Source organism: Micromesistius poutassou (assembly GCF_964030765.1).
Source record: "Micromesistius poutassou genome assembly, chromosome: 12".
Lineage (NCBI taxonomy): Eukaryota > Metazoa > Chordata > Actinopteri > Gadiformes > Gadidae > Micromesistius > Micromesistius poutassou.
Genome location: NC_140282.1, coordinates 16,308,298 through 16,596,655, shown reverse-complemented (window position 1 = coordinate 16,596,655; position 288,358 = coordinate 16,308,298). Strand labels below are relative to the sequence as shown.

Here is a 288,358-nt window from a genome sequence, read left to right as displayed (position 1 = left end):
GTTATATATATTAGTTATATGTAAGTTTTACTTTTGATAACATGAAAGTGTGCAGTTGTAGCACAACTGTATCACATATTGGATACCAACTTAAGCTTCTCGGACACTTGTAGTATAATGCCATGGTGTGTGTTGATGTCTGTAGCTTCATCTGGCTAGGTGTTTTGATGTCCATATCTGAGAAATGGTTAAGCTTTTAGGACGCTTTTATGTAATGCAATAGGTTATATGGATGTGTGGACCTCCGTCTGGCCAGCAGTTGATTTGGATGTCCATAGCCATGGGGATAAACCGCTCTTCTAGAACTCTAAGCCCAAAAGTACAGCCCTAGTTCTCTCTAGAAATGTTTGTCCGTTCAGGGCTACTGTAGAAACATGGCAATGCAACTTGGCACGCTCGGTGGAAGAGGATCCGCTCCCTTACTCCTAAAAACAATCCACTTATGCACTTATTGTATGTTGTACGTCCTGGCACTTAATGTACACAATTTTTGCGTACATTAGCTGTCTACCTAGCTGTCTTTGTTGTATATGGGGAAAGGGTTAACAATTGTACGGGCTTGGCACTTGTTTCTATGACCTGACATGTACAGACAGCAATAAGGCCTTTTTTTTTCTGTGTCCACCTCTCTTGCTCAGCGATTGAAGCATTACTTCTTTTCTTTCCCTTCCTTCTGTTCTTGCTCCTGGTGCTCCTGTATCTGGCCTCCCTGCCTGCCTGACTTCCTGTCTCCTCCCTGACTTCCTTTCTACCTGCCTGTCTGCTGTCCTGTCTACCTGCCTGCTTTCCTGTCAGAGAGTTCAGAAGGCGGCCAAAATCAAGAAGAAGGCGGTGTGTAAATGTGACGACCACCAGCTTCTCCCACTGTGTGTGTGTGTGTTTGTGTTTGTGTGTGTGTGTGTGGACCCTCAAGTCTAGATAGAGGAGGTAACATGAAGCCAGCTCAAATAGTACAAATGGCCACTTACCCAAAGCTTAAACTAACTTTTCACACATAAGGCCAAAATATGGCAACAGGTGGAAGCACCTACTGAATCAGAATACGTGACCAATGGCCACAGTGACAACACACCACAGATAGTGCACAACACACAGCACCTGACATCCCAGGCTGGCCAAGATGGAGGCAGTGGAAGTCCTGGATGAGGTCTGGATCCACAGTGTTGCTCTTAGAGACCCAAAAAGGGACCCTCAGGGCCGTACTCCTCCCAGTCCACCAGGTACTGGCGTCCACAACCCCAACGGCAAACGGCCAGAGCGGTCTGGCCGTCGGACTGGGGGTGATACCCAGAGGGGAGAGACTGACACAGAGGCACAGAGAAGCCGAACAATACGCTTTCCAGAAATGGGGGAAAAAAGCACGGGATAACATCGCCTCAGCCATATCCTTGGCAGATGCAGCAAAACTTTCCACTACCGTTAGAATGGTGGTGTTACCTGGGACAAAATCCAATGAGATGTCAGACCAGGGGCATTGAGGCACAGGGGGGCGGGGCGCAGGAGACCAGGAGGTGGGCGTCAAGAGACCTTGTTCCAGAGCAGCATACAGGACAGGCCACATGTTCCTCAACCTCTCTCTCCACGGACACCAGAAGTATTGCTTGAGAACAGAGTCTGGAGAGAAGAGGAGGTGTGGGCCAAATGGAAACCTGAAAGCAATGAGATGCTGGAACAAACAACCGGTTAGGTGGACAGCCGTCTGGTACTTGAACATTTGGGTCTGTCGTACCCTTTTCCTCAAACAGGCGTCGAGCTTCACGTTTTCAGAACCAGGATGCTAAGAAAGAACAAACTAAAATCCCCAGGGCCACCTTGATGGCCAGTCCCCTCAGCCTTAGGAATTGCCGGATCAACCTGTTGAGACCACAGAAACGTGACTTTAGAGGAGGTAAGGGCATGCATCAGAACGGCGGTGCTAACATTTCAGATAAAGCATCTGTTGAAATGAACCCCAGAAAGCGCCGAACTAACCTGTGGGCCACTCAGCAACCGCACTGACCTTTGCAGGAACAATTTGAATGTTGTCTGCAGAGACGATTAAAACCCAGGAAAAAAAACGGTATTGGCTTGGAATTCACATTTCTCAACATGGAAGAAGAGCTGCTGGTTGAGGAGGCACTGAAGAACTTGACATGAGTCATCTCATCAGGGGAGAAGATCAGGATATCATCCAGATAAATAAAGAGGAGGAAAGAAACATGCTGACTAAATATACTAGGAGGGGAATGACAATGAGGGACAAGTGAAAACAATCGAGGAGATGGAGGTCAACTACAGAAGCAGGAAACTTCTCGGATCAAAGTATCTGAAACGAGAGGCGATATAAGTAAGACGTGGTAAAACAGGAAACGATGAGGAAATGTATGCAACAATTAGCAGGGCAAGGCGTGACACATGCATCAATTAGCAGTGTTACCAGTGTTAGCAATGAGCAGAGCACCACCTGGCCAGGGCCCATCTAGATTTATTCATGCCTGCGGCCTCAAGCTAATCTCATTGTCATGATAACATATATTACTGTATAGAATGTGTCTACATATTATATATATACTGTATGTGATGTAACCTGTTGATGTTGATGTGTGTGCGTGTTTGTCTGTGTTTGTGTGTGTGTGTGTGTGTGTGTGTGTGTGTGCGTGTGCACGCTCACAGAGTGCGGAGGTAGACACCCAAACAATGACCGAGGTGGATCTTTTCATCTCCACTCAGCGGATAAAAGTTCTGAACGCAGACTCCCAGGTACACACACACACACACACACACACAAACACACACTTCTTGCTTGAAATTCTCGGTTGACTTGAAATTCAACCACGTCCAATCCACCAGCCTAAATGTCACGGTCGTGCTGTTCAGAGAAACTCAGTAGGTTTCAGATTGGACTCGGGTACAACAGAGCTTCATTCTTGTAAAGTGGGTCGCACATCAGGCGAGCCACGGAGCAGCAGCGCTGTATAGTTGCCGTAGTAGACAGACAGCGCACGGCTGAAGATTTTAATTTAGGTTATGTTCTGTGTTTAATAAAATGGGTCCGAATAGATAGCATGCCAATTCTGATATGTTCACATTAGGCTCATTCCGACTGAGGGACTTTTCCCTCTAGTGAGCCGCAGATTGTAATCAGACAAAAATGTATTTCGCTCAAGTAAAGCTACAGTTTAGCATCACAGCTACAGTGTGTCCTTTATCACAATAGCAGTCTATCCTTTATCGCAGACAGTTTTTTATCAAAGCTACAATCTGCATTTGATCACATCTACAGTGTGTTCTTTATCAAAGTTTCAGTCTGTCCTTTTTCCCAGTTACAATAGGTCCTTTGACCCAGCTATAGTCTATCCTTTATCACAGTTACATTCTGTTTTTATCACAGGTACAGTCTGCCCTTTAATACTGCGGTCCTATCCTTTATACAATGAGGGTTCAGCAAAGGATTGTTAGAGGTTTTAACTCACTGCTCCGTCTGAAGGAAACGATGATGGACAACGCGCTGCGCACCATATCCTACATCGCTGACATCGGGAACATCGTGGTGCTCATGGCGCGGCGGAGGATGCCGCGCATGGCGTCTCAGGACTGCATTGAGACAACGCCAGGGGCCCCCGAGACCAAGAAACAGTACAAAATGATCTGCCACGTCTTTGAGTCTGAGGACGTAAGTGGGAATGTGGAACTTTTAGCTCATTACACAGTAGAGCACACTTGTTTGTGCTTTCATTTGGTACTACTATTCAACACTATAGTCATTTTTATGTGTATTGTGTATTTTTTTTTACTTCTCACTTACAGTGACTTAGTGAATTACAGTTAATGTTTTTTGATAATATCAACAGTAGGGTGTTAGACAGAGGTCTGGCAAGGAGGAGGATGAGAACAGGACATAGGTGAAACCATATCCCTCTCTCCCTCTCTGTCTTTGCAGGCTCAGCTCATAGCCCAGTCGATCGGCCAGGCCTTCAGTGTGGCCTACCAGGAGTTTCTGAGAGCCAACGGCATCAACCCAGAGGACTTGAGTCAGAAGCAGTACAGTGATGTCATCAACACCCAGGAGATGTACAACGATGACCTCATTCACTTTTCCAACTCTGAGAACTGCAAAGAGGTTGGTTGAGGCGCCGCTGTGACGCAAGCGGCCTTCAAATGCGTCCTTCGAAGGATGCAGCCCCTGAATTGAGACGTAGCCTATGTGAAATGTATAACTTAAAAGTTGTTCATGGATAATTGTGGTAGTGGTTTGCATTTCCATTGGAGGAAAAAAGTGCTATCTCTTTATGGTTATGTCACAGTATAGGTTTAACATATCCCTTTAACAGAACAGCCATCTTTGTCTGTCAACCTGTCACTGTAACATGTGGACGTAGACTGTTGAACCTTGACCAAATATTTTTTTTCCAACACAGACATCTAGCATTTTACAATGCTAAGTCTGTTGATCCATGATAAAGCAGATACAGCACACGGCGTGGATGTGAGATCACGACAGGTTGAGCGTCCTTTATTTTAAAGCCAAGACAGATTGCCATAGAAATATCCCATTTTGATAGTGCCAGGATGCTTGAAGAGGCTGAATTTCTTCCCAGACGTAATTATGGCTCAAGACTTTAAAGCTTAATTTATTCCTCTGGGGTCGAATAGCTGCCACAGGGGCTCTACAATACTGATGTTGCCAAAAATGTCCACCACCATAGCTTACGTGCACCCCTCCAAGTATACACCAGGGTTTAGAACCATTACGCCCTGGGTGGCCATAGACCGGCTATCTTGTGCCTCTTTAACCCTTTCCTTCTTTCGCCATCTCCCATCAGCTGCAGCTGGAGAAGAGCAAAGGGGAGATCCTGGGTGTGGTGATCGTGGAGTCGGGGTGGGGGTCCATACTGCCGACGGTGATCCTGGCCAACATGATGAACGCCGGGCCGGCGGCGCGCTCCGGGAAGCTCGGCATCGGCGACCAAATCATGTCCATCAACAACACCAGCCTGGTGGGGCTACCGCTGGCCACCTGCCAAGGCATCATCAAGGTAACGGCTCGCACCTCTACCTGTAAGACACACACCTGTTCAGGTAGGGTTTACCTGTTCAGGTAGGACTAAAGTATGTATGAGCTGGGTGAAATGTCCCATTTGAGGTCCATGACGTCCAGTCCATGAAGATGCGGCAGCAAAGTCCACCACTGCATATCTACTATGTCTACTTTAAATAATGATGACGATGAACAGACTCAACAAACAGCATGAACTAACTAAAAAATGCCTAACCCTTCCCCTCATTTATGGTAAGGTGTGTGTGTGCGTGTGTGTGTGTTTGCAGGGCTTGAAGAACCAGATGCAGGTGAAACTGAACATCGTCAGCTGTCCTCCTGTGACAACGGTCCTAATTAAGCGACCAGACCTCAAATACCAGCTGGGCTTTAGTGTGCAGAATGGCATTGTGAGTAAACATGTCAAGCAGCCCACATTCAACAAAAAGCTTTCTTTAACAGTTTTGATTTGCAAAACTTAATTTAAAACATATTAGTAACACTTTTGAGCAACAAAGATTTATTTATCAGATACATAAAACTGTATCATACAGCTTAGCAGCATCCTCATCTGTGCGCATCTGTTTAAGAGTTACACAGACAGCTCCATTTTATTCTACAGCCTTTGCCAGGTCCACTGTTTCACTCTGGAGATATTTGTGCAGATTCTCAGTGACAGACAGCAAGGTCTTAAACACCATGAGCTTATACACAGTGGAGAATGTATGGATTTTAATATGTAGCCCCACTGCATTGGCAGCCTTTATGCCAGAGAGGCACTGTAGAAGAGCAGTTCTCCAGAGCTGCGTTTACAGAATTTATTTAATTTTTTAATTTTTTGTATATAAATTTATAATAAATGTAGTCCTTCTGAAAAACATCCTTTTTAATATTGACTCATTTATATATCTATATTTAGTTATAAATGTATTGCCTCATTTATTTCATAGCCATATTTATCAATTTATTTATTCATAAAATTTTGACTCAAATGGCATTCTATAACGAAGGCCGTCGGTAGAGATATGAATCAAGTATGAGAAGAGAAACTGAAGTAAGCAAAGCACCAATATTATATACTATATATATACAATACTATAATAAAAAAAGTACAAAAATATCTTCTTACTTACTTACTATCTTCTTATTACAATATATGTTTAGCAAACCAAGCCGATGAGTGTAACGTTGTTTCTTTGTCTAAACGTACAGATTTGCAGTTTGATGCGGGGGGGCATCGCGGAGAGAGGGGGGGTCCGCGTGGGACACCGCATCATCGAGATCAACGGTCAAAGTGTGGTCGCCACCGCCCACGAGAAGATCGTCCAGGCCCTCTCCAACTCAGTGGGAGAGGTTAGAGACACACAGATGCACCTAAAGCATCCTGCTCTCCAATCTAGACAGAATAGGGCATTGGTCAATGAGACTGATATGAGCGTTTTCCCACATCAAACTGGTCAAAGGAACCAGTAATACGTCACCTGTCGGTCGAGTTTCGAGTGTCTGCAAAAAAAATGGTCCAGTGTTTAGAATTTAGTAGCAGCTAGAGGTGAGGATGCAGATTGCACCCAACTGAATTCCACCCCATTTACCCCTAGATTTACCCCTAGAACGACTGCGGTGGCCTCTGCTGCTGTATTGTGTAAGGTGTGTGTAGGCAGATTCCCCTTTTCAAAATCCTTATGAATACTTCTTGACCTCATGATGTTTTCCATCGAGGTCAAGGAAAAGGGGTTAGGAAAGGACAGGAGGAGGTCATTTTATTATTCAACGCAGACTTAGAGAGTTACATCCCATTATATCAGCCCCTTGTGGCACTTATGCCCTCCAAACTATCCCCGGAAAGGGATAGTTGTTCCTTGTCCTTATCCTTTAGAGGGCAAGGCTAAGGGGTTGTCGTATTGTGTGGGCCTGGGAAGCCCTTTGCGACTAGAACTGTGATCAATGGATAGCCACATAAAACTGACTTTACTGAATTTACATTTTAGTTTGAGAGGTTGACTATGTTTCCCTGCTCGGCAGATCCACATGAAGACGATGCCAGCCGCCATGTTCAGACTGCTCACTGGACAGGAAACACCAATGTTCATTTGAAGGAAGGGGGAAGGACCATGCGACACTCATCAAGCCGACAGCTAGGATTGGTCTTCACGATCCCAAGGTGCAACCCGAGCGGACCATTAAGGACAGCTTTTTCTCCTGGACAACAAAACAGACCCTTTCTGCGCAACCATGTTAAGGGCCTCCCACACCCACGCTCTCCTCATCGAAAATGCCGGGAGTGATGACGTCGTCAACACATCAGGTGGTTGAGAACGAGCAGGGCATCTTAGTATATTTATGTTCTACTGTCTGTTGGGAGTGCGATAATTTTCCTGTGCTTCTACTGTCTCGATGTCTGTTCTGTTGTTTATTTATTTTAACCGTGTAAATATAGTGGCTGACGTCTGTGTGAGAGGAAGGTCGAAGGTCAAACAACAAAGAAAGGAAAGGGTTGTGTGTAAATAGGTGAGCCGGAAAACACAGGCGCGCTGTGACTTTATTTAATGAGATTTCAGAACCGGACAGTGAACCCACGGTGCGGAAGCGTCACGCCAATGAGTTTCTACGTATGCTTACGTGCTAACCTGCAGACGGACAAGAGGGTCCCAGCAGAGGCTAATTTTTGTTACAGATGGTACTACTACTACTACTGCTACAGTTTAGGCCAATAGAAGAATTGTCCAACTCTGGATTGGACATCGCAAAAGGGATCCGCACATAATTTACCTTTTCCATGAATGGATGGGTGACACCTCGTTTCAATAAGATGCAATGCACCTTCAAAAACAAAACAAAAAACATTTACAATAAAAACTTCACTATTGACATCGAGGTCATGCTTTTGAAAATGAAAAAAGTTAGAACCTTCCTTTTAAGTGACTAATCTGTGTGTGTGTGTGTGTGTGTGTGTCTGTGTGTATGTTTCTGTATCTGGGTATGTGTGCTGATTTGTTGTGTTTCTTGGGGGGGAGGGGGGGGGGAGGAGTGTACTGTGTATGTATTGTTTTATGTGCGCTCTGTTGTCATCGGCAGTACAATAATGTCTTTACATGAGGATCAACATGTCTAATATTGTGCCCATGTCTCACTCATGTTTTAGTACCTGCTAGCACACAACTTCCTGTCAAGAGTGTGAGAAACAAAGAGCTGTTTAATTGCACACTGTGACAGAAAGAAAACCTGTTCTACTTACTTTGGAGTTATGGCTTATAAAGAAAAAAAATGATTTAAACCCTACGCATACAAACATGATCTGTGTGCATGCCTCTTAAATAACTATCAGTAATTTCTGCAAGATAATAAAATGGAACCCAAAACCAATTTGACTGTTTACCTGGATGTTTATTTAATCTTTGGTTCCAAACCCTTTTTGGGCTCCAAACTTATAACATTGTTATGCAGTGTAATGTGTATCATTATTGCAGATGTTATCCATCAACATCTGCAAGTTATGTCCCAATTAAGTTGATGGTAGTAATTTGCTTTTGTCAAAGAGTCATTAGGCTGTTCTTGGTCATTGAGAATGAATCTAACACATTTAGCTTATATGACAGCATCTCCCACAATATGCATTTCAAGCAATCGCAACCAGCAGATTTGGAAACAACCGGCCAGACTGTCTCGATTAGGGATGGGTCGTTTGCGACCAAATCAGTTTGAATGAACAACTCTTTAACAAGAACAAACCAACCTGATTCCCCGTTTCAGTTCTGTCTCGTTCGTATCATTCGTATCGTTTGTTCTCAGAGTCTCGACTCCCAGACCCACCCACTAGTCGCTGACTCGCGAGTCGCTGTTCTTTCACTGACTGTGTTAAGTGGTGAAGACTCGAGGACTGAGACGTCACAAGAGTTCCAAACATGAAGTGCTCCTCAGCTGAAAGGAACTTTGTTAATGTTAATGTTGTGTTGATTGATGACCGTTTGCACCATTGCACGATCGTGATTCGTTTGAGAATGAGAACGAGGGAGGAGCTGAGTCTGACCGACTCAGCTGAGAACTGTGCACTCCATGATTCACGCAACCGGAAATGCGACTGAACAATCAAACGATTCTGAATGATTCTTCTTGGCGAACTGACCGACGCAAACTGAATAAAGGAAACGAATCATGAAATCCATCACTAGTCTTGATGTTTACTGTCTGATTAAATAATGCAGGTAAGTAAACAAATGGGATCACATGGTATTTACTAAACATTTATTAATGTAATTCATTTATTCTGTTTCAGAGGTAAGGGTTAGGGTTAGTGGCTGTTATACTGTCTTCCAGCATCATCATGGATTTTGGTCGCTTTTATCACACTTCAGCATGACCTTGACCCCGTGACCTTGGCGTGTGGTCTCAAAGGCCTGGGCGGCCTCCTCCAGAGGGAAGCGGTGGGTCACCAGTGGCTTCACGTTCACCTTCCCCGACGCCAGCATGGCGATGGCCATGGGCCAGCTGGCGACACACACCAAAACAACACCCATTACTGAGACAACATATCATATCATGACAAGAAAATACATCTCTTTACGGGGCGCAGCCATCTTTGTTTGTTTAGTCGTACGGTTAACCTCGCTGAACTCGGTGGACTCTCAGTAGCCCGAGTGGATACGACCAAACGGTGGTGTGCCTCTGTGAAATGTCACAAGAAAGCTGGGAGACTTCCCACTTTGCAACTCAACAATGCAGGTGGTGTACGATCTGCATCTCGAACGCACCACAACACCATCCAGGATGAGTCCGGGTTAGCTTACGTGTTGCAGTAGCGGAACACCCCGCGGATGTCAACCTCACGGACCGCGGCGTTGACCAACGGAACGCTGGCCATCTCTGCACCCAGACCCACCAGGACCACCACGCCGCCGGACCGGGTGGCCTACCGCAACAAAACCAGCAAGTCATCAATCGTTACCTTACCTAGCTATTTAAGACATTTCCAGTAAGATAGATACATACGTAGATGGCGGTCTGTATGCTGCTCTCCGCTCCGGTGCACTCGATGGTTACGTGGGGCTGATTTCCCAGCATTCCTGCCGCGCGCTGGGCTACTTCCTGTGCGGAGTCGTCTCTCGTCACCAACAGGGTAAAATCAGCCCCTACCCGCTTGGCCATCTCCAAACGCTCCGAGGACAGATCTAAGGAGAGCAGGTTCAATGAAGGCCAATGTCACTAATGTGCAAACAATTCTGTCTAATATTTTTTTGTGTTTTCTTCTTTAGTGAATGTTTTATTGTGTTTTGTTGTATACTTCTGTCTTGGCCAGGTCTATATTATGAAATAGATCTAAATGACACCAACCTACCTGGTTAAAAAAGGTGAAAAATAAGTACAAATAAGTGCAGTACAAATTAGTTTATTACTGAGGAAACAGCTGTAACAAGGGGGTGTATTAATATTAATGTATTAAGTGTATTTTTTTTTTTTACCTGTGATGGCAACCACAGAGGCACCCATTGCTTTGGCCACAAGCAAACAGACCAGCCCAATAGGCCCTGGTAGTGTAGGAGAACAACACAATGGTGAAAGAAAAGAAAAAAAAAAAAAAAAGGAAATATCTTTACTGAGAAAAATGTTGACGCGTTCAATACTTATTTTCCCCACTGTAGCAGTAATGGCACCTTGCTCAAGGATTAGAATGTGGACATAATTGACTTTGATGTGATTGATTGATTGGTGATCTTACCGGAGCCACAGATTAAGACGGTTGTTCCGAGGGTGACCCCTGCCCGGCGACAAGCGTGGATTCCCACTGACAATGGTTCAATCAGCGCACCCTCCTCGAAGGTCACGTTGTCGGGGAGCCTGGACACCATTTGACAAATGAAAAGCCAGTTCCTCACTGTCTGAACGAAATGTACAAATTGAATTGAACAATTAACAATAGTGATACATTTGATTAGCCTTTTACAGACTGGGTACATTTAAAGGCATAAATGTACCCATTTATGCATTTATGCTACTCTGCATAAATGCAGAGTAGCTTCATTCATGTAATAAAATCTTTTGGTATCTGCCACTTTTCAGTTAAACACAGTAAATCAATGCCAGCATCAGTAATCACATCATTGATAAAAGGTGCTTTCTTATTTAAGAGAACGCACATTAAGCAAAGCAAACTGCCACTTCTAGAGGCAGGGTAGTCCAGGGGGGCTTTTGTTAACTTTATGGTAAATGGTAAATGGTCCTCATTTATGAAGCGCTTTTAGTCAAAGCACTTTACAGTGTTGACTGACATTCACCCATTCATGCATACATTCACACACCGACGGCGGAGTCGACCACGCAGGGCTCGTCAGGAGCAGTTAGGGTGAGGGCGTCTCGCTCAGGGACACCTCGACACTCAGCTAGGAGGAGCAGGGGATCGAACCCGCAACCTTGCGGGTTACCAGCCAACGCGCTCTACCTCCTGAGCTACCGCGCAACAGGCCGCATCGCTCTACGAGATGAACTCCAGAGTGAATCAATGTTGTTGTTGTTAGGGGTGGTGGTTGCATACAATGTTCCGACCAGAGCCCCTGTGTATGTATTTAGGACACCGCAGTAGACAGAGATGTTGGTGTGCACGGAGCGCATCAGGGATTTTGTAGACCTTGTTCCCAAGGCGGTGGAGATAGGTTAATGAGTCATAGAGGAGCCAGTGCGGATAAGTAGGCCCAGTCCCATTTCTCTCCCCTTAACAAGAACACTTGCTTTGAACGCCCTTAGCTGCAAGTCAGCTCCCGAGCTGGCTAGTGTTCAAGGGTTGATTTTAAGGGAAAATAGACACTCCCCCCTTGCTTAAGTATTGGGATACCCTACCCCTTCGCGGGAACGCGCAAAATCTAGGGTTAGGGCTCAAATCTAGGGGAAGGGAGAGAATTGAGACAGGGCCTTAGTCTTTCCGTAGCGTAAGTGCCCTAGCTCGTGGATAATATGCCAGAGCAGTAGGGGTGTCACGGTTCGGTATGTTTTTCGGTACAGAAGTTTTTATTATTTTATTAAACAATTAGATTAATTTGATTTATTAAATTGTATCAAACAAATGCCTTACACAAATGAAAAGACATCAAATACAATTGAGGATAAAAACACAATAAAGTCCAGCACTTATTTTCATTGTGGTCCTCAACACAAAACATCAGGACAGGACAAGATTCTAACAGAGTGTGTGATAATCAATAAAAACTTAATTTGATTTAATTTTATTTTTTTGGTACGTACCGAAATGAAACGTGCATCAAACCGTGCACTGAACCCGTACCGAAATATTTCGGTTTGAATACGCGTATCGTTACACCCCTACAGAGCAGCGTCACAATTTCTACATACATTAGGAAGGGGGAGCAGGACACCGTCCGGCTCAGTCCAGACAAGTGCACCAAACACAACAGCAGATACACTCCCATACACTCCAGACCCAGTCTCTGTAAACTAAACACGTTAGCCAACAGGACAACACTGTGCAGTCTAGGGGACAGGCAACGGAGATGGCCAGAACCCTAGAACAGCTACAACAGTTCAATAGGAAAGAACTCTCTCACAAAACAAGCAGAGACTTACCAATGAACAGTGTTAGTGGATCACTCCTGAGGGCACGCATAAAGCAATACTGGGGAAAATGGGAGGCCTGGCAGCAGCACATCACTTTGGCAAACACTTTAGCAGTCTCTTTGACCGAGCCTAGTGATCCAAGCAGATGAATGAAATAATTCCAGCAGTTTGCAAGTGATAACGATGTGATGAGGGATCCAAACTTGCAGTTATAAGATATATAAAAACACACAAAGAGGAAAACACACGGATAGCGTAAAAAGAAAATACTTTGAACAAACAAACAGTGACGACACCAGGGAGTAGCGGCAGCCAGATGCGCCAGCGTTCACTCACAACCAGAAGGAACAATTGAAATCTACTCCACATTCCTGTCTAACACACACACGTCACACACATACGTCACACACACAATCCAACATCGACAGTAAGACACACAAACGCACCGCTCTGTATCTCAACAGGGCGGCGTTTTGGTGTGAGGGGGTCCTCACTTGTAACAGAAGTCGGCACAATGCTTGTAGTATCGACAGAGGTTGCCGTCGTCGGGGGGCGTGGCACAGAAGAAGATGGAGGGTGACAGGTTGTAGCGTCCAGATTTTAAGAAATTGTCCATTTCTCTAGGAACCCCTGGCTCCACAGCCACCCGGTCCCCTGGGGAATATATACACAGTTACACACAACATAAAGTCGAGTCGTCCCGCGACCCACAGGAGATTTTAATTGGGTCGCCACAATAAATGTAAATTAATTTTTTTAAATGCTGCACCCGATATGCTTGTTGCGCTATCCTCTTGTACCAACCCGGTCTCCTAGTGGAATTGTCACCGCTGTACACAATACCACGGCCGAGAATGTACGCCTCCTGCATTCTCAAGCATTCGCCAATCAGGGCAAGCGATGTGAAAATATCGTTTCTCACAAGATTTTCTCTTGCAATGTAAAGCAAAACACCTACCGCTCTTAAATAAGTAAATATGGTCAATGGTCAGATACAGATCTTGTTATAACGATAAACTACATAGCTACATCTTATAATATTATGACTAAATAATTGTATATTTATTTATTTATATATATATATATTTTATTTTTTATTTAATTAATTCAATATTAAACCAATGCATTTGTGTGACATCATGTGACTACTAGGACCACTAGGAGACCAGGTTGCTTGTACACTGGACTGGAATTCAGTACTAAAAAGCAAGCAGGCCCACCTATCACATTAGCCAGGTAAATAGCACATAATGTGCTTAATGAGAGTTGACGTACAATAGACCTGATGTTTATACTGTGAATACTGTGAATTACTACACCATACATTTACTTACTATATGTTTATTATTTTTCTTTTTTTATTCCGTTTATACTTATTTTGGACTTATTTTGTATCTGTCTCGACAGTATCTTGACTTACTTGTCTTACTTACTCCTTGCTACTCCTTGCTGCTGAAACACCCGACTTTCTCCCCCAGGGGATTAATAAAGTTTTATCTTATCTTAACTTATGTGGTTAACAAATTGATTGTTGACTGTTCGAATTGATTGATTGATTGATTGATTGAATGTTTGATAACAATAGCTGCACTTAAACACAAGCCTACCTGCTCGGCATGAGTATTTAAAAAAACTTTCAACAAGAAGCATGTTTTTGATAGTACTGAATGTTCGAATTGTTCTTATAATTGTACTCATAACATTGAATCTAGTATGAAAGGCTAGCGTATATTGTGTGTGTTTCACCGATGAGAGGAAATAAAAACAATGAGATAGCCTGTTAACTCCGCCTAAATGCATTCATTTGGTCTCATTTATAAAGTATTTAACATGTGTAGCAAGTGCATAAAACAAAGTTGTCATTTATCTCTTCGAAATGGCTGGTGTAAGATCATATATTTTGTGATGCGGAAATGGCAGTAAAAATGGCCAGGAATGTTCATTTATGCACAAATTTATCGATAAGGCCTATTGTGAATTGGGTCACGATGGTTTGTAATTAAAGAAGAATTGAAGAAATGGGTCCCCAGAAAAAAAGGTTGGGGAACACTTGCCTACACATGTAGTTCAAAATACATCACTGTATGACATTTCAACCTTTAGGAAAAGTAGGAAAATAAGATAACATCATTATTATCTTCTGTCACATCTCTACTGTAGGTTTGTGTGGGTTTTATAAGATGCAACAACTAAAACTATGATTTAAAATGAATCACCAACATAGAGTTGCAAACCTGCTGTGACATTGTTTGTTTATTTAGATTCTGAACTGCTGCTTTACTTGCCAACGTCGAGGTGCTTGACTGCCGAGCCGACCTTGACCACGGTCCCAGCGGCCTCGTGCCCCAGCACCATTGGCTCTTTCACCACAAAGTCCGCGATCCGCCCGTGCTGCCAGTAGTGCACGTCAGAGCCGCAGATCCCCACCGAATGCATCCGCAGTAACACATCTAGAAAACACAGCAGCATGGCATGGGTAAAAAATACACAAAACGACACAAATAGTTCACTAAATGTTGATTGCGATGTGAACATTGACATAAAAAAAAAGTGCATCCGTTGTGCAACCTCCATTGCTTCTAACCGTTAGGTCCAGGTTCGGGGATTGGTCGCTCTTCCTGTGGGCGATATGGGATTGCAAAATTAAATCAATTCAGGGAAGAATACAAAGAACAAACTAGTAAAAACGCATTGTTTCTGTACCAATCTGAGGTCCCCCTGTGAATGCAGCACAACGCAAAGATTGTTCTCCATATCAAAAGGATATCTGAAAGGCAGACGTATAGTGGACCTGATGCAACTGGTCGTTAGTGGCCCAAGTCAGGATTTGCACAACTTCAGTTTATTTTTATGTCCAAATAGGAAGAGCTCAAAGTTCATGTCCCTGTATCACAACAAGGTGCGTGATTGGTGCAGCAGTCGAGAGCTGTTCCATTTCCCAACAAGGGGGTGGACGTAATTTCAGGATACTGAATTGTTTCAAATTATTATGAAAAAGACAATACAAATGAGCATATTCTAATTATTATACATGTTTTACATTTTGTATGGTCAGGATTATACTTATTTTATTTTATTATGTTATTAACATAAAAGGCAGTTAAATCTCTCACTGTTATCCAGTTGGTGGCGGTAATGCATACAATTGCTGGTTGTCTGAACCCCAAATGACACAAGAGAAGAAGAAGTGGACCGAAAATGCGCTCCGTAGCTGTAATCATGGCGGCCAACATTATTGAGGCGCCAACAACGAATCAGAAACTGGAATGCATAGTCAACCGCTGGCTAGTGGATTATTATTTTTCCTTGGCAGTAGACGCCGTAAGGAATGACAAATATTCCGAATTTTGTGGGGTCAGAGACGTCTTGGAACGTGAGTAACAACTATGCTTTCTCATTGACCACTTTTACCGCCAGTTTGCTAAGTTCCTGTTGCGAGTTAATGCCCAAGACGCAGCCTGTAAGTCAATCCATTTACAATATCTTTACAAATAAGGCTTGATAATGCTGTTTTTCCTAACGTTTTGCAACCTTGTTAGCGCCAACCAAAGTGTGTGTGTGTGTGTGTGTGTGTGTGTGTGTGTGTGTGTGTGTGTGTGTGTGTGTGTGTGTGTGTGTGTGTGTGTGTGTGTGTGTGTGTGTGTGTGTGTGTGTGTGTGTGTGTGTGTGTGTGTGTGTGTGTGTGCGCGCGCGCGCGTGTGTGCCAGGGATCTAATGCAAGTGTGTGTGTGTGTGTGTGTGTGTCAGGGATCTAACGCCATAGTGTGTGTGTGTGTGTGTCAGGGATCTAACGCCATAGTGTGTGTGTGTGTGTGTGTGTGTGTGTGTGTGTGTGTGTGTGTGTGTGTGTGCCAGGAATCTAATGCCAGTGTGTTTGTGTGTGTGTGTGTGTGTGTGTCAGGTCTACTACACCGTCCATTAGAGTGTACAGAAGGAATTCCGTCTAAGATTCGAGTTCTCCAGTTTCTCTCCAGGATAAACGACGGCGAGAAACTAGGTAACAGACATTTCCTGACCAATGCCTAAAGTCACACGTATTATCCTTAAGATGGTGATGCTTACATTTTTTATTGGTATTTTCAATACAATTTATTCAATAAATGTTCTGCTTCCTTGTTCTAGATTTGGCCTTCGAATCTGATGAGTCTGTGTCTCCTCTGGAGTCGGCTGTGGAGGTGCTAACAAACCTCAGCGATAAATGCAGTATCACCCAGGAAGTCATTGAGAAAGTATGCACTTCCATCAAAGAGATGGTAAGTGTGTGTGCAGTTTTCAGGGGGTTTGGGATTTGTTACACCAATGACGATAAACACCTGTTTATTTCTTATTATTTTTTAAACGATAGTGTCGTTTTTGTGATGGTTTCATGGTTTGCATACTTGGCTTGTCTCAATTCTCAGTCGGTGGTGATTTGCCTGAAGAACGGAGAGTTTGAGAAGGCGAAGGAAATTCTCACAAAACATTTTCCCTGTGGGATGGTGGGAAAGGTGTCTTCAGATGATTTTTAATACCTTCTTGGGCAGCTCTATATAAAAAGTCAAAGTCAAGCATCGGAAGATGTCTTAACTTCCATATGTGGTCTGTCCTACAGAAAGCAATATTAATGGAGTTGGCCAATCAGAAGGTGAAAAGCCACGACATTCTAGAGCAGACCAACTTCAAGAAGTTCAAGGAGGACATGGTGAATTTTAGCGTGCAACTCTTCCCCACGTCTGAGCCTTTCCTATACAAGGTATGCCCCTCCAGGACCTAAGGATTAAAGGGCCCCTGTCTGACCACAAGCCATTGAAATCTATCCTGATAGTAGTGCCATCACAAGGAAGTGTCCACCCAGAGTCCAGTGTCTGATGGATGGCTAAGTCTACCAGCCTACCCAGTTAACAGTCAACATAAACTGGTAGACTGATCCATCCATCATACATCCGGGTGGACATCATGCATCTAGGCTGATCAACATCAACAACAAACGTGTTCAGTTTGTTGACACTAGTTTGTATCCCCTGTTTGAATGGCAGGCTGCAAAACAACTTGTGGAGAAGCGGCTGGTGGTTCTAGGAGAGTCCAACCAGGGGGGGTCTGCGGTGGAGGAGGAGGAGGAGCCCTACCTGGCAGACACCTCCGGGGACAACGCACCGGTCTGTTTGATCACAGGGTAGGACATTTTCTCTCAACCTTTTCTGTCAGTACTGGGCTTCCTGCTTTAAACAGGCCAAGCACCCCTGTCTGCTGTTTGTCCATATGGTGTCTCACTGGTATCTGGGGCAAGGGGGGTCACAGCTTTGTTTTTGTGGAGCACTGTTTTTATTGAGTAGCTTCAAATAGCTAACCTTCAATATCAAAAGTTAGTTCTGCGCGGAGTAGTTGTGTCTTGTTGTATTAGTTTGTCCTGTAATTGACATAATGCGCAAATATAGATATTCGAATAGTTCGAATATGTGTGCTTTTTTTTTAGAGGGAATATTCAAACGTCATTTTTGAGCAATTTTGACAGCCCTACAGAGAGCTGTATACAAGCATATTCATAGGAAGTTGAGTGGAAGGAGAAAGTGTGGTAGAAAAGGGTGCACAAGCAACAGGGCTAACCACTGCCCTGAGAAGATTGTCAAGCAAAAGCCGTTCAAAAATGTGTGGGAGCTTCACAAGGAGTGGACTGAGGCAGGCGTCAGTGCATCAAGAGCCACCACGCACAGACGTATCACATGGGCTACTACAACGGTCTCATTCCTCATGTCAAGCCACTCCTGAACCAGAGGTGACGTCTCCGATGAAGAATGGAGAGGCACAGAATCCACAGAAAGTTACTTGAAGTCCAGTGTGAAGTTTCCACAGTCAGTGATGATTTGGGTAGCCATGTCATCTTCTGGTGTTGGTCCACTGTGTTTTTATCAAGTCCAAAGTCAGCGCAGCCGTCTATCGGGACGTTTTAGAGCACTTCTTGCTTTCTTATGCTGACAAGCTTTATGGAGATGCTGATTTAATTTTCCAGCAGGACTGGGCACCTGCCCACACTGCCAAAAGTACAGATACCTGGTTTAATGACCATAGGATTACTGTGCTTAATTGGCCAGCAAACTCACCTGATCTGAACCCCATAGATGTATGGGGTATGTATGGGGTATTGTCAAGAGGAAGACGAGACACGAGAACCAACAATGCAGACGAGCTTAAGGACGCTATCCAAGCAACCTGGGCTTCCATTACACCTCAGCAGGGCCACAGGCTGATCGACTCAATGCCATTCCTCATTGATGCAGTAATTCATGTAAAAGAAGCCCCAACCGAGTATTGAGTGCATATAAAAGAACATACTTGAGAAGGCCGACATGAGACGGCCGACATTTCTGTATAAAATAAAAATAAAAATTATTATGTAATATTCAAAATTTCTGAGAAACTGCATTTTGTGTTTTCATGAGCTGTAAGCCATAATCATCAAGATTAATACATATAAAGGGTTGAAATATTTTACTTTGGGTGTAATGAATCTATATAATATAAAAGTTTCACTTTTATATTATTTCACACACAAATTGAATTATTGAAATTAATTAACTTTTCCACAATATTATAATTCATTGAGATGCACCTTTATACCCAGAATTTGTGTCAGATGCTCCTCTTGAATCTCCCTGTAGGCATCCCTGAGTAAGATGTCTAACCCTGCCTTTCCTCTCTGTCATTAGATTAGCCTCTCAATACCAATTCATCCAGAAGAATAGACTGATGGCAGCGTACGTGGCGTTATCGAAGAACTCAAATAAGACAAACTGGGAGCACGTCTCCCAGGACCACATCAAGGACCACCCTGGCAGCGACACAGTATTCTGCGATGCACAGTTGCGACCGGGCTCGGGCAGCCCCAGGGATGCGTGTGTGGTGGGCCAGCTGCCAGTGACTGAATCCCCGTACCAGAGCCATAACGCTTCATCACGGGAGCCGGGGTTGTGCCAGAGGCCCTGGCGCTTGCATAGTGTGGCCCAGCTGGTACAGGAGCCTGACAGCCAGGTCAGCACTCTGGGATCCAGAGGCACTGAGGAACTGGATACGGATGTTGACTCACCGAAAGTGGAGGTGGAGACACATGCAGCGGAAGGGTCTCTGTTAGAATCAACCCATAAGAAGAGGCTGGTGACGTTGACTCCTAAATTGCCACAGGAGCTGCAGAGGCGAGTATTGGCTTGTCAAGTTTATGCCACTAGCTGTACAACAGTAAAAGCATGTTAAAAAATTGCTCCAGTATGAATGTTAGCTGCACAAAAGCAGGGCAAGAAAGGGTTGAGCGATATCAATGCCCTGTGCGAAGCCATCTGAACTGGTAAAAAAAATCTTTGTGGTCAGGGTGTAAAAGTTCTGAAACCGAATCCACAAAGCAAACGTACCCAGTTTAAAGTCGTGGTTCCATCCTTCCCTGGGGTGGACGTGAAATCCTATGGTTTTGTGGACGTTACATCTGAGGTCACAATGAAGGGACAGCGGTGGCAGGATGTGTGTAGACGTTTAAAGCTCTGTCTGGGCAGCTGTGGACTGTGATGTCAAAGAGGTTGTTAAGCTTCTCGGAACACTCAAATGAAAAAACGAGGTATCTACCGAACCAAATAAATCTGTGAATGAGCATGACTCTGTGGCCGACCTTTCAATTAATCTGGGAGCTAGTTACTATTATTATTACTTCTTGTTACTCTCTTAACTAGGAGGAACGGCTCTGTGGTCCACCTTTTTAACTGAAACTAAGGATGGTCTTAAAGAGGATACAAGACTTTTAACACAATCTACTGACTTGCAGATTGGCGGCAGCAGCATCGGAGGACAGCGACTCGGATATTTTCAACCCAAACGTTAACGGGTCACCAGTTACGAGACTACGAAAACGCAAGTCCACCATATCAATGTACGTCAACGTTTCTTCTCAAGTGTGTGGGTGGGTGGGTGACCTGCTAAACCACCACCATACCTCTATTGTTATGATTAAATATGAATATGAGTGATATAAATAGTTATATTTTCGATATTAAAGTATATCTAAAACTCTTAATATGGGACTGCTAATCCTGTTAGTCTTGACAGTCTTGAGCGGACCAATGCTACAGCAGCCTTGGCTTCAGTTCTGTGTATGAAATGGATGTGAGCAGTCTATTGGTTAGGGTGTTCGACTTTCTGGGTTTAAACCCCAATGTCCGGAGTTTACTTGTAAACATCCTTGAAGAGGTCCATCCCTCTTATCTGCGTCTTGATAACGTGTCTGAATTTGTCAATGTAAGTGACATTGGAAAACGTATCCCTTCCACAGCGACGATGAAGAGGATAATTTGTCTATTATAGACTCCTCCGGCCCAACCCCTCAGAAGACTGCCTCCCCTAAAAAGAACAAGACTAAGGGGTTTGTAGGAATATAAGTATCATAGAAGCAATGTCCCAGATTTTTTTTTTTCAGAACAGATTTTCACTCAGTGATGCACTACTCAAATTATCCAAAGCGTAATTTTTTGTTGGTCATAAATGTATCAACATCTACAGCAAGTCTGTACTGACTAGTTTATGTCCCTTCAGAAAACTACTGGACAATGCAAGGGAGTCAAAGGAAATATGGCTCGAAGAGGAGTCGCTGTTTGAGTCAAACAAAGGTAAACGGCAATATTGTTTAATGTGGCTTCAATAAAGGCCTATATACTTAGATATAAACATACTGTGTTCCATGTTGTTAACCTACACGTAGGTTAACAAACAAACAGCTGGTTTGGGAAGCCGAGCTGATTCAACTTTTCCTTTTTGGGGGGGGTGCACGTAACCTACCGCGGCGCTCTCTGTGGGCTATGCTGGTGACAGAGCTACCCAGAAGAATAATTAAACCAGTCCAGTGGTTGTAGGATGCCAGGGAATGCCACTTTTTGTGCCACCCCTGTGCTTCTTGGCAACAAAAATAAAATCAAGGATGGCTGTTTTGTAGGAAGATATTGGTATTTTATTCCCTTGAATATTTGTTATGGTTTTCATTGGATTGTTGAGTTTTGACTATAAAACTGCTGCAGTTGTGAACCATGTGTAGCTAGTACAGTCATTATGGCATAAGCATTTTCCACTACACTGTCTGGGCCCAAATAATACATTTTGTGGTCCTGGTCCAGTGGGAATGTCTTAATTAACTTCTGTCTATTTAAAAAAAAAAAAAACAGGGCAGAAAAACGACTTGAATTCGGGGTCAAACAGCAAAAAGGTAAGAGGAGCTGACCTGAATGGTATTCTTATTGAGTCTACGCCTCACCATGTTTACCTAATTGAGAAGGATTCTGCATAACCTTAAACATGACTAATAATCATTACTTCCTCAGGGTAGTGGATTATACAGAAAGTTGTTTTTTTTACTAGAGCCAAGCCATATTTTTACATTAACTTCACTTGTATTACAATTTCACTCAGCTCTAAATCCATGTCTTGTTTTTCAGCCGTGGTCGGAGGAGGAGAGCAACATTTTAAAAAAAGCAGTAGCCAGATTTGGTGAGGGCAATTGGGCCAAGATCATGGGAAGATACAAGTTCGAAAACAGAACAAATATTAACCTAAAGGACAGATGGAGAACTATGAAAAAGTTGAAGTTGGTGTGAACAGTAAAGCTCACTTTAAAGAGGTTCATGTGTTCAGTTTTTAAACCGTTCACCCTGCAGGAAAGAGATGGATATTTAACCTAGGACACTTTCGTTCTGAGGTCAAAAGTAATCACTATTTATTTTTTTACAAAAGATGAGAAACTTCATTGAGGAAAGGTACATAGTTATGAGGGCCAGCAGGGGAAGCCATGTTAACACAGTTCAAGAAGGAGGCAAATCCATTTTATGTCAACGTATCCTCGTTCCTGATAAACTCTCCTACGTCCGCTTGGTGGAACACCACGATAGACATGGGGTCCATCCGCCGGCATTCCTGTGTCGTCTTGGCTGCCACGCCGAAACCCTGAGGGGGGGAAAAAAACATTTGAGCTCAAACATATCCCACGCGGCAGACAAACAGCTTCTGGAGAGGTTGAACAGACATGTTATCTGCCTGATTTTCTTTGATTCTGATTGTCAGTAAGGATATGGAGGTCTAGTTTTGCGACCTGAAATGTCTACGTATGGGGAGTGAAAAGTATCAAGTTGCCTTTATGATTAACAGACCAGCCGCCTTTGATGGATACTAATACTTTCTGATTTAATGTCTTATACAAAGATCTTGCATAAAGCTACAAGGCATGTGAAACCAAGTACAGTTGTCACACTGAATCCCGTTTGCATTAGATCTATCAACTCTTTTTTTTATTTTTTAATGCTCCAGCCTACAAACCAATTTAGGTAGTGAGCGCATCCGGATAGGAACCGGATAGGAGTTAGTTTGACCAGCGACGACCGCGCTATGCATCCCCACCGTACATTGTCCCCAGGCTTTTACATCTCATAACAGAACGCCTGGAACAGGGGGCACCAAATAAGTTCTTTGCGAGTGAGGGCAGGACTTTGTTACGTGGGTTTAGCGGCTGGAGGGGGCGGGACGCTGGAGAATGCTTCGGAGGGAGAATGGTATGTCAGTTTGTTTATGCTGCCAATTTCTTCATTAAAATAATTTCCATATTCTCCTTGTCATGGTTGTAAATCTATTCATATTCTTACTATTCTCACATATACACAGCTCATAGGAATTATGTTGTGGGAGACAAGATAAAGCTACTATTCATTAACGGTGTGTTAATCGTTTCAGCAACCTGCCTGCAGGCTGGCGCTTTTCCATTTTTATATCATGCAGGCTACTGGTCAGTCTTCAGAAACTAAAACACAAAAAATGGTGTGTCCCCCCCACACGGTAGCCCAACTCACCAGGGGCACGTCTGCCATGGAGTAGACCACTACGCCCTGGTACTGATTTGTGTTCTCCGTAATCCTTCCCAGTCCGGACTTCAACACATGGTTTCCATAGAGGAACGACTGCTCCGTTCCTGGTTTTACCCACACCTTGAACTAAACACAGGTAATGTAGTGTTTAGCAGGAAAAATATACACTAATCTATAGATTTGGGAACAGACTGAATATACAGGTATTTTGTAGTACAAAGTGTGTACAAATAATACTTCTACCAAGTTGATATAAAATAAACGTTACTAGTGTTTGGCAGGACAATTAGTCGGAATAAAAAGTATTCTACCAAGTTGACAAATTAACAAAAGACATTTCGCAATACAAAATTATGAATAAGCATACGTATACCAAGTTGAGGTAACCTGCAGTTCATACTAACTCAAGAAGGCATTTTAGTAAACAAAACAAAAATAAAATCGGTAACAATACTGCCACCAAGTTGAAGTATAGAGTTGGCCCTCTGAATCAATAACTCGTTTGACAAGGCGTCATGATTAACCATTTTAGGTTCGTGTTTAGAAGATATGATACAACAGGTCAAATTGGTTTAAAACCGTGCTGGCTACCTTTGCATATGGTGCGAGGAAATCCAAAGCTGTGATGTGCAGACGGAACTTTCCAGTCTTTGTGAATTTACCAAAGCAGGTTCCAACCGAGACAAGCTTGTCGCGGGCAACGTTTGTAGCCAATTTGAGGATTTTCTCACTGTTGGGGTTCAGATTAAATAACATTAAGGTTTGCTGCGACTTAAACATTTCAATCAATGCGTGTAGCAGTAATAAGTGATTGCAAAGTAAATGTTTACCTCATGTAGTACACACGGTCGTTGTGAAGTCTGAAACAGTAAACCCCATCAGGCCGATCTACAAGGAGTTTGATGTTTTCACCGATGCTGTTGAAGAGAGGCATGCATTTACCACTGTTAGCGGAACAAGTAACAAGGTAGTCTGTCTAAATTAAAGTCACAGTTTAAAGTAGCTATAATGTCCGACTCACTATTTTGAAAGTTTTTCAAACATAGTTTTTGTTTCTTCATCCGTCAACGGCCTCATGATGATTTTTTTATTTGAATTGTGCTGTAACGTGATCAGAACCCTTGCATGTGCTAACCTAAACACGTGGGACACACGGAAGTTGTACCATACACAATGCTGCGTTCAAATCACGTGGGATCTAAGTTACAAACTTGATACTGTGAGTTCGAATAATACTAGATAATACTGCTTTTGTTTTTCTAGCAATACATAAATATATCTCTCTACTTCTCACGCAGGATAAAAATTAAAAACGATCAATGATGTTGAGGGGTGACGTAAAACTCATTCTAACCACATCTGTGTTTTGCAAATATATCGCTTTTTGTTTTTTGGTGAGATAATTGTTAATTGTGGTAATTGTTATACATATATTTTGGAAGTTTGCTTCTTTGTGGCTAAATCTTTTAAAATCGTTTTTCCTGTATAAAAATGTAAGGTATATACAACGGATGTGAACGCCACATACTAACAACGCTATTTGACGCCATGACGTCACGTAATCAGCGTGGGGAAAACTTCCGTATCTCTCCCGGATTTGGTTCGATAGCTTCTAGCTCGAGTCGTTTTCGACTTTTTCTAGGAAATTCACTGCGATATTCTGGTACGTTCCCTCTGTCTTTATACCGCAAGCCAAGCGCCCAAAGCAGCTCACAGAGAATCACATCCGTTCATGTATGAATGTGTGTTTTAAACACGTTGTAACCCCTAGTAATAATGCTTTAACTCGAAATTCCGTTCCGAAAACGATCTAGCTACAAAGCTAATGCTAGGCTGGCCAATGCTAATCCTATCATATATGTCAGATGGGTTTGCGAGCTAGCTGGTATGCTAACATTTTTGATAAAATGGTAATGCTAATGTTTGTACGCCCTTGCTTTCAGATTGTATTATATTAACAACTGAATTCATATCCAGTGATATCCAGTATTGGTTATTATCAGTGATTTGTTGGTAAATAGCGGATGTGCACAGATGTCTACCCGATTTCAACAATTTGTACTGCCTGTAACGTTACATACCAGCTGTAGCTCTACAGGACTCTGAGGCTTTTTTTTGTGTGGGGCTCTCTGTGTGTGACGGGAAGAGGGGGTTAAAATGCATTATTAAATCACTCACTTTATCCAGGCTCAAGAAAAATAACTTAGTGTAAAAAACAGTTTAAGAATTCGGTTTTACCTGCATCTACTTGCCAAAGGCAGTTTACCCTTTAATTTTATGTGAAATTGCAGAAGTTTCCTCACCATGTTTCCATCAGAGGTCTTGTGACCTGATACTAATCACACTTTTGGGGTATGTTCATCTGTTGTCTTGTAATGTCAGTTCAGTAAAGGTGTGTCTCAGTGTAATGCCATTTTAATATTATCCTCTGTGGTTCAACAGGGTCAAGTGAGTAAGGCAGACAATAGTTTGAACAATGATACATGAGACCAAATGTATCTTAAGACAATGCCACTATCAGGGCTTGTACATCAGAATACACCATGGGATCAATGACCAAAACACCAACCAGTTAGTCAGCAGTAAGAGCAGAGATCTCAGAGGTTCCTTCCTCTAAAAGATGTCTCACCGCTATCAAAAGGGAGGATCTCTGCCAACACAGAACACAGATCACAACACATCATCATGGTGTACCACATGTGACGCCAAACGTATACAATAAAACACAAACGAGCCATTATCAGATGGCTTTAGTGATGACTTGTTAATATGAATACACAACTGTCTTATTGTTTGAATGTATTGCTTGTCACAGGAGAGGGCCGCCCGGAGGAGCTGTCCCCGTGTGTGTGTGCGTCAGCTGTTTGGGCCCCCAGAAAAACAACGGTTTTTGGCTGTGTCTTCCGGTCCCCCGCCACAGTGGTTGGTTTGTGACGCTGTCAGGCAGGAAGTCAGGACGTCAGAAAGAGAGAGAGAGAGAGACGAGCCAGAGAGGAAGCTGCTGTGGCTATTCAGTGAACCTCAGAATGACTGAGTTCTGGGTGTGTTTCAGCTGCTGCATTGCTGAGCAGCCTCAACCTGTGAGTACAGACATATGCAGACACCGATGGCTCTTTAGAGGCGCTTTCTTGGCTCCAACAATGTATTCCTGGCAACGATTGTTTTTCAGGAGTCTGCACTCTTTTGCATGACTTACGTCTTTTTAAATTTGCATGCTAGAAAAGTAGGTTGGGCATGGTGCAGTTGTGTACATTTAAACTAAATAGAATGACTTAATTATGCTCTGAGCTATGTTAACTCTTTATAACGTACTTGGTAAGATATTTAATGCCGTCATAGGGCAATAGACTAAGGAGAATTGAGACCCCTGAGTCATTTCAATATGCGCATCATTCTGACCGCCCTGCACTGTTTGTATGTTTTTTTTGTACCATTTATCAAAAGTTTAAACATGCTTCAAAGAAGGATTATCAAATCAAAATTCAAAAGTTGTTAAAATAATTTGTAAGTCTTAAATATTTTTTTGTGACTGTCGGGAGCGTATAATTGCCACCCTAATGACGAAAAAAAAAAAAAAAAAATATATATATATATATATATATATATAAAAAAAAAAAAAAAAAATTGCCTCCTGCAGCATTCATGTGCCGTGTTGACCACTTCATGTGCGTACAACCCTTTTGTCAGATAAGCAGCACTGCTGAGAACGGGTTAGCATGCTAGCTTTGATCATAAAACTGACTAGCTAACTACTAGGTAGAGATGCTCCGATCAGTATTTTTGGGCCTGATTACGATCACCAAAATCATGATCTGCTGATTAATGATCACTGCCAATCGCAGAATGGCAGGGGAATGGGAATCTTCCATATCTTTTATCTTTATATACTGGATAGGCGGCAAGCACCAGTTTCTGTTCCAATAGACTTTATTTTTTCTCTTTGGATCCCCCAATGAGGTATATATGCATACTGCTGTATATATATATACGGTACTGAAATGTGTCTGCGCACATACTGTTGTATGTAGGGTAAAGCGCGCAAGTTATGCTAGTTCTCAGTAAACGACAATGAACGTAAAACTGCCTCCTTTGCCATCTTTACAGCGACCCTGTGAAATCCTGGCAGTGCAGCACAATGTTGTAGATGGGAGAACTCATGCTGCACTGCACTGGCAAGTTCCGCTTTGATGTGTGCACAACGCATGCAGAGGAAAAAAAGGTTGCGCCACATGATCAGCACGTCACATGATCAGCGTTTTTCTAGTTCTCAGATCTCAAGCTATTTTTAGCCAATATCGGCCGATCATGATCAGTGTCCGATTAATCAGAGCATCTCTACTACTAGGGTTGGGTACTGTTCCGTTTGAACCGTTACTGGTACCTGGAATCCGGTACATTACTCTGCAATAACAAAAATGTAATTTCAGTTGTAAAAAATAAGTAAAAACCTCAGTTTCAACATTGTTTTCTATTCAGAACATATATACACAGTAGGGATGGGCGTGAGTAATCGATTACTCAAGTACTCCTCGTTTCAAATGAACTCGGCGTGGAAACCGTGTGCTTAAATCCTTCCCAGCGCTTCATCCGAGCAGTGTTTGTAATAACCCCGTTTTAAATAACGGCGTTAGGTAACGTCGTTATTTTTTTCAGTAACGGGGTAATCTAACTAATTAATTTTTCCGTATACCGTTTTAGCCTCTGGCGGCCATGTTGTTTTGCCAATCAACTTCATATTAACCGAGAAGTTGAAACTTTTGGCCCCAACAGCCACTGTGTCGGTCCCGCTCAAATCAAACATTGCGTCTATGAACTGTGGCGATTTTAGTGACAGGCCACTCTGTGAAATTCCATTCAAAATGGCCAACTTTGACGGCACGCCACGGACACGCCCTTCAACGTACAGTCACAAATAGCACGGCGTTTATTTAGCACCACTTCATGACTGTACTGACCAATTTGGAAGCAGATCCGATAAATTAACACATCCTTACAAAAATAAATGTGTCACAATTTAATTTGACATTGAATAAATGGTGTAGGCCTGTAACGGTAAAAAAAAAAAAAGTCTGTCTGTCACCGTAGTGTGAGATCGCTGCCATGCGTGTCTCTGAGGAAGCACGTGATATCCTCTATAAACTGTAAGCTATCAACTAAACTAACTTTAGAGAAGTGATATGAGTGGAGCTGCTGATCTTCACTAATATCTATGGATTGCAAACGAAGTTTTTTTGTTAGTTCTACTTTGGGCAACTTTGTGATACTGTTTTAGTACCATTGCCGTGTATAAGCGATGTTGTAGAGGAAATGTGCCAGGAAATGCATGGCGTTATACTATTTATTTTATTTTATATTTATTATACAGGAAAGTATTAAAAGTAACAAAGTTACAATTTAAAACGGGCCTGACTCAGTAAAGAGCTGATTTCCAGCAGGTTCCTGTTATGCAGCACATATAACATGTAACAGGGACAAGACACATCACATTTACATACAGCACATAACAGGGACATAGCACGTCAGACATCAGTCGGACAATCATATAGACAGCAGACTGAGCACAGACAGTGATCTATAAAAGTCAGTGTTTGCAGGTGTATGTGTTGAGGAGTAACAGTTTATAGGCTTTTTTGAACTGTGTGACGGATTGTAATGTTCTAATGTGATGGGGAATGCCATTCCAGACTTTGGTGAAACTATGGATGAAGGACCTCTGCCCATAGCCGTTATTGTATGCGGGCACTGGGTGGAGGGCCATGGAAACAGATCTAGTGACTCGCACTTGGGGCATGTTATGTGTTGGTAAGAGGGAGATGAGTGTTTGTGAGGTGCTGTGTTGGAGAAAATAAAATGTGATAGCATGACTGTAAATCAAATTTTGAAAGGACAGAGCATGTGATTGAGTGAGTGCAGTGCAGTGGTGGCTATAAGTGACCAAGAAGCTTAACTCCCACTAAGACGTCAAAATTGTTTGGAACACTGCTGGCGTTCCTTTCATGAGGAAAAAAGCACTTCTTGACCCATTCTTTTTCGAAGGCGGGAGGGACAAATGCAGACAAATGCATTAAAAAAAAAATAATAATAATGCATCGCACAACTTAAAGAAGGCTGCTAGTCATAACTAATTGAACATTTACACAAAACTAATGACGATATGTCAACAAAGTCTTCGGGGTGGCCACATTTTATTAAAAAGTAAGCTGAAAAGAGAGCAGGCATATCACCTCAAAACGTTAGGCAGAAGTTATTTTCTTTCATGCCTTTGTGTTTAAATCTCGATGGGCTTGAACGTAAACATATCAGAAATTAGATCCATTTTTTAAACACAGAACAAAACCTTAAAAATCAAATCTTCTGACGTGTGTTGTCTATCTACTACGCCAGTGGTTCGAAAACTTTTTCTAATTCGTGTGCCCACTCCAAGATATGTTTTCAGCCGAGATCCCTCCCTGTTGTATGGGCTTCATGCAACGGTCGGCTAATTTCTCCACACAAAAGAACCACAACGGCAGGGAGGTTCAGAGCATGAAGAGGTGACTGCCATTAAAATAAATTCCTCCTGAAACTGACAACATATTGACATTTCTCATTCTTTTCTTGTTCTCAGATTTACATTCCAACCACTTGTTTATTTCTAACTTTCACGAGAGAACCGCTGTAATACGTGACGCGACGCGACAAGCTTCGTCATTGAAGCTCTGCCTCTCCCACTGACTTTCTCCAAACAGACACTAACATGATATTTAGGCTATCAGCTAGAGTGCATCAAGTTCATATCAAGAGGTAACTACCAATCGGTTGGTCGTAGAGTTGACCTGCTGCCTCCTCTCTCAGCTGTTTCCTGGCTGTGGGTCTCACATTTTACATCATCAGCACCTCTACCCAAGACCTGCCCCTGGTACCACGATGCCGTCTAATCATATTTTCATGGAACCCACAATATGTGTAGAGTTAGAGAGGTGACATTGGGGTGCGAAATCAAGACAGGTATATTACCTTGGTCAGTGTCATCTCGCGGACCATGCCGGGAAAAAGCCGGCATTGTAAAAACGCTTGTTGAATGCACTTTTTTTTGTTGCCGAGCTGCTTGAGCTTGAGCTCGATAGAACTAGGCTACAGTATGCAGGCCTAAATCAGACCATGAGTTACTTTTCATTGAACAGCTTTTAAAAGCCTGTGTGCAATTGCTTGGTTTGAATAAAAAGTTTTTTGTTAAATTTAGTTTTGCACTTAAAACAGTTTAAATAGAAACAACCTATAAAAAGAAACAATGATGTTTAAATGCAGATATAGGTTGCAGGGACTTATTGAAATCATCATACTGATGGGATCATATCTATCAAAGGGAATCTACCATTTAGAGCAGATTTAAAAATATCAAGATATTGTGTATCGTGATATAGCCTGAAAATATTTTCTTAAAAAAGGGTAGCTTTCACATAGAGAACCCTGTTGGTACTCTACATGAGCGGTCCCCACACTTTTTTACGCCACAAACTGACACTATGTCAGACAAGGCCTAAAAAAAAAAGTTTGGTTCCTGTTGGTTGTCAGTTGAGGTCATGGGTTTCCTTTACAGCAGTGATTGTTACTATTTTTTTCTTGACATAGCATACATGTACTCTACCAGCTTGTGTCCCAGCATGTTACACACAAACACATTTTTATATGAACAAAATATAAAAAAATTATAATAATAGTATGACATGACATGAAAAATATCTTATGAGAGCAGCCACAGATATTTTACATACAACATATCATAATCATTATCATTTTTAGATCTATCTAGAATAGGATAACTCCAGCCATGTTTAACCCCTCTATATAACGCCTTTCTGACCAATCACAGTTCAAAGGCCCACCTGGGCTGTACCACCTGGGGAGGGGCCGCTCATTTATTCCCCTCTGCACATATAGACTTAGTTGTGACGTTTACAGTCTGTGAGCGTTGCGTGTGTTGAGTGAGGAACTTTTATATAAACGGAATATTATCATCCCGCAGTAATCAGCCTGGCGGCCGACTGACTCTGAGGAGCATGTCAGCTCGCGCCGCTTTGCCGGCTGCTGACACGAATGAACGAGTGCACTGCTTGACCTTTAAGGGCGTTTTTGAAAGATTTGCATGGGCAAACAATGGAGACGATACTTCTCCCGCGACTGTATAACAAGTGCTACCGATATCCAGTCGTCTGCATGAGGATTCTTGGAAATCGCTATACATGCATTTTTTTAGGCCCAATATTTTTGCAGACCGGTGTTGCGCCGTATTCTGTTACCCATCATGCAGTGTGATACCAGGGCTCGCTGTTGCATATTTTTCTGCAACATGCACGAGCGTAGAGCATAGACGGGCATGAAGTCGTTCACGTCCAGAGACGTGAACACGCTTAAAGCGTAGACTCACCATCGCTCAGTCGGGATGGGTGCATTTGTTTTGTTTCAACAAGCGATAGCCCATTGAGTGGCAAAGTGGTTGCCAGGGCTTGTCGAGTCTGTGTCCAAAGAGGTTAGTCCAAGTCAAACGAGAGAGACAATCCAAAAAAAAAATTATATTCAAGACCAATTAGTTACCTGTTTATACTTTTTGTGTGAGGCTAGAGAGAGACACAGTACATCTTCTATTTTTACATGATTATTTAGAACTATTATTTTTAATGTGCAGTGCAGGATCAAAATAGGTCATATTGTTTAATTCAAGTATAGCCTTTTCACTTAAAAGTCCAAAAAAAAGCTGAAGCGAATGAAAAACGATGCATGGATTATGCATTGCGCTCGGCGTGCTGACGTGGAGACGGTTTGTGGCAGTAAAAAAATAAAAATTTAAAGTTATTTATACTTCTTCAAGACCCGGTATCACAACATGAGCTGGGACCTGGTACCAGGTCCCCGACCCCAGGGTTGGCACTGCTGCCCTACATGACCTATATATCCCTATATAAAACATTTAGTTTGACTGTATCATAATCACCATGTAATGAGTTACGAGAGTATGATCTGATGTCGTGTCGTTCGTACGACCCGTATAATCTTTTGTGCGTGACACGTGTACTATGCCTTCTCTCTCTCCAAACGTCTGGCCACAGAAGCGGCGGCGGCGGATAGATCGCTCGATGATCGGGGAGCCGACCAATTTTGTCCACACGACCCACGTGGGCTCCGGGGACATGGGCCTGGGGCTGTCCTCTGTGAGTAACACCCGACCCGCCGCGCGCACTGCATGGAGAGCTGCGCTCCCTTGAGACTGACGATGAGTGTTGTGCTGGCAGGTGGACCTGGTGCAGGCCCAGATGAAGTCTAAAGGAGGATACTCTCACGGCACTTCAGAGGGATCCCAGTTATAACTTGGTAGTGTGTGTGTGTGTGTGCGCCTGTGTGTGTGAACATGTATTTATATTTATTACTAGATGCTTACAGAAACCCCTATGTATTCTTTCATAGCGGGTGTTGATGGTGTTAATAATGCTACTTCCTAAAACGTATAAAGTAGATGTTTATGATTACATGTAAATATCTTGGAACGTCATTTAAAAACTGATGTTAATATAAAAAGTTGGCATTTAGCAGATGCTTTTTTATCAAGACCCACTTACAATTAAGTACATTTCTCAGAAGAAACAGATGATAATTTATTCTTTATTTTTTCTTTTCATTGCACAGAGCATCCAAGCAGCCTGTGGATCCTACTTTCATTGGTTGAGGAAAGTGTTTTCAAAAGCAGTTGTGTCTGTTACGGACAGCAGGACCAAAAGATGAATCCACTGCTTTTCCATAATGTTGTACATATCGTTTCTTATGTTCCGTTTTTTTTTGTTTCTTTCATTTATTTTTTGTTTTAAATGAAAGCACTGTTATCCTTCACCGGCCATTTGGTTGCACTGTAAAGATTTTTGGAAAAGAGATTTTTAGGCCAACTTCAGCTCTGTCGTTGAATGCTTGTGGGGTATGCATGAGGACATATATTTACATCTTTATTCTGCTGTTTTTAGCCCATGTTGGAGGACTGTATTTATTATGATTTGTAAACAAACTTCACGGTGGCTGGGCCACTCTACAACATTCTGTTGAGTGTTGTTCATTCTCAGAGGTTGCTCAGACAGACCGGTAGAGGTTCAATGCTATTGGCTTAGCTGCTCTGCGAGGAGCTCCGTGCTAAATGCTGTTTTGTATTAAACTTGAAGATGAGTAGAGCACACTGGAGCACATCTTGAACACTCATTGTTGCTTATGAATTTCCCATTGATTTCAGCTGTTTTTATATTAATTTTGAACTAACCAGAAATTATTTTAATAAACAACAAACTAATCTTCTGGACGGTTTATTTCTATTTTTAAAAATGATTTATTTTGACAATCTTTCCGAGGTCCAGGTTATGCAGCACTTCTTTAAAATGACATCATTTTTTCAGACTCATTAACCTCAAAGCGTCTTCTGTTTCAGCAGTGGAGGAAGGCTTGTAGGTTTGGTGCTACACTTCCCTGCGCTTTAGCCTGAAGCACTTGGTTCACTTGTGCTTCTTTCATCCGAACGAGCCATGACACATTGTCCAAGCTGATACTGGTAGTTTGTGGGAGTTGGAAAGGACAAATTTTAACTGTTGTATTCCTGACGGAAAACACTTAGACTTGCTTGCATTATGGATTTAACCTTAAATATATTTCAGTGTGACATAAATGCAAGGTTGAATAATAGTTGTAGAATTCCAGAAAACCGGAACAAAAGCGACTGAACTGGCCATTCTTTAACATAGCTGAATTTAACTATATGCAAACTGCTATTTCCATGTGATGTTATCACTGAATGTGTATGCTATGTTAAGCTGTGTGCATGAATCTGCAAACTTAAAGGAGAATTCCGGTATGTGCAGTTTGAGCCCCCTTTCTGGGTTGTCTAGGATGAAATAGAGTGGTTGACACCGAAATTTTGACGATTGGTCCTGGCTCGGGTATTTGACTCATTTAGAATTGCCCCTGCCTGCGTTAGAATGGCTGGCTACGTGCATGCACAAACCTGTCCTTGAAACAACCCTAAACGTTCGCTTTCAGAAATGTGCAACTCACTGAGTGGTTAGTGGTGTTTGTTGTTCCAAATCAAGTATCGTAGCGAAATACAGTTTGTCATGTTTTATTTGCAATTTTGTAAATCGATTTCTGTTCATTCATTGATTCATTGATATTACTGCGCCACCGGAAAGGGGGGCTGTTTACGCTTGGTTGTAGTCTTTTCCCTCGGTTCTAGCCCTACTGTTGAGATGGAGAACCGAGCAAAAAGACTAGAACCAAACGGTACCACTACACTACAACTACACTAACCACTCGGTGAGTTGCACATTTCTGAAAAAGAACGTTTAGGGTTGTTTTAAGGACAGTGAATGTCCGTAGTCAGCCATTCTGTAGCAGGCAGGGGCGATTTTAAATACCCAAGACAGGACCAATCGTTAACATTTCAGTGTCAACCACTCTATTTCATCCTAGACAACCCAGAAAGGGGGCTCAAAGTGCAAAATACCGGAATTCTCCTTCAACTCAACTTCAGGGTTCACAAGCAATCCGTTGACCGGCAACATTTGGATATCTGCATCTGAAACACCCAGCTGTTGGTGCAAAGCAGGCATCCGTGAATGTAGTCTCTTATGTGGCCTTCACTGGAGTTCTCATCTGGAACTTTACAACAAAGTAAAGTACATTGACTTTGTCAATGGAAATAACAGTGGAACTACAAATGCGCACAGATTTTACTAATCCCAAATATACACACACAGATCCTTTTCCTGTCCATCCTCTCAAATATATTTAAGTAATGTATGGAACTGTGTAGAGAATGAAATTACTATTTGGTAATTAAATCTTCCAATTGAGTATTGGACATCTAGAGGGCTTCTGACTACTGTATTTGATCTGAACATGTACTATCATATCCATCCACCAGTCATTTAACATCTATTCCAAACTTTTATTTTTCTATTCCTATTCAGAACAATAAATTTAATATCTCCCAAGTGTAAAATAAAATCTGTTATTGATGGAAGATGGTTTATAATAGGATCCCCCTCTTCTCCAGCCTTGGTGCCCTCTCCACTCAGCAACCCCTTCACTTAATCCTCCTAAAAGATCCTTTTCATCAGTTAAGGTTTCTTGCCTTGCATGAACCAGCCTCCATGAGTCCGGTACTGCTATGTAAATTGTTCATTGCTGTAAACCAAATTCCCTATTGTAGATTTAATGTAACCGAGCACACCTATATGCCCCAGCTGCCCAGTGTGATTAAGATGCTCCAGGTATTGGAACTCATTATTTTGTGTGAAGGGGGTTGAGGAAACTTTAAACATTAAGTGGCAGCATAACCGATATTGAGCCTATTGTTAGAAGTGCTTTTGAAACTGAAGCAGTTCCCATGCATCTATTTTAGTAACCACCACCCCATCACTTCCCTCTTCAGGGATGTGTGCAAAGCAGTACAATAGTGAAACAGGGTAATTTCTCTATGAATGAGCATGAATGTGTGATTGCTGCTTTATTTTTTATTCATTTTTGATATTGCCTGTCAACATTGATATTATCTGAGAATTCATACAAAGTGTACATTTTACTTTTTTTAATTTATATCATATTTCAAGTCCTTGAAATATATAAGTGTATGTCCGCTCTTAAATTCCTTGAAATTGATGTTTAAAACCACTTAATTTTTTTTTGTTTTTTACTGGTTTGGTAGGAAGTATCTGATGTTGAACACATTTATTTATGATTTATTTTCCCTGTGTTACTTGTTATTATATAACTACCCCCGCCCCGCCCCCCCGCCCCCCGCCCCCCCAAAGGACCTGAATCCCTGTAATAAATTGATGTTGATGTTTAACTGTTGTCCCAGTTATGCTGTAGTTCCACACCCCTGGAAGGGCTGGCGTTTAGTCCGCTTGGCTCCAAAGAACGCAGAGGAAAGGTATATTGAACACCTTAGTATTAATGAGTGTATTAAAACCATGCCCACTGAAGGGAAGGGATGGAGTTGAGTCTTCCGGATTTCGTTCATCTTTACATTTGTAGCCGATTCTCTAGTTGTTTTAGATACAAACATCAGGCTATGACTTACGGGTCAGAACGCCCCAAAATTTTACACACAACCCCTTTAATAGTCCCTCTATTCATTCTCAAAATCTTCAACACGTAAACATGGGTTGTTTGGACTGTGACTTCACCAGGTCTGTCTGTAGAAGCTTCCCCCCCCCCCCCCCACCCCCAATACTGGGGGACTGAACTGTTGAACCTGTGTGAAGATACCACTGTGATACCACAATCATTTATTTTGGTTGTTAATTGTCTAATATGGTCCTGTTTAGTGGTTGCACGCCATCTCCTTAATATAACGATCCCAGTCCTATGCACTGGAATATGTTAATTGATTCCAGTACCTCTTGCCCATCTCTGTGCCAATTGTTATTTTGTGAACAGTGAATGTTTTGTTCTATATAGACTGTGTCTTGTCTTGAAAGCTTAGATGTTCTGTAGCTCACCTTGCTCCGTGTATTAAAATCAGATGACTCTTGTTTGAACTCCAATGTGTGTGTCCACTGTGTTCCAAAGGACACCTGATTGGTTGATGTACTTGGTCTAGTTGTTATGCTCATTTTGTTTTATATTTTAGAAACACAAACCTACCTTTATAGATGCCTCTCGGTAACAAAGGACACAGTGAGACAGCAAGTAAATTTCCTGACGCATAACTCAGTATTGGTGTTGGAGCCTGACAACGTTCTTTGTTGCCATTAGTTGTATTAGCATATTGGGTTTGAGAAATACACTTTATAAATACAATTTAGGGCTCACCGGGTAGAGTGCGTACCATTAAGGCCTAGTACTGATCGAAGCGACCCGGGTTTGAGTCCTGCCCGTGGTCCTTTGTTGCATGTCCTCCCATCTCTCTCCCATGCCTTTCTGTCTATCTCACTCTAATAAAGCATAAAAATACATCTTTAAAAAATATATACAATTTATTACTATTTAATGTAGGAAAGGTGTGTGTGTTGATCAATCATTTGAGCTGAAAACCTCAAGAGTGGTTCAAATGCCCCATGCAATCACACCATCACAAAAACCTTTATTCATGTTTGATTTTTTTTGTTTCTTTTAATCTAGAGTTCACTTAGGGCCGATAAGAAATCACTTTCTTACTGGCCCTCACAAACACAATCACAAATAAGTTGCCTTCGCACACTTTGTGCTTGGCACCTAATAAGTGCTAGTTACACAAGGGGTTTACTCAGCAATAGCCTGCACCGGCCAGCTCATGCACTGGCCTGTCTCTCTGTGTTAAAGCAAGTGAACCAGAGTGTTTCAGCTAACAATGAAGCTTGGAACCCGACCTCTGTAGCTCATCCATAAGCCCTGGAGTCTGGTTCTTCTCACACTCTGTTTCTCTCTCACTCTACCTCTTTGTGTGTCTCTCTCTCTATTTCTCTTCCTCTCTCCTTGTTTGGTTGTTCAACTCACACTGACAACCAAATAAAAAACAGCAGAAACCTTCTATCCAAAGTGGTTTACAGCAATGGTTAATGAAGGAGCAGTTGGGGTTGAACGGTGAATACAGAAAAAGAACATCAAAGGTCCCATGACATGCCACCAGGTGTGTTGTGATTATCTGAAATGAAAATGTTCTCATACAGAGGCAAGCGCATTTCCCTCACTTAATATTGTTTCTTAAATCATATCTACAGCACATTCATCCAGCAGGTCAGGGTTAAACAGTGACTAGAGACACGCTTCTTATTGTGGTGTTGACCAATCAGTGCCCCTTGCCTTGTCACAGTGTTGTCCAATAGAGTCGCTGGATTCAGTCCAGCATGGATAGATATCTGAGTAGAAAGTTTGGAGAAGGTCCTCACTGTCACCTGAGGCACACACACACACACACACACACACACACACACACACACACACACACACACACACACACACACACACACACACACACACACACACACACAATACATACAGACAAGTAGGGGAGAGATAGACAGCAAGGTAGCATTAGATGTAAGTGGAATTGAATTAATGGTTTGTCAACCACAATTGTACACATACAAACACACACACACACACACACACACACACACACACACACACACACACACACACAGTGCCGTACAGTGCCAGTGGTTTCTCTGTGTGTGAGCTCTCCACCCGCTCTGCTCTCCTGTTTGGTCCCAGAGTTCAGTGCTGTTGAGATGGTCCATCAGCTGGTGAAACACACAGAGCATCCCGTAAGGTCAGCCACTAGCTGCAGCAGCACATAGGAAGATAACCCATTATGGTCATACTTTAATTTACAGAGCAGGGATCCTTAACCTGCAGGCTGCTATAATGTAGGCCTACTCAGGTAGCTCCTTAGACCACATCCAACAGTACAGGAACTACCGACCATTGCCAATTCATTAATTCACATTTAGATTTCTAATCCTATTCATTCATTTTAAATCATGCATATTACTGAAGTTAAAATAGATTTCCGTACATTTTACATTTTAACATTTTAAGACAATCATATTTTGTCATGAATTAATCAAATATAAACTATTAATTATATTCCTTTCCAATTTTATTTCTAAATGGTTTTCATTATATTATATTATGTTTATATTGAATTTGTATTCTTATACTTTACAATCAGATGTAAAACCCTATTCATATTTGTTAATTGATATTGAATCTCAGAAGAAAAGCAAGGTCAAACAAACACAGGCCATTCAGACTATTACCTTAAACACTGCTTCAGTCTGCTCCTGCTGGTCGCTCCTTACCCCCCTCAGCTCTGCTCACAAACAAACCAAAATAAAAGGATTACACTAAAGCAAATAATGGTGCAATCATAACTTAAACCAACAACTCCAAGACCAACCACGTGCGTGTATGCTTGTACACGTGTTTAAAAACGTCTTTAAAAACTTTAAAACTACTACTTTGTGTTGAATGATGAGGTGCGGTGTGTGCTGTGTGATTGTGCAGTGTGTCTGTGAATTGTGTATGTTGGTTGATTGTGCAGTATGCGTGCTGCTTATGTTTGTTTGTTGATTGTGTCCCTGAAGCTACTGTAATGCCCTTTTAAATTGCCCCTTGGGGACAAATAAAGTGCTTTGAAGTTGAAGTTCAAAGCAAGACCCCAATGAACTTTCATTTTTGGACGAGAGGGCCGCCTCGCTACGCCTAAGGGTGGTGGGGGGAAAAACTCTGACTGTTGCTTGTGCGTATACACCGAAGAGCAGTTCAGAGTACTCTGCCTTCTTGGAGACCCTGAATGGCGTCCTGTATGGGGCTCCAGTAGGGGACTCCGTAGTTCTGCTGGGAGACTTTAACACCCACGTGGGCACCGATGGAGACACCTGGAGAGGCGTGGTGGGGAGGACGGCCTCCCTGATCTAAACCTGAACGGTCGTTTGTTATTGGACTTCTGTGCTAGTCATGGATTGTCTATAACGAACACCATGTTTGAACATAAGGGTGCTCATAAGTGTACCTGGTACCAGAGTACCCTAGGCCGAAGATCGATGATAGATTTCATGATCGTGTCAGCTGATCTGAGCCTTATGTTTTGGACACTCGGGTGAAGAGACGGGCGGAACTGTCAACCGAACACCATCTGGTGGTGAGTTGGATCAGGGAATGGGGGAAGATTCTGGACAGACCTGGTAAGCCCAAACGGGTAGTGCGGGTGAATTGGGAACGTCTGGAGGAGGCCCCTGTCCTAGGGATTTTGAACTCACACCTCTGGCGGAGCTTTTCTGGCATCCCTGTGGAGGTTTGGGGCATTGAGCCGGAGTGGGCAATGTTCAAAGCCTCCATTGCTGAAGTTGCGGCGGTGAGCTGTGGCCTCAGGGTCTTAGGTTCCTTAAGGGGCGGTAACCCTCGGACACCGTGGTGGACACCGGTGGTCAGGGAAGCCGTCCGACTGAAGAAGGAGGCCTTCCGGGATATGTTATACTGGAGGACTCCTGATGCAGTTGCAGGGTACCGACAGGCTCGAAGATCTGCAGCCGCTGCGGTGTCGTAGGCTAAGCAGCAGGTGTGGGAGAAGTTTGTGTTTCTGGAAGACCATCCGGCACCTCAGGAGGGGAAAACGGGGAACCATCCAAGCTGTGTACAGTAAGGATGGGACTCTGTTGACCTCAACTGAGGAGGTAGTCGAACGCTGGAAGGACCACTTTGAGGAACTCCTGAATCCGACTAACACTCCCTCTACTGCTTTTTGCAGATGATGTGGTCCTGATGGCATCATCGGCCTGTGATTCAGCACTCACTGGATCGGCTGAAAGCCAAGTGTGAAGCGGCTGGGATGAGGATCAGCACCACTAAATCTGAGCAGGAAACCGGTGGATTGCCTACTTCGGGTAGGAAATGAGTCCTTAGCCGGAGTTAAGGAGTTCAAGTACCTCCGGGTCTTGTTCGCGAGTGAGGGTACGATGGAGCGTGAGATTGGCCGGAGAATCGGAGCAGCGGGGGAGGTATTGCGTTCGCTTTACCGCACCGTTTCGACGAAAAGAGAGCTGAGCTGCAAGGCAAAGCTCTCGATGTACCGGTCGACCTTCCTTCCTATCCTCACCGATGGTCATGAGGGATGGGTAATGACCGAAAGGACGAGATTGCGGGTACAAGCGGCCGAGATGGGTTTTCTCAGGAAGGTGGCTGGCGTCTCCCTTAGGGATAGGGTGAGAAGCTCAGCCAACTCGGATTACAGCCGCTGCTCCTCTGCTTAGAAAGGAGTCAGTGGTTCATCTGGTTAGGATGCCCACTGGCAGGCACGACCAGTGGGGAGGAGACCTCGGGGAAGACCCAGGACTAGGTGGAGAGATTATATCTCAACACTGGCCTGGGAACGCCTCGGGATCCCCTCGTCAGAGCTGGTCAATGTGGCCCGGGAAAGGGAAGTCTGGGGCCCCCTGCTTGAGCTGCTGCCCCCGCGACCCGACCCCGGATAAGCGGATGACGACGATGATGATGATGATAATTATGAGCTAACCATGCTTCTCACAAAAATGTGTGTAGTAGTACCATGTGCTGTCATGGTCTTGTGTGTCATGTCATTTGTCTGTCCTCACCCAGGGCAGAGGGGTTCCTCTCGGCTGGGTTTGGATTGGTGGAGGGCGATGGGGGGGCGGGGGTAGGTCGGACAGCTTGTGTCTCATTGGTGCTCCTGGCTGCCACAAATGTACGTCCCGCTGTATATCCAACAGACAACTGCGTCCCTGGGGACGAAGAGAGAACATTCCCTCACTAAACGTTTCCTAAACATGTTTTTGGTAGAGATTAAGATTCAATAACCACCTGTCAGCTACAAGTGAGTGAAATACGATGTTTCTACTTAACTGCGCCTGCTTATGTACGTGCCAATTCAGACACCTGTTTGACACCTAGAAAGAAGGTACTGGGTTCGATCCCCAGTGGTTATGCTCCTCATACACCTATCTGTATTTACATTGACATGTAGCAGATGCCTTCATCCAACAAGATGGACAGGTTTACCATTTATATAAATAAATATGTTGTATAAAACCTGTCTGTCCAACCTGTGTTGTGCGTGTGAGTGCGTGGCACCATGCGGTACACCCTGGATGCAAGCTGTCCTCTTTTGTGGCTGCGGTCCTGCAGCTCGCAGACGTCGGTCAGGGAGTTGAGCGCACAGCGGAAGTTGGCCTTCCACGTCTTGGGGTCAGGTTTGTCCTTGCCTAGCCGGTAGCGCCCTGACGTACACATGCACACGCACCCACATACGTACTCACACACACACACACACACACACACACGCACGTACACACACACACACACGCACGCACACGCACACATGCGCATGCATGCACTCACACGCACAAATACATGTACATAAATACACTGTGACCCTTGTCCTATCTTGTCATGGGAAATGCTTGGCCAAAAATCCACAGTTTTATCAGATTGTACAACTACAGTACCAAAAAGCACCTAGATATATAACCAACATATATATTTTTAATGCTGTCTTTGGGGGCTTTCTTCCAAGACCTTTCATCAGTAGTTGTGTTGTAATTAAATGTGTTTAGTGTTTATTTTGGTAGTTATCAGTCAGAGTGTGAGAGACATTAATGCTGGGGTAACCTTAGAGCAAAGATGCTCTTCAGGTCCCAAGCCACTCTGTGCCACTGCCTTCTCCTTACAGACGGTCAGGTTTCACAGAAAACCGCCAACACCCTCTAGGGTCTTCAGTGTAGCCATAAACACGCACACACGGCATGCATACATTGACATTAAGACAGGTGTGTGTGTGTGTGTGTGTGTGTGTGTGAGACCATCTTACCTGTTGTGTGTGTGTGTGTGTGTGTGTGTGTGTGTGTGTGTGTGTGTGTGTGTGTGTGTGTGTGTGTGTGTGTGTGTGTGTGTGTGTGTGTGTGAGACCATCCTACCTGTTTGTGTGTGTGTGTGTGTGTGTGTGTGTGTGTGTGTGTGTGTGTGTGTGTGTGTGTGTGTGTGTGTGTGTGTGCGGTGTGTGTGTGTGTGTGTGTGTGTGTGTGTGTGTGTGTGTGTGTGTGTGTGTACCAGTGTGCATGGCCCAGCTCCTGAACAGCGTGGCGTCTTGGTCGATACTCCAGCCGTGACGAGCGGCGTGTCTCCAGGGGATCTGGAAGATCTGGGCTGACTAAAACACACACACACACACACACACACACACACACACACACACACACACACACACACACACACACACACACACACACACACACACACACACACACACACAGTAAAGTATGTGTGTTTGAGTTTGCTGTAAATAATGCATTCAATTTAGTCATTACATTTTCCCAAAGATACTCAGAAACCCGGCTTGTCTGCTTCATCAACAAACTGGAAGCCACTTGCGGACACTTTGAATCTCAGCCGGGCAAAGGTAGGCTGGGGAGCCAATAACCTGCCTGACTCCAAGAGCTTCCTAGAGGAAGATCACAAGGGGTACGACACTATAGTCTAGTGGCTAGGGTGTATTTCGACTGCCAGTCGAGAGGTTCTGGGTTCGATCCCCAATGTCTACAGTCTACCTGTAGGCATGCTGCAGCAAGATGCCCCGACCTCTACTGCTCCTTAAGGGCATGCATTGGAATTCAGTGTAAGTCATTTGGATAAACAGAAGCTGGGGGATCACCTGGTCCAGCCAGGTGACTCCTGGGTATTTCCCGGACTCAATCTGCTCCTCAAGCCACGGCCTCAGGCGAAGCCGACCTGACCTGTGCATCCTGCGCACACACACACACACACACACACACGATAACACACACACACACACACACACACACACACACACACACACATTATGATACAAACAAAACTAAATTATTGTTCTCTCTCTTATCCCATTTACTATTGATAATAGAATAGTATAATACACACACATAAAGTCTATAGAAATCACCTGGCAGGTAGAAAAAATAACCGGCTTCTGCCAGAATCCGGCTTTGTCCTTTTCCACGTCCTTCAAAGCCTCTCACCCCTCTACAGAAACCTTAGTTGATGCGGAACAGACACTGAATCTCAGCCGTAGTGGGCTACAGGTAAGCTCCTTCACGTGAATTCCGGTATAGGTGAGAAACCCCACAGGTTCAGGTGGTGCTGGACCACTGGCCACTCGTCTTCAGGTGTACAGGTATATAACTCCTACACTTGAAATGAGGGGCGTGTCAAGAGGTGCTTTTGGCAAGGTACGGAATATCTTGCATCTCACTGTGAACACTAGCGTGTGATAGAGTCATCCACTTGGAAATCATTTTTTTCAATACCTGGAACCATGCCATAAGAAGAGGCCAGGCATGAAGCCTTATTTTTAAGTAGATACAACATAATGAATATTAAGGGCATGTTATCCATTATGTGTAGTGTGGTCGGTCCAAAATAATTATTTGAGTTTTATAATTTCATAGCAGTTTTACTATTTCTGTTGAAATATATGTTTATATGTACAACAACAATACAACTGTGTAATTATGAATGAGATAATAATTATAATAATTAATTAATAATTCTGCCAGCTCTGTGCAGGGCTTTCACAATAAACAGGTTGGTATGTATCTGGATGATGATTTGTCCCATTCCCAATACTGTTCAACTACAGGTATTGAATGAAAAAGGCATAACACCCTGTGTTATTCTCTACACATAGTTTTTAACATGGTTGTTAAATCCAGGTTCCAATCATATTGATCAAAGGACACTCAAAGCTTGGTATTGTAATGGCAGTTATAAGTTAACTATTTTTTTTATCTTGTAGTCCCTGTTGTACTACAATAAAATATATTTGAATGGATAAGATACAAGTATATTTAATCAACTAAACTACCTACAATAGGTATTCCTCATGGTTTGCCCTCTCAAAGGCTGAGTGGAAGTTCTCTCCCCAGGACTGGAAGATGAAAAGGAGTCATTGTAGGAATAGTGATAGTGATCACATGAACTAAGTTCATAGGGGAGACAGTGAGTGTAATAATTACATTCATGTGTCCTTCATTTCCATAACTCTGCCTCATCTGACTCTTTTCCACACTATGCCTTTGATATATTCACAGTATAAACTACAACTTCTTGCTGGAGATTCACCTGAAAGATATTATTTTGTTGAAGTGCACCATTGGGATATTTCAGAACATCAAACATCATATTATACATCAAATAGGCTACTGCTATAAAGTAGGCCTAGTGTTTATTGATTTGCCTTATTGACTAAAATTGCCTAATACAATCAGATACTGTATTAAAATGATAGATAATGCAGTAGGCCTTTAAATACTGTGGGAAATCTGTTCCCAAAAGCTAAATTCAACTCGCCTAACGTTGCCATTTCATACCACGAAGATGCCAAATGAACCGCGTAGTGAGGCAAATATTGATGTAGGCCTATGTAGCCTATATTACAAAATATAAATGCATTTTTCTTTTTTTGGCTGATCCAATTATAGATTTTCCATTTATTTTTATAGATCATAACATTTATGTACGTTAAAAAGAAAATTACGAAATACTACAGTTCGCAGCCGGTCTCGTAAATGAGGCAAGTTTGGTCAAGTTTGGTCCACATACAGTGTAATGGTATTGGATGTGGGCGGGGCTGGACCTTCCAATCCGGATGTGGGCGTGGTTGGACGCCCAATTCCGCCTTCCCGCAGCCGGTAGTACTTGAAAAAGGGGGCATGTTGAACTCTATGCAGATTCTTCCTGAAAGGCTCTGGGCTTACCTACAGGTCTATTAGCCGCAAGTTTTTCTCTAAAAATCAGCACTGTTGATGTTACTATCCTTACCAGGAAATGGGTAAAGAAAAGTATAATTTCATTGTCATTTTATCGTAAAAGTGTTACGGATGTTCGTCAATGCTAGTGCCAGGGTCTATTTTCTTGTCCCATATGATAATCTGGCCGTCTGGAGTCCCATCTAACTCAGTTGGAGATGGTTGTACCTTCATCGGGATATGCTTACAGTCGATACTTTGATTTCACTACATGCGAAGATTGTAAGGACGGAACCACACAGCTATCGACTTTATTATCGTTGCTTATCGTTGTTTTCAAACGTAAAAGTCGATAGCCATGTTTGTTTCCGTCTATGCTTTTCCTGATTTAAGTGCAATCGGAGAATCGATCAGTCAGATGAGCATCTATCATAAGAGAGACATTCCAATGGCTAGAATAGCACATTTGATAAAAAACCGGTCTATGGGTTTCACTGGGACATAATTAATTCGATTGGACTGGCCGATATAAAAGCTGTAGTTCTCGATATGTCATTCATTGCATTCCAGACTGTAGTGTTGCAGGTGATGGGACAGATGGCAGCACACTGGAGTTCAGCACAGCGCCCTAGGTGCCTTATGTGATGTGTGTGAACATTAGCAACCTAGGAAAAGCAACTTTACTGTCTTGAGATTCCGGTTAGAATCTTTCTCACGTCAATGTTTTAGAATAACCTTTACACTTTTTGATATATGTTGGCTAAATATTGTTGGAATAGTTTAATCTCATAATTACAATGCCAATACCACTGCGAGGGTAAGCACATAATGGCATCTAGCTCATATGACTGACGGTTTTGTGTACGACGGTTAATGTCCGTGACACATGACATACTAGTGATACATACTGTCACTTCTTTATGGCCACACGATGTCCCATGTATACAATCATGAAGCTTATTCCATGCCCATGTCCCAACAGTTCTGGGGCAAAGTCATCAAAGATTTATCCAGACCATGATGGTCAGGGGTATCGTAAACGAACAGGAAGCCAAGACGCTCCATCATCACTGCTGTGATGTCCACAAAGGTAGGTTCAGGTGCAGTTGTCATAACGAGCAGTCCGTATTCTATGCACTACTATAGACTCACCTAGGCTGAGGCTAATGAATGATGCTGTTATCCCGGTCTACCCCTACATGATTTCTGTTCTCTTAGTCACTATGAGCGGTGTCTACCAGCAGTCCTAAGAGCAAGAAGAATGAAAACATTACAAGAAGAACCGTAACAAATGCAAGGTGAAATGACAATTCAAATTTGATTTGAAATTTTTGGATATTGCTTTATCAAATTATTTGAATAAGAACTCCATATGTATTCTCCTTGACTTTATTGTTGTTCTTCTTGGCATGTTATTCTTCTGGCTCCAGGGACTGTTAGTAGTTGTACACGGTTAATAGGAAGTAAGAGAAAGGAGAGTGTATTGCAGTAGCTTGGGCGAACGCTACAGTTCTTCAGTAAAGTGCTTTACAAAGGGCACAGCCCTAAGAATTGCTTGTGTTAAAAGGGTGCTATAGAAACAATGGAGCTTTGCATTGCCTCACATTACCTCAATCTTGGGCTTCTTTTTTTCCTGTGATGCTCACCACATTAAGTACTAAATAACAAAATGTGTTCCTGCAGAGCACTATGTTGCAGACAAACTCGAAGAGTTCATCCAGGTTGTCAATTCTAAGCTGGAGCCCATGAACATGGCCATCAGGACGCGTTCTTCAGAGGACGACGGCATGCAGTACTACGCGCTGGTTAGTATCTAAATTGTACTACTAGTACTACGCTCTGGTTAGTCCCTACAAAGTTCTACTAGTACTACGCTCTGGTTAGTCCCTACATAGTACTATTCACTGGCACCATCTCTAGGGGGGGCACAAGGTTTCTTCACCCAGTTCAGTATGTACACTACTAGTGCTACGCTCTAAATCACAGTGGGTGATCATGGGTGATGGGTGGTCATAATGGCCAAGATATTCACAACTATAACAAATGGATAAACAGTGGAGGAAATAATTATTTGATCCCCCACTGATTTTGCAAGTTTGCCCACTGACAAAGAATTGAACGGTCTATCATTTTAAAGATAGGTTTATTGCAACAGTTAGAGACAGAATCTCAAAAAAATTCCAGAAAATCACAATAAATAAAATATATTAATTGTTTTGCATTTCATTGAGTGAAATAGGTATTTGATCCCCTATCAAAACATTGCTTCGTACTTGGTGGAGAAACCCTTGTTGGCAAGAACAGAGGTCAGACGTTTCTTGTAGTTGATGACCAAGTTTGCACACATCTCAGGAGGAATTTTGGACCACTCCCCTTTGCAGATCCTCTCCAAATCGTTAAGGTTTCGAGGCTGTTGCTTTGCAACTCGAAGCTTCAGCTCCCTCCACAGATTGTCTATGGGATTAAGGTGTGGAGACTAGGCTAGGCCACTCCACGACCTTAATGTGCTTCTTCTTGAGCCACTCCTTTGTTGCCTTTGCTGTATGTTTTGGGTCATTGTCTTGCTGGAAGACCCATCCACAACCCATTTTTTTCACTAGTAGAAAAGATGGGTGACCTGCTCCACTACCAGTATAGCTTTAAAGTAAAGCTAGAACGAGATTCAAAATGGATGCTTCCTGTGTGCTTTAGCTTGCCTCGTCTGGCCCTTCCGGCTGGATGTGTGACCATCACTGGCCACTAAAGTAGTGTTAATTACTGTGGTCTTCATCAGAGTCAGTTTAATCCCTTCAGGGTGACTGATGTTCAATGGCTAAAATAAGATTCAACAGGGCTTTTATTCAAACTATTAAAAGAGGAACACCACAGGATAATGCGTCGTGTTGGTTCCCTTCTCTTTAGGTCAATACAGCGAACACAGAACTCACACGGATGTCTTCCGACTACGCCGACAATGAGTTGGAACTCTTCAGGCGAACGGTAGGTTCAGTCCCTCATATGCTCTTCCCGCATGATGGTTAATAATGCTGACAGACGGGCAACAACATCCCGATTCCGAACATGAAGCGCTCCTCAGCTAAAAGGAACTTAGTTAATGTTGTGTTGATTGATGACCGTTTGCACCATTGCACGATCACGATTCGTTTGAGAATGAGAACGAGGGAGGAGCTGAGTCTGACCGACTCAGTGACTGAGAACCATGATTCACCACTACCGGAAACGCAACTGAACGAACGAACAATTCCAACGACTCTTCTTGGTGAACTGACCGACGCAAACTGATTCAAACAAATCATGAAATGCACCACTAAGCGACACACAAGGCGAAACGCTGATCCGTGGACTCCAGCCACGCTGGACACAACTTAACTTCGAGTGATTATTCCCGTTTGCAGCCGCTGGCCAATCAGTTGTCAGCAGCCTGTTAACGTCATACAAAAGTACCTGCTCGGCTCGCTTGGAACCTCGACGGAGGTGCTACAAAAAAAAGTACCAGGTACTTTTTTTGGCGATGGAAACGCAAAAAAAAAGCGGGGCGAGTTGAGCTGGTACTGTCGGTGGAAAAGGGGCATGAGAGGAGTTGCTATAGATTACATTGTACGTATGTGCGATGACAATCAATGGACTCTGAATCAAACTCCTGACCCAATAGAGGTTGAGCGAGCGCGGAAACTCTAGTCTGTTTAACATCCAAATATTTTCCTCGATCTTGATATAACCCTTCTATTGTGATGTGTGCGCTACATGATCAAATAACCTTAAATGTTTCTTATTGACTACTTTATGATCAGCTGGACCTGATCATGACCTCGGACAGAAGCATGGCGTCCTCGACAGACATCCTGAACAGCGCAGATAGTCTACAGACCCGGAAACTGACAAAGAGTGCTGCAGAGTGCCTGCTTAAACGCCTGGTGTCCGATGACTGGCTCGTAGAGGTGTGTGTGTGTGTGTGTGTGTGTGTGTGTGAGAAAGGCCACACACCCATGCTAGATGTTGATATCGATATATTAAGGAGCAGGTTAATTTTATGTCCCAGGAGTGCCGTTGTAAACTTTTTGGGGATTATTTTGCTGATGTGATATGATTTATATCCCCGATGTGTCATTAAGAAAATATTTATTTACTATGATGACGTTGATGTTCACCAGAAATAGAAGTACCTCTGTCAGTTTCTTCTACTTTCAATGCTTAGGTCACTAGAATATTAATAATGACGCTCAATGATAACTTTGATATTAGTTCAAAGTTTCGTAATGCCAGTTTAGATCCTACCCACCCTTTTGCTGTGCTCTATGCGACGTTCACGTTCGTTTTTTTTGTACGCTTGGTTGCTGTAGAAACGAGGAGACTACACCTTGTCGACGCGGTGCGTCATGGAGATGGAGCCATACATCCGGACCATGTATGACGAGGAGCAGGTGAAGGTGTGCTCCGTGTGTCACTGTCTGGCCTTCAAGGTGAACACCTGCCGCCTCTGAGCTCTGCACCGGGGACTGGGGAGGGGATAGCTGACATTATATGACATAATAAGGTTAGGGCAGGGTGTTACTACCAGTTGCCACAGTTAGAAGCTAATCATTTATTTTACTATGTAAAGTGTCTTTGAGACTCTTATTATTAGTCTAGTGTCCATTGTCTCCAGACTAGTTTGTAGGCATCTCGCAGGTGACAAGAAGCCCTAACTTCTACCTGCTCCTATGAACAATTTAAATGTCACTCTGGATAAAAGTATCTACTAAATTACAATATGGTTTATTTGGTCATTTTAGAAGAGTGTGTTGTTCTGTTTGTCCTGCAGTGCCAGATATGTGCGAACCCTGTGTGCACCGTAAAGATCCACTACCCGTGTGCCATGAAATACTTCAAGAAGAAACCGGTACAGAAATGTCCGGGCTGCAGTGAGCTTTGGCCTAATAAAGACAGAGGTAACTCCTACACACCTTGATTGATCCAGTTTCATAGTATTAGAGTATTCTAAGGTAACCCTTGAGATTGCGGTTTTCACTCACTCGCAACTCTGGTTGTGTCGCTAGAAGCCGAGACGTGCGCGCAAACACACACACGGATCTGCCCACTTCCTTAAATTCCTTCTTTTTTTTTTGATATCAGGCTAAAGCTTCACTCAACGGATTCGGAATGTTTAAATTGGTGCATCGACCGATTCTTGGTCATGTTAAATAGATTCAGTGGCCCACATATCAATGTAGTCGCATCTGTGTTCATCCAACCGGACCTGAATCGTTACACCCCTAATATATATCCAAAAACGATCGGATAGCCCAGCCTTTGGAATCTTTTATTTAAGGAAACAACATATTTTCACTTTTTTTTTTCACCTTTTTAAAATAAACTTGTTCGAACCAAAGTTTTTATTGACTTTTGTGCCAAGTTATTTCACATGAAGTAAAATATCTAGCTGTTTACTTATTTCTCAATGTGTAAAACAGTGCAGTTAATAATATAAATGTTACTCAGCTAGGCTCCTGGAAGTTGAACCGACAGGTGTTTGACCAGGAATGAGACTGGAATGAGAGTGTACTTATTTATTTTCAATGCCATCAAGCCAACACATAACTTTGCAACCTGTAAATAGTTTGAGGAAAACACAGATATAAAGAGTTTTCAGTCAGAAGCCTGAATTTATCTGTAAAGGAATTGTGTTGGAAAGTACTGGCATACTAGTACTGGCATGCCCCGATAAATGTAGTACATTCATCTGGCTAGTTTGTCTAGATAAAATAAAACATTGACCTAGTTCAAATTACCCACATTACTACATTCTAACCCCAACCCTTTACTAAAGACACTGGTGAAATAAACACTTCTGAACCCTACCAGGTGCAGTTGTCACGATTCATCCATGATCTGTCTATAAAGGAAACGACATCCAACAGAGAAAAGAGATGCATACTCCAGGCAGACTTATAGTCCTTAATACAATAACAATTTTAACAGTACTTAGTTTAATTGACAAAATACTAATTTAAAAAATACAATGACAGAAAATACAAATTTAAAAAATACAAGTTATTTGTAAGAACCCGAATTGTTACCCCCTTTATTTATATTGTCATATCTTGTTCCCCAGTACCTACATAAGAGTAATGTTACATACTAGGGATGTGAATAACTCAAATTATTCATGGTAGTATAATCGATTATTCGATGTGTGCCGACAGCCACAAAGGCAGCCATGGATCATCGGCAATTCATTTCTCTACCACGAAAAAGAACTAACCGTATTCTGGTATAAATCTTCACAAATTTCAACTTTTGTAAACGTCCTAGGTAACCTACGCAATGCGCTGTTGAATGACATCATAAAATATTGATACTTGTATATGTTTTTTCTGTTTGTAATATTAATAATAATAGTGCTACAGAACCAACATAAGTTCAGTCTGTTTATTTGTGTTTAATTGAATGGGGGGAAAATGTAAAAAATTGGCTTTGACCCTCGATTATTTGTTCCAGAGGGTACATATATTGCCGCTTTTCCACCGCCAGTACCTACTCGACTCGACTATACTGACCCATCGTTACATACAGTATACAGTACATACTGTACTCGTACACCGTTATTACTAAAGATTACGCCGTAATTCTGGCAGAATTATACAGTATCTTGCAGACTTTAATATAAAGCTTAAAACTTATTTACATAAAGTATGTATTTATATCCGTTTTTGTCATTGCTTTCTTTCAGAGTGCAGACAATTTGGCTCTCAGCGTCACAGATGAATGCTGTCTACTGAAATATTTCTTTGGTTTCCTGGAGTAACAATATTAATGACAATGATTAGTTTCAGTTTATCTTCATCACCAAGGGTGATGGAGTTAACCTTTTTGTGAAAATTTGTTAAATTGAACCATCCATTTCATTTAGTCACTGTTATACCATTTTAATGACGCCTCCGTTGGACAACTAAAACAATGTCTTGTTTTACCTTGATATTAAACATTTCTCTTGGATGATGCCTTGTATGTCTTTTATTACTAACAAATCTCATAAAAGCTGAGTGTCGACACCTTACCCTAAATGCCCCATACTGGCTGGCCGACTCCTCCATCACCGTGTGTATTAATGGTTGGAAGTAGCTTTGGATAAAAGCGTTTGCTGAATGCCCTTAATGTCGATGTATAGAGCGAAAAATTACTTTTTTTTATTTCACGATTATATTCAGAAAAAGAGTTTATAAAGCAGAGATATATATTTTAATTGAAGACTTAATTAAATCACATATTCTCGCTGAATTCTGAGAAACTTTTAACATGATGTAAAGTTTTTATGATCCTTTCTTAATTCAATTTAAAGCTCTAAAATGGAGCCTATAATGAAAGCACATACAAACGCATCACCAGCACCGGCGCTCCGCACACGCAGAACACTGCGCGTAGGGCACCAAGTGTCTGGGGGGGCACCAAAAAAATCTGTTTATCACTGTTGGATCGAGTTTGTTTACTACTGTTGGTGGTAGACTAGCCGACAGCCACTAAATCTAATAACCAATCGGAGGAGAGCCTGCCGCCGAATCTAATAACCAATCGGAGGAGAGCACTTCTAACCAATCAGCGGCGAAAAAGGCGGTACGTTCCCCTACCATCCTACGGAAAAAAGATTCGCCGCCGGCGCTGGGTCTGCCAGTACTCACAACAATAACTGTAGTTAATGACGACAATCCAATAAAGACCAATAACGACTAATGATAAGTACCCCTAGAAACACAACATGTATCCACAGATACTCTAATAAAATGTTGTCATTGAAGAGGACTATCCGGAACGCCTTATGTTTGCACTTACCACATCGGACTGGTTTTGGTGTAACTCCGTAGAGGGCGCTTGATATGAATAGTCGAGTTCAGCGTATTTAAAATTCAATCACATCTGTCTGCTTAATGGACTATACGACATGTTGATTGAATTTCTCACAAGACCGGGCCACTTATGTTCATTCATCAGACTCAGACAACACGCTTTCCAGTTTCAATGGCAGTCAGACGCGCTCTGCTGGACTGTTCTGTGTTGTGTGTTCAAGAAGGAAGTGTTGTTTATCCATTCTGCAACAACTGCTACTCAAGGATGGACGTACAGGACTGCAAAAGGTAAATTGGCAGTGAATAATTAAACATGTGTTTGTGGTAAACAAGGATTATTCAGTTTAATTCTAATAATCCTTATTAGATGTGTCCACTCGGAGTTCCTCGTTGTAAACTCGGGTACGATTTTTCCCCCCGTTTAAGCCTCAATGTTATTTAACGTAATTTAAACGGCCACCCATATTGTATGCGATTAGAAAAATATAAATTGTATGAATTTAAAATACATCTTTGACACACTTTTGATTTTCAACTTGGTATACTTTCAGAACCATCATACCAATACAGGAGTAGTTGGTAGACCAATACAATGAGGGCCATGTTTTACCGTCTATTAAGTCTCTCTTCTCCGTCTCACAGATGTGCATGCTCCAAGTGTGGCTACAATTGTCCAAAAGCCCAGGTGGGCTACAGATACCGTCTCTCTTTGAAAGTCGCCAGGCAGACGTCTATATTTGGGGTTACAGTGTTTGGAACATGTCTGGACCCATTCTTTGGTATTCACGCCAGCGGCCTGCAAAGGTACTTGTTATACGTTTGCATTAGTAATTATGATCATCTCTATGGTAGTGTTTAAGTATCAAACATATACATTATGTCATTTTTACATTTGTATTACTCTTACTGTGTCTATATTAGGCTATAATGACCACGGAAGAGGCAGTGAATGAAGTCTTGCTTAGTGAATGAAGTCTTGAAGTCTTGATTAACGCCAGTTATTTCACTTTATGAGGTTTTCTAACATTAATATGAGTTCCCCTAGCCCTGATATGATATGATATTATTTAGATATAGAGCTCCAGGACTCCCGCCGGAGCACCCGGAGTGTTCAGTGTTCCACTTAACGCATGGTACCGTGGCCGCAAGCTGCTCAGGGCCACACCCCCACCCTCCACCTTGACCCGCCTCTAAAAACAGCATGTTTGTGTAGAGCTCATTGTGGGACTGGCTCATAGTGGCTGTTTTTTTTTTGTCATTTTTGTCCTCTGTAGGTTGATGGAAGAAGAACCGGTTGAAGCAGCAACTAGAGCAACGCTACTTAAGCAGGCGGTCGAGGACTGCTTCATTGGCAGACATTTAACTTTTGGGATAAAGGTGCGGAGTGTTGTGTTGTTCTGATTCTAAGTACATAGACATTGATTGATAATGAGTTTATTACCCAAATTGTTGAGTTTCCATTGGTCAATGCAATATTCCTTTCTAGTGTGTGCTGCGCTGCCATAGGTACTTCTACTACTGCTAACAGTACATCCATACTACTAGATAATTTGACAACGCATCCAGGCAATGCAGTTCTATTGTCATTTTTGTTGTGTGGTATAAGATATAGCCATTTTGGATACCAAGAATAGATTCTTGATTTGTTCATTGTTAAAGGACAATTCCGGTATTTAGCACATTGAGCCCCCTTTCTGGGTTGTCTAGGATGAAATAGAGTGGTTGACACCGAAATTTTGACTATTGGTTACGTTTGGTTGTAGTCTTTTCGCTCGGTTCTACTACTGCCCTACTGTTGAGACGGAGAACCGAGCGAAAAAGACTACAACTAAACGTAAACAGCCCCCTTTCCGTTTCCGGTTCCGATCCGGTTTCCGTTTCAATGGGATTTACAAAATGCCAAATAAAACACGACAGAAACTGTATTTCGTTACGATACTTGATTTGGAACCTCAACGAACACCACTAACCACTCGATGAGCTGCACAGTTCTGAAAACGAACATTTAGGGTTGTTTTAAGGACAGGTTTGTGAATGCCCGTACCCAGCCATTCTGATGCAGGCAGGGGCAATTCGAAATGAGCCAAATACCCGAGACAGGACCAAAGATTTCTGTGTTAACCACTCTATTTCATCCTAGACAAACCAGAAAGGGGGCTCAATGTGCTAAATACCGGAATTGTCCTTTAAATTACTATCAGGTTAGTTTATAATTACATAATTTTAGGATCGACAATAAGCCATACTTTATGCAGTTATCATAGTCAAAAGGAAATCCTATCTGCACGTAATTCACTGAGCTCTTACTTGCCAGGTAAAAGACACAGATCACGGCCCGTGGTTCGATTGCCCCAGTGGTGTGACAGTGGGGACCCCTGCGGGCCCCGCCCGGTTCATCGCCACCCAGGTCAACCTGACTCCGGGGGGTGGGGGGGTTGGGTGCTCCGTGCTGCGCTACTACCAGGCCCTGCAGCAGAGGGCCGGGGCCCTGCAGCAGAGGGCCGGGGCCCTGCGCTCCCCTGGCTCTAGTGAGGCCCTCAAACCGGCTGCTCCTCTTCTGCTGCCTCTCCAGTCTCCTGGCAGAGCGGTGTTGAGCACCCCGCCACACTCCCCTCTCCTCTCCTGCTCACTGTCCAGGTAGGGATGTAACGGTTACCGGTGTAACGGTAAACCCCGATTAAAAAAAAAATGTTGTCAATAACAATTACTGTTTTAATTTCAAATAAAATTATCTCGGTGGATAACCATAAAAACATATATATTTTTATTTTTTAATGTCACCAACGCTCCCTTCTATGATGTCATACTTTGTCTGATTGCCCTCTTCCTACCACCAGATTAATGTACCATGGCTCTGTGGTGAGCCCCGACTCTGCATGGCAACGGTCGCTAGGGGTGGTGACCTCTTCAGCGGAACAAGACACTCAGCAGGATGAAGACGACGAGCATGACGGCAGACCGCCACACCGCCACCGACACCGACTGGCCAATGAGAGGCCAGCAGAGACCCAGAGAGCACCAGCCACCGCTCTTCACTCAAGCAGTGAGAAAGGCTTTGGTATCGATCGTTCCTTCAAATGCTCCCTGTGGTCACCGTCCACTGCAGAGGTTTCTAGCAGCGCCCCCCTCCCGCCCGCCTGTCCAAGACCCCTCCCCTACCGTGGCTCCCCGCCAGAGACCCAGCAAGTTGATGTGCTTGAATGTGATCCCCTGGCCTGGGAGGATGATATGGCCTACTCAGAGAGCCTGGAGGCCTTCAATGTGTGTCAGGAAAACTGGTCTGAAAACAGAACTGCCAGTACTGATCAGTACAGAAATACTAGTTACGGTTCCGCCCGCCACTCCCACAGGAGGACGCTGGCTGATGTCAGCAAAACATGCGCTCCAAGTGACGCCATGCACAAGTCAGACAGGCATGTGAACAAGGTTGTGGGCGTGAGAGGAACTCCGGTGCGTGGTGGATGTTCTTCTCTTGTGAGTTTTGACCCAATGGGAGGCCAGGGATTTTGTGTGGATGGCCCGGGACAAGTGTGTGATGGAGACAGTACTGGTGATATATACAACTGCTCTGCAGACCTGTTCAGTGACCCCATGGCCTTGGTCACCTCGGCAACACAGACGCTTGACCAGAAAGTGGGAAGTGCTGCCAACGGACAAATTATCGTCACGCACAATGACTCACAGACACTTAACACAGACGCAAACACAGATGAGGCAACATGCATTCAAACCCAAGCTTGCAGCAGGTATCGGGCCACCGACAAATTTCAAACCACATTAGGTGGCGTCATCCATGGAAGCGACACTGTCCCGCTGGACTTCATCCCCCCCTTGCAGTCCACGCCCTTGCCAAGGGTCCATGTTCGTACACGGTCTGGTTCTGCTGCTGTACACCAGACCAGTGCAGCATCCAGGCGGCTGGGCAGCTTAAAGCCAGACAGGCAGCCCCCTTGCTCCCCTGGCGTCGTCATTACTACACCACCACCAATCGGGTGTAGCGGGTCAAATGGCTTCACCGCCAGCCACCGCAGGCCCCGGCAATTTCTGGAGCTGCACCCTGTTACCAGTAAGATGCCCACAAGGAGGGACCACAACCTCAAGCTGATATCACGCAGAGGGTTGAGGAATCTGGACAGGGCTAACCGCAATCTGACTAGTAGGCAGATCCTGAATTTCCAATGCCAAACAGCGTTGGGTCTCAAGTGTTTCACAGACGTGTCCATCTCGGTTTTGTGCGTTGACAATGACATGGCCGTGACTCCCTTAATTGGTGAAATGTCCTTTCCAGTGGGTGCCAGACAGGGAGAGAATGCTGACGGCTGTATCAGACAGACTCCATCATTGGAGGTATCTGAAGCACAGACGACGAACGCTATGGAGTCTAAGACCTGGGCGAGTTCAGCTGAGGTTGTGAGGCAGGATGGAAGCGTACATCACTTCCTCTTTAACGAGGAGCAGGAGTTTGATTTGTCCGGAGATTTGTTTGCAGGCTCATTCAATTAGGAAGAAATATCTGAACATATGCGGGAAAAAATGGGGGAAAAATTGAAGAGAATTGTTGCCACGTCCCAGTGGTGGTGGTGTCTTATAAATAAAAGAGGGCATTCAAATATACTGAAGTGATTCATTAGGAGGCCGAAGGCCAAAAGGAAGTGATGCAATAGGTGGCTGAGGCGAGGACATTAATTAGTTGACAAGAGATAGAATCTAATCCCAACCACTAGACATAAATAGGAAGCACACTCAGGAGGAGGAATGACCTCTCACACATGATAACTTAATTAATTGTTTCAAATAACATGTCTTGTTAAATCAATGAGCTTGATGTTTTGCTTCCAGGAATAGGTTATAGGCTGTGTCACAAAACAAAATCTGTCCATGCGCATCTCTCAGGGTGACGTGACTAGTAGCCACCAGACGGGGATTAAAAAAAAAGGTCAGAAAGTCAAGTTCAATACAAAAGTAACTTATTAATTATGTCTAAACTGCGGAAAATAGAAAGATATTCCAACGTGAATTTTGAAGGACACCTTAGAAATATCTATTGTTTATTTCCTAGCCAGCGGACCCTAGATTACGACAAAAACAACACAATTGACGGCAGCTCAGTTGCCGCACTTAACGTTGTTAACGTGGTTTGGAGCAGAGCTATGAATGAATGTTCTAATGAATGTTTATGTTTGAACTCATGAAGTCGTTTGCAACGTGGAACCTAGAATCAATATGTTCGGGGGTGTGTTCAGAATATTGTGCATATAACGTGTACATGTATTAAATGCAGGATATATAAAACAGAAAATAAAATAATGGCTAGGTTGTGTGGTCGATGGGAACCATAGCGCTATAGAATCCTGCCCTACATATTTATATACGTATTTATTTATTTAAGAGCGGTAGGTGTTTTGCTTTACATTGCAAGAGAAAATCTCGTGAGAAACTATATTTTCACATCGCTTGCCCGGAAGTGTCAGGCCAGACATGTCCTTGGCGACTAGGGAAGAACTCGTTCATGTGTAGAGCCATTCATACACCTATCAATTCTTGTGACATTAGCAGGCCAGGTGTCTGAGAAGCCCAGAGACCAAGGCCACGAAAACAAGCGTAATGCCTACACATAGCCACGAGGCCAGGATCAAGCCGGAAACCATGTTGTAATACCACACATAGCCACAAGGGACCAGCACCGAGCACACATACGGGTATCCAAAAGGCGGGAGCTCAGCACCATGCTTAGCTAATCAGAGCGCATTACGGAGGCCACGCCCACCCATTCATAAAGTCACAACACAGTCCAAGGGGTCAGAACGCTCCAGGTAACGCATTTTATCAAATGCCCTACTACGTGTATCTCCACGCGTGCTTGTACAATTCCCCTCCTTTTGCTTCATATACATCATACCGGACCTTTAATAAAATAAAGTGAGTTAAAAGCAATCCTGACTGATCCTGATTTTCCAAAGAACACGGCAACATTATGACCGACCGACTTTCTGGAATAAACCAGAAAGATAACTACCGTCAAGGAAGTTGATCTGTATGTGGCCATATAGTGAAATATATGACATGCCTTTCAAGTGACTATAGGACATCATAGCTTCTGTAATGTGTGTTTCCAAAGTAAACTGAGATATTTGGCCAGGAGTCTTATGTGTGATCATGTGATTGGCTCATTCGGGATTGTATTGGTAAAAGTAGGTTATACCTCATTTAGTAAGATTTTAGGCAGGACACTGACGTAAAAACCTGTTGTGATTTAATGTTGAACAATTGAAAGGTTGAAAGATCTTTCAGAAATGCCTCACTGAATTTGTAGGGGACAGACTATATTCAACATATTTAGCAAAAAAAACACATCACCAAACCAACGTTTATTTATATTAGTCCTACTCAATTTATTGGTTTGTATTGTACATTTGTACTAGTGCTCTCTGAGAGTGAGACAGGCAGCCAGACCCATCTAATGCTCTCTGAGCTTGAGGCAGGCAAGCAAAGACATGAGCACAGTCAGCCAGCTGAGAGAAGAGGAGGAGGAACTGTTGAGTAACTGAGTAACTGAGTAACCATAACTGGTCCTGCAGGTGTGCTGCACCTCCTTGAACGGAATGGGGACGTCGTCTGGTGGAGCATGGGCCAGACTGTCCCGCACCTGAGTGCAGACAAAGGGCGAGTGGGTTTATGTGTGTGTGTTTATGTACTTTGTTTATGTACTGTGTGTGTGTGTGCTTAATTACAGTGTTTGTGTATTATGTATTCTCTGTGTGCATGCGTGTTTATGTCTTAATGGAGTGTGTGTGTGTGTGTGTCTGCTTATGTACTGTCAGTGTGTGTGTGTGTTTAAGTATGTGTGTGTTTGTGCGAGTGTCTTTATGTAGTGTATGTCATGATGTGGTGCTTGTGTGTGTGGAAATGTGTGTGTTTTCCTCTCACCTCCTCTGTCTTGTTGAGAACCCTGAGAAGGTTTTCTCCTAAAGCTGCTTTCACTTCCTCATCCTTCCATCCTCTCGCCAGCAGCTCTGCTACCAACACCGGCATCTTAGACACATCCTCCAGACCCGTTGGTACCCTGAACACACACACACACTGACATTTTTGGCCAATATTTGAGAAAGTGAAAGTTGGTAGGGTGGACAGAGTTTCTACTTGCCTGTTCACGCCATCATAATCTCCTCCAAAGCCGATTATACTGGGTCCAGCTAATTTCTTTATGTAGTCAAAGTGATCTGGGACAAAGTCACACACAGGGTCACAACAGAATCGATTGGTATTTTTTTAATAGCTGCTGGAATCTAGTGATGAAATAATGTACCCGCTACATTGGAGACGTTGGCTGTACGGCCGCATGTTACATAGTTGTTGTAGAAGTTTATCATGACGATGCCGCCCTTGTCTTTCTGTGGAGGAAAGGTAAAAGTTCAAAGATTATTTGTTTTATTAGGTTTATTTATTACTGCAAGCAGCGCTCAACTATTGTTATTCTTAGGCTTTATTCTTTCTTTCTTTCTTTATTATTCTCTACACATTTTGGGACCCTACTCCCTACAAATCTTTCACCTAAAGACTACATTCCGCTTTTGATGCCAATTGTTCCACATCAAAAGTATGCGCAATGCGCTACAGGACAGCTGAGAGGACGCTGGCGTGAATGTCGCCGAAAAGTATCATAGTATTATATATAGTGAAACACTACAGCACACTTTACAGAAATATATAAAAATTAAATTTCTCTCTCCTCCTGAGATTTGAACTCACCACCTTGCGGAGAATGTCGTCGGGGACGTTTCTTTTGTGAGGACAGATGCCGTAGGCGGAGGAGTGGCTGAAGATGACGGGGGCTGCCGACATGTCTAGTACCTGGTTCATTACCTCCACTGTCACGTGGGCTAGGTCTATCAACATTCCCAGCCGGTTCATCTCCTTGATCACTTGCTGTGATTGGAAGAAACAAGAAGTGTTATTCATAACTTGCACTGCTGCAAGCAGGGCTACTGTACTGTTACCTTATTGTTAGGTGCCAAGCACAAAGTGCGAGGCAACCTATTGTGATTCTAGTTGTTATTATTTTTATTCCGACGCGTTTGACTTACACAGCCTACACCGATCGCACGCTTTTTACCAAATTTACTGGACGCGTAGAGGGTGACCCAAAACTAGCAAACAGCAAATATTACACTGATTGGCCCAAAGGTGGCGCTATACCAACTGTCCAAAAATGCAAACTTTGCACAAGCATATCTCGTAACCGGTTTGACCTACACTCATGAAACTTTGCACACACATGCATATACACATGCTGAACAAATATGCCTCAAGAACCTATGACTTCCGGTTCCCAGATTTTCCGCCATTTTGAATTTATTTAAAAACAGTTAATTGCCTAACGATCCCAGGTTTTTTTGACTTTGACAAAAATCCTTTAGCCCATATCATCTATGGACCATTATCTTCAATCTGACCAAAAGATTAGTCTGTACAATAAAGTTTAAAGCACCCATGAGCCAAGTCTAAGAGCTCTAAAACGGGCGTGGTTTAAACCGCGAAAATAGTTAATTGCTAAAATCAACATCAAGTTGGACTCCTATGATGTTGACTCCAATACAAAAGTTGTTCGCAATCAACAACAAGATACAGTCGACATATTTTCAAATGGGGCGTGGCATCGAAATGGGCGTGGCCTGTCACTAAAATCGCCACAGTTCATAGACGCAATGTTTGATTTGAGCGGGACCGACTTAGTGGCCGCAGGGGACCAAAGTTCCAACTGCTCAAGTAAAATAAAGTCGATTGACAAAACAACATGGCCGCCATACGCTCAAAATTGTCAAATTTGAACAAACTTCGACTCTGCAAAGACCGTAATAGTTATGAATATGAAATTCAAAGAAAACGTGTAGACCGGTGCCTGTAACTCACAAACCAAAAATCGTATTTGGCATGTTTGTAGCGCCCCCTACAGGATCTTTAAAAAGCAGCCCCTGCTCCACGTTTCACCAATATGTATGAAACTCGGTAGGCACGTGCCAATGCCTACAGAAAAGCCTCTTTCTGTAGGCATTGGCACGTGCCAATGCGCACGTCACTTTTGAACGGCGTTCGCCAATCTCTTAGGACCGACTGACCCATGTTCAACTGCTGTTCACATGGAACCCTTCTCCACTTCGGCCTTCAAAGTTCTCGTTTGAATATTTGCTACTACCACCAAGATCTGGTGGTAGTAGCCCCAAAACCCACAGGAAGTCGGCCATTTTCATTTTATGGTCATTTTCACTTTTTGCCTTGTATTTGAATGAACTCCTCCTAGGGAATTTATCGGATCTGCTTCACAATTGGTCAGTACAGTCAAAAAATGGTTCTGAACCAACGCCGTGCTATTTGTGACTGTACGTAGAAGGGTGTGTCCGTGGCGTGCCGTCAAAGTTGGCCATTTTGAATTCCGTGGTCATGTATTTGCTTTTTTCGCCTTGTATGTTTATGTATGTTTGCCTACTTAAACAAACGTACACAAACATATGTACACATACATACATTCACGTACATAAACATATGGACACACAGGCAAATATACATAAACATAATAGGTTTTCTGTTTTGTGTTTGTTATTCCCCAATAAGATCAGAGTTTATTCACTAAAAATATCAAGTTTTGGTATCACAGGAGCCAATCCATCACTGTCTCGTCTCAAATGTATGATTGACAGGTTGATATTTACTGACCTTCTGGAAAATGTACTTTATGCAGGAATGTTATGTATGTATTTCATTTCCGTAGGTTATTTACGGACCTTGTAGTTTATATTATGTATGTATTATCTAGAATCTAGATCATGAGCGTTGTATATGTATATATGCATGTATGTGTATATATATATATAGTTTATGTAGTCTATTGACTTACCTTGCCAAATGGAGAGAGCCCATTGTGTTCGGAGGGTTCTGACCCGGTGTCCACCAGCCAGTTATCAGCCCTGTTAGCAGAACAATCTAAATTACCTTATGGTTCCTTTATTTGTTTCCTTACATTCTCTCTCCATTCCTTTGTTCCTTTCCTTAAACACTAATTTAATATAAAACAGCCAGCTGCTGGTTCTTTCATGCACATGTGTGTGTGAGCTTGTTCCTACAATGGTGCATTGCACAGGTATGCGTGTGTCTGCATGTGTGTGTTTGTGCCTCAATGTGGTTTGTGTGTGTGTGCGCGTGTGTGTGTGTGTGTGTGCTTCTACCAGGGTGTGTTGCAGGAGTGTGTCAGGGTGAGGTAGCGGACCCCCAGATGGTACATGGTGCGCAGGGTCCCAAGGGAGCTGTCCAGGGAATGACCGCCCTCCACCCCGATCAGACAGGCCGTCCGATTAGCGCTGAACGCTTCTCTGATTTCTGACCAGCGGTGCAGGGGAGAGGGTCACAATTAGTTGGAGGAAAGTCGAATATTTTGCTATGGTATATATATAACGTTTAGAGTTGGATTAGAGTAATAGAGAAGAATATTTTGGTTATTGCAATAGAGTATTCGAGTAGAGTAGTTGAGAAGAAATGTACATTGTACAATTCAAGACAGCCAGGTTTGATATGCTTCTTACAGTGTTTTCTTGGTTGCATCAATTTGAAAGTTGGGACCAAAGCCAATGTAATTCAAATACAATTAGCCAAATAAAAGGCCTCAAGTTGGAAGTAAAATCTGGGCTGTGTTTTTTTCTCTCAACGCTTCAATAGGTAGAGTGTGCCTTTCACCAAGGCTGAGGTCAGTGATCTTGGGCTTAAAAAGGTTGATGACCACCTTGAAGCACAAGGCCATAGTAAGGCACATATTTGCTCAAGAGGAAAAAAGCACATGTAATGTGCTTTGGTGGGCTGAACTGGAGTCTGGTGGGGGTGGGGGGTATTTTACGTCACTTTTTAAAATGTATTGGTCATTTCACGTAAAAAATACATAAAGAAATTTTAATAGATGCGACTGAGTTTTTCGTATTGTTAGCGCTGCTTCGTATAGTACGTCTGAAGATGACTGACAGGCTTTTATGTGTCACTTAAACAGTTTGCTTGGAAAAATGTTGGAAGGGGCCTGGGCGCCTTTTCTTTCCTGACAAAAAATTTTTTGTCATCATTTTGGGCCATCACCAGTTTGGAACCCGAACAAGCGCATATGGATACAGGCTAACTGTGAGGCCGGTGGATCTGCAAAAATGTAGCTCATTGTTCCACAAGTTTGAAATAAAATATATTATTTTCGTTAATTTTCAGTGCCAAACAACAGATCCCTGTCTCTGTCCCCCACTTTTAGTTTATCTTCACCTACCCCGATTCTATTTCCTTAAAACCAAAAATTTGGATAAAATATGAGCATTTGAACTAACAAATTAAACATCATATACAATCACTGAATGACACTTATGACAATACAATGCACATTTCTCACAAGGAATTCTATCAAAACTAGTGATGCACCGATATGAAAATTGTGGCCGATACGATAATAATATTGCTGTTATGGCCGATACATACCGATGTCGATATCTCTGTATAGAAAACACATTTTTTTGATAATCAAATAAAGAGCTATTTTCCAAAACACATTTGTTTTAATTTTGTAATTTATTTTCAGAAATTACTGATATTTTGAAACAATTTAAGGCCAATAAACATGTTAAATAAAAATAAATATTCATATAAAAATACATTTTTATAAAGGATACAAGTGTGTCCTGAATTCACACAATGAATAAGCCAACCCTGAGTGAGTATTCTCAATAAACATCTAACTCACTTGAGACCAAGTCACTGTATTCTGTTCTGTGAACATTGTACAACAGTTCAAAACTTTAAAGTACAGTAGAAGGCCTTAAATGGCCAAAGCCAAAAGTATTGAAAAAGGTAAAATGTGAAAATGGAGCCAGAAAAAACTGGACTGAACAGACACTGGTTTTTGCAGTCTTCTTAACTAAGTACTGTAACTGCCCAGTACTTTAGGGTTAGGCCTAACTCTTAGCCTTCCCGGGCTTTGGAAGCAGACTAATGTTGTGCTTAACAAACAGGAGCATTTCTGCTCTCTCTGTACCGATCCTATTTCTCTTTTCACTGACGACATTTGAAGCGGCAGAGAAGAGACGTTCACTATCCACGCTAGTGCAAGGAGCGGACAGGTACTTGCGTGCCACTGGGGCGAGGGCAGGGAAGTGGGTCATGTTGCTTTGCCAGTACTGCAGTGGGCTCACGTTTCTGGGGATGGTGGGCTCACGCAGGTTGGTAACCATGCACCTAAAAGAAATATAGACAAGTGTATAAATATACATCTCTGGCAAATCATTAGGAAATTATTATTCAACATTTGTATTCATGACGCCAAATTAAATAAAATAACTGTTTATTCAATTATCTTTTTTTCTTGTGAGGCCTGTAATACATTTCAGCCGTAATATTCTCACATAAGCCACAGGGAGCAGCACCGAGCACATTCAACAATTGGGAGGTAATATTCTCACATAGCCACAGGAAGCAGCACTGAGCACATTTAAAAAAGCTGCAACCTTTGCACATAGGGGGCAACAACGGACACACAGATGAAGTGAGCAAGTTTTTAACGTTGTAGAAGAAGTCTACCACACCTCACTATAAAAGCAACAGCAGAACTTTGAGAAGCCAGAATCTCTTGGGCGGCGTATCGTAGATATAAAGCTTAGAGACGCTCCGTGTGTGTTGTATACCATTCCTCTCCTTTTGTTTCATAGACGATAGACAATAGACCAAAACCTTTACCAAATAAAGTGAGTTAAAAGCGATCCTGTCTCAGCGGCCTTTCCTGGATTCAAGCTTTACAGCTGGCCAAAAAAATCTTTGTACTCAAACTGTTCTGAAGATAGATTTAAAAAATAAACCCTCTGCTCCGACATCTCATAGTTCCAACCATATAGGCTTTTGTGGATCACCTACCATAATCTAAGATCTCACTCATCAAGCCGATTAAGATTCAGATTCCGCTGCTGGGGCTCCGCGGCCGGGTGGTTGGGGCCCGCTGCACTAGCCAACTATCATAGCAGTTAAAAGCAAAACGGACAATCTTAGCGACATTGTCTCCAGGCATTTTGGAGCCATAAAGTTAATGTTAGTTTGTATGTGAACATGACGTGACATTACGTGCGATGTATGACATGAAGCAGTAACATTCCCTTGCACTAGATATTAAAATCATATACCAAATTATAGCCTAGTGACATTATACAATTATAGCCTAATGACACATAAAAAAAGTCGAGTCCTCGTCTTAATTTGCGAGTCCGAATGCACAAGTCCGAGTCCAAGTTCGAGTCATTCGGTGCTCAAGTCCAAGTCAAGTCACGAGTCTCTTATTTAGCTCATGAGTCGGACTCGAGTCCGAGTCTCAGACTCGAGTACTAGAACACTGAAACAAGGTAATAACACACCTACCTGTATGCGAGCCGGGGAATTCTTGGGCATGTAACATGGCTCTCTTCATCTCAAAGTTTTCATCGATCCACTGAGCCGTGAGGCTCAACATGCTTGTTTGATCGAGGTCAGAACTCCAGGTATCCGTTGTAAAACTGATGTCATTGACATTACTGTCGAGTAAAATTGTGGACGTGGGTGGCTACGATATCATGTAAGGCAGGCAGGGCGACGTCCGCAAAGTAACGACGACTTGGCTTGTCATAGCGGGGCTCAGCGACCTCAAGCACCTTGCTGAATCCTTCGTCTTCCACTACTGAAAACGGCTGGTCATCAACAGCGATCATCTTTGTTATTGCCATGGTCAATGCCTTTTGCTTCGGGTGGTTCTTGTGCCATTTCTTGGTCCTTTCCAGCACTTGTTCTATGGGGCTACCGACTGGTGCAGCTGCCGTCGCGTTAGCAGCAGCTTTCTTCCGCTGCTTGTTAGCATTAGCTAGTTTCTCATATTCTTTGTAGGCTTCGGGATGCTTGTTTTTTAAGTGGGTGATCAAATTGGTTGTATTGAACGATTTGACACAAACTCCCCCTCGCATCACCAGGCCCTCACAATCATTGCATAGCCTACAGCATAGCGGAGGATCCTCTTCAGACACTTTGAAGAACGACCAGATGGACATCGCTGCTCCCTCACCAAAGGCAAAGTCACACTGACTTTTTGACTGTTTTTGCCACGTGGAGTATGCGACGTGTAAATTTATGTGCTCATGCAAAAACAAACATCCCCGCCCCCACATTCACATCTAAGAGCTCTAAGCCTACATACACGCCAAATACATAAATTTTATTTCCAATGTGCACAGTGCACCTGTATTTATCCTAGAGCAAGATGCCCTTGCCCATACCAGCTCATAAATCTATCTTAATTCATTGTTAGTTACTTAGGATAAACGTGTCCATTGAAAAAATGTGGTAATAAATGGTAGAAAGCACGGTCAAAAAGATGATGATACTGATACATCAAACAAAAAGGGTCTGAACGTTTAAAATGAGACGTATTGACTGTGAGTCTGACCTTGGCTGCTGGTAGCAAAGCGAAATGTTTCTGGGTACTTCTTACACATCCTGTGGATCACGTCGATCTGCTCCAATGTCTGTCTCACCGCGTCTTTGTACTGAGTCTCACACGGGACGTAGGCTGACCAGAACTACGACGGCACAAGGGATACACAGACAACGGGAGGTGGTTGGGAACAGGTTTAGACAGCATGAGGATCTAACCGGATCCCTCCCTCTAAAAGCACATAGCTTCAGGGATAAATTAGTATGGTTTTGAAAAGGGACAAATACAAATATACACAAAAATAAAATGTATCTGATGCATGCAATTTAGTCGTTTATTTATTAGAAGTGTATTATGCTAATAAGCAATACCAATAATATAAGGTATGGGGCTAAAGGGTACCTGTGCTCCCAGCTTCCCCTCCTTGATCTTGGGGATGTTGGTGTGTGTGCCGTTCAGTGAGTTCAGATCCACTTTGTTCAGCTGGTTGTTAAACAGATTCCGGAGCTGCCAGGGCAGGTCGTTATGACTAAAGAAACACAGGTGAAACACAGGAGATAAAACACACTTCTGTCCTCATAAAAAAATTACTTTTGTAAGGTGTCGTTATCCTGAGAGATATGTGTATAACACAAGTGACGCAAATTATAATGTTTGCTTCGGTCACATATGCCTTATAGGTTGTATCAGTAAGGTTTTCATTAAATAATATGAAAATATAATAAATGGTATCATTAGCATGTGTCTAGTACAACTGCAGATAGGCACAGTGTACCCTATCCATCAAAAAACAAATCCATCAAAGGGTAAATGCTGTGTATTATGGATAATCAGGTATCTGAGTATCGATAGTAGTATTATAGATTTTCCATAATTAAAACTAAGATTTGTTAGTTTACATTTTTGCTAGGTGATATTATATAGCGTGTAGCAGATCCTTAGATATCAAGCAATTTAAGGACATCTAGTAGAGGTTCACTAGCTGGACTTGTTGGTTACTCACCCATCTATCAGAGGAGTCTCTGACATGAGCTTCAAAGCTCTGATCATGTTCTCATCCTGAGCCGTGATTTGAGCCACGACAAAGGTCATGACCCCCATGACTCCACATACATGCGCAAAAACCCTAGATAACATTATTTCCACTTCTGTCTGACAAACACAGAGACCTAAATCGCACAATCTACGTGAGTTCTTCAGTTGTTCTCCCTCTGGGTCTAAGTCAGTTTGTGTCTGTCCGTCGTAGAGTCTCAGCCCTGTGACACACTGTTCTCCGCCTGGGTTCTGGTCATTTCCTGACACGCCCGTCACTCCTCCTCTTTGGCTCAGGTGGTCATTAACACACAGCAGATTATGAGCTCTTCCCCCCCCCCCCCCCCCCCCCCTTCAGACACCCACACAGGGCATATTTTAATGATTAATATCCTTCATCCAACATCCATGTTATACATTTACGTTTATGTCAAAGAACAAGCACAGGTCAGAGGAGATGGGCCATCCAAATGAAAATACCCAGGAAAGGGAGGGAGAGTAAACGAACTGGAAAAGATTCCAGTTCCAAAATCTTTCGGGAAAACATCTGGAGATAATGATGCTCCAACCAAAATCAAGGGAGACTAAATGCAAACAGCTGGCAGTATTTCACACCATGTTTTCTTACATTGTCTTTCAGTTAGGGTGTTGGTTTCTCTTAGTCCTTGATTTGTAATTTGCTCATTATTTTGTCAGTTCGTCGTAGATTAACACATTGCAGTATGGCATGGTACTGGTTAACATGTTAACAATGTTCATGATGATCTCTTATTGCTGTTTAACGTTGACTGAAGCTTCCTTCAGTGTGTAGTTGGAATCCTGGAATTAAACCATATTCTCTATGGCGGTTTCATGCTGCAATGGGAGAGGTACTTGATGTTTTTTTTCAGGATACGTTCAAGTGCTAAGCTTGCTGGGTAATGTTAGCCTGAAATGTCATCCTTTTCTTACCTTTAAAAGTAGTCATTTGGTTCATTACCAGACCCTAAAGTCAACAGTGAAATTTTGTTTTGACCTGCAAACCCTGAAGTCCACTGTGAAATGTGAAATGCACCCATGGGTGGTCACAATGAACGTTTGGGCCTTTCAGTCTTAGTAGTAGTTTCTCACAGAAAAGCTAATGTTTAATTAGCTTTAACTGTATGATTGAATTTACCATGAACTTAAAGGAAGCCATTATCTTGCCCATATAAAGGAAGTGTGGAAAAAGTCAATGAAGGCCGACATTCCAAGGGACATTCATGTCTTACTCATTTATACTTTCTACCGCCCCAGAGATGAACCCTGTTACTTAGCTGACTCAGTGTTCACCCCTAAAAGCTATAAACTTCTCTTTACCTGGCTCAGCTCGTCCTGAGAGGATAAGACGGGGAGGGCTTTATGACAGCCACAAAGAAGAAAGGAGCATTGTTCTCACTTTACTTATGATGACATATGTTAAGGTTAACTAGCTAATACTACAGTCAAAGTCAAACACTGCCTGCTTAATGAATGTATTCCACAATCACATACAGAGGTATTGTCAATTTTTTGAATGCATGCTTATTGTCTAAATATAACCAACTCAAGTTTTGTTACTTGTTTGCAAGTGATAAAGTATTTTATCTTTCAAACTTTGGCTTTCTTGACCGCTCTTATTTTGTTAGTTTATCCATGAAAATAGCTGCTTGAATTCTCCCAGTGACCGTTTCTCTTCCTAGAATGTTATTGTTATATGGCTTTATTGTCTGTTAAAGTGTGGGTGAATTACTGGCAGCTGTAAAGCTCTTCTTCCCAAGGTCATTGAACTGTAATACTCACCTCTCTTCTAGTCTACTCTAATGGCCTTCTAGTGTACTTCTAGTCTATTGTACTCTAAATATACTTTTATACTAAATATACTTCTAAATATGCTTTTCTTTACTACTGCACTTACTGTTCTGTAATCTAGGTTACTTTATTTAATATATTCACATATTCCTGAACAAGTCACAGAATTTTCCGTCTGGGATTTATAAGGTTAATTTAATTATATCTTCAAAGGATATTTTGAAGATAAAAGAGGTAAAACAGCTTCCCAGGGCCTCCTGAATGATCACCTCCTTAAGTCTTGTAATGGTGGGTTTCGAGCTATTACCGCACTTGGTCTGGACCCGGCGCCGGGCTTGGCAGTTAATGCTCTGTGAGCCCGATTGAGCTCCGGGGGCGAAGCGAGGAACCCGATCGCCGAGGAGTTCCACAAGAAGTTTGGAATAAACAACAGTCAACTGTGCACCTTCGATTGACTCCGGTGGGCCAGTTATTCTTACATTTTGCGGCGGCGGCTTCGCGACTCATGGTCGATATCTTTAGCCTTAAGCTCGTTGTAGCTCTCCTACATAGCTGGGCATTTAGCCTCCCTCGCCTCCATTTTGTCACTAAGCTGATATGCGTTGGCTTCGTTCAAAGGAAGTCAGGCGGTTACTGTGGCCTGAGACCGTTGTCTGGACAAAGTCCAATTTCCCTTCGAGTGAATTTATGGCAGATTTAAATTCCGTATAGAGGGCTTCTCAATGCTTCTCCAGTAGCTTAACAAGGGCGGCCATGTTTGTAACGGGCCCAGCAGGCGCCTCATCTATCTTGCCGTCTTTTCTGGTGGCTGTCGAAGACAATTTAGTCAGTTTCAACGGAAAGAAAATCAAACATAAAAACAAAAACAAATCCCTTCGATGTGTACAGGAACGAGGCTTAGGATTGAGTTGTATCTCGAAAGTAGCGGGAGCTCGAGGAAGACACGTCTACTCCACGTGAGCCGTTTCTCAATTCGCGTTCTCGTCTGTACTCGTGTACTTGCGTTCTCGGTAAACGTCATCAGTGGTAGCCCAAGCACTGTTCCAATTCCAAGTACGCGAGTACTGTCGTAAAACCCGGAAGTGTTCTCGATGCGTTCTCGATGAGGCCGTTCTACCGAGGACGCATCGGAGGTGACTCGTGTGGACTTGGGACCGTTAAATATCCCAGGATGCATCATCGAGTCCGCTGCTGTTCCAATTGCAGGTGCGTACTCGCGTTCTCGGAAGTCTGTACTTGAAAGTCCGGACTTGCCAAGTACGTACTTCCAAGTCCGCAAGTACGTAGTCCGCGTACTTGGTATTGAGAAACGGCGCATGTCTTACCTAAGTCTGACCCAGCCAGACATTTTTTAACACTGCATCAATGAATCCTTTCATACACAAATTGTCATAAATGGATTTCTGGATGGGAGCAGTGCATATACCCCGCAGTCTTAAGGAAATTACAGTAGAGTGAAACCTGATTATTGAGATTCAATATATTTACAGTGGAAAAATTGGATTGTGTGTATCCCAACCATAAACAACACCTACAGAACAGCACACAATTTCTACAAAAAAAAGACAAGACATTTCTTTCGAAGCAACGTTGCTATTGATGACTAGCTCTTCAGGAAGTCCTGTCATAGCGTAAGCATATACAGTAGCTAGCTAGATAACGCTCTTCCCTTCCAGAACACCCTTAGGCCCCGTCACTGGACAGACAGACAGACCGACTTAGAGGCAGACAGAGGTGCAGATATCTCGACAAACTGACAAATATGCAGGCATAAATACAGAAGACATAATAGGAGACAAGAAATATATATACACACACAATTAGAAATATGGACTGACAGACAATCAATGCAGCACATAGACAGAGACAGGCTACAGAAAGACGGATAGAGACACTGACAGATGAAAGGACAATGATGTCATTAATTAAGTGCTCAAGTTTTGTGTACAGCATTCTGGAGGGGTGGGGCGATTACTGGTAATGCTCTCTCATACCTACAAAAACTAAATGATGGTAAGCACAAAGCTTCTCTCTCTTGTGCTGTTGAGGAGACCACCCAAAGTTCCTCTGGCTGATATTGCAAGCGGCTAGCCCTCTCTACCACACCACTGTCTGATCAGATGACGGATAATCGTCGGTCTGGACCAATCTGATATCTTCAGACAGGGACAGCGAGTTCAAGAGACCTAGAAGGGGGGGGGGGGGGGGGGGGGGGGGGTTGGACATCTTTTCCCTCAACACGGCTGGACTCCCATGACCCCCTCCTCAACTCTCTCGCCCACTTCCAGGCAGCTGCGGCGGCGGTGTTGTCGACTGTGCGGGAACGGCCGTCTTGAACGGTATTCCCTCCGTGCTCGGCACGCGGCGTGCGGCGCTACTCCCGAGGCGCGAGTAGCTGCCAGCATTGCACTCCGGGGGCGGGGGATTCGTGGGCGGCGGCAGCAGGCTGTCCCGTTCGCCGCGCAAAAGGAAGAGGGGCGGGTGGCGCCAGCTCTCGCCGTCGTCCAGCGAGTCGGGGAGGGGCTTGCGCCGGGTCTCGGGCAGCAACATGACGCAGAGCACGGAGAGCACCGCAAAGGAGGCGAAGACGACATGGTGCAGAAAGTAGCCGGCATTGTTCTGGAGCTCTATCAGAGAGGAGGTGGCAAAGCCCACGCAGCCCGCCGCGAACACCAGGCCCAGACAGCCACCCCTGTGTGGGGGGGGGGGGGGGGGGAGGGGAAGGGAGGAGAAAGAGGGAAGATAGGGTGAGATATGAAGAGTAGAGGAGTGGAGTTAGAGAAAGTATGAGAGGACGAGCCGAGGAAGGAGAAGATGGGGAGTGGAAAACAATTCAGCTGAAATTAAAATGCTTAAAATCTTTCGCAGTGCTATGAGCATGTTGTTTAACCCTAACCCTAACCGTGAAACATCTGGTCAAGTTTCTAATTGATGATTGTTGTTAATGCTTCAATGTAGTGCATTGATTTGCTAATGTGAAAGGGTAGAGGTTTCCTTATATGGAAATATACTGCACACGGATGGAACACTACAAACCATTTAGTGTCAAATATTTAACAATGCTGCAGTATAAATAATGTGAGGGAGATTTCCTACCGTATGACTGTGGGCATGACCTCGCTGGCGAAGAGCACACTGAGCATTGCCAGGGCCTGAGAGGAGAGCAGACCCACAACAGACAGGACCATGAGGAGACCGTCATGCAGGTCTACACACACACAAAAAAAAAAAAAAGTTTTCATATTTTCCAAAATATACATCAATCCCTACAACTGCAAAGTTCATTAATGCAACAAACTAAAGGCAGTTATTTTATATATAGTACAACTATATACAAATATATATATATACATATACTATATACATATATACCATATACCAATAGGGTCATAAAATTTACCTGCCTTTCCCAGACCTAATTTAGTGAACAGTGCAAAGCCAAAATGCTCTCGTATCAGCCATTTTAGAGCCATTAAATATTATAACAATCATACAAGCTTGTGAGATATGCTCCCATTTATCTTCACTCTGTTTCTCCTCTCTGGAAACTTTGGAGTTTATCCCTCGCTCTCCAGGCCAAAGCTGTCTCTCCCTCACGGTGATCCGTTGCCCGCTGCCATCATCCCAGCAGCTCGCACAACCGTTTAGCTGAGATGCTCTCATCAGCCGCCGTCGACTCCTCCACCTCCTCCTCCACCCACGTCTCTTCATCTCACGGCGTGCCTCCTCCTGTGTGCTGCTGTAGACCCGGCCCCCGGGTCCCAGTGGATCGGCACGGTTGTGTACAGTGTTTAGAAACAAATCCCCTTCTCTTCAGGTTGTTTCTTTAACGCGTTTCTCCTAACGCAATGTGCCGACTTGTATTTTCAAGGCCAAGTCCCGTGGCAATTGTCTTCTGAGGAGCTTCTCAATAAACTGTGTCAGAGTTTTCTTCTTCCTCCCCTCCGCAACCCAAAAGATTCTTATATTGTTTCTTCAGAAGCGTTGATTCCACGTCGGTTAGCGTGCGCTGCATGGGTCTTTGCTGCTCCAGGCAGATGCAGAGAAGCCTCGTCGCCTCCGCCGCCACCCATCCCTCCGCTCCGCGTGGGACTCCTCTTCCTCAACTCGTTCAGTCAAATGGTGCACTTCTGCCACGTGCCACTTGTCAAGTTTATTGATTTCTTGTCCCATGTGAATCATTTCTTGTCTCAAGCCGCCATTGTCCCCCATTAGGTCCTTTTTTAGGTATTTTATTGCTGTGTATCGCTTAATTATGTCTGTGGAATCCATGCTTGTTCTGGGGCTAGGCTGGCTTTTGCTAGCTTGAGCTGCTCTGGTTGTGCTAACTTTTGCTGTCAAATCAATGACTACGGTTTTCGGCACACTTGTCTTTTGTGGCTTCTGGTGGTTCTACACTGGTTCATCTATCGTTATTACTGTAATATATCAAGTTATCGAGTTATTCAGAGGACAAATTGAGATATGTCTCGGAGCGCGGTGTCACATACGTGTTAACTACTCCATCGTCTAAATCGGAAGCCCTCCACACACTGGGGATCGAACTAGCAACCTTGCGGTTCCAGCCAACCCGCTCTACCTTCTGCCGTCCCTGTCCTGAGTTTGAACATTATTTGTGGGGACACCTGCACTGTGCACCTTCATTTTTGGGGACAAACTGTACACGAGGGGACACGTACATTGTAGGGAAAACAGGATTGGAACAGATTTGTACCTACATTGTGGCGACATACACGTGTGTGGTCAAAACAGCACATTCGGTGACATTGCGATACATTGTGGGGATTAAGTGGTACATGTGGGGCGATAAATATTTTGGGGACTGATGATGTAGGGCTGTCAACAAAACTTTTGTTTCGTTGTCTTTTGTGATAACCAGTTTTATAGTATAAATTATTGATGATCAAAAATGTTCAAAATATGAGGGTCGAAAAACATAGTAAGGACAACTAGTGTTGGTTCGATGAGATACTTAACATTTGACATATTATATAATTATATAATAATATAGACATTGTGGGGACTGAGCTGTACATGTGGGGACATAACATTGTGGGGACTGAGCTGTACATGTGAGATCACCTACACAGTGTGAGTGCCAGCAGGAGCAGTGAGGACAGCCCGGTGATGATGGCAGACAGAAGCAGGATGCTGCAAATTCAGGATTCCAAATTCAATTCCAAGTACGCGAGTACTGTCGTAAAACCCGGAAGTGTTCTCGATGCGTTCTCGATGAGGCCGTTCTACCGAGGACGCATCGGAGGTGACTCGTGTGGACTTGGGACCGTTAAATATCCCAGGATGCATCATCGAGTCCGCTGCTGTTCCAATTGCAGGTGCGTACTCGCGTTCTCGGAAGTCTGTACTTGAAAGTCCGGACTTGCCAAGTACGTACTTCCAAGTCCGCAAGTACGTAGTCCGCGTACTTGGTATTGAGAAACGGCGCATGTCTTACCTAAGTCTGACCCAGCCAGACATTTTTTAACACTGCATCAATGAATCCTTTCATACACAAATTGTCATAAATGGATTTCTGGATGGGAGCAGTGCATATACCCCGCAGTCTTAAGGAAATTACAGTAGAGTGAAACCTGATTATTGAGATTCAATATATTTACAGTGGAAAAATTGGATTGTGTGTATCCCAACCATAAACAACACCTACAGAACAGCACACAATTTCTACAAAAAAAAGACAAGACATTTCTTTCGAAGCAACGTTGCTATTGATGACTAGCTCTTCAGGAAGTCCTGTCATAGCGTAAGCATATACAGTAGCTAGCTAGATAACGCTCTTCCCTTCCAGAACACCCTTAGGCCCCGTCACTGGACAGACAGACAGACCGACTTAGAGGCAGACAGAGGTGCAGATATCTCGACAAACTGACAAATATGCAGGCATAAATACAGAAGACATAATAGGAGACAAGAAATATATATACACACACAATTAGAAATATGGACTGACAGACAATCAATGCAGCACATAGACAGAGACAGGCTACAGAAAGACGGATAGAGACACTGACAGATGAAAGGACAATGATGTCATTAATTAAGTGCTCAAGTTTTGTGTACAGCATTCTGGAGGGGTGGGGCGATTACTGGTAATGCTCTCTCATACCTACAAAAACTAAATGATGGTAAGCACAAAGCTTCTCTCTCTTGTGCTGTTGAGGAGACCACCCAAAGTTCCTCTGGCTGATATTGCAAGCGGCTAGCCCTCTCTACCACACCACTGTCTGATCAGATGACGGATAATCGTCGGTCTGGACCAATCTGATATCTTCAGACAGGGACAGCGAGTTCAAGAGACCTAGAAGGGGGGGGGGGGGGGGGGGGGGGGGGTTGGACATCTTTTCCCTCAACACGGCTGGACTCCCATGACCCCCTCCTCAACTCTCTCGCCCACTTCCAGGCAGCTGCGGCGGCGGTGTTGTCGACTGTGCGGGAACGGCCGTCTTGAACGGTATTCCCTCCGTGCTCGGCACGCGGCGTGCGGCGCTACTCCCGAGGCGCGAGTAGCTGCCAGCATTGCACTCCGGGGGCGGGGGATTCGTGGGCGGCGGCAGCAGGCTGTCCCGTTCGCCGCGCAAAAGGAAGAGGGGCGGGTGGCGCCAGCTCTCGCCGTCGTCCAGCGAGTCGGGGAGGGGCTTGCGCCGGGTCTCGGGCAGCAACATGACGCAGAGCACGGAGAGCACCGCAAAGGAGGCGAAGACGACATGGTGCAGAAAGTAGCCGGCATTGTTCTGGAGCTCTATCAGAGAGGAGGTGGCAAAGCCCACGCAGCCCGCCGCGAACACCAGGCCCAGACAGCCACCCCTGTGTGGGGGGGGGGGGGGGGGAGGGGAAGGGAGGAGAAAGAGGGAAGATAGGGTGAGATATGAAGAGTAGAGGAGTGGAGTTAGAGAAAGTATGAGAGGACGAGCCGAGGAAGGAGAAGATGGGGAGTGGAAAACAATTCAGCTGAAATTAAAATGCTTAAAATCTTTCGCAGTGCTATGAGCATGTTGTTTAACCCTAACCCTAACCGTGAAACATCTGGTCAAGTTTCTAATTGATGATTGTTGTTAATGCTTCAATGTAGTGCATTGATTTGCTAATGTGAAAGGGTAGAGGTTTCCTTATATGGAAATATACTGCACACGGATGGAACACTACAAACCATTTAGTGTCAAATATTTAACAATGCTGCAGTATAAATAATGTGAGGGAGATTTCCTACCGTATGACTGTGGGCATGACCTCGCTGGCGAAGAGCACACTGAGCATTGCCAGGGCCTGAGAGGAGAGCAGACCCACAACAGACAGGACCATGAGGAGACCGTCATGCAGGTCTACACACACACAAAAAAAAAAAAAAGTTTTCATATTTTCCAAAATATACATCAATCCCTACAACTGCAAAGTTCATTAATGCAACAAACTAAAGGCAGTTATTTTATATATAGTACAACTATATACAAATATATATATATACATATACTATATACATATATACCATATACCAATAGGGTCATAAAATTTACCTGCCTTTCCCAGACCTAATTTAGTGAACAGTGCAAAGCCAAAATGCTCTCGTATCAGCCATTTTAGAGCCATTAAATATTATAACAATCATACAAGCTTGTGAGATATGCTCCCATTTATCTTCACTCTGTTTCTCCTCTCTGGAAACTTTGGAGTTTATCCCTCGCTCTCCAGGCCAAAGCTGTCTCTCCCTCACGGTGATCCGTTGCCCGCTGCCATCATCCCAGCAGCTCGCACAACCGTTTAGCTGAGATGCTCTCATCAGCCGCCGTCGACTCCTCCACCTCCTCCTCCACCCACGTCTCTTCATCTCACGGCGTGCCTCCTCCTGTGTGCTGCTGTAGACCCGGCCCCCGGGTCCCAGTGGATCGGCACGGTTGTGTACAGTGTTTAGAAACAAATCCCCTTCTCTTCAGGTTGTTTCTTTAACGCGTTTCTCCTAACGCAATGTGCCGACTTGTATTTTCAAGGCCAAGTCCCGTGGCAATTGTCTTCTGAGGAGCTTCTCAATAAACTGTGTCAGAGTTTTCTTCTTCCTCCCCTCCGCAACCCAAAAGATTCTTATATTGTTTCTTCAGAAGCGTTGATTCCACGTCGGTTAGCGTGCGCTGCATGGGTCTTTGCTGCTCCAGGCAGATGCAGAGAAGCCTCGTCGCCTCCGCCGCCACCCATCCCTCCGCTCCGCGTGGGACTCCTCTTCCTCAACTCGTTCAGTCAAATGGTGCACTTCTGCCACGTGCCACTTGTCAAGTTTATTGATTTCTTGTCCCATGTGAATCATTTCTTGTCTCAAGCCGCCATTGTCCCCCATTAGGTCCTTTTTTAGGTATTTTATTGCTGTGTATCGCTTAATTATGTCTGTGGAATCCATGCTTGTTCTGGGGCTAGGCTGGCTTTTGCTAGCTTGAGCTGCTCTGGTTGTGCTAACTTTTGCTGTCAAATCAATGACTACGGTTTTCGGCACACTTGTCTTTTGTGGCTTCTGGTGGTTCTACACTGGTTCATCTATCGTTATTACTGTAATATATCAAGTTATCGAGTTATTCAGAGGACAAATTGAGATATGTCTCGGAGCGCGGTGTCACATACGTGTTAACTACTCCATCGTCTAAATCGGAAGCCCTCCACACACTGGGGATCGAACTAGCAACCTTGCGGTTCCAGCCAACCCGCTCTACCTTCTGCCGTCCCTGTCCTGAGTTTGAACATTATTTGTGGGGACACCTGCACTGTGCACCTTCATTTTTGGGGACAAACTGTACACGAGGGGACACGTACATTGTAGGGAAAACAGGATTGGAACAGATTTGTACCTACATTGTGGCGACATACACGTGTGTGGTCAAAACAGCACATTCGGTGACATTGCGATACATTGTGGGGATTAAGTGGTACATGTGGGGCGATAAATATTTTGGGGACTGATGATGTAGGGCTGTCAACAAAACTTTTGTTTCGTTGTCTTTTGTGATAACCAGTTTTATAGTATAAATTATTGATGATCAAAAATGTTCAAAATATGAGGGTCGAAAAACATAGTAAGGACAACTAGTGTTGGTTCGATGAGATACTTAACATTTGACATATTATATAATTATATAATAATATAGACATTGTGGGGACTGAGCTGTACATGTGGGGACATAACATTGTGGGGACTGAGCTGTACATGTGAGATCACCTACACAGTGTGAGTGCCAGCAGGAGCAGTGAGGACAGCCCGGTGATGATGGCAGACAGAAGCAGGATGCTGCGACGACCGAAGCGGTTGACAGTGAGACAGAGGAAGAGGCAGCTCAGAGCCCTGGTGAGGACCCTCAAGAAGTAGGTGAAGTAGAAATTTGTGGTGAAGCTGTGCAGGTTCCTTTTGAAGCAGTACTGTATACCTGTCCCAATAAAGCTGGCGAAACAAGAGGAGATAATAGTGAGGTGAAGTCTAGGGTGTCCGATTTTTAGAAAAGGTGACATGGCTTTCAGGTGAGAGCCAGTTAAAAAAAAAAGATTAAGATGTAGGTGAAGTAAAGGATTCTCACAGAGTGAAGCTGAGAATCAGACAGTTCCTCCAGAGGACACGAGTCTGTCGGAGCTCCAGGACTGTGTGGAACTCTGGCTGGCAGTCGTCCCCATACACAGAGTCCACGTCTGGGGGAGGGGGAGGGAGGGAGGTAGGGGAGACGGAGAAGGAGAGAGACACACAACATGTATACAGACAAAGGCAAAGAGAGAGAGAGACAGAGTGAGAGAGACAAGTGACAAAAGAGAGATAGAGAGACAAGAGAGAGACAGAGAGATATGGGAGACGAGAGAGACGAGAAACAGAGAGGAAGACAAGAGTGTGATCTTTAACAGATGTTAAATCCTCCATTACTCACTCACTCAGAGCGAGAGCGTGAGGTTTTTTTTTACCAGCCAATAGGTGCTCCCCTGCGCGGTTCTCTCCCCGAAGACCGAGTGTGTTCCTGGAGGAGAACATCAGGAGGGACCTCTTGGCCTGGAGGAGCTGGGAGGTGGACAGCAGCCAGCGGGGAGACTCCGGAAACACCGACTCATAACTGGGGGAGCAGGAAGCAGCAGGCAGGAAACAGGAAGCGGCATTTGGGAAATATGAGGTACAAAGACAGGAACCAATGAAACAGGTGAACAAGAAAATGTTTGAGTTGCAAGTTTTATGGACAAATACATTAAAAAAAAAGCACTTTGTGATAGAATGTTAATTATTGATGTGCTTATCTAGGCTTCCTTGCTAATGTTAAGCCAAGCTTCTTTGCTAATGCCTAGGACTAGGCTAGTAAGTGCTAGAACCGCAAGAAAGCGCTGACCACCAGTAGGAGAGCAGCAGGACGAGGGGCAGCGTCGCCACGGCCTGGAGAACTTGCCAATCACGGCACAGGATTACTACACCTGGCAACAGTAGCTCTGCCCCCACGCCGAAGAACCCACCGACCATGGCGACCATGAGGCGACGAGGGGGGTCGCACACCTCCAGCCCTGAGGAGAGAGGAGAGAGAAGAGAGCGTGTGATGGAGAATCCATGTTATTTAATTTGAATGAATGAAGCTTTGCTTTCTTCAGGTTGTGTTATCTAGCCACCTTGTGTGTTGTCGAGTTCCCCATCGTAGTTAATCTTATGTAACAAGGAAGAAGCGACCCTTTTATCTATATGAGAGAGATATATTATCTAAACTCCTTTATGTCAATAACTCCCTCACATGATGTGTGGAAAATTGCATTGGGACGAGGGGGTGAACTGTGTTAAAAGGCTGTGGGAGACTAGATTCTGGGCTCACTCTGCTATGTATGCATACATTAAATCTCAAATTCAATTCAATCTCTTAAGTATTGTCTGCATAAATATGGGCATTTGCATTTTGGACATATTTCCCCAAAACATTAATATAAATAGTAACAACAAGGGACCTAATATAGAGCCTTGTGGCACCCCCTTGTGGACAGCCAAATTATCAGAGGAGCAGCCATCAATTTTAACACATTGAGTCCTGTCTGAAAGATAGTTAGAAAACTAACCAACAGCAGGATTAGACAGTCCTACATTAGCCAATCTATGCAATAATACATCATGGTCCACCGTATCAAAGGCCTTGGAAAAATCTATAAAAAGAGAAGCACAGTGTTGTTTGCTATCCAGGGCCATAAAAATATCATTTACTATTTTAGTAGCTGCTGTGACTGTACTGTGTGATTTTCGAAAATCTGATTGATAACAAGATAAAATGTCATTAAGACTCAAGATCCCTAAGCAGGCTTTCTAAAATCTTGGCTAAAGGAGACAGATTTGAAATAGACCTGTAGTTATTGAGGCTTGACGGTTCACCATCTTTTAAGAGGGGAAGTACATGTGCCGTTTTCCATATTTTGGGGATTTTCTTACTAGTTATAGTTAAAGGATCTAAATTCTCTCTTACGAATGAAATTTAGGATGTGCTTAAGTACGTGCATAAGGCAATCGTACGCACAATTTATTTTGATAAATCCCACCTGTTCTTAAGTACCATGCGCGTTCATGCTCAGACCATTTGCATTCAAAAACGCCTCTAATGAACCATATATGGTCACAGACTTCCCTTTCCTTGGTAAGGAAAGGGAAGTCTGTGACCATATATGGTTCATTAGAGGCGTTTTTGTCTTAGCCCCTGCTTGCTAAGGAGGTGCTGTGTGAGAAGGGGAAAGGGGAGGGGGTGCGGGGGACAGTTCACCTCTGCATCTCCCAAATGGAACGGACAAGGGGGGGAACGGGGGATCCACTGTTAGTGTGGATTGAAATCCTTATTGAAGCCTTATTGAAATGCGCAGCCATCAGCAACAACAAACGCAGCCCAGATTGACCTCCACACGCGGGCGTTAGTGTACCCTCTCAACTTCGGACTCCCTTTATGGAGAGCCATTTAATCAAAACCTAGCCCAAACTGCACTCCTAATATCACAGAGATGCCTATCCCTTAAAAGAATGGAAAGTAACATTTGTTGTGTATCCAAAACTGGTATGATCTTTGTGACCACTTGGTGTATTCAAATTTCCATTTTAATAATTTGGCTCACAAGCTAACTGCTGTGTTGAAGCTGAAGATAGAGAGGATAATATCTCTAGAATATTTTCTGGAGATGGTATGGAAGTGGAGCACATTACAGTGGTCTTGATTTGTGTTATGTATTCTATTGGATTTGATGTTCCTTGAGATAAAGGAGATGGTGTATTCGATATACAGTAGCTTGTGAGACAATTCATGAGAATGAGATAGAGTGAGATATATGTAGGGGGGTGTTGTGGATCAGATATAGGATGTGGGAACTAACTAGAGATGCAGGTTGTGAATCATATATAGTTATGGGAACTAAATAGAGATGCAGACATGTATCACATATAAGATATATGACCTTACTGAAGATATAATAGACGTGTTTAAGAAATAGGATTTGGGACATTACCGGAGATATAGTGGGTGTACTTTAGCATGTGTATTAGTATAGGATGTGTGACCTTACTAGAGATGTAGGGTGTGGATCCTGGTCGAAGATAAAGCCAATGTATCAGATATAGGATTTGTGACTCTAATAGAGATGTAGAAGTGTTTCAAATATGAATAGGATCTGTAACCTTACTGGAGATATAGGAGGCCAGCAGGACCCCGGCCAGCATGGCTCCCTGTGCCAGGCGCAGCAGGAGAAAGACCACGGGGCTGTTGGAGACGCAGAGTGCTGCACCCAGCACAGTGCTCAGACTGACAGAGGTTAGAAAACCGCGCCGACGACCCACCCTGGGGAGACACACGCACACACACACACACACACACACACACACACACACACACACACACACACACACACACACACACACACACACACACACACACACACACACACAGTGCAGCAACAGTCAAAAGCTACTTTACAAAATAAGTTTAATAAGCAGTCTCTTAAGGATTGGCCAGAACGTAAGGCTATTATTGTTTAACAATAACTATTTAGTCATTAAGAAGAAGGAAGAAGGAAGCAACTAGCTAATAACAGCCATGTGATCTTTAGTGACCAGGAGGAGTCAGGGCCTCGGTTTAAACTCTCATCAGTCCTCACCAGTCACACAGCGTCCCCAGGAGGACATACCCGAAGATCCACCCCGTCATGAAGCAGATGTGCTGCAGGGGAACCTTCCAGTAGTCTTCGCACACCAGGTCCCACTGCACAAGCACACAGAAGGTTGTGTCCCATCACACAGGAAGTAGCAGGTAGTTGTAGACACAAGAACTACTGATTGGATGGGGTCAGTCACTGAAAGAGCATGCTGTACATCTTCGCTAACAACACACACACACACACACACACACACACACACACACACACACACACACACACACACACACACACACACACACACACACACACACACACACACACACAGTTGTGTGTGATTTGTTGAAAAGTTAATCATGTCCCTGTGTGTTGCATTAGAAAGACTGCTGACAGCGTTATTGCATTAAACAAAGTATGCAGCTCAGGGTCAATGACTCCTGCTTCCTCCAACTCTCTCTCCCTCTCACTATGGATCTCATTCTCTCTCAACATACTTACATGTTACTGTATTTCATTATACAGTCATACAAAAGAGGAACTTTAACTTTGTTGTTTGCTCCTACACTATAAGAGCTACTACATGTTTACCCTGAGACATATTTCCATTAAAAAATAGACGTTGGGGAACACTTAAGTGGGAGCACTTTCCAGCTATAACTGTGAGGTTGGAGAGGATAAAAAATGGAGCAGTCAAATGTCCTTATTACCACACACACACACACACACATTAAAAGTCTCATCAACGAACGACCACTTCTACATTTTTGTCTCTTCGAAAGTCAATAGAGTATTTAAGCTGTATATCACACGTGGCTGTGTTGCTTTTTACCAGTGGGCTAATGGATTTACCTCTCGGTAAGGCAGCTAAAAGTAAGAAAGACAGCGAGTGGTGCGAGGTCTTGGTTGTTGAAGAGTCAATATTGAATCTAAGAAGTCGGCGGCTCACGCTGATTCTACCACAGTGGGACGCCAGCCAGCGAGAGGACTTGTCTTTGGGCGACGACACATTAATTCAGAGTCATACAGGGCGGAAACTAAAGACACTGGATTTAGTTTATCTGGGATCTCCGATTTGATGAGCATGCCTAGTTGCTCTCAAAATAAACAGTATCCATCCATATCTCTTTCCGTCTATCGATTCTCTCACCTCTGTCACGTAGTTGCTGTTGAGCCCAGCAGAGTGTGTGTACTCCCATCCCCTGGTGCACGACACCGTCTCCTTTGGGAGGTTTTCGTTAAAAACCGAGACATTTCTCGGGTACTTAAACAGTTGACAGTGGCTGCGTCCGCTGCCGTCGAGCCAGGGGATGGTGATGTTGAGGTACCCTTGCTTGGAGTAGTTGCTGAGTAGGAAACACGAGGGCAGCAGCCGAGGGTCCGGTTTGCAGTGGTATGACTCGGGTATCAACGTGTAGAAAACGTCGCAGGAAAGATTCAGCATGACCGCAAAGGTTGGGAACCAGCTGAACAAGACTACCAGTCGATTGAACTGTCCATAGCCGCCAGACCCGGGGTACACCTTGGTCTCATAGTCCATGTTGGATAGAGCACTCGTCGTGAGGAGCCACCGACGATCCGCCGGGAAGAGCGACTCCAGCCGGAGGAGACCAACGTCCCAAGGGGCGGGAATGAAAGGGGATGTTCACTAATAGACCGGTTGGTCATCCCTCATCTTCGCTGGAAGGACCACTGTAGATAACATATCCTGGATAAGTGGGTCAAACTCAGACAACTGTGAGAGACAACTGCGTGCCCCCCCCCCCCTCTTAACCAAAGATCTGGCAACTAGGTGATAATGTCTTGTGTTTAACTCATTTTTTTAAATGACGGGGCTCCCAAGCGTCAAACAACTACGTGGTTTTGCCTGTTCGCTCCTGTTCACCACTGAACGACGTTTTGTGTGGCCCGACAACATGCAAGAACCGAGTGTGTGCGGTGATTTGTAAACCTGAGAGCTAGCTGTCCGGTGTTCATTTCAGTTCACAAATTCACGATCATATCAATATTTTTGTGTAGCAACGGTCACGGTTTTAACTGGAGTTGATATTTGCCACAAATGATTAGGCAACATAATGCTTTAGATAATGTAGCCTTTAGAACATTTATATATTGGTTTGGAAAATGGAAAGTAATACACCTTGTGGGTGTTCCAACCGAACAGATGACATGTTCTGGAGGATAAACTAGGTGTAAACATTACATCAACATCACAAAGCAAATCATGGCAACCGGGGGTAATATTTCAAAATTTTATTAACGAACATAATCTCTGCGGAAGAAGTTCTTGCGCTCTCTGTACATGCAACTGTAGAAAATAACAATTTAGACTTTTTACTGATCTGTTTTAGTGCCCCCCCCCACCCTCCCATACCCCTTTCATCCTTTTTTTATTTAAATATTTCTCACATTTCTTTAATGCAGGAAATCAACGACGGCTCAAGGTGAAAGTACTGCATTCTCTTACAGCACCGACGTTAGCGTGAACAAAACCTGAGCCCCGCCCCACCACCCTCCCCTCCCATAGCTGCTCCAACACTATGTACACAATTAAACTACATGGTACGAATAAAAAAAGGTACATTATTACATCGTCACCTTGAGTGAGTGAGCGCGTCCCCCGACATTCTACACAAGTTTAACACGAGTACAAAGAGGAGGGGCCCCTATTTACAGAGCTATGTACACGAAGTCTCATAAAGCCTCGCAAGGAGAGAAATATACACTGCGGAGAGACCCACTTCAAACTCTAAGAAAGACATACCACAGGTGTCAGAAAATAAAGATAATAAATAGGTTAATCCTCTTCGTTATTTCTCTTTTTTTTTTTCTTTTTTTTGTAAGAGTTTCTTCTCCATGCGATTTTACACAAGTCATTTTCCATTCTCACAATAACAAAATTATGAACAAAGATAACACTTTAAATGTTTTATAATAAAAACAAACAAAAATGAAACTAGAAATAAATGGCTTGAAATCATGATTCTACCAGAAGAAAAAAAAGTATATTAACGTTCCAAAATAAAATAAAATAAAACAATTCTACATGAGCAAAAAACAAAACAAAACTTGAGGATAATGTGAGGATAGTTGAGGTAACGTGTTGTAGACAGAGCTGGGGTCCGTCTAGTTTCTGGAAACCACACACACACAGAGATATATCTATGTATACATATCTATATCTATACATATATATATACACATACACAGATATATCTATGTATACATATATATCTATACATATATATATACACATACACAGATATATCTATGTATACATATACACATACACACATGTATATACATATACATAAATATATATACATATACATAAATATATATATATATATATACATATATATATATATATACACACACAAATTATATATATACATATACATACATATACACATATACATATATACATATGTATATATATATATATATACACACACACACACAGTCAAGTTTCTGGAAACCCCATATCGGGTTCTACTGTGCAACCGGAAGGGTAAAGCATTGTGTGAGGGGGTTTCTGACTGCTAAGGTACCAAATATTAACAATGTGGACACGTGAGTCTTTCAAGATAAACGTCAAGTTATTGCTAAGGGTGGGGTTGGGGTGAGGGGTGCGTGTCGTCGGTCAAGGGCCAATCAATTGTCTCCTCTCATTAGTGGTCACCATTTCAAGCCTTAAAATAACAAGCTAATCAGACATGTGAAGTAAGAAAGGGGGCGATCAGCGATGTAAGCGGAACGTTTGTAAACAGCATGAATACGGGGGGGGGGGGAGGGGGGGGGGGGCTGCTTAGTAATGGCATACCTTCAGCTGGTCTTGCACTCTATACAGGACGGTAGCTAAACAAATGACAAACCAGAACATTTACAAGACAGTCAAAACAACAATACACGCAATACAAAATAAAAAGCACAACACAGGAATTATGTAAAAAAAAAAAAAAAAGAAAATACACTCCTCGCCCATAGGAAAGATAAAACTAGACAAAGCCAATGGAAAAATTAACAAATTGCAGGGCCTTCGAGCTCTGCTATTCAAGTAGGACGTACAAAAAGCAGGTATGTCATTATTTGGTTCATATTAGGAACACTTGAGTGGTGAGCCGAATAGAAAAATAAAACAAATGCCACCAAACTACCATCAATCACTAAATCCCTCATCAACAGAAGTACTTCGCAGGTGAAAGTTTTTTAACAAACTTAAAATGATAAACCATCTTTCAGACAACAGTAATTACCATCCAATCGCCTTCAGAGCCTTAAAAATCGGACTGAAAACTCTTTAGTTCAATATGACTCAAAATCAAGTAGACTTTGGAACGTTTAATTAAAACATACATTTTTGAAAAAAGAGTGTGATGAAGATAAAATCGAACTTGCCGCCATCCTGTGGCAATTTATTTTACTGCAGCATGGGAGTCGAACACAAAAACAAAACAGGGAGCTGGAAAACACGCATCCGGCGGCCAGGAGCCGGCCCACGAGGCCCGGCAGAGCACTCCACAAGTCATGTGACCCAGCAGTGAAGTACAGTGTAAAAGGGGAGAAAAGCTATTAACATTTTTTTTTTAATAACTGATTTCAGTCAATGACAATTTCAAAAAAAAAAAAAAAAAAAAAAATTAAGGAAAATTAAAATCTAATGAATTTAGTTAAATTCTCAGCGAAAATTGAAAACAATGAAACACTAAACAAAACATGTCTCTCTTTGCCAGTACTCAAAAAATCTGGTTTTACTGTAAAAAGGCATTTTCTTGGTTTTTAATTTTTCAGATAATAGAACTGTGTAGTAAAGCAACAACAAGGACAATAGCTCCGGACACCCCCCGTTCCCTCCATCTGCCTCCCTGCTACATCTAACTGTGTGTGTGTGTGTGTGTGTGTGTGTGTGTGTGTGTGTGTGTGTGTGTGTGTGTGTGTGTGTGTGTGTGTGTGTGTGTGTGTGTGTGTGTGTGTGTGGGAGGGAGGCCTGGGTTGTGTAGTCGGTTGTTGGAGTGTGTAAATCCTGACACAATGCGTTTGGCCCGAGGGAATGAAGGGCAAAGTGCTGCCTAAAAGTCAACTGTACATACAAAGATTATTTTTAGGTAATTTTTTTGTTTTTTGTCTTTACACTTAACTGAGTGATGTTACAGTACGTATACGTTATTTACAACTGTGCAGTAATGTGTGGCAAAATAAATTATCTAGAAGGCAGCAAGAATACATTGGTTTCAACAAATATAAAAACTGTACAGAATTTACCCAATACAACATTTTTTTCAGGTTTCTTTTGTGTTTTTTTTTCCCATTAAACTAATATTGGCTCTGTAGTGTTTCAAGACACTTCCAACACACTTCAGAAACAATGAAATGCCCAAGTAAAGAAATAGACAAAAAAACAAACATATTTCTCACTCTAGTCACCTTGTTAAATAAACCCTATCTTCTGCCCATCCAGGGGTGGAGTTTACTTTGCAGTCTGTGGCCTTTGATGTGTGTGTGTGTGTGTGTGTGTGTGTGTGTGTGTGTGTGTGTGTGTGTGTGTGTGTGTGTGTGTGTGTGTGTGTGTGTGTGTGTGCGTGCGTGCGTGCTCTTTCACCCGAGGCTGCTGGGGAGATAAGCTCCTCCCTCCTCGCCACAGGACAGTGGGTCTGGTCCCCTGCAGCAGCGGAGACCAATGAAGGGAAAGGACAGGGGGGGGGAAAGGGCTCGTGTCCTCACAGCGAGCTCTCTGGGCCTCCTCCCACTCACAGTAAAGCGTTAAAAGGTGGAAGATCAAAGTGCAACACTTGGGAGTTTTCTCTCCACCGGGGTTTAAAAATGGCCAGTCCCTTCCCTCACTGAGGGGAGAGGAAACGTGTGTTTTGTCTTTACTTGGTTTCTCCCTCTCTCTCTCTCTCCTTCTCCCTCTCTAAAGCCTTCTCATGGAAACGCGCTAGCCCTTTCTGAAGTTCTGCTTTGAGGAAGTCCCTCTGAAGGGGAGGAAGATAGCGGCGGCGGCGGGAGCGTGTCCGTCCACCCCCCCCGGGGGGTTCGTCTGTCTGGCTTGGGGGGGGGGTCGTGTCCCCCCCGTCCAGGTTCCTGGGAGTCATGTCCGCTGGGAATCACGCCGGTAGCAAAACAAAGTCGTCGTTGACGTCGACCATGGGCACGTAGAAGGAGGGCACTTCGTTGACGCACAGGGACTTGTGGGCCGTGGGGTCCAGCTCCTGCACCTTCAGCTGCCACTCCATGCGCTGGACTGCGTTCAGCGCCGCAGCCTCATGCTGCTGCCGCATCAACAGGCACGTCTGTGGGGGGGCGGGGGGAGAGGCGATTAGTGAGTCACTGTCAAAATAAGTTGTCGTCCAATTACAGTACATCTTAAAAGGGTACCACTGCATTCTGCTCTCTTCTTCGTTAGCGAAGCAACTCTGTCTGCAACGTCAACATTTTAGCGGCATTTGTTTCATAGCACATGTATGAAGCGGTCCTCTAGTGAGCTCTCCCCCTTTAAAAATAATAGTTTATAGTTTGTCTTAGAATTAGTTAGTAGTTTTCAACACATGGTATACAAAAAAGTGTAACATTACTAAATCAAAACCCTGTGACAACACATGTAATGGCCTTCACGGTTTCCCCCTTGTGCCAGGTGTTGTCATTGGCCAATGGTCATAGTGACTTCACCTGGCACCAGTGGAGCCAATCAGGAAGAGCAAACAGGAGTTAACAGGGAGTGATGTTTGCGGACTGTACCTTCATGCGGTCGTACTTGTCGTCTACGTCCTGGATCCAGGAGATGAACTGGCGAGCGTTGAAGCGGTCTCTCACTGACTTGTTCTCATCGCCCTATCAGAGACAGATTACAGGTCAGACACTGGGAATTTCTACTGCTGTTAAAAAAAACACTGAAACCACTGTTTCAGATAGAATTCAAACACTGTGAAACACACGTGATTTAGAAAATTATGATTATGATTATTTTTAGTGGTGTCATTGTGTAACTTCCATGAGCGTTATAATAAGCGATGTATTTGAAATCCGTCACAGACCCTAGCCTTATACAATGGTGTCCAGGAAGCCTTACCCTTGGACATGGGTATTTAATAAATCGCTGCTCAGACGCTGCCTCACCATCCACACACACCGTGGCGTTATACAATAAGTGTCCGAAAACACAGCTGCAAAATGGCCTTTCTATCAACTGATGAATCTCACTAACGCAGAAGGTGTGGATTTGATTTGAATACCTACCTTACAACATCAGAATATTTAATTATTCTGACACAGCAAAAGTGCATATATATATATTAGGGATTTCCTCTACTAAGATTTAGCATATTCTAATCTGATTTGTCAGGCCAGACCAATCATTGGTTGATCGTCAAATCATATACAATATATTTTTCTATGTCTCAAAGATGCCTAATTCGTGGGGACTTTTGCATGGTTTAAACGCTTAAAAAGAATCAATCAATTTATTATTTTTAGGTGCCAGGCCACCTAAAAAATTCTAAATATATACCTTTCACAATATGGCGACAATGTGCGCATTCATGTCATCTGCATTCAATTTGTAAGAAAATTAAGGTTACTTAATTATCGTTATACACTATACTATAGAATATACCATAATTAATATAATACATTATGAACAGAAACAGTGGGCAGTCTCTTTGGAGATGGAGCTCTGATTACCAATTTTAAATACATTTGAATGATGCATTTCAGCATATAGAACAGTAGTATCATATGACAGCTGCTGTTGACTATTAATTTGGCTTTTATTGCTATTTATTACTTCTTTAATAGCTTCAAAATGTTGCCAAACTTTGCCAAAAGTTTTTAACTGATATTTTGTATCATTTTAGAATGACAATCTTAGAAAATTAAATGATTGGATAGTGCCACTGCCATTACACAAAGTGGTTATCAAACTAATAGGGATGCACCGATACCACTTTTTTACAAACCGATACGATACTGATACTTTTATTTGTGTACTTGCCGATACCGAGTACCGATACCGATATTTTCTAGATTTGGTCTCTATGAAAGAAGTGCAATTAATTTGAAGGCAGATTTTATTTTCTCCTCTGAAGATTATGTCAAGCTTGTTGTCAAATGACTATCAACACACAATGTTGCCTCTGAACTAGGCTATGTATTTTTGGAGAAAGTGAGAGGCAGATCTTTTTTAATGAACAGAATCATCTCTGCATGATCAGGTGTCAGCCTGTTTCTGCCTTCGTTCACAATGTGTGACACTGAGCTAAACAGCCGTTCGCTCTCAACGCTACTGCAAGGCGCAAGGTATTTGCGTGCCACTTTGGCCAGAGAAGGGAACCACACTTTGTTAACCCCCCCAGTATTGCAGTGGATTGTCCTCACGGGCCACTGGGGCCTCCCCAAGGTATGTCTCCGATTGTGCGGTAACACCCACAGCAGCTGGGGTCGGTGCTACTGATGCTTGCTCATTTACAATTTCATCAAATATGCAGTCTAAACTGCTGCTGGCCTGGTCCTCCCTGCATGGTCTTCTGGTAGGTGGTTCACAGTGGGTGTCATCTCCCTGAACAGGAAGACCCACACCAGAGCTAACATTGGTTCAGAAAACCAAAGCTTTTGAAAGGCATTTCAACTCCACCAACTATATGCGATACCCAAGGATGACGGGATCAACCAAGGAGCAAAAGTAAATTAAATTAAAAGCAAAGGATCAGTCGCCATCAACCACTTCATCCAAAAGGACAGGAGGATGGACTTTGTTTTCAAGTAATGCGATCATCAAAGGGTAAGTTATTTAAAAACGTATAGGCCGCTGTGCCAACTGATTTTATTCTGGCCGCCTCTGCCACTGTTTTGTGTATGTTAAGGTTTATTTGGGAAAACGGTCATTGTGCAGAATTACCAGTCAATCTGTAAATTTACCAACTCAGCGTTCATCATGCACGGTAAATGTGCATAACATTTCATGTAATGCTGTGGGCGCTGTATCATGACAGCACGCACACAGCAGCGACAGACTTCAGAACCATGGACAGTGAGAAACCACAGCGCAGTGTGTGTCCGGAGTGGCTGGAGCAACAATGTAGGACGTCCAAGAAGAACGGCAAACTTTTGCGTGACATTTTCTTCAATAAACTAAGCTTTGTCGAAGCTTTGCTGTTGTCCAGAAATACCTCGCGGGTACTGTGTTTGTTTGTTATTATCCCCCTGTCGCTGTAAGTGACGATTCTGTCGACCAATCAACGGATGGAGTGTGTAGCTCGAACTTACCGACACCCTTTCAGGCGTCTCAGTACCCCAACGGAGGAGTACGGCTCAATACATGCTCAGTGCGGACCACGCCCACTTTTGCGGTGGAAACGCAACTGACCCGCACCCTCCGGTGGAAATGCGCCATAAAGCACCGAAAAGGTACCGCTGGGTACCGATACCGATTTCCAGGTACTGGTAACGGTTAAAATGTTAACGCTACACAACTCAAATACATACATACATACATATACATATACAGGTGTTTGTGGGTACCTGGCTCTCGGAGGGCATGTTGTACACCTCAGAGTCTAGCAGCATGGTGCAGGCGCTGAACGGGACCGCCTGATTGGCTATAGTCCTGGCGGCCCGGCAGTGGACCCTCAACATCTCCTGCTCACAAGACACGATCAGCTTCTCCTGGACAAGAAAGAGACACGGGGAGAGAGAGTGTGAGAAATGTATTTAATGATACTGATATATAAAAGAAGACTCATGTTATGGCCCATTACTGGGAATTAGTTTGATGAACTCAATCGTGACCGTGACCATTATCTCACAGTATACACTGTTTGGGCATATTTTGGGCATTAGCAATTTAAATGTACATTTCCAATAAAGCCCTTTGAAGATATTGAAATAGATATACATTAGAGGTACCCGGTGAGTCAGATTTTTGGAAGTTACACAAATGACGGGGCTCCCTTCCTATTAGAGGAGCACCCTATGAAGCACAGTAAGGAGGCCCTTGTTTTGATTTTACAATGCATCCCAGATCCTTCATCAAAAGGGAGAGTTTAAAACAGAGAGGATTTTACTGCGAGGATGTGAAGGAGAGGAAGGAGGAAGAAGAGAAGACAGATGAAAGGACAGGGGATAAGAGGAGAAGAGGAAAGGGGATAAGAGGAGAGGAGAAGAGGAAAGAGGGGAGAGGGGGACAAAGACAGAAGATAGGAGGAAGACGAGAGAGAGGAGCATAGAAGAAAACAGAAAGGAGCCGACGGCAGGAGAGGACAGAGAAAAGAGGAAGAATTAGAGGAAAGAGGTGGAAGGAGAGTACAGAGAGGAGGAAGAAGAAGAGGACAGAAGAGAGAGTGTCCAGTAGGCGTCTGTTACCCTCTCGATGCTGTGCTGGAGTCTGAGCTTCCCCCTCACTGCCTCCTGCTGTCTGAAGAGCTCTTTCAGGGGTTCCGACAGAGACGGGGGTGGAGCGATCTGGAGGAGAACCACTGCGCAGTCAGAACTGTGACCAGGTTTCTATAGCTAGCTCTAGCTAGTCTTTCTCCAGGTCCTATAACACTGAAGCTAGGTCTCATTAGCTATTCCTGGTAGTCTTGCTCTAGGTCCGATGACACTTAAACCAGGTTGGTAGCTGTGATCTAGGTCCTACAACAGAAGCTAGGTCACTAGTTTAGCTATAGCCTAAGCCTGCTTTGGCTCCTACAATATTGTTAGCCAGATATCTAGGTTAGCCACTTAGCTAGGTGTTACAACACAGTCCAGTTAGCTAAACCTTGCTCTTGATGCAACTACAGTGTTTAGTGAGACAGTTAGCTACCCCTGCTCTGGATACTACAGTGTTGTAAAGCTAGCCAGTCCTTTTAGCATTGTATTGTGAGCTATTTAGGATAATCTAGGATGTTTGATTCTTAATCAAATGGAACTATTTATTGGAACCAATGGATCAAATGAACTGTAACTGCCTTCATGAATAAAATCCGTGCAACCATGACTCAACAGTAAATAGTTAGTACTAACCACTGGGATGTGTAGCTTGCTTAGGGGCTTGCCGTCCAGCAGGTAGGATCCCGTGTAGGTGACATACTCAGCGTAGCACTGCGGGGCCTGTGGCGTGATGTAGCACAGGATCTTCCTCTTCTCCTCGATCTTCTTCCGGATCTGCAGATACTCGAAGTAGGGGTTGGAGCGGTCGCTGTGGTACGGCTCAATGTCGTCCAGCTTGATGGCGTTGACGATCACCGCGAGCGTCTGCTGGATCATCTCCCTCGTCTGCTGCATGGCCGTGTTGACCAGCTGCACCTGCACCTGCGGCCCGGCCGAACGCGCAAACCTCCTCTTCCTCGGGTGCTGCGTCTGGGACTCCTCCTCCTCTGTCGGCAGGGGTCGCCCCTTCGTGGCTCTGCTGAGCAACAGAGGAGCGGGCACCTGGGCGGGGTGGGCCACGACAACGGTGGCGGCGGCGGTGGGCGGCGGCGGCGGCGGCGTCTGCGTTATCGTCGTTGTTACCATGGCGACGGGTGCCAACGCAGGGGGCGTGTCCTTTGCCTTGTCCGAAGGCGGCGTGGAGGGGGCCGGGGTGGACGCGGGCGTCCTGGCGATGGGGGCCTGCGCGATGCTCACCACGGGGTTCATCGCCAGCGTGGCGGCGGTCGTGATGGCGGAGAGCAGCACGGTCGGCTGATGCTGGGGCTGCAGCAGCGCGGGAGAGGACAGCACAGAGGCGGGGTTCTGCTTGCTCTGGTTGGCCAGCATCTGGGCGCGGTTGCGGGTCATCCGCTGGGGGACCTCCTCCACCTTCTTGGGCAGGTCGGCGGACACGGCCGTGAGCGTGACGGTCAGCTTGGACGCGGGCTCCTGGGCGTCCGCAAGGTCGACCGCGCCGGAGATGGTCACCGCGACGGGGGGAGGGGGCAGCGGGCTGCATGTCGCCATCCCTAGGAGGGGCTCAGGCTCCGGTTCAGGCCGCAGCCGCTCCGCCTTGGCAACGGGGAGTGGTTCAAGTTTGACCTGCAGCGAGTCTGTGAGGGACTGGATGTGCCTGTGGGTGTGGTGCTGCTGCAGTTGGCCGCCGTCCAAGTCCACGGAAGAGAGCAGAAGGGCGCCGGTCAAGTCCTCTGGTGCCTCGTAGAAGCTCTTTGGCTCCAGGACGCCGCCCTGTGGGTGGTTCGACGACAGGGGCGCGCTGAGCGGGACGCTCTGGAGTTCAGGCTCCAAGTCCTGCTGGAAGTTGGCTTGCGGGGGGGAGGGGACGACCAGATCTTGCACGGCAGCCTCTCTCAGGTCAAGAGCTGCTACCGGGGAGGCGCATGGAGGCACTGGGACGTCCACCTCCATCAAGGCCGGCTCCTCTCTGTGAGACATGGTGTGTCGGATATGTGGGCTTTGCACCGTCTTATGCTCGGGTAACTCTGTTTCCTCCGTCTTGTCCGGGAGGGGCAGGTCGGGCAGCGAGAAGGGACCTAGGTCATCCAGCTCGTCCACAGTGGCCGGGAATGGATCAGCCCAGGGCACCGTCGGCTCGGGGCTCACAGCTGTAACCATGTGGCTCTCTTGCGGGGTAGTGGTGTTTATGACGAGGGTGGGGGTGGGAGGGATGAATCCGTGGGAGGATGGGAGGCTGTCCGGCCCGCCACACGATGGGTCCGTCTCCATCTGATGAGTGTCCTCAATGGGTGGCTTGTTGCACTCTGTGAAGAAGGCCTCCAGTGGTATCGAGGAGGACGTGTTCAGATAGTTTGGCTCTGTGTCCATAGTGGTGTCCGGCCTCTCCGGAGAGGGGATGTCTGCCACAGCTTCCTTCTGTTCGTCAAAGTCACTTTCAGGGACATAGGTCCTGTAGGCAGCATAGGGCGGTGTGACTGAGGGGTGGCCGGAGATGTGCTGCATCTCATGGTCGGAGTTGGAGTAGGGGCTGGTGATCTTGGAGACGGCTGTCTCAATCTCCCGGAACGTTCGGTTTGGGGACTTCAGGAGCATCTCCGAGTTCCAGCTCATGGTGTGGTCGCAGGAGGACTCTCCCAGCCCGGCCGAGGCGAGGGTGTGGTCTAAGGGATGGTGGACCACGGGGACCTGAGGATCCGGAGAGCCTGCATTCCAGCTCTTCCTCATGGGATCCTCGACACGGGGAGGGAAGGCACACACCTCTGTGGGTTGATCCGGCTCCTCGGCCATGCATTGGTCCTCTTCCTCTTCTCTGTCATCTACCTCATCTTCAACCTGTTCCTCCTCTTCCTCCACCTCAAACTCCTCCTCTTCCTCCACCTCATACTCCTCCTCCTCTTCCTCTTCTTCCTCCTCCTCTTCCTCCTCCTCTTCATCCTCCTCCTCCTCCTCCTCCTCCTCAGGCTCCTCCATGGCCGAGGGCAGGTAGTCTGTGCCACTGACAGGGTCCGAGGGCACCAGATCGGGCTCACTGTGGTGAGGCTCTGAGATGTCATCAATGTCCATCGGCGGCAGTGCGGCGGGTGCCGGCGTCGGCGGGGCGGCAATGTCCAAACAGGGCTCCTGAGGGTCGGGCCGGTGCACCGGAGTGGACGGCTTCAGCAGGAAGCTGTTGTACATGCTCTCCGAGGCGTTCTCCCCCACCTCGGGACCAGTGAGCACCGAGGTGGCCCCGTTCTGGTGGCTGTCCAGGTGCGAGGAGTCCACCCGAGGGGACAGTATCCGTATAGGGGAGAAGTAAGGGGGCGACAAGCACTCCAGGCGGTCCAGCTCCGCTTTGTCCTCACGGAGCTGGGAGGACGAGCACAGGTCGAACTCTGAGCCCGTGGGGCCACTGTGCTGTCGGAGAAACTTGTCGGCCTCAGCCTTGAACTCCTCCTCCAGGGGGCGCCGGACCTCCGAGGAGGCGGAGCGGCTGACCAGGGGCAGCTGCAGGTTCTTGGCAGGGGTCAAGCAGGTTCCCTCCTGGAAACTGTGGGATGAGTTGGAGTACCTGCTGAAATACGAAGAGAACACTGTCACAATGCAAGTAGAATCAAGTAAAAAACAAACAAACAAACATGTATAACAATAACAAACATGTATAACAATGTAATTTGCTTACAGTAGAACAAAAATAATTTTTGACAAACGTATCAATTCTAAGGCTACATTCACACTGCAAGCCAAGTGGCCAAAATCTGAAAGAAAATAATTTGGGCCACATTTGCTTGCATAATGAACAAGACCTAAGACAAAACACATACATTCAAGAAACACAACATTTTTTTTTTACAAATAGACTGAAATACCTTTCGAAGAAGGATGGAGAACAGGCATTCATGGACATGGTCATCGCGGAGGAGTTCTGGCAGTCCAGCCCGTCAAACAGGTCGGGGTAATCTTCAGCACTGCAGGATGGCGTCCTTGGAGTCTGCATCACCTCCTCGTAACTGGGGCAGGAGATGACAGAGGTCGGCGTGGGGACTCCTGTCGGTCTGTTCTGATCGGGCCTGGGCGACGCAGGGAGGTTCTCTTTCATTTGGTGGCCCTCCATCCAGTCGTTCGAGTTCTGGCGGTCCATAGATGCAGGCTTACGATCGGGCGACATCATCTGAGCGGGGAGGCCAACGTCCTTTAGCTTTTTCTCCTTGAGAGCAGACTCCAAGGTGTTGGGCTTCTTAGCCGTCAGCTCATTGCGGTTCTTCCTCACTTCCTCCAGGGACTTGGTCTTTTCCTTGAGTTTGGGGTCTCCTGATCGGTGCCTGAGCTTCTCCATCTGCTTCATCCTCTCCTTGTGCCTCTTGTGACGCTCCTCGATCTCCTGGTCCTTAAGACTCAACATCTGGCCAAAGCTGGTGAGGCGGAGATCTCCATCCACCAGGAGTTTCTCTCGCGGGCGGTGATCCTTCCGCACCACCTCCTTCGTCTGACTCAGCTTCTCGGTTTCATCCTTGATCTTGGACTTTGTGTGGTCCACCCTACTGCTCTCTTTGTCCAATGCATCTCGATTCCTCTCCTTCTTTACGTCGTATTTAGGACTATCCTCCTTTGAGCGATCCTTTAGGAAAGTGACCTGTGGACTCTCTTTGGAGCTGGACTTAATGTCCTCTTTAGAGTGTTTTATTGAACCAAAGCCCTCTGTGCACTTATGCTTCTCCTCTTTGATCTTCTCCTTGTGTTTCTCCTTCTTCTTTTTGTCCTTAATTTTGTCACTGAGGACACTGCTTGTCTTGTCTTTGTCCTTTTTGGACATCTCTTTTTCAAACTCAAGAGTCTTGTCGAATTCGTCTTGGCAATCAGCCTTTGAGCCATACGGGAATGTGTAGGGGTCCGCCTCCAGGGGCATGGGCTCCTTCTCTAAGGGCAGGCTCTCCCTGCGACAGTAGGACTCCCTGATCTCCTCAGTCTTGTCCCTTCTCTCTCCCTTCTCCTTCTTCATCTTCTCCTTGTCATGGCTTTTCTTGGAGGAGGAGGAGGACGAGTGACGGTGCCTCTCCTTCTCCCTGAACTTATCCTGAGGGGTAGATATGGAGAGAGAGTCCCTCCTCTCCTCAGACACATCCGGCAGGCTTATGGAGGAGTCGTAGTAGCTGCTGAGGACAGGCTCATGGCCGTGGTCTGTGAAGCTGTCTGAGGACATGTCGCTGTTCTTGTCATTGGAGTCATCTTTGTAGTCGTTCATGGCTTCCTCCTCCAGTTTCTCAAGGAGTGACTTCTCGTTATCACCACTGCTTTTGGATGGTTTTCTTTCTTGTTTGTGTTTGCTCTTGGTTTTTTCGTCACTGCCCACCAGTTTCTGCTTAGTTTTCTTGTCCAGGTTGGATTCCACCGACATCCTGTCCTTCCTCTCCTTGTGCTTCACATCCACAGAGTCTTTCTTGTCCTTGTTGTGTTTCTCTAGGGAGCCTTTCCTCTCTTTTTCAAATACTGTCTTGTCTTTTTTCTTGTCTTTGTGTTCCTTGTCTTTCGGCTTCTCTGTGGTGTGTTTGCCGTCGGAGTATTTTCGGGCCTTTTCAGACATGAAATGGTCAAGGTCATCCTGATCGGGCGTAGATTCCTTCCGGTGGGAGTCAGACAGGCCGAGCGAATCACTCAGCTTGGCCACACTCCCGTTGTAACTGTCCTCCTCATCGTCGCTTTCATCCGTGAAAATGTCAGCGATCTTGTACCAGGTTTTCTCACGGATCTTCTCAGGCTTCCTCTCCTCTTTCTTGACCTCCAAGAAGTCTTTCTCTTTGTCTGCATGCTTGTCCTGAGAAACCTTCTCCTTTTTCTCTTTTGTTTGGTCTGAGGACATCTTGCGGTCTTTGTCTTTTCCATGGGGGTCTTTATGTTTGTCTTTGGCTCCTTCCTTCTTATCTTTGGCCCCCCGCTCTGCATCCTTCTCTTTTACAGCCTTCTCGTTGGAGTTCTTCTCCTGGTCCACTCCCCTATCTTTAGGTTTCTCCTTGTGCTTGTCAGCTTTCGTCTTTTCCCTTTTTTCCACTCCCTCGCTTCCCTTCTTTTCTTTCTCTTTTCCGGAGTGGTTTCTCTCTCTGACATCGGACGATTTCCCGATTTCTAGGTCCTTGAATAAACCATCGTTGCTGTATTCTTCTCGGGCTGACTCCTGCTTTATCTTGACCTCTTTACGTTCTTTTGTGAACTCGTAGGAGTCCTTGCGGTCACGGCTGTTGTCGATGGTGTCCTTCTCCTTCTTTTCTTTATTTTCTGCAGACTCTTTGCGCTTCTTTTCTTTCTCCACTGTGTGGCCAGAGTTCAGCTTCTGTTTGTCAGCCCAGTCTTTCTTCTTCTCGCCAGTCTTCTCAAAGGACTCTTTGTCCTTCTTCTTGGAGCCGGGCTCCTTCTCCATTCTCTTTTCACTGTGGTCTGACTTTTTCTCTTTGACTTTGTCTTTCCTCCTGGTCTCCTCCTTTACCGTCTCCACAATTAGCTTCACAGCGTTGTTGGCTTTGTATTCCTTGTACTCCTTGACAGGAGCATCCCAGCTGTCTTCTCCGTACATCGAGGAGCTGATGGAGAGGTCCGAGCCCCATCTGTCGTGGTGATCATCTGAGGCACTTAGCTTACTGTCATCAAGGTTCAGGAAGCGGTTGTTGACGTCGTAGGTGTCATACTCTGAAGACTCCTCCTTCAGAGTTTTGTCCTTTTTTGATTTCTCCTTCTCCTCCTTGGCGTTCTTCTCCTTCTCTGCCTTCTGGGGTTTATCTTCTTTCTGCTCGTTCTTCTTCTCTATTTTTGAAGAGGACTTCTCTTTCGATTTTTTCTTTTTGTCCTCTTTGTGGGTCTTCTGCTTTTCCTCCTTGGGTTTCTCCTTCTCCTTTAGGTTTCTCTCCTTCTCCGTCTTGGTCAGCTTTTCCCTCTCCTCTTTGCTGACTTTTTCCTTGTTGGATTCTTTTGTTTTCTTGTTTTTCTCCTCCTTAACGGGTCTCTGTAGCTCTTTACCCGACAACCATTCCTTGTCCTCAGACTTGGTCTTCGAAAGCCTCTCCTCCTTTTTAGAATGGTCTTTTTCGTGTTTTGACAATTTTACCTTGCTTTCCACCGGGGGGTCCGTCTCCACTATTAAAGACTTTTGCCGAGAGTCGTCAAAGTCGAAAGAGTAGCTTTTCACAAACTTCTCGTTCATGTCTTGATTAAGAACCAGGCTGGGTGCCTTTTCTTTCTCCTTGTTTTTATGCTTGTGCTTCACTTTATGCTTCTTCAGGACCTTTCCATCAACGTCCGTTTTAGACACTGCACTGTCGATGTTGGAGTTCTTGTGGATGTCTGAGCTCTTCTTGTCTATTGCGCCGCTGTGGATGTTGTTGTTTTTCTTCTTGTTCTCCTGCGTCTTCTTCTTCACCTGCTTCAGGGACTCCACGCTGGAGTCTGCAGACGAGTAGTCAGACTCACTGGTGTGTCTGGTCCTTACAGAGTCAGAGAGGGAGCTGACGTCTGACCAAGGCGGGGACGAGACCGTCTTCCACCCGTCTGTCCTCCACTGCTTTGGGTGCTGCTCTGCTAAGGAGGGTGCTTGCTTCTGGGAATTTTGGTTCCCATGGGACGACGAGGAGGCATTGAAGGCAGAAGATTCTTTCAGGCTCACACTAGCAGAGTCCTTGATACTGTTGGAGCCCTTGTCATCCTCGCTCTCCATGTCCCCGCATTCAGAGTCCGACGTGAACTTGTCGTTGACCTTTCCGAAGCGGACCTCTTTGCTCACGTTGTTTTTGGTCTCCTTCTTGCGCTTCTTTTTGACTTTGTTCTTGTCCTTCTGCTGTTTCGTGCTCAGCGTGACGGAGTCCCTTGCCTTGGCGTTCGCCGTTATGGCCGGTTGCCGAGGTGTTGGCGCTGGCGTGAAGCCCAACGTCCTGTCATCCTCGTCCGAAGTGTTACTGTCCGAAATGATTCGCCGGACAGCTTTCTTTGGTGTGATTTGAGAGTTACTTTTGGAATATGTTTTGACCGACTCCGTCTTGGGAACGGGGGTGAAGCTGTTGGGCTTAGGCGTGGGCTCCTTGCGGAAATCCTTCTTGAGGAGGTGCTTGTCGTCCACGGGCGGCACACGCTCCTCCTCGTCGTCCTCATCAAACTCGTACTCATCTTTGACGGGCGTGACGGCATTGGCCTTGGCCGACTCGGCGAGCTTCCCCTTAAGCTTTATGCCCTTCTCAAACTCAGAGTCTGTGTTGTTACCATCCACCGAGCTAGACGGTGCAAACGACGGGGCGTCCTCCTCCTCTGAAGACTCTGGAGATAGAGAATAAAAGACCAGATGAGCATGTGCCAAATACACTGCAGTAAGCGACATTCTAGGTATACAGCGTCAAACCATGTCTTGCTCTGTCCAAGCCAGATGTCTACACAATATAATTTTCTGTGATGCAATTTTCTGTGATACACATGTGTGTGCAGGTCATGCCAGTATTCCATCAGTTGATAATAATTACATCACAGGTAGAGGACGGAGAGATGAAAGCTGACCAACCTGATGAACTCTCTTCACTAGAGGTGTACGTCCCCTTCCCCAGCAACAGGTTGAGCATGGTGGGCGAGTTGGCTACCTTGAGCGCCGTCTCACCTCGCCGGTTACTCTGCCGTGGGTCTCCTCCATACCGCAGGAGGAGCTTCACCACCTGGAACACAACACAGTCAGCAAAGAAGCACCAAGCTTCTGTTGAAATAGCCGGTCGTATATACCAATATATACAACACAGAACATACACAGGTTATATGTCATACAGAGATATATTGTAGATCTTGTATAAAGTGAGGCTATGAGTATAATTAAATGTCTCAGAGGAACCACAAAGGTTCCTGCACACAGTTTTTCATGTTTAAAACTACGAAAAACTAAAGGCTGTGTTTTTGAACACGGCCTTTAGTTTTCTGAAACCCAAACACTGTTAAAGGATCACCCATGAACCGGGTCTTCCTCCTCACCTTGAAGTGTCCGTTGTTGGACGCGTCGTGCAGCGGGGTGTCGTCGTCCAGGCCCTTGGTGTTGACCTCAGCCCCCGCAGCCAGCAGCTGCTTGGCTACGTCGTAGTAACCACGGTTGCAGGCCTCATGCAACGCAGTCCAGCCTGGACACACAACCATCAACGCAGGGTGTGTTACATACAACCGACATCTGACCAATGTCTGACACGAGCCAGCTCATTTCCTTTTCAACATAAGACGTTTGTGGTTTCAACTTGTAGCTCTGCCACATGTTGTTTGCTTTTATTTTAAACAAACGTGTTCCTGTATTGTTCTTTTTTCAGGACTCCCTAAAACCTCCTTTCCAAAATCCCCTTTTACAATAATTTTCGGTGAGTGTGCCTTGGAACTGCATTATAATACATATGAGCTGCATAATTGGCGCATTTCCACCGGCGGGTGTGCTTCGGCCCAGCTCGCCTCAGCCCAGTAGTGAAGGTGTGGTTTGGCCCAGCTCAGTTGCGGCTGGCGTTTCCACCGCTGACAGTACCCTTATGGTGGGGCGGGGTTTAAGCCAGAGACAAAGCCGGCGATAGCCGCGGTAGCTACGTAAGCATCGTGATCTCATAGCAGTCCGACACAGTGTAGCCTGCTAATAAATCCAAGGAAAAAGAAGAATGCGGCACAATGAACAAAGAGCAACAATGTAGGACGTCCAAGAAGGACGGCAAACTTTTGTGGAACATTTTATTCAATAAACAAAGCTTTCGCCGTTGTCCAGAAATACCTCACGGGTTTGTTTTTTATTATCCAGGGATATACTGTATACAGACGCAAGCATGTACTTTAGGGATGGACCGATATCACTTTCTTACAAACCGATACGAGTACAAGTATTTTTATTTGTGTACTTGCCGATACTGAATACCCTGTCTGTATATTTGATGACCCATTGTGCAGGCAATAAAATCCGCTGCATCCAAAACTGAGAGTGTCCCAGTCCCTACCGCACAAGACAAACACAACGCAGGTTAAGACATTACAATCTGCCTTAATCCTGTCGTTTGTCTTTTATCCTAAAATGTGCCCAAATCGCTGACATGGCTTCATTGGCTTAGCCTACTGTTCCGTTAACATCTATATCCTTTAGTAGCCTACTTTCTCACACACACACACACACACACACACACACACACACACACACACACACACACACACACACACACACTTTTGGGCAGAATCTCCAAGTTTCCGGCTTATTGTCTCCCCCTAGAGGAAGTCAGGCAGGACAACAAATCACATCCGCATAGCGCGACCGGTTTGATGTAATGAAATACTGTCGAGTGGTATCGGTGCATGGCATCAGCAATTCATAAACAAATACGAGTACGAATATTTTAACGAAGTATCGGCCCCGATACATGATACTGTATCGGTATCGGTGCAACCCTAATGTACTTTCACTTCACATTACGTTAAAGCTGTGATACCAGCTTGTGCTTCCACCTCACACCTGGATATCAATTCAGAAACAGATGATTTACCTGGTTATCACTAAGCGTAATATTGGATCTCAGTTTACCAGTGAGAGTGACTCCTCAGCAGATAGTCTACCTGTGCGTCACTCAGAGTGACTCCTCAGCGGACAGTCTACCTGTGCATCACTCAGAGTGACTCCTCACCTGCAAAGTCTTTTACATTCACGTCAGCCCCCTCACTAATGAGCTCCTTGATGCGCCGTGCCTCGCCGCGGATCGCCGCCCGGTGGAGCCGCGTCTCGCCCCGCTCGTTGCGCTTGTTCACCTTGTCTTTGGTTTTGGACGCCGAGTTTGGCGTTCCCTTCTGGCCCAGGCTCGACTGCGACTGGTGCTTTGGTGTCGTGTCTGCATAGGAAACAAATTACAAGTTTAGTGTTTTGGTTGAACCGCAGTGTGGCTGCTGCTCAAACCACTGCAATTCAAACTAGTGTGTCTGATTCTTCTAATGGCCAGTAGAGGATGGTCTTGCACACGCTTAAGTAGGGGTTGTGTTGTTTACACGGGGAGGCTGCCTGAGCTGGTTTGGTTTCATCACATTAACAAGATGAAAACCAAGCTCTGGATGCGTTTGCATCACGAACTCTGCTGAGCAACTCTGCTGAGCAATTGCTCCCAAGTGCTGTTTGAAACTCACAAGCTTAGCCTGAACTTTCCAAGTGTTGTGGAATGCACTAAAGAACGATTATACAGGTTAAACACAGTGATGTTTGAGCTGGTGCGAGAAAAATCTCAAACGGGACACAAATCACATACCAGAGAAACCCTTTTGGTCCATACTTCATTTTTTGCACAACATACCAGCAACCAGGTTATGTAATACAGAGAGCGAGAGTGAGAGAGAGTTAAGAATAAGAGAAGAGAAGTCAAAAATAAGTGGGAGATGCCAGCTAGCTCACACACAACTGATGGTTGCAATGCAGTTCTAATAGGAACGGATGAAGCTTATCGTGTATGTCTGGAATCTAATAAGACTCTTTAATGAAGGCTAACTGGATGAAAAACAGATTGGGCGATAGAAAGGTACAGCTTTATCCAATTCAAACATAAACATATTGATTTTCACATTTAGATGTAAACATATACAATCACTTTAACAATGCGTAAAATGTAAACGCACGCACCATGATCCACACTCAAAGCAATCCACTCCCATCCATAACGATCACACACGAAAGCACCCCCTCCAAGAGACACACTCCCCACCCACACACTGATCACACACACACACACACACACACACACACACAGACACACAGATCACTGTGAGTGGCAAGGGGACGTGGGATCAATGTTAAGCAGGCACCTGGACTGTTGACAGACTCCTCGGCCGTCATTTGCATGAGCAGAGCCACCTGTTGGCGTTCAGATAGGGGGTAGCCAGCCCGGATGCCCGGCATGCCCATCCCAAATGGCAGGCCCGCCTTCCGTGTGCTGCTAGGCTCCTTCTTGATGCGCTTCCTCTCTGGACCCTGCTTCTCTGTTAGGGAGAGAGAGAGAGGGGGAGAGCAAATGAGATGGGGTAGGAGAGTAGTATGTAGAATAGAGAAAGGGATTGATGGAGCACGACGAAGATCAGGAGAGAAAGGAAGAGAGGGGGGGGATAAGTAGAGAGGGAGTGAGAGGAAACTAAATGATGTACACATTGCAAACACACAGCTGACGTCATGCTTTTTTCACCTACAATTGATTACATGGATTCTTAAAATTGTAGTCTTATTGACTTATTTGAGTAGTCTGAAAAAGCAACACCTTGCTTTGTTGCTTATAATTTCAGATTAAAGGAGATATATTATGGTGTTTTCCCAACAAGTAAACACAGTATATGAGTTCCAGAAAACATGTTTTTGAAGCTGTTTGCTGGAAATAGCTTTTAGGAAAAAAAATCTTGCCTACTGCTATTCCCCTCTGTTTCAGTTTCTTCAGAATGTGCTGTTTCTGGTCTCTGTAGCTTTCATGCAAATGAGCTGCTGCCCATTGACCAATGAGCTGTCAGAGTGAACCACAGAATGCAGGAGAAGTGATTGTTGCCGTTTGCAGACTCCCGGAGCTCTATATCTATATAATATAATATAATATAATAATAATATTATATTATATATATATAGGTATCTATATAATATAATATCTAATATCACGGCCAAAAGCTATGTGTGCCTTGGATGATATTATGAATCATAAAGACTGCGTCTGACGTCTCTGGTACTTCCACAACACGTAAAGACTTGTAGTGGGGGTTATCTCGGCCATGGTTGAGAAGAATTGAGGGAGAGGACTCCCTGAAGTCCAGATTGAACCGCGACATGGAGGAGAAAGGGATTGTACTCCCGGAGCTGAGCTGCCGCCGACGGTTTCCTGCCGGAGGTGCCGGACTGCCGCCGCAGCTCCCCCGCTGGACTCCCGGAGCGGAGGTGCCGGACTGCCGCCGGAGATCTGGCGGGAGTCCGGCAGCTCCGGCGGCAGTCCGGCAGCTCCGGCAGGGGGAGCTCGGCGGCAGCTCCGCCGGACTCCCTGCCAGGCAGTCAAATGGCAAACTGACAAATTAGACAATCTATTTTTGTATGGAATCTCCCCGCTTCTGAAATGTGCGAACATCTCCGCTCAGCGCTCGTCCGCTGGTCCACAAAATCTTATCTGTGCTCTGATTGGAGGGGGATGGGGAAGTGGGTGGTAGTATTCAAATGTGCCCCCCTCCTACGTAGGAGGGGGGTGCCAAAACTGACTCACTCGTTTGGTAACTGTAGGCGGGGTACTTTCAGAAATGCATATCTCACTCAAAAAAGCATGTAGACTTATTTCAAAGTTGCGTGTGGCAGCACCATGGACCCAAAACAACAGCCCAAATCACTGGAAAAGTGTTGTTTTCATAATATGTCCCCTTTAAGTTAAAATCAAACCAGAGACATATTTTAAACATATTTATCCATTCTGTGTGTGATGTAAAAGACCACTACACCACACTGACAACCTCCCAACTCCAATACTAGTCAATACCAGGTGCTCATTATGACTTCCTCAAGATCATTAAAGATCAGACCCACACTGCTTTCTGATTGGTCCAGAGAGAGAGAGAGCGAGAGAGAAAGCAAGGGGTCAGAAACTAGTGGAATGGACCGATTAACAATCCATAAAACTAAACTGAAAACGAAAGGTGGTAGAGAGAGATGTGGGGGGGGTGTGGATAAAAGCGAGAAAAGAAGGAAGACAGAGGAGGACAAAATAGAGAAGGGGGCGAGGGCGGTGGCAGTGGAGCAGTTACAATAATAATTGGTGTGCAAATCGACAGATCAGGCCTTGGCCAAGGTCACAGCCTGTCCCGCCTGGCTGGCTGGTTGTAAACGTGGTGCGACGGGACAGCAGCAGCTGGCTGTCCTAAAACATGCCCAGGCCGTATTTTCAGCGGGGGCAGCATACCAGACCCATGCCCCTGGCATGGAACCCCGTGTGTACAGAGGACAGCAAAGTCGTAGTCCGTTAGCCCTGCTAGCATGCAACACTCCCCAAACACGCGCAATATTATCACACGACTGAGTGTGCTGGCTAATTCTGGCACGTTTAAAGCAATGCTTTTAATGTAGTGTACTATTTCACTGTGTGCTCGGTGTGTTTCACTAATTCACGGATGGGATAAATGCAGAGACCACATTCCTTGTATGTGTGAGCATACTTGGCCAAAGAAAGTTGTCTTTGTCCGTCTTTGTCTTTAGTGTCCCTGACAAATAAAATCATCTATGACAAAATGACATGAAAACCATGACAGATAAGCAAACTGAAGACAGACAGGACAGAGCTAAAGTCTTGCAGTTAAGATACTAAAACCCTGGCAGACTGCAATCCTGAGACAAGAACGCCCAGAAGAGTGTGTTTAATGCTACGTTAGCCACACTAGCAACGCTAGCAGCACTACTCAAAGCTACGAAAAAAACAACAGAATGAATGGAGAGTGGAGGAAATATATTTAATGAGTCACGTCGGCAACAGACTTTCCAAAGAGCACGTACAGTCAAAGGGAACGGTGGGGATGATATTCCACCAACATCTGTAAACATTTACAGCAACATTTACTCCCTCTCTCGCTCCCCCCCCCCCCCTCCCTTGCTCTCTCACAGTTGAGATACTCTGAGGCATTTGCCATTTAGACACATTCCTCCAGCAGTACTATGACAGTGGTACCCACAGAAAGAGGTCAAAGAGTGTTTTCTTATTTATTTTTGAGCGACAGATTGCAGGAGATACTATGTTAGCGCTTCCAGGATGTGTTTACAAGGCTGGGCACCTGACGCAGCGTAATAAGGCCACTCTCCCCCAAGCACTGCAATGAAAACAACATGCTAGGCTACTGCAGTGACTTTCCTTAGCTACAGCAGGGACGTGCTAAACGCTGCTCATTGGTTGTGACCGAATGAAACAAGCTAGTCTTGTTAACCAGCCTGGTGTGTTGGTTGGATGGATGGTTCTTTGTATGAAACAAGCTTTTGTGGACTAGTCTAAATGCTGGTTATTGATATGGCTTAAAGATATGGACTAGTTGTGCGCCATTTAAACGAGTATTGAGATATATCAGACATGGGCATGGACGTGTGCTTATGATTAGCACAGCAGTATGAATGAACACGGAGCATAACACCCATATTATCTTTGTTTACTTGTCTATTTAGCCAAATTGTGCAGCAGTGTTGTGCATAGCGGACAGCCAAGCTGGGCATGAACGTGCATTTTCTCACAGCTACATCACAAAGAGTTGGGATCGGTATTCATTGTAAGGACGGCCTGATTTTTATTTATTTTTACCTCCGCTGTGTTGAAATTGACTTCAGCGATGACCATGGAGACGAGACGCATGCTAACCCACGGCCAAACTCACACGCTCGAAGCTCTACACACAGAAAGCGACGCACACACACGCAAAGGCACACATTCCCAGCTGTCATTCAGGTAGACACACTGACAGACAGGAATAATAACGAATGGTGCGCCTGTAGGTGGAATGTCCTCGCAGAGCCTACTGAGTGGTTCTCTGTCTCACAGCAGCGAAAAAATTACAACATTTCGCTTCCAGATGGCCAGGAAACTATCTGTCCGGGCAGATTTCAACTGCTCTGACGGCAAAACAGAGGGAAAGTCAGTGGGCTAACCAGGGTGCACACGCCAAGAATAGGCAACCTGAGCCTGGCCTGGACAGCACAAAAAACAATAGCACTGGCACTTTTTTCTATGTAGCCAGCTAACTGTTTCATTGTGTAGCTGGAGGCCAAACGGAAGGACTGAGCTTAACCAAGCTAGTACAGCCAAACGACCCAACCAGGTACGTCTACAGAGAAGAGGGATGGAGAGAGAGAGAAAGAGAGATTGAGGGAGAGAGAGAGGATGAGTGAGGAAGAGAGAGAAAGTGGGGGGAAGAGAGAGAAAGAGCAAGCCCACACACACACACACCACAAAAAAAGACCTGCACAAACAGGAAGTGAGGGCACAAGAGACAGGAAGTAGCCCACAGGATGTTGTTAATGCTTTCTGTGGAGCAAACAGCAGTAGCAGCTAGCTTTGTAGCTGCTATTTGTTCCACACGAAGCATTAACAACATAGCCCCCGGTTTTCATCATAGCATCAGCAATAATACGGTATGCTATGTCCTGTTCACCAAGGATGCAACAGTACAGTGCATTGATAATTAATCAATGAACTTATTTTTCCAATTGACAAATGTAATTTTCCATTCAGAAAAATGCAGCATGACTGATTAGGCCTGGTTTCTGTCTCTGCTGTATGAAATAAAGGAAAGAAAAACTTTTCCATTTAAATTGCTCGTTAGCTTTGACAACATTTAGGTGCTTTACCTTCTCTATTTTCATACTTGTGTCAGCAATTATAAACAAGTTCAAAATCTTTAATAACAAATTGGAACATCAACTGAGCAACCATTTTTTTATTGCTGTATTGTAGGTGTAGGTGCTTTGTAGGTGCTTTGCCTTCTCTAATGCAATATTAAATGTAAAAAAACACTATCAGTAGAGAGCTAGATAGGGTGTCTGTGTCAGTTTGATTTAAATTATTCTCTGTGATGTTTCATAGAGTACGTAAATTAATTAACTGCCGAAATGTGTGTGGAAGGGGACATTGTAATGCGGTAAAAACGTTTTCATCAGGTGACGAAATGCAGAGTCAGTAACCACCGTATAGGGCTGCATATCTTTGGATATTTATACTCTGACTGCTTTAGTAATTTATTTATGTTTCATAGAATTTGTCGCAAATTGTTGTTGAAAGTTAGCAGGGAGAGATTATGTTTTCGCTCACGAGTGGACTCTCCATAGTGATACGGCCGGGTGACGTCAAAGTAAATGAGACATCTTAGAAATGTTTTCACACTAGTAGCAGCCAGTGGCAAAGAGATGCTTGCAGACTGTACTTTGTTTACGACCTTCTTATCCCGTCATCATTTTGAGCACTGAATCCAAAATGTTACCACACAGCATGAATGGAGAGTGGAGGAAAAGAGAAACGGAGAGTGAAAGTGGTTCTTCAAATCTGCTTCTCTGTCTTGCAATTTTCATGTTGGAGCGGAGATCATTTAGTTTGTTACCCCTCTCTTCTCCAGCTTGTATTTGCATACAGAGCGCTGATCTGCTACATGGAAATTCTGAGGTTCAAAATTGTTTTTGTGGTTCTGAATGTACAATGTGCATGTATTCTTGTCTGCAGCAAAATAGGCCGAACAATAATAGGAAAATGCAGCAGTTCCTGTGTGCGGTTTGATCGTAGGGGGCGTACTGAACGACACAACAAATTATTGTTGCATCCCTATGGTTTCCCAAGCTACAGAATAGAGCAAATTGTGCAAATTGTACTCAAAGAATTCGGGTATCACTGATAGCTGGGCAGGGGCCAAAGATCAGTGAAAATAACAGTCTCTCCTCATGCCCGCACACAGGAACACCAAACGTGCTTAGCCTCTGCAGCACGCAATAGAGAGACGACTGGCGCTTCCCCTACCTACTAATATATATATATTTTGTTTTTATATAGATTTATTGAAGGAATCTTAGGGGTTATACAGGACAACAATACACAGGTTTACCTTCCAGTTTTCTGAAATTTTCAACAGCAAAAACACCACAAGACAACAAGGCCTAACCCGACCTCCCCCGACCCCCCACCCAGCATACAAAAATAAACAAAAAGTAAAAGAAAAGCAAGAGAGAAGACACTAAATGATGACAGTCAAGATAGAGCACCAGACAAATTCAGGAAAAAGAGAGAAGAGCCATGAGCTCAACTAGGTACTAGGGTACTTGTACATGCACTTTGGTCGTTATTCGCCCATTTGTCCAGCAGAGGTTGCCATATCTTTTGGAAGATTCTTTCTTTATTAGTAGTCGGGGTGCACATAACTTTTTATCTGATCTTATGAAACAGTTTCACAAAGGAGATTCCATTTTCAATACATAACTTCTTAAGCACAGCAGTGTTTTTTGCTCCTCTTTGCACCTTTTTTTTTTTTATCAAACTGCAGTAGCTTGACCACGGAGCGTTTGAATATCTCACAAAAGGAACGTTGTGATCAGCTGATTTTGTGCAGTTCTCCAGTGTGTGCGCGGTGCACAGCGCACATGAGCGCACATTTCAGTGCACTTATTTGTTTTGGAGCCACTTTAAAAAAAAGTTTGCCTTTTCTTTGCAGGTGGCCGCCAAAGTAGGTGCTCAATGTTTTTTTAATTTAGTTTTTTTGATTTATTTCGATCTCCCGTTATGCAAAAGAGTTGTAGTGACACAAGTGGCATTGCGCATCCCTGATTATTGCGTACTTGCGTACCAGTTATGTGCACCTTATAGCGGAGTCTTTCCATGTGTCATACATTGCCTAGCTCTCTAATCCATTGTTGGGATAGAGGGCTGGCCTGGCCAACAGAGTCCAGAGGGACATGGCTTGCCCTTCAGTTTGTGATGTTGGTATTAAACACCACTAAACCAAAGATGGTAAGAAGTGGGTCAGGTTTAATAGTTTTACGAAAAGCCTTTGAAATGTTATCGAATATAAGAGACCAGAACAAAGTTTACTTGGAACAAGACCAAAACTGATCTGTAAGAGTCCCTGTTTGTTGTTTACATTTATCGCATAAAGGAGAAGTGTTAGGGTATATGCCACGGAGCCTGGCTTTAGTAGTGTGCCTGTGGACTCATTTAAACGGCACTAAGGAATGTCTGGAGTTTATTGAGCTGCTATAAATCCTTTCCAGGACACCCACCCAAACAGTTTCTGAAAGTTCCATGCTAAGTACCTGCTCCCAATAATTCTTCACCTTTCCCCCATACCTGCTACTAATGGTAGTAAGGCACCATTAGTACCTTATATGACTGGTCATAAGGCAATTTAATCCATTTACAATTTATATTTTTTCTGCCGATCCGTCATCTAGTATAGTGTGTGGTTTTTTGTTCACATTTTCTTATCTCGAATAGAACTAGTGATGCTGTGCAATTTCATTGAAACTTTGCACAGTGTAAAATTTAGCTATGTTTGCAACTAATATTGATATTTTGTGTAATTCTGCTCACAAAATGAACAGCAAATGCATCTTTGATATCTTTGTTGAAGACACCATACTGATTCTAACAAACTGGATCTCAATGAAACTATAAAAAATAACACACACATACACACACGTAGAGAGATGCATACACAATCTGTTAACACCTTTAAAAGAAACCTTATAACATACCTATTTAGCTCAGTATTCTCTTAATTCATTTTATTTTCAAGCACCTTGTATTGCAATTTTGCACAAAAGGCGCTATATTGGGGGGGTGGTTGATAAAGGTTGATTTGATTTACACTGAAATACCCTCACACACAAGATCTGCAAACACTATAGCACTACACTCTCAATGTTCTACATCAGACTAACACAGACAGAATGTGCTATATCACCACACTAACACAAGACACCGTTACACAATCCAACACATCACACCATCCTAAAACAGCACATGATGACAACACCCACTGCCAATTCATAATACTCTTACACAAACCACCACACAATACATTACACCTGAAGAGACGCATCCAATCTGAACTGATGGTGTGTTCCAGATGCCTTGCACGAGTTGCTCTTGTGACATGATTTCCTGGCTTGTAGCACTTATAGCGTTCCCGTTTGTCTTTGAGATTGTGTCATGTCATTGGCTAGTCATTGTTATTGTTAGCTACATTAGCAAACCAGCTTGAAAACAAACAACACAACTTTACATTGTAATGCACGCACAGCAATGCAATGCATGCAATGCATGCAATGCATAAATTGGTGACCGTAATAAAGTAGAAATGTAATCAAGTGTGTAAGAGCATTTAAAACATTAAAAGGATCAACGTGGTACAAATACAAAGAAAAAAATCTCTTTACGGGCGCAGCCATTTTTGTTGTTGAGTCGTACGGTCAGCCTCACTGAACTTGGTATACTCAGAATTCTGAGTGGGACTGACCAAAAGGGGGCGTTCCTCCGTGAGAAAGAAAGAAAGTTGGGAGATTTCCCCACTTGCAACTTGTACGAGGCACCTGCAAGACACCATAGCCGTTTTCACACATGTCCTCCGTCTTTTCTCCGCATTTGTATATCAGGAGGTTTGACCGTGAGGATCATTCACACTTGATGCTCGATATGCGGACATCGGTGTCGCTCAGACATCAGTAGACTCATCGGGGGGTTTAGGGGGTGTAGGCTTGCAAGGGGCGGGATATGACTTAGGGTCAAGGTTCACAAGAGGCAGGATAAGGACAGCCGCTGTCACTCAGGTTGTTTTGGTCTGACCGCAGACAGCGCGGAGGGAGAACAGGCCGAACTCATCGCGATCATCTTAAATGTTGCTGCAGCGATGCATCATATATTCCGTTGAGAGCGAGAGCGAGCGGTAGTGTGTGTCAGTTTAATGAAGTAATGAACGAGTCCGGTTGTGTCTGTGCAAACGTGTACTGTAAAGTTAGTGAAACTAAGAGTAAAGTACCCAGCCTGTCAAGAATCGGTGGCCGCTTCATTCCGACCATATTCCGACCTATAAGCAGACCCACTGCCAGTCAAAGTGAAGGGTGTTACCCCGAGAGAACATCGGCCCTGGAGGGAACGTCTCCCCTGTGTTCCTCGACTACGGTCTGGGAGCCGACAGCAGGAAAAGTGTAACATAATAATACAATTTTATAGAAAATTTATAGAAAATGTTTTTTGTTTTTACTATTATTTACAATAGTTAGCTGAACATTATAGGGTCCCAGCCTTCCACTCCCTGTTTCCTCAGTTAAACACAGAAATCAACTACATTTGTCCCAGTGTTTGTTAAATGTGAAATTAAGCAAAAAAAGACGCCCTCTTTCTCCAGTTACACAGTTGTTTGCGACGCCTTTCTTCTTCGTTGTTTCTTCTATTTGTCACTCACTCATGCTCCAATCATTCATCGATCGATGCTCCAGATGTTGTGGATGCAATGGAATATATGATGCATCGTTGCAGCAACAGATAAGATGATCGCGATGACTTCTGCCTGTTCTGCCTCCATGCTGTCTGCGGTCAAACCAAAACAAACTAGAGTGACAGCGTCCGCCCTTATGCCGCCTCCTGTGAAATTAGACCCTACGTCATATCCCGCCCCTTGCAAGCCCACCTCCCTAAACCCCCGCTTGATTCTACTGATGTTGGAACAACATCGATGTCCAGATATATATAAAGCATCAAGTGTGAATAAGTGTGAATCACCCTCACGGTTGAATATACAAATGCAGTGAAAAGGCGGAGGACATGTGAAAAGGCTATAGGGGCCTGTGAACTGCAAAGCACTACCACACTGAGACTCCCACATCTATAATGCACACAGAGCAGGCCTCTGTTTTATGCACACCAGTCTAAAGAGCACTACTGATACATTCAGCTTGTACTGGTTCTTATGATGACCAAACAAATTCAAACAAGAACTATCTGATAAGAGGGAGACAGGAGTGTCTCTGAGTCTGGATAAAGAAGTCTCACTACAGCCAGCTGGGGTCAGTCCAAACCATCTCCATCATATTGACATCTCCTTTCCCTCTCTGGAGATCTTCTCCCATTTGTAAGAATATGTGTGGAACTCCTCCACCCAGGGTTGCCAACTTTGGGACTTTGGCTGGAGTGAGACTCGAACGTTTTCGGTAACCATAATCCAATTTATTTTACAAAACAGTCCTTGTTTACTTAGTATAAACAAATTGAAGGAAGGCTTATAAAAAAGCCATTGGCTGTTGTTGACGTAGGACATTCAAAATGTGTTTAGATATTTTTTTAATCATGCATTTAATCATGCATTGACATGGGAACACAGCTGATACCTGCTGCCATAGATATGTATTTAACCAAGACCTCAGAATTTATTCCCAGTCTGACCCAGAAAGAAGGAATTTAACAGAAGGTAACGGTGTGTCATGGCCTTTAATTAGATTAGTAATTTGGTTATTGGTTAATAGCCTAGACTACATTAAGACACCTTGTAATTTTGTTTTGAGGAGGGCTGTCAAACCATGAGAAAACCTTTAGGGTCTATATTGCGAGAATAGGTTACTTGGACCCCGCTCATTGCCAAACGTGACTTTATTTAGCCTAACAACAAAGTAACAACATGGAATTAATGTTAAATCAGAATAAATACAGAATAAATAAAATACTATATCCTAATTAAAATATAGCCTATAGAAGCCAAGAGATTCAGTAAACTGAGCCTATATTGACTTGTTCTTTCCATGCTTAGCTCGAAAGGCACTTGTAATATGAATAAAATATAGGCTAAGTAACACCAAACAATTTCTAGTTGAATTCCAACAAGGTCCACAGTCCACACAGAGAGGCAGAGAGACAGAAGACATGGAAGGAGGGAGGGAGACAGACTGGAAGAGTTTTGGAAAGGATCATGGCCATTTAAGAGAAGTTCTCTGAAAAGCTCTTTGATGTATCTTTTTGCCATCTTTCTCTCTTGTTCAAATGTTGGGAATCACATAAAAATGCACATTTGATGGTCTTGTTCATTTTGATACCCTGGCTGTAATTTTAGGTTAAGTGTTGAGTAAGTAAATGAAACCAAATAGAGGAGTATCCGCATTAATTGTGTTAAAAAAACAACAGTAATAAAACAAACGTAACGTTGTTATTTTGTAGCAATGAAAATGACAGCACTAGTTTGAGGCATTTATTTGCGCTCTCAGACCTTAACCAAGACTTTATTTTCTTCTTCCCAAACGCGCATCTTTCAATCAAAACGTTTCACGCGCAACTAAAAGACGCAAGGGAGCGGCGACAGAGAAAGGTGCGCGGAGGACGTTGTAGATCAGCCTGCACTGCAGTCAATGCAGTAGGTCCGAATAGATGGATAGATAGATAGATCTAACGAGCATGTTTCCTGTATATTCTGTGGTCTAGTAGTGAGTGATCAACAGTGAATGGACGGAAAAAAGTAGATTATTATTATTTTTCCAAAGATGGGCTATTTGGCGTGATATCTCTTGCGTGTGCGTGAGAGCGTGAGATTGATGCTGAAAGATGCGTGAGAGTTGGCAACCCTGTCCACCCTCTCCCCCACCCGGCTCCCTGATACAACTCAATTCATCTGCCCTCCCACATCCCATCAAGACCGCAGTGAGAACACGTCAACTTCCCGTCAGAGACAGTCGGAAACAAACACACCCCTCCTCGATACCAAAAACCAAAACAAACAACAAAGCAGGAACAATATCAGTGGAGTCAAAATGGTACAGTCAATTAAATTGTTTTGACATTGCTAACTCAGTCTGCAAGACATTAATCAGAAGGGTAGATACTGTTTTAGCCAGGATATTCAACTCCCAGCTGAAAGGTTCTGAGTTTGATAGTGAACCACACAAGCCATCGTTAAGGTATAAGTATTGGGGTCACGTCTGTGATTTCTTACCTGAGTCCGAGTCCTTCTGGTCGCCATTGGTTCCAACGGTAAAGGGGAGCCTCCTCTTCGGTGCTTTCTCTTTCACCCCATCGCCACGGTCCACCTTGGGTGTCTTGATTGACAACGTCTTTTCTTTATCCTATAGGACGGGAGAACTAGCATGAGCTCAAGATCAAGATGACAACACACCATGAACATTTGAATCAAAACAAGTGTTCTTCTGGGAAAGTGGGGCAACACAAAGCATGCTAGGAAAATTATGGTTAATATTGCTGACACAAGCCACAATAGTATTAGCTTTCTTTCTCCATTTCTATCCATCTGTCTGACAAGCACCTATTCCATGGAATTTCCTTCTGGATTCCGGCTAATGAATACAGGGAAATTAGGGCTAGGTCATCTGGCTAGCCTCTTTTCTTATTCCAAAGTGGCTTTAGCTCTCAATTATGCCAACGCTGCATTAGGTTATTTAAAAAAAAAAGATCTATGTCCCCCCTGTTATTACTAGCACCACAGCTGAACTCAAAGAGTTTGTTTCAGATCCACCTTTTGTTGAGGTCATTTTGTTATTTAAAGTCACCGTGAAACCTCAGTGAGGTTTAACAATACCAGTCATTGCTTGAAAGGCACCAGGTAACAAAGTCACACATATGACTGTGAAAAAGGCATCTTTATATTTTATAAGGTATAATATGTTATTTCTGCCGTTCGGGGTCTCTCAATCAAAACAATAACAAATTAAGTAGTTTGATGAAGTCGAGAAGTAGCGTATTAGTCTTCACCATTGCCGCTGAAAATATGTATGGTTATTTTGCTAACTTACCATTAGATAGATTAGATAGTTGACTACCCATACAGCTATAGCTAACATTATGTGGCAACATTTGTGGGATAGCCAAGCGCTGTTATCTGTGGTCAAACCAATCATACAAAGAATGACCTGTTATAGTAGCACCTTTTATTAAGCTAGATTGACGTTGAAATATCGTTCAATTAGGTCTCAACTGGATTACTGTTTCCTGTGTTTCATAAGGGGATAAAGCTGATATGAACCATTGAAAAGCGCATCGTTACCTTGAATAAAACTACTAACTTCTCTGGGTTTGAACATGTTGGAAACATTTGGGATAATGTAATTACACAACTCACAAACTAAACAAGCTCATGCTTCCAGCACTTGCCGCCATATATTTCTTAGAACATATCCTAAGCACAGGGCTCAAGACTAACATTTTATACTGGTGGCACTGGTGCCACAAACTTTTTAATTTGGTAGCATCCCGCCCCTTTATTAGACGTGAAAATGTTTCTCATGTACTATCCATCTGTGTTCATAAATTTCAACAGGATCACTCACTTTAAATAAGTTGTCAAGGGTTCATTTTCTATTTTACCGCAAGCACCTCGACATATCTTTCCTCCCGAACCAAACCTTGCATAATGTACAAAACACTTTTTTCGATGATCAAAGCAGTGTGTCTTCATTAAAACTTAAGTGGGTCGTGTTCCCAAGTGCCGCAATACAGCTACACTATTGTCGCTTTTCCACCAACAGTACCAGCTTGACTCGACTTGCCTTGCCTTTTTTTGCGTTTCCATTGGCAAAAAAAGTACCTGGTACCTAGTACCAGGTACTTTTTTTAGTACTACCTCCGTCGAGGTTCCATGCCAGCGGAGTATGTACTTTTGTGTGACGTAAACAGGCTGCTGGCAACTGATTGGCCAGTGGATGTAAATGGGAATAATCACTCAAAGTTAAGTTGTGTCCAGCGTGGTTGGAGAGTCCACAAACCCGCTCCCGAGGGGGACACTGATCAGCGTTTCGCCGTGTGTGTCGCTCCTTTCCCGGGGCTAGAGTTAGGCTGCGCGTGGTTGTGTGTGTCCGATGTGGTTGTGTGTGTCCGGCGTGGCTGGAGTCCACGGACCCGCTCCCGAGGATCAGCGATCAGGATCAGTGCTGTTTCGTTTTAGTGTCGTTCCTTTCCCAGGGCTCGAGTTTTGCCTCCATCAACGTTACTGTATGACAACAATAGACGCGCAGTCATTGCGCTTTTTATTTTATTTCCCATCATCATAACCTTTCCCGGGAATCAGGCAATAGTCTTGATCAGATTCAGATTTCCCGGGAATCGCGTCTCCCGTGATTAAAACCTAATGACGACCCGCCCATGTTGGAGAGGTTCTTTTCTACGACCCGCCCACATTGAAGAGGTACTTTTTTAGAAAGAAACGCGACGTGCCTGGAACCAAACCGAGTCAAGGCGAGTTGAGTCGAGTCGAGCTGATACTGTCGGTGGAAAAGCGACTTCCAGAACTGCACAAAAACTTGCACAAAAGCAGTTTGCTTGCATCGCAATGCCATACATTACCACTAATTTTATCAAACAGAACAATACCTAAATCAAAACTTCGACACGTATTGTCCTTCTACCTTGCCGTGCAGCCGGACGCAGCACTCTGTGGCTTGTCTCCTTGAGAGGCCACAGAGTTGTCTCCTTGTCTCCTTGTCTTCCACGCGTGCGTTGCACGCGCTCAACCTCTAGTTGTCATTAAACCGATAGCTATAATGTGGAAACCCCAGTCGATAATGTAACAAATTTCTGAGCTCATAATATAATAACATTTTGCCTATAATGTTACAACGTATAACATTTTGGTTCAACTATTACGTAATGAAGCAAGCATAATAATTTTCTCCCTACGTTATGAAGCAAGCATAATCATTTTATACTTCCGTGTAACAACAGCTAAGGCAGCAACCTACCTAACTATAGTGAAATAAAGCACGGGCTTGTGTGGGGGGGAGGGGGGGGGGGGTGAGGGCGAGATTGTGGATTGTACATTGGCTACCTGACGGGAGAGTTTAAGATCTTTATTCGATTTATTTTTTTACCAGAAGAATACGTCATTGAGATTAAACATCTCTTCAAGTGACCTGGCCAAGACAGGCAGCAGTGGCCTACAGTCACACATAGCATACACACAAAACATTAGAAAAATAAAACAGCCGAAACAGTCGGCAGGGGGGGGGGATATCAATATCCCAAGACATTTCGGGAGGCTCAAGGAGGAGAGTAATATTACATTTTAGCTTCTTGTGGTGTCTTGTGGTGGACTCTATAGACATAAATCACCATACTGTGTTATTGACATGTTCTCGTTCTGTGTTATAGGACGCTGTCTATTTAAGATCACGTGACTGACTATGATGTTTGAACTTAACGGTTGTGTGTTAATATGCCGGTCTGCGCGATGTTTGAATCTAACGGTTTTTGATATGATAAAATGAACGACCTGGCGTTGCTTTGTCGACGTGAGAAATTGTCTCTTCACTTCTTTTATCGCAATTTCTACAGTCTATAGCAGAACGTCTTATCTGGGAGAGTTTGACGACGGCGGGGCCGTTAAAACAGACGGGAGGGGGGAGGGGGGGATATCAATATCGCAAGACATTGCGGGAGGGATGCGGGATCAATCTTGCCGTTGTCTTCAACGTCTGCTCGCGTGTGTGTGTGTACAGTGTGTCTTTGTGTGCGGTGTGTGCGTATGCACTGCCCTGTGCGCGTGCGCACGTGCGTGTATGCTGTCTGCATGTGCGTGCGTGCAGTGTATATGTGCGTTCGCACGTGCTGTGTGTGTTTGTGTGTGAGTTGCAGGCTGCTCAGCACATGCGCACTGACCAATTTGTCCTGAGTAACTTGTCCGACAGGCCTGCCATTATAATAGTAAGATGTCTTCAACGCGACAACCATATTGTAAGACGTTTCAAGGGAGAACCCTGTATATATTTTATAACTTTTTTTTTCTAGCACCGATGCGACCCAGGAAAAAAATTACCTTGCATCCACAATGGTCGCAAATTTTGGTAACATTCTTAAGCCCTGGCCTAAGCAACCTAAAATCATACAAGAAGTAAGCCGATAGCAGCCAATCAAAGTTAGGCAAATACTTGGTCATTTTGGACAATGAAATGATTGAGAGAAGGCAGGGGTTAACTAATTAATTCATGTAAAATGTAAATGATCATGCAATGATCAGGCGCTTTCTATGTATTGTTAGCTTGACAGAGACCAACAACAAACCATAAATCATATTGAAAAACAAACTATTCTAGAGAAACATTCGCAACCCTTTCCGGAACACAAATGATATAACCTGATAATGACCGGCGTTCTATGTATTATCCCTTACATATATAGCTGTGTGCGTGTGTGCAAACAAGTAAATGTGAATGTGCATGGGTAAACACACATTGTAGAGTGTGTATACATTTGTGTGCTTGCGTTACCTTTTTCCCAGGCTGTTTTTCCACCATGTCGGTGTTGAGCGGGAAGGGATCATGTGGCGGCGGTTTTGAACCCCCAGCTTTGGGCATTGTTCAGCTCTCCCCGCGCCAAGCCTCATTCACGCAGCCAACGCATCGTCATCAACCGTCTACAACACAGACAAAGAGAGAGAGAGAGAGAGGGTTAGCATATGGTCACTTGCCTTTTTGAGCATAAAACGCACAAGTCAGTTTGCAGTCGTTAACAAGTGGTGTCGTGCCAGCTAGCTAGTCGTTGTCGTTTGTGAGGTTGGTTGGGAGGGGAAAAGGTACCGTATTCATATTTGTTTCAGAGCTGGAATTGTCATAGGTAACTTTTGCAGTGCTAGAGAGAGAGAGACACAGTAAGCTAAGCCTGTGGTTTGCTTTTTATTTTGTGACGGGGAAGGGGGGGTCAGAGGGCCAAGGTTTAAGAATCACGGTTCGCAACTGGGGAACTGAATGCAAAACTCTGCAAACCGTTCCTCCAACCGGCTAGCGCTTAGAGCCAAGATGAGATAATAATGAGAGAAGCGCTCACCAATTCATTGCATATATAATACATTGCGATCATAACGTTGTTTTGCAGGAGTGGAAGGTTGTACAGTAGTTAACATTGAGACAGATTGTGGACCGTCAGACTGCAAGAGACGAACATTTCGGAGGAAGGTTCCAGAAGGACAGGTTTGAATTAAACCACTTTAAGAAGAACATGCCGTAATAATTGGGTTGGTTGTTATTTGGGGAGTACGTCAGTGGGATTTGTTTGCTCGGGGGGTTGGTGTATATCTTTGTTTGGGGGTGTTACTGTGATTGAGGAAGTGTGTGTGTGTGTATGGGAGCGTTTATGCTCATCTTTTCCTGTTTAGGTGTGCGTGTGTTAATGAGGTATGTAAGGTGTTTGGGGGGTGGCATTGTCTTTTAGTAAAGTCAATCAAAAGAATACCTCAATTGATATTGGTTAGATACACAGTTGGAATACTCTATCAGCTCCTTGGTTAATTCCCTGCTTAATAGGGCGTAACATTGACCGCTCCCTTTTTGAACAGCTCTGGTTCCGAAAGTAAATTTCCCATTCATTTACACAATCAACTTTTCGTAAAATCGTTATAAAAGCGTTTTAAGCCTGGCACCAAGCCAATCGTTCGTGAAGGTAGTCGTGACCATAAAACGTTTGATTCTGGGCAAAAAAAGAATATCGAAAACGGAAGAAAAGGCAAAGGTACAAGACTTTATACATTATTTTTGTGAATGAGTGAAGGAACTACTCATCCCATAAACCATTGCGAACCTTTTCGCAATGGTTCCAACCCAATAGTTTAGCATTTTTCCTGCATATTGTAAACGTTGTCATTATTATATTGTTAATACAAGTTGTGTCATATATTCTGTGTGTGTGTGTGTGTGTGTGTATGTATGTTAGTGTTTCATATAGTGTTTAGCGTTGTCATCGACATGGTACGTCCCTTCATTGCTGACTGCAGTCACCGCGTAATAACGTTAGTCCTTTTTAATAGGGTTAGGTGAATAGGGTTAATGTGAATTCAGTCTCGTATTCCAATTATGTATTCATTCAACATTATATATTCCTAGCTTTTAAACTACCAAAATTACTAAATCATATATTTTTACTTTTATTTTTTATCATATATTCTATATCAACATATTTTTCCATATGTATAGCTAATTTCCTCTACAGCTCTTACAACATCTCTAACTTTCCATTAATCTAAGGGAAATTATAGTTGCTGTGGTAAGCTTTCCGAGTTCAGTGACGCAGTCATCAGCCACTTGACTTTCACGGGTGCAGGTAAACGTTTCCTGGTAACAGCGAGCTCCACCAATCAAAGACGTGTCACACTTTATGATTATGGGTAGGGTAGTGGTTTCAAAGACATCTTGAATAAAACGTGTTTATCTAAAACCTAGATGTTTACGTCTTTAACTTTCACCAAAATCTCTATGGTGAAAATGAATGGGTGGAAAATGAAACAGTTTCTCGTTTTCCGACGGCGACAACAACAAGACGACTATCGTCTCCTTCTACTTCCGGCTCACGCCGCGGGAAAAGATCTCGAGCATGCGCAGAACGCAATTCAACGCATAATCCAATTCTACTCTGCACGCTTAACTCGACTATGAATCGCATTATCTAGGGGTCTTAATTCGACTATGAGTAACCCAATTCGATTCGAGTATAGCTCGACTAAGGTGTATACATGCATCTTAGTAATCCAATCATAGTTGGACTAAGCCAATAAGTCGACTTTCTTGAGTGTCATGTAAACGCATTGACTGTTGCGCTCTCGCAGACCAGATAAGACCCACTAGACATCTTGAACAAATTCTGTGTACTATTATTGGACTCGAGAAGTTTTGTCATCAACTCTGAATAAACAAACAGGAAAAATCCATACCACTCTAACCCTAACGGTGTTCCATTCTGTCATTTATTGCACACAATGTGTGTGTGTGTGTGCATATGTATGAAGCTAACAGCTTCCACAGAGCCCACCAACCCCCAGATGTCCTCGATTCTCCCATCATTGTACCATACACCTGGCTTCAGGCATCCACTCCAAAGGGGCCGGTGAAATGTGTTGCGTCACCAACCACGAGGATTGTGGACCATGTATTCAACCGCCAACACACTGACTGACAGCCTCAGACTGCCAGCTTGCGACAGAGGAAGGCCATAAACAGACTCACACACACTTCCATACATCATATAGTCTGAGATAGATTAGATTGTCAAGACTCCCCTCAAGATTGAAAACCATAAGCAGAACCTGGTCAAGACCGAGACATGAACCTAAGCAGCCTTTACTAGATCTAAAGCAGCACCTAAAACGTACACCCAGAACCTACAGCTTATACCAGATCTAAACCAGGAGACAAAGCGGACACATAGAACTAAACCTTATACAGAGACCTTAACCAGGACCACGACCTTAAAGCCAGGCCTAAAATGTATAGTGAGACATAAACAAGGACCTACACCTTATATACCCAGACCTGAACCAGGCACTACGCCAGGACCAGAACATGGACCCAGGGTGAAGAGAAGCAGCCGGGCCAGAAGGTACGACTGTAGGGGAGGAAAGCATGACGTCAGCAGAGGCCTGCTACAGAAGATGATTGTATGGTGCAGAGCCAGAGAACCAATCTCTCTACGAAGGACGAGCGAGCCACACACACACACACACACACACACACACACACACACACACACACACACACACACACACACACACACACACACACACACACACACACACACACACACACACACACACACACACACACACACACACACACACACACACACACACACACACTTTTTGCCTGGGAGCCACTCCCTTTACTCAGGCCAGAATGCAGCACACGTCCTTACAAATAAATACAGATCAGGGAACGCTGTGTCACTACAGTTGCATCTGTAGTACTGCAGGTATACTACCACTGTAGAATGTATTGAATGTTTCATGCTAGTGTTATCTGCTGCAACAAAATCACTATAATTATGTGTGCTTGTGATATAGTAACACAATAAACAAATTGTACAGGTGTGCTGACAGCCCACCTGTGAAACCATCCTATAGATAACTGTATGCATTGGGAAGAGACATTAGGGCAGAAAATAGAGCGCATCAGTGTGGTTCCAGAAGAAAAATATCCCATTCATTTTCTCCAGAGGTTTTGATTAAAAGCCATGTTGTAACTAGGCCTGGGCAATAAAACAAGAAATTATCGTATCGTGGTAGACTTTTGATCAATATCAATATAAAACATGTTCAATATATATCGATAAGAGACTGGACCACCGAATCTAGCAGCTGGGTTTGTTACACAAACACGGTTCCATACTTATTTACAATATTTTAGTGCTTTTCATTGTTGTATCGACATTGGAGTATTTATCAATGAATAACAGTGGAAGGTCAAATTAAATGTTAGACAGAAGTGTTTAAATCCAGCATGGTAATTCCTAGTCTTTTTAGGTCATTATAATTATCAATAGTTTTGATATCGATCAATATGATCAAATTGTATCGTGATATGTTTTTCAGCCATATCGCCTGTAACCATCCAAAGCATATGTACCATGCACTGTTAAATGGTGAATCGATGATATATGCTCCTGTAGAAGCCACAAGTTAAACGGGCAACGTCTAGTTTTTAGAAAAAAACATTTTATTTGCGATGTCTTTGAGACCAATACACTGGCCATGAATCCTAAAGTGTGACACGACATCTTTGATTGGTGGTGCTCGCTGTTACCATGGATACGTTTACCACACCCACAAAAGTCAAGTCGTCGATGACTGCTACTGAACTCGATCGCTTAGTTACCACAGAGCAACCATTATTTAGATTAATGGAAACTTAGAGTTGTGGTAAGAGCTGTAGAGGAACTGGGCTGAAAAATAAAAAGTACAAATATATGATATAGCACTAGCATTGCTTTTTAGTCATTTGGGTAGTATAAAAGCATAGGAATACATAATGTAGAATGAATGACCGTATGGCCGACAGTATGACCTTATGACCAACAGTATGACTGTATGACCGACAGTAGGCCTGCACGATAAATCGTTGTAAAATCGCGATCTCGATTCACCCCGGTGTGCAATTTAAGTTTTAAATTACTTTGATTCTAATTTTTTTTTATGAGCCGACTGACACACGGTAGACACAGACAGTGTTGTGTGTAACGCGTTAGGTAACTTCTTCATGTACTTGTTCCAAGTCAAGTTACACGTAACTACTGAAAATATGGTAGGCCTATATATGGGAAAATACTAACGAAACGTAGTTCCTTTTTCAATTCCGCGCAACGTTACTTTTCCCAGGGACAGATTTGACAGCGATACTGCCTTCTCACGCAGTATGCTATTGAGCAAGCACGCAGCCGCGCAGCAAGCGCGCCTGCGTCCCTTCACAAGCTCTCATTCCACACCGTGGTACGAGACAGACGCTGGTAGCGTGAAGCTGTCTCTGTCTCTTCCGCATGCATTTTCCAAAGCTTACGACAAAAAAAGCCAGCGGTGGAACGAGATAACAAACGCCGTCTCTGTTTACCAGTGTATGGACTAGGGCTTTGACTCTGAACTTCGTTATTCGAATATTATATATATTATATTATATATATTATATATTATATATATAAAATATATAATATTCAAACAAATATTAGGCAGGACTTAATATTTTATGGGCATTATTTTTTGTAAACGGGACGTAGACACTCATTTCACGGATTCCTGTAAGACCAGGTTGCCTTAATTACATCTGTTGCATATTACATAATAATACATAATAGTAACGAAAACAATAGGGTTCCTACGGATTTCTTAGGAAACCTAAAAAATATAGTTGTAAGCAACCATGACGGGGTCCTGCTGTATGAACGACAGTATGACCGACAATTTGACCGTATGACCGACAGTGTGACAGACAGTATGACCCTATGACCGACAGTATGACCGACAATTTGACCGTATGACAGACAATATGACCGACAGTATGACCCTATGACCGACAGTATGACCGTATAATCGACAGTGTGACCGACAGTATGACCATATGATCAGCAGTATGACTGTATAACCAACCATATGACCGTATGACCGACAGTATGACCGTAGACTGCCAAGGGTAGATTAGAGTATATTTTGAGAAATATAAGTCTTCCGTACGTGGAGGTATGGTGAGCTTGGTCGGTATGGTGTGACGGACATTGGCATGCCTTAAAAACGGGTTTACTGGAAGTTAACATTTCAAAACAATCATCAACCATGTTTCTAAATCATACAGTGTCAAAATCCACTGTCAAACACACGTGTGTACCGCTTTAAGGCCCAGCCTGCGTTGTCGAGAGGCAGTGAAACGTTTTTTCAGATATAGTCTTCAAATTTGGAATGGGTATACTATGGAATCTCCTCCTAATAGCCATATTCGACAGCTGGACCTATGTGTTTTTGACACAATGTTAGAGCTGCTCCGAAACAACTAGTTTATGGATACGACTACCATGACGAACGATTGGCTTGGTTTCAGGCTTAAAACTCTTGATTTTGATGATTTTACGAAAAGTCAGAGAAAATGAATTGGTAATCTTCCCTAACCAGAGCTGTTCAAAAAGGGGGCGTTCACTGATACACTCTATGGCATCCGACCATATCTCTACTGTATCCTGGCAACTAGATCCTAGCATTCAGCTCAGTCCCTGACCGAACCCATCCAATTCCTCACATGAACACACACGTACACCCACGCGTAACACAGAGATTTTGTCATATATATTATCCTAACAATTACAGTGCTTTGCCTGCAATGACATAAGTGCACAGAATGTATAGAACACACATAGGAGAACGTAGGCCTAATGCAGAGTGCAAACACTGTGGTTTGGAGTACTGGTGGTGTTGTGAGATTGTTGATTGTTTGGAACTTTTACAGAACGAGACGACATCATGGACTGATGGGATAATCATGGATCCGGTACATTTCAGCTACATAGTTAAGCTGCTGAACAAGGAAATGTTTGAGGTTACTCAGCTCAGGAACGCAACAGATCCTGGTCTTTCCTCAACAAGAAATCTCTCTAGGGCTGAACGATTTGGGAAAATATTTGAATTTTTTTTTAGACCAATATTGCGATTTCAATTTAGTACGCTTTCTTTTTAAAGTTCCTTATCTTCTGTATTATTCACTAAACAGAAGGAAGAAATTGTATAGGATGAATACCACAACATTTGATAGTCCAGACAGTCCACATACAGTATAAACTGTTCTTTCTTGTAGTATGTGTTATGATGAAATGAGATGAATTGATGCATGAATTTACATTATAAAATCTTTATTAAATTATTGAATTATAAAAGAAAAATAAATACAAATCTTACTGATCTTCATTCACTAACAAATCACACAAACTAAAGTGCAGAAATATAAAAAATAAATATGTGGCTCCACCACTACACCAGTATTTTATATCCAAATCAACAAATGAAAGCGTAGCAAGTTTTTTTCTTCATCTATTGCTCTCTCGCATGTCACGTGAGCGTTGGGTAGTGTCGTGTACACGTGAACATCATGTGGCCCTTTCTTCCCAATTGGTTAACATTAAAACACTTACATTTTTTATATACGTTCCAAAAGGAACATTTTGATGCCTTGTGATCGGTTTGAATTTGATTTATCGTTCAACCCTACCTGGAATCACCAAGATCCAATTATCTTACGGCCGTGGCTTCAAAAGAAACAGTACGGTCACTGTGCATGTTACAAACTCCATCCATAACTACAATATATTTATAAATAACGACAGTGGTTTGAGAGTTGAGCATTAGGACCAAATACACGTAAGCAGTAACACTAAAACACAGTGGATAATGGACAGTGGATTTAACTTGACGGAGAAAAAAACGAAATGCATCATCTATAAATTAAATATCAATATTTTGTTGTTAATTGGTAATGGAAAACAGTATATACTGACCTAGATTTATAGGTTTATAGATTTAGATTTCTGTTGCAGTACTAATTATGATCAAAGCTTTATATTTATTACAGGACAGAGAAGAGAGAAGTAGCCCTAAAACCCAATTACCCTATTATTCTAAGAGAGGAGAAAAAGCAGGAGCAGGAGGAGGAAGAGGAGAGGGGGGGGGGGGGGGGGGGGGTTCGTGGAAAGGCTGTGAGTGCGGTGACAGAACAAATAATTTGGTCTCATTTTCTATTCTCAGCACGCTCATTCTCTGCTGCACCTTCCGGAACCTCCAATGACAGTCGTGGACCTACAGCCTGTCTGCCTGTCCCCGAGCCCACTTGTCTGTTTTTTTTTTTTCCATCTCACTGTCTAGCTGTATGTCTGTCCATCTCCCTCCTTGTCAAGTAAAACATGCTTCTGTTCTAATCTACATTCATTTTAATACATTCACTCAGATTATATAAATTGTAAAATGTTTTTATTGCATAGGTTGTCTTTTTTTCCACTGAGGCCACATGAACATCTTTCCTCACAATCTATAAACACATACAGATATACAAATATATTATACAAAGTATAAATGTGTCGTCTTTCCCTTCAGGCGACGATGATTCATACTTCCCTATCTTGCTCTATCCATAACCCTGCACCTTAATTTCATTTCAAGCCTCTCTAATATTCTCTCTAACATGCAAAAATTGGAAATCGTCACAACACACAGTAACACGTGCATGCAAACACACACACACACACACACACCCACACAACTTGTTGCTTGGCAACTCAGGGATGTAACGAATGTTGGGCTATGAGAGAGAAGTGATTGAAGTGTCTTGTGAATATCAACCGAAGCAACCGATAGTCAACCAAATGGCACAGCGCTCCTTTTCAGAGCCAGAATGCATCTTGAACACAAATCCAAAAATACACACATCATATCTTTAACAAAAAATCTAAAATACACAAGGCATCTGGAACAAAAATATAAAAGGACACATCATCATACATTGACATATTCCAAATAACAATCTACTTCTATCATATAAGCAGGAGATCTTTCAGACATTACTGTAAAACATATTAGTGTTTGTGTTTCAACTTAATGTGCACACATTTTATCATCTATAACTTGCAAAGAAGAGCGACCACCAGAACACCATAACAACCAGTTCAACAGAGGTTCAGCCGAGGCTGAATCATCTGCTCCAATTCTTCAAACAAGTACCATGGACAATCTGGCTCCCACTTCCAGGTCCAACACCCTGCTGGGTGGCTCAGTCTATGTTTATCTGCTTTCAGCAAGCCTGGCTAACCGCAGGAGCTACACTACACTCACCAACCCATAGACAACAAGGACAAGCTCACGTAAACATTTGCAGGGGTGCATAGGTTGTTGTCTCATGATGCAAGTTGACCCTGGTCCCATCACACAATTATAAAACAAGCACACATTCTCGTCATCATCAACCCAACACTTTCCAAGCTTGTCAAAAGCTAGTTGCCTTTATGTTGTTTTACCTTTACATTCCTATACATTGCAGTGCACATAGCCATGTCATACAAATGAAGTTACCATGTTTCTATCCTTTTAAATGAGTAATACTGTGTACTCTGTGGTAAACAGAAGCTCTCTGTGGATGGGAGACAGCTAAAGTGGCCTCCAGAGAAGAGAAGAGCAGGAGCCACCATGTAACTTGTGGATTCCAGCATCACAACCTAGCTGACCAGTTACCCATCACAACCTAGCTGACCAGTTACCCATCACAACCTAGCTGACCAGTTACCCATCACAACCTAGCTGACCAGTTACCCATCACAACCTAGCTGACCAGTTACCCATCACAACTTAGCTGACCAGTTACCCATCACAACCTAGCTGACCAGTTACCCATCACAACCTAGCTGACCAGTTACCCATCACAACCTAGCTGACCAGTTACCCATCACAACTTAGCTGACCAGTTACCCATCACAACCTAGCAGACCAGTTACCCATCACAACCTAGCTGACCAGTTACCCATCACACCTTGCTTCTACAAGAAAGAATGAATGCAGTTTTCCCAACCAATCAGAACTCCCCCCCCCCCCCATCCAGATGCCGAGGAAGGTACATCTTATAGTGTCCACTCCAACAGTCCATTCTCTGTACAGAATACCAACACCAACAAATTCAAAACACTGAGTACTCAGCACACCATATTTAGAAGAAAGGGCCTGCTTGACATTGTGACCCAAAGACATAAATGTGCCACAATAGAATACACTTTGACTAATAGTATTGGCCCGCTCGATCTTTGTGTAGAAAGTGAGGGAGAGAGAATGAGAAGAGAATGCCAGAGAAAGAGATACAGAAAAAGAGAGCACCAGAATGAAAGCCCCAGAGAGAGTGCAAGAGAGCATGTGTCATTGCGTGATTGATGGGACAAAGCAGTGGGACTCGACATGAAAAACCGCCCTAGTGTGTTTACAGTTTCAATGAATTTGTGCGTTGGTCAGCTGCCGTACAGTCAGAGTTTACACTAAGAAAAATGTAGGCAATAAGAAGCCTGTGGAGCGTGATCAATAGAAATATCCCAGCTGTTTCCGTTCGAGCCGGTGGGAAGAACGACACACATGGACTCAATGACCAGCGGTGCTTAGTTGTACTGTTTTGCTCTGTATGATGTTGTGAGGGACCGGGATGACTCAACTCAAATCTTTGCACTCTGGAAAATAGGGTTATGTTTATGTATGCATTTTCAATATAGATAGACAGAGAAAAACACAGATAGCAGCACCATGTTGCTATATATTTGACTTTTAGTATTGATGGTCCTGGTGGGCGGTCATTATTGTAAATGTCAACTTGTACGAACGTGTGGGGGAATTATGTGCCAGAAAAACGAAATGTTTGCATTCAAGTTTCAAATGTTTAGGTCAAGACTTGTGTGTATGTGATCACAAATTTCTCATTGAAATTGACAAGGGATCAAGGGATTGTGTGAGGCTGTGGTGACCAATGTCTCCTTAACCTCTGATTGACGTATTTTCTTGGCCGTCATCATTCCGGCAGGTTGAGGTAAAAGTTATTAGGTACCGAAAAGCAACTTTGCATTTTGGTTGACGCCAGAATAGATCAACATTGTGTAGCTTCTATGATAGCTGTTTGTTTTTATCAATAAAAGATAGGCCTAATGACCTTTAATCAACTTCATCACACAGGCCAAATACAGTACACACCTGTGCAGCCTGTTAACCTGAATAAACTCAAAACTACAGTGTTACTGGCAACCGCAGTGTTCTCAGAAGATCATCCACCAGTTTGAAAATGTCCACACCATTGCAAACATATCTCTGCACGCGACAGTGTGTTCTGGGACACACGATAGCTAAACAGGATGAATAGAAGCATCTAGCAACATCCCAACCAGCTAACATCAAAATAATCTGGACAACAACATAGCTATAAAGATGATGCAAACACAATTAAATGGGACTCATCTAAATATAGACTTATTAGTATTAGTAGTATTGTAAGTATTGATTGTGTATCGACTGTCGAAACACAATAATCGTCAAATCTCTTTCAAACATAAGTCAGCATGCATGCAACCACAAACACATTCATAGCCACCCTCAGCCACATTAAGGCAGGGGCACAGTGCTGCGATGTGCAGCAGTGAGGGCCTAAACTGAATGTTAATGCTGGTGCAGCAGAGTGCCGGTAGCAAGGCCACCAGATGAATTATAAATCACTGGGCTGGGCCTTATGGGCACATGGACAAGGTTCTGCGTAGACACATGGTCAAGGTGCTGCGTGGCTGCATGGACGAGGGTCCGCATGGCCGCATGCTCGAGATGCTGCATGGTCGCATGGCCGAGGTGCTGCATGGTCGCAAGGTGACGCACATCACAATGATGATGTGCTGCATGGCTGCTTGGTTGAGGGGCAGCATGTCTGATTTGCTACATGGCCGAGGTAATATATGGCTGCATGAATAAGGGGCTGCGTAGTAACATGGATGAGGTTCTGCATGGCCATATAGAGGAGGTGCTGCATGGCCACATCAGGGCTGTGTGGATGGGAGCTGTATGGATGAGGTGCTGCATTGAGGGGTACTGGGGTAAAGTAGGACTCCCTTGAAAATTTGGTTTTTAATCTCAATGGGACTTTCCTGGTTAAATAAAGGTTACAAAAAAAAAGTGACAGATAATATGAAAGTGACATAATATGAAAGTGACAGATAATATGAAAAGGCAAGATGTTAGCAGATAACATCACTTGACAAAGTACTAGGCTGGCTTAAAGATCTGATAAAAAGCTGGATTGCTAAATGCACGGTTAGTAAATGGGACAACAGCAATCAACGTTCCACATGCAACCTTTAGAGCAGTGCTGGTAAAATAGAAAATAAAAGTACAACTGGTTTGGCTGTGTGCTAAAGGTAAAGGAAACACTAATCGACATGAGCTAATGTCTGAATTATTCAAGACAGCCATCGCACCAACCTGCTTTATACTGTTAATTACCGCTTGCTATCTTATCAACAATCTGCCTGCGCAAGTGTATGCGTTCATGTATGTGTGTGTGTGCTTGGTGTGCACATTCTAGCAGGGGCATGTTTATCTCTTAATGTGAGTATACTGTGTTTAAACAAGTTAGTATGTTTATAAGTGTGAGTGGAAAGTGCAGTATGTTCTCCACTCAGGGAAACAATGCACCGCCATTCACAATGAGCGAACCAATACTTTCCTATTCAACACACACACACCTGATGTATGCAATTAAATCAAATAAAGCCATTTAACCATAAGCCAGTACAGCCCTACTGCAGATCAACAACGGCGTTCAGAAAACAAGGATCTATTAATGTTCCCGAGGTACAAATGGGGTAAGGTACAGTCAAGACAAGAGACGCCAGTTTCCTCATTTGAGTGCTTTACATTCACGTGCAACATTGAACTGTGCACAATACTGGATTTTTTTGGATATTGCCTGGTTTGGTTCAATGCCGTTTTGTGATCAAGTAATTTAATCAGTAGGAAAATGTCAAAACCTTTGCCAGACACTACAAGCAAATATTATTAGCTCTTTGGTGTATTAGAACCAACTCACAGACTACAAAGGCACTGCTGTTAATCCAAACATCAACAATCAGTGCGTTTACATGACAAATTATTGATTTGTCCAACTATGATTGGATTATTAAGATGCATGTATACACCTTAGTCAAGCTAAAATCGAATCGGGTTTCTCATAGTCGAATTAAGACCCCTAGATTATTCGACTGTTAAGCGTGCATGTACGGATTGTGATTGGATTATACGTTCTACATTATTCATTCATTGCGCCACGGCTGAACTGACGGGATATTCTCTGATATTATGAATCTTAAAGACTGCGTCGGGTTCTCCAACTCTCTGATACTTCCACAACAAGTAAAGACTCCTAGTCGGGTTTATCTCGCCCATGAGGGAAAAGGAATTGGGGGAATGCCGTATATGGACGGGTGGCGGAGGGGCTGCTCCGGCGGGAGAAAGATGTTTTCAGTAGACAGCTGTCAGTTCACTTCGGGTCCATGTCATTTCTCCGACGCTCCATTGTTCCGACCTCTCGGTCGTATGCGAACTCCTCCGGCGGTGGAGCAGCGGGAGGAGTCCAGCCGGAGGAGCTGGCTCTGCCAGCGGAGCAGTCCGCATACGACCGAGAGGTCGGAACAATGGAGCGTCTGAGAAATTATATGGACCCGAAGTGAACTGACAGCTGTCTACTGAAAACATCGCTTTCTCCTCCATGTCGCATTTCAATCTGGACTTCAGAGAGTCAAAGCCAAAGTTCCCTTCCCCCAATTCCTTCTACCCCATGGGCGAGATAACCCCCACTAGGCGTCTTTACTTGTTGTGGAAGTACCAGAGAGTCAGAGACACGACACAGTCTTTAAGACTCATAATTTCAGAGAATATCCCCGTCAGTGAATATCCCCCGCAATGAATGAATAAAGATCGTAAACACGTCGGAAGAAAAAAGGTGACATGGACCCGAAGGGAAGTGACAGCTGTCTACTGAAAACATCTTTGGAATTTTGCTGAAGGAGAGGGAGCCATCAGGTGGTTCAGACCCGGAGGAAGGGTTAAGGGTGAGAGGTCAGCGATCCTCAGCATGCATGTTGGAACAGTGCTAGCTAGCGAGTGCTAGCTAGCGAGATAGCTGGCTGCTAGGTGTCAGAGCTTAATAGGCACAACACTTATTTTCTTTAGATATCACATTCTTCTTCTTCTAAATGTGATAGTTTATTTTTTTAACTCTCCACAGGCCAAATTACGTTAGGAATCTTTATTTCGCTCTACCTTTGCAAACACCATGCATCTAGTATTCATAACCAAGCCCCGTCTCCCACCAAACTCTGCTCTAATGCTTGTGGGTAATTCCTCTCTCTGCTCTACCGAACCCCTTACCCTCCCACGCGGAACAGCTGGAATTTCCTGTTGATAGCCGAGAGAAAACACCCATGCATGCAGCACCAACATGGTCCCAGATCCAGTGGAGGAGAAATAAAGCATGGATTCAACAAAATAAATGTGATAGGAGTTACTCTGGAAAACCCAGGAGCCCAAAACACTTTTTTTTTTATTACCGTGCATATTTAGACAGTCTGGTCTATTCATTAAACATACAGAGACGAGGGAAACACACACACACACACACACACACACACACACACACACACACACACACACACACACACACACACACACACACACACACACACACACACACACACACACACACACACACACACACACACACACACACACAGGAGAAGTTGAGAGCCGAGGACTAGGGAATATAATTGATAATTTATCATATCAGGGCGAGAGAACTCCAGACTCTGAACAGTGTCATCTCTCCCTCTACACTTTGATGTAAAAAAAGAAGAGACCCTCACAGCTCTGGACAGCCCCCGTCTGTCCTGGGGTTAGCTGTAGGTCCAGTCTGGGCGTGCACACATGCGTTTTGTGTGTGTGTGTGTGTGTGTGTGTGTGTGTGTGTGTGTGTGTGTGTGTGTGTGTGTGTGTGTGTGTGTGTGTGTGTGTGTGTGTATAGGGGGTCGGGCTACCGAACAAGGTGAAATTTGAGAAAAAGTCGAAGGGGAAGATGAGAAGATAATTTACCCCCTCCACAGCCTGCTCATGTTATCTCCACAAAGTTTTTAACATTAGCCGGGTTTACATGGACATTTTTTTTCAATCTGATTAAATATAAGCAGATTAAAAGAATCTAACCAAACTGTAAACATGAGCGTCAAATAAAGAGATCTGCATCTGCTCCATGTTTACATGTTTTCAAGCATTTAATCAGATCACAACAGTATTGTAATGACCTCACCGGTGACATAGGAAGGTCCAGTCATAGTACTGTACTGTAGTAGTACAAGTACTGTATGAATATTTATTAATACAAACCAGTGACCAAGACTGCAAGGGAAGCTCAGCTTCCCCTAAAATTTCAAAAATTAAATGGTCAAATACATACTGTTGTGTTAACATTTCATTGACAAAAAATTAGTTAGAACACGTCCATCTCGAAGACTTCGACTCGAAGACTTCGTTCAGAATCAGCTGCTTATCGCAGGTCGACTGACTCGATTTCCTTCTCATACATTCCCGATTGACAGCCATTTTGAACTATAAAACGTCGCCAGAGCTCTCTTCAGTCCTCATACACACACATATACACACAATTCCTTGCTTCAGTTTAACATAATCCCCACATTTCCTTGTTCAAGTTTAATATTGTTTTGGTAGTTGGCCATCACTTTGATTCAGGGAGCCTGAGGTCTGAACTTCGAGTCCTGTATTCAGATCAGGACGTGCAGGGTGACAGGGGAAAGCAGTGTGATTTCTTGGTGTTCCTTAAAGACATGGAGTTGGACAGTGCAATGCCTCGGCTTTACAAACTGTTCTCATTAGTGGCAACAATTGGAGCTACATCTGCAGGTGTATAAAGAAGCTTCTCCTGTTTAAAGCGGCTCAAGTCCTACACCCATAACACAATGGGCCAAGGCCGTTTAAGCAGCCTAGCTCTACTGGCCATTGAGAGGACACTGGTCAAGTCACTGGGAAAGACAGCTAGTTGGTATGATAGAGCATATCCTTGAAAAGGAGCAGAGAGGATAATTTACATATACATAAATTGAAATTTATATGATGTAGGCCGAAAAATGAGCTTCCCCTCTTTGAAAGATGAGCAGCCGCCACTGATACAAACCTGATTACTGTAATGCTGTAACCAACGCCAAAATACACACCAACAACTGATTCACACACACACACCGCAGAACACCTTCAACGCGCATGCCCCCACCCTCCTGTTCTCCCAAGGCCCTCCCCCAGCTGGCCCGGGCGATTCGCCCCCCACACTGATTGACAGGTAGAACACTCCAATACATGCACACGGAACAACTGGCACAACAAAATACATTGCAAACACACAACACACAAACTCCTAAAGAGTCCCAGGGTAGCTACAGTATTTTGACAAGTAACAAGTAACCTAGGCTCAAATGAAAAGAAGAAAGAGTTTCAACTTGAGGTGTTTACATGACACATTTTTAATCGGATTATTTTTTGGGGGGATTTTAATCAGATTAAAGGTGAGAATTTAATGTCCATGTACACGCACCTATTGTCAATAGACAAAGCCCCCCCCCCCCCCCCCCCCCCCCTGCCCCATCCACCTCTTCAGCTAGAGGAACAGATGCCCAGTAGTGTGATCAGCCCTGACCAGATCACTACCTACCTACCTGCTTTTACTTGCATAAGCATCTAGTGTTGCTGCCGCCAGTTGGCCAGCATTAGGAAAGCAGGCTGCCAGGCCATTATCTGTCAGCCTGCGTGTGTGTGTGTGTGTTTGTGTATCATAGGGAGAGAGCGGGTGATGTAATGGTGGAGTATTTCTCAGGGACAAAGAGGATTTGGGGGGGGGGGGGGGGGTGGGCTTTTGTGCCTTTGCTCCGCCCTTCCTCCTGGTTTTGTGCTGTTGAGTGACTCATCAAATAAGACCCCCACTCCCGGCTCAAGAGGAGAGGCCCATCCTCGGTGAAAGCAGCCCTGAAGAGAGCAGGAGGAAAGGACACATGTGGCCCACTGGGCCCTTCAGAGAACTGGGTCACGACACCATATCTCTGGCCTTTTAAATGGCATTAGAAATACTGTGTCCCTTCACTAGACAACACCACCGCACACATGTACAGGCAGCCACACATGTACACACGCAAACGCAGTTAACGACACATGAGCACATTTCACTCAGACACACTAAAACACACAGTAACATGCTCCTGCTCAAGAGAGTCCATGTGAGGAGGCCCTCTGTGTGAAACTAAAGGAGCTCCTGGGTATGTTTGTTTGAGATCAGCAGAAGGTTGCTTTCATATGCAGATGACACTACACTGTGTGCAGGAGAATAGCTAAGCTACACCCCCAACACTCAATATATTACTCACACATAGGCTCAGGCAGCATCTTTATGTCACACTTCCTGACACATGACCGGGGTATACGTTATATGATGGTATTTGTGTAAAATGAATACAATAATAAATAATACGTAAAACCTGAGTTGGGGATAGAAGTCATTAGCATGTGCGATATTGTCTAGTCTTATATTCAATTAGCCTGCCAAGACAAGTCTTGCTGGGATTTAAATATTTATGGATAATAGAATAAGCAGATGGGCAATAAGTGCCCTTCTTCGATAGATTCCGTAAAAATCTCGACAGATAGCCCTACTCGTTTACTCATTTTAATTTGAAGTCTGAATTAATTACCACTAATATACACATATGGAAAGTCTGTTTAAGCTGTGTTATACAAAGTCCCCTTGCTTTACAACCACACCGGAGCTCCACTGGCCACACCGTTTTTTAACTGCTTTTTACTTGTTTAATTTCATATCACTTGGGAATATTAAAATAAGTTGAGATCTCGAGAAAACAGAGGTCTAAAACGAATGTCAACTGATGTCATTTTATGGCTTCCATATCACTTTGCTGTATGCCCTTTTGTTTAACCATCAAGAGAAGGAATGGATGAACCGTTTTATGCTGCATTGAGGGATGCAATGGCTATTTTCCACATTAGCCTAATCAAGACAATTCCATACACTGCAAAACAAATGCAAACATGAGTTACCAACTAACTTAACACTTGAGTAAAGTTTGTGCGAAAGTGGTAAAGTGTGTTGGAAGAGAAACCTGGGCGGGAGAGAGAGGTTACCTGAATGACTTTAAGAAAGAAGAATTTAACTACACATGTCGCCACATGTGCATTTTCTGTAGAAAATGCCTGTGAGCCAACTCGTTGTGTGCGCAATGTTCCGTGAGTGTGCCAACATGTTAATGCTAGCAAGGCTACTGAGCGAGCATATTAAGTTTTGAGTCCCTGGGTCACTTTGAAGCAGACTTGTGATTTATTAAATAATGGGGCTGATCGTTTAATTCATTGAGAGTTAGAGCTCCCCCTGTCGCCAAAGAGGTACTTTTTGGAGACCTGCTTACACGTGGATGATCTACATGTTCCAACTTTGACAACTCTGAGGTATTCAACTTTGGAATGGTTCAAGTCATTTTTTTTCCCCATTGACTTTCATTATTAAAAATAGCTCGGCGCTCTCCTGCTATAGTTGAAATTTGAAATTAACGCTATTGCATAAAAGTTCTGCATGCTATCAACGCACAACCTTCCTCATTACTTCAGTGTGATGAACTTGATTGGCCTAGTTGCACTTAATGATTGGCCTAGCTGCCATTTACACACAATCAAAAGAATAATAGTGTAAGGTCGGGCAGTATTAAAGAGTATGTCGACCAAAAAGGGGTATTTGGGTTTTCCGAATTATTCAAGGTTTTCAACTTAAGGGTCCTTAAGTTTCAACATGTCAAATAAGGGCCAGATTCTAAGTTAATTATTTTCTTTATAAAATAGGCTGGGGGGCATAGCTGTTTAAGTGAGACAATGAGTAAAAGTGGCCCCAGTAGTCACAGCTACAAACTTACTTACTTCCGGTCTACATATGCATATTTAATTCAACTCTCAGGTGTTCATGTTTGCAGTGGTTCATTTTAGCCTTTTGCCCCATTCAATTTCCATATTAAAGGTCCCATGGCATGAAAATTTCACTTTGAGGTTTTCTAACAATAATATGCGTACCCCTTGCCTGCCTATGGTCCCCCAGTGGCTAGAAATGGTGTTAGGTGTAAAATGAGCACTATCCTGCTCCACCTTTGAAAAAAAGATTGGCTGGGCCGATTGGGAATTTGCCCCATATGTCATCCTAAGGGGCCAGATTACCTCCCCTTTCTCTGCTTTGCCCGCCCAGAGAATTTGGCCTGCCAATGAGACAATGAGCTATGACCATGCGAGCACCACATGTGTGTGTGTGTGTGTGAATACACACACTGTAACGCAAGTACTGTACGCTTCTTTGTTATTTGGATAACCATTCTGCTGTTGGTGTTATAGTGCATAACACGCAACACAATAACGCAAGCTTGCGTAAAGCTCCCATTTGATTAAAAGACTAGACTGCGCCAGGTTCTCTGATGTCTCTGGTACTTCCACAATGAGACTCGTAGTGGGGGTTATCTCATGGTTGAGAAGGAATTGGGGGAAAGGAACTTTGGCTTTGACTCATTGCATGGTTCATTGCATGGTTGAGAAGGAATTGGGGGAAAGGAACTTTGGCTTTGACTCCCTGAAGTTCAGATTGAACCACAACATGGAGGAGAAAGGGATTGTTTGCCACGATTGTTGCCTGGGATTGTGCCCTGCCGTGGTGGAGCACCAGTAGCATTTGAAGATGCAGACACATAATCGGCACGTTTGTGGAAAGCTCATTGTGAGACTGGCTCGTAGTGGCTGTAACTCTGCAGCAAGGCTGAATTTCTTTAACGTCTTCAAATACTGTATTAGGGAACCACTAACACCTATATAAAAGCATCCATAAAGTAGCATGCCATGGGACCTTTAACTATTATAAATATCTTTTTTTTAAGAATACACAATTTAAATAAAGTCGAGAAATTGCGCACTGTACTTATATACATTATATATTTACAATTTTGTGGGATTGCTTTGTTTTTAGATAAGATAAGATAAATACTGAAATATGAGGCAGAAGAATTGTAAGAATGCAGTAGTTACCCGTTCCAATCCTCACGCAGTAAACATTACATTGCAATCTATTGACATGCAGATTCTCCTTTCCAAAGTCAGTTCTAATCCTTTTTGGGCAGCCCTCTCACTCAGCCAAGAAACCAATCAAATAATTTATGATGCAATTAACTTGAGAAACCATCAATACAACCATTCAATTTGATGCCAAGGTGTCTGTTTATCAAATGAGTCCATGTGCCACAGGTCGTTAGGTCCCGCTTCACTATACTGTCTGCATCATGGTCTCCCAGCTCATCTCTGCTGCATGCGTACTGGGTCCAGAATGGACTGCACTTAATAAACCAGGGCTCTAGGATCCCTGTTGAATGACACCACTCTGTCATCATTCTGTATCCATGCAGTACCACGTAGCCAATCTCACTTAAATTGCGCCGCCAATAAAGCTGAATTCTAGTGTCTGCTAGAATTCAGTCTCTCCCCTAAGGTGGGGCATACTTATGTGTATATGTTCCCCAGCAAGGCATAATGCTTTCAAACCTTGGCTGAAGATAAATGTGATGCGTATAAACATGCTTTTGCTCAGACATAATCCTCAGCACCCCCCTGCACTGGATTGGCCACCTCACTGACCTATTAATTCATTATTATGGGAAAATAATATTTCGTTATCGAGATATTGAGTCGAGACCTCGAGAAAACGGGGTTCTAATATAAATGTAAACTGCTTCAAAAAGCAAAACTGAAATATCATACAGCACACTAGTACTGTGCGGAGGAAGCCTGTGTCTTTCGGATCCACTCATGCTCTGAGTCTGACTCAGTTACAGCAGAGCTTCATTGTAAAGGGGGTCGCACACTATACAAGCCATGGAGCGCCGTGCCTGGCAGTGTCGATTTGAGGCCTTGATCTGTGTTAAATATGAGTTGTATGGTGCTGCGCTGAATGCCAAGGGTTTAAACAGTGCTGGAAGGTATAGTACAGCTTTATGGTGGCGCCAGAGTTCAAGCTATATTCTAGCTTCATTGGAAACACGACCGACTATAGTCCCAATGAAGACACTTCTTTGAATGCAACGTTGTGGGGGTACTTCAAATGATAATACTAAAATGTGGTTTGTCCATTGTGCAATGTTTCAATTAAATTGAACTGCAGCACTAGCGCTATTCAAGACCATGAAAGGAAATCCACTAATGTAGATTTTAAAAAAGTCGCAACTTGAGTATATTACCTTAGCAGCCTGTTATTAGTAGGTAGAAAAAAGGGTACCAACTGCGCTGCAATGATTGTAGCAAAAGTGTCAAGTGCATGACTCTTTGAAGTTGTGAGGCACAGGATAGGATTTGTGCACCTGTAACAAAGGACTTGTGAACTCGTAGCCCCTATTTTGTGTTTACAATGGTAGAAAAAATATTTACGACTTCAAATTTCCTGTTACACATTTGTGACTTTAGTGTACGCATGCTAAAGACTTTTGCTTCAATGATACCTTCATAGAAATGTGCCATAAGTTTGTGTGGATGATGGCTGCTATAAGAAGTCTCACCTGGCCTGAGTAAGAATGATTAAGCTGGCACACACCGGCGCGAAGCGCCACAGTGCACAGTTTACACACGTCAAATGCCGCCCCTAACACCAATAGGAAGTGTCGCGCAGCAGCACCGTTGTGATTATGTTTTGAAAGCAGCAGATCAACAAACAGTCAGTATAGGCTACCGTAACGTTATACCAGTTGTTTTAGGACTACATATATGGGCCTGATGCCCATGATCCTCTGTTTGTGCTTACAATGATAGTCACTTCAATTCATAGTTACTTTATGTACTGTCGGGTACTTTGTTTATGGTGTAGTCACTCTATTTACTGTCATTGCTCATTCTTTTTGCATTGTGGAATTATTCAGCTACTGCATCAACAATCTCCATAGGTACAGGAGCTTGTATCAAGCAGGGATGTACGAACCAGCTTTAAACAAGCGCTTTTTCAGGGGAGGCGACACTAGGGAATAGGACGTGGTGTGAACGATAGCGGGGCGTCACGCCGACGAGCGCTGGCGCACGGCTAGCCGCCCACGCTGTGGGGGTAGTACGTCGGAAATAATGGGATTGTTCGTTTTGACACGGCGCTTCGGCGCCGGTGTGTGGCTGGCTACAGACTCTGGGGCTGGGTGAAGCTGCTTACCTGTTGTGCATTGAGCAATCAATGAGCACAGGTCTAACAAGCCATGACCACACTGACACGGCAGCATGCAACCCCTGCTCTTTTACTGGAGAAGCCCAGTAAAATCCACCTAGGTGGAGTGTACTATTAGGGGGAAGCTGGGTGCCTATTTTTGATGGATGGGGACTCATGTCTTTGTCTAGCATGAATGGGCACTCGTGTCCTGAGAGTTGTTTTTCCACACAGTTGGGGTGCATCTAACAAAATCACATCGTGATTGCAATATTTATTAAAGGAATATAAATATTTTATGCGTAAGTATGCACACTACACAGCAAGGAAGCAAACTAGTGCAGCGAGCACTGACACCGTCTTTGGGGGGGCACAAGGTTTCTTGCACCCCAAAGATAAGGTTGGGGGTGCAAAAAACCCTCAATATTTAAACGAAGTGAACTGGCACGTTTTCATTGTCTGTCCTGTTGAAGCGATAGAACGCTGCACTGAGCGTTAGAACGCTGTGCTGCGCTGCACTGCGATAGCACCCCGCCACCTCCCTCCACCTCTATCTCCCCCACCAATTGTTCTAAGCATTGCTGGCAACATTCCTGACATGCCAAATGATTGGCAGTGCCAAATGATTGGCAGTTCAAATATGTCAGGGAGCAGGTCGGGCTTACAAGCGCGCGTCAAGGACATACAAGAAGAGGCAATGTACATGAACCTTGCCTTTCAAGATACCGTTTCAAAAGTTAACGTATGTCGAGATGCGATGAAGACAGTCAAAGAGCTGATCAATACAATCAGAGAGTGAGCAAAAATATTGACATGGTTTGACTCTTTCCATAAACCTGCAGGTGGGAACAATTTGCGCCAGCTGGACTTTGCGAGTCAGCAGTGTGAAGTCAGTTCTTGCGAACTACGAGAGCCCGGCGAGTTACTTCCATGATTTCTACATTTATAAATGAGTGATTGAAATGTAATTAAGCTAGGCCTACTGCCATTTATTCAGGCATGTTTATGGAAAATCAGTCCACGCCCCACCACTAGTAACGCACTTGCAAAACGCATTGTCAACACAGACAATTGATGGAACGGTTAAATCATACATCATCACAACCACAATTTGGAATAAATCTAATAAATTACAGATAAATACGTAAATAATTCATGAACTACTGTTCTGAACCTCAAATTCTGAAAGCAGGACTTTGGAGAAGTAATATAGCCTACTTTTTAGTGGAACACATTTGAACGAAAATGTTATGACCCCCAATGTTGACCTGAAGTTGGCGCCACTGGCAGCGAGTAGGTAGCAGGCTTTAGGGACATGAGATAAAGGCTGGTACTACTCCGTAAAGTGGAGACCCTGTCAGAGACAGGCTCTACGTGCGCATCCAATATTTTTTTACTATCTGTCGAGGCAACGGAGACGGACAGAGACGGCAAGGGCTGTGATTGGTCCTCTACCAACATAATTTCCGGAATCACTTTTCCCAGTTTGACTTTGCACCTTGTTTACTTTGCACATTAAGGACCAATAAAACGACAGAGAACTTTGAAGGCTCGAGGGGTTTCCATAGATACGGAGTAGGATTACGGAGTTGGAGTAGTATACTTTGGCCTTAAGTCAAAGCTGTTCCAGCACCATAGAGTAGGTTGTCATCGCCTGTTTTGGAGCGACAGGGCTGTCAACACCGTCACGCGACTATTATTACACTCATAATAACTTGAATCCAACTAAACGTGCTCCGCTGAGAGACTTAACACTTTGTATGCATCCCCCCCCCCCTGACAAACGGGCTACAGCATTCCCGTGAACCTGGACACAGGCCTGAGTATTGTGCTAGACACTTGTTTTAAACGTTGATGCTAAATGCTGATGCTTAACACACTGCTAGTGCTGGATCTATTATGTAGGTCACACAGCACCCATGGGGGGCACCTCCTCTCCTCGCTCTCTCTCTGAACCTAATGAAAGGCATGTGTGCAACACATTGCAAACAAACAGCTTTCTTTTTAAAACCAGCAGCAGCCGGTGGTGGAGGAGCAGCTTTAATGACCAGGTAGAGAGAGAGAGATGGATAGATAGATAGTGACGGAAATGGAAGGAATGGTGGAAGTGCATGTCAAGACAAAATGGCAGTTTAGTTTTTTGCTATCCCGTGCGCTGGCATCAGTGCAGGGCACATTCCGACTACACAGGAGTGAGAAGCGAGAAGAGGGCGAGGAGGAATCCACCGACTTCTAAAGCATAGAGAAGTGAGTCATGGTGACCTACATAGGCAGAAGGAGGAAGACAGAGGGAGCACGAGAAACTGAGGCAGAGTGAGAGCAAGAGCGTGTGCTTGAGAAAGAGAAACTAAGCAGTGTCGTGAAAGTGTTTTTCCGCATAACAGAGTTTTCACGTGGCCGAGTGTTGATTGCTCCTCCTCTCCAGGAGGGAGGGAAGGAAGCAGAAAAGGGTGAGAGGGGCAAAAACAACACCGAGCAGGAGCCAAGAAACGGAAGAGAACAGAACAAAAGAAGAAAAGAGGTCAGGCAGCCGGAGCAGTGTAAAGACCAGGCTTACCATGTGCACCTGGTGAGAAGGCACCTCACATACCAGCCTGTTTAAGGTTGGCACGAGACTAGGCACCTCCCGTATCATCCTGTTTAAGGTTGGTATGAGACCAGCCACCTCCCTTACCATCCTGTCAAAGGTTAATACGAGAACAGGTACCTCCTGTCTATGACATCAGCAACAGTCTATATGACATCCAAAACTAAATATATATAGAATATTCCAGCAGCAGTCATAACCATCAATATTAGTCAATACATCATAACCATCATCCGCCTCTATTACATCAATAACCGTCAACCACAATCTATATACCAGCAACACCAATATTTCTTCAACAACATTTGTCTGCACACATCAACACCAGTCTATAAACCATTAGCTAGGGGGGCTGTTCAATATGACGATATATTGGGGGACGAGACAAAAATATCTGTTCCTATTTCTAATTTAATTTAGTATTTTACGTAATTTGGACCCTGCATTACGTTCACTACACGTGCTCGATGAATACAAAAACAAACATGGAGGAGAGTGACACAGAAAGTCCCAACGACAGTCTGAGATAGAACAGTAGTCAAAAGATGTGATATACATTCAAGGTAAGTGACGAAAAATAAAGCATATCTCAAACAAGTCTTTACTGCGATATGTAGAGCTCTGTCTGAGCAGCGGTTTATTTTGATGATGTTTTCTCACGTCACACCTGATGAACAATGAAGTCTACAAGCATGTTAAAAACGTTTTACATCAGCCTCGATGCGAATATGCTGATGTAGGGCTGGGCGATATGGCAAAAAATATTATCACAATTATTTTTTCCGTATTGATTGATAGATATTAATCACAATATATAATTTGATACTGCTGAAGCCTGAAGAAACCAGAGTGTACATTAGTTAAACTATACAATGTTGTTTATGTGCATATTCGTGATAAGAGAACATTGAATCACGTTTAAATATAAACATTTAATTTCACAAACATGTTTTATCTGCCCCTAACAAAACAATATAAGATAGCTTGCCTTGTAACCTATTGAAAATAATGTAAATAAAAATAAAAGCTCTGACTTCTATCACATTAAACTCCTTTGGCAGGGCTGCAGCAAACATCTCAAATCTTGTAGAGAGGCACAACCAATGCATAAAAAGTAAACAAGTGGATCAACAAGTGTATTCGATTGTTTTTCATATGGTGCAACTACCGCAAAAGACGATACGATAGACTGCTGTTTTGGAACAGCCCCGCTCGCGCTGCTGACAGCAGCGGAAGGACGGCGCGCGCAACTTGTTGTTGCGCGCATGTTCAAACTTTCTGTGTGGTTGCTGGGATGGTATGTTTTCAGATGTTTAAATAAATTAGTTGTGTTTCCCATTCGTGTTGGCACCGAACCAACTTGCTTGCCGCAGTTGGCTGCTTGGCAAGCAACACGGCTTGCTTGGAGAGTGTGTTCTCCGGAAAGTAAGAGCTTCTTCGCTGCGTTGTTACGCCAAACTAGCTGCTCTTTGTCGCTGTTTATTTCATGTAGGCTTCGCCTCATGGTGGCGTCCGGGTGTTACGCTGAAAATAATATTACTTAATATTAGGTTGGAAGTTATGTTTTAAACCCCGCCATGCACGCAAGTGTAAACGCGAGCCGCATAGCTGCATGACTGCCTGCTTTCAGCGCGTGTTTTTATTAATTTTTTTTATTACTTGAACGCTACATGCCACTGTTCTTTTTTTGTAATGTTAATAGTGGTTTATTTTTATTCATTATTTGAAGGCTACATGCCAGTGCCACTGTTTTTTGTAATGTTTAAATGTTTTTAATAAATGAGTATGTTGAAGTACATGGGATTTATTGTTTTGTTTTTGACCGTGGTATCGAATTGGGTATCAAGAATCGTGGAATTTCACTGGTATTGGTATCGACTACTAAATTTCTGGTATCGTGACATCCCTAGGAAGGACGGGACCCTATAATGTTCAGCTAAGGATAGTTTTCTTCTAAAAATAAAACATCCCTCGGAATCAACTTTGCTGTTAGGATAAGCAGTCCGTGTTGCCAGATTGGGCAAATGCTTGCCTCGTTTAACTGGTGAATGGATATCAACATATGTTGATATTCATGGCACAATTCAAACGGGACCAGAAAATCTTTTTCATCTGGTCGTCAAATACATTATGAAAAATTGATCATAAAGGTCCCATGTACCGGAAACGTAAGCATACAACTTATGAGCTCTATAACAGACCTGTTAAACCCAAATCCCAATGCTAATCCATACATTAATCCACACAAAATATTGAATCGAACAAAGAATGATATCCTGTTGCATTTTCACCGAATGACTATATTGACAGAATTCATAATATAATATTGGCACTCAAAGATCATAATATCGTATCTTGAGGTCCCTAGTAATCAGCAGCAGTCTCTAATCATCATCAAACATCTATATGCCTCCGACAACGGCATACATACCATCTACGTCTATCTATGTACCGTCAACCCAATGTACTACTACTAACAATATTGTATACATCAACAAAGGTCTTAACCATCAACATCAGTCTATACCAGCAGCAACAGTCTATATACTTTCAAAGACAGTGAATGATACCATCTTCAACTGGAATATTACCATTCATTATTTGCTATAGGTAGAAGCGTCAAATGTCGTGGGGTGACAGCATTGCTCCTGGCTGTGCTTTTAAAAAGTTGTAGGCAGGGCTTGCATGATCTAAAACTGGTTGGTGGGCTAAAACTGGCCCAAAACAGTCAAGATCAATAGCCGTTGCAGTGGATCCAGTTCCCTTTGAAGCTCTGCTTGATCTGGTTCCCTAATCACCCCTCTACCCAACCCCAAGATCTGCTGCCAGCCTCCCACAGATTTTTCCAGATACAATAGAGCGGCTTTCACAACCAGTCAAGGGATGGGCACTAAGTTGGTGGTGGTGGGTCTTGGGGTGGGGGCAGGGATCTAGTGGGGCAATGAAGGCAGAGGGCAGTGGTTTAAGCACTAAGCTATCAGTTGGTAAAAAAAAAACGCCCCCAAAGTCCCCATTTACAACATTTAAAACCTGTAGTCAGCCATTAGAAGCTATTGTTAAATCTCCTGTTGGGTTGAACCTGAGGCCTTGTAGACCTTGTCATGGTCAACCTGAGCTAAGCAGAAAGTCCTCATGACACAGCAAACAGCACATCAAGTTAAGTCATTCACACAGCACAGCCATAGCCAAAAAAGAGGAGCAGGAGATTAAACCACAACAAAGTTCCTCACCACAGGCTAGCATAGAATGTGATTAAAACAGCAACAGGTTCAGCTCGGCCCACACATTATGAAGATGTAGAAGAAAAAGTAAAAAGAGGAGGGCAGGCAGAGGCTTAAAAGCAGACCACAGAATAATCAGGCGAGATGAGAATACAGAAATAGCATTCAAGAGCTTTGTGATGAACACTGCCTATTGACTGCTGCATCACCCTCACAGCCGAAGCACCGCCAATAATAGGGCCCTGGGATTTACGCAATGCAGAAATCGGACGGAATCGCAGAATCTAATTAACTGTAAAACGTGGAATGTTGCAGAATTTGGCACATTTTCCATAATTTGCCTGAAATTCATAAAGAAATAATGTCAAACGTTGGCCTGATTATTGTAGTAACTTAAATGATTTAATAATTATAAAATTACAGACAATGTTTGGGGGGCGGAGGATTGTCACCTCACAACTTGTCACTACTTTGAGAACATGTCAAAGATGCCGTCTGAGACGGCTAAGTCCTCTTAAAGACTATAAAATGAGACCCTAACTCGAGCCAATTCGAGCAAATTCTGTATACATACAAACTATTGATTGGACGTGTAAAAATACGTGTGATGACCACTTAAAGTCTAAAGCCCATGTGAAAGACAAGGAACAGCTCTGTGTTACCAGAGCATGCCTCTCAAACCACCAGCACTAGTGCAAGCGATCCGCAGATTCAAGACAGGAATCTATTCAGGACTTTGTGGCGCTGAGTCTGACGTCCATATAAAAAAAAAATGGGAAAGCTTGTTTCTAGTGAAGCATTGCGAACAGGGACGGGAGAGCGTTGCGCAAAGATGAGAGCAGCCTCCAACAAACCGACCTTCACCGTGTGTTTGTCATTCCTGAGCTGTCCGCATATTTATTATGATTCCAAAACGAACAGCTATCATGGTGGAGATTTTGTGAAGCTGTCAGCAGCGGTCTGCCTCACTACCGTTCCATAGTTCGAAATAGTGCAATGCTCTGTGGTTATGTATATAAAAAATATACTGTTATATCTTTGTTGATTTTTGTTTTATTAATTCACAAAGGTGTCTGTTGATGAAATTAGCAAAAATCGTAAAACACCGATTTCTGAAAAAACTAAACTGAAAAAGTGAACTGAAATAAAACAGATTTCATAGGGCTCTACAATACACACACACACACACACACACACACACACACACACACACACACACACACATCGACAAACAGTTTTATTTTGGGCTGCGATCAGGAACTAAATTGGAGCGATTAGGAGCTGATTGGAGGGCCTGTCACTCATATCGTCCAATTCAGACGAAGAGGTGGTATCTTGAGGTAGGGGCAGACTGGTCACTAACTGGCCGATAACATGGGGAGGGTGATGGGCGATGCAGGTGGGGTGGGGGTAGGGGTGTACGGTATAAATGGTAGCCTATAGAAAGTACAGACCGGTGTGACCGGTAGACAGTGTTGTGTGTAAGGTGTTACAAAGTAAGTAACATAAATACAGTAACGTAACTTCTTTTTCATGTTAACAGTAAAGTTACGCTACTGAAAATATGGTAACGAAACGTAGTTCCTTTTTCAATTATAAATATATATAAATATAAATATAAATATAAATATATAAAAACTAAATTAGAATTAACAGAATTAACATACTGTGATATAATACCATTTCCGTCTATGCCTCAAATCATACCGTGATATAAATTTTAGTCCATACCGTACAGCCCTAGGTGGGGGTCGTGCAGGTTTGAGGGGAGAGGGAGGTCAGGGCGAGGGAGGGACAAACTAAAAGGACTGGTGAATTATTGATGAAGAAGGGACGGGAGAGAGACAGCAAACACAGGCTGAAGGGGTTTTATTTCACATTACATCACCATGCTCTCCTCTTTCTGATGCTGAGGCCTGGGTGGTGTCCTTCCTGCATGTGTACTCGTCTCTCACAACCCTCTCCTCCTCCTCACACCCTTCTACCGACTTCACCTCCTCTAAAAACCACACCGTCTTCAGCCAACGGGCCGATGAACACATGTCTGCCGACCCACCCACACACACCCCCCTTGGCCCTCTCCTTTCACAGATCACAGTAAATGTATGCGTAGATGTAGAGAGTTAAGCAAAGAAAATGGCTAGATGAGGAGGACGGAGGACTGGTTTAGAATGAATGGTGGTACAGGGAGACATTTTTTGAAGAAACCTTGACACCCTTATGAGCTAGTAAGACACTTGTCGCTCTTGTCTGATCCCCTCATCAGAACACCACCGAAACAACACAGGTGTATTCATCTTACTATTTTATAGTGCTGAATCTGAATATTCTAGGTAAGGTAATGATACATATTGGCGCCAAAAGTGATGTTTCTGAGCAAGAAAGAGAGAGTGTTCAATCTCATTCAATAGGAAACTATTTATTTATCCTGCACCTACGACCTGCTCTTGCGGTACACCCCCAATGTCTGTTCTTGCTGAAAGAAAATGAAGGAGCTAAAGGAGGTTTTTATGTTCACATGCAAGCTCTCAATTGCAATAAATACTGCCCCCCATAATTTTAATAATCATAAAAAGTAGTGGAATAGCCCTTGCCTATGTTATAGTACAGTGATGTTGCTTGGTAGGAAAATAGCATGTCCTGAATTGTATTACTGTATTATAGTACAGTGATGTCATTCAATTCTGATAGGAAGCAATAGCTAGCAAGATTGATTGATTGATTGTTGAAACGTGACGTTTCTGGTTGAATTTAGTTTAGGTTGGGGCAGGGTACTTTGTGTTTTTCCAAATATATAGAAATATTGACAAACGGTAGTTCTATACAGAAAAGTGCTGCTGCCCGATGGCGTCGCTTGGAAACAGTCTGGCTGGTATAAACTGCTTAACACACAATACATGAATGTGCAACAGCAAAGGCTTTAAACTATTTAATGGTATGTCCTGCTCAAAACATTGCCAAAATATGAATATAACCATAAGCCTATAATATCAATATGATTTTAAAACAAAAAAAAAGTCTTGTGGACTCCTTTCTTTGGGACTGACCTGTGTGTCCCTGAAATTCAACACATTTAAAACCTGTCAACTTCAATGATAGTAGGCCTAGATTATATACAGCTAAGTAAAGCAAGTATTCTCTGTCAAATTGCATGCAGATGGTGACATGAACGGGCAGGCATATTTGTTTGTAGGGGCTGTCGGTCATTTATAGGAGGCGCTGCACCTCACCTATAGACAGCTGTGGGAAACCCTGCCTAACCATCATGCATACATCTGACATCAGTCAGACGATTGTTTATCAAACCATCATGCATTCACCCCAGCGTTTCCCCTATAATAGAACAGGCAGAAAAAGATTCCTAATTAAAAAGAAAACTACAAATAACAAAAAAACATTATGCGTTATCTTTCTTATCTTATGTGCGTGCCATTCCTAACAGAGTCCCTTTAAAATATTGCGGAGCGGGAGTGTGCAAGCCTACTAAAGAAAAAAGCTCAAGCACATCATACTATGGGATGCAGGTTTGAATTTTTGACGTGAAATGACGAATAAAAAATAAGTGACGTACAATAACAATGCCATTCTTCACAAAACACTATGTGAACGTTCCACTCTGCTGCAAACACAGGTGGTTATATTTCCGTGATGAAGGGGCACTGGCGGTACAGTGTGTGTAGATGTATGGAGCTTTGTCTGGGCAGTTGTTGACTGCGGCACGAACGTTCAGATTTTCCGACACTTACAGCCAACTGAAAAGTTGAGCTTTTCGGACACTTATAGCCAGTGTTTGGAATAACGCAGTTTAAAAGAACGGCGTTAGGTAACGCCATTACTTTTTCAGTAACGGGGTAATCTAACTAATTACTGTTTCTGTCGTTACAACACCGTTATCGTTACTGAACGTTAAATGCGGTGCGATACTATGAATTGATTGATGAACTGCGTAATCCGAACGCACCCCTGGCTCCACACACATACTGCTAGTGAGGAGACCGGGTGGGTTAACAACGAGATAAGCGATTATGATTGGCTAAGGCAGAGTCATGTTTCATGGTAGCCAATCGGAGTCAGTGTTTTTATACACAAGCCAGGCCACGCGTACCACACACACAACAAACAGATTCGAAGAAGCAGAGATCTGCAGAGATCTGCAAGCGCAAGAGAAATGTTTATTGCAATGTTTTGCAAAGTTCATATTTATTTTATGCAATAAATGCACTTTATCCAAGTCATCATCTCCTAGTGATCACTTTGTTATAAGTCTTGATATACCAAGTGAACAAACATTTGAATGCAAATATAAATTGCTGACTGCCTGCTGCAGCTATGTGACCAAAGCAGAACGCGCCAATATGCCATCCTGTGCCTGTTTTCAGTACGTACCACCAGGCCTGAAAAAAATTCTAGGGGAAGCACTGCAACCAACATCAATTGAATTATCGTTTATCTAACAATCGACTATTTAACCATCATCTAACTCCCTGACCAAGGATCTATCCCTGTGCAAGACAGCAAACCCACTAACTACTCCAGCCTTGTCTCCGACATGAAAGGTTGATTGCAAGGCGGCAGTTATTGTCCAATTGTGCTGTGAGCACGTCCGCAGAGTTTTAGGAAAGTGCTGTTATACAAAGTGCACACCGTTAATACATCGCTATCTCACGCACTGCTCTGCTATTCTCAAGGCCGGCTTCTCAGCATGTAGGAACTAATTAAAGTGAGCCACGTCGCTGAGAGCGGCTGTGTGGGTGTAGAGATACATGTGCTCGTGGCATGTGGGCGGGAATGCACTGCCAGGTGGGGCTTGGGAAGGTCTACATCAACGCCAGAGCTCAGCGCTAGAGCTAAACACAAGTGAAGCAGTGGTGAGATACACACATAAGCTCAACACAAAAAAATACACTCAATTGCATACCAATGCTCACAAATAAACAAGACAAACAAAAATAGTGGTATAGATGTTTATGTATTAAAACTGATTTCTGTAGCATTTGTAAATAATCAGCATAATATAAAACTGAATGAAGGAAGTTATTGTAGTGGCATGTTTAAAAAAATATATTTTAATAATTTTGCCGTGCTGCCATTGGCTGGTTTGAGTAGCGTGAGGCAGAGCAGGAACGAGAGTGAGGAGACCCAGAGAGCTGCTCAGTGCTGCTACTGTTACCTCAATGACTCCGCCCCTCCCCCATTCATACCTCTCTCCCTCCCTCCCCCTCCCTCCCTCCCTTTCCCCTCCCCCTGACTGCGGCAGGCAGGGCAGATGGTATACTAGAAGCAGACCCAAGCTAGAGTTCCTGCCTTGCTTGTTCTGATCCCGCAATCATGATTGTTTTGAGCTAATCCCACACTAGCTAGAGCCACAGACCAGCGCTCGTATGAGACACACAATGGCCACTGCAGCCAGCTAGGGAGGGAGCTAGCCACGTAGCTAGCTAGCTTGCACGGTCATTAAACCACAAACACGTCTGACACTCGCTCCCCCCCCACCACTGCCTTGTGTTCTCTTATGCTTGCTTCTACTTTAACACACACACACACACACACACACACACACACACACACACACACACACACACACACACACACACACACACACACACACACACACACACACACACACACACACACACACACACACACACGGGTTACTTAAAAACAATTCTCCACTTTTTTCTTATCACCAATAATAATTAAAAGAGGCAGCTCTTTATATGGCTGCTTTAAATCGCACAAGACAAAAATAAGCATGGATAATTGAAACAGCAACACGCTTCTTACCAGAACAAACGTTCTAATCTGGTGCCATTTAGTGCTTAATATAGCATAGTAATAATAAATATAGTTGCAAGCAACCATGAAGGGGTCCTACTGTATGACCGTATGACCAACCGTATGACAGTATGACTGTATGACCAACAGTATGACAGTATGACCTGTGAAAGGCAGCCCATGCTCTAGTACTGGCCTCCCGTCAAGCCAGCACCTTCCCCCCGGCCACAAAATGAGACTCCCCTTAAATAAGCCAATCAGTCCCAGGTGTACTGATTGGGCCATACCAATAACAAGGGGAACTTCCCTGGCCAAGGCTGGAATAACCTTCTGCCCCCTAGTGCTCCAGAAGTCCAAATATCACATTAAATATGATGTGAGGGGAGAGACAACGAGAAGGGATTTTCACATTGTCACATGAGCGTATGACCGACAGTATGACTGTATGACTGACAGTATGACAGACAGTATGACTGTATAACAGTATGAACGACCGTAACCATGTTTCTAAAGCCTACTGTGTCAAAATCCAACATCCGTCAAACGGATGTTTGTGAAATAACGTGTGTACCCCTTTAAGGCCTAGCCTGCATTGTAGAGAGGCCATGGTTCAGAAGGGAGAACTTCAAACAAATGTTTTTTGGTTGTTTTTTCAGATATAGTCTTCAAATTTGGCATGGGTATACTATGGAATCTCCTTTTAATATCCACATTCAACAGCTGAGCCTGTGTTATGGATGCAATGTTAGAGCTGTGTTGTAGAGCTGTATACATATGCATGTATTTCACTTTAAAATGCATATCTATGCCGTCTTTTGCCTTATTGCTATTATTTAATCACCATATAGTCCCACAGTGACCTGGTACATGTGTGCCAAGTTTGCAGCTTTTCCCACTTTTGGCACCAAAGGAGTTAATGTGTGGGTGTTTGGTCAAGTTGTGGTCACTGCACTATATCCCAATGGTCTGACCATATGGGTTGCGATGTGAAAGTTGTTCCATCATGACAAATGGTGCATGTATAGCCAGTTTCATGCAAATTGCACCTTCCTAGTGGTAATGGCAGCCTGTTGAATTCCTGAACTTCAAGGCCTTGTTATTGCGTACAAAGACCACATGCCAGGGCATCAAGGCCATAAATTAAAATGTAAACTTTCTCTTTGTTAGTACCTTGTTTCACATAATGTTTCAATTTAATTTTATGTATGAGGTGTACTGTATATCTGTTATGCTCAAAATCTAAAAAATAAATGATTCAAAAAAAGAAAGAAAAAAAGAAGGAAAGTGTTTGACCATCCACCTCCACAGCTTTTGAAGTGTATAACCAGATGTGTTTGTTTACGTCAAATGTGTTTGTTTGCTTGCGTTTGGCAAGTAGGCCTATTTAGTGTTGTGGTTGAAGTGTGTGTTAGGAACACTGAAAATAAAAAAAGGTTACGTTGTTTGGGATGTAAGCAAGTAGTAACATCGTAATGACTGCATCTTGTGTGAATTCAACGGCTGTTTATTGGGAAATGTAAAATAGCTCAGAATAACTAGGTCTCATTCAATATATAAATAAAATGTAATCAGCCATCACAACAATGAGTGTTTCTACAGCTCGTTTCAACATATCAAAAATGATACGACTACACATGTAGCTAGCTGCAGCTGTTTAGTGCAGGGTTGCCAACTCTCACGCATCTGGCGTGACACTCACGCTTTCAGCATCAATCTCTCTGTCAAGCAACAAATGTCACGCACAAAAAAAAAAAAAAAAGTACCGTGAATTTTCTGTTGATGACTAGACCAGACCACAGCGTATTGTTTTTAATGAAAGGGGAGGGGTTTAAGACATCCCCTTACAACGTTCTCACAGCAGTATTCTCTGGTCGTTGATTTCAGTTGATCCGCTATATTGCAGCGCTGCCACAGTACCTCCATCCCCCGTTAACAATTCAACTCGGTCAGGTTTTACAGAGTCTCAGTCCAGCCAAAAACCCAAAGTTGGCAACCCTGTTAGCGGCTTGCTGAACAAAACATTGCCACTCTGGCAGACCCAAGACATCATAACCTATGGTCAACCTTGTATCAACTCATCTCAGCAACTAGTCACAGACGAAATGGTGATAAACATGATTAAGAGAAGATTCTACTGAACAGTTTATTTTATTACTTCATCCTACTGTAACAGTTAGAATTAGATTATACCCCCGACCAGCTGTAATCAGTTAATTATGGAATCTTTTTGAACCCGAATCCAGTTCACTGTTCCTCCTTTTCATTCACTTACATCCCCTCCATTGGAATGAGAAAAAAACAAAAAAACATTGCAGTCAAGAACTCTCTTCTGCCGGTTGCCTAGCAACTTATGTGCAAGGCATGTGCTTGCTTGCGCTAGTGCTCACACATTGACACTAGGGGTGTAAATTACCGAAATTTTTCGGTACGGGTCTAACGGTTCGATGCACGTTACATTTCGGTACATACCAAGAATACTAAAATACATTTTTGAATGAAGGTTTTATTGATTATCACACTCTGTGAGTGTCTTGTCTTGTCCTGATGTTTTGTGTTAAGAACCACAATGGAAATAAGTCCTGGACTTTATTGTGTTTTTATCCTCAATTGTATTTGATGTCTTTTGTGTAAGGCATTTGTTTGATTCATTTATATCTGTCTTTAAGAAGGTTGTCTCATATCTGGCTGTAGGTGAGTCTTGATACCAAGAACTCTAGTGTATTAGCATTACAATTGGTTAGACTAACTTAAACTCTGCCGTGAGTTTTTGCTGCTGTGTTGGTTTTTGCTGTGTTGTGGTTGTTGCAGTGTTGTGGGTGTTGTTGTTAGTAAGAGGTCGTTCAAGCTACAGTGTTTCCCATACATAGACCAATGTGTGGCGCAGCGCCACAGATTCAACAACAAGCACCACAAATCATTCACCTGTCCGCAGCATTTGACACGGTGAACCACCAGATCCTCCTTGCCACTCTCGCCGAACTTCTTACCACATCTTACCTATCACACCTATCAGGTCACATGGAATGGCTCCTTGTCCAAACCTTGCACACTTGACACTGGTGTCCCTCAAGGCTCTGTACTGGGGCCACTTCTGTTCTCCCTCCATACCAGATCTCTAGGCTCTGTAATTACACCACACGTTTTTCATATCACTGCAATGCCGACGACACTCAGCTATTCCTCTCTGACAAAGCCCTGATTGCAACGCGCATATCTGAATGTCTGGCAGACGTCAGCACTTGGGCGACTGCCCATCACCTGAGGCTTAACCTCAACAAGACTGAGCTCCTCCTAATACCGAGAAAGATTGCCCACACTTGGACTTACTGGTCACTGTCGAGAACATCACTGTATCTCCGTCTCCAACTGCCAGAAACCTTGGTGTGATATTAGACAACCGTCTAATATTAGACAACAGTTGCACCGCCAACATCACCGCAGTGGCCCAATCCTGCAGATTTGCACTTTACAACATCCGCAGGATACGGCCTCACAAGGGAAGCGGCTCAGCTTCTAGTCCAAGTGCTGGTCATCTCCCGCCTGGACTACTGCAACTCGCTCCTAGCTGGACTCCCGGTCTCTGCTATTAAACCTTTGCAGCTTATCCAGAACGCGGCAGCACGCCTCCTGTTCAACCTACCTAAATTCTCCCATGTGACTCCCCTCTTCCGCCACCTCCACTGGCTCCCTGTAGTAGCCTGCATCAGATTCAAGTTGATGCTACTGGCATACAAGGCAGCCGATGGAACTGCCCCTGCCTACCTCCAAGCCTTGGTCAAACCACACACCCCAGCTCGATCCCTCCTTCAACTACCTCAGCTGGACATCTGGTACCGCCATCACTAAGAGCAACCAAAGGTCGATCAGCTAAATCACAACTCTTCTCTATCTTGTGACCACAGTGGTGGAACGAGCTCCCTGCTGAGGGAGCTCGAGGTACGTACTGAATTGTGACTTTTGTGTATCGTTACACCCCTTATTGACACACGCACGCACACACACATTGACACACGCAAGCACACACACCATGTTCAAAAGCCATTTTTCACATTAAAGGTCCCATGGCATGAAATGTTCACTTTATGAGGTTTTCTAACATTAATATGAGTTCCCCTAGCCTGCCTATGGTCCCCCAGTAGCTAAAAATTGCGTTAGGTGTAAAACGAGCAGTAGGTAAAGGAAAAAATGAAAGCTCAAACACGCCGATTTGGGAGCCAGGTTACTTCCCCTTTCTCTGCTTGGCCCGCCCAGAGAATTAGGCCCGCCAATGAGACAATGAGCTAGGACTGTGCGAGCACCACGTGTGTGTGTGTGTGTGTGTGTGTGTGTGTGTGTGTGTGTGTGTGTGTGTGTGTGTGTTGTGAATACACACACTGTAATGCAAGTGTTCTTTGTTATTTGGATAACCGTTCTGCTGTTGGTGTTATGGCGCATAACACGTAACACAATAACGCAAGCCTGCATAAAGCTCCCCTTTGGTGAAAAGACTAGACTGCGTTGGGTTCTCTGAGATCTCTGGTATTTCCACAACGAGATTCGTAGTGGGGGTTATCTCGGCCATGGTTGAGAAGGAATTGGGAACCGCGACATGGAGGAGAAAGGGATTGTTGTCCAGGATTGTCCGCCGGAGCCCCGCTGCCCGCTGAACACCGCCCGTTACCCAGGGTTGTCTCCCGCCCGAGCCCGCTGCCGCTCCGGCGGGCGGCGGGGCTCCGGTGTCAGACAACCCCGGGCAACAATCGCGGGCAACAATCCCTTTCTCCTCCATTTCGCGGTTCAGTCTGTACTTAATATTGACGTGGAAGTGGAAGAACCAGAGGCGTCTGAGAACTCGACGCAGTCGTTTGAGATTCATAATTTCATCCGGAGCCGCAAACAGCTTTTGACCATGATAATATATATTATATGATATAGATACGCATCTATATATAATATGATATTATTTAGATACAGAGCTCCAGCACTCCGGCCGGAGCACCCGGAGTGTTCAGTGTTCCACTTAACGCATGGTACCGTGGCCGCAAGCTGCTCAGGGCCACAACCCCACCCTCCACCTTGACCCGCCTCTAAAAACGGCACGTTTGTGGAGACCTCATTGTGGGACTGGCTCGTAGTGGCTGTAATTCTGCACCAAGGCTGAATTTCTTGAACGTCTTCAAATACTGTACTAGGGGCCCACTAACACCTATATATAAGCATCCATAAAGTAGCATGCCATGGGATCTTTAAAGTCTAACCTGAAATCGTGATAAGAATTACTCCAAGCAACAACAGTGCAACTATACCTTACGCACGCTGTATTCAAATGTTTGCCTGTTTCTGAGATAGAGGCGTGATCACTCGAAGCACAGGTCACAGCCATACCCCAATCCAAACAAATCAGAACGTGTGAAGGTGTGTCTTGTATATCACTTGTAGCTAAATTGGTGGTGGTGGTGGTCGAGAAGTGAAAATAAGAGAGATAGCGAGTGAAAAACCAATGAGCAATGACCACAATGTCGCTTTTTTATAAGAGTCATCAAGAGAGGGCACCTGGTGCTCGATAGCCCTGGTGCTCTATAGCCCTGGGGCAGAGTCCAGTGCCTGCAGTTCTGCTGACTAGTGAGTCCCCCACACCATTGCTATACAGGCATAACATAACTGAATAGGAAAACATGGTGACAACAGACAAGTCAAATAGTTAAAGCAAGAGGCTCAAAAAACAAATCTTCAGTGTTTAAGATAAGATAGTGCTGCTGTGAAACACAGAGCAGCATCTCTCCTCCTCCTCCCCCATCACTATTAGCCAACACAGTGGCTATGTAAAGAAGACTAGTGGCCTTCTGCCATTGGCAATTTTGGCAATGTCCTTCAAACCATACTAGGCTGATATGCATTTTCATTACCAGTTTAAAAGTGCTGAACTGCACCCAAGATGGACCATCTCCAGAATTGGGCTAAAGCAAGCCCAACCCCGCTCCAAGCAGGCTGCAATGACATCATCCCAGGATTTCTGTTTCGAGCGAGTTGTCTTTCAAATTTAATGAATATAGACCTTTAGAAATAATAATATTTGTTCATTCACAGTTCATTCACATCACAGTTCATTTGCCTGTTGAAGCTCAGCTTCCATCCACTTCAATGGGGCTGCATAGAACAGCTTTTTTTAGTGCGTCGAAAGTCGACGGTCATTGGATAATGCTGCGATTATGTCCCTCCCATGGACGCTCAGCGTCTCTGGGGGTGAATGGAGGAGTGGGCTGGCCTGGACACTGGGCTTCTGCGTGATGATTGGAGGGTTAGCGAAAGATTGAGTTGCCGTTTGAGTGACAGCGATTTTGAACTATAAAACATTGCAGGAGCTCTATTTAGTCCTCAGTCCCATCACTCATCGTACATTTCGTATACACTCAATTCCTTGTTTCAGTTTAACATAAATCCCACATTTCCTTGTTCAAGTTTAATATCGTTTTGGTAGTTGGCCATCACTTTGATTCAGGGAACCTTCTGAACTTCAAGTCCTGTATTCAGATCAGGACTTGCAGGGTGGCAGGGGAAAGCGGTGTGATTTCTTGGTGTTCCTTAAAGACATGGAGTTGGACAGTGCAATGCCTCAGCTTTACAACTGTTCTCATTAGTGGCAACAATTGGAGCTACATCTGCAGGTGTAGAAAGGAGCTTCTCCTGTTTAAAGTGGCTTAAGTCCTACACCCATAACACAATGGGCCATGGCCGTTTAAGCAGCATAGCTCTGCTGGCCATTGAGAGGACACTGGTCAAGTCACTGGAAAATACAGCTAGTTGGTATGACAGGGTCACAGAGCATTTCCTTGGAAAAAAAAAAAAAAAAGAGCAGAATTTACATATACATACATAATTGAAAATTTATATGATGTAGGCCGAAAGTGAGCTTCCCCTCTTTGAAAGACCAGCAGCCGCCACTGATATACATATATATGATCATGACATTGTTGCGCAGACATCAGTAGAATCAACGGGGGGTTCAGGGGGGCTGGCTTGCAAGGGGCAGGATATGACGTAGGGTTGAAGTTCACAGTACGGCCCCCTGTCACTCAGGTGTGTTTTGGTCTGACCGCAGACAGCAATGGAGGCAGAATGGGCAGAACTCATCGCGATCATCTTAAATGTTGCTGCAGCGATGCATCATATATTCCGTTGCATCCACAACATCCGCACCCCTAGCAAATATCGTCAGATTTCTTTCAGATTAGTCTTGGTCTAAAGCCTGGACATTGGACAATATTTCACACTTTTAGATCACTGATATTAATATTCTAGTTTTTTCCTAATATCAAGGACATCGTGTGGCACTCTGGGAAATATGTGTGAAAAATTTTTAAATGTGCCAACAAGACTTATCTGAAATAAATAGTCTCTCAATGAGTTATTGAGATAAGGAAGGAAAAAAGGGGTGAATATTGACAGTTGAATTTGAATTGCGTGTTTTGTTGGACTGAAACAACCCAAATATATGAAATGTCTCTTCAATGAATCAATACAATTATATGGTAGACAATAGTATAAAACTAAATAGGCTACAATAAGTGTGTGTTGTTTCATCGACTCAAAACAAACACGTCATCAGTTAAAGACACACCTTCAAGTGGGGAGCCAAGCCATATGCGTCTAACAAACCTAGTTAAACAGGATTCAAACTGGAGCAAGGCCTGTATAGTCCAATGGAAAAAGGCTGTAGGCCTCACCACAGCAATGAGCTGATTCACAACATGGGTTTCACAGGATCTGAATTCATATTGAGACACAACTGGAAGCATTTCATACAGTGCATTGAAAACAGGGTTATTGATGACCTACTGGTAACTGTTAAAGCCAAGTAAACTATATTCAATTGGATGTAATCAAATCTAAGAGACACTGAAAAAATATGTATGGACTCTAAGTATAAGCCAATCATGCTAACACGGCAGCCAAACAACAGTATTACAGTACTGAAACAACCGTACATAAGTAATCCAACAATGGTCGAGAAGGTAAGAAAGGAAACTAACTGTTTTTCAACACCAACTAAATAACCTTCCACTAACAAATGCAGACCTTTTTGATCTCTAAACAAGGTCTTTCAAACAATAGCTTGCTCCTTCCTATGGTCCGAGGGGGAGAATCAGAACCTCCACTATACAATATTTGAAGGGCCCTGCTAGGATTCAGCAGAGATGAGTCTTGGCCGGGATTCTGTAGCCCCGCCCCGCCCCCTCCTACACCCTGTGACATCATCGGCATGTTGAACACTGCTCTATATTTAGCAGCCTACCGCCCGCACTGCTTTGCCTCCCTCTCTCCATTTGCCTCCCTCCCCCCTCCCACTAGATCTGTTTACACCACTCTCCTTATCAGTCTCTAATAGAACAGCTCTCACTGCTCACTCGTTTAGAAATAAGAAAGGCAGGAGCAAGGGAGAGGAAACATGCAGGGGGAGAGAGAGAGAGGGATAAAAGGAGAGATAAACAACGAAAGAAGGGTCACAGAAAGGAGGAGCGGAATGGACTGAATCGTGTGCACAAGAGAGCGAGAAACGTCGTGCCATGTGTCTGTGACTGGCATTATAAACATCCTCCCCGCAACGAAATAACATCCAGGGCAGCTATCTGCTAATCCCGCCGCCACTGAAAATGTATTCAGAATCACGCCTTTTGGCTCAGAGTGAGGACGCGGCGCGGGAGCAGGCGCCATAGCGACGGCGGTGTAAGGGATTCTGCCTGGAGACAGGCAGCCGGTCATCCGCAGCACCCGGCACACCCGCTTGACAGCGTCGTCACCTCCAGCTCACCAGGCATGAACGGGGGGGGGGAAAACATCTGCCCACTCCCGCAGCAACACTCTGCATCCAGCCAAAACGGCCGGCATTCAAAACAACACGTTTCTTGAATTGATACTTAACCCAAAATATTTTCCACTTGTGTCAGTAAGTTTACTTGATACCCTGGCTGTTATTTTTTTAATGTACACATTCTGCAATTTGGATATGATCTTCGGTATCGCGGTGTACTGTTGGATTTTAAATAGTAGTGTATTGCGAAACGTTTGACATCAATGGATTCGTCGGCCGATAAACAAGCCTGGTCAACAGGGAACACCTTAGGAGAGCCCTGATTGGCTACAGAGGAGCATGATTGTACCAATAGTGTGCACAGCATCACCTCCACAGGGAAGTGATGCTGTGGCAGGAAAGGGTCTGTTGTAAAACACACAACCTAGGGTGTTGAGTCAGACAGTTGGGCAATGGCCAGTTTCTGGTCCAAACAGCTATCATTCATCTGTTGCTATGGTGATTGATGATTGCTGGTGGGTGATGTCTGGGGATCTAGGTGAAGCATTGGTTTGCAGAGGATCTAGCAGCATTGTGACACAGTTTGGATAGCGTGTCTTCAGGTAATGAAGAATACCGTTTAATGTATGTCACTATGATGTCCATGATATGGGGGATTTGACTTAACCTAATAATGGTTGATCTACATGGGTGTGGATTGTTGACATGCACAAAGCTAGGGATTGGCTGTGTTATTGAACCCCTATACTAAGAATGAATGAACTAAACTAACCACCCACTGTGTATGCTGTATTCACATTCAAATCAATGAAAACTGGTAGGACTTTCATGTTCTAAAAGGAGGATTGAGACCAACTAAACATAAAACGTCAAACAAACTCACGCACACACTCTGCATAGCAACACACATCACACACACGAGTCATCATAGTATCACACTTGATCAGCCTTTTGAATTATCAACGGAAGTCATTGTCGTTGCCGTCCCCCCACACCCACCCAAATACACAGTAGGCTAGCCTGGTGCTTGAAAGATGCTCCACATTATCTGGACAGATCCTCTTCTCCACAGGGGTGGGCTTGAGTGTATATGTGTGTCCACTGTTCTGTGTGTGCATGTAAATAGGGCTGAACGATTTCAGGAAATTATCTAATTTAGATTATTTTGACCAATATTGCTATTGCAATTTAATACGTGATTTTTTAAATTGATTAAGTTCCTTATGTCCTGTATTATTCACTAAAAAAGCAATAAATCATTCTTTAGTATGACCAACACAACACTGGAAGCAGTCTACCCGAAGTCTGAAAAAATATGACGGCGTAATATCCTATTAACATGAGAAGGCCTGTGCTATGAGCATGACAGAAATAAAAGACAGCGATAAGGCCTTTAATTGGTCAGCCTGAAGGCTGGTTTTTACTACTCCGTAAAGTGCTAGGGTTAGGGCCAATATTTTTTAACTATCCGTCGAGGCAACAGAGCCGGACAGGGCTGTGATTGGTCCTCTAACAACATAATTTCCAGAATCACTTTTCCTTGCACCTTGTTTACTTTGCACCTTGTATACTTTGCATATTACGGACCAGTGTTGGGCAAGTTACTTTAAAAAAGTAATTAGTTACTCCATAAAAGTAACACAATTATTTATTCAGTTACTGTGAAAAGTAACTATTGCGTAAATTTCAAGTACATTTTTAAATGCTCAAATGTGTCAAATAATTTGGACCCCACCTCCACCCCTCTTTAACTCAAAGTACATGTGCATGCACAGAAGCTTGGAGTGTTGAAAGATGTTTGAATGACTTGACACCGACGTGGAGAGGCACTTTGTCCAGGGCATATAAAGAAGGCTATTTTGGGATTATTTGGGCTCGCCATTCCTTGTCGTTGTGTGTCCGACTGTGCACGCTTCGAGTTTGTGTAAACAACACCCGCCCAACTCTACCTCTGATTGGCTTACCGTGACATTTTACTCTACCTCAGCCAATCGTTGTCATTTATGCGATTGCCTCGTGCCCACTAACCAAGAAAGAACAGTAAAGAGAGTGAGAACTAGTTGTCGTCTGATGAAAAAAAATGCTTCAATTATAGTAACTGCACGAACCACACAGGTCCCGAAAATTGATGATAAAAAAGAGACTCGCGCCAAAAAGCCAGTCGTTTGCATTTCTGTGTAAAAGCAAATAAATATAAATCTTACTGATCTCCAGTCAGTAAGGGTAACAAATCAGAAAAAAAACAGCCTTTGCGATTTGCATATCGCGTTCTATTACATCATGATTTCAATTTGAATTAATTGTTCAGCCCTACATGTAAAGCAGGTGAAGAGCAGATCTCATCCTATTGCTTGTCACATATAGTTTCTAGTTTCATCAACCCCCTTTCTTTATCCATCTCAAGTCCACCCTCTCTCTTTTCTTAATATTAAAAGAGGACCGGCCAACGGGCAGTTACTATAGCGACACCGGAGGGGTTAACCCTAGAGGGGGCGCATAAAACTAGAGGAAGGGTCAAACCTGCAGGATGTGGTCAGGAAAAATCGTCCTGGAAAAAACTGTTGGCTAAAGGGTTTCACACACACGCCGACACTCGCACTCAAACACACCCTAATCAAGGCCTAAGCAGTGGATGTGATTTGAATCTAGCATTCTACTCCAGTATAGCTGGGATTATGAAAGTGGACCAACACAGACATACGGAAAGGAGTACAAAAAGAGTACTCTTGGATTCATCCAGATATGTCAGTAGTCAACCAAGAAAGTCAACCAGAAAATCTTGATAAACTGAAATTAAACCTACTTTTTGACCAATCAATTAGTCGAAGAGTTAACATTTTGAACTTTATATATATGCCTACGTACTTACTTTATTTTTTTGTTCAAACTTGTGAAAACAGGTTTTTTTCGAAGTCTTTAAATCTATAAATGTGATTATTACAACAGAAATGACTGCGCTTTTAAGATTATTTTTATTAATAATCAAGGTCATTTCAAACACAATTTATCACTAAGGAATAAAATGAATCAGTCTGCATGTGTCCCTTGAGCCCCAGAGAATAATGGATTAAGACGTGTTTTTCTCCTTCAAAGTAACAGCAGCGATTTTCCAACCAATTAGAACATAGTTGGACAAAAGCAAATCGACTACCCTAAATATTAAACATCACACAGCAAACAGCAGGATGATCCAGGTTGTTATGAACAGTTTCTATGTTCCCTTAGAACGTAGGAAGCCCGTTTGAAGGGTCACCATCAACATTAATATGGACAGGCAGCGAACTGAAGGAGCGAGGAGGCAGGGCTAGCAACGCTACAGCTGCTATTTGATTAGGGCAGAGAGCCTAAGTCTTGCAGCATCAGCACTCATTGTCTAGACAAGTCTGTCAACTCTTAACTGCCTAATCAGCACGTTTCCTCTTCTCCACACTTACAACAGTCATGGCTGAGCTCACAGTTAAAATACAGAACTATAACAGCATCCCAGACAAAGGAAGGGATGCTACACAGGTAGCAGCCAAACAGTACTCGATACAAACTGGAAAAACCCTTAAAAATCCACTTTGCCCGGCTGTCAGTCTTCTGCTTGGTCACTTTTAAGGCTGAACAATTAATCAAATTCAAACCAAAATCGCTATTAAAAAATGATTTTTTTACTGTTACTGTAGTGACTGGAGATCAGTAAGATTCATATTTATTTAAATTTTACAATTCAATAGTTAAATAAAGATTTTTCAATTAATCTCAACACATAGGCCTGGCCTAAAGGAAAGAGTGTTTTATATATTAACTGCTTCCAATGTTGTGTTGGTCATACTACAGAATGATTTATTGCTTGTTTAGTGAATACAGATCATAAGGAACTTTAAAGAGCAAAATTGCATACTAAATCACAATCGCAATATTGGTCGAAATAATCGCAATTCAATTATTTCCCCAAATCGTTCAGCCCTAGTCGCTTTCATGCAACAGATCGTGTCGCTCAAAGACTGCAAGATGTGTAGACAGGACCCCCTGCCCTACGTCTACTGTACCGAAAACTTGAGTGAAACCTTCTGGGTAGTCCAGAGCTATCCGTGGTTCCTGTCAAAACTGTGTGTGTGTCTTTAACTGAAGTATGTTCCCTCCTGTTCTGCTTCTGTTTAATCTGAGAATCCACGAAAAACAATTGAATCCAACCACCAACGAGTATGACTTGAGAATGTACACAAAAGAGTAAACCATCAGGGCTCTCTAAAATGTTTAACTAGCTTCTAACTGGCGACGAACGGCGTTCACCACAAACAAAATCAAATAACAGTCACAACCGCCGTCAACCCAAAGATTTGTGACAAACTCCTCCCCTCTCCTTTCCACAAAATGAGCACTGCGTTCACATGCACTCACTGTTCCAAAGCAGGAGGGGAGAGGAGTGCTTGTACCCTACTTGCCAACTCTCCCGATTCACGCGGGAGACTCCTGATTTTTAACCCTATCTCCCGCGATGCTACCGGTCAGTAATTTCTCCCGTTAATCTCCCGATTTTACAGTGACGGAAACAAGTTAAGATTGTGCGGGATTCGCAGTATCTGGCAACCCTGGCCTGCCTGTGCACAAGCCGGTGACGTGACTCAGTCACCCGCTGGAGGCGGTGATATGCCAAGTAGCGTTGATACTGCGAGTACACCTACGAGTACAACAAGTCCTGGAGTGACAAAGGGAACAAGGATTAAGGCTTGGACGTTCACACACTCACTCAGATGCACACAGTTCAGTGTCCACTTTTCCACATTGTGTACAATGTTGTTTTTCTCATTTAAGAGTGGAGTCTACCAATAAGCAATCGGATTGGTGTTAGTTTTATAAAGTTGTCAGGTAGTACTTTTGGGATTTTGAGGAGGGAAGGATGTATATATTTTTAATTTGATGTGCAATAAATACTGTGTACTAAATGCATTGCAGTGTAACAGCCTTATTATTTAACCTTCTGGTACTCAATTCAACAATTAGAACTGCTCATTTTTTCATTGTCCTCAATGGTAAACATAATCATTTATTGAATATCAAAGAAAGAAACATTTTCAGAAGAAGGTTCCTTCATCAGGTTTAAAATAAAGAAATGACAACAATTTAAACACACACCTGGTGAAGGAACCTTGTTCCTTGGGCCGATACACAGATGAAAAAAATCTCCCTATTTTTCACAACCCAATGTTGGCAAGTATGTTGTACAGTAGATTTGGTTTGCTGATAATTTCCATAACCAGGGAGAAAACTACTTGTTGCTTTATTTATTTTTTTATACCTAGTTTCTAGCCGTTTATACATTGTTTATACATGTTTTTGATTTCACCAAAACCACAACAAGCAACTTGTGGTGCCAACAAGGTTTACCAAAATAAGCAAAAACACTGCTAGGCTAGCCATTAAATTGGTAATTACATTGATGTTTTAGCTAGAGATGGCAGCCATCGATAGCGGCAGCAACACAAATGGTTGTTGAGGTTTAAAGAGTTGTCAGGTATTTAGGGGGAAGAGAAGAGCCAAGGAATACAGTCACTGCTGTACTGATGTCTTATCTTAGCAAGTCACTGGATTCATCTTGCGTGCATGGACAAACGCATGCACGGACGGACGGACACGCATGGACACACGGGTGCGCACACACTTCGCTCTGGATGCGTGGGTGGACTGGAATGAGTCACATAGCACGCATACCAGGGCTGGACCTATACAGCAACAAAGCACATGTAACTTCAGCTGTACAGCACGACACCCCCTGTAGCTTCAGTTCTACAACAACAGAGCATACATAGCTTACAATATTTCTTTGGTTTTCCAAGACCCCAAGATAGAGACCCATTGACATCCATTCTCTTCCCAACACTGTTAAGCAGCTCCCATAGCTGTATCATTGTTTTGTTCAACATGAGTAAGCATAGGTTTCTCCAATAGTGCCCAAAAATAAACATTTCCACAAGTTTCGACTCTGATCTTCACTTCTGTTTCTGAGTTCTGTGTGTGGTGGGTAAAAGCAGAATCAAAACATGATTTGTTCATAAATTGGCACTATTGGTGAAAACGACCTAACCAGGGCAGTTTGTATGCACTTACTTGGGTTGAAGAAAACATACACCGCGATTACAACACCGAACACTCAGATAAACGAAAATGAAGGCAGATTTTACATATATCTTAAAAGAATGAGGTGCCTGCACACTTAGATTTTACATATAGACAAGAGATATTGTCAAAAATTAACCTGGGATCCTAGCAAACAAGCCAAATCCTTTAAGTTGTGTGTGTTTGTAGCCCGTTAGCGAAACTTTAGCATGTGCTGGTATGACTTTAGCATGTGCTGGTATAAATATTTAAAAAGCAAAACTAATATCAAGCAAGTGCTGTGTGGAGGAAGTCAGTGGCTTTTGGATCCACTCTTGGTCCGAGTATGACTGTTACAGCAGAGCTTCAATGTAAAGCAGGTCACACACTATACGAGCCACGGAGCACCACGTCGGGCAGTGTTGAATTTAGGTCTTGGTCTGTGTTTAATATAATGAGTAGTATGGTGCTGCGACGTACGCCAAGGTTTTGGATGTGCCGGAAGTTATTGAGAGCACAGTGGCAAAGGTTTCAATAAATAATATTGGTGGCTCGTTCGCGAACGAATCAGTTCGAACGAACGACTCTTTAAAATGAACGAACCGACCTGATTCGCCACTCTCGTTCGACTAGTTCATCGTTGTTCGTTCGCCGAGACTAGACTCCCATAATAATATTAATAATAATAGCACCGCAACACTATCTCTATTCACGAGCATGCGCAGAAATGCACTATTGCAGATGAGAACTCTCGAGATAGGCACTGGCAGTGGCACTGGCAGTAGAACATACATACGTATACATGTCAGCACTAAAATCATTTGTTGTGAATGTGGTCAACACACTATGTATTTAGTTTATTTATTTATTTTCACTGGTGCTTTGTATTTTGTGTTATGTTGTTTTACCTTAGTTAGTCTTGTTTAATTGTATTTTCATTTAACATCGATGCCAGGGGACTACAGATGAAAAATAGTGTTTTATTAATTTGCACTGTCCCCTTCTTAAATAAACTGAATTGAATTGAAAAAATAAAAGACCACGTACAACCGAATAAATCGAACAATAGATACATTGCTTGTCTGGTGTGCCACCCACTTCATATTCAGTGTTTGGAATAATGCCGTTTAAAAGAACAGCGTTAGGTAACGCTGTTATTTTTTCAGTAACAGGGTAATCTAACTAATTACTGTTTCCGTCGTTACAATGCCGTTATCGTTACTGTACGTTAAATGCGGTGCATTACTATGAATTGATTGAATAAACTGCGTAATCCGAACGCACCCCTGGCTCCATACACAAACTGCTAGTGAGGAGACCCGGTGGGTTAACAACAAGATAAGCGATTATGATTGGCTATGGCAGAGTCATGTTTCATGGTAGCCAAACAGAGCCAGTGTTTTTACACACAAGGCCAGGCCATGCACACCACACACACACACACACCAAACAGATTCGAAGAAGCAGCAGAGATGGCAAGTCCAGAGCAATCCGATGAAAAGTTGTCATTTTCAAGGTGGAGATATAAGCACTACTTCAAATTCATTGACATATAGCAACTTTTTTTTACAGTAACGCAAATAGTTACTTTCCCTGGTAACCACTTACTTTTATATATAAAAAAAATTATAAAGTAATTACTAGTAGTTACTAACGTAGTTACTTTTTGGAACAAGTAGTGAGTAACTAATTACTTTTTTAAAGTAACATTCCCAACACTGTTCATATTGAAGACGAAACATGGGGAAGCAGGATTTAGTTACTTTGCAACAAATAGCTGGAAAAAACTCCCTGAGGATTTAAGACTTGCCCCAACTCTGACAGCTTTTAAAACAAGACTGAAGACTTTTATGTTTGCTTTAGCTTTCTGCTAACTGCTTACTGTATATTACTGTGTCTGTATACAAGCTGCTCAAACTAATTGCCCCTAGTGGGATTAATAAAGTTGTATTGTATTGTATTGTATTGTAAATCTTAAATCTACAATGCTTCTATTTTATTCTATTTTATTTATTTATTCATTATTTTTATTTTCTTAGTAACTTTGCCTTTATTTTATCACTTTCTAAAATGCATTTCTTTTAACTCTGCCTTTCTAAAATGTTTTTTAAACTTTGCCTCTATCTATTTTACTTTTTACTTAACTATTGTTTTCTTTTGTTGTGTGACAATGTTTGTGTGTGAAGCACTTTGAGTCTGCCTTGTGTATGAAAGGTGCTATATAAATAAAGTTGCCTTGCCTTGCCTTGAAGCTCTGACATAACCTAGTAGGACTCAGATCAAAACATGATCAGAAAGCCACTGGCTTGCATACAGCACTTAAGGCACACTCACACTAGGCCATCTGTACCGTGCCCGAGTAAGTTTTCCCCCTAAAGTCTAGATCGTTTGGCTAGTGTGAGCACGCCATCCGTACTCAAGTACAGTTAAATTCCGTGTCCTCAGTACACTTCAGAGAGGTGTGCTCAGGCCAAGGTACAGATCCGTGAGCCGACACACGCATAGCATATGTAACTTGAGCTGTTGCTCCATCGTTATTAGCTTGCACGTTTAGAAACATGGTAGCAATGCAAGCATAGCCATCATGAAAGCAAAGAACAATTAGTTACACTGCTTTCAAGGTCTGCCTGCTTCTTGAAACATTGGGTATGAAGGGAGTGTTCTTAGTAGGAATGAATGGAAAATACCTGAGTAAAGTGCAAAACCTCATGAACTCTTTCCCCTCTCAAACAAACAAGGTAACAATGAAGTACTACACAAAAAATATCAGAAGAAGAGTAAGAGTGAAAGAAATAGAGAGAGAGAGAAATGGGGAGAAGGGAGAGAGAAAGTGAAGACAAAGGTGAAGGAAGGGAGGGGAGAAGGGATAGAGAGAGACACGCATACAGACAGAGGGGCAGAGCGAGAGAAGGAGAGTCTAAAAGGCTAGCTTGAATCTGGCTGATGCAATCTAATGGAACATTGTATTATGGAGGTTTGTGGTGCAGGGTGGTTACTCAGTAATGGAGACACTAACAGAGATAATGCGGGGGTGTTGGTGGTGGTGACGTGGTAAACGATGGTGGTGTAGTGGAGTATTTTGCGGAAGACATTATAGCGTTAGGGCTCGGGATAGGTTAGAATTTATTCAGCCAATTATATTGTATATTTATAGTACATTTGTAGAAGATACAATTAAATAAACTTACAAACGGAACAAATGTATAAAAAAATGTAATATGTGCTCATTTTAAAAAGGTAATACTAGATATTATAATAATAATAATTCCTTGTCAAGATAGAACAGAATAGGATAGAATGTGTATAATATTTAGCAAGGCTAAGAGCAGTTAGAAGAGATGACAGAAGTGGAAATCAAGAAACCACAGCAAATTGGCAAGAGCTAAATAAAAATATTAAAAACAATGAAAAAAGGAAAAATACACCAGAATGAAAACAAATAATTGGTCTGCTATTCTGGTAGAAAGATCAATCAACCGAAGTGGAGGAAATGGTTTGGGGGGAGCAAGAGAGAGTGAGAGAACCACAAAAACAGATATAAAATTGAATGATACCAGTAGCAAATGAGGGGATCTTTGAAGGAAGGAGAATGTTGTTGTTGTTGAACAGGGGATAGCAGGAGAGGGGGAGGAGAGATGGATGAAAGGGAGGGGAGAGAGAGGAGGATAAGGGAACAGTCATTTGCGAGCTAGCCTTCAGATTGGAGCTGTGAGCTTCTGGCTACCATTGGTGGGTTAGGGTGCTTGGTTCTCCCCCACTACACTTCTAAATATAACCTCAACAACTGGAGCAAATGTTGAATAATGAAGCATGGCAGCTTCTGGAACACAACCAAAATCAAGGAGGTAAATATAGAAGTGTAGAAAAAAAAAAAGCACCACTACGCAAATGTTTCCAGAAAGACTGAACGCCAAACTACAGCTTAAACTACCACTAGTCGTTAGCAGTGATGTTACAACATAATCTAGCCTTCTTTACAGCTGTGTTCATCGTTTTACTTGTCTCCTTGGTGGATTAGGTAACAGAATGCATGAGATTCGAGAGAGGCCAGCCCTAATCAGGACTGCAGGAAAGAACACACTGGCACTTCCTTGTATGGACAGCCTGCGTCAAACAGTGAGACCAGAGTTGAATTCTGTGAATCAACACAGACAACACTCCCTCCCGTTCAAACAGGAGACAGAGCTTTAGGCAAAGACCCGTCCTTCTCGCTCTCATTCAGGCTCTTTATCCATCACAGAGCTCCATCCTAGAGCTCACATTGCATAACTACAGAGCTCCATCAGAGTGCTAATCATCATTGTAATAACTAGGGATGCACCGAAATTTCGGCCACCGAAAATTTTCGGCCGAAAATGGCCCAAAAGCGCATTTTCGGCTTTCGGCCGAAACACTTAACACCGAAACTACACGGCCGAAACAGGAAATTGTGATGATGCAAACAAAAACCGCGGCCAGCACACGCTTGTCTGGATAAGCGCCTCTGCGCCAACATGTCTGCGGTGTGGGCATATTTCCATATATCTGAAAAAGACTAAATGTAGTAATCTAGAGAACCAGCTACAACCTTGTTTTCATCCAAACGAGCCGTCTTTAGCGACGGCTCGCTATGAGACAGCTTCTATGAGCTGTCGGCTATCAGCCGCGAGTTTAGGGACCGTCCGCAAAGTGCCTACAGCTTCTATGAGCTGTCGGCTATCATCCGCAAGCTTAGGGACCGTCTGCAAAGTGCAAAACGAAAAACTGTGTTGTTTTTTCAGTGCTAAATAAATATTTTTATACTTTTAATAATTGTAATTGATTTATTCTTTGAATTGCAATGCCTTGATTTTAGTGAGGTTAGTACACAGTCATAGCTATAAATGCAATGGTAGGCCTACTAATAATTGGCATAATAATTTTTTTCGGTGTTTCGGTTTTCGGCCTTGGTTTCCTCATTTTCGGTTTTCGGTTTCGGCCAAGAATTTTCATTTCGGTGCATCCCTAGTAATAACTAAGACAGGTTTCCATCACAGAGCCAAATAGAGGACAGCCTCACCACAGAGCTCCATCTTAGAGCACACATCACATAACTACAGAGCTCAATTAAATGATTTGGCTGGTTTGTAAAGGCCTCAGCACGTTTATTGACATCATCTTCGAGATTTAAATCAACCATGATTTTTGCAACATTGTCTTCTTCAAGATTAAAGTCAACCATGCTTTTTGTGGTGTACTGAAACAGAAACTGTTGTAGTGGTGTACTGAAACAGGGATCAATTGACAACCATTATAATCCAAATGAGTTAAGCAGCTGCCATAGCTGTATCTTAGTTTTGTCCAACCAAGTAGGCGCCTATAAACAATTTCAATTGAACTGCCCTTTATAGGCATTTGGGCTGGCTCCTCTTCTAAGCAGTTAAAAAAAAAAAACGTCTACACTTGCCCCCGCGATTGATGGAAATGTTGCCCTTCACTCAGAATTCAGAATCTAAACTTTGTCTGTGGCACAGTTGAAAAACCTTCCTAAACAGAGAAACTCTAATGTACTTTCTTGTGTTCTAATCAAAGATACAGCAATGGGACCTGCTTAACACTCATTTGGGATATAATGGATGTCAATGGATTGCCAACTGCCCAATTTCTTAACACGGCAAGCCTGCCAGAGGGCGCAAGTTGAAAATAAATTGTGGGTGCTATGTAGTTTTACATAATGTTAATAATTAACCGGGGGTCTTAACAAACTGACTAAATCCTTTATAGAACTCATCATCCTTAACTATACGACATAGCTCTACAAAAAATTTCACATCACATAACGAGGGATGTTGCTATTAGGGGTGGGAATCAGAGGGTACCTCCAAATACGATACACAATACATGGCCCACAATACCGATAATATCGCGATACAAACTCTACATAAATAGACAACTATTCAGGAGCCCTGAAATAACACCATGGCTTTTCTGAAATTAATAGCAAACATTATTAGTAGCCTATTATCTACTTATTATCTCTGATCTTTCTCACTCAGCCTCTGTCTCTCTTCTCCTCTCTGACTTCGTCAGAATATTTATCATTCTTTGGTAATTGTATGTACTGTATGTCATGTATATCTATGTTCAGTGTTTACACTATATGTGTAGTGTTTTGTGTGTCCAGCCTATCTATGTTCTATGTTGGTCTAAATCAGCCTGGAAAATCTCTGTTCATGAATGGTATATTGTCAATATTCTGTGTAAAAATATGTTGAAGCTGCTCCTGTTAATGAATACCTCTCCAAGCTCAGAGACGTATCATCCTGCATATTACATGTAATTCATGGTCACATACACCTGACCCCAACTCCCTCAATCCTTTCTTACCCCCTGATTCCATCTGCTCCTGTCCCCTCTCTCCACTTCATGTGTACCTATCTTTGGTACCAATATTTCACATTATACACCCCCTACATGCAATCATGCAAACACTTAAACTGATATCATGGAATGTCCTCGGCTTTCACACTACCCCTAAAATAATTAACCACTTAATAAAATTAAAGGCAGATATTTGCTTCTTACAAGAAACACACTCGACAGAGACAGAGCTACAACACCTCCATTTCAAACAATTTGACAAAATCTTTTCATTCACATTTAAAAGCAGACAAAGAGGCGTTTCAATTCTAATACAGAAAAATATCAGTTTCACCCTCAATTCATCCATTACAGACCCAGAAGGAAGATTTATTATCATCAATGTCTCAATCAATCACTTAACCTTTACGCTCCAAACATTGATGATCCTAATTTTTTTCACAACCTTTTATTCACTGCTTCACAATTCTACAAATCTCATAGTAACTGGAGATTTTAACACTGTTCTCAACCCGTCACTTGACCGTTCACACAACCACAGCAACTCGCGGATTTGGCATTCATCAGATGTAATAAAACAATACATGACTGACTACGGCCTTGGCGATAGCTGGAGAGCAAGGAACCCATTGCTAAGAGAATATTCCTATGTCTCCAACCCACCAGTCTTCCTCAAGAATTGACTTCTTCCTTGTTAGTAACTTCCAAATTCAACAGATTTCAGAAAATACTATTCATCCAATTATCGTCAGTGACCATGCCCCCATTTCCTTATCACTAGCCATCCCAGTACAAAAGAAATCCGCTACTAGATGGCATTTCAACACATCACTACTAGAAGACCCCAATTTCACCGCTCTGATAGGGAGAGAGTGGGCATCCTTTCTGGAGATGAACGACTCTCCAGAAATCTCAACATCAACTCCTTTGGAAACAGGCAAGGCAGTCATGAGAGGCATAATCATATCATCACATAGAAAAAAATAGCAGCAACAATTAGAAAACAATCTTGAGCAAAAAATAAAACAGCTAAGCAATCAGCAATCTACCACTCCATCTGAAGATACACAAATTAAATTAAGACAAGCTAAAACACAACTTCTCATGCAAACGTTGGGATGTACAAAGATTGACGTGAGAAAGTGCGGCTCTCCACTCAAACTAAATGCCTGGCTTACGCACATTTCTGCTGCATTTTGTCAGTTGGCGGCACATAGAGGCAATGCAGCGCAACAACATTAGGCCTACTCGACGAGTCATGAAGTAATATTATAATATGTGGCTAGTTCAAAGTGGATTTGAATGTCGGAATGCGTGATCTTAAATGCGCTTCAATCATGCGTTATTGTTGTCGAGACGCATAATGTGACACTGTTGTTAGGCTAAACTTAAACAGACCCATAAAACTAAATTGTCAATATTGGAATTAAAAGGAAATTAAAAGGAAGCCCCAGCAATATTATTTTGAGTGATGGCTTGTTTATTAAACGTTACATATTTTCCAGACCACGCATGACATCTGGGCTAATTGATCTCTCTTCACGCATGTGTTGTGAATTTCTTGACTGCAATTATATATATATATATATATATATATATAATATATATATATATATATATATATATATTATATCTATAATATTATATAATCATAATATTATTATGTGATGTTGAGATGTTTACTTAAAATCAATCCATCAATGAACCCGTCGGCCAATTTCGAATTATGTAGGCCTACATATTATTGACACCAAATAATGTGTCTATAATCGATAATCGCGCGCGCGCAGTGTTAGCCTTGTTAGAAGATATTGTGAATGGTCGCATTCAAAATGAACGGGTGTTCCGCGACTATTATGATTTTTTGGCTCATGTTGATGACTGGCTTATCAGCCGATTCAGATTCCCAAGAGCTATCCTCTTGGAACTATGTATTTCTCCTAACGAGGGCACTACTGTAGGCCTATTTATACTAATTAGCATATTAAATGAGGGAGGAGACTGGGCGGAGAGTCGGGCTCGTGCATGTGCGCTCAATTTCACGTTAATTGGGGTGTACAAAGAGAATCTGCGTGAAATCGTGCTTACACAAGAATTGATACATCCAGATTTTTTTGTGCGCAGCAGCTTTCCAGATTTTGGTGTCCGCAAAGTTTTAGTCAGAAATTCACGCAAGTCTTAGTACATGAGGCCCCTGGACCAGATGGACTACCGGCAGAATTCTACAAACATTTTTGGGACATCCTATCACCATTTTCAATAGATTAATTGCAGAAATCAATTCCACCTCTACCATCCCCACACATATGAATACAGCAGTCATCACACTGATACTGAAAATAAGGACCCAACACAACCCTCTAGTTACCGCCCTCTGTCATTAATCAATACAGACTTGAAAATCATTACCAAAACTTTAGCCACCAGGATTGAATCAATCATATCTTCACTTATCCATCCAGATCAGACCATTAAGAACAGACATGTATCAGATAACATCCATATACTTTTTAATCTCATCAGCAAGGACAACAACAAGAGAAAGCATTTGATAAGGTTAACTGGACATTTTTATTCACTACACTCAAAAATTTGGTTTTCGAGAGTCGTTCATCCATTGGGTAACAACACTGTACACTTCACCTAAGGCCACAGTTGTCACAAATGGGATCACCTCACCAAGCTTGTCACTGCACCAAGTAACCAAACAGGGTTTCCCACTCTCTCCTTCCCTCTTTGCCATCTTCATTTAACCACTCGCAGCAGCTATACGCCAAAACATTCAGGCCAACAACTCTCAACACAAAATTAGCCTATACGCAGATGATTTATTATTATACTTACAAACCCCACCTACTTCATTCAATGAAACCTTCAAGGTCATCAACAATTTCTCCAAAGTCTCTCACTATACAATCAACTGGAATAAATCAATTGCACTGCCACTATCTGGAGACAGTGGGGACTCTGCAGCACAGGATCCTTCACTTGCGCTCAACATAGGTAATATCAAATACTTCGGTATCACACAAGACGATTACAAAAGATGGAACAAACTAGACTCTCTCACTACCCATTTTTATTGGAAAGACAAAAGACCACGAATAGCACTTTACACAAAAAACAAGAAACATCTAGGCAGACTTTAAGCACCAAATTTCATGCACTATTTTCTGGCTAATCAATTAAAATACTTATATATATATATAGATGGACTCAACAACAGATACATACTGACCCTACGGAACATACATACGAAAAGGAAACTATGCACCCCATTATCTATTGCAGACCTCCCCTTCCTACCGCAGTCAATAAAAAAAATGGACCTCTGTCATAACATCACAATATCCACACCTCTGACAGCATGGTGGAAAGCTAAGGCAGGCAACACTAGCAGTGCATGTAGGCTCACTCCCATCTGGCACAACCCTGATTTCCAACTGCACAAGGCACCTATCTATTTCCGCAAATGGCAGCAAATGGGCATCACCCACCTTCATCCCGTCTTCGAAACCACAAATTTAGGTCATTCACCTTAATTATCCATAGATTCGGGATCGGGAGAGACCAATTTCTTCATTACCAACAGCTGAAATCTTTAATCAAATCCAAAATGAAATTAACTAACAACACTTTGCAACCTTCTAAAATCAGTGAACAGCTATTAAACATTGCTAACCACCCCCCAAAAAATTATATCAAAGCTTTACAAACTCATCTCCTCATCTAACCCCACAATAACACTTCCCAAACCTAAATGGGAATGTGATCTGGCATTATCTCCCGACCTGGATTTCTGGACACAAATTTGCAGAAACATCTTTACTATGACCACCAACACCAACTAACAATTAAAATGTTTAAAATGGGATTAATTTACAGACACTTGCTCACAATGCACTCTAGGGAGCACTGACGCCTATTTGCATGCAACCTGGCTTTGCCAACCCATTCACTCTCTCTGGACCACTGTAACTGAGACACTATCCACAATCCTGGACTGCAGAGTCCCACTGTCTCCTACACTCTGCCTTCTAGGAAACACTTCAGATACTCCCCTCCCCCCAATCACACAATTCCAGTCCTTGTCTCTCTACCTATTGCTAAGAAGTCTTTCAAAACTGGAAATCTAAAACATCATGCCATATCAACCACTGGACCAATCTAATGTCAGAATTTCAACAGAAGAAACTGCAGCATGCAAAAATAACAATGTCTCTGCTTTTAAAAATATCTGGAATACTTTCATAACTTTTCTACAAATTCAACAGTAAATACATCCAAGACACCTCAAACTAGGGCTGGGCGATATGGCAAAAAATATTATCACAATTATTTTTTCCTTATTGATCGATATCGATATTAATCCTGATACATAATTTGATACTGCTGAAGCCTGAAGAAACCAGAGTGTTCATTAGTTAAGTTAGTTCATTAGGGCTGCAGCAAACATCTTAAATATTGTAGAGAGGCACAACCAATACATTAAAAGTAAACAAGTGGATCAACAAGTGTATTCTATTGTTTTTCATACGGTGCAACTACCGCAAAAGACGATACGGTAGACTGCTGTTTTGGAACAGCCCCGCTCGCGCTGCTGACAGCAGCGGAAGGACGGCGGGCAAAATGTTGTTGCGTGCATGTTCAAACTTTCTGTGTGGTCGCTGGGATGGTATGTTTTCAGATGTTGAAATAAATTAGTTGTGTTTCCCATTCGTGTTGGCACTGACCGACGGCTGTACTTCATCACTTTATAGATATTCAAACTAGGGATGTCCCGATACCACTTCCGATACCACAGCTTTGGCTAGCTGCCAATACCGACATCAGTCCGATACTTTGTTTTACTCTTGAACAAATAATAATAATAATAAAAATATATATGGAAGCACTTCCATATGCTCATGATTGCCAATAAGCCAAAAAACATCTCACTAAAGAAAAGTTGGCTTAAATCAAATGAAAAGATTTGAACAGAGTTCAACTATGAAATGGTTGGAAACATAAAGTGAAGAGTTAAACAAATAGCTAAATAGTTAGTTTGAATACATATGAGATAATATATAGAATAGCTGAGCTGTTACAGCTGATAGTTTGAAATGGTTGAATCAAGTGTGTGTGCTTGTGCATGCGTGTGTGTCATCACTTGTAGTAACCAGGGAGTGTTATTGACGTTATTCTTTCACATGTAGTTAATCGAGATAAGCTGGGTAGCAAACAAGCTGGTTCACATGGATTTCGTGTGATTCTACTTGCGCAAACACTTTGCTCAAGTTGAAACATTTGAACTTTTTTGCCTGATGCTTTGTCATGCTCTAACAGCCTATCAGCATTCACTCCCTAAAGTCCAGATTGAACCGCAAGATGGAGAAAGTGATTGTTGTCTCGGACTCCCCTCTTTTGTTGTCTCGGACTCCCCTCTTTTGTAATGATACATTTGAAGTACTTTCAAATACAAAAAAAATATTTTTTTTTTTCATACTTGGGTAGAGGTAGCAAACACTGAAGAAACTTTTAAGTAAAAGTCCTGTTTTCAAAAGCTTAATTAATTAAAGTAGAACAGAATACTTAAAATAAGTAAGTAAATGTACTCATTATGCAGCATTCCCTTTTCAGAATCGTATATATATATTATACAACTGGATCTTAAATATTTAATAATATAATCTAGTAATATAATGTTTATTATAGTGGATGCTATAGGGAATGCTGCACACATTTAGAGCGATTCATATTCAGCCAACATGACTGCAATAAAGCTTGCATCATGCCGGAATGGCTGGAGCTCTGCATCAGACGGACCAATTACCACCCCGGAACACACCTGGGGCCTCACTCAGTACGTTTACATGCACAGCTTAATTCGATTAAAGCCATAGTTCGACTATGCTCCTCAATTGGACAACTGCAATTGTCCACGTATACATGGCGGTGAGTAAATCGATTCATTGGCCGAAGCGTGTCATACGGTACGTGAGGTGGCGCTGTACCCATTTCAACTAGTGGTAATAGAGCCACCGGTTAACCTCTTTACGTCACCAGCAACAACAAACTCAGGCGGCAGTCGAGAAAGATGTTTTCAGTAGACAGCTGTCAGTTCACTTCGGGTCCATATCATTTTGTCTCCGTCGTATGCGGACTCCTCCGGCTGCTCTGCCAGCGGAGGAGTCTGTATACGACCGAGAGGTCGAAATGACAAACTACCTTTTTTTACTCCCCACTCACTCCCCAACATCAAACTCTGAACCCTTAAATCTGAGAAAGTGATGTAACATGAGACAGACTTCTCTTGTAGATTAGTCACGGAAAATGAGAATGAGTTATTTATTATTATCTTAATATCGCTAGTCCAGCGGTATGAATATCGCACATGCGAATATCACGATTTCGATAAGAAAACAAACAGTTGCCTTCGTTTCAGCGTACAGAACAAATGTGGCTTAAATTTAGCAGCCACATTTTTGATTTGTGTAAGCTAATGTCTTCAAAGAACACAAAGTGAAATAAAGCGATCTAAAGGCTTACTAAGCGGTCCAAGTTGTCTGGGTTTAGCAGTGTTCCCTGCTGGAACCTGGGTATGTAAAGCTGCTGCTGGAGCAAAATAAATTTGTCAGAGTCATTTTTCACTACTACCATAGATTTTCCAATAAATATCGATACCAAATTTTTGCAACGGTTTTGAAACGGAAAGTGAATTTTTGAAACGTTTTATAAACGGATACTGAATTTTTTTTAAATGGTGCACAGCATCTAACAGACACATCTCTACAGTAGCCCACATAGGGGCTATGTGGGCCCCTATGTGGGCTACTGTAGCAATGTGTGTTAGATGCTGTCCGAGAGAATAAAGATAAAAAAGCACAGCTGATATTGAGTATTGATACTGCAGAGAATGCTTATTCTCTGCACCGTTTAAAAAAATTCACTATCCGTTTATAAAACTTTCAAAAATTCACTTTCAAAAGTTTCAAAACCGTTTCCGTTTCAAAAATTCTGTATGATATCTATCAAAAAATCTATATGTGGTAGTAGGGAAAAATTAGGCTGACTAATTTATTTTGCTCTAGCATGCTTTAGAATTGGCAGCCTCAAAGTAAACCGATTAATCGCTCAGCCCTACAAAGAACGCTGCGAGTGAGCAGAACAGCCAAAGAGTGATACCCAGGTTTCAGCAGGGAACACTGCTATACCCATAGCAATAAGCCCCCGCCTCCTCTCACTCACACAAATCTCTACAGCTCCAACAGAACCCCGCCTCCTGTCACTCACTCGCAGTAGTTCGGCTCTAGTCTCAATGCTCTGTGTGACGTGTGAGCTAAAGAGCTTAGCCAACACAGCTAGCAAGTGCACCACCTTCCGGACCGGTTTTGGTAGAGAAAGAAAATGGCAGTAGTGTTGTTTAGAAGTACTTTGGATTTGAGGCAAATTAACAATGAGGGTCAAAAGACGCAGGTATACCCATATGCAAGAACAAGGTTTTGGGTTTCATAACTGTGCACATGCACAGCAATAGCTAACTTTTCCACGAAATTTGACCGACACAAACGATACATTACATGGAAGCTGATCCTCCATTAGTTCCAACAGTCCAGACCATATCACTCTGACGAAAACTCGCAAATAACAACTTAAGAACAAACATTTTAAATAAACAGATAATCCAGTGTCTGGGCACATTTTTGCAACTAAACATTTACAATAAATGACTAAGAGAAGGTTTCTGAGGAAATAGGTAAATTGCCTTCAATCAGAACACATGTTGTTCAGCGCCATCTAGTGGCCATGAGTGTATTTGCGAGTGTTTGGTTTGGGGTCATTCAGTTATATTTGCCCTGAACTTTCAATAGAGGGTTCAAGTGTCCAAGTTTTGGACACTTGATGGTATAGATTGTGTGTTACATGTTACATGTTTACATGTAACATGTTAATTACAACGACTTTGAGATATCTACATATTTTTTATAGTGGTAGAGCCACATATTTGTTCTTTTCATATTTCTGCACTTTATTTTGTGTGATTTGTTACTGTTAACGACTGGAAATCAGTAAGATTCGTATTCATTTTTATTTTACAATTCAATAGTTAAATAAAGATTTTATAAAATAAATGAATGCATCAATTCATCTTATAACATAACATAGGCCTGGCCTACAGGAATAAGCAGTTTATATGTTAACTGAATCCAATGTTGTGTTGGTCATACTACTGATTTATTGCTTGAGTTTAGTGCATAATAAAGAAGATTAGGAACTTTAAAAGAAAAATTGCATACTAAATCGCAATCGCAATATTAGTCCAAATATGTGGCTGGTCGCCTAGGTAACCCGCATAGCTCCCTCTCCCTCTCTGGTTGGGAGAGAGATACATTGTGCTTTATCAATGTAAATGAATGTTTTCCACGCTAATAAAGCCCTTTAAGACAGACATATAGCCCAAGAACAACATGAGCGACGGGAATCTAGCTAGCTGACTTTGTGATCCCCTCCTCATCCATGGGCTTCTCCTGCTATGGTCATCGTGCCTTCCCCAAACAATACAATCGAGACAACTAGAGCCAACAGTCTCTCCAACCCCACCCCCCTGACCCCCTCTCCTCCTCCTCCTCCCCTGAGTCCATTCAGAGTGCTAGGGGGGTGATGAGGGGTCAGGGAGTATTGTTACAATGTAGCAACAGATGACCACACTATAGTGAGCCCCAGCTGCCTGCTCTTTTCATCAATAACACTCTTCAAACCCACCCACACAGAGACACAGACAGTGAGTGAGTGAGTGAGTGAGAGTGAGAGTGAGAGAGAGAAAGAGAAAGAGAAAGAGAAAGAGAAAGAGAAAGAAAGAAAGAGAGAGAGAGACACATACCAACCGACATAGAAAAATAGAGAAAAAAAACATCTGCTTGAAGCTCAGTGCATAGTTTCTCTCTCTCTTACCATCAACTAAATTAGCTAGATTGGCATGAGTGTCCATATTCAACATTGTCCACCTGGTCCGGACAGGCCTGCAGATTATGGCCGAGCTAGGCTGGGGACAGAGGTGGAGCTAGACCGGGAGTGTGCGGTGGGAAGGGTTCAGTCCATACAGGCCTATCTCTTTCCGCTTCTGGACTCCGGGACTGTAGTCACTAATTCTGGTCCAGCAATGATGCGCACACACAGAATCACGCAAATATAGACCTCATCGTCCATAAGCCGCACTTGACAACAATTAAAGATTGAAAGGAACAAACCTGTACATAGGCCACAACCGTGTTAAGGCTTCGGTAACAAAGGCCCAATTTAAAGTACATGAAATCATATCCGAAGGCCCCCCCCCCCCCCCCCAAAGTGCTGCGCAGGTATTCAGACTTTGAGATCTTTGTGGATTACGACAGCAACAATGAGCAGCTCAGAAGAGCTGACCCACTTGCTGCGGCAGCACGCCAGAATCGTGGAGATGGACCCGCCGGACCACACCAGTGTGCTAGAAGAAGGTGATCACACTTCAGATATGAAAGTTGCAATAATTCTGTGAAAAGCCTTTGAAATTATTTTATGTTTATATCTTATATCAAAACATAACATTAATGCACATGTCGGCAATTCAATTGTTTATTACCATATAGAAAGTATTGATCATGCCACAAACTTTTGAAAGGTATTTGTGTAGATTACAGGGCGTAACTGCAGCAAAACACACACACTGATTCATAGCGAATCGACCTCTATGCACACCAATAATTTATATGAAAGTAGGATTACAAGGCAGAGCACATAAACAGAGAGGGTGTGTTGTTTGAACAGATTGGCTATAAAGAAATGGAGTGGGGCTGGAAGAGATGATCATGTACCACCACATACCAGACCTATCAGGCCCCTTAAGTTTGGATTATCAAAAGTATCAAAGTCCAAATCAAACGTACATGTGTCTATGTACATCTGTGTGTGCATGTTGCCATTCATTTGTTAGTATCTGTGTGTGTGTGTGTGTGTGTGTGTGTGTGTGTGTGTGTGTGTGTGTGTGTGTGTGTGTGTGTGTGTGTGTGGAGAGAGGAAGGGGTTACTTACAGTGTCAGAGAACAAGGTCAGTCCATCCCTGGAGAGGTGTTGGCTTACTAGCAGAACACAGCTACTTGAAACCAAGGTCATTGCTTTATGGCTGGGGAAAGGGGGGGAGGCCGGCTACAGGACACCCACACAAAGTAGCATGGGATTGGTGGGGTGGGGGGAAGAATATATACATTTTTTTTTTCTATGTTCAGCTGGATGACATAATACACACACACACACACACACACACACACACACACACACACACACACACACACACACACACACACACACACACACACACACACACACACACACACACACACACACACACACACACACACACACACACACACACACGTATGTATGTATGTATGTATGTATGTATATATATATATATATATATATATACACACACATATACAGTACATATTAGGGATGGGAATCTCTTGGCACCTCACGATTCTCTTGTGTGTTGATCATTAAAGACAATCAACAGATGAATTACCTTATCTAATATTTTAGATTAGATAAAGTCAGTTCTCTGCGCAGAGAACCCGCAGGCAGAAAAGAGTTTTCTGTAGCGCTCTGCAGCAGGTGAACAAATTTAATAAAAAAAGATATATATACTGTATATATATATTTTTTTATAATTAAATGTGCGCCTGAGTGGGGGTGTCTCACATGCGTGCATGCACGTCTTATTCGTTTCTTTCGCTTATACTCCTTGATACTTCAGGGCAAAACTTCCTGAAAACCGACACCGGTCTGACAAACAAATCAGAATAGCAGCTATTATTCGGTCATTATGGCTGGAAACTGGAGAGCAGAGAGACCATGTGCATGCACCCTGCACTCTCCTCCATCCTTTCAAAGTCCTCTAACCAGCTTCTTCGGAACACCACTACACAATAAGAGCCCTCTTATAGAACTGTAGATGACAGCAAAGTGGACGATGGAAATTCAACACCATCAATTCATTACAAAGACTCATCTTCAGTCTCAACTGCAAAGCTGCTACGCTTCGTCTGAGCAGCGAATTATTTAAAGGTGACATATTATACCACCAGGTGTGATTAGCCATTACAAGCCATTCTGACATCACAAGTGGGCATGCCCACCTAGATGTGTGCTGGATAGATCAGTCTAACAGCCTACCCAGTGGACTGTAGCAAACGTTCATCTATCCGTCATACATCTGGACACGCTCACTTGTGATGTCAGAAGAGACGATTTTCAAAACGGTTGTAATGGCTAATCACACTCACAACTGGCGGCATAATATGTCACCTTTAATACCCGCGTGCGAGGGTTGGGCTTCCCGGACACACATAGTATATCGCTACATTGTGTGGCGCATTTGATTCATTCAATATAGCTCTCATACTCAACGAAGGTACTTAAAAAGTATCACAAAGTTGCCGTGGGCTGTAACCATAACACGCCTAAAACACTTTTTTTTTATCTCAGTGTTTGAATTCCCGCTGAAACAGTGGGTTCACTTGTTCACTGTAATGGTATTATTCAGTACTCATATAGGTACTCTGTATCGGCGAGTACTAGGGATGCACGATATATATATTTTTTTAACCAATACCAATAACCAATATAACTTTCAGCTCCTTAAGGCTGATACCGATAACACACACACATATACATACATATGATCATGACATTAATACTATGAGCAAATCGAAAAACCTTTGGGTTTTTATTCACACTTGATGCCCGATATGCGGACATCGCTCAGACATCAGTAGAATCAACGGGGGGTTTAGGGGGGGCGGGCTTGCAAGGGGCGTGATATGACGTAGGGTCGAGGTTCGCAAGAGGCGGGATAAGGACGGCCCCTGTGACTCAGGTGTGTTTTGGTCTGACTGCAGACTAGTGGTGGATTTCATGATTCATTTGAATGAATCAGTTCGCGTCGGTCAGTTCACCAAGAAGAGTCGTTCGTTCGTTCATTCGCATTTCCGGTAGCGGTGAATCATGATTCTCAGTCACTGAGTCGGTCAGACTTGGCTCCTCCCTCGTTCTCGTTCAAACGAATCGTGAATGCACGTTCTCAGCCGAGTCGGTCAGACTCAGCTCCTCCCTCGTTCTCATTCTCAAACGAATCACGATCGTGCAATGGTGCAAACGGTCATCAATCAACACAACATTAACTAAGTTCCTTTTAACTGAGGAGCGCTTCATGGTCGGAATCGGAATGTTGTTGCCCAGCTGGCTCTCGTGACTTCTCAGTCCTCACCACTTAACACAGTCAGTGAACGAACGGCGACTCGCGAGTCAGCGACTAGTGGGTGGAGCTGGGAGTCGAGTCTCGGCGAACGAACGACGACGAACGAGTCGAAAGAGAGCGGCGAATCAGGTCGGTTAGTTCATTTTAAAGAGTCGTTCGTTCGAACTGGTTTGTTTCCGAACGAGCCACCACTACCGCAGACAGCAACGGAGGCAGAATGGGCAGAACTCATCACGATCATCTTATGTTGCTGCAGCGATGCATCATATATTCCGTTGCATCCACATCGATCAATGAAAGATTGGAGCATGAGTTACAGACAAATAGAAGAAACAACGGAGAAGAAAGGCGTCGCGAATGACTGCTTTACCGGAGAAAGAGCGGCTTTTTTTGCTTCATTTCACATCTAACAAACACTGGGACAAATGTAGTTGATATCTGTGTTTAACTGAGAAAACAGGGAGTGGAAGGCCGGGACGGGATGATGTTCAGCTAACTGTTGTCAATAATAAGTGTTACGAGAGTAGCGTATGTGTGTGCGCGGGAATGGCAGTGTGTGTGTGTGTGAGTGGATGAGCGAGGAGAGCGAGCGGTAGCGTGTGTAAGTAATGAACGAGTCCAGCAATAAGCCCCTTCAGGGAGGAGCAAGACACCTCCGCTTCGCGTTGGTGTCCTGTTCGCCTTGTCGGGGCTTATTTCCCGATAATGACCGGCGTTCTATACATTATCCCTTACATATCCACCATCTGAAATGCACTCTGATACCTGAGGTTATCATTTTCAATGACCTAATCACACATGGATCACCCTTTTGTTTATAACATGGTGACCGATATTCATGTGATCTCCTGCTATACATCATCATAGAGCCTGTTTGTTAAGCCGATTGAAAGACTGAAAGCCATGCCTAGCAGCGCTGGTGCGGAAGGTAGACATATTCACAGCACATGGGAGGAAAGAGGGGGGACAGGTCTTATCTCAGCCTCCCCAGCTTACACCAGTGCCTAGCAGCTCTAAAATTAGACACCGGTTCAAAACACAACGCAACACCTCTCTGATGGGAACTTGGCTGGTTGCTGAAATGCCATAGACGAAGCAGAGGGCTGGAGCCGGCCAGGTCTCTTTCAGGTAAACAAGCCAGACACACAGGCCGGGACCACTAGCCGCCACAATCAGCACTAACATGGACTGCTAGCGTGCTGCCATTACCAACCATCTGCCACGGCCCAAGATTTAAACAAATACACAGGGTTTTCCAAAATAATCATGGCATAACGCAATAACAATAATAATAACGATGGATATTCTGATTTACAAATGGAAAATAGCAGCCTTTGGTGATGCAATAAATGGCTAAATAATTTGCAATAAAACTGTTACAGTATGCACTTTTAAATGTAAAGATTTATTTGTAAGCATATCCACATGTAAACATATACACAAAGCAGTTGTAGGCACTGATAAAGCAAGAAAAAACAGCTTGGCAGAGGAAAACCAGAATCAGTGCCAGTTGTTGAGTTATAACGAGTTAGGCACAGATAGTGTTGTAGAACTGCATTCTGACACCAACCAGTAGTGAGAACAGTTTCCTGCACAGACGTGTCTGAAAGTACAGGTAGAGTAACCCAATCAAGGTTGAACAAGGTTTAAAACAGTAGGCTGCCTCTCTGAACTGTGACAGACTCAACCTCTAACCCGTCATGCCTAATAAAGGCTTTACAATGGGAGAGAGATTCAGAGACACTGAAACAGAGAGAAGGAGACAGATGCAAAGGTTGAGGGAACGGACTTAACCACAAAAGAAGGAGGGAGGAAAGATAGAGAAAGTGACAAATAGAGAAAGATGGACAACAAAAGACACAGAGGGAGGCTGGGCAATTAAGATCCAGACAAACATAATTTAGATGGGGCTAACAGTGAAACAGAAAGCAAGAGTTAGCCAGTAGAATGAAGCCCAGAAATAGACTTCCAGCTTGTGGTGGAAGGAACAATTTGTCAGTCCAATTAGCTGTTAGCTAAGAAAGCCTCTTTCCTTTTTTCCCCGTTGACAGCCACTGCTGAAACAGCGATTAAACACAGTTACGGTTCCAGTGGCCAAGTGGGTATGTTTTTATGTGTAACACAAACATGCTGTGCTGCTTAAGCTTTTGCATAGGTTTTCAATTTGTGGAAGCTGCAAGGATATTCACCGCGGCCCTATTTTTGGAAGACCCCATGTTTAAATTTCACCACCAACATTTGGCTGGTCCACATTGAACAGATATGTTTCAGTCAAAAAAAGAGGAAAAAAGTTTCACCTTTTGACATGGCCGAATCTGTAAAAGATATGGACAAGAGCCGAGTTCCCTCTGCTAAGAACACACAACATCCTATTGGAGAACAGTCTTGTTCTCTGCTCTGACAAGCAACTCTTCCTTATGTAGTGTTTCATGACATCTCTTGACTCAGTGTAAGCAATCTGTGTGTGAGAGCACGAGTGTATGCGTGGTGGGGCATTGCACTTAGTAGTAGGGAGTATTAAAAACCATAAAACAAGCCATGCACCTAAGGGGAAAAAATAAAACAAAGACATAGAACAATCACCCGCCAGATGAGCCAAACACACACACACACACACACACACACACACACACACACACACACACACACACACACACACACACACACACACACACACACACACACACACACACACACACACACACCTCATAGTTCCACCCCTCTCTAGCCTCAGCCCAGCACATGGAAGACCTCACATTCCAGGTCTGGAGATGTAAGCCAGGCCAGCGGTGGCCAGCTAAGAAGAGCCTGTCTCCCCTCCACAGAGGCTCAACTGTTCCCTCAAACAGACTCCCTCTATCTGCTGCAAGGACTGCGCCTGTCGGGGGAAGGCGGGGAGGGACGGAGGGGAGGAAGTGGAAAGATTGGGCAAATAAAGAAGCCTATAGTGGAGTAGTCTCTCCGGCCTGGTGCAGGAGAAGCCTGATAGCTGGGAGTTATGTAATACGTCAGGCCCCACATGCACAGAAGGACTACTGCCACACAAACTAATAATACCAGAGATAGAGGAAGAGAGAGAAGAGAGAAAATGGAGACTGAGGATGGAAGTGAATGCGAGATAAAGATTGAGGAAAAAGAGGAACATAAGAGGTTTGTGAGGAGAGGGCAGAGCCTTTAATCAATTATTCAGGGGTAGGCTGGGGACAGAGGTGGAGCTAGACAGGGAGCGTGGTGTGGGAAGGATTCAGTCCATACAGGCCCATCTCTTTCCGCTTCTGGAGTCCGGACTGTAGTCACTAATTCTGGTCCAGCAATGATGCGCACACACACACAATCACACAAATAAAAAGGCCACAACCGTGTTAAGGCTTCGGTAACAAAGGCCCAATTTAAAGTAATGAAATCATATCCGAAGGCCCCCCCCCCCCCCCCCCAAAGTGCTGCGCAGGTATTCAGACTTTGAGATCTTTGTGGATTACGACAGCAACAATGAGCAGCTCAGAAGAGCTGACCCACTTGCTGCGGCAGCACGCCAGAATCGTGGAGATGGACCCGCCGGACCACACCAGTGTGCTAGAAGAAGGTGATCACACTTCAGATATGAAAGTTGCAATAATTCTGTGAAAAGCCTTTGAAATTATTTTATGTTTTATATCAAAACATAACATTCATGCACATGTCGGCAATTCAATTGTTTATTACCGTATAGAAAGTATTGATCATGCCACAAACTTTTGAAAGGTATTTGTGTAGATTACAGGGCGTAACTGCAGCAAATCTCTCACACACACACACACACACACACACACACACACACACACACACACACACACACACACACACACACACACACACACACACACACACACACACACACACACACACACACACACGAGAAGAGAGGAGAGGATGGGGGAGAGTGCTAGCTTGTAGGGCACCTCAGTCTGTGTCTGGTAACCAAGGGGTGAAGTGGAGGAGTTAGAATGCTTAAAAATATGATTGTGATTTTCTTGGCCGCTGCCAGGAATCCATGTGACTGGCATCACATTAGCCGGGGAGGGAGGGCTGGGTGGGAGGGAGGGCTGGGTGGGTGGGGGGGTGTGGAGAGGGCAGGGCCTACTAGTGTCCGGAGGTGTATGACTTGGCTTTGTGATCAGTTTTCCTGCTCCCTCCCTACTGACGGTAAGCAGATCGCCTACGCACACAAACACGACTTTGGTTGCGGGGGAGGGGGATGGAGGGGGTGGGGTGGTGCCAGTCTCAAGCCAGTGATGATTCTGAAACGACAGTGGAGGCGCCGGATCCCATGACAACAGCACATTAACCTCGGGTTTGATTTGTCGGATCACTTTTTTATTATTATTAGACACTATGCTATAATAACAGATTTCCAACTTGTTAGCAGTATCCTTTATTAGGACACGTGTGCTGTTCACTCATTTTAAAACAACAAGTGTGGCGACTGTGGTAGAAAAAAAAATTAAAGGTCACAAACAATAGTTCTTGAGGTAGGTATTCGAATCTCAATTCAGCATTCAAATGCTTAATATTAGCAATATTAGCCGATACTAGGAAAAAGGTGGAAGCCATGCCTGTCTCCACTCTGACGAGCAGAGTGCTCCTGGAGTCAACCGTTAGCTCTGCTGTGTCAGGAGTTGGCCTTGTAAGAAAGGCAGAGCATTTTTACCTCGGCTCAAGAGTACAGACAAGTCGGCGCAGCGCAAGTCAACCGTGCTGTTCCTAGTTAATGCAATGAAAAGCTGGAAACATAATAAACATGGCTTGTGTATTAGGACTGTTTGAACGAATTTTGGGAATCAAACATCATTTGAATGGTAAAAAATGTATACTAATCGAATGCTAAAATAAATTCACAAACGTGTCTTTGTTTTCTTTCATGAATGTGTGACTAACGTAAGCAAATCTTGCCCTTCTCTTCTGGTCCTACCCACATAAAATAAAATGCTTTTCTCATACTCTAAACTGGAGATAAACTTTTTAATCCTAGTGTAAAATACTGTAGCGGATGAGGGATAATGAGTGCATTCTTTAATACATCCATCTTTTGGAGCCGTTTTGAGGATGTTTCCCTGTTCAATTACAAAAAATGGGCATCATTCTTTTGTAGAAAGGTTGCATTTTCTTGTAGTGCAGACTGCTATCAAGATGAAGTCTGTGATTGATTGTAGTTTATGACTATGGATGCAGTAAGAGCACTGTCTGTTGAGATAACGTAAATAGGCTGTTACCTACAACTTAGGACATGGTGGAGGTAGTCACATGTCCATGATGACTATGACAAAGGTAACCAAATGTGATTGGTTAAACTGATTTATTTGTATGTATGTGTACGATCCCATTCAACTCAACGATTTGTTATAATTTTATTGTCGTGTGAAAAAATCCCAATGAAGAATCGCGTTCAATGTAAAAGGACGATACGACGTGAGTCATGAGTCAGTGCTCTCCATCACCACGGACAAGCAGCAGATTATATTACGGCCGTCGAGAGGTGGCGTTACTATCATTTCTTTTTGTGCCTATAATTTACTTTGCAAGAAAAAAAGTTTGTAGGTAGAATGCCCTCAGAACGTTAAATAGTTTAACTTTAAATAGATTAAAAAAACCTTTAAAAACACAACAAAGTATCCAACAAACACGGCCTGTGTCGCGAGGTGCGTAGCCGGCAGAACTGCCCCCCCCCCCCACAGCGCTTGAGCGCCTGACACTGGCAAACATAAGCAGTGAGGATTCCGAAATGATGATCAAATTTAACACTGCTTTTTATATAGCTAAAGAAGAGCTGCTGTTCACAACGAAACTGCCTGTTCCCAGTTCATTAGAGTGATCGCTGAAAAGTCTGCTCTAATTTGAAGTTCAGATTCAACGTACATGTCATTCATGATTGACGGAGATACAGACATTTCCACAAAAGGAGTGAGAGATCATCTATAGCCGCATCTTACACAAAGGGAAACCGGCCAACATTTGAATTGGCCACATCGATGTGGAGCATGCCAATGCAAAAGGTGCGTGTACAACAGTATTGTACATAGTGACCCCAATAGCTCTAATTTAAGCAGAAATAAGACATACAACACATTTTAACCTTACCAGATGATTGTAGTTTGTAGTAATAATGATTAATAGACTCTCTCGCTGGCACGTAGTAGTGCCAACCCTAAATGTGAATTATATTAACCACTTTTTGAACTTGCAATAGTCGACAGAAAGATCGAAAGTGTGTGTGCATAAACAGTCTCACGCACAAAGCCCCTGAGAAACCCAGCCAGGGCGAGGACAGGCATGCTCCTGCTCCAAACATTCCAGCATTGAGGGTTTAACACAGCCGCTGCTCTGCAAGAGTGAGTGAGTGAGTGAGTGAATGAGTGAGAGAGAGAGAGAGAGAGAGGCTGCAAACAGCAGAGACATACCGATTCCATGGCTGAGGGAGAATGAGGCGGACTAAAATCCAGTGAGTAAGTAAACGACTGCTGCTGCTTTAGTTGTCCAGGGAATCCTGGAAAACAAGACACAAACAAACACAAAGACATTAATAACATATCCATTTAAATACATTTCACAGATGTTATAGTGGAAGAGGCAGGGGATGGTGGTGGATCTGGAGCCCTTCGGGAATAGAAATGTGTTGCAAAACATACCCCGTGTTTTGCCAATTCATGCTACCTATCAGATTTTGCTACCTAGTGGTTATGCGCATGACGACTAGGGATCGACCGATATGGATTTTTTTTAGGGCCGATGCCAATTTTTTTTTCCATCAGCCGATACTGCTTTTGATCCCTCAATTTACATAAATGACACAATGATGATAACAAATGTTACAAGTCTCAATTTAAAAAAAGGAACATTTATAGAACTGTCTGTAAATCATGCAGGGGAAAAAAATACTTTAAGAAAAATCGGCGAACGTGTTTCGGCTGATTACCGATACACGTAAAAAACGCAAATATCGGCCCGATATATCGGCCGGACAATATATCAGTCGATCACTACCAAACACATAAGGTAGCACTTTTTGAGAGTGTAGCATGATTCAATAGACACTGACAAGGGAGCATACATTGGCAGAACAATGTATACAACTATCCCATCAAAAAGTGCAGTGTTTCCCATACATAGACCAATGTGTGGCACAGCGCCACATAATTGGTGTGCGGGTACACTTATAAACGACGAAAAATATTAAAATAATGTACCCGACCTGCTTCACGACCCACTTATTTGAAAAGGTATAGTCCATGCTCTTGATTAGCTTAATCATAGCCTTATGTAAAACTGACATCCCTGAGTCATATGCATTTAGAACAAAGTATTATAATGTTGATGCATAGCAGTTTAACATGAGGAACATGCATTATTGCATTAGCCTATTTTAACCCGATTCAGCATTCATGCAAAAGTTAATAATAGCTTAACATTCACAATAAATAAGGATTTCCCACTAGCCTACATAAAATGTTGTTTGAGCAGTTACTCATGGGGATGCCTAATTGATGCCATCTCCCAAGCATAAAATCGGAATATTCTAAGAAACATCTTTATTAGTGGACACTCATTCTGCAAATTGAAACCTTTGTTTACCAGGTTAACAAATAGCCTAGGTTTAACATAGGCTACATATTCAAAATAAAACGGTGACCTAAATGAGATAGTTACCTCGTCTAAGAAAAAATAAAGAAAGTTGTCTACGTTGGCACCTGGAAAGCTTGTGCTGCATCTTTGCGCAAGTCATTCAGCCAATGATGTCTGTGTCGTTTATATGATATAGCCTACTCTATAAATTGCAAAAGTGTAGTAGTTGAGATGTGATACGGTATTGAGAGTGAGGAGATACGTCACGATTTGGGAGGGGCCGGAGCCCGTCCGCATTTTGAGCTTACTCGGAGAGTACTCGGTTGCCATGGGCAATGGCGACGAGAAAAAAATAGCAGGTGTAAGGTGTAATTCTCGTGACTACCACATGGATAAGAAGAAGGCACAAGAAAGGGGTCCCTATAGGGAGTCAGGTCACGGTCAGCGACGCTTAGCGGTCAAACGACTCTACGGCAGTAAGCTCAAAATGGCAGAACAGTTGTAATGTTGTCATGTCCGGGGGCGCGGCGATGTGTCGTTACGACACATCGTTCTTTGAACGGGCTCGGGGATTTGAATTCGATCTGCAGCAGGGGCTGGAGAGGAGCAATACAATTATGCCAAAAAAACATATGATTGATTGTGAAAATCGCCAATTCAAAAGCGAATGGACCGACAAATATTTATTAACAAAAAATGTTATAATGATACAATTAAAAGTGAAGAAGAAAGGAATCCGTCTGCCAAGTTTATTCCATGTAGTAGTACTATATCTATTAAGTTAACACTACTTTAAGTAAGATTTATTTGTAGCGATTCATTGACATAGTTTTACTATGGCCCCTGAACCCCCAGTGGTTTTCCTTTTTGGCCCACTTGTTAAGGAGGTTGACGCCTCGGGACGGACTTACTCTCACCACTCTCACCACTTACTCTGCAGTGTAGTGGGTGCATGCGTGAATTAATGAACGTGTGTGTGTTGCGAGCGTATGCGATTTCAAAGTAACAAATAAACAAACTCAAAGCCGATGCATGAATCCAAAACTATTAATTCAAAAGCAAAAAAAATCAAAATCAAAAACAGTGTCGCTTATTCACTTCAAATACTCAAATTTTATTTTCAAAACTTGGGAATTAATACGGCACGGTAACGAGCGGTTGAAAACAATGTTGGTATAATCCCATGGTGTGTGGGGCCATTAATACCACATCACTCATAACGCATATAGTGTTTGAATTCCAGGTGAAACAGTGTGTTAGGGTTAGGGTTACACTTACACATTAGCAACGGACCTGTGGACGAGCACAGTTACACCAAGTACTTAATTTCTTTATTGGACGTCTGTTGGAGATTTCTGAAATTTGAAAGTGTTTTCTCATCTTATCTCATCTCATCTCACTTCTATTTTTCCCCTCATTTGTGACACATCTCAATGTCACTTCCAAATAAAAGAGGAAAGAAATGCCTTTCATTTGAATTTAGTTGATAGCATTTTTAAAAAGTATTATAGTGGGTATGTGGTTATTCTGGCTAGACATTTTTTTCATAGAATTTACAGAAGATGCACTATATCGTGACATATATCGTTATTGACATGAAATAACCCATATCATGATAGAAGATTTTGTCCATATCGCACAGCCCTATAGTCAACCAAAGACAGAATGAACTCTACCTGGTAACCTAAATACCAAATATTGTGCGGAAGAAGTCAGTGGATTTCAGTCAAGGCAGGGCTTAAACTTAAAGCGAATCGCACACTATACAAGCCACAGAGTGCTGCATCTGGTTCCAATTCTGAAATGTTCACACTCAAAGCCCATCAAGCGATAAACACGAAAGTTGACAGACTATCCTAGAGCACACAACCTGACTTTTTTTTTTTTAAAGATATTCCATGTCGTTTGTTGAACAGTGATTATAAAACTGCTGTAACCAAAATCAACATTTTATGTTTGTCATCCTTACAAATAAGCTCCCTGTCCAGGGCTCTAGAGTGCGACTAATTTGGTCGCACATGCAACCAAAATATTTAAGGGTGCGATTAATAATTTTTCTAGGTCGCACTGGTGCACCTGACGCTGCCCGGGCGAAAACATAAATTTCATTTGCAATCGCATCATCTCTCTGTGTTCTTTTACCGAACTCACACTCGTGGTAGGATCATAGCGTGGTCAAAACCAATAAGAGACAGAGCTCGGTCGGGTCTTTGCCTCTGATTGGCTGTGGTCCTGTTCACTGCTTGTGTGTTTAAAAATGAAGCGAGGTAGAAACATAGAACGTTTTTTCATTAAAAAAAAAACTATGCCTACTGTTCCAACCAGCCCTACTACTGAGAGTCTGGACCCCACGACGTGCACAAACTTAAACACACAATAAACGGCAGGCGTGTTAAACAACCAATCCTAAAGGACAGCACGGATTAGTCTTCCATCTCCTCCACGTTAAACGTAGCTAGAATCGCCGCCCACAACCATCATCCAAAATGTGAAGTCAACAGACCAAAAACAGTCGGAAAGCCTACAGAAACTATAGATAGTTAATGTGACAATCACACTTAGAAAAAATAGACTTGGAGCAATGATTTAAAAACTATTTTTTTGGGAGCATGCTTTATGGCACACGCCATAGAGCAATACTCTAATGGAATTAGTGGGCTAAAGTCAGTCAGACTTTTTATAAAACGTCCATGGCCACAACACTAATGAACTATCATTACAAACCTACACTGATTACGCACAGGACGTTACGTTACCCACAAGGCCACTGTGAAGGCGGCAACACGAAGTAAACAATAAAGAGCGTACATCTGAACGGAGTGGAGTGACCGAGACAGAAAAGTTGGTTCCTAAAAAAGGAGCTACTTCTGTGATGGTTCAGCTGGTTCGGATATAAATCAGCGGACAAAGAGCAAACTACGATATTGTGCAAGGTATGCCGTCGTGTTGTTTTAGCCAAAGGTGGCAACACCACCAATTTGTTTCACCATTTAAAAAGCATGCATGCCCGTGAGTACAAGGATGTAATAAGGGCCAAAAGCAGTAGCTCAACCGGCAGCTGCGCCAGCGGAGCACGTCGGAAGACAACACAACAGGCGTCACTCCGGGCTTCGTTCACTGCTGGCGTGCCTCACGATAAAAGCAGCGGAAAGTGGAAGGAAATAACAAGGGCAGTTGCGCATCATATTGCCATGGACATGGTGCCGATTCAAGTAGTGGAGAGAGATGGGTTTCGAAATTTGCTTCGTGTTTTGGACCCACGCAGTGGCGGTTTTAGGCACGGGCGAAGCGGGCAGCCTACACGGCACGAGCACACGAGAAAAAAAAATCATCCGAGCCGCGAAGCGGTTTTCTATTATCGATCATATCACTGTGTGGGGAATTGGGGAATTGGTATATTGGCGCCTCCACCCCCCCCCATTCACATTATATGAAAGTTATGGAGAGCGATAAAAAGGTGACCATATGGCGTTAAAGGTGACGCAATGAAAAATTTGAGTTAGGCGCACCAGCGCAACCAATGCAAAAAGTTAGTCTGGAGCCCTGCTGTCATCAACTGAACAGAGTCTTTACTATGAGACTGTTTATAAAAGTGATTGCTCCAAATTTCAAGCCTTGATTAACACTGCAAGTGCTGTAGTTTTAGATCAAATGGGACCTATGACCTGTTGGTTATGTGAAGCTGGTTGAAGCTCTACCGGGTCTACGTGACTTAGGGCTGTATGATATAAACTTGACTCTAAGACCCATCTGAGTGTAGAGGCCAGGGGGATGGAGTCTGGCAGGTGGGCATGCTGGATTAAGGACAGGCCTCCTGGGGCTGCTAAGTAGGTAGGAACAGTGGCGTGTTTGTCCCTGTTTGGAGGTCGGTGGCGGTTTTCCCAGCACAGGATGGTGGGACTGGCCTAATCCGAGTGGGATGCAGAGCTGAGCCGGGAATAGGAACGAGACGGCTCCCTACCAGGTCGGTACCATGTCATGGTGCCAAAAAGCAGTGCCAGGGTTTAGAATGGGCCACAAAAACACCCACCACTGATGCAGGACAGAGCTTGAAATATCATTTTATGTTTAATGGGGCTTCTTGACAGCAAAGGACAATATCCCCTCGCAATATAGAAGTCAAAGCATAATAACTTGCGTCACATGTTCTTCCCATTGGATGTGCAGCATGCCTTGAGGGGCAGAGTGAGCGCAGACAGGTTTTTTTGTGAGTCAGCCACTTTCCTGTCTAAAAAGAAAATTTCCGACTTCCGGTAGGTTTTGGGGCATGGGTCCAAGGTAGGTATTGGCACGTTGTACGTGCGTACCGAGTTTCATACATATTGGTGAAACGTAGCGCAGGGGCAGCTTTTTAAAGATCCTGTAGGGGGCGCTACAAACATGACAAACACGATTTTTGGTATGTGAGCTACAGGCACCAATCTACACGTGTCCTGTGAATTTGATATTCATAACTATTACGGTCTCCGCAGAGTGATTTACCCTCCTCTGGCGGCCATGTTGTTTTTCCAATCTACTTCATTTTACTTGAGCAGTTGGAACTTTGGTCCCCAACGGCCACTGAGTCGGTCCCGCTCAAATCAAACATTGCGTCTATGAACTGTGGCTATTTTAGTGACAGGCCACGCCCATTTCGATGCCGCGCCCCATTTGAAAAAATGTTGACTTTATCTTGTTTAGAATTTGATTCTGAACAACTTTTGTATCTGGGTCAACATCCCAGGAGTCCAACTTGATGTTGATATGAGCAATTAACTTTTTTAATTTATCGTGCGATTAATTGATTTATTGCTTATCGCGACGGGCCTAACCTTGAGTCCAGGCGACGCAGCCGTAAGGGCTGTGATTGGTCCACTAAATACATAATTTCCGGCAATACGCTTTTCCGGTTCTCATTTCCCTAAACACTGCCATGTTTAAAAGGGTTGGAGTCGGTTGGCTGTGAGCACGTTCAAAGTTTAGAGAAGACAGAATGGACCAAATGGAGCGTCTGGCGGAGGAAGTACAGAAATACACACTTATATGATGTGTCTTCCACCAATTACAAGGACCGCCAGATGTCCAGCAACTCTTGGAAGGAGATAGCCGAGAACGTCGGGTTAACGGTGGCAGACGCAGAACCATAAACGTTCACGACTACGTCGAAGCGTCTGCGTGGTCCTTGCGTTGCGTGAACGTGGCACCATAAAGAGCCCTTCAGTACACATTGCACAGTCAGTGTATAACTGTAGCATCAGCCCAATGAAGCATCTAGTCAGAAACTAGAGAATAAACAAGACCCATATGAACAAATGCACTTCCTTAACGTCCCCAAGCAGAGCAGTCGACCGTGAAGAAAAACATTACATAATCAAAAAATCTTATGGTCGTTAGCATTCCTCACATTCAGCAACAAGTCAACCAACAACGATGTGAAGAATTATACTTGGGGTACCAACTAACTTCCAATTTGACCATCATGAATAAAGTGTAATTCAAGGTTGGTAGCCAGACTTAATTGTTAATCAGGATGCATCGGCGTTGGTGTGAAGCAGCTTGCGAAGCCTTGAAGCCCACAGTCTTGAAGAGCAGGGTACGGCAGCTGGGCAGGACAATGCTACCTGACAACTTTCAGCCCTTAGGGAAGCTGGGCAGGACAACACTACCTGTCAACTTTCAGCCCTTTAGAGATATGGAGAGAGCAAAATATGCTGCTTCTTGCCATTTAATGGGATACCCAGACAGTCGAGGAAACAGGAACCTCCTCTGTTATGTGCGGATTGGTTGTCAACCAACCCATTCTGCATTGCTGCAGCACATGTGCTGAGGTGGACAGAAAAGCCTGGAACCCTTCCCACATCTATCAAGTACTTCCTCAGAAACACAACAAGGCTGACCAGACCAAAGATACAGGCTTACGACTCTTTACATAGTCAGAGACCAACAACCTGTATTAATTCACAAAACAAAACTCTGTAAATAGCTTTCAGTAGCAATGTTGACTGGTAGACAAGCGGCTGCGAAATGTTTAACAGTCAGCGGGCGTGGTGTGAGCGACAAGGCAACATGCTGCTTTGCTCTCCAATACCCCCCAGAAACGATAGCAAAACTGCTGACACGCCATCACAGACTCAAAGCACTGCACAAATTCTCAAATACCCATCAACAACACAGCAGCCCACACCAGGATTACCTTCATGTGTGTTGTCCTTTTTTCAAATATAGGTTGTGGGGTCTGCACCAAGGGAAAACACAACACAATCCATCAATGGGCAAAGGTCAATACCCTTCCCTGACACTGGGAAGCCATGATCATTGACTGTACGGACAATGCTGCATCTTAACATAGACATGGTGCTTCACCGAAGCCCAACCTTCATCGGTTGGGCTAGGAGCTCCATGTGGGTTGTACGTTAACCACAAGCCAATGTGGAGCAGTGGCCACCTGGGATAGAGGCCCCAATCCTCCCCAATAACAGGCTGGCGTTTGTGAGACAGGATTGGTGGGGTTTAGAGCTACTCCTCCAAGCCTCCTCTGTGATCTCAAGAACACAATACAGAGAGCGAAATACAGGAAGAGGAACAGAACGTGACCGGGAGTATGAGAGAGATAGGGAGCGAGAGAAAGAAACAGAGAGAGGCAATGAGTGTCGTGATGCCTAGTGAGAGAGCCAACAGGCTTAGAAAGAGAAAGCGAGAAACAGCGGAGAGCGGAAGAGAGGACACGCAAGATAGTTGGAGAGCTAAAGAGACAGAAGGGGAGCTGTATAGAGAGGGGGAGATGTACAGAGAGAGAGCTACAGTCAGAGAAAGCCAGAAAAAGAGCGAGCATCAGAGGGAGAGAGCGAAACTGTGTCAGTGTACTCCTTTAACAAGTACAAGATATTGGTTCTGATGATGACAGACTGGACCAGTTGATAAAGAGCACTACACGTAGAACTGGCTAAAGTACACATGTATAGATACTACCTTTTCCTCAAGTAACAATAATGCCACGCTGTAAGACTGTACTGCCAGAATCAGTGTTTTGGTCAACATGGAAATACAATCAGTAGTTCATTGTGATGAATAATTCCACATCCTAGTTTGATAATTTGGCCCAAGATGAAACTCCACAGCTCACCACACAGGAGAGCTGCGACCTGGATGGTCAGTACAAATCCAACATCCATTACCAGCTAGGGCTGTCACTTTTTATTCGATATTCGAATATACATTCGAATACGACGTGAAATATCCGTATTTGAATATATGTAATCTAATTCGTTTTTAAAGTGCCATGTTGTGTAGCGCATTTTTTACAGTCTATGATTAGACCGTTTGGTTTTTATTTTATTGTTTGCCAAGAGAGCCACACTTGATCCAGATCAAGTTGATAGACGTGGTGTTTCTATCAAGAAATGAATTCTTGCAGATAGGCTATAGGACTTACTCCTGCTTCCGTCTTCCGTTTAAGTTGTCACGTCATTGTTTGCGCTGGGCAGTTCAGATTCCGTCTATTAGGGGTGTGACGGTACACAAAAGTCACAGTTCGGTACGTCCCTCGGTTTTGAAGTCACAACATGGTTCAGGACTGTACGGTTCATAGTTAAGGGGGGGAAAAAAATGAAAAAACTGCTTGTTTGCTTGTTTCTCAACAACGGAGAATGGCCGTAGATCAGCAGCAATGAAAACACCAATAGACTTGGTTATGGCATTTGCCCGCTCTGAATTCCCAGACAGGGGTTGTTGAAATAGTGTCGTGAGCTGGGTTTGCACAGCTCGTTCACAGTAACGGCGATAGGAAGGGCTGTCACTTTTTATTCTATATTTGAATATGCATTCGAATATAGCATGACATAACCGTATTTGAATATATATAATCGAACCGGTTTTTAAAGTGCCCTGTTGTGTAGCGCATTTTACAGTCTATGATTAGACCGTTTAATGTGGTTTTTTACTGGTTTTTACTTTTTATTTTATTGTTTGCCATCCATCCATTCGCGGGCGCGCTAATCAAGCGAATAATATATCCTGATTCGAAAAATGATAACGCACGGAGCAGCCAGCCTGAGCAGTAAATTGCGACCCCAAGTCATCCCCGCTGACTAGAGATGCGCGGATGGGCTATTATTACATCCGCAACCGCATCACAAAATGCATCATCCGTCCGCACCAATGTTTTTGATGAATATTCAAAACCGCACCCGCCCGCCATCTGCCGGTTGTTTGGGTTATATATTTTTAATTCGCCATATTAACGTTATGTACGCCACATTTACATACCGCGGTCCACCTCTGTAACCACCCAGAAGTGCCTGTACCGTAACGGTTCGGTACAAATACGTGTATCGTTACACCCCTAATATTAGGGGTATACACAAAAGTTATGATTCGGTACATACCTTGGTTTTTAAGTCACGGTTCAGTGTGTTTTTCGGTACAGCAGTTTTTATTAGTTTATTTTTATTAAATAATTAGATTTTGATTAGATTTATTAAATTGTATCAAACAAATGCCTTACACAAATGAAAATACATCAAATACAATTGAGGATAAAAACACAATAAAGTCCAGGACTTATTACCATTGTGGTCCTCATCACAAAACATCAGGAAAGGACAAGACACTCAGAGTATGTGATAATCAATAAAAAAAATTATAAATAATAAGAATTTCGGTATGTACCGAAATGAAACGTGCATCGAACCGTTAGTCCCGTACCGAAAAATTTCTTTACGAATATGTGTATCGTTACACCCCTACCTAATAGGCATAGTGGCACTTGATATTGATTAAGTTGATAAGACCTGTTTATGTCTCCACGTAATGAATTTTTGATTGAATCTCCATTACAGTGTTTGGTTTTTTCGAATACATTGCTTGATATTCGATATCTGTTCGAACTAGATTTTTCTCAAAAGTGACAGCCCTGTTACCAGCTAAGCCTTAAGCAGCCCGGGTCCACACAGGCAGCCATTATGGTTCCGGTCTGACAAGCGAACCGCCATGCCAGATATCTTTATGCAAAGAGTCAGGCCTCTGCGGAATAGGCCGAGACACACACACACACACACAGAATAGGAGTTGATCATTAGAACTGAACTATAACCAAGGCTTAGCTAAAAATTCTTACCAAGTTTCAACTGAAAATGACGACAACGTAATAAGATGAAAATTACGTCCAAGTTAGGTCATTGAACTATAGCCAAGCTACCAATAATGGAGCCCTATGAAATCTGTTTATATATATATATAATTTTTTTTCTGAATTCTGTTTATTATGATTTGTGTTAATTTTATCATCAGATAGTGTCTATTTTAATTAATAAAAAGTCAACAATTGAATAACATAACAGTACATTTTTAATGATGTAAACAACATTGCACTATTTGGAACTATGGATCGATAGTGAGCTAGACAGAGCGGCAGACAGCTGGTGACAGCATTGCTTTATTTCACCACGATAGCTTGTTGTTTGGAACAGTTTGCATGCGGACAGCTCAGCAATGACGATGTTTGGAATGATCTACTGTAGAACGGCAGTCATCTCACACAGGACAGGTATGTTTGCCGGAGGATGCTCTCATTTCCGGGCCCACTCTACCTGTTTGCAATGTTTCACGGGAAGGGATTAGAAAGAAGAAGAAATGGGCGTAACTTTCTTGGCTTTTCTAAGGGGACGTCAGACCCAGCACACAGCCACAAAGTCCAGAATACAAAGTATTACCTTGTTCTTCACATGGGCTTAAGACTTTAAGTGGTCAGATGAGAATTTGCTGAAGTTAGGGTTGAATCTAGGGCTGCAACAACGAATCGATAAAATCGATAAAAATCGATTACTAAAAGTGTTGGCAACGAATTTAGTCATCGATTCGTTGAGTCGCGCAATTATTAATAGTATTATTAATAGTCACTCGTAGGCGCAGAACTGTTTGCCGACGCAGACAGGTCCATGCTTCATGCGCGCCCACAGCGAGCCTTCTGCGCGCTATAGTGTGAGCGACCACAGCTTGTATTTTGGACATGAAACATGGCGGAGGCGGAGAAAACGGTTCGACCAAAATCTTCCGAATTGTGTGAGCAATGTACAATGCATAAAGCTATAAAGTGTGTTAGTTGCGATCTTTGCAAAAGTGAAATGGCGTGGCACGAAAGCACCACAGTGGGGGCTTGACAGCAGGGTTAAGTCAATACAAGATCTCACATCTATTCCGTTTTCAAGTAAGGACATGCAATATCAAGCCCAAAGTATACTACTCTATATCCGTAATCCGACTCTGTAATTACGGAGACCCCTCGAGCATTTGCAGTTCTCCGTCAGGATGTTGGATACGCAATGCAATTCGCCGCCCGATCGATCTTATATGCTGACTACTAACCAGTGTAACCACTGTAACCTTCGGTCACAAATTACACTTCAGTCTGCACTGTGAATTTGAAGTAATGTTCAGTTTTTCAATAAAGATGCAGAAATTACAAATGTTTCTTTTTTTTAATCCGATTCATCGAAGAAATATTAGACAGATTAATTGATTATTAAAATAATCGTTAGTTGGAGCCCTAGTTGAATCTCTTCAGACGGCCTCTTTGATATGTTTATCAAAGTAGTTACAAGTTGTGAGGTGACAGGAGAACGTGACGATGCAAACAAACTCCCCTCAAAACACCCTGATCATAAACAGAATTATGTATTTCTGTCTACCGGTCTTTAATTTTGCAATTATTAAATACATTTGGTTACTACAATAGTCAGGCCTACTTTTGTTATTTCTACTATATTCAATTTCAATTTCAGCAAAATTATGGAATTTCTTGCAAATTCTACAATAGAATTAGTTTAGCTCAAAACTAGAACCAATGTGCCACTAAGAACTCCAACCAGGGAGCCATCTGGAACAACAGCCAAGATTTCATGCTGAACCTGAATTAAACTAGATTATCAGCCAAGCAGGCTGATACAGTGGTTTGCGGTTGTTTTTGTGTGTTCTCTGATGGCATCGGATTACAGGAAGTTCTCACATTTTCACAATGTGTAAACAATTCTGCGTCATGAGAGACTCCCACACAACACACATACACTGCAGCAGGCTGCGGAGGGCATGCCGGCAGTGCACCAGGAAGTCTGGATCCGGTCATCCAGCAGGTGACTCACCTCAGTCTACACAGAGATAATGCGTGTCAAAGACCACATGTTACACACATGCAGAGCGCACTATTGAGCACGGGATAGGCCACACATCAATTACAGCAGGTTCATCAACGGGCCAGAAGCTGCAGAACAACAGGAAGGGCCAGAACACATTGGCAGGTAGAGAGAGACAGAAAAAGACCAACGTTTAGAAACGACATACTCCTCTGCTAAGGAGACATAAGTCTTCCTCCAGGACAACATGTCTCAAGTTAAAGAGCATTCTGGGCCTGGATAAAACAAAATGACTGCAGGGTTTCCCACAGCACTACAGCTTAGGCGGCTGCCTAAGCAGCACACGCCTTCTGCCCTGTAAAAGAGTGCAATTACCAAAGGGACCATGAATTGTTCTAACCCCCCCCCCCCCCCCCCCCCCCCAGTCAGACAGCAACCCCCACCACCTTAACTAACAAATTTTCTGCGGGAAATTCTGGACAGTTATTGTTCTTCCTGCTCCTACGGTGAACAGAAAAGTGAATCCCAATATACTGGTGGCTATATTTGGTAGCTCAGTGCGAAGAACAAAACTGCTGCGTCATTCACCAAGGAGAGTCCTAACTGTATTAAACAAGACATAAGACAACAAGACACACATATATATATATATATATGCCAAATAAGACACGTCAGAAACTGTATTTCGCTACGATACATCAATGAACATCACTAACCGCTCGGTGAGTTGCACATTTCTGAAAACAAACGTTTAGGGTTGTTTTAAGGACAGGTTTGTGAATGCCCGTTCTGAGAGCCATTCTGAAGCAGGCAGGGGTGATTTGAAATTAGCCAAATACCCGAGACAGGACCAATCGTCTGTTACCAATTATTGACAACAGTTAGCTGAACATTATAGGGTCCTGGCCTTCCACTCCCTGTTTTCTCAGTTAAACACATATCAACTACGTTTGTCCCAGTGTTTGTTAGATGTGAAATGCAACGAAGGCTTATTCGTCATTTCTTCTATTTGTCTGTAATTCATGCGCCAATCTTTCATCGATTGATGCGGATGTTGTGGATGCAACGGAATATATGATGCATCGCTGCAGCAACATTTAAGATGATTACGATGAGTTCTGCCCATTCTGCCTCCGTTGTTGTCTGCGGTCAGACCAAAACACACCTGAGTGACGGGGGCCGTACTGTGAACCTCAACTCTACGTCATATCCTGCCCCTTGCAAGCCAGCCCCCCTAAACCCCCTGTTGATTCTACTGATGTCTGTGCGACAATGTCATGATCTTAGGTCATGATCATATATATGGATATATGTGTGTGTTATCGGTTATCGGTATCAGCCTTTAGGAGCTGAAAGTTATCGGTATCGGTTTAAAAAAAAAAAAAGTTATTGTGCATCCCTAATATTTTTATTTCAAAATCACAAAAAAAGATAAAAATTAAAGCGGAATCAATTTGTGGCGCTCAGTGTTGATTTTGTGGCACTACGCCACACATGGGTCTATGTATGGGAAACACTTTCCATGGTTGGCTATACGAAGGTCACATGTGGGACCCCAGTCAAATTTTCCACAGCATTTAATGCAGGTGCTGGAAATACTCAACATACATAACAATACTAAACATGCTGACCTGGAGAGATAACTGCATAGGGAGTTTGTGAACAGAGCATTACGCAGTAATCGCATCGCAGTATGTCTATTTAAGGTAAGGCTATGATACTCTTTAAACCAATGCATTCTTGCACTGACTGTACAGAGAAAACCCACTGGAGGATAATGAACCAAACCCTGGAGAATAAAGAAATCAGCTGAAACTACTCCTCAGTGTCGAATGGGACCAGTCTTCCATCTAACTAAACATTCTGACCAGACTATTCGGATAAGTTCTGATAAGACTATTGTGATCTGTGTAGGGATTGGAATCTAAATCGGTTCCAGTTGAGAACCTATTCCAAATTTTCCAATCCATAGGAATCACATGCCTCCGAGCTTATCAATTAATTTCATCGATGCTGGCAACTAGGGCAAACGTGTACTCGAGTAAACAAGCACTCGTCAGGCAACATCATCCAGGCGAGCTCCAGGACTCCTGCAGGAGCACCCGGAGTGTTCTAGAATATTTACAGAACACGGCCAAAAGCTGTGTGCGCCTCCAGATGATATTATCAATCCGGGCAATTAAAAAAAAGAAAAAAAACTAGACCAAGTGATCTTGCGGGAGTTTTATTGACTCACTCACTGTGGGTTTAAAATGAAAATTACGGCACACAACAGATTTGGGAATTGTAAACAGGCAGTTCATTAGTACAATTTTAAACCAACAGTTACTACAAGTGTAGTTAAATTCAAATAAGTAGCACCACAGATTTGAGAATTGTAAACAGGTTGTCACTTACTACAGTTGTAGCAGGCAGTCACTTACTGCAGGTGTAATTGAAAGTATACTAAGTGGAACTAAAAACAAAAATGATTTCTGATATGAATGTTGACATTCTGTGGGTAAAAAAAAAGAAAAAAAGTGTGTTAATGCGTCAATTTGTATTAATCACATTAAAATAAGATTGCGTTAACACGTAATTAACGCATTAACTTGCCCAGCCCTAATTTAAAGCTACAGACACAGAAAAGGCATGTTTGTGGAATGCTCATTATGGGACTGGCTCGTAGTGACTGTAATTCTGAACCATGGCTGAATTTCGGAAAAGAGTCTTCAAATACTGTATTAGGCCAACTAACACCTCACCATGAAGGAGACAGGGATTGTTGCCGTTGGCGGACGGCAAACAATCCTGGGCAACAATCCCTTTCTCCTCCATGCTGCGGTTCAATCTCGACTTCAAGAGAGTCAAAGCCAAAGTTCCTTTCCCCCAATTCCTTCTCCACCATGGCCGTGATAACCCCAACTACAAGTCTTTACCTGTGGAAGTACCAGAGACGTCGGAAAACCCGACAGTCTATTCATAATATCATCTGGAGGCGCACACAGCTTTTGGCCGTGATATTATATAGATATTTATATATTATATTCATATAGATCTCTGGGAGTTACAAACGGAAACAATCACTTTCTCTTCCATTCTGCGGTTCACTCCGGACTGCAGGGAGTGAACGCTGATTGGCTGTCAGACGAATGTCGCGACAAAATATTTAAACTCGAGCGACATGTCGTGACGTGTCGCGCTAGTAAATCCGAGTGAACGCGCTCGCCCGTACCAGAGCGTTCATGCTACGCTAATCATCAATTTGGGACACAGGTTTTTCTCGCGACAAAATTCAAACTTCCTCATACACGCGACTAAATTTGCGTGATAAAACTTGCACAAATCACTAAAGCGACGGATTTGGCGAACCAGGCAACCGGTTGCCTAGTGGCGGTTGGTGTGAACGCAGCTTAAGGCTTCCGTCATCCCGCCCAAGCCTTTTAGCAGAAATCCTGAGAGAAAAAACATGTGAAAACTGTGTCCTGTGTCATGTATTGCTGAATTTCCCTCATCTAGTATTGTTTCCAATGTTTGTGTTCGGCTGGGTTTTCCTACATTGTCTTGCAAAGTGGCGGCACAAAGCCCACATCACTGTCTGCCATTCAAATTGGCATTAATAGCACAAAGCGCATTGATTTGCCAAATAAGGTAACATGGACTCATTGTCTTTACTAAGTGGACTAGTGCCACTATTTAGATGAACAGGTCGACGGCATAAGTGGGCGAGTGGAGGGATCATACAATAGTAGCCTGGCTAGTCAAGCAAGTAACACTGCAACATTGCAAAGGCCATAAAACTGTTTATTTTCAAACCACTAAAAAAGTTTTAAAAATAACACCAGTTACCAGTGAATACGACCAAACATTGAATCAACCATCAAGAACTTGAAAGTCATATAAGATGCAACTGAATCTTATACAATGCACCTTTAAATGTCATATATATATAGCTAAATATATGTAATATAACTGTATGGAGATGACAGAACAAGATGGTGGTGGCAGTAAATCCAGAATGACCATAGTCTCTGTCACGCAAGTTAAGCCTTATTTTGAGCCTTGAAAAGCCCTTACATGTGGGCAAGCCCTACAAATCAGACTCTTACCTGATAATTTGGTCATTACTCCGATAGCAGGCTAATGTTTATGTTGATGGAGGCGGGAATCTTTAAGAGCATAGCAAGAGTCAGCTGGTAAACTGTAAGTTTCCCAGTGCCTGTATAGTGTAAATGTTTCAAAGCAAGACCGTATAATCAGGCCACTATAGAAATACACTTATTATTAAAAGTTCCTTTTCTAAAAGCTCCATCCACTAGCACAAATCCTCTTCAGTAGAATATCTCCCTAACGAAACAGGAAACACGGTAAATCGGCCTCTTTAAGTTTCTGTTTTCCGCTCCAGCCTCTGTGCATTCAGTTACCCCATAAATTCGGTCATGGCATAGGACTGCCGGATCCCAGATTAACATATGGCTAATTCTCCTTTTATCACAATCTTCAAATATTCAGTCATAATGCCAATTTATCCAGCCACTGTATCTGTGAAATCAGATAAAGCTGATTAAAGAATAGGGGTTAAGGCCCCAGCATACATATAATCTAACCATCGCAATGCTGACTTACTTAGCGGCGTATGGGAAAAGTTTGACTAGTTTGGCCGAGTACCCTGAGTGCACATTGCATCGATCCAAGCCCAATGCAGCACTTTGATTTGGTTGTAGACCTGCCATTTTGCCTGTTCGAATACATGAACTCCGACACCAATTTTAAGTATACTTGGGGTTTTAGGCTTCTTGCTCAAGAATACACACAGGTAGGGTGCAAACAAGATGGGTACGATTGAAGATCAAACCCTGTACCTTTTGGATAGGAGTCGAAACCTAATGTTTACATTGAATGACTCCCACTAGAATGCAGTCATTCAGAAAATGTATACAATAACAATATGAAAATAAAAATGAAATTGTTCATGGGGTTGATGTTGGCCAGTCAAAAAGTGATGACTGTGTTTGTTGATCATTCAAAATGTGGTTAGCTTGGAGAACCAGAAGGGGCTGCCCTAGTCTAATGGCTGTAGCTAATAATATGATAATAGGCTTTCGTGCACATTTAGTTGTGTTTTATTTGTAAATACACAACCTGCAATGTTATCTTGTGCTCAGATTGACCAGTGTGATTTAAAAGGAAAAACCTAGCTAGAAAAAGCGTTCATTAATCAGCACTTATTAGTGCAGTTTAATCTTGTTGCGTTTAAATCAGTGACTTGTCAAAAAGCTGTGGTTAATAACTGCACTTTCAACTTGATGGAGGTGGTAACCACAAGGTACAAAACACACACACACTTTACCAAACTTACTATCAGAACTTACTCTGCAAATAGAGTGCAAGTAGACTGAATAGCGCTCTGCCTCCTACTTTCAGCAAGCACATACCTCTAGCCATATAAACAGGGGGTCCCCGCTCCCCACAAACAAACGCCCGATATATAACAATCATTTTTCGAATCGATTAATCATTTTAGCACCAGTTTAACAAGAAATAACGTGACAATTTAAGCTTGACATTGTGCTTCTAGTTTAAATATTGACATTGTTTAGGCTCCGCAATGTCCACAATGGTAAGCTTTCATAGACACCTTGAGCTAGAGCGTCATCTAGAACGCCCACACGCTCTAGCCTCAACAAAAGTCAATGAGAGCAACTGAAAATATACAAGTGGAGATGAAATTAACTGTTATACTGTGATTCTAAAAGTATAAATTATATTGAAATATAAACAAAACAAAACAAAAGTTAACGGTTAAAAATTGACAAAGTTAGGAAGTCTGAAGTAGTTAGGAAGTCTGAAGCCGTACTCCAACTACCCATTGACTTCTACCTAGTGATCGACTGATATTATCGGCTGGCCGATATTTGCGTTTTTTTATGTGTATCGGCATTGGTTGATACACGTTCACCGATTTTTTTATGTTTTCCGACAGTTGTGTCTGTCTGTTCCTTTTTTAAATTGAGACTTGTACCATTTGTTATCATTGTGTCATTTTTATGATGTAAATTGAGGGAGCAAAGGCAGTATCGGCTTCAAATATCGGCTCAAAAAAAATCAGCAGCCCGTATCGGTCATCGGCGAAAGCTGAAAATCTATCGGCATTGGCCTTAAAAAATACATAGCGGTCGATCCCTACTTCGATCCATTGACTTCCAACTTCCCATTGACATATTGTGGAATAGAAGTGAGCAATTCCAAGTTAATCTGAACATTTTAAAATTGGAATGGAGTCTCTAGGGGAAGAATTGTGGAAGGAGAAGGGTCCCAAAGTTTGTAGAGAATAATAAAGAAAGAATAAATCCCAAGAACAATAGTTGAGAGCTGCATGCAGCACTCGCCTAATAAAAAAAGATTTCATAGGGCTCTTAGAATGGGCATGTTCATGTAATACCACAAACAAAGGTTACTCTCAAGTATGTTGTGTTAAAATAGTATTGTGAACTGTCATGTTTTGTGTCGCACACCACAAATGTGTTGCCAAACGACCAAGATTGATTTTGCAGATAATTAAGCAAATTTCGTTATTCCACAATTCACCTGTCGCTAAGTCACACCCCCCGTCGTTACCATAACAAACTAACCAGACAAACCAGCCTAGATAACAAAAGCATATGGAAAAATGTCAGATAACAGCATATAATAGCAGGTTTCTGAGAAGTTTTGGGCAAAAAAGGATTTAATTTCTTCCAAAAGCAATCGAAAGGGACTACATTACGCTATGGAGGCATATATTCAAAACTTTAAAATACATAAAGGTGACAAGCTTAAAGGGGAAATGAAGCAATGAGAATTGTGAGAATTGTGTCATTTTTGGAAATACATGGATTTTCATTAAACCTGAAATTCAAGTAGTTTCACTGGAAAATGACATGTTGATAATGACTTGTCACTAGGGCGCGGCCATGTTTTAAAAATGCAGGCGCTACATCCTCAGACTGGTTAGCGTTTGTTTGTGCTTGCTCGCTAACTGTCAAATAAACATGGCAGATCTTCAAAAAAGAACACAGGGGTCATTTTGTATTGCCCCTGGCAGTTCAAACGAATATTATCGGGTAAAAGAGAGCGGTAAATTAGTTCATTTTCATGTTATTCCGGTCAACAAGCCTAAACTGCTCCGAAGATGGTTAGCTGCATTGAAACGCCTCAGCCCCCCAATGGGACCAGGGCAGAGAGTATGTAGCGACCACTTTATAGAGTCTGATTACGTCGAAGAGGGAGCTTTTGCTGAAGATGGGAGATTTGTTCGCCGTCCCACCAATCGCCTGAAGCCAGATGCTGTGCCAACAATTTTTAATTTTAGTGGCTATAGTGCTGGAGACACGGACAGACCAAGACAAGAGCAAGACTCAGACCAGACAAATCGGACCCGGGAGCTGCTCGGGTCAGATTATGCTACATATACCCCATGTAACCCAAGCATATCGTTTGACCATGTTTATTTTTTAACATCCACCATTAAATTGTTATATTGTGCCTCCTCCCTGTTGTTTTCAATGGAGTTGTCCGAGCTGATGTCCGAGTATAGTGGAGGCTGGAATCTTTCCATTGGTCATTGGCTCATCTGCGTTCTAAGGGCGGAGCTTAGCGTCACGTGCAGAATATCAGCAGAGCAGCATGGCAGTGGAAACACAGGGCTCGCGTTTCATGCACATCCCACTTGAAAAAGGAGATCAACAATTCATGATGTTTGTTTGTTGGAAGAAACAATAACCAGATGGGACAACACTGCTGTAACAGGCCTATTAAAAGGACAGACTAAACACACCACACGCACGGCTCCACAGTGACAGCTGCTTGGTAGCCCTTGGCACATGGATTTGGTAAACTGGCAACCATAATGGGGCTATGGTTGCTAGGGCTGTCACTTTTTATCCGATATTCGAATATGCATTTTAATATGAAGTGCAATATCCATATTCAAATATATATATATATATATATATATAATGAAATCAGGTTTTTGCCACACATTTTTTACAGTCTATGATAAGACCGTTTGGAATCTCATAGCAGTAGCGGGCGCGCTAATCAAGCGAATAGTATATCCTGTTTCGAAAATGGATAATGCACAGAACAGCCAGCCTGAGCGGAAAACTGCAACCCCAAGTCATCCCCGCTCACAGAAACTCGTGCTCAAGTCGACTCTAAAAATAGAAATCGGAAAAACGTCTTTTTTTTTAAAATATGTATAAACTTCTTAAATGTCCCGTTCAAACCGTTGCAACAACTTTCTGTTTTCAAAATAACCAATTAAAATTTATAGCCGGAGAAATGCTGCCCATAAGCCTAGTCGAGGCGAAGGGGTTCCACGATCTGATCGCATTTCTCGAGCCAGATCACACCGTGCCACGTCGCCAAGCAGCTTTCACACATGGACGCACAACCGTCTGACTGCGGCTGGAGAAAATGGACAGCGAAGGAGCTGGCTCTCTCCGTGAGATCCTGTCCTTAGCGGCATTAGGCTATGTAGTTTAAATAATGACATAATCAGGCCGTAGAAAATGCAACATAGTAGTCTAACTAAATAGTCAAACTTTCAAATCGATGGGAAAAAACATGCACGTCTTAATCGTAACATCGAGGCATAGTGTTACGAGTAGCGCATGTGTGCGCGCGAGAATGGCAGTGTGTGCGTCAGCGAGTGCGAGGAGAGCGAGCAGTAGCGTACGTCAGTCCAACCCGGTCTCCTAGTGGAATTGTCACCGCTGTACACAATACCACGGCCGAGAATGTACGCCTCCTGCATTCTTTCAGCCAATCAGGGCAAGCGATGTGAAAATATTGTTTCTCACGAGATTTCTCAAGAGATTTTCTCTTGCAATGTAAAGCAAAACACCTACCGCTCTTAAATAAATACATACATATCTAAATATGTAGGCTATGTCAATGGTCAGATACAGATCTTGTTATAACGATAAACTACATAGCTACATCTTATAATGACTAAATAATTGTGTATATATATATATATATATATATATATATATATATAGATATATAACCCATATTCTATCGAAAATAATCCCCCAAATGCATTGGTTTAATATTGAATTAATTAAATAATAAAAAAAATCTATATATATATATTTTTTATTATTATTTAATTAATTGAATATTAAACCAATGCATTTCAAATAGAGAGATTATTTTAGATAGAATATGGGGCAGGCTGCGCAGGATTCTATGGTGCTATGGTTCCCATTGACCACAGGACCTGGCCATTATTTTATTTTGTACATGTGGAAATGGAGAATTGTTGCCACGTCCCAGTGGTGGTGGTGTCATATATATGAAAGAGGGCATTCAAATATACTACAATGATCAATTAGCAGGCCGAAGCCCTAAAGGAAGTGATGCAATAGGTAACTTCTGAGTCAAGGACAGTAACAAGTAAGCTATAGACCTGGGGTCTCTCTTTTATATCAACGGTCGTCTGTGTCGTATGCGTCTCAAAGGACGACTTGGGGGCACCAGCCCTACAAGAAATTACTCAGCAAGTGCTTCATCTGATCTCGTTGCACCTCACCGGCTCGCTTGCAAGATTTTGGCCTGAAGTTCTTCCAAGACCTACACCCTAGCCATCCAACATGCATATCTGAGAATCAGGCCTCTCTTTAATAATGACAAAAAGTTATGAGAGAAATGCACATTAACTTTTTGTTATCTCATAAGGGGCGTGGTGCTGGTTCCTTTTGACCCCAGACTTCAAAAACTTGTCCACAGGCCAGCTGTGTCTACACACCTTAAGGCACACATTTACACCTCCATCCCACCAAAAATGGGGACTAGAAACTAACCTAAACTGTCTTATTCACATTTACCTTACTGTTGGAGGTCAGATATGGGTCAGATATGTCGTTCTCAGGGTCCTGAGAACGACATATCTGAGATTTGGAGTTCTAACCCATACAGAAAAAAAGTTTCCAAAATGGACAGTTGTTAGGACAAAGCCTCTCAGAAGTGTTACGTGCAAGACCTGGTGGATCAGAATGTGGTGGAAGGAAAGTTTTGGGATAGGAAGGTCCTACCGCCCTGAAACTTGATTACCTTATTCTAGTGCCTAACTGGGACCCCCACACCGAAACTTTGCCTTCTCGGACTCCGAGGGCAGGGAGGGGGGCGTCTGAGGGTTAGCTTTTTTTTTTTTTCCAGAGACCCACAATTTTCAGAGTAATCCCAAGATGCACCCTGAAGGTCTAGTGGATAAGATTATATTTCTTGTCAACTAATTAATGTCCTCGCCTCAGCCACCTATTGCATCACTTCCTTTAGGCCTTCGGCCTCCTAATGAATCACTTTAGTATATTTGAATGCCCTCTTTCATTTATATGACACCACCACTGGGACGTGGCAACAATTCTCCATGTTTAACGTGAGGAACCTGCAGCCTATTTTCTAGCCTATTTTATCCCGCTTCATGCATTCATGCAAAAGTTAATAATAATAGCTTAACATTCACAATAAATAAGGATATCCCACAAGCCTACATAGAATGTTGTTTGAGCAGTTACCCTAGGGATGTAACGATACATCGATGTAGATCAATACATCGATTCATTGGCGAACGATCCAACTGCATCGATGCAACGCCCAAACATCGATGCATATCGCTGTATTATACGCTTTTATTTTGACAATCTCCTTGCGCGGGTGTTTGTGAAACTATTTCCGCCCAAGTGCGCCAAGCCGCTCCCGTGCGTTACTTCGTTCACCTGTTAAAGTTGTTGCATGTTCGAGTGGGAGGGTGCCTACTTCGGCTACTAGCAGCAGCAGCACAGCTAGTCATAGTCACAGAACAAGATGATGCCAAGGCTATTGTATCCCCTCTCTGATACAAGTCAGCGGTGTGGAAACATTTCGGATTTCGGAAAAAAGACGGGTCAACGTACAAAATGCATGCTATATGCAAAAAGCGCCGATACCAAATTAAATATTCAGGGAAATACAACTAACCTGTCCGGGCACCTCAAAAAGAAACACGGCATTGACCCACATCATGAAGCACGCGGCATCGTTGATGTGTCTGACGGCAGCTCGGCATCGACAACAACACCAGCCCTGACCAGTTTTTTCCCACAAAAACTGAACCACAACTCCAAAAGAGGAGACGAGTATCACAGTTGCCATTTCACATTTTATTTGCAAAGACATGAGGCCGTACTGTGTTGTTCAGAACGCCGGCTTTCACACAACAAGTGAGAACACACAACAAGTGAGAACATTAAGAATAACAACTGTGTACCAACAACCTGTTTGAAAATGTAAGGCTAAATACAAATAATATTGAAAGTTGGCCAGCCCGCTGATAACTGAACTTCCATAAGCCTCATGAGACGGGCGCGCCTGCCTCTGCAAACACAGTCCTGCGATGTTTGGATACATTGAGGTCAGCTTCAGTCTCAGGTGTGGCTCAGCATCAATCCTGCTTCTGTATTTCGTTTTTATGATAGAAAGTGAAGACAAGACTTTCTCGCACTGATGTGATGTGGTCAGCTGATAATGAAACAAAAATATTACAGGAAAGGCAAAACTTATTTTAAACTCCATTTTTAATGATCTCTTGGTTAACGTATTTCCGTTGTTGTTTGTATGTATGTAGTAGGGATGCATGATAACTTTTTTTAAACCGATAACCGATAACTTTCAGCTCCTAAAGGCCGATACCGATAACCGATAACACACACACATATACATATATATGATCATGACATTGTTGCTCAGACATCAGTAGAATCAACGGGGGGTTTAGGGGGGCAGGCTTACAAGGGGCAGGATATGACGTAGGGTCGAGGTTCACAGTACGGCCCTGTCACTCAGGTGTGTTTTGGTCTGACCGCAGACAACAATGGAGGCAGAATGGGCAGAACTCATCGTAATCATCTTAAATGTTGCTGCAGCGATGCATCATATATTCCGTTGCATCCACAACAATCGATGAAAGATTGGAGCATTGGAGTCACAGACAAATAGAAGAAACAAAGAATAAGAAAGGCATCAAAAACGGGTGCGTTACTGGAGAAAGAGTCTTTTTTTGCTTAATTTCACATCTAACAAACACTGGGACAAATGTAGTTGATTTCTGTGTTTAAATGAGAAAACAGGGAGTGGAAGGCCAGGACCCTATAATGTTCAGCTAACTGTCAATAATAAGTGTTACGAGAGTAGCGTATGTGTGTGCGAGAGAATGGCAGTGTGTGTGTGTGTGTGTGTGTGTGTGTGTGCGTGCGTGCGTGCGTGCGTGCGTGCGTGCGTGCGTGCGTGCGTGCGAGAGTGAGTGGACGAGCGAGGAGAGCAAGCGGTAGCGTGTGTCAGTTTAGTGAAGTAATGAACGAGTCTGGTTGTCTCTGTGCCAACGTGTACTGTAAAGTTAGTGAAACTAAGAATAAAGTACACAGCCTTTCAATAATCGGCGGCCGCTTCATTCCGACCTATAAGCAGACCCACTGCCTGTCAAAGGGAAGGGTGGTACCCCCAAGAGAACATCGACGTCTCCCCTGTGCTCTCGACTACGGTCTGGGTACGGACAGCAGGAAAGGTGTAACATAACAATAAAAATAAACATTTTCTATATACGCGTGCAGCTGTGAACTCATGTATTGTAATTGATTAATTGATTGTATGATGTGTACTTTTAGGGTTACGATAACACCTTTAATTTAGCGTTAGTGGGAGCGGGGCACTGAAATTATATAGGCTATGTTATCGGGGCTAGTCGTCATGATATCGGACTTAACGGAATGACGTAATCATTTCTGTTATCGGCCCGATAATTATCGTGCACCCCTAGTATGTAGTAATGAATGATTTTGAAACTCTTTTGCGTACCACTTAGTAGCGCATCACGTACCACCAGTGGTACGCGTACCATAGTTTGAGAACCGCTGTTCTAGAGAGAAACGCGATGCATCGAAGAATCTATTATCTTTTCCACCCCTAGGGAATAGTGGAATATTTGCGACAAAAAACCCGCGCTTGTCACAGACTTGACACTCAGTGAAAGTGACATCACTGCTGCAGAAGACATGCTAAAGCTCCTCGGACCAAAACCGGGTCAAAACCACCACCACCACAATAATGTGTGAAGAGAAACAGCCCACTCTGTCGGTCATCGCTCCAATCAGAGCAAAGTTGCTGGTGCATTACCTTATCACGGAAGAAGACACTGCTTTACTAGGAGAGATGAAGGAAACTATGTCCAGGGAGCTATCACAGCTCTACCAGGATGTGCAGCAGGTCCTCCACACGGCATCTGCTTTGGATGCAAGATTCAAGACTCAAGCCCTTTCTAAGTGAGGAGGAGAAAGAAGCGGCCTTCCAGAGCATTACATATGAGGCTTCAGAGCTGTGGGACCAGAAAGTAAGCTAATACCTTTTGTCTATTATAGTTATGTTTTGATAATATACTTAAAAATATATTCATGAATCTGGACTTTTCTTATTGTTAAAATGCTTTACGTTTTCCGTGTGTGTGTGTTCATGATCATCTACAGCAGTGTTTCTCAGTCGCCCAATTTAACATCAACGGTGGACCTGGTCGTAATTCATTTATATATATACGTGCTCTGCGTATGGAGAGCAGCGGTGCTGCGACCCCCCCCCCCCCCCCACACACACACACACACACACACACACACACACACACACACACACACACACACACACACACACACACACACACACACACACACACACACACACACACACACACACACACACACACACACACACACACACACACACACACACACGTTTGAATATTCCCTCTAAAAAAAACATTCTAATATCTATATTTGCGCATTATGTCAATCACACGCATTACGTCAATAACAGGACAAACTAATTCAACGAGACATAACTACTTGTATAGGTAGTTTATTTAAGTTTAAACATATTTGACAACATATTACCTACACAAAAATAAGTAAATTAACTAATGACCAGGACCGCAGACCTCGCTCGCACACTCGCGCTCTTTTTCTCTCTCTCTCTCTCTCTCGCTCCCCCTCACGCTCTGCGCATACTGGTTTAAATAAACAACAATAAACAAATACTGAGTGCTGATCAAGAGTTTTGTGCAAGCAATTTAAGGCCCCGACTCGCGTTTGACTTGACTCTTGTCTGTTGTCTTGCGGTGTTCTGGTCACCCACTCGCAAAGCAGACAGCCATACCGCGAATGAAACCAGGCAGGGTTCTGGTAAAAAAAAAACGTTTTTAGTCGTCTTCTCTTAAAGAACTTTAAAGAATTAAGATTGAGCTGAATAATTTCAAATGCTTCTTGCAGCTTTAAAATTGTCTCAGCATGTGCCTATAGATAAGCATACAGGTGTATATTTATCATGGCAGCGTCAGAAAGTGTGTGTTTGAACGCTGCCCGCTGCACACACTCTGCATACACCCCCCGATGACCGACTCCACCGACCACCACGGCACCGTGACACTTGATTACCCCACTGGCGCCGGGGAGGGGGGGGGCACCACACATTGCTACCTGGTCTGTGGGAAACACTGCACACGGTTTCGAAAGTATGAACATTTGAATAATGTTTGTATATCAATAACTAGGGCACGATATGCTAGTAGTCTTACATATATATTTTATCACTGGGATATTCAGATGAAATGTGACGCAAGCGTGTTCAAAATGCACAAACATAAGCCATAAGACTTTCCTCTAATTAGGAGCTGTATAGAATATTAGCTGTAATGTAGCCTGACTAGCTATGAGGGCGATACAGTCTTAAAAGACAAACCGTTAGGGGTGGGCGATATGGCAAAAATATATCACAATTTTTTTCAGGCAGGATCACGATCCACGATCTTATTTTGACTATTTTGCAAGTTACTGAACAGTACAAGTTACTGTTGACTGTCAGCATACTTTTTCGGGTGCTTTCTTTTGAGGTGGTTAAAAAGGTTTGTCGTGTTGCCATCCGACGTGCGAACCGCATCTTTGCAATTTTTGCAAATAACTTGTTTGCGCCGTGTCGGTTTTGGAAAATCCAAACCGGTTCCATATTACAGATAAAATCATTTTTAGGGACCAATTCCTATGTGTTGTCATCCATGCTGCTACGTTACTAAATAAAAAGGGGGAGGGGATTAAATCCAAGGCACTACCTACTGTTTGCTATTATTGGTTTATTGGTGTGTCTCTATCCTCTCTAGGGAAGGCGTGTAACGGACTAGCAAATTGTGTGATTTAAGATTTGGCTGAGAAAACAACTTTGGATGTGTGTATGAACCATAGAACTGCAACTGATTGAATGTGCACTAGGGCTGTTTTTTTGAGAAAAATGAAGTTTGAATGGATATCAAATATCAAGCAATGTATTCGAATAGCTACGAGTCCTCCCCCCCAAAAAAAAACACCGTAACGGAGATTCAATCACAAATGTATTACATGACAAGAGGAGACATAAACAGGACTTAGGCCATATCCTCTTTGTTTGAAACAGGTTATCAACTTAATCAATATCAAGTGCCACTATGCATATCACAAAATGAGGCTATGCAATGAAAAACTAAAACAAAATCAGAACTGCACAGCGCAAACAATGACGTGACAACTTAAACAGGAGCAGGAGTAAATGCTATAGCCTATCTGCAAGAAATAATTTCTTAATGTTGTTTGCTAGAATCACCAATCTTTCAACTTGATCTGGATCAAGTGCGGCTCTCTTTTTAGTCACGATGTTACTTTCGGCGGAGAACACAACGTTCGGAGCGCACAGACGTGCCTGGCACACAGGGATTTGTCCGTCTATGTTGAGAGAAGCGGGTATTTGTTGCAGCCTGTGTCTCTCCACCAATACAGCCTGTTGCTGTCTGCGGGGATGACTTGGGGTCGCAATTTACCGCTCAGGCTGGCTGCTCCGTGCATTATCCATTTTCGAATCAGGATATATTATTTGCTTGATTAGCGCGCCCGCGAATGGATGAGATGGCAAACAATAAAATAAAAAGTAAACACCAAACGGTCTAATCATGGACTGTAAAAAACACACAACATGGCACTATATTGATTATATATATATATTTGAATTCGGATATGTCACGTTAAATTTGAATGCATATTCGAATAAAAAGTGACAGCCCTAATGTGCACTGTAGCACGATACTAACGATCTCTCTGTAAAGGCAGATCGCGGAGACAAGAGACATTTTAATCGTTAAATCTAATATTGTCATATCGCACACCCCTAATTGGTCTGCATATGTCCCTCCCATCATGGTCGTGATAATAGCCATGAGAATTCATTGAAAAGGTAACAGACTCATTGTCTTTACTGTACACGGACCACTCAAGCTTACCATTGTGCGTAGTTTCCCCCAAAAGACTGCTTTAATTAGCAAAACCAGTATATTTCAATTAGGTTAGCTGATCCATTTTTCACCATATCACTGTCCCTTTCAACATAATATATATTATTTTCAACTACAATATATTTTGTAATAGTCTGTGGTTTGCTTGAAGCTTATTTACTTGCGTACACGTTTTCACCACCAGTTATAACATGACAAATTGTATAAGTCACCTGCAGTGTGAACTGGCATAGCCCTGATACACCCAACAGCTTTAACATTAAGCAGGAAAAACATAGAGCAGCTTGAGCCCTAAATAGATTACGAGTTCTGCCCCAGAGTCTAAAATATAGACTTTGTTGAAAGGACTACCAAGGTCTCCCGAATAAGACCCAAACAAACCCAGCCTTGCCAGGGACGGCCATGTTTGGATATGGTTGTCAGATAGCGCTAGACACATTGGATATCCCAAGGAAGGAGAACCATTTGGGTTTAATAGTTGGCCAAAGCCCCCTTTACGCTCCCCTCCAAGTCTCCCTTAAAAAGGCAGTGAAAATTTCATATTCCAGCCTTTATTTGGGCTTAAACATACACACATAAACATGCATACACAATGATATCAGGTCAGAAATATTGATGCATATACATGTGTATATATATATATATATATATATATATATATATATATGTGTATATATATATATATATATATATATATATATATATATATATATATATATATATATATATATATATATATATATATATATATATATATATACACATGTGTATATATATATATATATATACACATGTGTATATATATATATATATATATACACATGTGTATATATATATATATATATATATACACATGTGTATATATATATATATATATATATATATACATGTGTATATATATATATATATATATATACATGTGTATATATATATATATATATATATACACATGTGTATATATATATATATATATATATATATACATGTGTATATATATATATATATATATATACATGTGTATATATATATATATATATATATATATATATATATATATATATATATATATATATATATATATATATATATATATATATATATATATATATATATATATATATATATACACATGTGTATATATATATATATATCAATGCATATATAGCAATATCAATAGCCCTATTCCAAATTATAATTGTATTTCCAATGCAAGTCTAAGCAACATCAAGGACTTTCCATCAAGGACTTTACCCTAGCTAGCCTGTACCTTTAAGCTGGCCACGCCTCCACATACTGAGAAGGGGAAAGTCCCTGTGCTAACTGGAGATGTTTTTTTCCACTGCCTGCAAATGGAACAGGATAAACACATGCCAGCATTTGGCCATTCAGCACTTAGCCTTTCCCCAAACCCCATTCCAGGCACTACATCAGCACCCCCCAATACTCATATTATGAATGAAATTAATGAAATATGGAGACGCGTAGAGTAGTGGTTAGGTTGTTTGCCTATCAGACAAGTGGTTCAAGTTTCAATCCCCATTTAAACATTCTACCTTACCTGCTCCTAATCAAATATATCTAAACGTCAATACCGATAAAGGCGTCTGCTAACATGAATGAACAGTAATACAAAGTAGGGCTGCACAATTAAAAAAATGTACAAAAAAAATGTATGTGATTGGGCGATATTTAAAATTCATGCCCGCCCCCCCCAAATTATAATATAATGCATGATCCACAGAAAAAGGAAAGAAAAAATAAGCGTGCCCCACCCATGCAGTATACGCTCTGGCTACGCTGCAAAGCAAACCAAGCGCTCCTTTACACATGCTGTCTGCGTGAGTCCAGCACAAACTGCACCGCGGCACGGAGCCGGAGATCGAGTCTACTGGAGGCAGTCTGGACAAGGCTTAGCCAATACTTTGAAAGAAAATAATTTTGCATAAAGGCTAAAAGTGTTGCATCGGCTGCTGACGTGAGTTGTCCCACGTCAACTCAGACGTCCATAAAAGCGAGCCTCTACAGTGCGACCCTGTATCCATCCAGGTCACAAAGACACACCGAAATCACCAATGCAATCACATTCCATTTGGCAAAAGATGTGTCCAATAAACACCATCAGTGTTTCCCCCAGCGCTGTATGGTACAACACTAGGGCCCCGCCTTGACTACCAATGTATTTGGAGAATATATATATTTTTTTAATATTACAAATTAATTATTACAGATTACAAATCTATGGTCAATATTAAATTAAAATATGTTACGCTTAATACTACTTATGCATTCAACAGATCTGTGATTTTTTTGCCAGGCGACCTCCCTGTTTTTATTAATGGTTACGGTGTTCCCTTTTTGAGTTACTATATGCTTGTACTTAGGGCTGGGCGATTTGGCCTAAAAATAACTAATGAACAATTTTCGATTTAAACCTTGATTTTTTTCTGTTTTTGTCAAAATTGTTGGTTATGGTTATGATGATATTGTGGTTATTGTTTAATGTTCATTTTGTGAAAAGAAATGGGATACTATCTGCAGTCTATTACCCAATGTTTTTATCCAATTCACATGTGTAGCCATTAGACTGTACCAATTACATCACTGAGTGCTCTCTCATGCCTTCAGTGTCACTATATCCAATTCTGTTAAAAGTAATGTAAAAAGTAATAAAAAATACCTACAAAAGCATTTCTGAATGTCTAATCAAGTGCTACAGCCCAGGTCCAGGTCCTCCCTACAAGAAGGGGAGCTTTGAGAACTTTCTGCCAGAGTAGGCGTGTTCTTTATTTTCCTACAAAGTGATGACATGCATCAACATCATCCACACCTGTTCGTTGTGACTTTAAACCCGAGATTGCATTGTAAGAGAAAAATAAGCTTTGTTCCACTCTGTAAAGCAACGCAATAAACATAGCCTAACTCTCTAGCAAAGAGCTGTGTACAATTAGTGGTAACGTTATCGTCACTGACTGAATGCATCATCTTATGCGAACCAAAACAACCTTAAAATAAACGTAATATTGCTCTTTGGACTTTGTAATCGGGGCCTTGTGTTGGCATCTTTGGGAGGGGAAACGCTGCGGAGACGCTTCAGAAATCGCTGAATATCCATTTTATATATATATTTATATATCGCAAACCACATAAATGTTTCTCGAGCCATTGATCAATAGAGACAACCTGCCACTTCCTGATAGCCGGTGTCAGGCAGTGATTGGTCACACAGACACGCACCATAATGCAGCGCAAAAATTATAGATAAATTGCTTGTGCAGGTACAACACATGAAATGTTGCCACTTTAAAAATTACACCAAATGTATTTAGGAAGACGTAAAGGCATGTAAACATAAAAAAAGAAATAATTTACAGGTGCGTAAACGGCACTCAGAGAAAACGCTATTTCCAAAATTCCAGAGGTGGGTAAACAGCGTTTACGTGCATTTAGCCACCACTACAGCCCTGCTTGTACCCGAACCACTTTCATACAACTGAAGTAACACCGCCTTTATTAGGAATGAGTTCTTCTTCATTTGTGTTCGTGGACATTTTTATGGTAGGCCTACGTCTGTCGGGGGTGCGGTGAATGTGATTGTATGTGGCTGAGTTTTGCTCGCGTTCTGGAAAGTGAGAGAGTAGGCTACTACGGAGTCCCTTGAAGCAAAACAAATATGCTGAGTCTAGAACTGTTTTTAAATCGCAATTTTGCGGTTCAGCCATTTGACAAACCGTAGGAAAGTAAAAATGCAAATGAATTAATTAATTCATTTGCATTCATTAAAAAAAAAAATCACCCAGCCCTACTTGTACTCCTCATAGACCTCCACAAGCAGTGAATTGACGGACAATACAAATTGAAATGCAGCTTATCGTGCAATACCCCTCCATTTAAGTCCATATGCCAGCATCAATCGTCTGTGTGCCTTCGCTGCATTCCTGTTGAAAGTGGGTGATTTTGCTAAATTATTAATACTCCTGATATAAATACAGGGTTACGTTTAGAAGGAAGAACTCAGACTCGTTTAACCTTGTTCATTACAAATTGCACTAACACAAGTCCTACAGGCAACACGGCACGGATCAGAAACAAACTTTGTCGTGCAGGTCAATGGAGAAGCGCAACATCCAACTAAAACCGTTTTGTTTGTTTTAATCATGTGTCTTATATAATTGTCAACAAAGTTATCTATGCCTTTATTTCACAGTGACTGAAATAAGACCCCAATTTAGAGAAATAAATATTTTGCCATTCTCCCCAAAATACTATGTCCACTCTGCTGCGAACACAGGTAGCATTCTTTTCGTGAACAACAGGTACCGTGTGGAAATGTGTGGCGCTCTGTCTGGCCAATGGCCGACAGCGGCGTCCGAGAGAAAGTCAAGCTTTTCGGACACATTTAGTATAACCCTACTGTGTGTGTGGATGTTGAAACTCCGTCTGAGCAGAGATTTATTTAAAGGGACACTTCTTTAAAAACCCAGTCATATTTTTAAATGGACGTGCATCATTCCCTCATTTTCCTCTGAGATGGGAGAGCTCCGTATCTACCTCTAATGCTTCCTGCTTTAAATGACGCAAAGGAAAGATTGGCATTGTGGGAGTTGTCTTCAATCCACAAGCGCCAAAAAGTCACGGTCTGCCTTTTCTCGGTCAAGAAGACACCAAATTAGAAATTTGTTACTATTTGACTTATGGATGTTAAAAATGTGTTGACTCAACGATCGATTCAAGACTCGTGCTCAAGCCAACTCTACAAATATAAATTGGAAAATCACTTATTTTAATATATGAGAGATTTTTTTTATGTATGTATTTTTTAGGGATGCACCGATTGTGAAATTCTGGGCCGATAACGATGTTTAAAATAACTATTTGGCCGATAGCCGATGCCGATGTTTTTTTTTGTTGTTGTTATTTATTCCACCTTTACGTGCACGTTCTTGCCTTTGACCTCAATTAATTGAAAATGACAACTTTTCATCGGATTGCACCGGACTCGCCATTTCTACTGCTTCATCGAAGCAGTTTGGTGTTTGTGTGTGCGTGTGGCACGCGTATCCTGGCTTGTGTGTAAAAACACTGGCTCCGATTGGCTACCATGAAACATGACTCTGCCTTAGCCAATCATAATCGCTTATCTCGTTGTTAAACCAGCCGGTCTCCTCACTAGTAGTTTGTGTGTGGAGCCAGGGGTGCATTCGGATTACGCAGTTTATTCAATCAATTCATAGTAACGCACCGCATTTAACGGTCAGTAACGGTAATGGCGTTGTAACAACGGAAACAGTAATTAGTTCGATTACCCGTTAATGAAAAAATAACGGCGTTACCTAACGCCGTTATTTTAAACGGCGTTATTACAAACACTCATCAAATCTCATCAGCCATTTGAAAAGCAGACATGGAGAAGTGTACAACGATTACCTGAAAGCCAATAAAAAAACAGAAATTAACGGGACACCAAGAAAGCAAACCACCACCAGCAAGTCGATAACCACAGCATTTGAGAAAGGGAAAAAATTCCCCACGGACAGCGCCAAAGCTAAACGGATCACTAACAAGGTGATGGAGTTCATCGCATTAGATGACCAACCTTTCTCTGCTGAGGGGGATGTGGGGTTTCGAGTGAAATGTCACTGGAACATGTCTTACAAACTGCATATCGCTGATCTTTCTCCGAGACAGTGAAATACTCCCACACGACCAACATTTTCTTTCACTTTTATTTGTAAACAAACCACATGTGCACGCGGCACCCGCCCGCTTACGTCATCACACCAGAGGCGTGTCCAGCCAGTGGCTGTTATGGGTGGTATTATTAGTAGCCTACCTCCTGTTGCAACTTCTCCAAAACTGCAAGTCAGACCGCAAAAAACCAACACAACATTTAGCCAGCACAAAATTGATGACACAACAGATCACAAACATCGGCCACTGCCATCAGTGAATGTCATCTTATTTCCCCGATAGGCCGATGGCAGTCAACAACGCGAATATCGGCTGTTACCGATGTTCGTCCGATAAATCGGTGCATCCCTAGTATTTTTTAAACTTCTTAAATGTCCTGTTCAAAACATTGCAACACCTTTGTTTTCAAAATAACCAAGTAAAAATTATAGCCGGAGATATGCTGCCCATAAGCGCAGTCGAGGCGAAGGGGGTTCCGCGATCTGATCGCATTTCTCAAGCCATATTACACGGTGCCATAACTGTGCGGCTGAAGAAAATGTACAGCGAAGCAGCAGGCTCCCTCCGTGAGATCCTCTGCTTAGCGGAGAAAGTTACCATCACCACCGATGCTTGGACAGCGTTGACTACGGAGTCGTACGTGACTGTGGCCTGTAGACGCGCTCAATGCCAAAGAGGCACACTGCAGAATACATGGCTAACGTCCTGCAAGCCGCCGTTGAAGATTGTGGCATGGCCGACAGAGTGGCAGCCTACGTGCATGACAACGCGTACAACAAATTAAATGGTTTCATGTCTTAAACAAATTCTGTTGCAAAGAGGAGGCGCGCAGAATCAATATCCTAATTTTAAAAATTAGTCGGCCAACGCCGACACATTTTGCCTATTATAAATTGACATGAGACATTGTAAACGTTAACAATCCTGCTCTATGCTGTGATATTTTGTTTATCATAAGTTCTATTAACTTCATACAAAAAATGCATTATTGGTGTGCTTCTGAGCGCAACCTTTGAAATATGACTGGCGGGCCGCTGTTTTAAAAGGAAAGCGCAGATTCTTTGAGCTCCACAACTGCTGCAGCCGTAGGGCCCCAAAAAAAACATGATTGATTTGTCGACTCTTGACTCAGACACATCGACTCACAAAATACTGAGTTGTTAACATCCCTCATTTGACTACATATATGACCCACTTTCAATACAGATTCATGTCTCCACCGGTGAAATTCTCCTTTAATGTCCGTCAGGGTGAGGGTTAGGCTTCCCGGACACCTATACAACGCCACGGTGTATTATTCATTTCACATACAACTTTGCAGTTACACAAGTTAACGACTACTTTAAAAATATCACAAAGTTTTCGTGGGTCGTCACCATGGGGATAACATGCCCCCCTCGTTCCTTCACTGGCTCTTTAAGTTGACTGGCTAACCTTATCAGCCGCATAATGACTTGACAGGCTGCTTACTAGGGATGTTAACAACTCATTATTTTGTGAGTCGACGTGTTGGAGTCATGAATCGACAAATCAAATAGATTTTTTATTTATTTTTGGCCCCGTGGCTGCAGCAGTTGCGGAACTCAAAGGATCTACTCTTTCCTTTAAGACAGCGGCCCGCCAGTCATATTTCAAAGGTTGCGCTCAGGAGCACACCAATAATGCATTTTTTTATGAAATGAATAGAGATTATGATAAACAAAATATCACAGAGCAGGATTGTGAATGTTTCCAATGTTTCATGTGAATTTACAACAGGCAAAATGTGCCTGCGTCAGATTTTTTTTTTAAGCAGGATATTAATGCTGCGTGCCTCGTCTCATGGTGCTGTCAGTGATTAAGATTATATTCAAAAATATGCCACGTTAACGTTAGCCATTTTTTCCGCAGTGTGCCTAGCCGGCATTGACCGGGTCTGCAGGATCGCACACTGCACAACCCAGTCAGTAAAACAGTGAACGGTCTCGGTCACGTACGACTCCGTAACGCTGTCCAAGCATTGGTGGTGATGGCAACAAGAGGTGTTGTCTGGCTCAAGAAATGTGAACAGATCACGGAACCCCCGATGGGCAGCATATCTCCGGCTATCATTTTAGTTGGTTATTTTGAAAACAGAAAGGGGTTACAATGTTTTGGACAGGACATTAAAGAAGTTTATATATATTAAAAAAATAATAATTGTAACACATTGTTCACATCCCTACTGCTTACAGTGTTTGTGTTCACCACGCTGCCTGGAAGTGGCGCTAGCAGCAGAGTTTAGCAGACAGAGGGGGAAGTCATGACCCGCCCTACTCTGCCTCTCATTTGCTAGTACTGACTTGGATGAGACGTCGACCACCCCCCCCCCACACAATATATATTAGCTCCGATTTACACAATTCACGTGGATGCCCGGTTTGAGTTAAAAACAGAATTTTGTTGAAAAGTGAAGAGTTTGCACCCCTGAGATAAACGGTTGTGACTAGCTCAACCCATGCCAGGTCTGCTTGAAATCTGTCTGACGAGAGACGGCCCAGACGCATGATACACTAGAAAATAACATGAGCTTGCAGATTCCTCTGGTTCCCACGCTATGTTCAAGCCGGCAGGCAGCAATAAGAGGGGAGCAAAGAGAAGAAGGAAAGAAAGCAGAGTAAGCAAGTATGAAAGAAAGGAAATAATTAAAATAAACTAAGTCCTGACAGCTTGAGACTTAACCTGATACAGGCCAAATGGAACCTGGTTGAGGCTTAACTCTGGCCTCAAGCCTGTGGCCAGAGCCCCGTTGCACATAGGGAATACCCCATTCCCCCAACCAGGAACCCTCTTCCTCCACCCCACCATATCTCACAGGAGATAAGAGCCATCCTGGAAAGCTGGATCAACTCAGGGAATGACACACTGGCCTCCTTTAGATCCAGCACAGCGTGTCTATGGATCAACTTATGAGCTTCACAAGGGGTCTATTCTACCAGTCAAATGGCACAGGGATTCAAATAAACCTTTAGTTCAACCAATAAATATGGCAGAGTCGATGCCTTTGGCTGTAACTTGTTTTTTGTTTTACATGCCTACATACAAACACATTTACACTTCAATGACAACATTAGTGTGCCGAAATATATTTCTTATACAAGGGATAATAGCCACTCCTTAAATGTTCCTGCATGAATCAGATTACAAACAGGCAATAAAGATAAAGCAGGCTAAAGATGGCGGCGACACTACCGTGACTCTGCAATTTCCATCCAATAACAATACTCCTTTTTTGTTTTACTTGATTATTTCATAGAGAATCACACACAAGTCTTAAATTTTGTTTTTTTCTTTTCTGCACTAGTGGGGGCAATAAGGCCTTGAATCGATGCTTGCCGTAGCCATGGCGATAGTGTTGTTGCTATGGTGTTGTAAACGTGGTGAACCAAGTTGAAAACAAGGGAGAGGTGCTGCATAAAAAAAAAAAAAAAAAAAAGGTTTTCATCCAAAAAGCTTTATAGCTTAGAAACTGCACTGGGCAGAGGACAGAGAGCCCTTCGGTGGCCGTGCACGGGGCAGCAGGGGCCGGCTCAAGAGGCGCTTTGACAAACGCGAACCCTGATGAATCAGCGGTGTGGACCGAGACTATGAGCTCAGAAAGAGCTGAGTGGTGGAAGTGGTGTTGTTAAATAGCAGGGTGCTTATGGCCTTTGTGTGAAACACAGAGCCCTGCGGCAACACATACCCCCCCCCCCTCCTACCGCCACCCCTCTGGTCTTTATCAGCTAGGTAGCCTCTTACCCCACACATAAACCAGCACAGAGGCACCACGCTCCCCCCTTCCTGTCCCTGCATTTCAATGTAAATGGCTGGTCTGAATGGCTGCAGCTGGCCCATCAAAAGGCTTGCGATGCAGCCTGGCCAGACCAGCTCCCCCCAACCCCCCCCCCCCCCATCCCTCACATGATCAAATGCCCCCCACACACACACACAAACACTCATCCCATCAGCTTACAGTTTAACTCCACATGCACAAGTGGGGAAGTAATGCTTGCGGATGGTTTTGGAGCAGGGGGTCAACATGAAGTTATGTCTCAGGAGTGGGCCACAAAGTTCTTGTTTTATACAGCCTTGTTTTATACAGCCTTGCAGGGTATTTTTATTTTATTTTTTATTTAACCTTTATTTATCCAGGTGAGTCCCATTGAGAGCTTTAGCCTCTTTTTCAAGGGAGCCCTAGTTCAGATGAACCTCTCAGATATTCTGGTTTGGAAACAGCGACCACAGGCCATAACAATTGTGCCACGGTGACACCGGTATTAACAAGGTTCTCCCATCGGCTACACTGCCTGGCCAGTTAAGCACGGGTAACTGCCGATGCCATGGTACTATGAGAGAGCTTTTTAATACTCCCACAACCAATCATAACAGCAGCTGGAGTCTCTGACTGGTTACTATTCTGGCAATAACATCAAAATCCATCCCACAAAGAGTCATGGAATGGGACTTAAAAAATTCTTCCGATCTTTTGTATTATTAGTCGGCAACCTTCTTTAAAAAAATCTAAGCAGATAATGCATTAGAAATGCATTTACTTTCCATGTGTAGTGATGCTATCAACGAGATCAAAGTGAAAGCGGTTACATTTTGGGGATGAAAAAAATTCTGTATCAAGCCAAAATAGTTCTTTCCTTTGATGTAGTGGAGCCACAGTAATGGTAAAATGAAATATCAAGATTACTGCCGTTGAACAATTGCAGGCACCAGGGGAGATGAGAAGTCTTCAAGTCCCTAAATGAAGCTCCACCATCCCCAAGGACAGCTCAACTTGAGCCCGCCATTTTGTTACATTTGGCTTAGAGGTACTAGGGGAGGGAGGGCTCATGGTGTGTTCCAGATGCCTCGGACACCAGCATTCCGAGTTGCACTTGTGACGTCATTTCCTGCCTCATAGCACTTATTGCGTTCCCGTTAGTCATTGTGATTGTGTCATGTCATTGGCTAGTCGTTATTTATTGTTAGCTACATTAGCCTCTTAGCAAACCAGCTCGAAAACAAACAACACAACTTTACATTGTGTTGCACACACAGCAAGTGCAATGCATAAATTGGTGACCGGAATAAAGTAGCAATGTAATCAAGTGTGTAAGAGCATTTAAAATCGACATTAAAATTACCAACGTGGTACAAAGAAAACACATCTCTTTACGGGCGCAGCCATTTTTGTTGAGAGCGTCATCACTGAGCTCGGTCTACTCTCAGAATTCCGAGGGGGCTGACCAAAATGGGGCATGTCTCAGAGAAATGCTGCAAGAAAGCTGGGAGATTTCCCCACTTGCAACTCGGAAGGCTGGTGTCAGAGGCATGTGGAACACACATACATTTGAGAACAAGTCCTACAAGTGAGGAAAGAAATACAGAGGGAGATAAGGAAGGAGGGAGCAGCCATGCTTGTTTACCAAAAGGACCACAGAGCTTCACTGCCCCTCCCTCTCTCTGAGGGAGAGAGGGAGGCCCCTCTCAGACCTGGTTACCTCGGCGACACCAAACACGGGTCAACCTTAATTATTTACATTTGCAGATGGGAGATTCAGCCTGCTAAGGCATATCAGGATATCCATCCATCTCTATCTATATATCAGATAAACATAATCAGTTTGATCGTACGTCGTCTGAAAGATCTGATGAAGGTTTTTTCTCAGGGGCGAGAGAGGGTAAAAAATACAACCACTTGACGAATGAGGAGGAATCTGCCCTGAAGGTGCAACATTTGGGAGTTGTACAAACAAACACAGCATTAGGTGCAAAACAAACGCCCCTCTCTTCCCAGTCCCCCAAACCCATCCGAGGAGTTTACAATTATATCTGCGCTACCCATATATATATATATACCATATATATATATATAACTTCCAGACCCATTACCAGGGGCGAGTGTGAGACAGACAGTAGCTAAAACGGTAGCCCCAGAGACAAACAGAGGAAGACAGAACCGGCACACAGACAGGAAGTAGGAAGACAGCCACCAGGCCAACAGGAAGAAGCTAAACACAACCAGCACCCTGAGCTTGGTGGAGCCAAAGAAAGTTTCCATGATGCATCATCATGGGAGAATGGCAGCAGTGTGCTCAGGACTGGGAAGAGGATCCAGGTCTTTGGGCAACAAGGAGGAAAGGCTGGCCATCTGGGAGACCACATCAACAGTCAGTGCCCTGACCACTGGCGCCTACGTGTGGGACAGGATCCCCCTATACCATAGCGTGCCTGGGATCAGGAGGAGACCCAGATCCCAACAAAGTGGCTAACCCCCTTGACCCCACTAAGACCTTATTTCCTGCTACAGCCACAAGGCCTGGTTTCATTCACTGGTCAAACACACACACAGCTACGTCTGCCGGGTCACCCCAATTCAACATCAAGTAGCATTACCCACACTATCAGAGCACAGAAGTATGATGCTATAGCACAGAGCAATATCTGGAACCCTCACTTCTTCTGGATTGTTATTCCTATCAATTACCACTTCCTTATAGGTTGATAGAGCGATTCAAATGAAAGCTGTGGTTGTGGATCCTACAACAGAGGTGAAGGCAAAATAGTCACTCTGTTTCTGAGTATCTAGGACTGATGAAAGGGAACCAATGTACTTTTAATAATACCGTGCTGTAGTGACTCATCCCGGTTCGGATCTGTACAGTTTTGTTTACTAGAGATGCAATGCAATGTTAGCAGGCTGAACTTGAATGCTGCACGTCCAAAAACTAAGAAATACAAAATCCTTTAACACAATCATCCTTGGTTTGTTTGTTTATTTAAAAAAATAGGACCCTAAAACTGGAACACCGCAATTGGAAAATGCAATCAACGTGTAAAGCACTCTTGCCTAATGACTGCCTAATGACTAGGTGTGTTCCCTAACGGTATGTAGAGTAGGTTGAGGGGGCTTTTAAACAACACGGAACAGAAAAGCAGGTTCTGGGTAGACGCCTGTTTGTTGCGTCGTTGGTGTTGTGCATCGCTGCGTCTGCAGTGGAGTCAACGTGAACGCCCCAGCAAGCAGTACGCGTTGAGAAAACACCAGTGGAAACACTGCAGTAGTGGCCACGGCACCAAACACTGCAGCAAAGCCGCCGCTTTCTCAAGTGCTGACCAGAGCGGAGTTCAGAGTGTTCATAGTTGAAGCTCCGAGGAGAGCCAAACGGAGTAACTTGAAATGATTTCCTACCTGCAGGACACATTGATGGGCATTGCTTTATAATGGCACTTCCTGATACAACTAATCCGTTTTTAAGTGGACGTGCAGAGAAACCGGTTTTAATCTTCCAGGGATTTTATATTTCTCTCTGGGGTTGAATTAAACATAACATCACAACAGAGTCATTTCATTATCAAATTGGAAATGGGGTCTGCGACGTATGCGTGTTTTTCAGTGATAATTCTGGCACCATAATAACAACACAGTCTCCCTGATGGGAATAATGTGTTTTCTGCAGTCGTGGAGAATATATATATACTGCTCTTGTTGATTTATGGTGGTTGTAGGCACAAGTAGAGTGGAGAAACACATAACTATACTGCTTGGGTCAGTGTTGATGAAAATAAAGTCGACATGTTATCTTGTTTACGGCCGTTTGGCGCTTCACTACACCTTGCATATTGTAGTTCTTAGAAGAAAAACCTGCAAACGACGCACAGAAATCAGGACCAACCTTAATGGCCCCAACATTTAATATATACCAGTCAAACAGTTAACCCACAATTAGTTTTCGAACACCAAAACAAAAAGGGCCGACCAGAGGCAATCATCAATAATCACGTAGCAGCTCTCAACCAACCTGTGGATTCTCTAGCCTAAGCAACCGAGCCGAAACAAAAGCAACCCATATTTAACGTGATGAACTCACTCGAAACAACAACGCATGTTTTAAACAAAAAAAATGAGTGCATATAATGTCCGAAAGCAACTGCACCAGTCCGTCGCTACACCAAGGTTACGTCGCTTGGAATGCAATGCCTGTGGGTAAGCAAGGGTCAATTTAGCAATGTAATGAAGCCCATGGTTTGCTTACCTGCGTCAGATGCTCCACAGACTTTAAATTTTAGTATCGGACTATTGCAAGAGTGCCCTTAGGTGTTCTCGGCCGATGCTAGATGTTCCCATTGGTTAACGTCGTCATTTGTTTCATTAATAAAAACATCGGAGTGAACTCCCAGCGCGGCTAGCGCTAAAGAAGAACAACACTCAAATATTTCCAGGATACGCGCACACAAACACGACTATTATTGCTCCGCCAGCGACCATAGTCCGTTAAATGTCCATTAAAAAAACGAAGGCTTAGTTTGGAGGCGAAATACGTCGAAATATCATATTATGTTCCGATTTAATCCCCTTGCAGACCCGTGCGAACGTTCGCGAGCGGCCTTTGACTTCAGTATCGGGATGGGTAGTATCGCGGTACAAAACGTGACTACGCGAGACTACAAGTACGACGTCGTGTGTTCCCGCGAGACTAAGGGGCGGGGGAAATAAACGTTTCGGGAGCTGAGACGCTGGATGTGATTGGCGCGCACGAGAGGGCGTACACATATTTGCATGGTCGAAAACGACCATTTTGGACCAACCAAGGCCACTTTTGTGTGTGTTTGAGGCGTGTACATGGATCTAACATGGCTTACCACGGCGCACAGTTTACATTGCAGTAGAATAAACTCATAGTTTGAGGAACAATGAAAGGAAATTAAGTACATGATTTGGTATGCTTGGTTTGATATGTGAACGATAAGACACATATTACGATTAGGTTTAATATTTTCATTAGCTCGTTGTTGTTGTTGTTGTTGTTATTATTATTATTAGTAGTAGGCCTAGTAGTAGTAGTCGTCGTCGTGGTAGTAAGTGTAGTAGTTATGTATTAGTTTAGCAGTTATTTTTATTTGTTTTATTGACTCCAGAGAAATGTGAATCATAGAAAATGAAGATAAAAGAAAAAGTTAATTTAAGTTGAGTTGAAATAATATTTGCAACCAGCATAAACTCTTATCAACGCTCAGAATTAAGAAAATGCAGTGGATATGTTTCTCATAAAGAAAACTGAACTCCGTTCAATCTTCAGATCAGAAAATTCGACCACATATATTATATATTCACCACATATATCAGACCTATACAATTGTGTAAGTATAATTAATAATTAAATAAAAGGTCCAGTTAATTTTGGTATAAAGCAGGACATGCCAGTCCACAAGCCAAGTGCCAGAGTGCCAGAAAAAGAAACAAAGCTTCAACCCAATAAGAGAATATATTTCTGGAATAATATTGTATTGAAATTATTGGTTGGCTTTTCACACATATATCTGATTATTATTATTATTATTAGTAGTAGTAGTAGTAGTAGTTCATCTACCAACTGTACTAATGCAAAGATGTAGACTCATAATATGAAAACAACTTTCCTTTGCATTTGTGATCTGAAGGAATTAAATGCAACACTGGCTCACTCTGGTGGTGGTGGAGTTGCTTCAGAATGTATACATTTTTGGCAGTGGTGAAAATCAACAAGTCGTTTTTGGAATCTACAGTTATGTCAACAACTCGATCAAGAAAACCGTACTTTTCAGTCAAGATGGGAAGCAGAGTATCTGTTTATATAATTCAAAGGCAAACCCATGTGCCTAGTGTGCTTAGAAACTATATCAGTCATGGAAGATTTAAACTTAAGTTGCCACTACAACTACTGCAACTGCACTGAATATGATAGATGTTGCAATTAATGTTGGGCCACTGTTTTTCAGTTTTTGACTTTCTTAGGAAAATATTTAAATTTGAAGTAGATCCATGTGTATTTTGTGAGGCGGCTGTTGAACACATGTTCTTTAAACATGAACACATGTTATTTTTATGCCCCGTCTCCAAAGTCTTCTGGTCTCGTTTACAGAATTGGCTCTCACTAAAGATTGACGATATCCCGACCTTTGAGTTACCACATATCCTCTTTTATATGGACACTATAGATTATAATTTATTTTTATTTTTATTAACCTTTATTTTGCCAGGAAAGTTTCCCAGTGAGATTTAAAATCTCTTTTTCAAGGGAGTCTGTTAGGGGGAAGCGATAGCTGCTGGACCCAAGAGCAGAACACAGAGGCAGGACAGGAGTTGAAGTGAAGGTGAACAGGTTTATTGGTTGTAATCAGGAGTGAGGCAGGGTGGCAGGTTGGCAGTGGTGGAGCAGGCTGGAGTGAGTGCAGCAGGCAGGCGGGTGGTGATGATCCCCAAAAACTACAAGTAAAAGAGAACAAAGGTGAAGCACGAGATTTCAACAGGAGAAATATGGGCTAGTAAGTGTCGATACTAGAGCCAGGTACGAATATCTACCACAGTGTATCGAAGTACGATCTGGTGATGACTGCAGGGAAACCAGGTGTATTTGAAGGGGAGTTGATGAGTTGATGCAGGCCAGGTGTGAGCAGTTGAGTGGCAGGCAAAGCCCAGAGACAGACAGGGGGTGTGGCTGACACAGGAGAACACAGCATAACAGTTGTGGCTATGACAGTCTTGGCCAAGAAAGCAGCATAAACATAAAAGTTTCACATTTAAAAAACAAAATTCACGTTTAAAATACAATACAAGACACAAAACACAATAAGACAAATCACAATAAAGCATCAATTCCATTTGTCAGTAAGTCAGTGCTCAGTAACCGGACATGTACAGTTTGTGGTTAAATAGTCCTTAATCCTGCTTTTGTAATTGTTCATGGTGATTTGGGATTCCAGTTTAAGGTGATCCTGTAGCTTACACCATGATGAGGGTGCAAAAGATTTAAAAGCACTTTCACCAAACGTAGTGCGGGTCAGAGGAATGTTATACATAATAAAACTGGTAGACCGAGTGATACAAGTACTGTTAGTTCTAGGAGCCAGTAGAGAACACAAATAAGGAGGCAGTTTGTGCAAAATTGCCTTATAAAGAAACAAATACCAGTGTTTCATTCTACGGGTATATAAGGAAGACAGACCAACTTTCTCATACAACTTGTAATGGTGCATTCGGAAACCAGAGTCAGAGACAAATCTTAATGCTGCATGGTACACAGAATCTAGCATTTTCAGAGTGGATTTACATGCATATATAAAATATCACCATAGTCAATAACAGACAAAATCACTGCTTAGACAATTTTCTTCCTGGCACCAAAAGAAAAACAACATTTATTTCTACAAGAAACCCAGTTTCATCCTTAGTTTTTTTAGTAAGGCACCCAATGTGATGTTCGAAAGAGAGGGTTAGGTTGTTGTGACTCTCTCGCTTTGCTATTTAGAGTAACAATCTGGTAGTCATTTATATCAGATGTTTTTTTACTTCTTGAAAAGCGGATCATTTTGGTTTTGTCAATATTTAGTGCAGTCATTCATGTAGGTTTTGTTGAACAATATTAAAAGCAGATTGCACTTGCTAAGGATGAAGCAGAACTATACATAATGGTGTCACCCGCATAAAAATGGAATTTTGTACTCCAACACAAATTATTAATATTGTTAGGCGGAGATGGAGTAAAAGGAAGTGGAGAACAGGGAAATGAGCAGAACTTTGTAAAATGCTGGTAGAGCCGATACTAACTGGGTAGTTGTAAATGACGAACTGGGGCCTGTGTTGTAATGGCACTAGTTTATGTGCAGCGTGGAGCACGCATAAATACATTGGGGGTTTTATGTGTGTGGGGGAAGTAGGAGAGTAGTCCAGAAAGTCACAGCTAGCAGAAGGTGCTCTTGCTAGATGCTCTCACATGTTAAGTAATAACGAGTTAATAAACCAGTCTTTGGAACTTTCATCTGATTCACGTTCGGTAATTCTACAGCGCCGACCGCATTGAAATCCCTGCTGAAGTAGGGAGTGGAGATTGGAGATTGATGGCAGGTGTGTCGGGAGAATGAGGTCCAGTGGAGTCAAGCGACCACTAGATGGAGGTATTGGACGGTGCAGCAGGAGGCGGCGTAACAAATATAATTAAAATAGGACCCAAAATGGATCCTTGCGGGACACCATTTTGTATATCTTTACTGCTAGACAATAAACCATCAGCTTGTACACTTTGAGTTCTATCGCTCAGATAGTTTTCAAACCATTTAACTGATTTCGAGGAAATTCCTATGTTCACTAGCTTCTGTAGTAAAACAGAGTGGTTGACTGTGTCAAAAGCCTTTGATAAGTCTAAGAACAGTGCAACATAGTGTTCTTTGTCATAAATTGCTGTTATTATGTCATTTAGAACCTTCATTGTAGCAGTGACAGTACTATGTTTCTTTCTAAACCTGGATTGTAGATCATTAAGAATTCCATTTTTCAATAGAAAATCCTTTAACTGATTACTTATAAGCCCTGTCAAAATCTTGCCCAGCACTGCGAGTTTGGATATAGGCCTATAACTGTTAGGTTTTTCTGGATCACCACCCTTCAGCAATGGAACAACACAGGCTGTCTTCCAGATTTCCGAATTTTACCATTTTCTATAGTCAGGTTAAAAATGTGGGTTAAAGGTTCAGAAATAATCTCAGCAGCACCACCACTCTCCTCCTCCTTGGACTCCCTCTGCCCCTTTTACTCCAGACCAGCGCGCTGAGAGGAAATGGAGATCAAAAAAAGAGAAAAAAAAGAGATCAAACTGTCCTAATGATCGATCTCACTACCTTCTCGTCCTCTCAGACTTCACCTCCACTGTGTCAACAGCCAAATCTGCCTTCTACCGGACCAAAATAAACTCCTCCACTTCCACTACCCCAGGAAACTGTTTTCCATGTTCTCTTCTCTCCTCACCCCTCCCCTTCCTTCCTCCCTCACTGCTGATGACTTTGCTACCTACTTTACCCAGAAGGTGAAGGACATCAGCTCCTCTTTTACCCCTGCCACAATCCCCCCTCACCCTATCCCCACCTCTGTTTTCACCCACTTTATCCCTTTCTCCTCCGAAGATGTCAACAGAATAGTTACGTCTAAGCACGCCACTGTTTGCCCCCTTGACCCGATCCACTCCTCACTCCACCAGGCGTGAGGAGTCTCGAGCGACATCCTGCCATTTCTCACCACCATAATCAACTCTTCCCTCACTTCAGGCCTTGTTCCAGCGTCCTTCAAGACTGCCAGAATAAAGCCGCTCATCAAGAAACCAACCCTTGACACCACCGACATCCTGAACTACAGAACGATATCTCTTCCTTCATTCCTTTCTAAAACACTGGAACGTGCCATCTCTAACCAACTGTCCTCCTATCTCTCACACAACAATCTGCTTGACCCCCATCAGTCAGGCTTCAAAAAGGCACACTCCACTGAGACTCTGCTCCTCGCGGTGACTGAGTCACTCTGTGCTACCAGAGCCTCGTCCCTCTCCATCCTGTCCCATCCATCGGTTCTCATTCTCCTCGACCTGTCCGCGGTGTGAACCACCAGATCCTCCTCGCCACTCTTGCAGAACTCGGCATTGCTGAATCTGCGCTATCCTGGTTCACATCCTACCTGACGAATCTCACCTATCAGGTCACATGGAATGGTTCCTTGCCCAAACCCTGCACTCTTGACACTGGGACCCCTTCTGTTCTACCTACCAGATCATTGGTCTCTGTAATCACATCACACGGTTTTTCCTATCACTGCTATGCTGATGACAATCAGCTATTCCTCTCTTTTCCAGGGAAAGATTGCCCTCGGACCTATGGACCTACTGGTCACTGTCGAGAACATCACTGTGTTCTCGACAGAGAACATCACTCCGTCACCAACTGCCAGAAACCTTGGTGTGGTACTTGACAATCAGTTGTGCTACAACGCGAGCATCACCTCTGTGGCCCGATCATGCAGATTTGCCCTCTACAACATCTGCAGGATCCGGCCCTTCCTCGCGAGGGAAGCAGCTCAGCTCCTGGTCCAAGCGCTCTTCATCTTGCGCCTTAACTACTGCAACTCGCACTCCACTTGCTCCCTATAGTAGCTCATATCAGATTCAAGACAATGGTACTGGCATACAAGGCGGTCAATGGAACTGCCCCTGTCTACCTCCAAGCATTGGTCAAACCACACACCCCAGCTCAAGCACTCCGCTCAACTACTTCAGCTGGACGTCTGGTACCGCCATTGCTAAGAGCAAGTAAATGCCAATCATCAAAGTCACAACTCTTCTCTGTTGTGGCACCGCAGTGGTCGAACGAGCTCCCTGCTGATGTAAGGACCGCAGATTCCTTAGACCATCTTTAGATAAATTTGCATACTCCAAATTATTTTTTTATTTATTATTCAAGCCACTCGCATGCACGAATGAGTAGATGACATCTCAGTGTAGGCTACTATTTACAAGTAGCCTGGCTTTTTCTTCAGCACAAGAGGCATGATCAACGGGTTAAATTGACTCTGTAATTGCCAGGGGGAAAAGCCAGCTTGGTGATTGGCTCCCGCAAAAACGTATCGAAACTAGAAAGAAATGTATTGCTCTTCTCCAGACCCTTCTGCATGGCGAACTCAAATTGCCGGCAGAATGGGTGGAGCTACCCAGTCTAATTTACCAGTGCAAAAGCGCCAACAAATTCTTTATTTTGCTGTCCACATGTTTTTCATCCAGACAAAAGCCTCGTAAGGAAAGTTCCTCTGTTGGTTTCATGTAGATTGCACCATCTTTCAACGTCTTCGTTCAATGCAACTGCATCACCTTTTCTCCCATGATGGTGAGCAGCTTGCCGATTTCTAATCTTTCCGGTTTTGAAGTACTATGTTGATGTTGTGTGATAGTCTTTTCCACGGCCACTTCTTATCATTCTGTCTCTAGTTGCTCCTTTGTCCGTGCCATTCTCCAGAATCTAGGTTCCTAATATGCATTTGTCCAGGTCATTTGAACAATGGTTAGCAGTTTGAATTGTAATATCCATCGTGAGGCACCATCTTGTATTCTTAGCAGGCTACTAAGTAATCCTCATAGATTAGTATGGGATCACGGAATGTACTGCATGAATGGATCAATGGACACTGGTGGTGGCAGTAGATTCATGGAGGCCATGTGGGCGAACTCTTTATCTCTTTGCCTTTCGTGTTCTCCACATCCATTGGTCCGGCCTGAGTTGGATTCAGTGCTAGGGTTCTCTCTTCACCTTTGTGGTTCCTTGTGTCTCATCATGCCCCACTCTTCGGTTGTAATTGGTACATTTTAACAATTATTATGCTTTCTTGAATGCAGTGATTTTTGGATTGTTCCTGTTCCAGGCTTTCTTCCAGTCATACAAGGGCCTATTCAGCCTCTTTTACTGCTGTGCTGGTGCGGTGGTCGATGCCTTGTTATAACAAGTGTGATTTATTACTCTATGGTACATTGTGCATGGTACACTCTTATCCCTGCTTCAGAGGTTTGTCTGCCGTCATTTATTATATTGGCCAATTTGTATCATTCTCATGGTACCTAAAAACAGTTGCTTTGTAATAAGATGGCATTTAAGGGGTAGACACTTCACTTTAAAAGTGTAGCCTTCTTCTTTACTGCATGAAGGTAAACCCATATTAACAGGGTTTTTTTATTAACAGAACTGGTACATTCTTTTTCAGACTTCTGGGTGAGGAACGACCGTATCCTCCTGATGTTGTACAGCATGAATCTGCAGTAGTGGGCGGTAGTGGGAGGGAACCGGGAGCTTCGGAGGCGGGACTTATTCTTCAGCAGCTGGTTGCACCAGCAGAACGTAAGGGACCACGTAGACTACGGTGAACGTAAATTGCCAAAACGTTCGACTTTACACTCTACTAAAAAAACAGCAGTTGCACCAAGCAGATAGTTTCAACGTAACACTAAGTTATAACTTATATTTTACACCCCCCCTCTAGCTGGTGTAAGTTCCATTCTAACGATAAAGACCGGTAAATACCAAAGAGAGGCTATTCGTTTTGAGCAATGGGAAGAGGAGTTTCAACGCGGTTTGCGTCGGGAACGGATTGTAGAGAATAAATGACTGTCGAACTGTTTTGTTTGCCCTCTCATTTGAGTGCTAACGCGTCCTATAGAAAAAAAGGAATATTATACGAGCAATAATTCTGTTTCGTCTATATAGAGGAACAGAGGAAATCCGGAAATTAGGAAGGTAAACAACAACAAACAAATGATTAATAATTAAGAAAGTTGTAAATATTGAAAAATATGTTCAATGAGGCAGCCGTCAGCCTGTGCCTTGGCCGTGTGGAAAGCAACAAACTTAAAATGAAAATTCCCAAACCGGCAAGTGTCAGCAATATCTTTGTCGTTAAACGTTGCCAAGGTAACATGTTCTCCTGTTGCGCTGTCCCAATCCCATTTTTACCTATCGGAGCCCACGTGGCCTCACACACTCACTCCTTAAGTTAATTAGCACCTTAGATCAATTAAGTCCTTAGTCCTCAGGGCTCACGTTGGGATTGGGCCTTAGAGGGGTTAAAAATAATAATAATAATTAACGCCTAAAAATGTCGCTACGTATGCGCTGTTTTGCGCAACTAGGGCGTTTCTGACCAACGTTATGAAACGAGAAAGTTTAATCTATTTTTCAAAGATCACTAGGACTACACTCGTTTTTAAAATAATAATGATATGATTCTGAAGTTCTGAAATTGATCAGTGTTTCATTATGTATCGTTTTTAAGGTTATTGTATTTACATAGGACGTTGCAGTGCTGTGTTCTCTGCGCAATGCAAACGCAATGCACGTCTTTGCGTAACTACGTGCTCACGGTGACTTAACTAGCTTGGATAGCTAGGACACAGGAAAACAAACGTGCAACAACGAAACAAGGTTTCAAGTTATGCATTTGACGCCCATTATACCATTGGAATAAACGTCTGGATGGTTTTACAACACGACCGATATCAAAATGGCTGCTTTGCTTTTGCAGCGCCGTGCGGGCTTGTGTAAAAAACACAATGCTACCTTACTGAGGACACTGTCCTTACGGAATACTATACAACACACATCCGTGAACACTGGTGGTGATGCCAGCCCTCTACTATTCAAATGCTACAACTACACAAAGCAACTGCACCCAGGGTTACAAAGGTTAATTTCGGGTCAGACTCCGACTAGACCCCATCCTATACTACAGGTAAGCTGTGTTGTGTCTATCGATCTACTCAGTGATTATGGCATCACACTTTGAATGTGAGACACCTTTGACGAAAAATGCCTTCAATGACCGTCATGAAATCCGCTAAAACTATGTCTTCCAACTATAGAACATAATCTACAGACCGATGATCCCAAGGTTATTGGAGATAAACAGAATTCTGCTCAAGAAACAGCTGTTGACCTATCCAGGGTCTGCAATGAATGTCTTCGGTAAAACATCAATACTCTATTGATCTCGAATCTAAAATGAGAAAACATAATCCTCACTGAATCCCCTGACGAATTTCTGTTTGATATCAGACACACACTTCTTTAGCACATCCCAGTCCAAGAAGGAGAAAAATAAAAGTGATGGACCGAAGGGGAAAATGCCTGAAGACGATGACGGTACAACATTTGCTCCTTTATCCTTTAGTTTACAGCCCCCTCTCCCCATCTATGTCTCTCATCATCTCGCACTGCCCCTGCTCTTTCTTTCTTTCTCTCCCTCCCACCCTCCATTACACTCACTTTTTTCAACCCCCTCCTCTCTCTCTCTCTCTCTCTCTCTCTCTCTCTCTCTCTCTCTCTCTCTCTCTCTCTCTCTCTCTCTCTCTCTCTTTTATCTCCAAATCTGCATCACCTCACCTTCTCCCTCTCTCCAGAGGAGAAGAAGCGCCGTGAGCAGGAGGACCAGATGTACCGCGAGCGTCTGCGGACTCTCTTCATCATCGCCCTCATCATGAGCCTGCTGAACTCCATCAACACCAGTGGTGGGAACATCTCCTGGAACGACTTTGTCCACGAGATGCTGGCCAAGGGGGAGGTGTCCCGCGTGCAGGTGGTCCCGGAGAGCGACATCGTGGAGATCTATCTCCACCCCGGCGCCGTGATCTTCGGAAGGCCCGTACGTCGCTCTGATCTCACTCTGTCGCGTGGCATCAAATGAGCAAGACTGTTGTTAATATTTACACTACGGCAGAATAGTCCAGTGGTATCCACAGTCGGTCTGTAGGTTAGGTTTTAGCAACACCTACCTTCTCTTTAATGGAAATGTAGTCTTTCAAAAATGTATTTTATCTGTGTAATGCTGTATGCACACTTCTGCATACAGCATGTCTGCAATGACCTGCATCGTGTGTCAGAAACCAAGCAGGTCTTTGCAGAGCTGGACGCGTTTTGCATTCGTGCAGGACCCTTGTGTAGATTAAGCATTTTTGTGTGTGTCTTGTGTTTGCAGAGGCTGGCCCTGATGTACCGCATGCAGGTGGCCAACATCGACAAGTTTGAGGAAAAACTGAGAGCTGCGGAGAAAGAGCTGAACATTGACAACAAGGACAGGATCCCAGTGTCCTACAAACGCACCGGATTCTTCGGAAAGTAAGAAGAGGCCCATGTCATAAGGGTGGCACAATATGGTGGCACTATATTGCCAAAACAACAAATAGCTGAATTAATGTTTCATCTTCTAGATGAGACGGCCAACTGCCAAAAATTGTAAAATAAAAGATATCTTAGAGAAAGCACCAAAGCATTTCATTGTATTGATATAAGTTGTTTTGAGATTAATCGATCTCATCTCTATAATAATATATTAGTAATATATTACATGAAGAACCTTGTTCCTTAGACGATACACATGCGGTGGTAGCACTTACTTTGTGGTAAGTAGAATCTGTGGTAAACACTAACATTCACACGCCCTCTCTCCATGGCAGCGCGCTCTATGCCCTGGGAATGGCAGCCATTGCCGTGGCGATCCTCTGGTACCTATTCCGTCTGGCTGGCATGAGCGGCAGAGAGGGAGGCTTCAGCGCCTTCGTGAGTAGACACACCGACCTCTCGAGAAAGCCAACAGATGTATTTTTACTTTACAACCACATAATGGATTGTGTTTTGTGGATGCTCTTTCCAGAATCAGCTGAAGATGGCCAAGTTCACCATTGTGGACGGTAAGTCCGGGAAAGGCGTGAGCTTCAAGGACGTGGCCGGCATGCATGAAGCCAAGATGGAGGTGAAGGAGTTTGTTGACTACCTAAAGGTGAGAGTCCTTGGTAAGGCAGGGCTGGATGGGGCTTTGATTTACGGGATGTCTCTGGGTTTTATTCAGTATATTCTTTCTGCTGGTATGTTTTTGTTTTAGGAAGAATCATTCAAAGCGTGATTTAGTTATGACGTTGCATTATTGTAATCATTGTAATTGTAATCATAATTTGTGACTGCCTTATCACTAATGAATGAATTATACTCTGGGGAAATGCCAATGAGACTGTAATATAAGGGTTACACAAATACTGTTGTTTTTTTCCATGGACAAATGACCAAAGTGTGTGTGTGTGTGTGTGTGTGTGTGTGTGTGTGTGTGTGTGTGTGTGTGTGTGTGTGTGTGTGTGTGTGTGTGTGTGTGTGTGTGTGTGTGTGTGTGTGTGTGTGTGTGTGTGTGTGTGTGTGTGTGGTCAGAACCCAGACAGGTACCTCCAGCTGGGGGCCAAGGTCCCCAAAGGCTCCCTGCTGCTGGGGCCCCCCGGCTGTGGGAAGACCCTGCTTGCCAAGGCTGTGGCCACCGAGGCCCAGGTGCCCTTCCTGGCCATGGCGGGCTCTGAGTTCGTGGAGGTCATTGGGGGTGAGGAGCTTCCATCTGTTGCGCAGGGACACTTGAAATTAGGGGTGCGCGTAATAATTTCTGTTATCGGGCCGATAACAGAAATTATTACGTCATTCCGATAAGTCCGATATCATAACGAATAGCCCCGATAACATAGCCTATATAATTTCAGTGCCCCGCTCCCACTAACGCTAAATGGAAGGTCTTATCGTAACCCTCAATCAATTACAATACATGAGTTCACAGCTGCACGCGTATATAGAAAATGTTTATTTTTATTGTTATGTTACACCTTTCCTGCTGTCGGCTCCCAGACCGTCGTCGAGAGCACAGGGGAGACGTTGATGTTCTCTTGGGGGTACCACCCTTCCCTTTGACCGGCAGTGGGTCTGCTTATAGGTCGGAATGAAGCGGCTGCCGATTATTGAAAGGCAGTGTACTTTATTCTTAGTTTCACTAACTTTACAGTACACGTTGGCACAGAGACAGACTCGTTCATTACTTCACTAAACTGACACACGCTACCGCTCGCTCTCCTCACTCGTCCACTCACACACACACACACACACACACACACACACACACACACACACACACACACACACACACACACACACACACACACACACACACACACACACACACACTGCCATTCTCGCGCACACACATACGCTACTCTCGTAACACTTATTATTGACAACAGTTAGCTGAACATTATAGGGTCCCGGCCTTCCACCCCCTGTTTTCTCAGTTAAACACAGAGATCAACTACATTTGTCCCAGTGTTTGTTAGGATGTGAAATTAAGCAAAAAAAGACGCTCTCTTCCTCCGGTAACGCAGTCGTTTGTGACGCCTTTCTTATTAGTCGTTTCTTCTATTTGTCTGTGACTCCAATGCTCCAATCTTTCATCGATCGATACGGATGTTGTGGAGGCACCATCTTAGATCTGATATTCTATATAAATAAATGATTATTTCCTGATTGTGTGTGCGTGTGTTTGACGTGTAGGCCTGGGAGCGGCCCGGGTGAGGAGCCTGTTTAAGGAGGCACGTGCACGTGCTCCGTGCATTGTGTACATCGATGAGATCGACGCGGTGGGGAAGAAACGCTCCACCAACATGTCGGGGTTCTCCAACACGGAGGAAGAGCAGACACTAAACCAGCTGCTGGTGGAGATGGACGGTGAGACCATCTTACACACACACACACACACACACGTATACACGTACACACATACTCTTTGTACACACACACTTTATACACCCCAGACATGGAGCTTCTACAAACGCCGGCAAAATATGGAAATTATATATCATGGTGGGAACATGAGGTTTCAATAAAAGTGCTGGATGCTAGGTTTGGCATTTGTTTCGATGACCTGACAAAGACAAATGTCATTAGATTTATTACATAGCTAAAAAAACTCAACAACTAGTAAACCAACAACTATTATTCTGGTCTGCATTTAATGTGTTGTTTTAGCACACCTATGGCCAATGTTATATGTATTTTGTGTTTGTGTTATCTTGCGATACCAGGAAGTAATGTTCAGTATTACCTCAGTTCTGTTGAGTAGCAAGCTAGACAAATTTAGTTTTGTGCCCTGCGTAAGTATTGCTTTTTCACTCCTTTGTTATTTATACACGCTCTTACAAGTCTTCAATAAACCTGGAGCTAGAAGACTATTTACTGACTCCTGTGATAGGAGTTTGGCTGGCTGTCTAAAACGGGTTTGATACCTCAAGGAGGACAGTACAACTAGTCTTCCCTCAATGTTTGGATGATTGGAATGTTCTGTTAGATTCCTTGGGTTTTAGAATGTCAAATGAACTTGTAATCAGATGGAATGCGCAATTTTGAGCTCAGCCGCAAGGTGGAACATCAGTATTCCGCAATGCCCAGGGTAACGCCAGTCCTAGGTTGGGCTTCAATGCTCCACTTCTTTGGAACACATTGGCAACACTGAGTCTCAAAGCTCATCATGTGTCCGGTAGGAATGTGAATAACTCAAATTTTTCATGGTTGAATAATCAGTGGGTGGTATGAACGAATGATCGATTATTTGATGTGTGCCGACATTCACAAAGGCAGCCATGGATCATCGGCAAGAAATCACTTAATATCTTAAACAAAAAAAAAAATAACTTTAACAGTGATCAGTGTTTGTGTTGTATGCATATATATTAATATTTATGCTTATTGTGTATATTGTTTTTCTGTACATGATTAGTAATAATAAAAAAAAACTAATAGTGGTACAGAACCAACATTAGTTCCGTCCGTTAATTCTTGTTTATTTGAATGGGAAAAAATGTTAACGGTCCAAATGTTAAAAATCGGCTTTGACCCTCGGGAACGAATAATTGAATATTCTGACCCATCCCTAGTGTCCGGTGCTTAGTGCTCTCCTCTTCTGTCTACTTCTCCTCTTCGCCAGGAATGGGAACGACTGACCACGTGATCGTCCTGGCGTCCACCAACAGAGCAGACATCCTGGACAACGCCCTGCTGAGGCCAGGCAGACTGGACAGACACATCTTCATAGACCTCCCCACACTACAGGTAGGATAGACGCATCTTCATAGACCCCCCCCACACTACAGGTAGGGTAGACGCATCTTCATAGACCTCCCCACACTACAGGTAGGACAGACACATCTTCATAGTCCTCCCCACACTACAGGTAGGACAGACACATCTTCATAGACCTCCCCACACTACAGGTAGGACAGACACATCTTCATAGACCTCCCCACACTACAGGTAGGACAGACACATCTTCATAGTCCTCCCCACACTACAGGTAGGACAGGATTAAACCTTGTGTCAGGTAGGACCTTGGGGATTGACCCTACAACCTTCTGGTAGGAAAAACATAAATCCACTGTCCGGCTCCCTCATAAAACCGTTAAGCAGTGTTGAGGAAGCAGCACAGTTGGTGTTAACGTCTCTGGTTTGCTGGTTGTTCTTTTCCAGGAGAGGAAGGAGATATACGAGCAGCACCTGAAGATCTTGAAGTTGACCCAGCCAGCTGACGTCTACTCCCTGAGGCTGGCCGAGCTCACCCCAGGCTTCAGCGGTACAACACTCACCATCGGCATTATCTGTGGGCGGAGAGGGGGGGCTGTTTACGTTTGGTTGTAGTCTTTTTGCTCGGTTCGTCGTCTCAACAGTAGGGCTAGAACTGAGCGAAAAGACTACAACCAAACGTAAACAGCCCCCCTTTCCGTTTCTGGCCAACGAGCAATGAGTCTTCTAATAGAAATAAATGGGATTTACAAAATGCAGTCAATGTGCAATAAAACACGACAGAAACTGTATTTCGCTACGATACTTGATTTGGAACATCAACGAACACCACTCACCACTCAGTGAGTTGTACATTTCTGAAAACAAACGTTTAGGGTTGTTTTAAGAACAGGTTTGTGAATGCCCGTAGACAGACATTCTGAAGCAGGCAGGGGGGATTCTAAATGAGCCAAATACCCGAGACAGGACCAATAGTCAACATTTCGGTGTCAACCAACTCTATTTCATCCTAGACAACCCAGAAAGGGGGCTGAACCGGAATTCTCCGGAATTCTCCCAACACCCTAACCACTATACTATCCAGCCCTTACGATATCAATAACACACCCCACACAGCTCCACACTAGCCATCTCGAAACAGTCTGCAGACCGCCGCCACGGATTCTCTGCCCTTCTCCAACCCTTCCCGTGTCTCCTCCCCCAGGCGCGGACATCGCCAACATCTGCAACGAGGCTGCTCTCCACGCCGCCAGAGAGGGCTACAAGTCCATCGATACCTTTAACTTTGAGTACGCTGTGGAGCGGGTCATAGCAGGTAGGAGGTCTGGAGGCACCAGGGTTCGTTAGTACTGTAGATGGTATCTGGGTGACACAGATTGTAGTGGCAAGGAGGCAGGCCTGTCCAGTGAACCTGTTGGACTTAAAACAGCCTGTGTGTGTGTGTGTGTGTGTGTGCACGTGTAGGGAGTGTTAAGAAGAGTAAAATCCTGTCCAAGGAGGAGCAGAGGGTCGTAGCATTCCATGAGTCTGGCCACGCCTTGGTTGGCTGGCTGCTGGAGCACACAGAAGCTGTCATGAAGGTACACACCCTATACAATACACATGCACATACTTACATACACATGATGCACAATACACACTACACTACATAACATTCGAATTCTGCACTGTACATTTATGTACTGATTCAAGATGTGTTTTATTGGCAGGTAAGTTTGCATATATTAGGATTTCTTTCTGAAAGGTTGGTTATAAAAAAAAGTCCAAAACGTTGAAAGTGTTCTGTGATGGCAGGTGTCCATAGCACCGCGAACCAACGCTGCGCTGGGATTCGCCCAGATGCTGCCGCGCGACCAGTACCTGTTCAGCAAGGAGCAGTTGTTTGAGAGGATGTGCATGGCTCTGGGGGGGAGGGCCTCTGAGGCCATCACTTTCAACAAGGTCACCACAGGTACACTCACTCATTAACGCTGCTCGTGAGTGTGAGAGAGAGTATGATTGTGTGGGAGAGAGATTATGATTAAGCTTGCGAGAGAGAGAGAAGAGATGATGGTAGTGTGTGAGAGAGTAGAGTATGATAGTGTGGGAGAGAGTGGGGTTTTTACACTGCCAAATATGCCCGTCTTATTTTAAACATTTCCCCCGCATGGTCTGCGCGTTTACACTGACCAAGGTAACATACCGTCTTGATTTCCCACAGCAATGTCCCATCTCGAACCCTACACGTATTGGGGGTTTCATTTTCACTTCAGTTTCACTGAAGTGAGTTTCACTATGTATGTCAAAACCAGATCCCAGGTGTAGAAAATTTGTCCCTTGACCCCCCAGTGAGTATTTTATTTTCTCTAATTGTATAAGGTGCATTAGGTCACTCATCCACAAAGATGCTTTGGGAGTTTTTTTCGAATACACAATTTATATACATATCTTTAAATTGAGAAATGCCTTGTCCTCGCCAAATAGAAAAAGTAGAATCTAAATTAGCTGGGGGGAAGAGGTGGTTATTGCATTTAGGACTTAGGCTACGAATGTGTTTGAAATCAAAGTAAAGTCTAATTTGAAACCAGACCTTCAGGGTATTGATGACAATTGGGTTGTTTGTGAACTGGGAAATAGTAACAGGAAGACTGGAAATGAAGACTGATAATATGGTTTTAGGAGAGAGAAAGAGAGTAAGGCAGTGTGTGTGTGAGAGAAAGTATGGGATTGTGAGACAGTGTGACAGTGTGAGGGACAGTATGGTGTGAAACAGAGTTTATGATATGTTGAGGGAAGTTAAGTATGAATATGGCCTTAACAGCCACTCATAGAAAGTCAACAAAAGTACACGCACACACAAACCACTCCAATGAATAGTTTTGATAGTTTTGGTCCTGATTTTCCGGTTGTCTTTTACACCCTCACTCACACTGTCCTCCAGGAGCCCAGGATGACCTGCGGAAGGTGACGCGTGTGGCCTACTCCATGGTGAAGCAGTACGGGATGTGCGCCAGTGTTGGCCAGGTGTCCTTCCCCGAGGGGGAGGAGCAGGGCGCGGTGGGACGGAGACCCTTCAGCCAGGGGCTACAGCAGCAGATGGATCACGTTGGTCACACACACACCGAGCCAGACGTCTGAAATGTCCAGTGTTTTGCTGTCAAACATGTCTTGTATCCAATACTTTGGAGATATATATATCTCCAAAGTATTGGATACAAGACATGTTTGACAGCAAAACACTGGATATTTCAATATTTCATATATATATATATATATATATATATAATGTAGGGGTAGGGTGTCCCATTACTGTAGGGAGCAAGGGGGAGTGCTATTTTGCCCTTATAATCAACCCTCAAAACGTAGTGAGGTCCGATGCAGGCTTAAAACGAAGTGGAAGATTTACTGTTGAGGGCACTCCAAACCAAGTGGAAGTTTTAAGGGGGGAGAAATGGGGACAGGGCCCAACTCTCTCACTCTCTCACACGCCCCTTTCGAGAAGACATGGAGCAGTGATGATGTCATCAATTCGGAGCGGGATGTGATTGGTTGTTGTACTGCGTTACTGTGGAACATAAAATAGGTTATTATGTGATGTTAATCCTCAGGAAGCCAAGCTGTTGATAGCACGAGCCTACAGACAAACTGAGAAGCTGCTGCTGGACAACCGAGATAAGCTGACACTGGTGAGAATTCACTCTCTCTTTCACTCCCCTTGTTAGCAATTGGCTTTTGTGCCTCACACTGCCACTTGGCGGCGCTGTTACTGTGTTTGACAACACATGCTTTGTGATGGTGGGATTGTGGGAAATAAATGTAAGTTGTATTATTTTCTACATCAGGGTTTTTTTTCTATGCACATTTTTGTAAATCCTCTGTATACTCACAGACCGACTGCCCTCTAATGATTAGAGGGAAGCAGTGTGGCATTTACAGACAGATGTTGGGGCAATGGCCTAAAAAAGGTTTGTGGACCACATTCTTCTTACATTCCAGCTGGCAAACGCACTTTTGGACCGGGAGGTGGTGAACTACGAGGACATCGAAGCCCTGCTGGGCGTGCCGCCCCACGGGCCGAAGAAGATGATCGCCCCCCAGACCTGGATTGAGGCTGAGTGGGACAAGCAGGACACTGGGGAGGAGGAGCCCAGGCCTCCTACCCGAAGGAAGGACACCCAGGAAGGCCCAGACCCAGAGCTGGTTTGACAAACGCCAGGTTAAAGCTAGGATGTGCTAAACTAAGATAGGCTGGGCTGAAGCCAAGCTAGGCAAATATACGTTAGTGTATTAACATTAACGTATAGCCTAGCTATACGTCACAGTGGGCTGAAATGGACTGTGTCCATTTTCTTGTGTGGTTGATGTCTTTTTTTCTCTTCCAGTACAAATCAGTTGGCATTCTGAAAGGAGAGAATATTGGGTTCAATTATGTTTATATAAGCCTGAAGAGTTTTTGTTTTATTGTTCCTGTATATGAGCTTGAGATTACCAAAGGCTGAAAAAAGTAGATCAGAGCTTCAGAAAACATAACACACAAAGCTAATTAATGGGAAACTCCAGCTTACAGAACTGCTTCTGATGACTGATGTGTACATTTGTGTCAAAATGCTTAAAATATTAAAGTAATTTAAATAAAATAACATTTGGGATGTAATATGTTTGTTTAATTTGTCAACTTTGAAAGTTTAAATTTAAAATCAACAGTGCACACAAATAAAATATTACATTTATTCAGTAGAGAAAATTATCAAGAAAAACCCACTATGCAGTTAAATAATCAAAGTACTTGACTGATGCTGTATACTTTCATAGATGGAGTATTTATGATAAAAAATGAAAAAATACAGTTCAAAACAAAATCAATATGATCAAACCTCATGTATCTTACAAAATAATAATATAAAAACAGTTAAACATTTAAAAACTCAAATGTCTAAGTAACCTAATCCAGTGCGGTCTGTGATTGTCGTGCAATTCACAAGGTCTAACCACCCCAGACATGAACACTGCAACTCAAATCCTTGTTCCAAACTCATTCAGGCTCAGCATTCACCTTTTAGCTTCTCTAATACTGCCTGAACACTTCCCAGAGCCGTCCGTAAAGCGTTGGTTTGTACATTAAAAGGTGTTTTAAAGGGCCCCTATCTTCTGTCAGGTGTTGATCCGCCGTTTAGCCTAGGGGGGAGGGGGGGGGGGGTCTGTGGCTCTCCCGCTAGCGTGGGTCGTACATGTTGGCCAGCTTTTTGAAGCGCGGGCCCCAGTCGTTGAGGTAGTCGTAGTCCTGGTCGCCGTCGGAGCTCCCGGAGGCGATGGAGCTGAGGCTCCCGGCCAGCGAGCCCTCCCCCTCGTAGTCGTAGATGAGCGCCGTGTCGTAGGGCGGCACGTTGGGGTCGCGGTCCGCCGCCTCCAGGCCCTGCCCGCACACGAGTCAAAGTCACTTTATTGTCAAGTGTGTTACGTGCATGACATACAACACAGATGAAACTGCAGTCCTCTCTCTTGGGCCCACGGTGCAAACAAGCAATAAAAAAAAATAATTTTCTATTAGTAGAAAATATAAGTCAACAATTAACAGACATAAATAAACAATCAGCGATCAACACGACGTAAGATAAATAATAAAAAATTTAACAGACATAAAATAAACAACAGTCAAGAATGAAGGCAAGTATTTAAATAAATGAGGTATTGAAACCGGTGAGGTAGTGCGGTGTGGTGCAAATAAAAAAAGTGGAAAGTGAAATGTGCAGTCCAGAGATCAGGATGTACGAGTGATGGAGATGGAGGTCAACAACCAGGATGTGTTCTAATATCTGGACGCGCAGCTTTGTAGGCGCTCTTTTTTACTAGCCTACTTTGGAGTAAAAATGATCACCAAATTCTTAAATACTGGATTAGAATGTCAAGTACTTTTACTTTTTTAACTAATTTAAGGCACACACCCGACAAGCCACTGAGCGCCGTAGTAGTAGAAAGGAAAAACATGTCTGCGATTAGATTTGAGGCCTTGTTCTGTTTTTATTCATATAACTGCTAACGAATGCCGCTGTGTGGTGCTCCAAGATTTTGAGCAGCGCCGGAAGTAACATTGTGCCGCAATGAATGTGAGTGCTCTCATTGAAAATAATAGTTTCCAATTTATAGAATGTTGCATGTCTGCAGACACCGGCACAATGACGCGACAGCGTGACCCCGTTTAGTGTTTAGAGCTCTCTTCTCTTCTCTTACGTCATTGATGTAGTCCTCAATGTCGGTGGGGTCAGCCGGGGGCCGTCGGGGGTAGGTGGGGGAGGGGAGGTTGTGGGGCGTGTCCTTCCGGAGCGGCTGCTTGCCCCGGGGGCCCACGCAGAAGGAGGGGACCGGGACGTGAGGAGGAGCGTCGACCGGGCTCAGCAGGTCCAGGTTGTAGGCGTTCTAGGGGGGGGGAGAGGGGGCGGTTCAACACAGCTCAGGATAACGGTGGAGATCCTATACCAGTTGGACTGCACTTTTTTAAAATCTGCTTAAACACAGGAGCAATGATGAGTGATGAGCCACGGGGGATCTGTGGCGTACTGGTTAAGGAGTTGGACCGGTAACCGGCGGGAATCCCGACCGGTAGGCAAAAAAATGTGGACGGGGGGAGTATTTGTGCAGCACTCTCTCCTACGTCCTCATCCACGGATGAGGCGCCCTTGAGCAAGGCACCTGAAACCCCCCACCTTCTCCCCGGGCGCTGCACTGCGGCTGCCCACTGCTCCGGGTGTGTTGGTATGTCCCCATGTGTGTGGACCTCTGACGAGGTCACTCCCCTGTGTGTGTGTATGTGCATGCGTTCACCGGTTCCCGGATGGGTCAAAAGCAGTGAAAGAATTTCCCCCAAAAAGGGACAATAAAGGATAACTTAACTTAACTCTTCTGACTGAATCAAGTATAGTAGTCTTTATTAAGGGTGTCACGGCAAAAGTACATGACAGTAATAGGATTAAGAATTATAATGTACAAAGTAATACATATATAGCCCTTAATCACAGTTTCTGTGTCAAAAGGCTTCACAAGCCCCACATTATATGACACCCCCTATTCCTAAGCTTTCTGAAGGGCAGGGAGAAACCTTATGGACGACCACAAAAGAGGCTTTCCTTATTTCCGTTAGGGGGTCCCCACTAGAAATTCAATGTAAACATATTATATATATGTGTTAGAGATTTTTGTGTGACTAAAGTGTCCAATATGATCCCGTGAGTTCACGTAGGGGCGACTAATGCTAGTGCTGTCTTTCTGGGGGGGGGGTAGCAGGTATAAGCTCGGCCTCACTTCGTCTTCCTCGCCCCCTCCCTGCTCGTCGTAGTTGAATACGTTGTCGCGGACGTCCTCCTGTGACTCCCCGTCCAGCAAGGCGCTCTCCTTCTGCAGGTGGCGTGGTGAGGTGCAGCCGTTGATGGCCACCGCTAGCAGGAGAAGCACTGGAAATACAGAGAACACTTTGAGACTACAGTTTGCTATGGGAGACCACATCTAAGCAGCACTGGAGTACAGTGAACACTTTGAGACTACACTCAGGCTATGGAGGCCTTGGAGACTAGAGCAAATGTAGTACAGAGAAGCAATATGAGACTATGGCTGAGAAACAGGAGAAGTCCTGCACTCATCTATCAATTTACTCGTCCTTAAAGGACCCATGACCAACCTGGTCTCACAGGAATCTGCGTAATGACACGTAACCTTAAATCCGTGGTGGCCTCACAGAATCACTGAAATTGTCTGTGATGTGGCCACGGATTTTGCTCCAATGCAAGTTAATGACACTCATGGCACACACACAGATCCCCGTTTCAACGACCGAGTCAACCTGGGCCCTCATTTATAAAGGTCTCTGCGCACGAAGATGTTGCGGAAACAGCGACTCGGTGTACTTTCACCGCCAACGTCGTGATTCATAGAAAAAAAAAAAAAAGTCCTTGCGGAAAAGAGTGCACAGTTCTACGCATCCTTTGACCCTGGAGTAAAGGTCCCGCAAAGTTTTTCAAACAGTGATCTCCGGAGACGACAACAGGAAGTTGGTGGTAGTGATGGGAATTTCGGCTCTTTTTATTGAGCTGGATCTCTTGGAATGGCTCACCAACAAGAGCTGGCTCTTTCGGCTCCCAAACGGCTCTTCATATTACCTCTTACTGTATACCTTTTCTAATGGTGCCATGCCGTAATTCCGACGCTCATTTTGACACGTGCGCGCGTGTTGACCTTTGTGTTCTCACACCGATCAAAATGCATCCAAATGCTGCTTCTTTTCCTTGTCTCATTCATCTTGTACTCATACGCTTGCACTCGTCTCTCTCCTCTTTTCCTCCTGTCAGTCACAGGCAACGTGTATCGCGCATCGAAATCCCCCGCCCCTCGCTGCTTGTTCTCGTGATTGGTTGCTGGCTGCCATGCATGCGCCGTGACACGCATAACACGCGTAGAATGAATGCATGTAGCACCCGTAGCGCGGGAGAACAAAAAAAGACAACGGCTCGCGTTCGGGAGCCGACTCCCATCGTTCACTTAAAAGAGCCGGCTCTTTGGTGATACAGCGACGCTAAAAGAGAGCGACTTTCGTGTCACAGCTAACCCAGGCTATGAGCGAAACATACCCTGCTAACCCACTGATCGAGGTTCGTAGTGTGTATACCCCACAGGTCCCTTATTACTCATAACAGAGCAATTGTCATTTTCAGCAGCAGACACAGCAATGTTCAAAGTGGAGCAATGTTCTAAGTTCTCAACTTGTGTGCTCTGCCTTTTCAACTAATAATATAATGGCCTAGCATTAGCCTAAGAGAAATGCATTTGACTCATTTCATGCTCTTTCGAAGAAGGGCACAAGCTCATAAACACTCCCCTTCCCCAAACGACTCACAGAGCAGCAGCGCGATGGCTGCCATGACGATGATGAGAGCGATGAAGCTGATGCCCACGCTGGTGCCCAACATGGCAGCCGTCTCTGACCTGCACTGGGAGAAGGAGTCGCAGACGCAGACGGTGACGTTGACCTGGGCAAAGGAGCCCAGGGCTGGGGTACCGGCATCCATAACCTGCATGGTCACCGCGTACTGGCCCACCTCCAGCTCTACCAGGGAGTGGAGCCGGGCGTGGGTCTCTGGGCGGGGGGGGGGGGGGGGGGGGGGATAGAGGGGGGGAATTCAGGAGCAAAATCATTGGGGAGTTTTTTTACCATGTAAATTACTAGTTAGTCGTTCAACTGGTCCTTTTATTCAATTAACCTACAGTGAATACAGTATTCACTGCAAATCAGATATAGAATAAGAAGAATAAAATAGAATAAAAGAGATAGAATAAAATAATCAGTTACAGATGCATGTCATTAAGGAGCTGTAAGGGTAAGGGGCATTGTCATTAAGGAGCTGTAAGGGTAAGGGGCATTGTCATTAAGGAGCTGTAAGGGTAAGGGGCATCCTACCCAGTAGACTCCTACTGGACGCCTACTGGGCAGACTGCAGACATGTGAACCGAGAACCTTTCCACGGGGAGTCAAGACACCCGCCCACGAGACAATCCTGTGCTAGCGGATCAAGAGCAAACGGTTTGTGTCTGGACTCACTGTTGACCGGGACGATGGTCCAGTTGAGGGCCATCTGGTCCGGCAGCTCAAAGGTGAAGGGCTCTGCGTGCGGGGCCAGGTCCTCGTCCAGGGCCGTCAGCAGGAGGGCGGTGTCGGGGGTGTTGCCGTAGCGACACACGGTGCCACTGAGAGGGACCAGCTTGGGAGGGTAGTCGTTGGTCTCCTTCAGCGTGATGAGCAGGGTGGCGCTAGTGGTCATGCCTCCTGCGTCTATAGTCAAGAACGTTTAAACGACGCGGTTATAGCCCTGAACAACATGTACACCACACGGTTGTCAGTCATAAACAGCAAGAGTAAACAACATGTAAACCATCCAGTTGCAGTTGTAAACAACATGTAAACAACATGTAAATAACAACTGTTAACTTGTTTGTAGTGTTCAACACATAACCATAGTGAATGACATGTAAATAAGAGTGAACCACCTCATATAACATCATGAATGGGTTCCACAAACCTGTTGCCCTCACAACAGCGTTGTAGACGCCGTTCCTGAGGTAGGGTGATCGGATGTTGAGCGGTCTCCTGGCGATGATGTCTCCGGTCACTTTGTTGATCTCCAACCACCTTTCAGGATCTCTGACGATGTCATATCTGAAAAACAGTTGTTTCATTCATATACTACATGTGACCATGATATTAATAGTTAAACATATATTTCAACAAACTTATGAGCACAATAAGTATGTAAAGTTTGTTGTTGTAGTTTGTTTTACTATTACTACTATATATATTGAATAATTTCTCAGAATATTTTCTACACAATAATAAATTGTTTTGGTTACGTGTAACTAGGGAGAAGGAAAGGGTTAAGCCATCTTGCTCCAGAACAGGGATGGGCAACTGGCGGCCCGCGGGCCACATGCGGCCCGCATCCTCACTCTGGGAGGCCCGCAGATAATTTAAGATAAAAAATCAAAAAGAAAATCTGAGAACTCGATCCACAAAAACCGCACCTTTCAGTCAAGATGAGAAGAGTATCTTTTCATAGAATTCTGAATACAATGCTAGTTGTTGCACTGAATGTTGGGCCACTGTTTTTCAGTTTTGTGCTATCATTGAATGATGATGTATCCCTTTGCACTGAAATGAATAAGAATAAGAATAAGAATAAGAATCACTCATGTGGCTTTTAAAACAAACTTGTTGTTGTGTTTGTCGTTTAAGAGTATAGACATGTTAAAAATGGCATTTGAGCATGGAAAATATTAACATGAAACATTAACATGAAATGAATGTATGTTGGTTCAATTAACATACACAGGCTATGAATCTGAATGATTTTTTTAGGTAGTGGCCATCCCCAAAATGCACCAGAATACAGGAAATCACATCTACCAAATTCAAAAGTTTTCTGGGGGAGGACCCCCAGAAAATCACCAGCCACCACTGATACAGACATATAATCTACACTGTTCTTCTTATTTTGAATTATTTTGTAGCTTCTCTCATATCTGATTAGGTGAAGAGCATGGTCATGTGGCCCTCAGATGGTGATGGTGAACAATTGTGGCCCTCTAATTAATCATGAAAGTTGCCCATCCCTGCTCTAGAATGTCTACAAGTAGACTGTGGACACTGTGGACACTGTGGACACACACAATATTTTTTCTAGAGTTTTCCCTTGACCTTTAGAGGGCTTATGGTGTAATGTGTTGCCTGTGAAGCCCTCTGAGACTAACAGCTGGGTGGTACCTCAGTCCCGTCTGGTCAGGGTCATAGGCCAGGTTGGTCTTCAGGATGGTCCCTGGCACCACAGACTCTGGGACCAGAATCCGGATGGGGTCTTCTCTGAAGCGCGGTGCCTCGTTTTCATTCACCACAGTCACCACCACCGTAGCGCTGCTCAAAGGAACGTTGGGGGCCTTGGAGCTGAGCAGGTTCCGATTGGCCACAGTAAGAACGAGGGTGTATTCTGATTGGCTCTCAAAGTCCAGAGGCTATCCAGGGAAAGTACAAATAATAGAAAAAGAGTAGAGAAAATCAAAAGACATATAGACTGGAAGAACAATAGTTGACTATTTGCATCTACTAAATATAGTTATCTATTTCATCTCAGACAAGATAATGGAGCTATATGTAAATAAAAGTACTCTACTTATTCATAGAATAACCATTATATGTCATCAGAGATGAACGAAATGTGCTTAAGTCAGAATACTTGCTTCTCCAACAATTCTACAGCCAGTTTGTTGTCAGTTTGTTTGAAATTTCTGTTTCAGGACGCAGTGTTTGCTTTTGTTTGTGTGTATGATTCCCTATATTCCGAGGACCCTTGGAGGCCAGATATGAAACAAATTGGCAAACAAACACAGTGTGCTGCATCCATGGACGCAAACAGTGTATACATGTCGTAAACTACAGTCAAAAATACAGTGAAAGTAGTATTGTATATGTATGAATGAAAACGAGAGTAGTAAAAGGATGTCACACGTGAGCAGTGATTTTGTAGCTCTTGGTGATAATTATAGCCCAACAACTGTGGCCTTGGCACGCGTCCAAGCATTTGATCGCCAACACGATGCATAGCGGGGGACGAAGTGAATGTCATCGATCGCATTCTGACATCCTGGCAAAAAACGAAAACGCATTCCCCGCTGTTATGTGTTATCCCTCAGTACCTTCACCACCGTCAACACGCCCTGGTTGCTGACTGGGTCCGTGTGGACGACAAAGTGCCCCCCGGAGTCACCGTGGGTCACGGTGTACTTTGTCTCCCAGTTGCCTGTGCCGGGCTCATCTCGGTCTGTTGCGTTGACCCGGCACAGTTCGTAGTCCTTCCTGTTTTCAACCCCTGATGCGTGGTACTGTAACCACACAACAAACCACACACAATACGCAATGCATTAGAAACAACATACAACACATTGACAGAAGATGCAAACTATATATACCAAAGATCCACACACAGCCCAATACACATTAGACACAGCACACATCAAGTATAACACACACACCACGAAACAATACCCAGCGCATTAGAATGAAAACGCAATAAACATATCATGATACACACAATATACCCACACCATACACCAAATGACAGACAGAACAGACACCCATACAACTTAACATGTAATGCATTAGTACATTTATATCTGTCTTTAAGAAGGTTGTCTCATATCTGGCTGTAGGTGAGTCTTGACACTAAGAACTCTAGTGTATTAGCATTACAAATGTTTAGACTAACTTTAACTCTGTGCTGCTGTGTTGATTTTTGCTGTGTTGTGGTTGTTGCAGTGTTGTGGGTGTTGTTGTTAGTAAGAGGTCGTTCAAGCTAGTTTCAGTCACCAGGTGACTACAATAGGCCTGATTGCTGGGCCGAGCTACATCTGCTTGAGCTCCCTTGTGTATTTAAAAGGCTAGTTCTATTAGCGTCAGTGGTGGCGTCAGGACCCAGCAAAGGAAGACTCGGGAAACAAAGACAAAGGGAGTCTCTCTGTGGGAGTCCCGCGAGGAGGCCCAGGGAGGCCAGCCATATTGTAGCTATGAGTCGTACTTCTATCACCGTCAGGGTCTCCAACCATAGGAGACGCCACTCCAGAAAACTCTGCTACTCCTGCTGCCCTCTCCACCGCCTTCTCATTCTCACTCACCCCAAGACCATCGGGGCGAGGAGGAGGGAGTGGACTCTGGTGACACTGGTGTCCCTCAAGGCTCTGTACTGGGGCCCCTTCTGTTCTCCCTCTATACTAGATCTCTAGGCTCTGTAATTACATCACACGGTTTCTCATATCACTGCTATGCCGACGACACCCAGCTATTCCTCTCATTCCCCTCCTCTGACAAAGCCCTGATTGCAACGTGCATATCTGAATGTCTGGCAGATGTCAGACGTCAGTCCCTTATTTGTCTGTTGCACTATTGTTTGCTGTACATCCTGGCACTTGATGAACGCACTTAATGCAGGTTGTATTCATTCACTGTACTTAATTGTGTAGCATGTACTTAATTGTGTTGCGTATGCATGTTGTACTCAATGTAAGTCGTTGGATAAAAGTGTTTGCTAAATGCCCTAAATGTAAATTAGACACAAAACACAATACCCAAATACCACAATACCCAGAATACACAACAAACAACACATCCCACAAACACAAAACAACACAACCAACACAAACAATACACCAAAAATCACATGCACACACACAAGGAGTACATAACACAGGCCACATTTAACAAAACTTATACATGCATGACTAGGGGACAGATGGAGGAGGAGGACAGGTAGAGGATAGCTGGAAGAGGAGGACAGATAGAGTACATAGAGAGAGATGATAGAGATGAGATGATAGAGATGATAGAGAGATGGAGGACAGGTGGAGGAGGACAGGTAGAGTTGGAGGACAGGTGGAGGTGGAGGACAGGTGGAGGTGGAGGACAGATGGAGGAGGACAAGAGTAAGACAGGTGTAGGAACTTACTATGCTGGGTCTGAACTGGGGGGCGTGGTTATTGATGTCGGTCACATGTATGATGGCCACACTCTCGCTGGTCAGCCCCATGCCAGACATGTCGCCCACCTGTAGCTTCAGTCTGAAGCTCTTCACCACCTGGGACACAACACAGTTATTATTGGCCAATACTTTTACATTGTAACAATTGTAACTAACTAATAATACCTACTTCTCAACTCAATACAAAAAAAACATCTTAATATATTATCTCATAATAAAAGTGTTATAGGTATAACAAAACAAAGCAAAATCCAAGCACCCCCTGGAACTGGATCCCCCTCTAGGATACGGGGCCTTGTTGGGAGCACCGTATTTTGTGAGATTTAGATGAGATGGTTGTGTCAAGCTGTGTCGTGGTAAAAAAAGAGGTAGGTAGGTCAGGCGGACCAGGACATACCCAAACACATTCAGAAGATGTGTTGATTTATTTGTAGAATGTCATACAAAATAAGAGTAGCACAAAATGTCTAGAGTGGAATCTGAACATTCCACAATGTATGTGTATGAGGACCAGGACTCTCAAATTGCTAAAGACTATAGATCAAATCGCTTGAATGTTTAAATGTGAGTGACAGTAGAAGAAGCTGAACATTTTGATGCAACATATGTTTATATAGTATCAAAACTTCAGGAGTTTACAAATTGTGAGCAGTGGGTGGCATCTGCTCGCTGTTTGCCCTCTCTCTCTCCTCTGTCTCTACGATTATCCTCCTCTCTTAGTTTGTCCTCCACTCTGTCTCCCCTCTCTCTGTTTGTCCTCCCTCTGTCCTCTCAGTTTGTCCTCTCTCTGTTCCTCCTCGGTCTCTCCTCTCTCTGTCTGTCCTCTCTCTGTTCCTCCTCTCTCTGTTTGCTATCCTCCCTGTTCCTCCTCTCTCTGTCTCTCCTCCCTGTCTGTCCTCTCTCTGTTCCTCTTCTCCCGGCGTTGGTAAAACTAAACTCTTTACTCAAACGCAAATTTTAAGTAGGGTAAACTCTATTAGAGGAGCATAAATGCATAAATTTAGAGTTGCGTCAACGCCGTTTCAGAAATGCAGGAGGTGTTTAAAAGCAATTTACGTGCGTTTAGCCTCCACTACGGCCCTGCTTGTGCCACTTGGTTTACCTCGCGGTCGAAGCCGACGTCCCGCGTGTAGATGGCGCCCGTCTCGTTGTTGATGCCGAACATGACCTTGGTGATGGCATCGCCTGGTTCGCTCTCCTGGCCGATGATAGAGTAGCTGAGGATAGCGTTGTCCGTGGAGGGGTCATCAGCATCGGTGGCCCACACCGACATCACCGACGTTCCTGTTATAGAGAAGGGTATGGTGGTATGGTAATGGTTATTGTTATGGTATGGTGAAGTGAGGTTAGGTTGGGTAGGGCAAGGCAAGGTAAGGTATGAGATTATGGTTTGTTATGGTGTGGTATTGTAAGGTAAGGTGACGTTCAGTAGGAAAGTGTAAGGCTTGGTTAATTAAGATATGGTAAATTGAGGTTAGGTCCGTTTTCAGATTATTCATCATTCGCGCCTTACGGTAGGGTTAGTCATTAATGGCCGTGAAATGCTTGAATTCAAGGCATCCTCAACTCTACTCAACGTAAGTAGGTTAAGTAAGGATGATAAGGGAAGACAAGGTTAATTAATTGAAGGTAAGGTAAGGTAAGGCAAGGTTAGGTGAGGTAAGGTATGGCATGGTTAATGATATCGGGTCATTTAAGAGTACCCAATCCCAGGGCATGTTTAGAGAGGGAGGGGAGAGCCAGGCACCACAGAACAAGCGCGGTCCAGCCAGTAGTCTAGCTGGGCCGTACCTGGGATGGAGAACTCTGCCACAGAGCCAGTGAACTGGTTCTTGATGAAGGAGGGTCTGTTGTCATTCTGATCGAGAACCATGATCTCTATGGTGGTCGGGTTCTCCAACCTCTGCCCGCTGGGAGACAGGGCGAAGGCTTTCAACTAGACACACAGAAAACGAAACACACAAACATACAGGTAGAAACACCAAGGGAATTAGAATCCTACATTTTCATGTTTTAACACAAACATGAAGACATTTGTATTCATATTTTTAGAGATACATACATAGTTTCCTATGAATCTGTCTGTCTTTCTGTTTATTGGGCCATCCGTGTCATAAATAACATGGTTTCCAAAACATGTGCTATATGTGCTTGTAGAAACTTTCCAGATGTTTGCTCCACATGGCAGAGAAGTGTCTCCCTGGTCAGCCATTACGAGCCCAACATACCTCTGACCTTTCTAACTAACTGAGACGTCAGTCGGTCTCAGGAGATGAAAACAATAAGCATGTGGTAAGCAGGAGGTGGAATGTTGTTTTGTACCTTATTGTGCTCCTCTAGGAGTTTGCAAGGTGGTTTCCACATTGGGTCGGTTTACAAGAATTCCAACCCGAGTTTGCCTACCAATAATGTCTATAAACAGATCTGTTGGCAAGGGGACAAGCGCTTTGTAATGGAAGCGTTCTGGTTTTCGTTTGTAGTCCGTTTGCAGGCCGGGTAGTATTGATCAATAACATTTGAGCGTTCCTTAGTGGCATGCAGGTAAACAGTCTGTGCGGAGAGAAACAGATTGGATTTATCATCTGAAGACAATTCAGCTTTATGGGCCCTATTTAGACGGTCTAAAACGCAAGTGTTGAAGTGCAAAATGGAAGTAGCTTTGTGGGCGGTTCTATAGACCTCTGAAGAATAAGTCCCGCCTCCGAGGCTCCAGTTCCCTCAGTCAAATGTCAACGGGAAATAACATGTTTTTTTTGAATGATCGTACATAACAAACTCTGTAGGTGGCGAAGAAGTAAAAGCTGCGTCACGTTTTGAACTACACACTTTTTCCATCTAGTTTCAACTGGCTTTTTGGATTGTCGGTGCCGTTAAAGTAGTAAACGATTATAAATGCTATTTTAACGGCACAGACAATCCAAAAAGCCAGTCGAAACTAGATGGAAAAAGTGTGTAGTTCAAAACACTTTTTATTGTATTTTAGTGCTTCCTCTATTTTATTTTTAGTAATACAATTGAAGTGGAGTTACTGGGTCACATGACATGGAAGCTATTGAAAGAAAATGATAATTTCTGCATATTAATATTCATATAAAATAGAGGAAGCACTAAAATACCATAAAAATAGGTGTGTTTTATGTGTCCTGTTTAGTAATACAATTGGATACAGGTTTAGAGTCACCTGCCATGGCACGTCAAAATAGCAACACAGACTGCGCTATCCGCTACAGACCAGGGCCTCTACGAATAGTCAAACCTCCTAACCGCACTGTTTAAAATGAATTAGACTCCACTTTTCCTAACCAACGTCATTGCGCGACGGCGGGTATTGCTGACCTCTAGCGTCTCTAGTGTGGAATTACTATTTTCCGAAGATGGGACTACAACCAGGCCCCCAGGAGCAGTGCCTACTTCCGCAATCCACCCGTGCTCAGTGGCCAAGCCTGGTATTGCAGTTTTTTTAGCGGGCCGTGGACGGGTCCCTCAAATCATGGGGCCCGGAAGTAGATATCCCCGTTCACTCCAATACAAGCGGGGAACAGGATTGTGTCTCCGCAAATTTTCCCTGGATATCAATCAAAGGCTCATAATTATCTTTGGACCATGTGCTATTAAAATCTAAGTTTTCTCTTTTCAAAACGCCACCTCAAGTGTTTTATTAGCCGGAGAAGGAGGGCTGGGCAGCTGAAACAAATGTTGTTTTGGCCGGGCCTCCAAGAGGACTCAGTGCACGTATAGTATCACAAATAGTGAATAATCGGGGGGGGTTGGTAACTTATACTTCCATGCTCGGTAAACAATGCGACTGCTCGCTCGTCATGCATGTAACGTCATGCACTAGGGCGTGGCTAGGCTCCCATGATGCGGAAGCAATTCTCTCCTTGATGTTGCCCTGCGCCACTGAGCAGTTTCCATAGGTATGAATGGGTGCCATGTTTCAATCCAGGGTCCATTTTTTATAGGTCCATGACTACAACAAGCGCTCTTTTGATCCATGCGTTCTTCTCATATTGATTTCAATCAGGTTATCGCCAACAGTGAGAATCACTTTGGCCAATGGGAATATTTGAGGCCACTGGAATCCCAATTCATATGTTGATGTTGAAATTAACTGCCCCCCAGTAGTCTTTCTTAAATGTGACGTCAGCATTTTATTTTATTATGGTGTATATTGTGTGCTTAATAACCAGCAATAAATTAATTAATTTCGATTCAAATAATGTTTCTGGAATTGGTATCCATTATTATTATCAATTGTATTTTCTTCTCTTCTCTTCTTTTGCTTTACCGTGTCTCTCATGCGTCATCGCGTAGAGTCGGTAAACTTCGGCCGTGGCCTGTTTCTTTAAATATTGCCGCCGTAAAGGATTATAGGAAACCAATATCTCCTTTCGTATATATCTCCTTTCTTAAAGGAGGGTTAAAGGATGCATCGAGGCTCCTTTCCTAAGCATTTTTAGAATTCAAACCACTCAAATCTTTCCTCCAAGTACTTTCAGCCTTAGGAAAGAAAATTTCCTATGCAAAAAAAGACTATTCGTAGAGGCCCCTGGTATTTTTCAGTCAGTGGCGCAATCGTGTTGGTGCAATTTTTAGATCACTAAAATAGCACCAAGTATCATTTGCGCTGGAACACGCCTCTTTATACACCTATAAAAAATAAAAAATATAAATAATACAAATATAAATGTCAGATGATAGCCAATGATTACCTGGATTGGCGTTCTCATTTGACTTTAGTTCATCTCACCTTGAAACTTTTGTGCTTCTCTCGATCAAGCGGATGCTTGCTCCGGATAATTCCAGTCTTCTCATCGATGTCAAACAGGTTTTTGGGGTCCTGGTCCACGCCGGGCCCCTCGAGCCGGTAGAAGACCTGACTAGTGAAGATCTTATCCGACTTGATCTGGAGGGAGAACATCAGAGGAGGGGCTGTTGGCCAACATTTAATTTCTAATGGATACTTTTTACAGTCAGTACACGACAGGACTTAAAACTAGAGTTGTCTCCAACTACTCCACAGTGCTAAATGCGTGTTAATTTTTGGCTCTGTTCTGTTTGGTCGTGGATTGTAGATTTGATTTTATACCGAAGGCAGATTCAGTAGGAGAAAGGTTTGGAGTGTTGAGCCCTGATTGGTCTATGGTGGCCATCCTACCTGGACCAGGTCTTCAGGAACGTGTTTGCTGTTCTCCAGCACCCGGATCGGAGGGATGATCCAGTCCCTCTTGACCCTGGTCAACCCCGGACTCTGACGTATCCATGGGTGAAGAACAATGAGTTCAGATTCTTCTGTGTTGGGTTGAAGGTGGAGATCCGGCATCAGTGGATCTCCAGTGGACCCCTGTGAAACATGAAACCGATTTTATTCATCCCTAATTTATGAAGTATAAAGTATTGTAGAAAACAAGATGGCTTATTCTCATTCATTTCAACACTTGATAATACATACGGAAGAATCCGACTTCTCTTCAACTTTGCATATTTTTACCTTAAAACAGTTGAATGGCTTAATGTCTTTGTTTTATATGGAACAAAGACAACCGGATGTAATGATACCAACACGGAAACTTGACATCAGAAAACAAGACTGTTTACAGCAGAGATAGAGATATCTAGATATCTTCTAGATATCAATAAGATATCTAGAATATATCTTATTGTATTGAAACACTGTGTTTGCATGTGCACAAGGGTGTGTTTCTGTCTGTGGAGTGTGTGTGTGTGTGTGAACATTCTTCTTCCTCTAATATGGAATCCATGCGATTGGGGAGGGCAGGTCTGACCCTTTGGAATGGGAGCTGGGGGTGAGCGTAGGCAATGTGGTGGTGGGGGGGGGTGGGGCGGGGGTTTAGAGTCATTCTGCTCAGGTTTCACTGGCTAATAAACATATTTGCTTTGATCTGCTTTGATCTTGGTGTGAAATAATCTGAGGACAAGGAGAGGAAAACATGGTCTGGTAACATCGGCACACAAACACACACATAGCTCACCATGTCACGCTCACACACTCACTATGTCACGCTCACACTAATACGTCACGTTTGCACAAATACACCACAACACACAAACACACACACGCACGCACACACACGCACACACAGACACATGCTCAGAGACACACACATGCTCAAACACATACACAGGGCAGCTGTCGAGCATGGATTTAGTTCCTGTTCGCTCCCACCCAAGGCTCTCACAGATTCTCCTTTATGCTTAACTCTGCACCTGACTCACTCCTGAGGCTCCTCTTACACACACACACACACACACACACACACACACACACACACACACACACACACACACACACACACACACACACACACACACACACCCCAACACGTGCATATGATGCTTTGAATTCTGTTCCCTGGGAATGTTGTACATTCAGCAAGTCTTTCAAACTCTCCATATCATCCACACAGCGCCATAAAGTGCCAAACCGGGGCACCACCAAACTGAAAAATGGATGGCATGTATGGCTACCACTTACAGCTAGCATTTTACAGCTAACCGCCAGCTGAGCAGGGCCTCATTTCAGGACTACACCAGGACTTCCTGTAGGCCCTGGTTCTGTCCTTGACAGCAGAAGCTTGAAGCTGATCTTTGGGCATTCGGCAAGACACTGCTGGGGCTATGCAGACCATGCCTGGCATGCATGGGACCGGGAGAGGGGAGGAGGCTAATCTTAGACTGCTCCATATTCTCTGTGGTCCCTCTGGTCCTCTGGTCCGCCGACTCATCTTATTCTCCTGTTGTCGGAACCCTACTACAGGGGAACTCAGGCTGTACAACCCCTCCGCTGGCCGGAACCCAGTTACAGGGGAACTCAGAATGCAAATCTTCCACTGGCAGGAACCCCGCTACAGGGGAACTCAGACTGTACAAATCCTCCACTGGCGCAAGACCTTTTTTTTTTTGTGTTTGTTTTGCTTTTTGATTTGCTGGAGTACGATGATAAAGTGGGGGAGACGGGATCTTGGGAGGGAAAGGAGGGGAAGAGTTTGATCTAATATATGTGGTTGTGTGGAACAAGAGAGAACTTGACACTGAGGATAATACATTATTTAATGAGCCTTCCAATCTATCTGCAACTAGGTGTTTTGATATACAAAGACAACCGAATCCCAAAGTAATCTTCCAAACAAAAAACGGTGACTGACGAGATCCATTATAGCCAGCTATAATGTAAATGGGTTGGCAAATAAGAGAAAGAGACTACAAATATTTACATGGCTCAAAGAGAAAAAATATTCTATGATTTGTTTACAAGAGACACGCTCAGTACCTGCAGATGAACAGAAGAATGGGGTGGTTCAGTTTTGTTTTCCCATGGTCTCAAAAACACAAGAGGTGTGATGATTTTATTTAATAAACATTTTGATGTTTATATTTATATTAAAAAAAGAATGTTGAGAATATACTAACTACACCAGAAGAAATAATGAATGAAATAGAAAAATATTACACAGAAATGTTTTCAGCTGAAGAAAGGAAGAGTGTAGAGAAGATCTATTCTTTCCTTATAATCATGTGAAATTAACTGATGATCAAAAGCCTAATAAACGAAGATGAGCTTTACTCTTCAATAATGTCTTTCAAAAAAGGGAAAACACGTGGCCTAGATGGTATCCCAATTGAAGTGTACCAAGTATTTTATGAAAACCTCTTATAGAATGTTTAAATTTCTCATATGAGAAAGGTATACTTACAGGTACACAAAGAGAAAGTGCAATCTCTATATTGCTCAAACAAGGAATAAGTGGCAAATATAAAGACCCTGTTCACTTAAAGAAGGTTAGGGAGCTGAACAGGGAGCTGGACCCAGGTAACCCCCACGCCAGCTCTGAACACATAAACACACACACACACACACACACACACACACACACACACACACACACACACACACACACACACACACACAGAGAACCATCATGCTCATCTGAAGCGCAGCTTCCACGGAGGTGAAGCTCCAGACGACCTCCGAGCTGTTAGGGACATTCTCGCTCGATCGATCTCCTACGCTTCAGGACTCAGTGTAACCGTTGCTACTTCACCAATTAAATCCGAGGCCCTGTGCCGACAAATTTGATCTCCTCTCCGTCTCAGTTTATCTGCTCGAGTAATTGGACCGACGATATTTTCCCAACACTTTCAAAACCTATCACTCTGGAAAGAGGAGTGAAACAAAGATGTCCTCTATCTCCATACCTATTCATCACAGCCATTGGAATACTGGCAGAGAGAATAAGATCAAATTTGCAATTACGCAATATTAATTCAAAAATATTAATGTATGCAGATGATACAACCTTTATGATAAGACCAGATAAACTATCCTTGCAAAAACTCATCAATGATTTGGATAATTTTACACAAATATCTGGATTGAAACCTAACTATGAAAAATGCCATATAATGAGACTAGGTTCACTAAAACACACAAATTTCACCCTACCGTGTGAAATACCAGTGAAATGGACAGATGGATCCGTTGATGTATTAGGTGGTATCCATATACCAGAGAACATGAAAGAAATATCCACGCTTAACTTTAAAATCAAATTAAATGAGCTCTCTAAAATTGTGCAGCCCTGGCAAGGGAATAAACTGACCATCTATGGTAAAACAATCGGTGGATTGTGTCACAGTTTACTTATCTAATGTTAGCACTACCAACACCTGCAGAAACCTTTTATAAGGAATATGAACAACAAATATTCAAATTTATATGGAAAGAAAAAAAAAAACAAAAAAAAACAATAAAGATGTCCTCCATTGATGGGGGGGGGGGGGGTGGTGGGTTAAAAAAATAAATAAAAATCCTCCACTGGCCAGAAGCCCACTACAGGGGAACTCAGACTGTACAAATGTTCTGCCAGCCAGAAGCCCACTACAGGGGAACTCAGACTGTACAAATGTTCTGCCAGCCAGAAGCCCACTACAGGGGAACTCAGACTGTACAAATGTTCTGCCAGCCAGAAGCCCACTACAGGGGAACTCAGAATGCCGCTGGCTGGAACTCGAACAGTACGAGGCCTCCGCTCGCCGGAGCCCTGCCACGAGGCGAATTCAGACTGTAAAGGTGGATCTCCGTCTCCGATCTCCGTCGATGGAGAGCCTGTCGGAGACCCTCTCTGTAGCTCTACGTGCGCATCCAATATTTTTTAACTATCCGTCGAGGCAACGGAGACGGACGCAGACGGCAAGGGCTGTGATTGGTCCTATAACAAAATCATTTCCGGAATCACTTTCCCCGGTTTGACTTTGAACCTTATTTTCTTTGTACATTGTTTACTTTGAACATTAAGAATGAATGAATGGAAAGAATGATGATGAATGAAAAAGAATGATGGAACAAAGGTTCCAAAATATTCCAGGGGGTTCCTTGAGAAACAACAGAGGGACATGTAAATTCATGATTCATATCATTTCCCCAAGGTTCCTAGTTTCTGTCCCAGAGTCTCGCTTTCTAGGATACACCCTCAAAAAACCCCCAAGCAGGACTGGGGTGATACAGAGCCACTCCAGAAGACCTTACTTTCAGTGATGAGCTCAGCAACAGCCGGTGGTCTCATTGGTGGTCAGTAATCGGTTTGTCATTAGTTAGGGTTTGGTTGGTGTTTGGTGGATGTTGGTTGGTAGGGTTAGGTGTTTGGTCTGGGATTTTTTGCCATGGGAGCAGCTGGCGGCTCTTCCACAACACGGATAAGCCAATGGGAGGGATGGCTTCATAGAGCGGGCATCTGGCAACAGCTGCAGCTGCTGCCCATGCCTCTTACACACACACACACACACACACACACACGCATATGCACACACACACATGTACAACGTTATGCTACACTAAAAGCCTCTACCAAAACCATCCACACACAACACAAGCCTACCCTAAAACACAGCACTACACAAACAAAATACTACACTACACCATGAAATACTACACTTTTGAAAACAACACAACAGACTTCATGTGTACCATACACTATTGTTGTTATGCTATTCATATTCCAAACTATACTAAGCACAAACAAATATAGGTTGGGTATTAGGCTGGTATTCTGTCGTGACCTGAACTCAGTTTATTTGTGTATGTAACATCAGGAGGTTTATAGCTGTGAATTAGCTAGCTCTGAGTTCTAACATACAACTTACAAACACATCTAACAAACACATCTCCTATTAAAGAACAATTTAGGAATTTTTCCGCCTGGATCTCCAATAATATTGAGACAAAGAGACTGAGCGGTAATCCGGTTTTGAGAAAGAATGCTGCAGCTGTAATCCACGAAAAACTTGCTGCAAAGTTATCCTTTGGCGCAGATATGCTAGATATCTCAATTTACGTCCTCTAAAAATCGCTCGATTCACTGTCTGTTTGTTGTTTAGTCCAACCAAGTCACGCTCAATGACAATAAGGAGACAACTAAACTTTGTAGGAAGAGAACGGTGGAAACATGAGTGAGAGCCGAAGAGAGGAGAATTAAAAAAAATATATAGCTTAGTGTTATCTAAAATAATGATTCAGGCGAAGAAGAGTCGAGATTGTAATGACAATAGGATATCCTGTTACATGATGATGATTGATGACAATGATTTCAGTGTGAGACTTCTCCTTGAGCGAGACGATATAAAAAGCAAACCTGATCAAACCAAAGGTAGAGAAACTAGTTTTATTTAGCTGTATGGATCCTTTCCATAATGACATAATATAATCAGAGCAATCGGTCAATGGGAAATACAAGCACCTTTGGATGTAAATTGACACTTGATTGTACTTGACCCAAAGGGTTACATTGCAGCCGGATTACGGTTGCAGCGTTCTTGCTCAATACTAGACAATTTCTAAAAAGATTTGTCCTTGTTAGTCCCTTAGACCCTCTATGATTGAAAATAGGGTCCACGTCAAAAAATCCTTTAAGGTCAGACCATAAAATATGGACATAGTGTCTATGGTGTCATTGTCTTCTTGGTCTGTCTTCTATTGAGCATCAGCATTGTTTGAGATTTTGAGATTATTAATTAATATTCCACCCTTAACAGCTTTTTAATTAACTATAATGTCAACAGGAACCTTGGAAACACATAATGTGAAAAATAACTAGCCACTTAGCTCCACTGAGAATAGGATGATTGGCAGGTATTATGGGAAATAAATCAAACGTATCCCTATTGAATTGGTGAATGTTACCAACACACTCTGCAGCCATACCACAAACCACCCATATGCTGTTAGAGGAACTACATGCCAGTGTCTTTGGTCTGAGATTGGCATGTCTCAGTGTGACTAACCAGCTCTTCCCACCACATGGCAGTCAGTTCACAATGGAGTTTGCTTTATATACAGGCCAGGAGGGGTTTAACAGACACTCTGGCCTGATGGAAACAATGGCAAACGGGATGTGATCCTCCAGATATCAAACATTAGCCCACAAATGATACACCAAACACAATGACACACACAGCACACACCACATGCGTGGTGGGTGGTGTTGCATCAGCAGTCCAAACAGAGAGGAGTGTGCATGGTACTGAGAGATGGTGTGTATAATATATGTGTAACATGGTCATCAATGCAAGTTCTCGTAATGGTGTCTGATGACAAGCTCAACAAGCTCCCTGGCCACTTTCTCACACACACACACACACACACACACACACACACACACACACACACACACACACACACACACACATATATATATATATACACACACACACACACATACACTCACACATTTCTGCATGCTCTCTATATCTCTCGCTCACGATCTGTCTAATAAAGGTGCTGAAATGCTCTCTTTCTCTCCCCTTTCTCTCATATTTTTACGGTGCTGGAACACCAATCTCTGCCGCCAATGTGGACGACGGTGGCTTAGAGTTGGGTTCAATAGCAGAGACTCAGGTTTAAACCCAGGCTGGAAACAACACCACAGCTAACATATATTCTCCAAACATACTTTTGAGTCTGATTTAACAATAATATGGTTCTGTGCTCTGGCCAGATGTCCTGCTGAATACCTCAGGTTATTTACAAAGCCGTTCATCACACTTACATTCTCCATAGACACCCTCGCAATCAGTTTAGGAGTTTAGGATGCCCTTCTCACCCTCGCCCTCAGACCAAGAAGGGAATGAAGAAGGGACCCAATGGGAACGGAAAGCAGTCTCTGACAGAGACACAAGAGGGGTGGGCTGACACCGACCACTGTTCCCCTCAGCACAGAAACATAACCTGGTCCCGCACTTTGACAGCTTTCTTACAAACACCTTGGGCACTGTTACTATCAACAGGCAACAATCACTGGAACTACACGAGGATCCTTCCTACCTGGCAGAGCACGGCGCCAAGCGGGAACCACAGCATTAAGGACCACAAGGCCATCTCCTGAACGTCGACCCTCCGTAGACCACCAGGGATATGATGTCCTGAAGACTCTCACACTCTATGCCCTCTTTCTCTGTCTCTCTCTCTCTTTCTCTCTCTCTCCAGACTGCTTCTCTCTTTCTGTCAATATCCTTCTCTCTCGATGTCTCTCTGACCGTTGTGTGTCTCTCCTTCCAAATCTGTGTTCTGCATAGCTCCACCCTCTCCCCCCCCCCCCCCCCCCCCCATAGAGTTAGAGGGCTGCAGGGGTTAATATTTCAGCCCCCCCCTGTCCTCCCAAGTACCCCAGCACATGTGCTGTCAGTCAAAGGCCAATGAGAGGCAGAGGAGACAGAACGGAGACAGGGGGAAGGAAAGAGAGAGAGAGAGAGAAAAGGAGAAAGAGTGGGGATGACAGAGAAAGGGGGGGTGAGAGAGGGCAGGGGGGAAGAAGGAGAGAGATAATGGGACGAGGGAGAAAAAACTAATGGGAGCTGTGAACAGAAGCAGGACAGCTGGTTTTAGTAGAGAGCGATCCTAGTGTGCTGGTGAAGAAAGGTGAAGGGTCTGCTCCCTCAATCTCCTTCTAGGCATTGAGTTTGGAAACACATGGAACCCGACAGGATCTACACCACCATTCCCACTCAGGCCCCAGGGACCCCTGGTGTCCACTGGGCTCACAGGCCTACGGAACAACGGAACCAACACCTAGAGACATGATGAAGCCTTGGCTCCAACGCGTTACAGGGCTTTTCCCACGGAACCGGACTTCTCAGCTGGAGCTGGAGCTGAGAAGTCTGTGTCCACACAAAGACTCTCGCAGCCCCTCTCTTGCCCGTGTGTCATTGTGCAGGAACCTCTGTCCTGTCGTCTTCCCAGTGTGTCCGGCCAACGGTTTCTGTGTCTAGCCACCTCTCTGTCTAATTATCTGTCTGATGTATTTCTGTCCGTCTGTCTGTACAGGTTTCATTGTTCCGGCTGCCTCTGTCTGTACCAGCCATCCGTCTACGCGGCTGTTTGTTCAGCCACCTTTTAGTCTCTAAAAGTAGTATCTATCAGTCATGTTGTCTGTCCAGCTACTTCTCTGTCTGACCCACCATCCAGCTGTTCGTCTGTCTGTCCGTCCTGCCTCAAGGTCTTCATCGTCAGATTGATCTCTCTTATCTCGCTTATTTTAAACAGCTTGTCCGAAGACTTCAGATGGGAGCTGTATGCTGGTATACGTAGAGGTGGAGACAACGACAAGGTCAGCAAAGAAACATACAATCTCCCTGTGTTTAAAGCCACACCATGCCTGGTACATTCTTTTAGGAGATCACAAGTGGTTAAGAAACAAAACAACCAGAGGTGGATTCCAGTGATGAGAAAAGTACATTCATTTGGAGGAAAGGGTAAGGCTAAATGAAAAATATAACTTCTTAGAGCTTGGGTTGTCAAAAAGAAAATAACCTGAATGAAAATGCTGTTGAAAGGCATTACATGAACCAACCTCTCAGCCAGAGCGAAAACCTGCTTAGAACACGCCAACAAGCTAGCTGCCATCATGCCTCAACTCCTAACAGAGTCAACAGACGGGTTACAAACATGCTTTCAGGTTTCAGCTCCCTGGGGAAAACATAGATTTCACACACAAAGTGTGTGTGTGTGTGTGTGTGTGTGTGTGTGTGAATGTCCTGGGAGACTCAACCGTCATCAGCACCCTCTCAGCAAATCCTCTCTGAGGTCAGAGGTCAGTGGGGATCCCTGATAGGTAAACATCCTCAGATCTTCAGCGTATGTGGTCCTCAGCAGACAACCCTTGGAGTCACAGGAAGTATGGAACAAAGAATGACCAATCGGAAGAAAGAACAGACTGACAAGTTGGAGGCAAGAATGAGCTGACCAATAGAATGATCAGACTAACTAGAATAGACCTCTTTTTGGATTGTCGGTGCCGTTAAAGTAGTAAACGATTATAAATGCTATGTTAACGGCACCGACAATCCAAAAAGCCAGTCGAAACTAGATGGAAAATGTGTGTAGTTCAAAACGTGACGCAGCTTTTACTTCTCCGCCACCTACAGAGTTTGCTATGTACGATTCATAAACCCCGTGTTATTTCCCATAGACATTTGACCGAGGGAACCGGGAGCCTCAGAGGCAGGACTTATTCTTCAGAGGTCTATAGACTGATCAACAGGAGGATAAGAAAGATAGACTGGACTTACAGACAGGATGTTAGATATGACCAACCAATTGATAGAAGATAGAGTAGACTGGGCTAACCAATTGGAAGCAGGAATAAAATGCCCAATAGGATGCAAGACTGCACCATATTGAAGGTTTTTTTATTGATTGTTTTTCATTAAACTTTTTTTTAAGTATTCTGCCATCTTCTAAATGGCTATTTCCATTTCGTTCAACTTTGGCTGCAGTGACCCCTGAATTTCCTTCCCATGATTAATAAAAAGTTATGTCATCTTAACCTTTCTAACCTCATCTCATCGCTTATCATATATAACGGTTACACAGGCTAGACTTAACAACAGAAAGGTAGACTGGTCAATACAGTTTAGTTATTATTGAATGAGTTAGCTTTTGACATAAGCAGCTAGCTTGCATGGTAGAATTAATTAGAATTAAGACTAACCAGCTAGCGAGTTTGGTTGAATAAATAAGACTTTAGACTAGCAGCTGGCTAGCATGTCGATGCCCAGTGTGAGTTTATTTACAGACCTTTAAGTTCATGAGGTAACTCACTAGAATGTAGTGTGGGGAAAAAAATGGGGCCACTGACTCAGAAATGGAGAGACAGAGGGCAAGAGAATGGGCAGAGAAAAAGAAAAGATAGATAGAAAAAAGAGCAAAAAAAAGATACACAGAGATAGAGAGAGGAGAGCTGGGAGGGAGAGAAAGAATGAAAGGGAGGGAGGGGAGAGAGAGAGGGAAGACAGAGCATGAGAGAGTTAAGAGAGAGAGAATATTCTCACAGATTTAGATGGATAGATAGAACAGGAAACATAATAGAGTAATAGCAGGATACATAAAGGCAGAGAGAGGGAGAGAGACAGACACATGTATATGTAGTGTATGGGTGGGTTAGAGAGTGTTCTGTTATAAAGGGCTGGGTTTTCCCACACCTGTTGTCTTTCGTTAGGCCAACAGCTGTCAGGAGCTGTGGGCTAGCCTCAGCTCCACAACCCTGTCCCCCCGGCCCTTCACAGGAAACACACACACACACACACACACACCCACCCACACACAGGAAACACATACATTACACATACTGTATGAGCTGCAGCACTGGGAAATCCAATCCTAAAGAGATTTAACTGGGTCTTGTATAGAAAAAAGTCAAGTTTGACAGTCAATGATGTCATGTCTGTGTGTCATCGACAGAAAATGGGAAAATGCTAACATCCATATATTTCTTTACATATTTATGTTCTTAATAATTACCATATGCTCCATATTTTCTGGTTGTTTTGTTTTAAGAAGTTGAATAAACGTTAACAGAAGTTTATTTAAATACACAGATTATCTTACACCAAAAAATGGGGAACGGTAGCGAGCAATTCCAAGCTAATATGAACATATTAAAAGTGGAATTGAGTCTCTAGGTGAAAAAATTGTGGAAGGAGTACCAAGATTTGTAGAGAATATGAAAGAAAGAAAGAAAGCAAATAAGAACATTAGTTGAGCGCTGTGACCTTGCCGTGGTGGAGAGGCTTATGTGCGTCTATGATCCTGAGAGCTATGCTGGAGGGAGCCGCTGGCTCCTGGCAGGTTCAATCATACCAAACTGGTCTTGGTTGAGGAGTGAGACAAAAGGCAGCACCTGGTTGTCCAGGTTGGGGGTTGGGCATGGTGCTAACAACGCCACCCCGTAGAAAAAACCTATTGTTACAGAAACTAAAATGAGATATCCTATTGATTGATGAAAGCCGAAAAGAAGTCAGGAGTGCGAAAGAGGGCCTACTAGGGCCTAAAACCAAGATCTGCATTGGAGCATGGAACGTCCAAACAATGTTGGAGACCACAAAGACAGCACAAGTCCTCAGATGAAAAGGTAGCACCTGGACACAGCGTTTCCCACAGGAATTTTGGAGACTATGGTGAGGGGCTCGCGATCCTCTAGGGGGGCCAGGGGCATGCCCCCCCAGAGAAAATTGTGAATAGATTTAATTTAAATGCAGCAATCTTGGTAATTTTGAGAACCAAAATATGACATATCAATGACTGACAAATTACTACAAACTGCTGGTACTGATATGAATGTTGATGACACAATGTATCGGGTCATACTAAATGGGGTTGAGGAGTTTTCAGAAAGCATTATTATTATTATTAACAGGGGTACACATAACTTTTTTAGTGAGTTACTCAGATGAGAACCAGGAGATGGTGTTTGGTACGCACTCCACACGTAGCGTTGTTTTAATAACATCTGATGTTATGAAACTTACCCAGTTTCACAAAGGAGATCCCATTTTCAATACACAACTTCTTGAGCACAGCAGTGTTTTTTGCTCCACCTTTTGTAAATAAAACTGCAGCAGCTTGACCATGGAGGGAGTGAATGTCTCACAGTAAGGAACGTTGTGATCAGCTGATTTTGCACAGTTCTCCAGTGTGTGCGAGGTGCACAGCGCACATTTCAGTGCGCTTATCATTCGTTTTGAGCAACGGCACATCGGAGCCACTTTTCGGGAAAAAAAAGATTCCATTTGCCCTTTCTTTGCAGGTGGCGGAACGCTAGCCTGGTTCCACCCGCCTCCGTTTTACACTCAATTTTCATTTCACTTCAGTACTAGGTCTGGGAGTGCTGTATGTTCGAACGATTTCTTTTCCCTCAAGTTTCTCTCTCCAATCAGCGAACAGGAGGCGCGGCCTGAGAACAGTGACGTACAGGTCGTGCGCGAGTTTCAGTTGTAGTCAAACGAATACCAGGAAGCAGCAGGAAGACTATGGAGAAAGCTATTCGGTCTGTTGTGGAAACTGCCGAATATAGATAAATTAAAGCCAGATTTTTTTTTTTGGTGGTCAAGATGTTGTGGCGCTTCTTCCCACGGGATTCGGGAAAAGTTAAATTTTCCAGCTGGCTCCGTTAGTGGTGAAGGAGTTTGCTAAGCATGAAATACGTCACGACCAAACGTTAGCGATTGGTTAAGGCGATCCGGAGTGGCACTGGGCAGAGCCAATAGGTTTTAAACTTCAACAGCACCCGCCTTCAAGTGAGAAATCGTTTGTCTCTATAGCAGTTCTAGACCATCGGTATGAATGAAATGAGTACGAAGGTCTAGTTAGGACTAGGCTAGCGGAACGCCACAGTTGACAAAATACATGCATAGTTTTGTTTTGATGACCTGACTGTTAGTTACGCAAAAGCGCAGTAGGGACACAAGTAATTTTACGCATTCCTTATTATGGGTGCGCATGCGTACTTGCGTACTGGTGATGTGCACCCCTGATTGTTAATACTATTAAATTAATTCAAATAATGCTTCAGATAGAAGTGGGTGTCTGTTCCTCAGCTTTCCTTGGTGTTTTGACATACGCACACTCACGGTCTCCACTGATACGGCGATTTCCACTGCCTTGTGAAAGGTGAGAGCTGCTTCCATCAATAACCGTTTCTGGGTAGCTTCATTCTTAAGCCTACTCCACAAACCAAGTGCCTCTTCCAGATATGCCCTGAAATCACAATATACCGAAAGTCTCTTCAAAGCTGCTACATATTGTGCGACAGTCTCCCCTTCTTCCTGGTTCCATTTATGAAAGCAAAATCTCTCCGCTATAATAAGCGGTTTAGGAGAGAAATGGGCTCGGAGTTCATTCACAACGCGCTGAAAAGCCATGTCTCCGGGCCGTTCTGGTGTAATTAAACTACACAGCAGGCCATACGTTCGCATGCCCATGAGACTCAGTAGCACTGACAGTCGCTTTTCATCTTTTATGTCATTTGCATTTATAAAGTGTTCAAATCTTTCAATATGCGTGTCCCATTGCTCCACGGTCTCATCAAAGGCATCAATATGTCCAATGGTAGCAGCCATGCCCTCTCGTTCCCTTTCTTGCTGGGCTGGCCTTTCTGTCAACTCTCCTCTTTTCCGACTGCAAACTTGATGAGCTACTTCTGCAGCGTGGATGTTTTTGCTCATCGCCAATTTATATTATGTTCTTGGATAATATTTGTAGTAATGGAGTGACAGAAGAAAGTAGTGGTGGCTCGTTCGCGAACGAATCAGTTCGAACGAACGACTCTTTAAAACGAACGAACCGACCTGATTCGCCGCTCTCATTCGTCGTCGTTCGTGTCGTTCGTTCTCCGAGACTCGACTCCCAGCTCCACCCACTAGTCGCTGAGTCGCGAGTCGCCGTTCGTTCACTGACTGTGTTTAGCGGTGAGGACTGAGAAGTCACGAGAGTCAGACGGGCAACAACATCCCGATTCCGAACATGAAGCACTCCTCAGCTAAAAGGAACTTAGTTAATGTTGCGTTGATTGATGACCGTTTGCCCCATTGCACGATTTGAGAATTAGAACAAGGGAGGAGCTGAGTCTGACGACTCGGCTGAGAACGTGCATTCGCGATTCGTTTGAACGAGAACGAGGGAGAAGCCGAGTCTGACTGACTCAGCATTCGCGAACGTGAATTCGCGATTCGTTCACTCCGTCGCCTTCGATTATGGAATTACCTGCATCCAAACTATTACACATGAACTCGGCATCGCTGCGACTCCCTGATGGAATCTACAAACTTTGCGCCAGCCTTGGCATCGCTCGTCAGCGACCCCGCTACCTACATCGTAGCTCCCGTCCCAAAGTCCTCTCAACGACTCCATCCCCTGGTGTCATTCCCACCGTCATCTCGGCATGGCCCTCCTTCTCGTCGACTAGGCGTCGATGGCATGATAAGCCTGTGCCCCAGAATCTTCTTCAACTGTCTGCGTCTGCAACGTCTACTACGCTCATCCCGGTGCTTTGGTCTCCTCGCCCCCCGACTGCCAGGTCTCGTCTGACGCGTGGAGCGAACACAACCCTTCTCCGTCCACTGAAGTACGAGGGTTTCATGTCGTCTACGCCACCCGAGCTACTCGCACCTGTTAAAATTGCTCTGTTTAATGCCCGGTCCCTAGTTAATAAGGCATTTATCCTAAATCACGTTTTTACCACTAGGAAACTGGATGTACTTTTCATAACAGAAACATGGCTCAATGCAAATGATCTCACTCCACTTGGAGAGCTATGTCCTCCCCACTGTGGTTTTCTGAACACTCCCAGGGCCTCTGGCCGTGGAGGTGGCCTAGCCACTATATTCAATAATAACACTTTTAAATGTCGTTTTTTGCCCACAATTGCCTACTCCTCATTTGAAGTGCAATTACTACTGCTTAATGTTCACCTGCCTATACTATGTGCTTTGGTATACAGACCTCCTAAAACTACTGGTAGCCTATTTATTAATGAGTTTACTGATCTTCTCTCCTCTATGGCCTCCCGATCAGATAAATTGTTGATTGTTGGTGATTTTAACATCCACATATGTTGTCTGACTAAACCAATGGTCAATGAGTTCATGAATGTTTTAGAATCTTTTAACCTAACACAGTCAGTGTCTGGTCCAACCCATCAAAGGGGCCATACCTTAGACCTTGTTCTCTCCTCTGGCTTTGATGTGGCCAATCTCTCCGTCTCTGATATTGCTGTATCAGATCATCACCTGATTGAGTTGGAGTCCACTCTTGTACGCCCCGCCCCCTCCCCCACTCAGCCTCCCCCTCTCTCACGGATCTTAAACCCGGCCACGGCGTCAAAATTCTCTCACCATTTTGGGCTAGTCCACCAGTCAAATCTCTGTCTCTTTCCCCACCTGCTCAAACACTGATGACTTGGCCTCTCTCTTTAACTCAGCCTGCACGGACACTTTGAATCAGGTTGCCCCTCTGAAACCTAGAAAAGCCAAGGTAGTCTCACCCTGGCTAAATGATACCACCCGTGCTCACCGGCGTGTCTGCAGACAAGCTGAACGCAAATAGAAGAAGGACAAGCTCCAAATCTCTTATGATCTTCTGCGTGATAGCCTAAACCGCTATCAACTCGCTGTTAAAACGTCTAAAGCTGATTACTATGCTGAGATAATTAATAAGCAAACTCACAGATCCAAAGTGCTTTTTAAAACCATTAACTTAATCTTAAACCCTGCTGCCCACACTATTGAAAGCTCCACTGAGGCCTGTGAAAACTTTTTAATTTATTTTATTCAGAAAATTGACTCAATCAGCCAATATCCTTAGTTCTTCTCTTGACCCTGCAGACCCTCAACCTCCTACCAGCAGCCATCTTCAGCACTTTGCACCAGTCTCTTCCTCTGAGCTATCTCAGGTAGTCTCACGGATGAAGCCCACTCACTGCCCCTCAGATGTCATTCCCTCTCAGCTCTTCAGAGATATCTTTGCCTTTATCTGTCCATTCATTCTGGCAATAGTAAACAGCTCACTAGCCACTGGTGTTGTCCCTTCCACTTTCAAGCATGCTACTGTGCAACCTCTCCTAAAAAAAGTCTTCCCTTGACTTAAGCGACTTGAAAAATTACAGACCCATCTCAAAACTGCCTATTATCTCCAAAATTTTAGAGAAAGTAGTTTTCCAGCAACTCACAGCATATTTGAACAGTTTTAATTTATTAGATAAATTCCAATCTGGTTTTAGAGCTATCCACAGCACTGAATCTGCCTTACTGAAAGTATACAATCACATTCTACTTTGCACTGACTCTGGTTCCTGCGGCATCTTAGTTTTATTGGATCTTAGTGCCGCATTTGACACTATTGATCATGACATCCTACTGCAGAGACTGGAACATAGAGTTGGGCTGGAGGGCACTGTTTTAACCTGGTTCACCTCTTACCTGAAAGACAGGACTTTTTCAGTTAAATTGGGACGTTACTCCTCTTCCTCTGCCACCATGAAGTGTGGGGTCCCCCAAGGTTCAATCCTTGGCCCCCTCCTCTTCTCTCTCTACATGCTGCCCCTGAGTTCCATCTTTGACAAATATGGCATCCAGTACCACTGCTATGCCAACAATACCCAGATCTACCGCCCAGTTGCCCCTCAGACCACATGTACATTAAACAAACTGTATAGCTGCCTCAATGATATTAAATCTTGGATGGCATGCAATTTCCTACAACTCAATGATAGCAAAACTGAAGTCATTATATTTGGTCCCCCTTCATCTGTCACCAGCCTCAGCAGTGCTCTTGGTCCCCTCTCTAATAACGTGCACCCTGTGGTTAGAAATCTTAGTATTATGCTGGATAGCTCTCTGAATTTTAATAAACAAATCAATAGTGTGGTCAGAAGTGGTTTTTATCAACTTAGAGTAATATCAAATCTTAAATCCCTTTTATCCTGGAGTGATCTTGAAATTCTCATACATGCTTTTATTTCCTCAAGACTTGATTACTGCAAAATTTTATACACAGGTCTTACACAATCTAACATCCATAAATTACAGATGGTCCAGAATGCAGCTGCCAGAATGCTCACTGGCACAAAAAAGAGAGAGCACATCACACCAGTCCTGGCTCATCTGCACTGGCTCCCTGTCAAATTCAGAATAAAGCTCTTAATGGCTTAGCCCCCCCTTATATTGCTGAAATGCTTTCCCCACACTCCACCTCCAGGTTGACCCGGTCATCCACAAAACAGCTCCTATCTGTCCCCCGTACACGTCTTAAAACGAAAGGTGACCAGGCATTCTCTGCTGCTGGCCCAAACCTATGGAATCCCCTTCCAACCCATATCAAGTCCTCTACCACCCTTGCCAGTTTTAAGTCTAATTTAAAGACATACCTTTTCACTCTTGCTTTTAACAACCCTTAACCTTGTTCTTACTTTTCTTTTACTACTTTTATTTTCGTGATTTTACTCTATTTAACCTGTTTTACTGTCAATGTTAATGTCACAGGGGAAAGTCTACACTCTAATAGAACATTTCAGTAGTGTGTGTTTAGCATACCTGTTGGAAATATAAAAACACAGTTGTGATCATTCAAGTGCGATCTCCGTACAGTGGCCGTTCCTGTATATAACTACTTCGGCGCTAGTCTGCTGGCGAAGACGGGTTTGCCCAGATTAAAATATACCCATTCAAGGTACCATCGAAGGCAGCACCTTC

General features: G+C 43.3%; 14 protein-coding genes across 15 annotated transcripts in view; 6 read left to right on the top strand and 8 right to left on the bottom strand.

The window, feature by feature from the left end:
- apba2b (amyloid beta (A4) precursor protein-binding, family A, member 2b) overlaps nt 1-7,108 on the top strand; it is a gene marked incomplete at both ends in the record, with an annotated part of 18,479 nt that extends 11,371 nt beyond the window's left edge. Inside the window, 8 exons of the mRNA XM_084476367.1 lie at nt 796-831; nt 2,653-2,739; nt 3,467-3,652; nt 3,920-4,099; nt 4,803-5,015; nt 5,305-5,424; nt 6,227-6,367; nt 7,037-7,108. Of these exons, the coding sequence (XP_084332493.1) occupies nt 796-831; nt 2,653-2,739; nt 3,467-3,652; nt 3,920-4,099; nt 4,803-5,015; nt 5,305-5,424; nt 6,227-6,367; nt 7,037-7,108 (1,035 nt within the window). The remainder of the gene's footprint in view (nt 1-795; nt 832-2,652; nt 2,740-3,466; nt 3,653-3,919; nt 4,100-4,802; nt 5,016-5,304; nt 5,425-6,226; nt 6,368-7,036) is intronic.
- A 2,064-nt stretch (nt 7,109-9,172) lies between these two features.
- On the bottom strand, nt 9,173-15,403 carry sord (sorbitol dehydrogenase). The gene is made up of 9 exons (XM_084476090.1): nt 15,278-15,403; nt 15,159-15,192; nt 14,860-15,024; nt 13,069-13,228; nt 10,728-10,846; nt 10,471-10,536; nt 10,001-10,179; nt 9,799-9,920; nt 9,173-9,499 (listed from the first exon to the last, which is right to left on the bottom strand). The coding sequence occupies exons 1-9, from the start codon at nt 15,326-15,328 to the stop codon at nt 9,334-9,336; spliced, it is 1,062 nt and encodes a 353-aa protein (XP_084332216.1). The 5' UTR covers nt 15,329-15,403; the 3' UTR covers nt 9,173-9,333.
- Nucleotides 15,404-15,772: 369 nt separating this feature from the next.
- terfa (telomeric repeat binding factor a) lies at nt 15,773-22,182 on the top strand (the record flags this gene model as incomplete). Its single annotated transcript, XM_084476482.1, has 12 exons — nt 15,773-15,947; nt 16,476-16,571; nt 16,697-16,827; nt 16,975-17,061; nt 17,166-17,306; nt 17,590-17,726; nt 19,258-19,740; nt 20,358-20,462; nt 20,862-20,951; nt 21,122-21,195; nt 21,745-21,785; nt 22,015-22,182. The coding sequence occupies 12 exons, from the start codon at nt 15,773-15,775 to the stop codon at nt 22,171-22,173; spliced, it is 1,719 nt and encodes a 572-aa protein (XP_084332608.1). The 3' UTR covers nt 22,174-22,182.
- Nucleotides 22,183-22,378: 196 nt separating this feature from the next.
- Nucleotides 22,379-24,570, bottom strand: nip7 (NIP7 nucleolar pre-rRNA processing protein). Its single transcript, XM_084476483.1, has 5 exons — nt 24,452-24,570; nt 24,261-24,347; nt 24,022-24,160; nt 23,416-23,556; nt 22,379-22,519 (listed from the first exon to the last, which is right to left on the bottom strand). Exons 1-5 carry the CDS (start codon nt 24,505-24,507, stop codon nt 22,400-22,402), a joined length of 543 nt encoding a protein of 180 aa, XP_084332609.1. The 5' UTR covers nt 24,508-24,570; the 3' UTR covers nt 22,379-22,399.
- Nucleotides 24,571-25,012: 442 nt separating this feature from the next.
- Nucleotides 25,013-33,737, top strand: LOC311356630 (CDC42 small effector protein 2-like). Its single transcript, XM_084476417.1, has 5 exons — nt 25,013-25,093; nt 26,246-26,510; nt 32,517-32,618; nt 32,700-32,778; nt 33,091-33,737. Exons 2-4 carry the CDS (start codon nt 26,457-26,459, stop codon nt 32,772-32,774), a joined length of 231 nt encoding a protein of 76 aa, XP_084332543.1. The 5' UTR covers nt 25,013-25,093; nt 26,246-26,456; the 3' UTR covers nt 32,775-32,778; nt 33,091-33,737.
- Nucleotides 33,738-36,568: 2,831 nt separating this feature from the next.
- On the bottom strand, nt 36,569-43,678 carry irf1a (interferon regulatory factor 1a; the record flags this gene model as incomplete). Its single annotated transcript, XM_084476366.1, has 7 exons — nt 36,569-36,585; nt 38,573-38,663; nt 39,183-39,235; nt 41,517-41,663; nt 41,985-42,158; nt 42,988-43,087; nt 43,589-43,678. 7 exons carry the CDS (start codon nt 43,676-43,678, stop codon nt 36,569-36,571), a joined length of 672 nt encoding a protein of 223 aa, XP_084332492.1.
- A 1,933-nt stretch (nt 43,679-45,611) lies between these two features.
- Nucleotides 45,612-52,624, top strand: nsmce1 (NSE1 component of SMC5/6 complex). Its single transcript, XM_084475968.1, has 8 exons — nt 45,612-45,742; nt 46,642-46,749; nt 47,343-47,464; nt 48,561-48,638; nt 49,451-49,597; nt 50,000-50,119; nt 50,461-50,587; nt 52,369-52,624. The coding sequence occupies exons 1-8, from the start codon at nt 45,739-45,741 to the stop codon at nt 52,401-52,403; spliced, it is 741 nt and encodes a 246-aa protein (XP_084332094.1). The 5' UTR covers nt 45,612-45,738; the 3' UTR covers nt 52,404-52,624.
- A 1,027-nt stretch (nt 52,625-53,651) lies between these two features.
- ddias (DNA damage-induced apoptosis suppressor) lies at nt 53,652-57,999 on the top strand (the record flags this gene model as incomplete). Of its 2 annotated transcripts, XM_084476701.1 has the most annotated exons (5): nt 53,652-53,767; nt 54,122-54,283; nt 54,754-54,856; nt 55,794-56,116; nt 56,344-57,999. In XM_084476701.1, 5 exons carry the CDS (start codon nt 53,652-53,654, stop codon nt 57,980-57,982), a joined length of 2,343 nt encoding a protein of 780 aa, XP_084332827.1. In that variant the 3' UTR covers nt 57,983-57,999. The 2 variants fall into 2 exon arrangements, 1 of the variants encoding a protein (XP_084332827.1); XR_014637712.1 differs by lacking the exons at nt 53,652-53,767; nt 54,122-54,283; nt 54,754-54,856 and having other exon boundaries at nt 55,982-56,116; nt 56,317-56,488.
- Nucleotides 58,000-59,887: 1,888 nt separating this feature from the next.
- dpep1 (dipeptidase 1) lies at nt 59,888-69,163 on the bottom strand. The gene is made up of 10 exons (XM_084476365.1): nt 68,941-69,163; nt 68,340-68,466; nt 67,950-68,082; nt 63,700-63,850; nt 63,372-63,441; nt 61,229-61,405; nt 60,786-60,870; nt 60,624-60,699; nt 60,407-60,542; nt 59,888-60,125 (listed from the first exon to the last, which is right to left on the bottom strand). The coding sequence occupies exons 1-10, from the start codon at nt 69,072-69,074 to the stop codon at nt 59,937-59,939; spliced, it is 1,278 nt and encodes a 425-aa protein (XP_084332491.1). The 5' UTR covers nt 69,075-69,163; the 3' UTR covers nt 59,888-59,936.
- A 3,880-nt stretch (nt 69,164-73,043) lies between these two features.
- On the bottom strand, nt 73,044-73,966 carry LOC311356579 (putative solute carrier family 22 member 31; the record flags this gene model as incomplete). The annotated part of the gene is made up of 2 exons (XM_084476364.1): nt 73,044-73,470; nt 73,875-73,966. 2 exons carry the CDS (start codon nt 73,964-73,966, stop codon nt 73,044-73,046), a joined length of 519 nt encoding a protein of 172 aa, XP_084332490.1.
- Nucleotides 73,967-77,066: 3,100 nt separating this feature from the next.
- LOC311356578 (putative solute carrier family 22 member 31) lies at nt 77,067-85,431 on the bottom strand (the record flags this gene model as incomplete). Its single annotated transcript, XM_084476363.1, is given in 11 exon segments — nt 77,067-77,168; nt 77,170-77,202; nt 77,204-77,600; nt 78,004-78,115; nt 79,994-80,208; nt 80,342-80,450; nt 80,715-80,860; nt 81,128-81,296; nt 83,427-83,581; nt 83,898-84,001; nt 85,042-85,431. Coding segments are annotated over 11 exon segments (1,932 nt in total).
- A 1,929-nt stretch (nt 85,432-87,360) lies between these two features.
- Nucleotides 87,361-237,957, bottom strand: ankrd11 (ankyrin repeat domain 11). Its single transcript, XM_084475992.1, has 14 exons — nt 237,614-237,957; nt 195,278-195,363; nt 121,948-122,093; nt 117,669-117,798; nt 106,038-106,211; nt 104,879-105,079; nt 103,218-103,360; nt 102,763-102,910; nt 98,102-102,524; nt 94,887-97,806; nt 94,245-94,343; nt 93,405-93,548; nt 90,627-90,719; nt 87,361-90,181 (listed from the first exon to the last, which is right to left on the bottom strand). Exons 3-14 carry the CDS (start codon nt 122,032-122,034, stop codon nt 89,996-89,998), a joined length of 8,748 nt encoding a protein of 2,915 aa, XP_084332118.1. The 5' UTR covers nt 122,035-122,093; nt 195,278-195,363; nt 237,614-237,957; the 3' UTR covers nt 87,361-89,995.
- An 8,319-nt stretch (nt 237,958-246,276) lies between these two features.
- Nucleotides 246,277-256,416, top strand: spg7 (SPG7 matrix AAA peptidase subunit, paraplegin). Its single transcript, XM_084476589.1, has 17 exons — nt 246,277-246,645; nt 246,776-246,878; nt 246,969-247,055; nt 247,313-247,554; nt 247,888-248,027; nt 248,366-248,468; nt 248,563-248,688; nt 249,108-249,270; nt 250,263-250,436; nt 251,692-251,816; nt 252,231-252,333; nt 252,988-253,098; nt 253,248-253,363; nt 253,578-253,734; nt 254,704-254,867; nt 255,371-255,448; nt 255,759-256,416. Exons 1-17 carry the CDS (start codon nt 246,418-246,420, stop codon nt 255,966-255,968), a joined length of 2,430 nt encoding a protein of 809 aa, XP_084332715.1. The 5' UTR covers nt 246,277-246,417; the 3' UTR covers nt 255,969-256,416.
- cdh15 (cadherin 15, type 1, M-cadherin (myotubule)) lies at nt 256,412-278,336 on the bottom strand. Its single transcript, XM_084476590.1, has 14 exons — nt 278,160-278,336; nt 270,981-271,166; nt 270,573-270,728; nt 267,614-267,758; nt 266,925-267,106; nt 265,790-265,918; nt 263,988-264,173; nt 263,062-263,306; nt 261,824-261,960; nt 261,346-261,576; nt 260,644-260,883; nt 259,059-259,207; nt 257,991-258,176; nt 256,412-257,175 (listed from the first exon to the last, which is right to left on the bottom strand). Exons 1-14 carry the CDS (start codon nt 278,211-278,213, stop codon nt 256,975-256,977), a joined length of 2,427 nt encoding a protein of 808 aa, XP_084332716.1. The 5' UTR covers nt 278,214-278,336; the 3' UTR covers nt 256,412-256,974.
- Between the last annotated feature and the right edge of the window lie 10,022 nt (nt 278,337-288,358).

Bases quoted from the DNA above. Each gene is read 5' to 3' on its own strand.
- sord (XM_084476090.1), bottom strand. From the start codon at position 15,328: ATGGAGAACAATCTTTGCGTTGTGCTGCATTCACAGGGGGACCTCAGA. The intron at 15,193-15,277 runs GTACAGAAACAA...TATCGCCCACAG, and splicing joins CACAGGGGGACCTCAGATTG to GAAGAGCGACCAATCCCCGA. The intron at 10,180-10,470 runs GTAAAAAAAAAA...TGCTCTCCTTAG, and splicing joins CTCTGTGGTTGCCATCACAG to ATCTGTCCTCGGAGCGTTTG.
- nip7 (XM_084476483.1), bottom strand. From the start codon at position 24,507: ATGAGGCCGTTGACGGATGAAGAAACAAAAACTATGTTTGAAAAACTT. The intron at 24,161-24,260 runs GTAAACATTTAC...GAACCCCAACAG, and splicing joins GACCGTGTGTACTACATGAG to TGAGAAAATCCTCAAATTGG. The intron at 23,557-24,021 runs GTAGCCAGCACG...ACCTGTGTTTAG, and splicing joins TCCTCGCACCATATGCAAAG to TTCAAGGTGTGGGTAAAACC.
- LOC311356630 (XM_084476417.1), top strand. From the start codon at position 26,457: ATGACTGAGTTCTGGGTGTGTTTCAGCTGCTGCATTGCTGAGCAGCCT. The intron at 26,511-32,516 runs GTGAGTACAGAC...GTCTGGCCACAG, and splicing joins TTGCTGAGCAGCCTCAACCT to AAGCGGCGGCGGCGGATAGA. The intron at 32,619-32,699 runs GTGAGTAACACC...TTGTGCTGGCAG, and splicing joins TGGGCCTGGGGCTGTCCTCT to GTGGACCTGGTGCAGGCCCA.
- nsmce1 (XM_084475968.1), top strand. The intron at 46,750-47,342 runs GTAGGTTCAGGT...GTGTTCCTGCAG, and splicing joins CTGCTGTGATGTCCACAAAG to AGCACTATGTTGCAGACAAA. The intron at 50,588-52,368 runs GTAACTCCTACA...GCTTTCTTTCAG, and splicing joins TTGGCCTAATAAAGACAGAG to AGTGCAGACAATTTGGCTCT.
- dpep1 (XM_084476365.1), bottom strand. From the start codon at position 69,074: ATGTTATCTAGGGTTTTTGCGCATGTATGTGGAGTCATGGGGGTCATG. The intron at 68,083-68,339 runs GTACCCTTTAGC...GTGCCGTCGTAG, and splicing joins AGGGGAAGCTGGGAGCACAG to TTCTGGTCAGCCTACGTCCC. The intron at 60,126-60,406 runs GTGAGAGGAAAA...GTCTGCACTCAG, and splicing joins TTCTCAACAAGACAGAGGAG to GTGCGGGACAGTCTGGCCCA.
- ankrd11 (XM_084475992.1), bottom strand. From the start codon at position 122,034: ATGCCCAAAGCTGGGGGTTCAAAACCGCCGCCACATGATCCCTTCCCG. The intron at 103,361-104,878 runs GTGAGGAGTCAC...TTGTGTGTCCAG, and splicing joins GAATGTAAAAGACTTTGCAG to GCTGGACTGCGTTGCATGAG. The intron at 90,720-93,404 runs GTACCCACAAAC...TGTCTCTGATAG, and splicing joins ACATGCCCTCCGAGAGCCAG to GGCGATGAGAACAAGTCAGT.
- spg7 (XM_084476589.1), top strand. From the start codon at position 246,418: ATGGCTGCTTTGCTTTTGCAGCGCCGTGCGGGCTTGTGTAAAAAACAC. The intron at 248,689-249,107 runs GTGAGAGTCCTT...GTGTGTGGTCAG, and splicing joins AGTTTGTTGACTACCTAAAG to AACCCAGACAGGTACCTCCA. The intron at 250,437-251,691 runs GTGAGACCATCT...CCTCTTCGCCAG, and splicing joins GCTGCTGGTGGAGATGGACG to GAATGGGAACGACTGACCAC.
- cdh15 (XM_084476590.1), bottom strand. From the start codon at position 278,213: ATGGCCTTGTGGTCCTTAATGCTGTGGTTCCCGCTTGGCGCCGTGCTC. The intron at 271,167-278,159 runs GTAGGAAGGATC...CATGTTTCACAG, and splicing joins TTGGCGCCGTGCTCTGCCAG to GGGTCCACTGGAGATCCACT. The intron at 267,759-270,572 runs GTGAGATGAACT...CTGTGTGTCTAG, and splicing joins AGAAGCACAAAAGTTTCAAG to TTGAAAGCCTTCGCCCTGTC.